Raw genomic sequence first — 243,793 nt, 5'->3', positions numbered from 1 at the left:
TTCAGAAACATTGACACTGATACAGGGAATATCTCCCGCTGGAGGGACTTTGCAGAGCTTTTCCATGCTCTCAGACAACAACATTACACAATAAAGAAAGATGGAAATGTGAAAAAAGCAGAATAGCTCCTCTTTAAGGCCATGACACACCAAGTCACACCAGCCCTTTTTCTAAGAGTGTATGGAGCTGTTTATGTGATGCAACCAGTCAAAAATGTATTCGTTTACAAATCATGCACAATGATTTAAGGTGTTTTGAACTGTGCAAAAATATGACTAAATCAATAATATCCCACTGTGAAAAGAAATGAAAGTTAAAACGTGATGTTTTACTACCACTAGTGTTCATTTTCAGCTGAAAACCGCAGTGAAGTTTTGCCAAAATGTAGGTAGAGGCGTGTTTTTCCAGTGAGACTATTTTAGAAAAAAGCAAAAAAAAAGTGAGCATTTTACAGTTCAGTAAATTCCCCTTATCTCAGTGGACAGCTGAACAACTTTGTTCACATAATTATTGGAAAACCTGTTGCCGATCCTTTAGCCAGGCATTGTATTAAGATGAATGTGTGATCAAAATACAAAGTGTCTCCAGAGTGTCACACAACTCCTCTGATCTCATTGTGTCCTTCCCTGTAACTCCCTTCCCCCCACAACTCTCGTAACCTCTCCGTGCTCCGGGCGGCAAGGCTGTAAACGACACCAGGGCTATTAATTAATTAATGGCCTTTAGCCGAGTGGCTGGCTTTCTGCAGCGGCGAGCGTAGTCTCTCTGTGGAGCGTTAGGACAGAGACCAGAGCAGCATTCATGTAGGGGAGGTGGTGGATATTTCGCACTGATCGACTATCAATCACCTGGACTATTGTGGTCCTGCGCAGTTTTCCGGGCAGAAGCAGCAGGGGGAGGGATGAGGCGTGGGAGAAGAAGAGGGAAAATGGCGATGGAGGGGCCTAGGCATCAACCGCCAAGCCTCGTCCCATTGCTGATGAGCGTAACGGCGGTGTTGATCTCACACCACGTCTTCAATGCGGCTGCCCAGATACCAGACCCAGAGGTAAGAGCTGCTTGGATTTTATGGCCCTTAAACTGCATTGCTGCTGTTGTTCTCTTTGTATCAGGCTAGCATGAACTGCTTTTCAGTTTTATGGCACTGAATACATTTACAGACAAAACTGCAGCGATCCGGATGGCTTTTTGAAAGCAGTGGACACATGAGGTTAAAATGCACCTAGTCTCGCAGTAGATTTCTCTAATTACATCTCAAATTAGCGCTTATGGTATTTCAAAAACATTTATTGACAGTCAAATGCCGCTGTACAGTTATATAAGTGCAGTAGTGCAAGGACACTGTTGCATCTGTCAAGACAAAAAGATATAAATAAAATATAAATAAATTCGTCCTTGGTTGCTTCAGTTTCCTGTGAGTTTAGTTACATTAGAGCTCAGTTTCCTGAAAGGTCAGTTCCTCGAAGTTTCCAGAATAAATTAATAGATTCATGATGTGCATGGCAAACATTTTTTCACACAAAGTGTTGAAAGAAACTAATGGAATAGAAGTGGATAATGGCTGTCTTAAACTTCAACTTTGAAGGTTATTAGTCACATTGACACAAAAGATCTCGCCAGCTTTCTGTAGGACTTCGAAACAGAGTTGCCACTGGAAGAATTATTAGTGGTTGCTTGCTAAGACTAGCGTCACTATTACTATTTCTTAATTTTAGAGATTTAAACAAACTCCTAAAGTAAACATTAACGTCAAAATGAAACGGCAGTCACAACACCAGTTTTATGGTATCCTTGTTTCAGTGTGAATTTATGTTCAGGAATTTTATTTTTATGTATTTATCAGGCCGATTAAGCATTTTTTAACTGATCGGTATCAGTTATCTTTACTCTCACATAGCCAGATGTTTAGACCGACGGCAGAAGATCTGGACATTATCGCATCTTTCATCGGCCATGGACCGCCCAAGAGGACATTTGACTGACATGTAATGCAACCAATCACAGTTCGTTTTGTTCCGCGTCATGTTTAGGGTGGTGAAAATGTAAAAATTGATGTTCCTACTATAACAGAGCATTATGCATCGAATAAATTATTCATTCAAGAACGTTGTGCAAGTTCACTGCAACAATGGAGCCGCGAACTTCAAATAATTTTGAAAATCCAGTGTTTAGTTGATCCTGGTAAGCGGTCTTTGTCACAGTTGTGACACACACATCTCTCGGACATCCTGTAGAATTCAACCAACCAGATGAAGACTTTGAAAATCCTAAAGTGTTTCCAGTTAAAGGATTAGTTCTTTTTCATATTAAAATTTCCTGATAATTTACTCACCCCCATGTCATCCAAGATGTTCATGTCCTTCTCTCTTCAGGCGAAAAGAAATGAAGGTTTTTGATGAAAACATTCCAGGATTATTCTCCTTATAGTGGACTTCACTGGACTCCAAACGGTTGAAAAATCACAGTTTCAGTGCAGCTTCAAAGAGCTCTACACGATCCCAGATGAGGAATAAGAGTCTTATCTAGAGAAAATTTAAAAAAAAAAAAAATTAAAAATTATATACGTTTTAACAATAAATGCTCACCTTGAACTAGCTCTCTTCTTCTTCTTCTCTATTAGAATTCTGGCAGTGTAGACTCTGCTAAGTGTATTACTGCCCTCCACAGGTCAAAGTTTGAACTAATTGTTATATACTTGCAATAGCATATTGTATTTGACAATTTAGTTCAAACTTTGACAGGGCAGTAATACGCTTACCATATGCATCAGATGTTCAGCCAATGGTCCGTGTGCGTGACGTCTAAAGCTGAGACTAGGTTATCCTAAGCTTGCAGTAGGTGGCGGTATGCATCTTCAAGGGCGTTTACCAAACACCATATAGTTAAATCTCCAAAAACTTAACTATACAGGTGCTGGTCATATAATTAGAATATCATCAAAAAGTTGATTTATTTCACTAATTTCATTCAAAAAGTGAAACTTGCATATTATATTCATTCATTACACACAGACTGATATATTTCAAATGTTTATTTCTTTTAATTTTGATGATTATAACTGACAACTAAGGAAAATCCCAAATTCAGTATCTCAGAAAATTAGAATATTGTGAAAAGGTTCAATATTGAAGACACCTGGTGCCACACTATAATCAGCCAATTAACTCAAAACACCTGCAAAGGCCTTTAAATGGTCTCTCAGTCTAGTTCTGTAGGCTACACTATCATGGGGAAGACTGCTGACTTGACAGTTGTCCAAAAGACGACCATTGACACCTTGCAAAAGGAGGGCAAGACACAAAAGGTCATTGCAAAAGAGTCTGGCTGTTCACAGAGCTCTGTGTCCAAGCACATTAATAGAGAGGCGAAGGGAAGGAAAAGATGTGGTAGAAAAAAGTGTACAAGCAATAGGGATAACCGCACCCTAGAGAGGATTGTGAAACACAACCCATTAAAAAATGTGTGGGAGATTCACAAAGAGTGGACTGCAGCTGGAGTCAGTGCTTCAAGAACCACTACGCACAGACGTATGCAAGACATGGGTTTCAGCTGTCACATTCCTTGTGTCAAGCCACTCTTGAACAACAGACAGCGTCAGAAGCGTCTAAAGACAAAAAGGACTGGACTGCTGCTGAGTGGTCCAAAGTTATGTTCTCTCATATATTATATTATATATATCTTCCAAAGGGTTTTTTCCCTCCTAGGACTTTTTTCCCAGTGTTAGCACGCTGGGTTTTTCTCCTAGGGGGTTTTTTCCACCCCTGGGAGTCAGCCGACATTGGCTTAATGTAGCACCATCTTGTATATGTTACATATTACCATGCTTGCTTGTACAGCTTATTTTTAACCACTTCTCTTTTTTCTGTGCTCCTAATATGTAAAGCTGCTTTGAAACAATTACCAATTGTAAAAAGCGCTATATAAATAAATTTGACTTGACTTGACTTGAAAGTAAATTTTGCATATCCTTTGGAAATCAGGGTCCCAGAGTCTGGAGGAAGAGAGGAGAGGCACACAATCCACGTTGCTTGAGGTCCAGTGTAAAGTTTCCACAGTCAGTGATGGTTTGGGGTGCCTTTTTGAATGGAATTAGTGAAATAAATCAACTTTTTGATGATATTCTAATTATATGACCAGCACCTGTATATACAAATCACTGCAGTTTCCAGCTGAAATAAACACTGGTTGCAGTAAAACACCAACAACTTTTATCATAATTATTCACACCAATTATTATTACAGGGCAGATGATTAATAATGACTTATTTTCGTGTGGTTCCTTGGTTCCTCAAAACACTTTCACCATAGTGCATCATTTGTAAACTAATACGTTTTGATGTTTACTTCACATAATCACCTCCATATTTTTGGCGTAGTAAACTTGCTCAGTAGTTCTGTGAAACAAGAGAACAAGAGAATACGTTTTTTTTTTTTTTTGGTTATGCGAACATTAAGAGAACATTCCATTTTATCACTTTGCAAACATTATGGGAAAGCTACTTTTGAATGTTCTCTGAACATTCAGAAAGAAGTAGAAGTAGCAACATTTAAAAAAACATTAGACAAACATTCAACTACAAAACATTCCATGAACAATGTATAAATAATGTTTTTGTGCTAATGTTTGAGAACTTTGAACAAATGTTTTATTAATGTAACTGGAAGAATGTTTGTTCATAACTTTAGCTAAAGTTCAGAGAATGTTGGGTTGATTTGAGCCAACTTGGGTTGATAATCGTTCATATTCAGTAACCCAACGATGCTGGGTTGGGAATGCGGCCGTGAAAGAGTTCATGCACGTCAAGTTCCAACCATTCTTTAAGTGCTGACCTCGCATATCGGTATTCACGGCTCTCATGACCGGAATATGTGTGGAAAATAGAAGAAAACTAATCGAAGAGAAGTTGTGAATAACTGCTGAACAGGAACTGAAAAAGTAGGAATGGCTCTTGAGAAGAGCGATTAAAAATGCTTTAATCATGTCGATTCACTATAATACAGTTTATTCCTAACTGTGTATTACTGGCTTTCAGTTTGTGTCTTTCTTGGTGACTTTTACCTATATTTTTGTCCATTTTTAGGTGCTCTTGCTAATCAGTAAATTTCACATTTTGGTTACTGTTGCTTGTTTTGTATGGCAGTAGCGTGTGTTAAAGTGATTTTAATTTACAACCTATTTTAACTAAAATTTTAACCCAGCAGTACTTTTAAATGGAATCTGTACGTTATATGTTTGAATCAATTGCAGAAAATGTTGATGTAATGATAATGTAGAATAAAACTAGAATGTTTTATATATAGATTAGAGCCGCTCTTAAAATCAGCCAGGTAGATGGAGTATAATTAAATTGAACCAAAGTCCCTTTAAAAAGACAAGTCATTTCACTCGGCGGCCATCTTTGAAATGCCTCTCGGGCATCCTGGGCATCATGCAGCTCCTATCTCTTTGAATGGGGAAACATCAAATTCTCCAAAACTGTTTGCCAACCTTATGATTAAATTTCATATTTGAAATCACCAATGAAATCTGACAACAACTGTCTCATAAATGTTTTTTCCAAACTATCGAATCATGACAAAAAAAACTGTATTTTTCAGGCTGGATCAAGCTAATGCGCATGCGCAAACCTAAATGCGCGTCTCTTGTGCCTCATTTCGAGGCGCGCGTCTGACTGTTTCTATAGAAATCAGTGCTTCTAACAGCCGCTGCAGTGACGCGATGACTTTACCAATCGGCGATTGGTTCTTATTTAGAAGGCGGGACTTATTCCGCCATATTGCGCGTTACACTTTCTCCCATTCAAAACAATACGAGTGAGATGTCTTGTGTTATTCTATAGTCTTTGACTGAACGCAGGGGCCACGAGATGCCTTTTTCCAAAGCTGAACTAGAGTACTTTTACAGTATTGACACAGCGTTTTAAAAACATGGCACTTATAGTGTGAGGCACTGAATAATGTCTGTCTGACAAATATATAGAGCAGTGTAATATAATTAGTCTGGTGCAACTTCACATCCAACAAGGTGCATGGAATGGAAAATATGTAGTTTAGGAACAAAACCAGCAACACACAGCAGGAGTCAAAAATAAACAAAAAACTATGAAACTGGAGCTATGTATCAAAAGTTTATTTTGCCAACGCGTTTCGGCACACAGGCCTTCATCAGGTATATATAGAGCAGCAAAGAGAACACAAGGTGTGCTATCTAAAAGACCCCAAATACGCAACATCAGTTGTTCTCAGACACATCTTTAAGGTGCAGGCAAAAGTTTAGTTTACATTCATAACCGATAATACTACAGGTTTCTTCACAGCACCTGTTTTCTACACCCACTGCTAATTAAACACTCATTATAGGGTCAATTACCCAGGTGCCTCCAATTTTCCCTGCCTGGGCAATGTTTAATTCCAACATGAAACATCTTAAGGAACACAAATTTATGGTTTGGTAACATTTTGTGCTCCAGTTGGCTCAGCAGGCAACAGAGTTGAACTGGAAAACAGGATGATGCTCATTCATATTAATAGACACATCAAACACCCAAGTAATCGAAGAGATTTGTTCTTGAATCAGCTGCAAGCAATCTGTGTATTATTAGACACAATTATATCATATCATATAATGCTGGAAGAAGCTCTTCATGCTATTTGACATACTATATGAACACATTTAAATATATGCCTAGTTCATTTTTACATATGTGAATGTGTGCAGATAGAGACGTTTTTGTCTTTGCTTGCTGCTTGTCTGGAGTTGTTAAGGACTGTACCTCAAATAAGAATCTACAATTTTATTTCTCTGGAGGATAGAAGAGAAGAGACATGAAGTACATTGCAACGAAAAATATCAATATATGATCTATTGCCAGTTGAACTCTCCAAACAGTCTGCATCTCATGATTGATTGGCTGTCAAGTACGTTGAATGACTCAATAAATCTTTAAAACCATCAACCTTAATGCTGATATTTAACATGACCTTTTCAGTTTTCAGTTAGACCTACTTGTTTCACTCAAAAACTTTTCATTTAAAGAGATATTTGTTTATTCAAATATTGTTCAATTGTATTGGCGTATTTTTCAATTCACAATTGGTTAGTGCAGTTGTTTGCCTATAGGGTATATGGTTTATAACCAGAGCTAATTGATATTAGAAGAAGATGGTTGAGCCATAGCCTTGTGGATTGAGCATTGAGCACAACAGAGAGTCAGATGCATATAAAGGCATAAATGCCAAAAGTAAATTAAATATATAATCTCACAATTCTCACAGAATTCTGAGATAAAAAGTCCCAATTACCTTTTGTTATTTTTTATTCAGTGGCACAAACAAGCTTCCATAGTTTAGGGTAGGGGTAGATAAAGACGTTAATAAAGCCCAAAATCACATCAATATGATGCTGGTAGCGTTTGCCGCTGTCATTACTGACTAACACAAAAACTTACAAAATTATGCCAAAATGCCTGTTTTGTTAGGTATCCTCGTAGGCACAGTCTTAAATGAGTTAAATAAAGTCTTAAATGAGCACAAAGATTGAGAAAAAATAGGATGCAGATCCGCATTGTGCGGCAGGTCTTAAAGTGACAGCAGCCTAATAAACCTGCTACAGTCTGCCATTAATGTTAATTGAACAAAAGAAAATTAAAATCACTCACTGCTCTTAATTGAATAACTTTTGTAGCTTTAATAAAAATTAATAAATATGAATCTATATTTTAATCTAAAATATATAGTAAAGTCTGTGAAGTGTTTGATAACTGCTTTGATTCGAGATATTTATCGATTTATTACAATATAAAATTATATTTAAAAACTTTAATGTTAGGTGCGATTAATCGCGATTCATTTCAGAAAAATGTGCGATTAATTAGTTCATTTTTTTTTTATGGATTGGCAGCACTGATAAGTTGGGAAAGATGCCACTCCTTTTACTTCTACTGATCAAAAATGTCAGAAATCGAAACTTAAATACATTTATTGAATGACTATAGTTTGACATTTAAACATCAATATTTGTATGATTTAGTGAGCTTTTTTGTCATTGCATAATGATCTGTGAGTTGATTATATGTTAGATATAAAAAAATCTGTATATATATATATATATATGGGAGACGTGTAGTAGTAATTCATTTTTAAGGATTTTGAGGGTAGTTTTTTTTTTTTTAAGTAAAAAGTTAATTGTGGTAATAATTTAATAATTCCATGAATTAGATTTACATTAACATTAGATTTGATTTTAAGCAAATCGTCATTATTCATCATAACACATTCAATGTAATTTCACAGTCTATTGCTATTGTGACTTCACTTCAGTTATAATATAGGCATATGCTGTTCTGTGCTCAAGTCTGAAGTCTGTAAGAAAAACAATGCCGATTTCTCCATGATACTTGAACAGGTTGTTAGGGCTGTTATATTCATCGGTGAGAATTCCTCTAAGAATTATCTTAGTCGCTCTTCATGTAAACCTAGACTGACTCAATTGTGAGTGTAGATCTCTTCTTAAGCCATATAATCAATAGATTATTACAATATTTGCAAAAGTAATGTTTGTAAATCTAAAATTGATCTTAGTTGTTGGAAATCTGAGATTGATCTTTCTGGAACACTATAGCAAAAGATATGAATAACCATCGTAAAGCATCTAATATTCCTTGACTTTTGCACGTTATTATATGTAATTTAGTAATAATACATGCACCTTTCAGATGTATCTCCTTGTCTAGAATTCTGTTATTTGGTTTTGTGAAACTACAAAAGGTTACTAACTGTCTGACTGATGTCAAAGTAGACATTTCGTTCTGCTTTCAGTAATGTTTATTCACAGCTGGAATGGGCTCAGTACAAATCCCTGAGGCACTCCGCTCTCCGATATTACACAGTCAGTGAAATAAAAATGATTTCTTCTCATTCTCTGGCCAATACATCTATCCATTTATCAATCAAACATATAAATATATGCTCTGGAGTTCTGAGGCTTATTCTGTTTCTACACATTGAAGAGTTTCTGCATGTAAATTGTTAGCTTGCTTGTACAGTAGACTTGCTTAGACCTGACCGAAACAGGTGCCAAGCTCCGAATGTCTGAAAGGGCTTTTAGCACTCTCTCTATCGACGTGACACAGCGAGGGACCATGTGGAAATCTTAGGCTTTATTGAATAAGACTGAAACATCAATAGTAATTTACTTTTAGCTGAAAGGACATCTGCTATCTCCAGCCTTACTGATCTTATCTAGCAGAAATATCATTCTAATCAGTCAATACTAAATACTAATGGTTTAAGTCAATACTGATTATTAGTAGTTCTTGCTAATGCAAGCCTCACCATTTGATCTGGTGACACTTAGGGTTGGAGATTTATATAGCGCTTTATACAGTACAGATTGTTTCAAAGCAGCCTTACCGTGATAACAGGAATATGATGCATTTCAGCTGTTGTTCAGAAGATCATCAATTGCTAAATTGGTTCATTTCATCTTTGAAGCAGTTTTTTTGCCTCAACCAAGGCTGTGATTGGATAACAGGACTAACCAGCGAACCATTGCATCTCAAATTACAGTGTTTGTGCGTTTCATCTGCTACTTTGAGTCACAAGTCATTGATGTTGGAGGAAATGTCTTTCCTGACGGTGGAAACTTCCATTTTCTATTCAGATATTTTGCACCAATTTCCCAGGAAGGGACGGTTTTGTTCTTTTGAACACATGGGATGGAAATGCTGCTTTACTCGCAAATGTTTTATGCCTTATTCCAATTTTGAGCACAAGTTAAATTTGCAGCTTTGGATGGACTTGGTGACCCAGAAACCAACCAGAACACAATTGTTATGCATAGGTCAAAAGGCCATATCTCTTTGGCATATTAAACTATAATAACATCTCTGCTAGTAATTGACATCTCATCATACTAGCAGCTACTTGTCACCACCAGAACTGTGAGGATCTGGTCTGAGGTGATGGACAGTCATTATATGACCAACTACATCAATGTTTATGTGGACAACACAGTTCCATGAAGACAGTGCACTGCTTCCTTCACTGAAAGCTTTGTATCACCAAGGATTCATAGATTTATTGAGCAGTACAAATGGCCTTCAGTCCTGGAAACTGGAGACAAGTGAAGTCTGTCTACAATAGATGTGGAGTGATAACCTGTGCAGAGGAACTTGGATAACAAATCAGCATGTCAACACTGACCGAATCCTTGATCCCAACTTTCCACCAATGCTTTATATGACCTGTTGAATTATTTAAACACAAACAAACTCTCACCTTAAAGCGACTGTCACACATGCTGCCTGGAACCTGCCAGAGCTGGAGCCAAACATTCAAAAGTTAGGAATTTAGTTTTTGAAAAGATACTTGATATCAGTGTTATTTTAGTATCATTGAGATATTATTATTATTTTTATTAATATTTTGATTTGGGTTTTATTTTTAGATTTTCCACTTCCATTTTAATTTTAGTACTTATAAAGCACATATTATTATGCATGACCTTATTCTACATCTCTAAATCCTACCCCATACCTAAACATAAATGCTACAACAACTACCTTACTGACTATTAATATGCAGTAAATTAAGTTTATTGAGGCAAAAGTTGTAGTTAATAGTGAATATGTGTTCCCCTTACTAAAGTGTTTCCAAAAAAAAATTACACTAAAACACTTAAAATGCAACAAATGCCTATTTTTTTCCCAAAATGCTCTTGATTTAAAACAACAAGAACAACAAAAACTCTTCATTTTATAGCAATGACATCTGTGTGGATATTCTAGGCATTCTAGCAATAAGTTTATTGAAATATTCAGGTATATCAGTTTTGTTCCCATCCCGCCACTCCAGAAATGTAAGTACTTTCAGCAAATGAGAAAAGACTGCATTGCAGTTTTATCAGTTCATTGAACAGCACAACAATTTCAACTGTTCATAATAAGAGAGTTTTGCTGAGCACCAACTTTTTAGGCATTACGCAACACAGTGTTTTCTTAGTAGACTGACTGATGAAAATGGAAATTCAATATTAGTTTTTCTCAGTTGCTAAAACACAATTCATGAAACGATTCACCATTTTCTCAGAACTATAAACACAATCTCGTAACTACAAATCAGCGTGTACAAACCTCCGACTTCCATGTCAAAATCAGATATTTCAGTCAAAAACGTATTCACTTCTGTCAGAATCAAACTTCGACCATCAATTCACAACACTGTAACAAAAACACCTCTTATTGGTATTCAAGAATAATTTGGCAGCTCAGTGTCTATTACAGTATACAACATAAATGAAAGAGTGCAGATAGAGTAAAATACAACAATGAGCTTTAAATAAAATGATTTAAATCATTTTTCTAGTAGATGAAGTATACGGGTGATTGGGACAGTTTTTGAATTTCTGGCTTGTGCAAGGTTTCTTGTCATAAATGAAAAACATCAGCTCAACACATGATACATTTATGAATACTGAAGATGTTAACTATCCATTTGAGGAGGAAACAATGGCATATTATAATGAAAGGATGTGTGACATACACTTTTATGTAAAAAAAAAAAAAAAAAAAAAATTGGTAACATTTGGGTGATTGGGACAGCACATCTTTCCATTGATTTAGGGTAGTGTAAGCATATTTACTGTATTGCACATGTTAGTTCAAACTTTGATATAATTTTATATGCAATATTTCATTTTCTGTTCATCATCATTAAGAGTCCATGTTTATGTTTGTTCAAAAGTCATTGAAAACATTTAAAAATCAAGTAAACAAGTAAAAGAAAAATGCTATAGGTCCAAAATTCATAAAAAAAAAAAAAAAAAGTAAACTGGTAACATTTGGTAACATTTGGATGAGATGTTGGGTGGGCCCATCACCAATTAAAGGTTTGACAAACACATAAAAAAATTATATAGTAAAATTATTTCTAAATTATTGAAATCGTGGGGGCCCCCTGATCCCAAGGGCCCCTAGAATCATCACCACCTTTAGCCCCGCTAGTGACGGCCCTGATTACAATATTACTGTTTGAGTGCATCTTTAATGAATTACAACCCAAATTCCGGAAATGTTGGGACGTGGTGGATGTTTGGTGTTAGAATTTGGTCCCATTCTTGCTTGATATAGGTTTCCAACTGCTGAAGAGTTTTTGGTTGTCTTTCGTTTAATGATGCACCAAATGTTCTCTATAGGTGAAAAATCTGGACTTCAGGCAGGCCAATTCAGCACCTGGACTCTTCTACGACAAAGCCATGCTGTTGTAATAGCTGCAGTATGTGGTTTTGCATTGTTCTGCTGAAATACACAAGGCCTTCCCTGAAATAGACATCATCTGGAGGGGAGCATATGTTGCTCTAAAACCTTTATACACCTTTCAGCATTCATAGTGCCTTCCTAAACATGCAAGCTGCCCATACCGTATGCACTTATGCACCCCCATACCATCAGAAAGGCTGGCTTTTGAACTGAACGCTGATGCTCCCTCCCTTTAGCCCTGAGGACACAAGAAAGCCAAATTTGGACTCGTCTAACCATAGAACACTTTTCCATTTTGAGACATTTTAAATCAGTCTTGGCCCACAGGACATGACGGCGCTTCTGGACCATGTTCACATATGGCTTCCTTTTTGCATGATAGAGCTTTAGTTGGCATCTGCAGATGGCACGGCGGATTGTGTTTACCGATAGTGGTTTAGTTGGCATCTGCAGATGGCACAGCGGATTGTGTTTACCGACAGTGGTTACTGGAAGTATTCCTGGGCCCATTTAGTAATGTCATTGACACAATCATGAAGATGAGTGAAGCAGTGTTGTCTGAGTGCCCGAAGACCACAGGCATCCAATAAAGGTCTTCGGCCTTGTCCCTTACGCACAGAGATTTCTCCCATTTCACTGAATCTTTTGATGATGTTATGCACTGTAGATGATGAGATTTGCAAAGCCTTTGCAATTTGACATTGAGGAACATTGTTTTCCACAATCTTTTTACGCACTCTTTCACAGCTCTGCCCATCTTTACTTCTGAGAGACTCTGCCTCTCTAAAACATCCCTTTTATAGCTAATCATGTTACAGATCTGATATCAATTAACTTAATTAGTTGGTAGATGTTCTCCCAGCTGAATCTTTTCAAAATTTCTTGCTTTTTCAGCCATTTGTTGCCCCCGTGCCAACTTTTTTGAGACTTGTAGCAGGCATCATATTTGAAATGAGCTCATTTAGTGGATAAAATTGTTAAATTTATCCCTTTAAACATTTGTTATGTTCTATTGTGAATAAAATATTGGCTCTTGTGATTTCAAAGTCTTTTAGTTTTCATTTTATTCAATGCTACATGCAAAGTAAATGCTACATTGCTCAGTACAAGCATAAATATATTACATTGGCTGTGTAGTTCCAAACTTTTGAATGGAAATTGTTAGACAGAATCCCTGTGCAAGTAATGTTGGATCAAGTCTCTTAATCATATCCCATATCCCAAAATTATAATATCTGCTTTATCTGGTATCGAAAACCAGTTGGCAGGATTTTGTCTGATACCCTGTATTTAGTTTAGGATCTAAATCTGTATTAACTAAGACTTAATATTAATTTAAAATCTTCTATCAGCCCAAGAGTTCGACAGAAGAATCCAGAAGAGCAGAAAGCAGGACATAAAGTGATGATGAATAAAAGTGGGCAGGGTTTATTAAATAATCTCTCTAAATAATAGTTTTTTTCCGACCAGCACAAATCCAACTGCTTCACAATAATGTCCTAAAAAACCTTCAGATTGAGATATCTCTTATTTGTGAAGACAAATATTCCATGAAACCCCACAATTATAAGTTAATGGAACATAATAGGTTATAATAAGAAAAAAATAATAGAATAAAATAATAATATAAACGATTAAATTATATAAATGATAATAAAACAACACAGACGTATAGTTGCTCTCTTAAAACCACACACACACACACACACACACACACACACACACACACACACACACACACACACACACACACACACACAAGGTTGCCACTGGAACAGATCCTCAGTGGATGCTAGCTTAGAATCTCTTTCTCTTTTATTTTATTGTATTACAGACTGCCATTTGCTTCCACTTTCCCCTTCCTTTTCTCTAAAAAAGCACTCCAAGCAATTCACAGCCACTGTGATCACCATGAGAAAGTGAAATCTTCCTGCAGTTCCTAATCACTGCTATTGTTACCATTCCCTCCATTTGGGTGGTGCAATTACCTGGAAATAGAAAGAGATGCACGAAAAAAATATCTATTTTTTTCCCCTATTTTCCCTACAGCTCCTGCCAACAGACCCTCCGAAGAAGCCCGATCCGGTCACCTCAGAAACAGTGGTGTTTTGGGGTCTTCGATTATGGCAGGTTGTTGGAATTTTCTCCATGTTCATCCTAGCAATTAGTAAGTGTCTAAAAGTGTTTATCTTACATTTCAAGCAATAATGCATCCAATTAGCACCTGTTTTCAAGGATTGGGCCTGTCAAGCTCCAAAGTGACAAAAAGAGCACATAATACAGCACACAAGTTTTATAGACTATATTTTTGATAACTTAATGTTAGCCTACTTATGGCACATTTTGTGTCCTTTTTGTAGCTTGAAAGATCTAGTCTCCATTCATTATAACTGCATGGAAAAGAGCAACCGGTATATTATTAACAATTCCTCCTCAGAAGAAATAATTATACATTTTTTATTATTGCCATGAGGGCGAGTAAATGATGGAAGAATTTGTATTTGTGTGTGACCTCTTTAAAATGGCAGGCTATGCATATATTTGCATTCAGAATTCACATAAATGGATGTCAAAATAAATACTTAATAATTTACATGTCGTGAATCACATTAAGTGATTTAATGAAATTTCCCCAGAGCAAAATAGCATTTACAGAACAAAGAGATTTGAGACGCTGCGTGTTGTGAAGGACAATCTCTTTCATAGATTTCAAAGCTCTCTTTCTCATTTCACAGTAATAACTCTGTGCTGCATCTTCAAATGCCGAATTCCACGAACGAAAAAAGAGATCGAGGCCCGACATGCTCAAAGGCTAGCCGCGAAAACGTACGCCAACACACTGGAGACGGTGCCCCCCCTCAATGAGCTCACAGACGTGCCGGGAGGTAAGAGCACACTTATTGTCTGATGTGTGACCGTACATCTGTTCTTGTAGCTGTTTTGTTTTGTTGCATATTTGTAATTGTACAACCTCATTTCTATGTTTTTATTTTATGGATAGAGCTTCATACTTACATTTTTTGTTTTTCAAATAAATCATACATTTTTACATGAATTACAACGTGCAGAATTGCAAACTCATTAAACTGAAACTGGTTTAGAGTAATTAATCAGTGGTTATATATAAATAAATCTTCTTTTATTAAGGTTTGTTTTGGTCTATTGGTATTGACCTGTGAGTTCATTATTGGCTTCTGTCAGGTGGGTGTGTTTGATTTCGAAAAGTCAGTCATATCAATTGCCATTAATAATAGCAATTCAATAATAATAGCATTCCCATTATTAGCCTATCAATTTTCCCAATGTGTAATAATCCCACATTAACCTATTCAATAAATGAATTAATACATACATACAGTTGTGCTCATAAGTTATATACCCCTGCAAATTTTTATTATTTTAACAAAATAAGAGGGATCATACAAAATGCATGTTATTTTTTTATTAGGTACTGTCCTGAATAAGATGTTTTACATAAAAGATGTTTACATATAGTAGACAAAAAAAAAAAAAAAAAAATAAAAAAAATATGAATTTATGAAATAAAATGATCCCGTTCAAAAGTTTACATACCCTCGATTCTTAATACTGTGTGTGGTTACCTGGATGATCCACGACTGTTTGTTTGTTTTGTGATGGATATTCATGAGTCAAACATTCACTGATGCTCCAGAAGGAAAAAGTACTAAATAAAAAATAACATGCAATTTGTATGATCTCTCTTATTTTCTTAAAATAATTAACATTTTGCAGATATGTTATGTAAACTTTTGAGCACGACTAGTTCATCTGAACCTTTATTGAGACATAAACTTTGATGGGTAAAGATACTAATTTAAAATGATAAAAAGTTGAGCATTAAAACATTATGGCACAGACAGGGCTTAGATTGAAGGATTAGTTGACTTTCAAATGAAAATAACCCCATACGAAATGCTTTTTCCAGAAATTGAATACGGAAGGCGTAGGATGTAGCGTACGCGTTTTGAACTGCAAGTTTTACACTTTCTTTGTAAGTTGAATGAGGAAGGTGGTCTGGTGGAAGCTAGATATTTTACTTCATAACTTGTTAAATATGGATATTTTTCTTACACAAACACATCACTTCACTTCAGAAGGACTTTATTAACATGTTACGTTTATGATGGTTGGATGCACTTTCTTGAGATTCAAACTTATTGCCCATCTTCACCGCCATTATAAAGCTCGGACGTGTCAGGATATTTATTAATATATCTCAGATTGTGTTCATCAGAGAGAGGAAAGTCATATTCACCTAGGATGGCTTGAGGGTGAGTAAAGCTTGGGCTAATTTTCATTTTAAAGTCAACTAATCCTTTAAGCCAGGATTATGCCTTAGTTCAATTAGGTCATTTAAGTAGCTTTTATAAACGTGCCTTAAAAAACATTACTGGTGTGCATCTAGAGATAAGACAACGGCACTGACATATTTTAAGATATGCTTTCAGTTCAAACAGCTCAAACATGCATTTTAGTCTGAAACTAGATTTAAGCTTGTCTGTGAAACCAGGGGAATATAATATACAACAAATAATGAAGTCGTCTTCTGTGGAAAAAACAAGCAGGTATCGTCCCCTTAGGTAGAAATAAAGTGTTATTTGTGTTTCTTATAATTGACATTGAAACACTTGCTAAACAACTCAGACTCTGACTCATCTGATCACTGCTAATCATTCCCAAAGTCCTCTTCTTCCTTACTGACTTTCCACATGGCCTAAATGTATGCAGATTTCCATCCTGACAGAATTCCTTTTTCCATTTTTCCTTTCACACATTTCTTCCACATATAATTTTTTGCATCTCAGTTCATATCTCTTGTTCCAGCTGATGTGTCAGATCTGTCTTTTTCTATTGGTATTGATCTTTGCCTCTGCTTATCTGTATTCTTTTCCCTCTTTTCACTACCCCTGTGTGTTTACTCAGCTCTTGCGGAAACGCCAGCGCTGCAGACAGTCTCTGAGCAGGTACAGGCTCGTGGTAGTGGACAACTTCCTGCGGTCAGGGAAGAAGATGAACCTGCCAATCCAGTCACTTAGACTGTGCACTTCCTGTTCTTTCTGCCTGTCTGTCTTCAGCCTGCACTCCTGATGGCTTAGAGTAGAAAAGGCTTTCAAGACCATATATGATGAAGCTGGTGTTCTCGAGGTTGTGTTTTGCCTGCTGTCAGTAGATGTAAGGGAAAGATGCAAGTGTAAATGAATCCTTACAAAATTCAGGCTTGGGTGCATCTTAGAAAACATAAAGTAATGAATGAGTGAAAAGCACAGATCTTTACTTTTTCTTTCTCTGTCTGTGTCTCTTTTAAAATCCACCAGGAATCAGTATTAGGTGCATTTACTTTCATAACATACATTTCTGGCCGTACTGTGCGTGATTCATTGGTCTGAAGTTTTTTAAAGGAAAAAAGGTGTCTTCATAATCTTTTATCACAATGCAATTACAGTGGCCCAATATTGCACAACACAACAAAATATAAAAATCAAACAAGTTAACCTCACAGCAGAATCAAGCCACAAAACAAAACACTCCTTTCCTGAACAGTTTAAAGGAGGGCGCTCAGAAAATTGTTTAAGTGCATTAAGAACTTTAAATAATATTCTGCATTGCATATCATTAATTACTCACCCTCATGTCGTTTCACACCCGTAAGACCTTCGTTCATCTTCAGAACACAAATTAAGGTATTTTTGATGAAATCCAAGAGTTTTTTTTTTTTTTTTTTAAATAGAAAGAAATGAAATTACTGTCATTCAAGGTCCAGAAAAGTAGTAAAGACATTAAAATAGTAAAATAGTCAACGTGACTACAGTGGTTCATTCTCTCACGCTGTTTACGTCCAGTGCTTCCAAGTTCTACATCAGAACGCCGGTTCAGTATTAAAGTAGTGACTATGTTATCAAACTGCTAATAATGTGTTGTTAATGTTACACAAACCATGTTCCCGTTCTTCATCTCAGAGTCAAACGGCTGCCTTCTAACAATCAGTATCCTTAGTAATGCTTTGAACAACTCAGAACGTCAGTGGAGAAAGGCATGTAGTTCATCATAACATCGTAATATACATCATACACCCGCAATATTGCTAAATCAACACAATTTTTCATATCAATAGAAAAATAAAACGGGAATAACCTGGCTCCCTTGTGCGGTCAGTAATGATATGCTAAAACCCGCCGACATGGTGTTGTGATTGGTTACATGTTTGTGACGTAAGAAACACCAGCGTTTTCAAACCATGTTTTCTGTAGTTTTAAAGAGAAAATACTCAGCAATGTTGACTCATGAATTTGCACATGGTTTGTCTTAAAGCATATTAAAAACACCACATAGACATATAAACAACATTAAAAACTTGATCTTCTCCACAGGGGGTCTTTAACATCTAGCTTGATATAAACGTGGCACTAGAAACTGAGCTAATGTATTAAAGGTTTATTAACGTTACTGTGGTATGAAGCAGGGCGGGAGCCTGGGACATTCTGCAGTCGTCCTTTCATTTTGTTGCTTACGTTTATTTTACGATTAACTTTGCAGGTTCCTGCCTCCTCCTTCCCTGAACTTGAACTTTGTTACAGTTATTTGATCACATGAATTCACATTATTTTATGTCATTCTAATGAAGTAGTCACAAATGCTTAATATTACCTTTTTGTTTGTTGAACTGTATAAAATCAATGTCACATTTGCAGTCGTGTGGATATATGGGAAAAATTGCATTCTTGCTTGTACACTGTATAATATATGATCAACATTAAGAACAAGAAGAACTCGCACAGGATATGTTTCTGTATCGAAGAAAGCTTGAGTCTTAAATCAATCTCTATGCACAGTATGCATCTATATTTGTTCTTCATGTTAGCAAGTGCTAAATCCTCACTTTTACAAAGGTACATTATCGAGGACGGCAGTAATGTAGAGCGATTTGCTAAAGCAGCATATTCTGCATGCAACATACCATATGCTTGTGTGGATGCAACCTGTTTTGAATGCAAAAGATGAGGTAATTTGATTGGATGTCATGCATTTGACCTTTTACGACTAGCATTTTCATGTTTTTACACCAGAAGGGTTTTAATGTTAATCTGAGGTGGGGTAAAATTAAATTTTTTAATTGTGTACCCTGTCTGCCTTCTCACGTACCCTAGTTTGGGAACCACTGTTCTAAGTCCATGTAAAAACGAAGAATACTGTGGGCTTTAAGGAAGTGTTGTGCTATTTAAAGGGGAGGATCATGCATCAATAAGTAACTAATGATTAATTAGCTAAGTTAAACCTCATGATAGTAGTTAGTTAAGTGCATTGGTGTGTGGGATAATTTCTTGATTTCAATGTTTTTACATTTTGTTGTGTTGTGCACTACTGGGCCATCGCACACTTTCACACTTAGTGAATGTGATCTCATTACTATTTGAATGTGTTTTATGTAAAGAGCGGTTCTACCGCACATACATTTACTTACATTTGCATAGACAATATTGATGTATTGAGAGCATCTAAAATGCAAATTATTTGTGCATGAACTTTATAGATGTACATGTTTTTAAGAATCCTTATTTATGAATATTGAATACACAAAATGAATTGGTTAAAACTATTGTTTTTCTGATCATTGAGATGCAAATCGCATTTGTTTCACAAGTTTAACTGCCCATACAGACTATCTCTCCACCCAGATACATATTTTATATGAATGGGATGATAAAGACAGATTTAGTAAAGAGGAAAATCTCTGAATATAAATGCTGTATAGCGCTCCTTAAAAGCGAGAGCCTACTAGTGTATTTTGGCGCTTGACAAAAACCCTCATCTATACAAACTAAACACAACTTCAAAAAACCAAGAAAATAAATAATCGAATCCAGATTGAATATCCTTGATGTCTATACAGAGTCATGCGGTGCAAATGGTCTGATAAGGCCTCTTCTAAGCCCACTTCTGTGCTAGACCGGGGCTGCACTGATGAAAATGGCTCTCATGCTCCAGCCCCGCATGCAAACTTAAAAGTGAAGGACCAGCATTTGTATTTATCTTAGCCATCAGACCCCCAACCTGCTGCACCAGTGCTGCCCCGGTCGCAGCCAGGCCTTGCTTAAGATGCTTAGATTGGGGGAGAGGAGGAGAACTGCCCTAGCATTTGTCACAAAAGAAGTGCCAGCGAGTCTCTCTGGCATGAGCCGACAGAACAAAAAATTCATGCAGGAGGTGGGGTCCTCTTTAACCATGAATGCATGCCCAAAACAGAGACAGGGCATGTAGGTGTTGTTGCCATCCTGTGGAGGCATGACTGCCTTGCACTTGGGTCGACTTGCCAGATGCTCAGAAACCCAAAACACCATCACATAAAAGCCAAAAGCCTGCTGAATTGTGTACACAGTCCAATGAGATAGCCATTGCATGCATGCAGAAAAATGTAAGCCCCCTAAACTGGCACAACCATGTCAATTTTTGACTTCATTCTACTGAATGAGGAAGAAAAAGTGTTAAGCATAATTGCTTGATTGTGCTGGAGTAAGTATCTGTTACAGTCTTTGTGCAGAGACAGAGCTTGTAACTCGCTCACCCTTTTAGCTAATGTAATAGCCAAAATGAAGGCAGTTTTTATCTACAACCACGTGAAATCTGATGTGAGCAAGGGCTTGTAGGATTACTCGACGAGAGTGTCAAGGACCCTTCCAAATTCCCATGTTGGCAGGGTTATAACCTTTTGAGGGCTAAACGTTTCACCCCTTTAAGTTAACTGATGAATCAGAGCCCTGTCTGTCTCCGGCAGGCTACCCAGCATGAGAAACGACTATCACTGCCAAAAATCTTTTTAGCATAGTCAGTGATCTCCCAAGCTCTTGAAAAAAAGACAGAATTACAGTTGCATCACAAGCATGTGGATTTTTCTGGCATGCTTCACACAATAATTGAAACATCCACCATCGATAACCACTCGATGATAACTAGTAGATATTTCCCTTGCACTCTGTAAGGTGTGCACCACTGACTGAGAGAGACCCATTAGCCGCTTTTCCACTGTCGGGTCAGTGTGAGTCAGGGCTTTCAACGGGCCAGGCTGGGCCAGTTGCCTCGGACCTGTAGCACTGAGCCCAAAATCATGCTGCGTTTCCACCATCATGCCTGAAGCTTCACTAAACCTGCCCATAACCCTCCTCTCTGGAACGTCACACAAACCCATCATTTCACCAATAAATGGAAGTTTTATCAGAAAACTAATCAGAAAGAAATTGCAAGATTGCAAAATGAACATGATAAAAGCAGCTGTTTGTTGCTATTTTTGTTGTTTACTTAAAGCTTTAAAACCCAATCACCGATGTTTTACCATGGTTTTACAATATAATAAGTGATATGTTGATCATAATGAATTAATTTGTGTTTACATCACATTTAGACAGAGTGATCATTTCTACATATTTACCACCAAAAATACAACCTGAGGAGCACTCCAGTGACAGTCCCAATACAGTTATATTTTCAGTCAGAGAAACAGAGGAAGTTGCTTTATTTTATGACATATGCGGAGCTAAATATGGATATCAGACAGTCCGGTAAGAGATGAGACGTACTGACAGATAAAATAAATACATGATTGTGATAGCCTGATTTGTCTGATTTCTTCAGTCGTATTTACCATGTTTACTATAGTAAACATTACTATAGTAATGGTTAGTGTGCATAGACTAAATATTCCTGCCTTATACAGTGATCAGAATCCACATCGGATCACAAACAAAAGTTATTTTAAACACTCACTGCTTTCTGAAAGTGAGTTTTGAGCTAAAATGATTTTAAAAGTCTTTAATGCCGATGTTAGCTGGCATATGAAATCATCTGCGGCACTGCAGTCTCCAGACAGATAAACTCCGCCTTTGTTCGTAACCACTCCCTCAAGCCCGAGCTGGCCTTCTTTGGACCGAGATATTTGGCGAGCAAACAAAAAGGGCCGTTGGCCCTGAGGAAACCCTGACAAGGCCCGATCAAGCCCCGGAAGTGACAGTGGAAACACGACTGGCCCTGGCATGCACTAGCATGCCCGCCTTTGGCCTGACAGTGGAAACGCAGATATTGATAGGATGCGGGCCCTCTCATGGGCCAGGCCCACAGACTAAATCCTTGAGGAATTGGATGGAACAACATTCCTTGGGCCTGAGACAGTAGATACCATCTAAGGAGAAGCTCCAGGGGAGCCCCTTCTAGGACAGATTGAAAGTCATGAGCTTCTATCATGAGGTTGAAGGTCAGAAAACCATTGCATGTGTGTCCAACTAGATGCCACTAGTATGACCATGATATTCTCCATGCCAATTTTTGGAAGGAGGTGCTTTGATCCCTTGTCTTCATCAGGAGTTGAAGCGTGTGTGCGGAGCTTGGTGTCCGGATCCCGCCGCTCCTGTCTAGTTCGGTTTTGGTTCAGTGTCAGGGTGCGGACATTCATGCTCCATATTTTTCATCATCTTTTGTTGTGAGGGTTCATTCCCTCACCTCCTATGGCATTGTACTTTTTTGTTGAGTGCCTGGACAGTTGTTTTTGTTTGGTGTCTGCATATGCCTTCTGTTTTGTTTGTTTCTATGTGCCATGTTCTCCTCCATCTTATGTCTTGACCCTGCCCTCCTTGCTACCTAATTGTTAGTTACCTTCCTCATTTACTTCCCTATTTATTCTCCCTGTGTTCTCTGTTTTTGCCTTACTTCACATTATCCATTCCTGCTGCCGGACATGTTTTCCCCTACAGGGTAGTTTTGGTTTGTTTTTGAGGAAGAGCTCACTGCTCCAGCAATGAAGAAAGTAAAGACAGACAAAAAAGAAAACCACAGAGAGGGGTCCTGCGGGAGCTGGAGAAGAGTTTATTGCTGTATCTGCTGGAAAGAATAACTAAAGAAAATACTGAGCAGAGAGAGAGATAAAAAAAACAGCAGTGTTGAAAAGGCATTATTGCCTTTTTGCTTCATGGTACCTGAAGCAGAAATTTATCAGCAGATCACAAATTCTTTACTAGCCAGTGTAGAATAACAAGATCCGATAGATATGAGGGGACAAGACCAGTTGAAGCAGGGCCTTGAAGTCAATCTGATATCTGACTGGTAACCAACGAAGGGATGATAAAATAAGAGTCTGTCCCTCTTTCTCATACCTGTCAGTAATCTTGTGGTGGCATGTTGAACCAGCTGCAGTCGGTTCATCAATGACTGGGAAAGGCCTAATACACAACATTGCAATAGTCCAGTCTGGATGATATAAATGCATTGATGATCATCTCCAGATCTAGAGAGTCTGTCCCTCTTTCTCATACCTGTCAGTAATCTTGTGGTGGCATGTTGAACCAGCTGCAGTCGGTTCATCAATGACTGGGAAAGGCCTAATACACAACATTGCAATAGTCCAGTCTGGATGATATAAATGCATTGATGATCATCTCCAGATCTTTCACTGAGAGCATAGGTTTTATCTTAGCAATTAACCTTAGGTGATAGAAACTATACTTTTCACAACAGCGTTAACTTGTTTTTCAAAATTCAACTCAGAATCAAATAATACACCTGCTTTTTGCATATGGGTGAACATTTCTAGAGAGGGACCCCAAGTATTTAGAGATAAGGGGTGAAGAGCTAAGAGGGCCAAAAACAACAACATCAGTTTTGCTCTCATTTAAGTGGAGAAAATTCTCAGCCATCTAGTCTTTTACATCTTCAATCAAGACAATTACTAATGTTGAAACAGGACCTATCAACCGGGTGTAATGGGACATACAATTCTGTGTTGTCTGCAGTTGCTATGTGATATTTCCCAAAAATAAACCACAAAGAAACATATAGGGTGAATTCAGGATGATTGGGACACTTTTTGCCATTGAGATGACTTGGAAAAAGTGTCCCAATCAACCTGAATTCACCCCTACAGTGAAAACAGAATTGGGCTCACAATAGACCCTTGAGGCATTCCACACGATAAAAGAGCCGGAGGAGATGAATGATTACCAATTCTAGCTTTAACATACCGATTGGAGAGATAGGAAGAAAATCAGAACAAAGCAATGCCGCTAATACCAACCTCCTGCTGTAGGTGATCTAAAATAATACTATGATGGATTGTATTGAAGCGGTTAAATTGAGCAAAATTATCTTCTATATCTATATTCTATGTCTATATTTGGGTCTTTTGTGCATGTATTTTATTTTTATTTTTGTGTATTTATCTGTATTGCTTTGTTTGCTTAATAAAAATATGTAAATAAGTAAAAATAAATCAAGCAAAGTTAAAATGGGCGAATTGGCACAATCTAAAGTGAGCAAGAGGTCATTCGTTATGGTCTGTTAAACATGCAGAAAGTTGAAGAAAAATCTTCTCCAACACTTTTGACAAGAAATGCATTGGGGAAATAGTTTGAAAATTATTAAAACTGGACGAATAGAGATTTGGCTTCTTCAGAAACGGCCTTATCACTGCGTGCTTAAAACAGGATGGAATAACATCTCTAAAGAGGCATAATATCATATGCCATATGGTGAGGTAGTCGGTTTCAATTTATTAAGATCAATTGGATTAAAATGAGCAGGATTGGAAAAATTAATGGGATGATAAACACAAAGAATGCAAAAATATAAAGTCTCAATCTTACTCAATCTAAATAACACAACTCAGGGGTAGCGTCTGGGTATGATGTTGTCCTAGGATGTTGTCCTATCAAAAGTATTAAACAGCACCTTTATATTATGTGAATTGTTAGATATTAAATCTGAAATATACTTAATTTTAGCTGCTTTGACAGAGAGTTGATAGCCAGACAGGCAATTCTTAAAAATCTCCAGAGAAACATGTAACTTATCTTTTTTCCATTTACGTTATGCTTTATGGCATTCCTTCCTATGAACATGAGTATGGTGTTTAAACCATGGGTGTGAGCTAAATTTGGAAACCTTAATGTTGATTGGGGCATGTGAGTCTAAAATAATTCTACAAGTCTCATTAAACAACATAATAAGTTTATCAGTGTTGTGCCTTCCGTGATGCTTCCAAAACACTTCTTACTAAGGAATCTGAGAAGACATTAGAACATTTCTTTATGGTTACACTTTATTTTAAGGTGATGGTGTTACACTGTACTTACTCTAGGTAGTGCGAGAATCCGGCCAAGTAACCGATTCCCCATTACGTACCGTGTCCTCGGGCGTGGGTTTTTGGGCGCTGCGCGCTGACCGGTCCAAATTTTACTGGGTAATATTAATTAACTGCATGTACTTACTACAGAGTTACGGTTAGGGTTTGGTTTAGGGCTAGTTACTTGTAATTACTGTATGCATAATTTACTGTTATTACTATAGTAAGTACATGTAGTAACAAAAAATAAAGTGTTTTAATGGATTGATTACACAAGAATAATGCACATCCTTCCAATTACTCTGAGGCAAATAAAGAAGTATTACATTAGATAGAACAAGATCAAGGGGATATCCATGTTCGTGTGTGGGACCATTAACATGTTGAACGAAATGAGTCAATGAATTGTACAAATTCCTTCACCAGGTGATGAGAAGGGCAGCAGACATGAATATAGACATGAATATTAAAGTCGCCCAAAACTAGCAGTTTATTCTCTGCAGGGACAATATTAGACAAAAAAGTCCAAATTCATGAATAAAATCCTTATTATATTTTGGCGTTCTATAAATAAGGGAATAAATCACCAGGCTAGATAGTTGAATTCACAGTAATTGCAACTGAAATGTGAGGTATTGAGCAGTAGGCAAAAGCCTACATTTTAAAACGTTTAAAAAATAAAACCTCCTCCTCGGCCCCACTAATCTGGGAGAATTAAAATAATTACAGTCTTCTGGTGATAAGTCTGCAAATGCATCCAACTCACCAGCGTTGAGCCAAGTTTCCATCAAAAATAAAAAGTCCAATTCTTGTGATATAAAAAAGTCATTTAAGATAACTGATTTATTGTAAATGGATCTCGTGTTTCACGTCGCGGGCCGGTGTCCAAGAGCTCTGAAGATGGTTTAGCGTATTCCAAAGAGGAGAGATTCTGAAAGTCGACACCCCTCTTGATGCAGCTTTGTCTTGATGATCCGTAAAAAGAGTATGGAAAGACTGGAACAAGACAGGTAGGCTGTAGCTCCAACACATAGTAAAGTTTAAGCTGCCTAGAGGCCCAACGTGGAGAAACATTGGCATCTCCTTAGCCTACAAGAAGTCCACTGCGCTTTTCTTGCTTTCTAAGTTGCTTGTTACAATGAAGAGAACAGCCGGTCGAGTAACAGGTGACCACAGGAGAAGGAGAAGAAGCCCTTGAGCTGAAGAAGTGATCCTCAATAAGGGATGCGTCTGCAGCAGTCCGTAGTAGAGAAGCATGCAGCGTTGGTGTCTAGAACTAATAACCATATAAAACACCGGGTATAAGTGAGAGCTGACAGCATGCCAGCAATCAGCCTGGTGCCATCTAGAATTAGGCTTAAACTTGAATAAATAATTAACCTTTTAACTTTCTGACCAGACTTATACAGGTGTATCGTGCCTATTGATGTCTCCTATAAATAAAAATGTTACATAATTATGAATATTGATATGTTGTTATTATGATGGTCAGGTTGAAATTTCCAACAGATTTGAAGTAAAGCTTGAAGAGGAAGAAATAATTCTGCCTGCATTCTGCTTGACCCCATGAATCGGACTGATGAGTGATTATTGACAATAGAAGTTAGTTTAGCTCACACTCCAGCAAAATGTAACCCCAAAGCAAAGGAGACACTTTTAAATTGATTTTTTCCCCCCAGCCAACTGGTGGATGGGAAAGGTATGGAATCTTGTTTCCGCCACGGAATTAAAAAAAAAAAAAAAAAAAAAAACTTTTTATCTCACAATTGCGAGTTTACATCTCGCAATTCTGACATTTTTTCTCAGAATTGCATGATATAAAGTTCCAATTGTGAGTTATAAAGTCAGAAATACGAGATATAAACCTGCAATTACGAGAAATAAAGTGAGAATTGCATGATATAAAGTCAAAATTGTGAAATATAAACTTGTAATTGCAAGAAATAAAGTCAGGATTGCGTGATATAAAGTCAGATTTGCGAGAAATAGTCAGAATTGTGTGATATAAAGTCGCAATTGTGAGTTATAAAGTCAGAATTGCATGATACAAACTCAAACGCAATTGCAAGAAAAAAGTCAGAATTGTGAGATAAAAAGTTGCAATTACCATTTTTATTTTTTATTCAGTGGCAGAAACAAACTTCCATACAAAGGTAATAATAAAGTACAAGCATTAATGCAACTGATGACCGATGAACCATGATTTGCTACTTGCTATTGTATGTCAAAGGCAGATGGTATTCATAATTGAGGAGTTGGAAACGTTCTCTTGAATAAAAAGTGAGAAACTGTATATTCCTGTGTGTTCCAGATGAGCGATCAATCATTTTGATCCAGACATTCAAATATTCTAGATGCAAATGTGCATATGCGAATGCTTGGCAAATGCAAGTGTTGTTGCTTCAGTACATGTTTAAGATTCTGCCATAGGTAGCTATAAACATGTCAGCAGGTTAACTAACTTCAACCTGCTTATTCAACTCTTGTTCTACAGTTCAAATGAAAGAGTGTATGGTAATGCTCACTACATTGCACAATGTTTAGAATGCAATGAGAATTAACATATTATAAAATGCTATTAAGTGTTCTTCTTTAGAGTATGTTTCAGGCCTTAAAGCTTTTGTCAATTCTTAGGAATCAAACCTCAGAACTACAGTACAAACAGGGTCTTTAACACCACTACACACTGCACTATATACAGTGTGCACCGTCACATTATGGGTCGGCTGTCAGAAAGAAGAATATTTATAGCCTCATTATTTCAAGAGGCTCATGTTTGATGAAGCATTCTTTGACAGACTGTAAATAGACAGGATTTTCTTTTACAGAACAACGCGTCTCAGAAAACTGTAACATGCACGAGATGGAATGACATGCGGAGCTCAGCACTGTCGTTCAGATTGCACACATGAATGAGGTGTAGAGAATTGTACGCACACACAGTGTCAGGGATAACGGAGTGTGTTTGAAACAAACAAACCCACTGAGGCTCGCACTTCCCCACACAAACCCTGAGTTAATTATATTCATCATTAGAGCTAAAGACATTCTAATGGGACTCTCCCAGATACCACGGAGACCATTTAGCACAGGAAGTGCCCCTCGTCAGGCGCCTTTCGAATGCCTGTTCCTTGTGTTCATAGATGGAATGCGTTACACACTTGTGGCTTTCTTCTGTGGACATATGCATTTTTCATAGGCAGCTATGCAAATAATGTCAGTGGGTTTCCACTGCGGCTACATCTGGATTAATTAGGTCACCCATAAAAAATGTGATTTAAATATCCCTCAAAGAGGAGAGGCCTGATTGTGCGGTTTACGATCAGAGACATGTCGTATTGCTTATACAGCACAAGAGTATATGTGTGATCAAAACCTTGATTCAGTCAACACTCTTGACAATTGTTTTTTTGTAGTAGTATGCTTTATATAGTGCTACTTTCCTATCACAAAAATAAAAAAAAAGTCTGCAGCGTAACTGGGACAGTTTACAATGTTTAACTTTAAACAATTGACTTCATATAATGTATCTAACTCAATGCATTTAGGCATGTAGACATGATCTGCTGAAGTTCAAACTGAGCATGAAAGGTGTTTTAAGTGACTTTGAACGTGGCATGGTAGCTGGTCTGAAAGTGCTGATCTAATGGGATTTTAACGCACAACAATCTCTAGGGTTTACAGAGAATGGTCCCAAAAAGAGAAAACATCCAGTGAATGGCAGTTCTGTGGGGCGAGAATACCTTGTTGATGCCAGAGGTCAGAGGAGAATGACCAGACTGGTTCCAGCTGATAGAAAGACAGCATTCATTACAACCAAAGTATCTCTGAACACACAAGCAGATGAGTTCCAGCAGCAGAAGATGACACTCCTGTCAGCTGAGAACAGCAAACTGAGGCTACAATTCACACAGATTCACCAAACTGGACAATAGAAGACTGAAAAAATGTTGCCTGGTCTGTTGAGTCTTGATTTCTGCTGTGACATTCAGAACGTAGGGTCAGAATTTGGAGTAAACAACCGGAACATCCTGCACCGTATCAATAGGGGCTTTCACACCGAATAGATTTAGGAACTCAATTATTGGAACTAGCCACTAGGATAGTTCCTCGATAACTCATTTCTCCCCCGGGCCATGTTCCTAGTTGCATTCGCACCGGTAATAGGAACTCTGAAGCGGCCGACAGCAGCGTCTTTAAGCGCAACATTTACAAACGCTAAAAGCCGGTGGATGGAGGATGCCTTGATCGGAACTGTGTTTGTTGTGTGTCATGGGTTTCGTGATAACAATGATGGAATGTAAATGCATAATTTACGTGACTGAAAGAGCAAAAAGTGGGGCTTTGATGAAGATGGAATCTCCTATGTCATTATCAAGGCGGAGAAAAGAACACAACCATGCAGACAACAGGTAGATGCCGTTATTGCTGTTTTTCATGTTCATAAACTAAATGTTTACATGGCTTTTTAAAAATGCCGGGTGCCAGTGTTTGACATGCGTTTGACCAAGTTCCTATATAGTTCTTATAGTGCTGGTTTTGATCCTACTGTGAAGTAGGAGCTAATTTTGTTCTCCCAAAAGGAGTTCCTAGAACTAAAATCGTTCCCGGTTCAAATTGGTTTCTTGAACATGACAGTGAGTTTACTATACTCAGATGGCCTTGAAAGTCATCAGATCTCAATCCAATAGAAGACATTTGGGATGTGGTGGAATGGGAGATTCGTGTCATGGATGCGCATCACTGCGTGATGTTATCATGTCAATATGGACCAAAATCACTGAGGCATGTTTCCAGCACCTTGTTGAATCTATGCTATGAAGAATTAAGGCAGTTCTGAAGGCAAAAGAGGGTCCAACCCGGTACTAGCAAGGTGTATCTAAAGTGGCTGGTGAGTGTATATATATATATATATACATAAAGTTGCTGTTTGGATTTAAATAGGCTTAAGAGTCTATGATTGGATCATTACTGCAGTGATTATTATGTTTCTAGCATGTTATATGTTTGGCAACAGTTCTTCTAACCCTAATTGATGGAGTGTGTAGCTATTCATTTCTTAAACAACCATGTAGGAAGACACATCATGGCCATATTCCAGGATGAAAAAGCCGAGATTCATCAGGCTCAAACTGTAAAAGAACCGTTGGGAGGGAGCATGAAGAATCGTATACTCGAATACCATACAACTACCCGACCTCAGTATTTTTCTGCGGTGTATACAATAAAGGTTGTGAAACAGTTGCCTAATATTAACTCTACTTTGGTGCTACATTGCACAATACCAAGATAACCGACTTTCTCGTTTATATTAGGTAATATTTGACAGCTGTTTTACAATAGAAATGTTAAATGAATGACTGATATAATCAGGGATGCAGGGCATGCCCTCAAACACCACCGTAAACTGAGTTTTTGGACCTCGGTAATTATAAAACCCTGCGTATAGCCCTGCTATAACCCTACTGAAAAAGGAACTCATCACTTGTGCCAAGTAGCCATGCCCACAGAGTCCAAAAAATGCATTCCAAATAACTTTATTAAATATCAAGTATATTACAGTTGGCTGTTATTGTGCAGTGTTGGAGAGCATTTCTGACAAATTACATCATTGTATCATTGTAAATGAAACTGTAATGTGGTCAACTAACCTGAGACGACTTCATAACTGTGGAGTTTCTGAAAATAAATCAACACTGTTGGTTTGCCTTTCAAGCATTTAGAATTCAAATATTTCAGTTGTATAAACATTTTTTTTTAGTTGGTTTGTTCTGTTGTGAATACTTGCTTGTTGTTGGTATCTAAGCTAATTCTTGGTAGATATTGAGTTGTCACAAAACTGCACAATAAAATCAGTTTGAAAGCTTCAAGGTTTTCTGAAAGTATTTCATTATCCCTGTTTACCTTCCTTGCTTTTAATGAATTACCCAGAGCATGACCGTTTTCAGGCCCAGAGCCGCTGAAGAGCAAAGACAGAGAATCGTCCCAGTAATTCTCCAAAACCTGCTTCACTCACACACCTTAGTAACCTTGAGATTCAATCCCTGACCTTTCAGCTCGCAGGCCAAATCATTAACCTCACTGCTGCCTGCCACACACAGACTAGAAGTTATTTGAGAAAACTGAAGATATAAAAGCCATGGAATCCATTTAGGCTGTGCAATGTTATCAACAGAATGCTGTAGGCGCATAAAAATTGGTCATAAAAATGCATAGAGTAGTAGGTGTAAAGAAACCATTATTACACACTTAGAGAAATGTCTTTTTCGGACCCCTGCACTTTTCCCCGAAATAATGTTTCCTTAAATAATTTATAACCCAGTGGTTTATAGTTAAAAATCTGTGTTCGTGCTGCTGCACTGAGCCTGAGAAAGAAGTTTTGAACCACACAGTAGTTATTTCTGTTGCATATATTTAAATTGTTACAGAAGTACTGAGATAAAAGTTTAAAGTTAGGATATAAACAATGATATCTATGATAGCGATCAAAATAGAGCAAACCACCTTTTGAAACGAACTTCGCGCTTCAAATAACAGTTTTAGCAATTACATCTTATGCCACTAGGTGGCGACAAGTGACTTTTAAAATGTATTTGTCATTGAATCATTCCTTCAAAAGATTTGTTCAAAAACACTGATTCATTCTGTAATGAAAAAAGTATTTATTAATAATTTTTTAAATTATTAATTCAAATTAAACATTTTCCAGCAATTAGAGTCCAGCAAATAATATTTTGTCAGAACCTATAGTAAATTACATGTTATATTGTTTAGTTTTATATTCAGAATTGTGGGAGAATCATGATTTCTATTTGAATCCAAAAAAAAATCATGATTCTCATTGTATCCAGAATTATGCAGATCTAGCCTATTGTTTTATTTTGTAAACTCTCCAAAGAAGACACACACAATACTTAAATATATATCACAAACTGACTGTCAAAGTGCAAAATTGCTACAAACATCAATGCAAGAACAAAATGCAGTAGTCAAAATGCAGGTTAAACTCACAGCACATGCAGTGATGAAGCTCATTTACTGTGAACGGAGGCGTTCTAAGACGCGAATCTTGAGCTGCTTGTGTGAACACAGTGCGCTTCGTTCTGAAACCTGCCGTAACCTATTTAATTAGATCACAGAATTTGCTGTGTGATAAGCACACTAAGTTATATTGTGATTTTTTTTTTCGATTGACATGATGCTTTGCCAAAGCAATGGTGCAAAACAGAATGTAGCTTTTAGTCGTGCTACACCGCTACTTGCTGGAAAACGTAGTTAGTTACTGGAAAAGCTGCATTGTTTTAAAAGCAACTGAACTTCTGTCAAGCTACTGCAAAAAATATAGTAGTGTCGCTACTTGTAGTTAGCTACTCCCCAACACTGTAAATATCTTTCAGGCATCGGCGAAGCATTGACGCATCTCTCAAATCACGTCATTGATAATTCAGTTACAAACAGTGATTGTCACTTCATCTACATTAACTGTTGGTGAACGGAAAATCAGGGCTATAATGATGTAGTGTGTTGATGTATAAGCAAGTAAGTACTGCACAGTGATATGATGAAGTGGAGTTTTGTGTCAGAAGGTGAAGCTCTGCTCGTAAACACATAAATCAAGTGAACTGACACGCAGCACAATCAATTCCTATGAATTTCCATAAAGTTTTGTTTTGTCACAAACATATGACAATTTTCTATACTGAAAATGTAAGTGATATTGATAATCTTGGCCTGATTGCTTCTAATAAATGCAAGAGAGGCAGAATAAATGAGGTCCAAGATTGCAGTTCTCAGGAATCAAGATTTATTCTCCAAAGCAGATAAAGTCTCGCATTTAACCGTGTGAGGGCTGTGTGATCATAAGACACTGATAGACCCTATTTCAGGGGCTTCAATTCTCCCATCTTCTGTCAAATCTGTGATTAACTCAGCACCCTTAGTGCTCAATATGCTTAATGAGTAATTGACTGTAAACTGATAATGTCATAGCAGAATATACCAGCAACATACACCAAAGATTGAAGTATATAATTAACTATTGACTAATTATAATATTAAATTAGACACCAAATCCAAATCCTTTTAAAGTCTACACTACACTTCTGCTTTTTACAGTCGATTGCATAGCCTTTCAAAATGTCTTTGTACTGTTTTTAAGTGACACAAGCGCTTATCAAAGTGCCGTCTGTTGTTGTGTTCTCCTCCTTTTCTTTTGTGACTGTGGAACAAGCCAAACACTGCAGCTCACATATCTGAAATCGAGTTGTAATGGCAAGATTATTGCATTTCGTGCTCAACAGACACGACTGTGATAAGATACAATGCACTGCAACCTTTGATGCAGTGGGAGTAGATATAAATATCAGGGTTGTCGAGTCACATGACTTGGACTTGAGTCTGAAATTTGATGACTTGCAACTCAATTTTAAAATAAACAAAAAAGACTTTTGATTTGACGTAGACAATATAGACATGAATAAGACTGGATACCATTTTTTTTTTTTTTTTTTTTTTTTTTGATATCTTACTAGTCATGTCAACTCTTCTATCTACCAAATAGGCAAGTGCTTTTATAAATGAGCAGAGATTATAATAGTAGTCTTAATTGCAGTTTCTTAATGATAAGAGAAATTGTACTAATAGAGACTTTACTGAGACCAGCACAAATTTACTGCACAAACTTATAAAATTGGTATAAGAAAGGGGGAGTGAGATAAAGATAATATGAAAGAGATAATGAAATGGCATGAAATACAACACCGATGTGTGTGTGTGTGTTTTATTTAAGCCATTGCTATTAAAAGTTACACTCTTAGATCCTTCAGTACTAACTTTAACCACATTTAACAGTACATTAGCAACATGCTAATGAAACATTTAGAAAGACAATTTACAAATATCACTAAAAATATCATGATATCATGAATCATGTCAGTTATTATTGCTCCATCTGCCATTTTTCGCTATTGTTCTTGCTTGCTTACCTAGTCTGTTGATTCAGCTGTGCACAGATCCAGATGTTAATACTGGCTGCCCTTGTCTAATGCCTTGAACATGAGCTGGCATATGCAAATATTGGGGGCGTACATATTAATGATCCCGACTGTTACGTAACAGTCGGTGTTATGTTGAGATTCGCCTGTTCTTCGGAGGTATTTTAAACAAATGAGATTTATATAAGAAGGAGGAAACAACGGTGTTTGAGACTCACTGTATGTCATTTCCATGTACTGAACTCTTATTATTTAACTATGCCGAGGTAAATTCAATTTTTGAATCTAGGGCACCTTTAATAAATTTTAGTTATATTACAAAGCACAAAGTCCCTCCAGTGGGAGTTATTCTCTATATCCCTGAAACACTGAGTTTTCTTCCGTCACAATATTCCTCATTTAAATAATTCCCACCCATGACATATGCAAAATAAAGGGGCGGGGCCTGGTTTAGTTAGTTAGTTAGTTTGTAGTGTGTTGAAACTGGCAGTTATGGTAAGGGGCGGGACATTTCCCAAACATGCTTGAAGTGCTTGACCAATCACAACACACTGCTCCAGCTGACCAATCAGCACAGTGTGCTTTTCAGAAGGCGGGGCTTTATAGAGACAGGAACTAAACAGAGCATTACTGACAGACTGGGAAGTGAGGAGCCGCAACAATGGAGAATATGAGGAAAATAATGTGATTTTTGACATTAGTTAATTCTTGCTTTTGATTTTTTGGGATGAAATATGACCTGGGCATGTTCCTCTCCCATGTCTCCTCTCCACAAATATATACAGGATTTTCATTGATTTTCTTTGCTTCATGTTGCCTAAATGAAGCCATTGCTCTTTTATGCTCAGATGTTTTGTTTTCGACATGAACTGTGACGTTCCTTGTTTTGTTCAGGGTGACTGATGTATTAATATCCACCAAATGAAAGAAAATAGAGTTTTCATACAAGATGAGACGTCACATCATCTTTCTTCACTTCTGTGACAGACTGAACGGACACATTAAAAGTGTTTGTGAGCTTTCAATATTAGTGTCTTGAAAACATGAAAACATTTTTCCACCTGAACAAAGATCCGACATGTTTAAATGTGATAAACTGCGGTATAAAAGTTGCTTATTTCATTGTGAAACATATGTTGAGTTAGTTTCATTACTTCAGAGCTTGGCTCGCTCATCCCTTGACTGCTTTACATGAGGATTTTATCATGTTTGTTCCAATTATAAATGCATGTTATTAAACACGACAAAAATATTATTCTTTCAAAAGCAGCATGTATGTCTTGTACACGTCCTAATATAAATCATGCAGTAAGAATGGCCCCTCAGAGGAGGAATGCGCTGAGATTGTGTGCATAGGGTGAAAGTGCGGGAGGGAAAATATTACAGTTGGAACATTTTCCCATAAAAATGTTTGATGGAATTCAGAGCAGCCACAGAACGATTCAGACAATCTCAACCCTTCCCTCTTCTTTTAGAAAGTCTATCGCCGCACACACGTTTGGTTGTGCGCAGCGAGAGAAAAGGGCTTTGTTAAAATCTCAAAATACACTTGCTGAAGCTTTAATTTACCGTTGTTATTATATAGATATAAAAGGCTGAAGAAAGATGATTGTATGTTTTGAAAAGGCTGAAAGAATGAGGGTTTTGGGTGCATGTAAAATCATCTTTTGTCACACCGTGTCTGTCAGATTAGGTGGAGTTTTCTGAGCACAGTGAAGACAGCGTGTTCACTCACAGGACTGCAGTCCACCAGCTGATCAATCTGAAACCAATTAACAGACATCATCTCCTGTCTGCTCCATTCTCAGCTCTTTCTGAACATCTCTATCAGTGGCTGCTCAATATGTAGCTATGTTTCCATCAAAAATGAATTTAACTTATGCACAAAATTGGAATATGACATAAAACATTTGTGAATAAAGCACCGTTTCCATCCAGTGAGTTGAAGAGAACAAAACTGTAACTTCCTGATAAACTGGCACTAAAGAAAAGTGGAAGTTGCTGCAGTAAGAAAAGCCACTATATAAAATAATTTCGTATATAATAAATTATTCGCGTCTCAGGGCACGCTCTTGCTTCTGGAGGTGAATGCCGGCTGTTTGACAACACAGTTCTGCGAGGAAATTATACTGAACCACTTTGACAACAGACTTTGCTCAGGCATTTCAGAACAAACAAAACAGCATTTCAGATGATTAGTCCAGATATGCCATCCCATCGCAAACCTACATCTTTTTTTTTGATGCACATTGAGGAATTTATTCAGAAAATGTGTTTCCATCATAGTTTATGCACGTTTTCTTATCAGATAAAAAGTTTATATGACTCAATTGAGTGCAAAAGTTTGTTTTTTTTTAATTCATGTGCAATTTGGTGTTTCCATCTAACATTTTTTTTATGCAATATCCCAAAATGCGCATAAAAATAGGTGGATAAAAAATAGCTAGTGTATTGTAGTGTCATTCAGATATTATTATTGTTTTTCTTAATATTTGGAATTGTTTTTTATTTTCATATTTTTCATTTTTTTTTAGTTAAAGTTTTGGTGACAATTTATTTCGATAATCAACTTTAAGCATTCTTCTAACTATAAGTAACTTTGTCAGCTAACTCTCATTAGAGTTTTAGTAGACTGTTAGGTTAGGGTTAGCAGAATAAGTTTTCATGTAGTTGCACTCTAAAAAAAGCTGGGTTAAAAACAACCCAAGTTGGGTTGAAAATGGACAAACCCAGCGATTGGGTTGTTTTAACCCAGCGGTTGGGTTAAATGTTTGCCCAACCTGCTGGGTAGTTTTATTTAAACCAACTATTGTTTAAAAATTGCTATATGGCTATCTTAAAATGAACCCAAAATAGTTGGGAAATTAAAAACCAGATGCAATTAGAGGCAACAATAATAGACAAAAAGTGAATGTTTATTAATAAGCTTTAATATTTTATTAATATAAATTTAATTGTTTAATAGTTTATTAATATAAATCCAACTGCTGGGTTAAAACAACCCAATTGCTGGGTTTGTCCATTTTCAACCCAACTTGGGTTGTTTTTAACCCAGCATTTTTTAGAGTGTGCAAAGCTACTTGTAGTCTGTAGAATGTAGTTAGTGAACTACCAAAATTAAAGGGTTAGTTCACCCAAAAATGAAATTTCTGTCATTAATTACTCACCCTCATGTTGTTCCACACCCGTAAGACCTTCTTTCATCTTCAGAACACAAATTAAGATATTTTTGAGGAAATGGCTCGGTGAGGCCTGCATTGTCAGCAATGACACCAAACTTCTCAAAATCCAGAAAGCTTCTAAAAACATATTTAAAACAGTTAATGTGACTACAGTGGTTCAACCTCAATATTATAAAGTGATGAGAATATTTTTTGTGCGCCAAAAAACAAAATGATGACTTTTTGAAAACAAAATGATGAAGCAGTGTTTTGAAATCGCCCATCACTAGATATTGTTGAAAAGTCATTATTTTGTTTTTTTTGGCGCACAAAAAGTATTCTCATCACTTTATAATGTTAAGGAAGAATTGTAGTCACATGAACTGTTTTAAATATGTTTTTAGTAGCTTTCTGGATCTTGAGAAGTTTGGTAACATTGCTGGCAATTGAGGCCTCACTGAGCCATCGGATTTCATCAAAAATATCTTAATTTGTGTTCCGAAGATGAATGAAGGTCTTACGGGTGTGGAACGACATGAGGGTGAGTAATTAATGACAGAAATTTCATTTTTGGGTGATCTAACCCTTTAAGTGTTACCAAAGTTTTAGTAATTTTGTTAAAGTGTGAATAGTGAAATGGGACACAGCTAGAGTTGTTCTCAAAATAACATTAGTAACAGTAGTATGTATGGTTGTAGTGTGTAAATCTTTTATACGCTGTGCTGGATTGTGTTGTTCTCATAGCTGGAATGCCTTAGCTTGGTATAATAAAAGTAGTCAGGTTGACTCATTCATATTAAACTTTATTATTGTATGAATATCACAGTGGTGGCTTTAATGAAAAAGATAAACAAAAGAGTCTTTAAAAGGAAACATGCTGGAGATAACTAAGAAGACTGAATAGCATCACCATGTAAATCATTGATGATACCGGACAATGAACTGAGAAAACACAAGGCTGAAATACATGGAGAAAGTTTTCAACAGATGTGGGAACTGACTAACAACAAGGGAAACTAACTAGGAACTCAGGCAGGTAAAACAGGAACGAAACACAGTAAAAACAAAACCAAAACAGACTAAATGTTGACAATGAAGTTGTATATTTTTTGGCTGATTCAGATGCACAGTTTATGTTTCAATTGGATTTTAGGAAAATTCATTCTACTGAGACGGCTCTTTTAAAAGTGTTAAATGTTCTCTTACACACCGACTCTGGGTATTCTTTGGCTTGCTTAGTCGGGGACACTTGACATTTTACTTGACATTTGATATTCAACAGTATTCTTGCCATTTATTCAACAGTGCTTTGATCTGCCTGCACTGACACTATTCTTTAAGAGCTGCTGTGCAGCCAAAATTATGTACCAGTTATCAATGTAAAGCTGCTTTGACACAATCTACATTGTAAAAAGCGCTATATAAATAAAGGTTACTTATTCTGTAGCACTGGTAGTTTTCGACTCAAGCGCCACCTTTGATACAGTAAACCTGTTTGTCCCTCTTGGCACAGGCAGTGGGCGTAAGTGGGTCTGCCCTCAGCTGGTTTCAATCATATCTTACAAACAGGAGTTTTTCAGTCAATATTGAACAATTTCTCTCTGGTTTTGTCCTTCTGACCTGTGGTGTCCCCCAAGGTTCTACTCCAGGTCCCATATTATTCTCTCTCTGAATGCTTCCACTTGGTTCTGTCTTTGAGAAGTATGGTATAAGTTACAATTGTTACACAGACGACACACAAATATATCTTCCTTTGAAACATACGAATGGTTTAGACCCTGTGGTCCTTGCCTCTTTGATATTAAAGCATGGATGTCCTTACATTTCTAAAGTCTGAATGAGAGTAAAAAAGAGATTGTGGTGTTTACCCCTTCTGATGCCCAGAGTATACTGAACTTAAATCTCTGTGTTTTAGCACCTTATGTTAGGCCATATGTGAAAAATCTAATGGACAGCACATTAAAGCTGGATAGACAGGTTAATCAAGTCATAAAATGAAGTCCTTTCTCTCGTTTAATAATTTTGAAAGAGTTATCCATGCTTTTATCACCACTAGGCTTGACTATTGCAACTCTCTCTCTATCTGGGGATTAGTCAATCTTCTTTAAATCGACTTCAGATGGTTCAAAATGCAGTTTTAACACGAGCTCGAAAGCGTGAGCATATCACCCCTGTCTATGGTCACTGCATTGGTTACCTGTGTGCCACAGAATTGATTTTAAAGTGCTTTTATTGGTTTTTAAACCTTTAAATGGTTTAGCACCCCAATACCTCTCTGACCTGTTGATACACCACCAATCACGGAGAGCTCTAGGTCTGCCAATCAGAGGATCATAGTGTTCCCTAAAACCAGACTAAAGTCTAGGGGTGATCGGGCATTTGCTATAGCAGCTCAGAGACTCTGGAACAGCCTACATATTCAAATCAAAACTGCTCCCACATTATCTATTTTTACATGAAATTTAAAATCATTTTTATTTGATCTGGCTTATAACCCGTGATGTGTAGCACAAAATAGACTGTGACTGGCATCCATGAGTGTAAAGTTGTGGTTTGGTGTCACTTTGACAAGAAGCTTATAAGTATACAAATAATGTAATATTGGTAACACTTTATTTAACAGGCTCCTTTTTACATGTAGTTACTGTAGTAATAACAGTAAATTATCCATAATTACATGCAACTAACCCTAGACCAAGCCCTAACCCTATAGTAAGTACATTTAGTTCATTAACATTAATCAGTACTTATTTGTGTAATTACACTGTAACAAGGACACCCTAAAATAAAGTGTAACCGATTTTTACTAGCATTTGGTGGAGACTACAATGCAAAAAAAGATTTTTCATAGTTGTAAATAAAACAGTGATTATTGCAATAGCTTTACAAGAAAATACTGTTGAATTATTTATTTTTCAAAATGTCATGTTTAATTCAGTCCATTCCTTTGTAATTTCTGAGTGAAAATTGTAATTCTTACAGCATTATTTTTTTTTTTCAGTGTAAAACATTGGTGAAATATTTCATCAAATATTACATCAAATAACTGTTGACCTAATCCTGATCTTTCTCTTTGGTTTAGCGGCGAAGCCTACGGAGAAGGAGGAGGTGCCAACCGTCGCGGGAAAGGTTGACGCAGAAAAGGGAACAAAGAAGAAGGATAAAGACGGCAAAAAGGAAGGCAAGGGTGCGAAAGAGGGCAAAGAAGGGAAGGGAGAGGAGAAAGAGGAAGCCACGAAGAAGAAGGGGGAAAAGGGAGAGAAAGGGGAAAAGGGAGAGAAAGGAGCATCAAAGAAAGAGACTTCAGATGGAGGGAAAGGTAAAAAGGGAGGTGGAGAAGAAAAAGGAGGGAAAGGAGGTGGAGCCAAAGGCAGTGAAGCCAAGAAGCCTGCAAAGAAATGAACATCTAGTCACCTTAATGGTGTGTGCTAAACTTCCATTAGCCATTTTATAATTGATTTTTCTAAGAAAATTTGTAAATGTACATTTACAGTTTGTTTATTTCATTGTAAATTGTAAATATGGACAATAAATGATTCTCTGTTAATTATACATTTTTCATTTATTTCTTATTCACATGATACACATGATCAGCACTAAATAATACAACACTGGTGTACTTAGAAAAGTTATTTTGCATTTATGTAACATATAAACAACAACAACAATGTCAAATTTTCATTTTTTAAAATATTTTAAAGGAGTATTTTCTCAAATGTGCTTCTATGGTGCTTGTTTGGAGCTCGACATTGAAGAAACGGTAGACAAAAGAGCGGTTTCTCCTGTGTTTTTAGATAAAATATTCCTTGCTGCAATGTGTCAGATTCACTTTTCTAATGATGACATGAAGAATGATGGGTGATAAAATGCACAGGAGTAAAGCTGAACAGTTGAACAGTCATTCAAAGCAGTAAAAATAAGATCATTTTCTTCATTGATCGATCTGTTGGCTGTACAAGACACCTCAATCCTGAAGATCTGAACTACACCCACCATTCCCAATCAATCGCCGTTCGTCTAAAACAAACAGCCTGAGCTGCTGTTGAGGACCAGGACACATAACAAGAGCAAACATAGATGGCATTTTATAAATAAGACTGAATGGTAAAAAAAGACATTTTCTTCCTCAAATTCAAGTTCAAACATGTTATATAGAGAAAAGCAGAATGCATAAGTATATTTATTTATAAATACAGTAAAGGTCTGAATGTATCGACAAGCAAAATCGTCCGGCAACACTTTACTTAAAGCTTTTATGTATAATGCATTATAAAAGTAATCATAATGTACATTATAGTGCATTATATCTTTTCATAAAAAAGTGTAACCAAAGTTAAAATGCATTATAATATTCACAGATCCATCTGTAATTGGTTATTTGTCGTGTTTTAATGCATTATACTTTCTAAAGGTGCATTATAAAGCATTATAATTACACAATAGGTTACAATTATTCATGAGATCATATATATGCATTGTAATTTTTTGTTTGGAAATCTTAAACTTTTTTTTTTGAGGATCTTAATTTCAGCATATGTACTGCTGTATATTGATCTGCCAGCATATGAATTACTGCCCTTTCATAGTCATATTACATTCCCGAATATATGCAGAGGAACACATTGAGCTCATAACTGGATGGACCTGTTCATTATTATGTAAACACAATATGAATGTTTATACATGGAGTAACAAAAAGCAGCATTAGATTACACATAACAGACCATGAGCCTCAAAAACTGTAATACTGACCAACAGATGATGGCTTCATGAACAATCCCCATACACACATAACAAACCCTGTTTGTTCTTCCTTATGGCTGTAAAAACAATGAAAAAATGAAATGATAGTATTTTGGCATCTGATGGTTTTCATCTTCCCGTATACAGTAATATATGACAAACATTATGAAGTGATTGACTGAGGCAGTGGAGTGAAGCGTACGTATAATGAAAGACTTTTCAGGATGAAATCTATATGCGACACATACGACTCATTCATTATACGATAATGATGAAAGTGAAGTTCGGGTGTTTTCAGTAAACAGCTCTAATGATGCTTTTAACGCTGAGCAATAATTCCTAGAAAACTCTTAGAGTGCAGATCATTTCCAAGAATGTGTATTTATTATATATATTTGTTTATGGCCTGACACTCGAAATATAGTCTAAACAGGACACAAAATAACAGAAGAAAATGCAAAATGAAAGGTATTCTGGGTGCTGACAAAGGATATATTGCAAGGCATTATAATAATGATGATAAAAAGCTCAACAGATCAATATTTGCTCCGCATTTAATTATATTTATGAAAACATTTTAATTAAATTTTAATTTCTGTTGAATGCAAATGGTAAGGATCTGTTATATAATGTGATAATTATTGTTCATACATGGAGTTGGAGATATGGACGCACACTTTACCTTTTTATATTAAATGCCTGTTCATAACTCGTCCTCTTTTGAACACCTCATATCATTTGGCTTGTTAATAAAAGCTGTTTTATACGTGATCTGACTAAATAACAAAGGTTCGGATTATAAAGATTTTGTACTGGACCAGTAAACTCTATCAAACACCCTAGCAACACCTTAGCAACCACTCAGAACAACTTAGCAACCATTCTGACATCCACCAACAACATTGTAACACTGTAGTGGGTTTGAGATAATCCAGTTTTTATAAATATTATTATTGACGGTATTATAATAAATCTGCTATAATAAATTGCAATGGTTAAGGCAGCCAAAAATGACCCTGAAAATGAAACATACAGACACAGAATTTCTCTTTCATGCTATGTGTCTTTCAAAATGCTTTGACATTTTACAAATGCAATAATCGCTTCATCATGACGGGCAATAATGTACTATATGGATCTACAGAGATTCAGAGGGAATCACCTTTTGTTTTCACTGTCAGACTCACGAAGAGAAAAAAGACCGTTTGGCAAGACTTGGCAAATCTACACTGCAAAAAACAGATGTTTTTCCTCAGTATTTTTGTCTTGTTTTCCAGTAGTTTGAACACTGATGTGTGTCTGCAGTGTATGAGAACAACCAACCTATAATGGTAAAAATCCACTTTTTTTATGATTCCCATAAATCAAAAGCAGTCTCTTCAAACGAGCTGATTCAGATTCCCCCCTACGATGATGTCATGGAGAAGCCCCGCCCACAGCCAGTGACGATCTGCCCTATTAGCATAGACACAGCCCTGAGTGAGAAGCACAGAGTGCGTCATTTCTGTATCCTCACTGTAGCAGCTGGAGTTGTACAATATCTGCACCAAAGAGGCTTTAGAAGTGTTGTGTTTTGGGATGTACCAATGAACATAAGAGTCTCCATAGACTCCCGCCATCTGAGGATGTTGTGGTTAAGTTGAATTTTTAAAGGAAATGTCCTGAAGAAAGTAGGTAAATTCTTATATGTTTGTACCAATCTTTTTATGCCAAACTGCTTCACGAAGAGGGTCTTTTCAACGCCTCCGATTCAAATATATAAGGCGCTGAACACCACTACTGACAGTTTCTGACATTTTCAGTGCGTGAGATTGTCCTGTTTTGTTGTTGCAGGTATGCCGGAGCATGAGCTTGTGAAGCTCCGCCCTTTTCTGGAAAGGGGGCTGGAAGCAGCAGCTCATTTGAGATGTTTTGGGATGTACCAATGCACATATGAGTCTCATTAGACTCCCGCCATCAGTCACTGAGGACATTGAGGTTTAATTTAAAAGGAAATGTCCCAAAGAAGGTAGGTAAAGTCTTATACGTTTGTGCCAAACATTTTATGCCGAACTGCTTCACAAACAAGGTTCTGTTCAACGCTGGATTTTCACAAAGATTGATTCTGAAACATATAAGGCTGAACATCTCTACTGACAGTTTCTGACATTTTCAGTGCGTGAGATTGTCCTGTTTTGTTGTTGCCGGTATGCCAGAAAATGAGATCTTGAAGCCTCACCCTTTTCTGGAAAGATGTACTAATGCACATAAGAGTCTTCATAGACTTCCGCCATCTGAGTCACTGAGGACATTGTGGTTAAATTTTATTTTTAAAGGAAATGTCCCCAAGAAAGTAGGTAAATCTTACACGTTTGTGCCAATCATTTTACGCCGGACTGCTTCACAAATGAGGTTCTGTTCAAAGCTGGATTTTCACAAAGGTTGATTCTGAAACATAAAAGGCTGGACACAGCTAATGAAAGTTTCTGACATTTTCAGTGCGTGAGATTGTCCTGTTTTGTTGTTGCAGGTATGCCGGAGCATGAGCTTGTGAAGCTCCGCCCTTTTCTGGAAAGGGGGCTGGAAGCAGCAGCTCATTTGAGATTTTTCGGGATGTACAAATGCACATATGAGTCTCCATAGACTCCCGCCATCAGTCACTGAGGACATTGAGGTTTAATTTAAAAGGAAATGTCCTGAAGAAAGTAGGTAAAGTCTTATACGTTTGTGCCAATCATTTTACGCCGGACTGCTTCACAAACAAGGTTCTGTTCAACGCTGGATTTTCACAAAGATTGATTCTGAAACATATAAGGCTGAACATCGCTACTGACAGTTTCTGACATTTTCAGTGCGTGAGATTGTCCTGTTTTGTTGTTGCCGGTATGCCAGAAAATGAGATCTTGAAGCCTCACCCTTTTCTGGAAAGATGTACTAATGCACATAAGAGTCTTCATAGACTTCCGCCATCTGAGTCACTGAGGACATTGTGGTTAAATTTTATTTTTAAAGGAAATGTCCCCAAGAAAGTAGGTAAATCTTACACGTTTGTGCCAATCATTTTACGCCGGACTGCTTCTGGATTTTCACAAAGGTTGATTCTGAAACATAAAAGGCTGGACACAGCTAATGAAAGTTTCTGACATTTTCAGTGCATGAGATTGTCCTGTTTTGTTGTTGCAGGTATGCCGGAGCATGAGCTTGTGAAGCTCCGCCCTTTTCTGGAAAGGGGGCTGGAAGCAGCAGCTCATTTGAGATGTTTTGGGATGTACCAATGCACATATGAGTCTCCATAGACTCCTGCCATCTGAGTCACTGAGGACACTGAGATTTAATTTAAAAGGAAATGTCCCGAAGATAGTAGGTAAATTCCTATATGTTTGTACCAATCATTTTACGCCAGACTGCTTCACAAAGAGGGTCTTTTCAACGCCTCCGGTTCGAACATATAAGGCACTGAACACCACTACTGACAGTTTCTGACATTTTCAGTGCGTGCGATTGTCCTGTTTTGTTGTTGCAGGTATGCCGGAGCATGAGCTCTTAAAGCTCCGCCCTTTTCTGGAAAGGGGGCTGGAAGCAGCAGCTCATTTGAGATTTTTCGGGATGTACAAATGCACATATGAGTCTCCATAGACTCCCGCCATCAGTCACTGAGGACATTGAGGTTTAATTTAAAAGGAAATGTCCCGAAGAAAGTAGGTAAAGTCTTATACGTTTATGCCAATCATTTTATGCCGGACTGCTTCACAAACAAGGTTCTGTTCAACGCTGGATTTTCACAAAGGTTGATTCTGAAACATAAAAGGCTGGACACAGCTAATGAAAGTTTCTGACATTTTCAGTGCGTGAGATTATTCTGTTTTGTTGTTGCCCGAGCCTTTTTTGGAAAGGGGGCTGGAAGCAGCAGCTCATTTGCATGCAAAGGGACACAAAAACGGCACGTTTTTGCTCACCCCCCAAAAGTGGAAATTTTAACATGCTATAAAAATGATCTGTGGGGTATTTTTTGAGTTAAAACTTCACATCCACACTTATTTTACATCTTGTAAAAAGGGGCATAATAGGTCCCCCTTTAAGATATGAAGTCTTGAGTAATTTTTACTTCTCCAGTAAATATACCTTGATTTAAGAATGTTGAGACATTTGCACTGGAAAACAAGACAAAATTACTAAGGAAGAAAATCATTTTTGCAGTGTGCTGATAAACTCTCAAGGCTTAGAGACATATAAATATCACATTCTACTAACAAAAACCTGCTATTATAATACATACATCGCCCCTGCTGACAGTTGCATCATTCTGAACTAGTGTAAATAAAATGACATTAGTGCTGATCAAAAACATTTTTATGTAGGCTTATTTAAAATATCACGGATGTCTTATTTACAATTCATGGTCCACCGTGCCATATATTTCATATGACTTGCTTATGAAACAGAATCACCATTCTTCATCTAAGGAGGAGATACAACAACCTGAAAGCGCAGGCGTTGTGTGTTTACAACGCAGAAACACACGTGTAATATATTATGGTGCTCACCATTACCAAAATCTGTTCTCGTCCTGCAAACACTGCTGGTGAAGAGGCCGGTGCCTGTAGAAGATTCCAGTCTCGCAAGAACATTGTGGCTCATTTAAAAGATACGGATCGTATCTGGTCCATGAGGTTAGTCAATGTGTCTCCAACACATCTGAGATGGTCCCACAAGCCAAATTGTGAGGAAATCCTGAGAAACAAAGGACTTGCTAATCCTTCAACGTTTTTCTGTACATCATTTGTCATCTTTCTTAAGTCACATGACGGTTTCTCTTTCCTCCTCCACCACCGGGATGTTTTTTTCCACCTGGAAGTTCTTTGAAGGTTCCTCCTCTTGTATGTGGAGCTCCTGACCCGAGGATGGGATGGAGTTCTCTGAGACGGAGCCATTCTTCACGTATCCCGGAAGGTTCCGGTGGCCGTTGATGGTGACGGGCCCCAGGCGGGTAGTGAGGTGCAGGGCCAGAGGGCCCCGTGCCGTCACATTTGTGACGCTGGTGTGAGACACCATGGGTCCATAGCTGTATGTGTTGCTGCCGCTCCGGGCTTTTCTCTTGAAATCCAGAGCGAGTGTCCTCCTACTCCATGACTTTTTGATTTCTGCTTGGACCTACAGAGTGATCAGAATGAGAATAAAACAAGTTGTTTCAACTTCTGCTATAAATAACTGCTAGTAATAATAAAGAAATGTGTTAAATGCTATTTACACAGCAGTATAAATGGATGCTGCTTTATTGGGACATTACATAACCCTACCCATTAGGCACTTTATTTCAACTTTTCAAATACTTTCTTCATTTTTATTTAAAAAATAAAACACCTCTCCGAGCTGATGTGCAATGGGGAAAGAGAGAATAATGAGTTTGGAAAAAGTGGCTACTGCACTGTTATTCTTCTAGTTATTTACCTATAGTAGCTAATGAAACGCTCTTGCAGATACACAAAAAATAGCTCCCTTCAGTATTAGAAAACAAGGTCTTTCTTTCCAATAAATATGAATTTAAAACCAGAATACAGGGGCTCATAAAATTAAACAAATTAGGTTAAACAATTCAAGAGCGTCACCAACAGTTAGGAGAATACATCAGTCAAACTGAAATAATTCAAACTGAAAACAAATCATTTAAATTCAGAATTGAATAGTAAATAAAATAGTATAAAGTGCTAGTACAAAAAATAAATAAATTAGGGTCCTAAAACTGTCAGGATCTGCTATTTAAAAAATCCCCACCACTAAAACACAGACACCTGGCAGCCTGTCCAGAACATGCAGAGACAAGCAGAGTTTGTGTAACTTCTGTGTATGTGGCCATTAACAATTACCCGACAAAGTTTTGAGATACAGAAGCTACAGAAATTCATTCTTACCTCTCCATTGCAGAAGCAATATATAATTGCAACAAAGAATCCCTGGAAAACATAGCATGAATTTCAATATAAATATACAAGTTATTGCAAAATATTTTGGTGCCTATGTCCAATCATAATTGTCTCCATCTTAAGAAGTTTGAAGTTTTACCTGGAATGAGTTAAAGAGCATTTCATAATGCATCTGGATTTGCCACGGGACCCCAGACACTTCTGTATAGGGCATTGCCATGAACACGATGTAGTGAACGCCAAACAACGGCATGAGGACCAGAGTCGACTTTAACAGCTTTCTGTGGGACACAAACAAGATAAAGAACCAAACGGCATTTAAATATACACTACAGTCAGTGTGTTCTTTTTTCTTTTCTTTGAAAGTAACTAACACTTTTATTATCATTAAATTGATAAAAATAACAGTAAAGACAATTATAATGTTACAAAAGATTTCTAAAAGATTTTAAGTAAAGGTTATTCTTCAGAGAGTCTTACCTGTACTGTTGTCTGGTGTCACATCTCCCTGCATTTGTTTCTCTAAGTTTTGTTGCCAAGACTCTGATTATATTCAGGAACAACAAAAAATTTACCTTTGGGGAAAAAGTACATATTTAATGGATCATAACTAAGACTTATAGACACATTAAATACCTCCTGAAGATTCTTACACTGTATTCACATTAAAGAAAATGGCAGATAAAAAAACAGAATATTTGAAATTTACTTGAGACACATGTATGAATCATGCAAAGGTCAACAGAACTTAAACTACTAGTCAAAAATTTGTACACACTTGACTAAATTTATACTTCTCATGATTTTAAAAATATAAAACTTGTGCAACAAAAACTCTTTTTAAAATGCATTTATTTTTACTTATGGAAACGTACAACAATTGCTGTGAGAATAGGGATCTGCACAATCCATTTCAGGTTTCCTGCACTTAAATCCCAGCACCTGTTGATTACAAACCAGATCATATCAATCCAGACATCTTATTAATATTATTTAATATATAGACTACTATACATAGATACCATGTTTTTACAAGAGTTTTTGCAAAACATCCTGCATGTGCATACGCTATTTACCATGCAGAGAATTTATACCATGTTGAATTAACGAACATTAACTGTTCAAGCACAAACACTTACTCTGTGTCAGCAAGAGTGGCTCTCACGCTGGCCCAGATGGTGACAAACATCGCAGGAACACCTGTGTAGAGAAACCTTTAGTGACCAAGTTCAACATACAGAAGGACATATGAATTTATTTTTATACATCGCTCAAGGCTAATAGGATTGACCTTAAAAAAAAAAAAAAAAAAAAAAAAAATACTGTATGCCATGATTTTTTTATGCATGTATACAGCATCATTTACATTTTTTTCTGTATAATATATTCCAGCTATAATTGAAAATGAATACAACATTTTTTTTTAAATAGTAAATTTCTGGTGGGACCAGTGAAAATGCTGGCAGAGCTTGTTTATATATCATAGTGTAAAGCTAAAGTACTGGCGCAGCAGAAGAAAAATCCTATTGTTGAGCCCTGGCTCTGCGACCCTCTGCAACAGAGAAGTGGCTTAACGCCACAGCATCCACATTGTATGCGCTGTGCATGTCCAACTTTTCCGCACAGTGTGTACAATGCAGGAGCCGTGGAGTCTAAAGTACATCCACAAATGTGTCTCCAAAAGATACAGCACATGCAACTGCACTGCACTGGAAACAGTTAGCAACACCTCAAACTAACTGCTGCCATTATACAAGAGTAAAATCAAAACTCTGTTTGATTTACTAATTAATAGCCCACTTAGTTATTCATTCCAAATAAAAAGTCTGAAGAAAGCAGTAATTATTGGACATGATTTGGTGTCTATAGCCAGAAGCTGAATAATTATGTCCTAGTGTTGTGTACTTGAGATAAAGTGTACGTGAACAAGTTTACTCACCCCATCCAATCAGAGTAAAGCCCCAAAGGTACTTCCTGTCTGAGAAGAAGGTCATGAAGATAAGGCTGTGCAGGTACAAGCCTTCCACCAGAATCCAGTAATAATTAGTCGCCAAGAAGTACAAGAAGAGAGTCACGGCAACCTTACAGCCAATCTTGAAGGGTAAAGAAAAGTCGATTCAGAACATATTGATTAGAAGAGGTGTTCATTTGCTCTTGAGATATAGACTACATGTAACTTGACCAACCCCCAAAAATCATTCTATACATAGAAGGACAATTTAAAACAAGTTTTGAAAGATAATGTGAGTGCACGGTTACTCTCGTAACCTTTGTTCCCTGAGATGAGGGACATTCTGTCAGAAGCTGATATTATGTGGAAACACCTTTGACCGCCTCTGAAAATACTGAAGCCTTATTGAAACTCAAACTGGCCAATGCTGTTTAAGTGCGCCAAATGGAAGCAGCTCGCAGCCTATATAAAGCGGCGTCAATCGGCAAATCCTCAGGGAAATTGAAAGGGAACCGGTGGTTGCTGGGTGACTGCTTACTGATCCAAGACAAAAGAAGCCACCCTCAACTATCTATTATATCCTGGTCTCTAGATATGGCTTGGGACCCATATTCATGCCAAAAGAGAATATCCATAATCCTTCCTGATACTGGGTTTGAGTAACTACTATAATAGTCTTAATTATAATATTTAATTAAAAATGAAATGTATTACATAATTTAATTCCTATAAAGCTTAATTGAAAACCTTGTTTATGCATAAAATCCTGGTTATGCATACAGTGTATGTGGAAAATTGCTACAGGGTCTTAGTGGCAAATGCTTTCAGATGATAACGGTGCTCTCACCAACACAATATGACATCGCTCTGCTATGAACTTTACTGTGAGATATGACTGTATGTGTGCTGCACTTACAAACTGGGTTTTGTTGGCAGGAGGGGCTTCTGTGATGGATTTGAGATCCTCCACAGTGATGCGTTCCATTTCCTGTAATGCAGCACCAGAGTACAACACCACATCTTTCACAAATATACTAATGGCCCTCAACATGAACGATACAAACAGGTGCATGTGGATGTAGTTTCTGGTGCAGTGTAGCCGCCTAAAAGAATAAAACAGAAAAAAAAGAGAGAAATGAGGTCAAACAGATGTTATTTTGTAATTAGGTGTAAATAGTGTGAAGAATCAAGGTACATAAAATCACAGAACTCAGTACTATGCAATAGCAGATACTTTGAGCTGTGTATGTCTGTGTTTGGTTGCTCTCCAATGCCCTTTCACAGAGGCTAGAAGAACAATACTCATCTTAATTAGGGCCAGATGAGTCTGCCGCTGACTGTAACACATTCTTTGGATTTAAAGGGTTCAGAAAGCACAAATGTTGAAAATCCAGGGCTCAAAAAGTAAGCTATAAAAACAAAATTGCAAGCATGTGTTACTCAGATTCCCTTCAGTTTGTCTACACTTTCTCAAACTAGTTTGACCAGAGCAAGTCTATTAAGGTATAGCTGCTCCAGATTTGTTGCAGTCTCATCTCATAGTGTTTACAATACAGCTGTCAATATGTAAAAACTATACAAATCTATTACATATATATATATATATATATATGTCTGTATTTATATTTTACTACTATATAGATATGTTTGAGCCCACCACAAACTACTTACCAAGAATATAAAAAGTAATAGGCAGATACACCGATAAGGCTTGGTAAGTAGTTAATGATGTAAAAGAAAACATGATTCATCAGAATAGGTCACCTTCTTGCATTGCTCAGTTCTGATGCTCACATGTCCACTGTTGGCTCTTTCAGCGGTGGACAGGGGTCAGCATGGGCACCCTGACTGGTCTGCAGCTATGCAGCTCCATACGCAACAAACTGAGATGCACTGTGTATTCTGACACCTTTCTATCAGAACCAGCATTAACTTCTTGAGCAATTTGAGCTACAGGAGCTCGTCTGTTGGATCGGACCACACGGGCCAGCCTTCGCTCCCCACGTGCATCAATGATCTTGGCCGCCCATGACCCTGTAGCCAGTTCACCACTGTTCCTTCCTTTGAGCACTTTTGATAGATACTGACCACTGCAGACCGGGAACACCCCAGAAGAGCTGCAGTTTTGGAGATGCTCTGACCCAGTTGTCTAGCCATCACAATTTGGCTCTTGTCAGACTCACTCAAATCCTTACACTTGCCCATTTTTCCTGCTTCTAACACATCAACTTTGAGGACAAAATGTTCATTTGCTGCCTTATATATCCACCCACTAACAGGTGCCGTGATGAAGAGATAATCAGTGTTATTCACTTCACCTGTCAGTGCTCTTAATGTTATGCCTGATCGGCGTATATGCACAGCGACAAATATTGTAGTTACAATATACTGTTGTATGGATATTTTCAAGCTCCCAACTCTACCCCGTTCCAATGAAAATAACGATTTCTTGCCAATACAGATACACCACCTATCATTATGGTTGCCAATGGTCTGTCTTTATTTTATGGTAATGGATAGCTCTCTGTAGATGAATGTGAGCTATTCCCAACATATCTGATGCACCGCATCCAACAATCTATCACTGGAAGTTTCAAAGGCTCACCAGACCAGTCGTAGAGAGGAGTTAAAACCCCAAGATGAACAGGAAAGCTGTCAACCCAGTGGAGGGCTTGCAGAGATAGTTCTGGGCATACTGGGGAGAAACCAACACCAGTCCTGTTGGTTGCATTTGCATTAAGAACGGAGGAACTGACCCACCTCCTGATTAAGCCTCTCAATCTGCCCACTGGAATGGGGATGGTACCTGGATGTATTATTTACACTGATGTTTAGTAGATGGTAGAAGGCTCAGTCAGACAAAAAAAAAAAAAAAAAACGCTGACTTTCGATGACGGTGTTTTGTGAAACACAGAAATCAAGCATTCTGCATCAGTTCAGGCAGGCCTCGTAGTCAAGCTCCGCTATCAGCAGATTTGCAAATTCCAATCCCACCCATATCAGCTGATCCGATTTCTATGGACTCCATTGGGAACTCTAAAATAAGGCGCATTACTTAAACTGCCTGCTTGGCTGCTTCCACTGCACGCTGCTTGCAACCCACCTCCTCCCCAGCTCCTCCTTAAACTTGTGTTTAACTTAATCAGTGTCATTCAGTTGTCATTGATGCATGCTCTGTTCTCAATAGGGGGATTTTCTGCTGATCTCCCAGTTAAAAAATGGGAGGTTGTCCCCAGAAGCTGCTGCTGTTCCCGGTCTTGGCTTTCATGGAGCTCATGATAGGATGGGTAATTTAGAACAGAGCCATACCGCCAAATTGTAACTTTAGCAAAATATGGCAATAAAAAAATGACAAAATTTTGTCTTTTGTAATTTTTGACAGCCTAAGGAGCAGGCCCGTCTTGCTTTGATTTTGGCCTCATCCATGCAAGCACCTCAAGCACTTGACAAGTAGCCTAGGAAAGAGATGGTTGGTACATTTCGGCATTTCTCAGCTTTCACAAACAGTTGATTGCTTAGCCTTTGTAGCTCTTCGTCAGGTGCTCCAATGAGGTGGAATGGATCAAAATGCCATCTTTTTACACAATTGTTTACAATTGATTTATTTATCATGTCCTTAAAGATTTAAAAACTTAAAGAACTGATGCAGTGTTGGACAAACTAAAAGGCATCACTTTGTATTCAGAATTTCCCAAGCTGATAAAGGCAGTCTTTCATTCTTCCTCACTGTGGATACGGATGAGATTATTGACACCGCGGTGATCGAGCTTAGAGAAAATGTGACCTCACTTATCTGTTCTGTTGATGCTATTACCAGAGGCAGGGAGTATGGGAACTTTAAAGTTATGGCATTGAGTACTCTGTAGTCAATACATGGCCAGAGATTACTATCCTTTCTCTCCACAAAGAAAAAAAAAACAGCAGCAAGTGAGGTAGTAGATGAAGCCCAAATGCAATGCCACAATTCTCCATCGCCTTGGTCTCGGGCAACAACAGGGGGTAGCCTTTAATCTTAGGAGATTGAGCACCAGTCAACAGATCAATGGCACTGTTGTGGGGATGATATGAGGAAAAAGTTCAGTGGCCTTGGCAAGTTAAACACCATAAGAAAGTCCTGATATCTGACTGGTAAGAGGCATGGCATGGAGTAAACAGCTTTCATGCAGGCGAAGAGGCAGGTTGCACTCCACTTCGGGATCTCTCCCAACCTCCAGGTGATGACATGCTGAATAGCTGAATCTTTTTGTTATGTAAAGGTCTGACAAATTAACTGGCTGGGTTACTTGTGAGTCAGAGCATGCTCACCCATAAACGCTGTGACAGACAAAGGAGGAACACATGGCACAGTACCAGTGGCTAATTTGTGGATAATGGCAGCATTGATAAAATGACCAGCAGCCCCAGATTCAATACATGCTTGAATAGTGGTTTGATTATAACTAAAAGTGTGTATAATATAACAAAACAACCAGGAGCCATCAGATTTATCTGAAAGAGCGAGACAAGGTTTTACAGTAATGGAAACATGAGGATTTGAGCTCAATGTAGTGGTGCTAACAAGCATTTTAATGGGTGGAATCAATCTGAACGAAAGTGAACAAATCAAATCATCAAGGCCAACAGTGAAGGCTACATGTTGTAGTTAAAATAAGTTTTTTAGGTAATAAATAAGGTGATTTAGTGCTAAATATGACTACCTGCAGGGTCTATCGAAGTAAATAAGTACAGCTAACGGGATAATGGAGGCCACTACGCTTTGTCGTGGTCACATTCAAAGTTTCATTTTATTGCTCCCATTGCCAAGTGTGTTCCAGATTTCCAAAATTGAGACAACTGCCCTGCTCCTACTTCAAAGACTCTGCCCTTTGGAGTGGATGCTTAGGGGATGCTCACTTCCCACTGAAATTCGCCCAGTGAGATTTGACATTACTGCTGAAAACTGTGTCATAAATTGCTTGAGCCGACAATTTGGAATAGTTATGTGAATGCAATGTTTGAATTGGACTACGAATGAGACCACATACAGTGGCATGAAAAAGTATGTGAACCCCTTGCAGAATCTGTGAAAATGAGAATAATTTTAATAAAATAAGAGGGATAATAAAAAATGCATGTTATTTTTTGTTTAGTACTGTCCTGAGTAAGATATTTTACATAAAAGATGTTTGCATTTAGTTCACAAGACAAAACAATAGCTGAATTTATTAAAATAACCCCATTCATAAGTATGTGAACCATTGATTTTTCATTTAGTACTGCCCTTCGGAAACAACAGAAGATACTTGCATGTTTCCCGGCAGAAAAATTAAGTACAATTTACCTTGATCTTTAAATTCAAAAGTTTTCACCCCTCGGCTCCTTGTTTCCTTCTGGAGCATCAGTGAATGTTTGAACCTTTTCTAATAGTTGTGTTTGAGTCCCTCAATTGTCCTCAGTGTGAAAATATGGATCTGAAAATCATACAGTCACTGCTGGAAAGGGTTAAAATATGCAAAAATGCTGGAAAACTGAACAATCTGCAGGAGCTGGAGGATTTTTCTGAAGAACAGAGCTCAGTTTAACTGCTCAGGACAAACAAGAGACTCATGAACAACCATCACAAAACACACAAACAGTCGTGGATCATCAGGTAACCACACACAGTATTGAGAATCAATGGTTCACATACTTATGAATGGGGTTATTTTAATAAATTCAGCTATTGTTTTGTCTTGTGAACTAAATGCAAACATCTTTTATGTAAAATATCTTACTCAGGACAGTACTAAATAAAAAATAACATGCATTTTTTACTATCCCTCTTATTTTATTAAAATAATTCTCATTTTCACAGATTCTGCAAGGGGTTCACATACTTTTTCATGCCACTGTATCTATGCATAATGATTTTACAGCTTCAAAAGTCTTGGAATAAAGCAAAAATCCATTCATGGTGCATTTTATGGTTAATAGCTGTCCCACAGCAAACAAAGTCATAATTAAAAAAAGAATGAAGTAATTATTAAATAATGAGTGTTAAAATTAACATAAATATTCAGGCTTGCTTAAAATAATGGGATATCTTTTGTGATAAAGTTAAATATAGCACCAGAAATCACACATAACAAAATTAAATTAATGATGTAAATGTGACCTTAAAATCTTATCATTTGTTTAAAGAATTCAGTATTCAATAACATAAAATGCTGAATAAACTTTTTACGTTTCTAAAGCTGTTCATGCATAAAATGTTTATGTTGTAGATGTTACCAACATGTGCTATTGTGCAAAACATACAGGTGCTTGAACCAAACATGCATGTTTATTCATGAGATCACATTGGATGTCTGACATCATAGGCCACTTTTGTCTCAAACAGATCCTGTATTGACGTCAACTAAGAGAGCACAGGAATGTCTGCACCAAAATGCCCCTTCGTTCAACACAGACAGCAATCAAAAGCAAACAAGAGCGACTTATGAGAATGGCTGATCAATTTTGTACTAGAAGAGCACAATTTCAAAAACTGTTTCAGAACCTCCACTGGTCAGTAATGATTGCGGGTGTTTGTTGCTTTCGTCCAACACCAGATATTCACCGCAAATTGTGCACAAATTTCAGTGATTTTTTAAAGCTAAGATTATGATTGCTGGTATGATTTACTGAGTGTTCTGAGATTTACTGAGGCTCTCTAACAATTTTGGGCTTTTATATGTGATCTCAATTAACTGTTGTTGAGCGGAAAATCAGGGCTAAAATCACGTAGTTTGTGGGTGACATTGTCTGCAGTTAGTTTGCTATAGCCTTAAATGAGACGTCTTAGTTGTATTGTTAAAGCTTAGTTACCATGGTGTTGGACTTTTTTTTCTTTCAAAATTTCTATAGATATTGTGATAATATTATTATTGTAAATTCTTTTGGCCAAAATAATCATGTAGTGAAAATATGTTATCGTGACAGTCATAGATGACTGCATATGTTTTGTTGTGGTTGTTGTTTATTTTAATTATTTTTTAAGACATCACACACTTGTTGACAAAATAAACACTAGAACTAGAAACATTTATATTGACTATAGAAATGGACACTTTAAGGTTTTATTTGTTTCCATTATTTTCCAGGCCTGTTTGAGTGGTTGCTAGGACGTTGCTAGGGGGGCTAAACAGACCTGATTTGGTGATTGTAGATTTAAAGTTCTAGGATAAATTACATTTAGAAATTGTGGTCTCAAATTAGGGATTTAAAAAAAAAATGCAGAGGCAAAAACTAAAGTCACTAAAATGGTCATAAAAAGCTACATCCAAAATGTAATCACAATAATAACAACAATAATAATAATACTAATAAAATAAGAAAAAAAAATATTACAGACAAATTGTAAACTCAACCAATAGGGCCGATTGTTACATATGGAGCTGATTGTTACAAACTATATTTTTGTTCGGAAAAATATACATTTATTTGAATGATATGTATATCTTTACTGGCCCAAATTTTAAGATTGTTATCATATAAACTTATGTGGCCATAATTCTATTGCAAAAGCCATATAATTGAAAATTGTCATTTTCTTGCATGATCAGTATCCATTCCAATTGCTGCGTCAAAACGTGTCATTTCTTACTAAAACGAACAGTTCAAATGTTCAATTCAGTCCCTTCTTCAGAAAGACACTGAAATGTGAAGCCTTTTATTTGTGTTATTCCTCTGCCTCCTGGAGAGGTTTATGGTGACTGCGTGGAATCGGTTCCCTCCTCGTCATTAGACTAACTGCTGTTTAACCACCATCCCACTGGGAACGATTGATCGGGAGGTTCCGGAGAGCAGATCTGGCTTCTCGGAGCATGCCTCAGACACTGGAGGTAATGTCTGAGAGTCACCGCACTGCATGGCTGATGTCCTAACGCTCATGCACCTGAGACCATACTGCTGACACTGTGAGTGCAGAGCATGGAAAGGCTGGCCGCGGTTCAGCAGCAGCCCAAACGAGCCCTTATTAAAGTCATTTTCCTGACCTGCATTTCCGGGTGCCTAGGCCTCTTAAAAACACGGAGCACTGGAGCCGAGTCAAGCTAATCTGGTGCCTGTCAGCGGCTCGTTCCGCACACGACCCGACCCTTTATTTGAATAAGCCCACTGGATAAATAACGAAGGGAACCTCTTTGCATTAATTAGTAATGAAAATGGAACGATTGAACGCAAAAGTAATAAATGCACTCATATGTCTTAGTATTGAAAAGGGGCCAGCACACACACTGGGTGAACTATTAGAAAAACATTCATTTGATGCAGTTCATTTGGAAAACTGATCGCTTTAGTCAAGTCAGAACACAAAGTTTTACTTTGGTTTTAATAGTTTCTCCACAAATTCAAAAACATTAACCCCTCAAAGTAATTGTGCCTCATTCTTGAATCACGAGGAGAACATATTTCTGTGTAAATCATTTGTAAAGCCATTCATACACAAATGACAAGTGACAATTTCAGTAATGAATAATTTAGACAAAAATGTTCTCTGCTCATGCCTCAAGAGAAAAAAGCACATACCAACTCCAATTAATTGCTAAAAAAACATTCAAAGTCATTCAAAGAGGCCCAATTATGCCCTTGTACAAAGTCATGATTACTTGGTGTTGAATTTTTGGCTCTACTAGAACAGGTTTTAATGCTTGAATGTTCAAAAATCACATTATTTTCCTCATATTCTCCGTTGTTCAGCTCCTCTCTTCCCAGTCTGTCAGTAACGCTCTGTTTAGTTCCTGTCTCTATGAAGCCCCTCCTTCTGAAAAGCATAATGTGCTCTGATTGGTCGGCTGGACCAGTGTGTTGTGATTGGTCAAGCACTTCGCATGTTTGGGAAATGTCCCGCCTCTTACCATAAACGCCAGTTTCAACACACTACTAACGAACTCAACCAGGCCCCGCCCCTTTATTTTGTGTTAGCCTTGGGCGGGAATTATTTAAATGAGGAATATTGATTCCTGGAGAAAACTCAATGTCTAAATGTGGATACCATAAAACTAGCATCAAGTGATATAAAAATGGTGCATTATATTAGATTGTAGCCTAAGAGCAGCTGCAGTGTGTGTGTACTGTAGATCTATTTATCACTTAATTGTTTTATAAATCAACACAAAATGACTACTCAGCCTTTGTTTGAAAAATGCATAATTTATGGCTGTAAATCACTTAATTTTCTGTAAAGATTATAGCTGTGTTACGCTGACATTGTTAAAGCTTGCAGATATGCTGCCACGCTGACATGTTGTAAGCAAGATCTATGCAAAAACTGTATGGATCAAAGAGAAAAGCAAAAAAGAATAGAAAAAAGAGTAAAATATCAAGACAATATCATACGAGAATCACACAAACTTGTTTTCTGCACAATGCCCAGAAGGAGGAAAAGGCCCTTAAAATTGCTTTTTGAAGATTTCTCATTTGTGAAGGGATTCATGAATCCTTTCTGTGAAAACAAGGATGGGTTTTCTCACCGAAAGTATCCGAGGATGACTGTGGCCACCATAAGTGATCCCAGAGAGATGGAGTAGCCCACCGTGTAGATCAGGTAAAGTCTGTCAAAAACCTCCTGAGAATGAAGACGACAATAAGAGAGTGAGAACAATAACAGCACCAGTAACAGAACAGGACAAGTACATTTTGAACGTGGTCCACCTTATTGTGATGAAATGTTTTACAGAAAGCAAGCAGTCAATCACTTCAGCTCACTTGAGTTTGCACCAAAACTCGTTATGATCAACAATGTTGTCTGCACTGCATAATGAATCTCTTGTTTTCACTATGTTTGCACTGTGTTATGATGAAAGCGTTCGCGAGAGTGCAGAAACTGAGTTGCGATGGCGAGATTATTGCATTTGCGCTCAACAGACATGGCTGTAATGAGCTGTGCTCAGTGCTGCAGCCTTTGATGTAACGTCTTGTTAATTTACAAGGACTTTTCCTTGGACTAGTCTAATCTGGAACCATTTAATTTGTTCTTCCACTTTGACCTTGGCTGAAACAATCCCACAGTTTCTTTATGTTTACTACTATTTACATCACATGAAACTCATGTCTGCAGTGTCTGATTTCTGTTTGGGCTGAAACTCAAAGCTCATGCAGTTGCATCTTTTGGTGTGTAAACCAAAGCAGAGCTGGTAAAGGAATTACCAACCGAATCTTTGCCTTTGGCAGTTTTTCCGTCAAAAACACAAATGTTTATTTGGAGAGCAAGCTGACACCCTGTGACTAAGGTGTCTGCTCACTGCCTCATGTGAAAACAGTTTGTCTTGAAGTTCAGAGGCCTGACAAAAGCTAAGCAGTGAGCGGCCACACTTTCAACTCAGATTACTTCAGGCTGCAGTCAGCCGAGTGACTTCACATCGCGACCGCACTAACTGAGCTATAGCTGGATCAGCGGCATGCATTAGAGGAGAGCAATCCGGGGCTGATAGAACAAGAGATTTGCCAGCTGTTAACATTTAGCATGAGGGGTGATGGCCAAACCCAGCCATCGTGGCTGCATTTATTTTGCATGGATGAATTTTTCATTAACTACAGAAGTGGCTCTTGGGACTTCATCAAATATAAACATGGGAAGCAAAAAGGCATGACCTCAATATATAGATCTCCACTCTCAATCTACGGTGTGACAGTTCAAAGGATAAATAGTAAAAAAATAATAAAAAATTGGAAACTATATTTGAATATTTGAACATCAGGGTGCAGTGAGCATCCATGGATCTGAGAAGAGTGTCTGAAAGGCTAATCTACAAAGCAAATTATACCTTTGTGACAGAATTGTTATGAATATGAATAAATTGATCCAGAGATTATCTGACCTGTTAATGAATGAACAAATGAGATATGAGCAACGTGTGTAAAATGTCTGAACTGAATTTTGGCAAATTAGTAGTATATTTTGGCAAATTTAGTTCACCCAAAAATGAAAATTCTGTCATTAATTACTAATGTCGTTCCAAACCCTTGAGACCTTTGTTCATCTTCAGAACACAAATTAAGATATTTTTGATGAAATCTGATTGCGTTTTTTTTTATTCCCCAAAGAAAGCAACGTAATTACCATCATTCAAGTTCCAGAAAAGTATTAAAGACATTGTTAAAACTGTCACTACATCAACTGTGTAGGAGACTGACAGGGAATATAACAAATTGTTGAATATTCTCGTCCTTTCATAACATTAAGGTTCAACCGCTGTAGTCACATGGACTATTTTAACAGGGTTCCCACTCATCCTGGAAAACCTTGAAAACCTGGAAAATTGATGACAAAGTTTCCAGTCCTGGAAAACACATGGAAAATTAGAGAAAATGAAAAATGTCCTGGAAAATCTTGCTGTTGTCCTTGAAAATTATTTTTTAAAAAGTTCTTAGGTTTTTCTTTAGTTGAGAACAAAAAGTTTATTACTGCTCAAAAACAATTACCGTTAGTTGCAGAAAGTGTGATGTTCAGAAATGCTGAGTTTTGACAGTATTTTCAATGATGATGTTTAGTCTTGTGTTGCCACTTGCAGCAGTTGGCTAATGCTCAAATGTATGCAGAAAATGTTAATTAGTAAGCAGCTACCAAATTCAGTAACTTGCTAACTAATAATTTTGATGCAATATAAGGTCAATAAGAGATTCATTGCGCAGTGTAGCCAGCTTCATTGATTATAACAGGAGTTTTCACAACAGTGATTGACAGCTGCAGTGATTAAAAAAGGAAAATGTGTTTATAACCCATTCGCAATTTGAACGTTTTTCATGCTGCTAAGTATACACACTGCAAAGTTTTGGGAACGATTAACTTATTTAAATGCGGGATTGAATCCAAAATTATATTGATTGACATGGTGATAACCAGCATTGGATGGGACAGAAATAACTAATAGACCTGCCACATATTCTATTACGTGTTATGGGTTTCTTTGTTGTTCATCGATTTTGTCTTTGACTAATATTTTTATTTTCAAATAGTTAAACAAAACATTAAAATAGTTCCACTATTTTTTGCTATGATATGGACACTGGTAATGAGAACAATTTGTCATAATGCTGAATAAAGTCATAGTTTTTGTTATTTTTGGACCAAAATGTATTTTCGATGCTTCAACAAATTCTAACTAACCCACTGATGTCACATGGACTACTTTGATGATGTTTTTATTACCTTTCTGGACATGGACAGTATACCGTACATACATTTTCAATGGAGGGACAGAAAGCTCTCGGACTAAATCTAAAATATCTTAAACTGTGTTCTGAAGATGAACGGAGGTCTTACGGGTTTGGAACGACATGAGGGTGAGTCATTAATGACATAATTTTCATTTTTGTGTGAACTAACCCTTTAAGTTAGTGAACGTAAACCTGTTACTTTTGAATGTTGCCTGAACATTCTGAGACAAATTAAAAAATGTTAGACGAAAACGTCCCGCTGAAATGTTTCTGGTAAAAACGTACTATGAACAATATATAAATAATGTTTTTGTGAACATTATTAAAGACCAGATAACTTCGAAGGAATGTTCTATCGACATTATTGGAAAAAAAAACATTTGTTCGTAACTTTGAGAGAACCTTGTGAGAACGTTCCCTGTTAGATGGGATGTTCTGTAACCTAGAGGTTCAACAAGTTTTGGTGAACTACATTAATTATGACGATTCCATTGATTAAATTCAATTCAGACTTTGCAGTGGAATACTCTTTCCACTGAGGGTTCAGTTTATGTGCATTCCTCATCTAAATGGTAAATAGTTCTGCCCGCAGCTCAGCTTTTCGCCAGTCTACGCCAAAATGAAAAGCACACAGATGAGAGAAATGAATTTAAACAAAGCTAAACAAACAAAAGAGTTCAGTGTTAACATTGATGACTAATGAACTGTGTCTACACAATGTGGTTTGACTTTAAAATACTGTCATTTCCTCTCATGTTGTTCCAAGCTATACTCCAAAGCCATGATAACTTTGTGTGAGGAACAAATCAAAATGCAAACAATTAGGTGGAAAACACTGAGGGCGGAATTTACTAAATAGGTGCATCAATTTTGCACATGGTAAGTCAACACAGATACCTGTGTCTTATTCACTAACCACCCGCAGACAGTGCTGAAATTGTGCTGCGTTTTCAATATTTAAATGAAGACATTGACATTCCTCTCTGCGTAGACCTGCCTCATTATACACTGTGCTTCATTCACAATGAAGCAATATGTATGAATACATGTATATGTGTACACCTCATGCAATTACTGCCAAATGAAGTAGTGCATGAATGTAGCCTAGTGGGAAAAAAAAAAAATTACTTAAAACGAGCCAAAGCAACACAATTGTTGCACAACACTTAATTGCATTGTGTTCAATCCACATATATATATTATTTCTGTAGGTATTTGTGGTTACCATTGTGTTGAAGAGTAAAGCCTGATTGAAGACTATGGTGTGTGTTGCTTCACAGTGCACTGTAGCTGTGCTAGTGTTTCAGTTTACTGAAAAATGTAGAATTTACTCAATATCATTGAGTTGATGTAACTAAAAACATTGACTAAGTTAAGCTAAAAGTTACAGTGTAAGGGGCTGTTCACACAGAATGCATTTTTCCATTTCAATGCGCTACTTTTTTCCATTGTTTTTCTATGTAAACACGTGCTAGATGGATGTGTATGGCCGTTGCGCTTACGTCTGTTGCAGCATCTCGCACATGAGCGCCACATTTTTGAGGCCCTATGTCAACTTTTACATGCGGCGCTGCTCATCAATGTCAGTTCTAAAACAATGGACCAATCAGATGATCCAGGAGGCGGGGCAAGCGTTGTGAGCATGGCATGTTGTTGGCATGTTGTTTTTTTTCAATGTCAAAAACAGTACTGTAGCTATCTGTTTGGCTATTTCTGTTATTTGCGGTATTGCATCACATCTCAAAAGCGCGTCTCGAGACCCTCGTGTTCTGCACTGCACTTTTTTAAAACCATTCCTGAGTGCTGCGTCTTGCATTTTTTGACGCACGAGTGCTAAAATGTCTTATATACACTGTAAAACAAACCTATAGAATCTAATCAAAGTGACAGTTTGCACTCAGTTTTTTTGGTTAGATTTTCATGCCATGTTTTGAGTAAAGAGTACCAACATTTAACTAAATGTAAGAAACGTCTACACAGTGTTGTGGAGCAGCTAACTACATGTAGTGATGCAACTAACTTAACTACATTTTTCAGCATTTTTTTTTGACAGTAGCTCAGTTGCTTTTAAAACAAGTGTAGCTTTTCCAGTAGCTAACTACTTTCTCCAGCAAGTAGCGGTGTAACGTGACTAAAAACTACCATATGTTTTGATGAACCTGCAATGCATTGAAGCAGCGCAGCGTCTTCTTATTAGATCACATCCTGAAATTGTGCTTTACCACCATCTATTGTTATGTCACGCATTTTACAGTTCACAGAGATCGTCTGATGATTACGTACAGGAGTGGGTTGGTATTTCACTTTGAAGACTTCAAGCACATACAGGTGAATAATAGCTTTTTTTTAAATTGATTAATTATCCTGCATTATAAGACTCTAAGCAATATTTTAACGATCTAAGTGCATGATCTAAAGCGCATGGCGCAGGTGCGCTCAGGGCGCGTCTGAATCCTCTATTGCTAGTTTAACTGCTGAAAAAATAGTCTGCGCAACAGGCGTATGGTCCAAAAGGGTTGTCCCTAGTCTCTTAATGAGTCATGGGTGTGTTTTGGGCATAACATGCAATAAACCAATCAGAGTCTCATCTCCCATTCCCTTTAAATGTGCCTGCCTACAGGCGCATATTACTAACACACTCTTTAAATAACAAAAAAATAAATAAAAAATACTGCGCCATTGACTTTAGAGCAGCTTTTTGTTGGTAAATGGCGCAGACGTTGTCAGTTGCCTCAAAACAGCAATACGCCAACAATGCACCTGAACACACCTCGTTTTCAGACCAGCAGCCTGCCCATGGTCGAACAGATAGGCATGAGTGCATTTGCTATTTAAACAACGTGGCACTGGATGTAAAAATGATAACTGCGTCGGTCTGACACACTCGTGTCGCATACTGTAAGGTCAAAGGTCTTACCCTCTCTTGGTCCGGTGGGTAGAGGAATTTGGCACACTCGCTGTAGTTAGCCCAGGTTTTGTTGTTATTTGAAGCCAGTTCCCAGGTCCCGTTGTTGTCGCAGCGCCGGTAGGCATGTCCTGGAGACACAGCACAAACATCCTCTAGCAAAGCATCCGTGTCTTCAGGAAAATCATATATTGATTTTCTCAATCAGAATGACAGAATAGAGCTAAAGTGTAGGAAATAATCAATGTTTGCCCCATTAGCATTAAACAGCAGCACACTTATGGATTAAATTATTGATAAAAGGAATACAATAAAAAAAACAACCGATAGATTTGAGTAAGATGTCCAATTAGTGCTTTCGAATGCAGATCTCTAGCTACTGTAATTAATGCATCTCTAAAGCACTATTGTACATGGCATATTTTGCTAGGAACCTCTGTGTTTGGAAAGCAGCAAATCAAGTTGAAATGTGTTTCTAGGTTTTCATTTCCACTGTTAGGGAATAGTGTGGAAAGTAATGTGTACTTTTTGCATTTAAAAAGTATGTGTGTTTTAGAGCTATAAAAATATTCAGTATAACAGTATATTTTTCAGCCTTTTAGGGTATTTAGTTCAATATTAATCATGTATTTCCATTGAAGTGGTTTATAAATACTCATTGTAGCCAATCAGAGGTAAAATGTTTAATGCAAATCATAAAACTAGTTTAAAACAATGTTGTTTACACGGTTTTCCACTGATAGAATACAAAGAAGAAAAGATATTTTATTATTTTCATTAAAGGATTAGTTCACTTCTGAATGAAATTTTTTTTTGATAATTTACTCACCCCCACGTCATCCAAGATGTTCATGTCTTTCTTTCTTCAGTCGAAAATAAATTATGGTTTTTGAGGAAAACATTCCAGGATTTTTCCCCATATAGTGGACTTCAATGGGGTTCAACGGGTTGAAGGTCCAAATGTCAGTTTCAGTACAGCTTCAAAGAGCTCTACATGATCCCAGACGAGGAATAAGAGTCTTATCTTAGCTGCTTTGAAACAATTACCAATTGTAAAAAGCGCTATATAAATAAATTTGACTTGACTTATCTAGAGAAACCATTGGTCATTTTCTAAAAACAATTTGTATACTTTTAACCACAAATGCTCATCTTGCACTGCTCTGCGATCAGCCATGCATGACGTAATCATGTTGGAAAGGTCACGAGTGACGTAGGTGAAAGTACAGATTCAGTGTCTACAAAGTGAACGTGCAAAGATTAAGCCAAACGCTCTTTACAAAAAAAAGGTAAAACAATGATGACTTTTCCAATGTAATGCGTAGAGCATTGCAGAGCAGTGCAAGATGAGCATTTGTGGTTAAAAAGCATATAAATATATATATTTTTTTTTTTAGAAAATGAGTGATGGTTTCTCTAGATAAGACTTATTCCTCGTCTGGGATCATTTAGAGCTCTTTAAAGCTGCAATGAAACATTTTGACCCTCAACCCGTTGAACCCCAGTGAAGTCCACTATATGGAGAAAAATCCTGGAATGTTTTCATCAAAAACCTTCATTTCTTTTCGACTGAAGAAAGAAAGACATGAACATCTTGGATGACTAATCCAAGTGAACTAATCCTTTAATAATATCTAAACAACATTACATGCTGATAAGCAGAATTTACCTAAAGCTAAAATCACGAAACATATCACAGAGATGCATGTGACCTTTTGTGAGTGATAAAAACAAAACTCTGAATCAGATTCTTCTCGTTCTTCAGAATTTGAAAAATGATGCTTTGAAACAAACAGTGTTAACTGATTCAAGGAAATGAATGAGCGAATGAACAAACTCACCAACAGCCCTACACTGTAAAAAATAATTTTTTTGAAGTTGTAAATAGAAATGACTATTTTACTAGTCTGATTCATTGTATGCACTGCGTTTACTCCAACACTGCCGAATAATAACACGACTCTAGTATTTTCTTAAAATTTGGAATGTTAGCACGTTTTATATTGTTTTCTCCCTTGGATTATTTGCTGACAATATTCTTATTTGTCCGTCACTTGGCCACTTTCTGCTAAAAGAATAAATGTAAATGTAATGAAGTTAGGAATCACACTGCTAGTTTTCAGTTCACTGTCTAGGTACATGATACATTATGAAAACACACCTTGTTATGAATGTACAAATGTATGTACATATCCCAGAATGTTTGTCTAAAAGACGTGACAAGAATTGTGAGCTTCAACAATGATGCTCTGTATGAGGAGAAAGGCAGAGATTCTGGAGAATGTGTCTTCCAAATAAGAGTATACTGGAGGTTATTCATTATTGTCAGGGGATCTCCATGTGCTTCAGACATGTGTCAGTTAACCACAGGTCAGCAGCTGCAGGCTCACCTTTGTGGTTGAAGTCATATATGTACTCTGGGCAGGCAGTGGACACCATCCTTCCAGGAACTCCCTCAGGCCAACATACGATGCCATCCCACTCCGGCGAGCAGTAACCCTCTACAACACAAAGACGATTGACATTTAGATAAAGTGAACTCCACTCTCCACCCACCCACTCCAGCAATACATGAATAACCTCCTCTGCAATTTGAGCACAGTTATAGAGGAGAGAATGTAGCTTCTCTGACACTTGGACACATTTAGATATGCTCTTTCTGAATGACAAGGCTACAATCTCTACTATTCTCTCTGCTCAATATAGTCAGAACAGAACAGAATGTGTCAAACACTGTAACAATCAACTGCTGTCTATCTTTCAATGCACTGTTATCTTGTCTGCCCTTTACGTGCATGTACTTTTGTAGTTTGAAGTCAACCTGAAATGACATTTATAATCTGTTTAACTTAAGTAATCTGATGCGCAAACCCATGTTATGCGGATTATGAGTGAAAAGGAAGCAGATGAAAAGTATAATGAAAGAAGCATTTTCAACTGTAATGTTTTGGTAAAATGCATCAAAGTTTGACCACATGAGAGTCTACCAAGGGTGTAATGTTACACAAACATGACGGTTCGGTACGTACCTCGGTATTGAAGTCACGGTTCGGTACGAGTTAACTAAACATAAAATTGCTTCTTTTTTATTATTATTTTTTCATTAGACAGTGGTTTATTGAACAAATGGTCTCTCTCTCTCTCTTTAAATAAATTAAAATATATTTAATATTTTCTTAAGGATAAAAAAACTATATACAGGGAGCCCCTTTTTTGCACATTATTAGAATATTAAAGGTTACTATTAACAACAGAACTATTAAATCATATATATATATAGAAATTATAAATTGCACATAAGGCAGGTTTTGCATTAACTTTTAAATCTAATTATAAAATTATTTTTCAATTATTTTTTTCTACTCCAATTAATTTTTTAAATATAATCATTTATACAGTTACTGTCGTAACTTGGTTCCATGACAAATTTATTTAAACATATATGAAATAATTTAGACATCACTAACAGGTAAAGTAAATAATGAATATACAGGTGCTGGTCATATAATTAGAATATCATCAAAAAGTTGATTTATTTCACTAATTCCTTTCAAAAAGTGAAACTTGTATATGATATTCATTCATTACATACAGACTGATATATTTCAAATGTTTATTTCTTTTAATTTTGATGATTATAACTGACTAAGGAAAATCCCAAATTCAGTATCTCAGAAAATTAGAATATTGTGAAAAGGTTCAATATCGAAGACACCTGGTGCCACACTCTAATCAGCTAATTAACTCAAAACACCTGAAAAGGCCTTTAAATGGTCTCTCAGTCTAGACTGCTGACTTGACAGTTGTCCAAAAGACGACCACTGACACCTTGCACAAGGAGGGCAAGACACAAAAGGTCATTGCAAATGAGGCTGGCTGTTCACAGAGCTCTGTGTCCAAGCACATTAATAGAGAGGTGAAGGGAAGGAAAAGATGTGGTAGAAAAAAGTGTACAAGAAATAGGGATAACCGCACCCTGGAGAGGATTGTGAAACAAAACCCATTCAAAAATGTGGGGGAGATTCACAAAGAGTGGACTGCAGCTGGAGTCAGTGCTTCAAGAACCACTACGCACAGACATATGCAAGACATGGGTTTCAGCTGTCGCATTCCTTGTGTCAAGCCACTCTTGAACAACAGACAGCGTCAGAAGCATCTCACCTGGGCTAAAGACAAAAAGGACTGGACTGCTGCTGAGTGGTCCAAAGTTATGTTCTCTGATGAAAGTAAATTTTGCATTTCCTTTGGAAATCAGGGTCCCAGAGTCTGGAGGAAGAGAGGAGAGGCACACAGTCTACGTTGCTTGAGGTCCAGTGTAAAGTTTCCACAGTCAGTGATGGTTTGGGGTGCCATGTCATCTGCTGGTGTTGGTCCACTGTATTTTCTGAGGTCCAAGGTCAACGCAGCCGTATACCAGGAAGTTTTAGAGCACTTCATGCTTCCTGCTGCTGACCAACTTTATGGAGATGCAGATTTCATTTTCCAACAGGACTTGGCACCTGCACACAGTGCCAAAGCTACCAGTACCTGGTTTAAGGACCATGGTATCCCTGTTCTTAATTGGCCAGCAAACTCGCCTGACCTTAACCCCATAGAAAATCTATGGGGTACTGTGAAGAGGAAGATGCGATATGCCAGACCCAACAATGCAGAAGAGCTGAAGGCCACTATTAGAGCAACCTGGGCTCTCATAACACCTGAGCGGTGCCACAGACTGATCGAATCCATGCCACACCGCATTGCTGCAGTAATTCAGGCAAAAGGAGCCCCAACTAAGTATTGAGTGCTGTACATGCTCATACTTTTCATGTTCATACTTTTCAGTTGGCCAAGATTTCTATAAATCCTTTCTTTGTATTGGTCTTAAGTAATATTCTAATTTTCTGAGATACTGAATTTGGGATTTTTCTTAGTTGTCAGTTATAATCATCAAAATTAAAAGAAATAAACATTTGAAATATATCAGTCTGTGTGTAATGAATGAATTTAATATACAAGTTTCACTTTTTGAATGGAATTAGTAAAATAAATCAACTTTTTGATGATATTCTAATTATATGACCAGCACCTGTATAAGCTAATATAGTGCCAAATATTTAGTGAAATGCTCCTCTAGAGTTCATTTCTCCAGTGAACTAACATGCTGTGGACACTAAATGACTTGCCTGAGGTAAATGTAAAGCTGCGTGAGATATTATTCTCAAGCTGTTTATTGATGTCTTTGGTTAAAACACTGATGAGAGATTATATGTAAACATATTTATGCATAGATCATCTGTTCTTCTGCGCTTTTTCAAGTTGTGGTGGTTAGCAAACAGCGTTGCCCCCTTCTGGATTGGAGTGTAGATCACCTGTGACTGACTGTATTCATCCTCTGATTGCATGAACCAAACCGTATGGATGAATACATGTACCATTACACTCCTAGTGTCTACACTATGAAAGAAATCCGGCTGAATGTGTGTTTGGCTACCTCTGGAAGTGGTCGAATGTGGACAAGCTCAAAACATTTTTAGCCCCTGTTTACACCTGTTTTTAAGCATTGTTCCGGATCAATGAAAACACAGGTATAAACAGGGCTTTAGAGACATTCAGGAGTGAAATACCTTGCACACAATCATGACCTCTCCGAGGTTCCTCTTTCTTCAAAAGTTCTCAATAAGTCCTACATTATACTTCTACATACATCTTATTACATTATACATACAGTACACTACATTTGGTTACACTTTATTTTTAGATTTCTTTGGTACAATGTAATTACATTTAAGTACTGAGTAACATTACTTAATAACATGTACTTAGGGTTAGGGATTAGTTTAGGGTTAGTTGCATGTAATTATGCATAGGTAATTATATATTTATATAATTATATAATTATAATTATATAGGTAAAGACATGTAACATGCAACAAGGACACATACATTATATATACTTGTAATAAGATTTGTAATAATACTGTTGACCATATCCCAACTTCAACAGCAGCAAATGTGAATCTGGCACAATTACGCAGAACATCATGTTAATACACAATAAGTACATTTTGGTTACACTTTATTTTAAGGTGTCCTTGTTACAGTTTCATTATACATGAGTACTGAGTAATAATAAATTACATGCACTTACTATAGGGTTAGGAATAGGATTAGGGTTTGGGTTAGTTGCATGTAACTGTGATTTCGCTTTTTTTTTATTTTTTTTTTTTATTGACTGAGATATTTGGAAATCAACTGATATTAACTTGAATCACTTTGTCCTCTCAGGCTACAGCGTTAAATGTTGATTAACTTCAATACTTACAGAGATACAATTATAGGTTAAGACTATCAAATGCTGTTTATCAATTTTTTCATTTTCCCTTTTTCTGTTCTGCACCTCTATCAATTTTGGTCATGTGACAGACTTACAGTAATGTCAGATGGTGAACGGCTGATAATATCACTTATATAATAAATAAAATGTTAAACAAAAGTTAATAATATAATGACATTAGCCTTGTTTTATCATCCCATTTTCATTTCTACACCTTTTTGCAATTACAAGTTTGGTGGATTTCACTTCACCCGAGTGTCACAATATCTTCTATAGCACACCATCTTCAAAAGTGGAGCATAAATCTCTTTTAGTTGCTTAAACAACTAAAACACACAGGAAACTTTTATCATACCTCCTTTCTTTGTTTCACGACATGCTAAAACTTCACACTTCAGGACAAACTGACACCAAGAGCACAAAGCAGCTTCTATTCATGCGCTAGTAACAATGGTTCATGTCATTCAACTCTTTGAAAATGAAATAGTGTAGGAACAGAAGAATGAGGCGTAGATATAGACCACCTACAATATTTCAAAGTCTGTTCTTGTATGAAAAATTAAAAATGGCCACTTTTGACAAAGAACTGAAATATCTGGAAATATATCAATGACAAAGTTTTGAATGAGTCTGAATAATAAATGACTGAAGAGAACACATTGCTTCTTTTGTTAATTGTTTGGTCCCACTTTATATTAGGTGCCTTTAATTACTATGTACTTGCATCAAAATAAATAAACAACAGTTAGTTGCAATGTACTTATTGTGTTGATTTTGTATTATAAAACACTTGTGCTGCTGTTGAGGTGGATACGGGTAAGGTTAGGACAGGTTTGGTGGTGTGGGTAGGTTTAAGGGTGGGTTAAGGTATAAGGGAAGGTCAACAGTGTAATTATAGATGTCAATACAGAAATTAATTACAGCTCTAATTAAATAAGGGAAAGTCAACAGTTTAATTACAGATGTCAATACAGCAATTAATTGCAGCTGTAATTACATGCAGGCATTTTTAGATATGTGCAATGTAAAAACAGTAAGTGCACAATATAAAAGAAACAAAATATTAGTACATAGTATTTACATAGAAGTTCAGCTTTCTTTAGTGTGTAATGTTGCTGTTTGACCGTGAAAAAAGTCTGCAAAGGTACAAAGGGAGTTATTCTATATAATATCAGTGTCACTGTTTCTGAACTCCCTGAAACGCCTCCATTGTAGTCTTGAGTTTTCTTCTGGGAACGAACACGTCACAATATTCCTCATTTAAATAAGGAAGCCCCCCCATTCCTTTTCAGAAGGAGGTTCTTCATAGAGACATGAACTAAACAGAGCGTTACTGACAGACTGGAAAGAGAGGAGCTGCAACAATGGAGAATATGGGAAAAATGGTGTGTTTTTTAAACATTCATGCATGAAAATCTGTTCTAGTAGAGGCATAAACAAAATCAAGACTTTGTTAAAAGGGCGTTATATGGCCTCTTTAACTCTTTCCCCGCCACTGACAGAATTTTTCAGTCAATCCATGTATTCACTGTTATACGGTAGGGGGCACTGTTGTACATCTTCTGAAAGAGTACAGCATCTCCGGTTGCAAAAACAAGTGAAGAAGAAAAAGCAAAAACTAGTGACAGAATCATCACAAGTAAGCTAATGTGATCATCAAACATTAAACAGCACATAAATCAAAACTGCCTAACGTTACTGAATGAAATGTCGAACTCATGAAGATGAAACGACTGTGAAGTTGTGGGGGTGTTGATGGACTCGATCTACTCCATCTGTTTTGATCATCCTTCTGAATCCCATCTAGACAATGTCTTTGACAAAAACAAGATTTTCTCAACTTTTTGTTGAAAATGTTTTTTTTTTTTTTTTTTTTTTTTTTAATACAAATTGCCCACATTGAAGTGTTGATAAAGAAAGAATGCATGAAGCTGATCCTTGTGTGCTTTCCTCAATATTTTGTACTTCCTTTTCTCTTGGCCTGATTGTTTAGTGCCACACGTTTTGTAGGCTTACTTGTTAGTTGAGTTCGTCTTGCATTGCCCTGTCCTGTTATGACCCTTGCCTGTTATCAATCTAAGCTTAAATTAGTATATATACACCCGGTTTTACAGACAGGGCTTAGATTAATCCAGGATTAGGCCTTAATTCAACTAGGACATTTAAGTAGCTTTTATAAACGCCTTAGAAAAAAATAAAAAATAAATACTGGTGTGCATCTTGAGACAAAACAATGGCATTGACATATTTTAAGATATGCCAGAGCATTTTACTTTGTGACTAAGTTTAAGCCTTGTCTGTGAAACCAGGGGTCATTATTACAAAAGAAGCTAATATTTTTCTATGCATCTAGTCTAGCAACTTTTACAGCACTGCCTTTACCAGAAATAAGCATGCCATATTGTCTGGTTGCGTTGTTTACATGCTGCTGCTCTGTTGTCATAAAAAAGTCACTTAAATATAATATTTGAAGTTGTAATAGTTTTAGGTTTCATCATGAATATTTAAGAGATGTAAATGTTCCTTCCAAAACAAGGTGACGTCAATGGTTCCCGAAGAGACAATCTTTCATTAAAGCTATACACGCTTAGAATTGCTTAGTCCAGTTAATCATGTGAACTGATTCTAATTACACGAGTGAATTCATTCTCTTTCCAAGTTCACTAAAACTCAATATTCTCATTCATAGAAGTTTAGTTACTCAGTCTTCATAAGCAACAGCATTATTCTTCCATTTGCATTCTTAAGAAACTAAATTTGAACTCAAATTGCATTTTTTCACTCTACGCATTACTCAGTGTTCTCCATTAGTATATTAATGATATTGTTTCTCATGCATGATCGAACTCCTTGAATTCTTTAAGTAACTTAAGGTGAAACTCATACTTCTTTACAGGCACAGTGAATAGAATCGCACTGGCTTGTTATATGCTCCATCTGTACATGCATTTGTTTATAGTATCTGAAGGTCAAATACATATTCTAGCTCTTTATGTATTTCCTGCATGACACTGCTGAAAAATCTAAGCATTGTATGCTAAACAAAGCACTGTATGCAAAGAATTCATTATCTGATATGCAAATACATACAGATTTGCACTGCATGAACATCTCAATAAGCTCATGCGATGCCTATTCATTCACTTTTAACGTGTTCTTATTCAAGCAGTGTTTAGTCTTCATTAGCCTTCATTAACCCATAAAAAAATTTTGTTGGTATGAATTCATGTACTTAAGTTGATTCAGTGATGTTTTAATTTAGATGTTACCATATTTTTAGTGCTTTTGACATTGAACGCAAAAGCATATATTCTTGCTAGCTTGCTTATGGTTTATAATTTCACTCGTTGCATCATGCACAGCTTGTTAAATATCAAACATGATTAATGCTTCGTTTAGAAACTGATAAATTCAAACAGTGCAATGTTTTGTGATTTGGAATAATAAAGTTCACTTATCTTAAGACGTTAAATTTCAAAGAAAGACAACCCAGAACCAAATTATTAGTTAATAGCAGCTCATTGGCTGCAGATGCAACAGAGACCAATCAGCTTGCGCCGTGTTGTAAATGACGTCATAACGATCAGATTGCGTTAAGGACCTATTAGCCTGCGCCATCTAGAGTTTCATGACAGAACTAGATATTTATAGTAAATAAAGCTCGAGTTGAGAATCGTCTCACTCTTAGTTCCTCTCTCCCCACAGGACTGACAGAAATGCCTTTTCTTTTTTTTCCCCCCAAGTTTTCTTGGCAACTCTAGTATTTCTGGCTTTGCTTTCAGTCGCTGTTATTGAAACCATCTGCCCCCAACTTGCCACAAATAACTAGTTGAGGATAAATCTCAGCGTATGGCTTTACTGCAGATCCATTATTTTCCTATGCCTGTAATTAAAGATTTTCAGAGGGAAAATCAAAGCGTATGATGGAGCACATTTTATATGCCTGGAGACCAGCTTGTCAATTTTTGCGAATGTAATTAAAGGCGAGTTTCAGACAACAGGCCTGTTTTGCAGGTCGCTCGTCCTGGAGGGAATGTGCCATGTGTGTTTCACATTTCCAAAACAACAATAGCCAAATGCCGAGGTTTTCATCTTACATATAGAGCATTAAGCCGCAGACCACCTCCAATAGCCTTCTGGTTTCAGATATAGCTCCACACACAATCGTCACATATAATTTCCCAACATCCAAGGTTACGAGGAAGCTATAAACATATCTGATGAGGTTGTGGGTATTGATGATGTCATTTGGGGTTTCTGAATAATATTTATCTTCTTGCCCCCTTCTCACATGAGATTCGGAGCGGCTGGCATGAATTGTGCCGGGGTTTTGATATATGAAAGCTTTTATAGCAATCTGGTGGTGTTATTTTACACCCAACCGCAAGGTTTGAGCGTCAGGCTATTTTCACACACAGGCCAGAGAGTCTCAGGGCTTGTGGAAGCCACATCCCGGCACTGTGCGACCCAGGCCGAAACCTCAGTGTCTCTTTCAATGGGAACCTTGTTCATGCCCCGCCATGGAGACTTGGTCTTAACCGAAGCACAAACGTGCAATAATAACAAATAAAAGCTCTGCAGTGCAGAGCGCTCTGAGGCCCAGCCTTGACTTGAGGTTGGGCTCTGCCACCTCCAGCCTGGACTAGAATAGATAAACCGACTCAGCTAACTATTTGCTGAGCAAACACGACGATGCAATGGTCTAATAATAGTTGGCTCAACGGTTAGTGGAGAGCGCCACATAAACTGCAGCATAAAAACGTCAAGGGTGGTCTCACAAAAGACATGGTCAGGGGCGAAAGCAGAAGACATTGCTGAATCAATCCCCGTGTCAGCAAGACGGAGGGATGTAGCGGCAAGCCGTTTCCTTTTGATGGTGAATACTTGAAAATAGACTTGTTTTTACTGTAGGAAATCTCCTTAATGTGCTATGACATGCATTTATTGTACTAGGGCCAGAACTGTCTTTGGCAATACCTCACACAAGCAAGAGAACGTTGAGAATTGCTTTGACGGCGACGGAGAGGAAGACAGCGATGAGTGGTTAGTGTAAAATTCGAATTAGAGACAAAAGGGAAAGGAAATGCATCCATCCAATTTCCAAACTGTTTGTGTTATGTAGGGTTGCAGTGATGCTGGAGTCCATCACAGGGCGACACACACACAACGTCTGCGACACTTTACAAGTGAAATGTCCATTGGCAGTGAGTGGCACAAAAAGCATGTTCAATTTCATTTGAAACAGATGAATGTGAATCTGGTGACATTTTATTATGCTGGTTGTTGTATGTGTCACAGCAGTTTGGAAATTAAATGTCACTTTTGAAAATAATGTACCACCTACAATAAACCAGTGATAGAGCTAACAAAAACAAATTTGCTGAAGCAACCATGCATTTTTAGTTTGATTCTACTTTGAGCTCTTTTATCGTGACTCGCATTTCAAGTGTACCAGGTGAGCTACTGAGCAAGTTTACTAAATCAGAAAAGTCACACATATGGAGCTGATTATGTGATGCAAGCGTCAAAATGGCTACGTTTACATGCACCAAATTTCGTCAATCCGAATGAAGTGAATCCGACTGCAGATCTGTTTACATGTACTCTAAACATGGTAATCTGATTCAGATATCCGTTTATATGTGTTTTATATACATTCCGATTAAAACTTTTGCGCACGCGCTCTGCGTGTGACGTCATATCCATCACACATGCGGTAACCCGGGTTACGTCAACAGACCATGATCATGTATCGACGATAGCCAGAGATATTGTCAAAAGCATCAAATCTTGGCAATATTAAGAGGATTTGGCATTTCCAATTAATGTAGGCTTGTTACATTACTATTAGGTTAGGCTTTTTCTTTCAATATTAAATTAATATTATAATAAATTTGCCCCGCAATAATTTCATAGCGCATCACTGCATAACTGACGTGCTCTGAGGATAATATAAGATTAGGCTATTTGCTATATTTGAAAATGATTTACATTTTTTTAGGTCTTAGCCTATACAATGAATTATAGGGCTATAAAATTATTAAGTGTGTAGGCTATAATATTGTCATCAATGAAAATTAAGCACAGCTTTACTTCAAGCACTGACTTTAAAAACAACAACAACAACCTATTTACGGCCACAAGAGAAATAAAGATAATTATATACCATTATCAGCATTTTATGTTGAAATTTGTCTCTCTGAGAGAATACGCTCCGTTAATGCAGCGTCAGACAGCTCTGTCACTTTTTACTTTCACTTTCTGTAGTGAATACTGACCGAGGTTGAGACTTTTTCACCGGCATAACTCTTGTGCAAAGTTTGCACATTGCTTCTTGTGTGATATCCATCGGCTCCCCTTCTTGTTTTAAAACAAAGATTTACAATATAATGACGAAGGGATACATACGCCACTGCCTGTTGGCATATATCTTTACAACTAAAGATGTGAATGTGAACTTGCACACTGCGTAATGCGTGTCAACATTGCACTACGCATGTGCCCCAGAGACTTTTCAATACGACTGAGAAAGTAGTCGGATTCAAGTGTTTACATGGTAATATTTTGCTGTTGGATCGGATTAGAAAAGGAATAAACCACCCTTCCAATCCGATCGAAATTTCATTCAGATCGAGCTCAATCGGATCGATTAAGGTGTTTACATGAACGTTTTTCAATCCGATTGAGCCGTCAATCTGATTACAAATGGATTATTTGGGTGCATGTAAACATAGCCAATGTATTTGTTAAAAATCATGTACTATGGTGCAAGTGTTCTGAGGTCATAAAGTCTTTATTAATCGATAATCTGCCCTTGTAATCATAATTTGTGTGAAAAGGAATGAAAGATGTTGGTGTTTTATTGCCTCTAGTGCTCATTTTGCCTGGAAACTGAAGTGATTTGTATGTATTGGTATGCGTTTTCCAAAATGTTCTCCAGTTCACCTGTGCTGCATGGCTTTGGATTTGGGAAACCAGAGCACCCTGAAGAAACCCATGCCCAGACAGGGAAAACATGCAAACACCACACAGAAAGGCCATCTGGCTCAGTCTTAAAGCAGACCTTCTTGCTGTGAGGTGACAACCACCATGAGCCACCATACTCGCCTAAACACAGGAAATGTGCAGTGTTACTCATTGAGGCTGACAGACTACATGCTAAATGCTGTTACAATCCCAGATGCTGCAAAATTGTATAATACTGTTGGGATTGCTCTGATATGATGATGTGACCTGCTTCAAAAGACCTTGCAAAACAACAAGAGCCAGTCATTTCAGAACAGAAAGAAATACACACGAAAAGGTCATAAACAAACAAGGATGTCTAAGATGATGAAAATGAAAAATCTTTTTTAGGCTGAAAACCAAATAGGTTTCATTTGTTTTTGAAAAACGTTTCCATACACTCCAAAATTTCCAAATGGACTGTCCATAAAATAATATAATTTTCCTAACCTTGTATATATGTGAATGCACATATCTTATTCATTCTTTTCAAGGTAAAAACATTTTTTTTTTGTACAGACTAATCTTGCCATGTCAAAAAAGGTCAAATTTCAAGGTTGGTGTTTTTCATGCACATAAATGGTTTTATATACTGCAGTTTTCATTGCATTTAGAGTTCCTCATTCAGAACAACTTTGCCTCAAGGACCACTGGGATAAGTCAAATTGTACCTTTAATATTTGAGATAAAAAAAAGAAGAAGCTAACTAATCCTAGTGTCGTACAATTCTCTGGACTCCCTAGGTCAATATTACTGTATCAGTTTTAATCAAGTTTGTTATTTAAAGGGCATGTTAGTAATATGAGCCTATAGGCGGGTGCACAACCCACGTACACTCTGTTTGGTACACACACATCAGTGAGGCGCAGCAGCACACAAACATTTTTAAATATTAAAAATAAAAGGATTCCTCTCTGGAGAAGCATTCAGTCTTTCCGCTTGCAAATTTTGCCATGTAAATAGCGAATCCACCATGGTGCAAGCGCACCTGGCTTTTAAAGGGAATGGGAGATGAGAATCTGATTGGCTTATTGCACGTTACGCCCAAAACACACCCATGACTCATTAAGAGACTAGGGACAAGCCATTTTTTTCCATTGTTAAACTAGCAAAAGAGGATTTGGACACGCCCTAAGTGCACCTGCGCCATGCGCTTCAGACCATTTGCTTAGATCGTTGAAATAGGGCCAATGATTCTAAAGAGGCATGCAAACTTTTATGGAGAATGGGCAATGGGTGGCAATACAACAGTTATAAATGTTAAAAACACTGTATTTCTATGGTAATTTACCTGAAATTGCTGAAAATTGTCTTTTTCATCTCTGCTTATAGACTTGCTACATAATACATACGCTAATATATCTTTATGAATACAGTTAAAAGTCTTAAGTTGTGATTTTTAAATAAATTAATAGATCCAATTTTTAAAAAAGTGTCACATCATTGACCCAAATATAAAATGCACTACAACCATAACCAGTGTCTTCTAGTCTCAGCACTTCAAAAACAGCAAAAAGACATCATGCATACTCTTTGTCAGAGATAACATGCTTAGCCTAATTTCTTCTGCTGGTCCATGATCAGAAAGACGTGTGCACCCTTCCAAAAGGGGTCAGGAAACAGCCACCAGAAAGAGCACAGAGTCATCAGGTAAACAGGTCAGATCTGACTCAACCGCCCCACAACACAGGGCCAAGACCAGACAGCAGGAAATCTCTCCCAAGATCCGCCACATATAACGTCACTTCACATTACTGGGGGGCTTTGAAAAGATTTGATAAAAACAATTTTTTTTTTTTTTTTCATGAATGAACATTGCATTTGACCTATGCTAATAACTGACTGCATGAAACTTACAGCCAGGGAATCTGAGGTTTATTCTCTGGATGCAATAATGAACATCTGGAACAAACAAAAGAATTTCTAAAGCTATATTTAGTTTGTGCGTAAGGGATTTTTTTTTTTAAACCCATTAGTCACTTTGTTTTTGGGATCCGAAAATAGGCGGATTTGGACTTGGGTCGGTCCCGTCAAAAGGTAATGTCACTGTCCTTACTTGCCATGCTGCTGTTTGGTTAGGCTCAACCAGTCAATAGTTAGTGTAATTAGCCTTTGCCAACAAGATGGGTTATTTGCACTCATTTGAATTGAGTTTAATCGGATCGACTGAGGTGTTTACACGAAGGCTTTTCAGTCTGATTGAACCATCAATCCAGTTACTAACAGATTATTTGGTTGCATGTAAATGTAGATAATGTGAAAGAAAAAATATATATATTATATAATGTCCAATGGAGTCTGAGACAATGCAAAAAAAATAAAAAAAATAAATAAAAAATCTAAATTTAAGCCTGCATGGACATAAACATTTTTTTTTTTTTGAAAAATGTCAAACAAAGAATAGTTATGATATAATATAAATAAGAACTATATCAGATTTAAAGGGGTCATGAATTGAGAAATCATATAACAGGTCATCATACTACAAGAATATCCAGAAATATTCAGAACTAAAACCTTCCTTGTTGAAAAACAGCCCAGATTACGACTCGTTGTGGAATGTGCCTCTTTATCACGTCATAGAGAGGTGAAAGACCGCCTCTGCAGAAGAAGATCAACGCCTACTTCTACATCGTTACCACTTTAGCCCCACCCACTGATTTGAGCACAACAAGTAGTAGGTAAACAACAGACGTGAAGCTAACACTGGATCGAGCAACTAAGTGATAAACTTGTCTTTGAAGAGAGCAAATGTTGTGAAATGTCAGGCTGTGGAAAAACACAGTAGCTGCACTGGATTTGCAGAGAGCCTGAAGTTAAAAAACGACGCTGTGCCTTCTATATTGGATCCGACAGGAATGCCGCAACACATCTTTGTGAAAAATAAAGTTTTTACTGTGTCACTATTGATTTGTTACAGATCGTTTGATATGTACTGATTGTGTACATGTCTAACCAAAATCACCAGTGATTTCTGATATGTAATAATTAATGTACAGTCATATGTTTTTTATCTCAAAATCGTTTGTCAGTAAATCAAACCAGTGACTAAACTTTCAACTTCACATCATTTCTTTTAGTAGGATGAAAATAATCTGTTATTTAAACTGTGGTTAAATCATATATAGAAAGCGACCAAAGAACGCTCCCTTTACAATCGCTGGAGCTGTCAATCAAACAGCGCAAGTTTATCTCGTGCCAAAACTCCCGTTATATTCAACAAATCTATTATTTAAATTGTGTTTGCACTGTTAGTTATGATGAAAGCATTCGTTAGTGTGCAGAAATTGACGAGATCACTGCTTTCATGCGCTCAACAACATGTCTGTGATCAGCTACATGTTCATCACTGCAACCTTTCATGCCACTATCTAAATATAATGCTATAATCAACACTTTTCACGATTAGTAAACCTTGAGAACTGTAACAGTAAAAACGTACTAAATTTTTTTGAGAGCTAAACATGTAATACTTAGCTATTTTCACATGCAAAGATGCCAGCCAATCACAACAGTGGGCATTTACACTAAATCTCACAACAGACACGCCCCTTAAAACAGAGCGTTCAAATCAGAGGCTAAAATCACGGTAGAAAATGCCTTTTATTTCTAAATTCTGACAATTTGTGATGTAAAAATCATACTAACATTATAAGTGCACCCCGGGAAACATTATAAAATAATAATTCAATGCAGTTCATGAACCCTTTAAGACATTATTTGTAAATCAATAATCAAACAAGCAAATATAAGAAGAATAACTTGCTTATTAATAGCTTCAAGGTAACTGTTTCAGTAATGGTATAACTATACAAAACTGGAAAAGTCAATGTATCAAAATTCTAAGCAATTCTGAAATAAATAAAAATAAATAAATAAAATGATGAAGTTTATATTTCAACTCAGATTTCAGGGATTCGTTTCCCGTAACTCGCTGCTGAACCATTACAGTATGATGCATCATTGGAGAAATTACCTGCTAATCACGACTGTTTCACAAAACTGTAGTAACTTGTTCGTTTGAAATTGCGATACATCCACTCAGCCTTGAAAAATGCAAAATAGACTTGTAGTCTTAGACCCCACTGTATATTATAATTATTCCTGTCTGTTATTCATCATTTCCAAAGACACTGGAAATGGTTTTGAAAGAGTGAAAGGAGCACAGTTGTCCATCTTGGCAGTGACACGAAAGAGACGTCGAGAGGCATTTAGTGTGACAGAGCTCAGGCAAGCTAACCTTGACTGCATCTGAATGAGAAGTCACTTGAGTGCCAGATCTCTGCTTAGCATCAGCGTCCAGCTGCATTGAGATCAGTGGCCTCTAATAGGAGATATAGGAACATCTACTCCTCCCTAAACCCCTCATGACAACTCTCTGCTGCTGGATCAACTCAAGACTTAGTTCAGGACAACTCAACATTGAGCAGGACTGGACTAGCATTACTGCATAAACACAGTCATGGGCAAATCACGGCTGCTGTATAATCTTCACTTCTGTTTCTTGTTCATTTAAATAAACCAGAGCTACTAATTGTCACGGGTAGTGTGTAACTTTTCCAAAAGTGAGATGAGTGACACATAATGATTGAATGACCAAGAAACTTTAATAAACACATAGAGCGATATACCACTACAACATATAACAGTAACTTCAATGCTGAAGAAACAGGGCTTATAAACACAGAGAGAAGAAAAGAAACAGGGAACAGGTGAGAATTAGAAACCATGGTAACAAACGTTGATGTTCACACTAGCTCCACCTATTTTTATCCACATTTTGGGATATCACATAAAAAAACTGCTGGATAGAAACACCAAAATGCACATTAAAAAAAACTTTTAAAACACATTTATCAAATAAATTCCATGCACATAAAAAAAATCATGTGACTTAGCGAAGGGATGGCATAACTAGACTAACCAGTGGACCAATCTCATTGCGCAGCATCTGAAATGCTGTTTTGGTTGTGCTGAAATGCCTGAGCAAAGGCTGTCCTTCCAGAACTGTATTACAAGATCCCAAACAGCAGGCATCTTCCTGCAAAATATGTTTATTGTTTATTATTATAGGCTGTGGAAGATGGCGGCATGTGGTTACGCAGCGGCCTGGTGCTCTCAGTGTAAGTCTATTGCGCGTTGACTGTGCGCACTGAGATGGAAATAATTTATTATATATGAAAATTATTATATACAGTGGTTTCTCCTACTTTTCTTGGTGATATTTAGCACCATTTTATCAGGAAGTGACAATTTTGTTCTCTTCGACTACATAGAAACACTGCTTTATTCGCAAATGTTTTATGCGATATTTCCATTTTGCGCATAATTTAAATTCACAATTTTGGATGGAAACACAGCTACTGTCAGTCCAAATCCAATTATTTGTGTATCAGACTGGAATCTGATCTAAAATTATTAACATCCACATTGTGTGTCTCAACTGTTCAGATCCGATTTGTGTCACGTGGTGCTCTTTCGTTTTTCTGAATATTTTTATTGGTTTCTATGGCAATGAGGTTTTGTTGGTAGGTATACGACAAAAACCAACAACATCAACTGCAAAATGGAGGGGTTTGCAATACAGATGTTGTCTTGCGTTTTCACATTTGGCTCCGAAACTCTGGAATAGCCTTCCTGATAATGTTAGGGGCTCAGACTCGCTCACCCAGTTTAAATCTAGATTAAAGACGCATCTCTTTAGCCAAGCATTCACATAATGCATCTCATACCAGATCAATTGCACATGACTATCTTTGCCTAATGTTATGAACAGCAGCTACGCTAATTATTCTCCATTTGCTTTTCTGTTTTGCCTCGGGACACCAATCCCGAGGTGACTAGAGAGGACTTCAGCTTCAGTTTGGATCCAGCCTCTTAAGAAGACCTCAGATGACCAACACATATGAAGAGACGGCGCCAACTCCTGCGAGGACTTCAGAAGACGCAATCATCTGGATCAACATTCACATTGCACAATCTCTATATCCTAATTATTGTTAATGTAATTCATTTTTCCAGGAGCTCATTGCTTCTACCTTCAGTTAAACTGCTAACAGCGATTGTAAATTAATTGCCTAAATTATTACATTATTTGCTAACTGCATTCTTTAAATTGTGATGTTGACATGCATTCTCTATAAAGCTGCTTTGAAATGATATGTATCGTGAAAAGCGCCATACAAATAAATGTGAATTGAAAAATGTGAATTATTTACATGACAACATGTAGTCGCTGGACTACTGCGTCTTCTGAGGCAGCGGCAGAATCGTGGGCTGCTTTATTACGGCTTTATTACATGCTGTCGTCTCCACCGGTTTCAAAACACATCTCCGTTATAGTGTCATTTTCTGCTCGTCCGGCACTTTGCAACAACACAACCTTGTTTCTGCAGCGACTTTCAGTATGTTTCCTATAACAACGTCTGACGGTTACGTTTTACGTAAAAAGTCACATAAACCACGTGAAATCTGATCAGAACGGTCAGACTGAAATGGATTTCCAGAAATGCGATTTGACTACATATGAATCTAGCTCGAAACAGATTTGTAAAAATTGCATTTCATGTGAATTTTTGCAATTCACATCTTAATAAAACATCTGATCGGATTTCAGTTGGTTTCATTGGTTTCTGTTTCTTTTTAAATGTGTTTACTTGGATTGTCCCTCATATTTGATTCCATACAGATCATCTTATTCACTAAGACATGAACAATTTCCTTTCTTTTTTGTTCCCAGAATTTTTAGTAAAACTGGACGAAGGTCTTTTCATTATAAAGCCCCTTTGGATTGGAACAATCTCCCTCAGTCTTTGAGATCTGTTACCTCATTTTATTGCTTTAGGTCACTTTTATTTTCTCATCTTAAAATTGCTTGTGTATGTTTTTAAGTTCTCTCATGTTGATTAGATGATTGTGTATGTGTATCTACATGCTTATATATGATTGCTGTAATTTTGTTGTGGGTGTGAGGGTCCAGTTGAGCTTGTTTGTTTGTTTTTTGTTTTTTTTTGATTATTTGTATGTTTTTTTTTTTTTTTGATTTTGCTGAGGACCCCCTCGAAAATGAGATGTCGCATCTCAAGGGGCTATCCTTCTAATAAATAGAAATTGGATTTGCACAAAAATCAGATTTGGACTGACAGTCTTAACATAGTCAAAAAACCATGACTGAGAAACTAAAAAGCAGTGATGGGAATAACGGCGTTATAAATAAACGGCGTTACTAACGCCGTTACTTTTTTCAGTAACGAGTAATCAAACGAATGACTTTTTCTCCCGTTACAACGCCGTTACCGTTACTGGCAAAAAAAAATGCTGCGTTACTATAATTGAGCTCACTGAAGCGGTTTTCATCTGAGTAGGCTCTCTCTTATAGCCATAGGACCTGCAAAGTTTTTTTCTCTGGTGTGTGTTGGGGTTAGTCATGCTCAAATATAATTTTAAACTGATAATAATGTTCAATGCTCTGTGTCTATGAGCATGCGAGCTCAAACCAGAATACCCTTTGTGACATGCTGGATCGAAAAAATGGGAAATAAGTTGTTCTAGTCGACTAGTAGCTATTCATTTAAGCCATTAGTTGACTAATCACATTTATATTAATTTAATTTCTTAAATGCTAGAGAGAATAAACCATAATAATGAGCATTTATGTAATATGCACTCAAGCGCATGCATAAAGCTTGCCATAAAGAACCGGCAAAAGTAATAATTATGAATGTGACCAAAACAGCAAGGAGACATTTTAATTGTTTATTAATAAAGTAATATTTTCTCAATCAGTGTCGGCTGCGAAGATGAAGTTGACATTGCTGATTCTCATCATCTCCGCATATACTGGACGCGCCTAGAGAGAAAATGCACATTTCATTCGGATTAGGCTACATAATCAGAGTAGCCTATTTCTTTTCGTTTTTAGATATTTCAAGCTTTCTATAGATATATTTCTCATGTCTGTGAGGCAAGCAGCCTCTGAGTTTCGGTTCTGTAGCCTGTAAGTCGCGCTCCAGTTCACGCGCCAGTGATCGCGCCCACGCCTGCCATGAGTCTGCTATATTTGCTTCTTATTTATTAAATCCAGGCAATTGATTGATGAAACATTGATTTAAATTAAGATACAATTTTTACAAAACGAAATTCACTTTAAAGAGAGGCTTTCTATAAAACAAAACTTAATGAAGTGGTCAAAATCATGTCTGACCCACTCCATGTCTCCCGATATATTGCGCATCTTATGATGCATCTTACTCATGCTGTTCACTTTTCATAATCAAGTAAATGAATTTAAAACATAACATAGGACTATTTAAACATATATATGAAACTACATTTTCTTTAATGGCTACCAACACGTATAGTACAGTACAGAGAAATTTCATGTCGCGAGGAAGAGCGGATCATCAGTCACGAGTCGGATCAAGAATAATTTATTCTTAGATTTATATTTAATATTGGGGGCAATCAAGTTATTTGATATATTTAAAAAAAAATTAAAGTAACGCAATAGTTACTTTCCCTGGTAATTAGTTACTTTTATAATGATGTAACTCAGTTACTAACTCCGTTACTATTTGTGAGAAGTAATTAGTAACTATAACTAATTACTTTTTTAAAGTAACGTGCCAAACACTGCTAAAAAGAACATCACAATGAAACAAAACAGAAAAAGATTAAAGAAACTGAACATCGTGACACTAATATACATTTTCATTTAAACTCAGGCTCACACATTTTTGACTAATGGCTTTCTATGACTTTTCCATTCAACCGTGAACGCTTGATAAGGAGCTAAAAATCATTTGAGAGACATTGCACACAAAAACAGCAATTTCCAGATGCATTTTCCATATTTTACCAGTTAAATGTTCAACAGAAATTACAGTCCCACTTTATATTAGATGTCTTTAAAGTCGGCATGAAACAGAAGTTGCAAGAGTTTTTTTTCTTCTCTATTGCAATGTATACAGTATGCGAGTGAAACGGCTTCTGGGGAATTGACTGTGAGGGTTTTTCAGTAAGCAATCAGGTGAAATTATTAGTACATCTCCATGTCTGTGACCACCTGCAGTGTTATGATTAGATGCTATATATTATTTAAATAATGACAGATTTGCACCTTGGTGTATTGTAGTAAATAAAAACATATCTAGTGACTATTTATTAAAATCAGAAATGGATGCTGCCTTACTTGTCCCTAAATCCCACCCCTACACTAACCGATCCTGCAGGTAAGTAAAGGATTTCTCAAAGGTCCATGGTTTTTTAACAATTTGAGCTGCCAGCCTGTCCGATCAACAAGAAGACCTCATTTAACTTCAAGTATAGGTCTATTAAATACCTGTTTATTGCTCTACACTTCATTTCCACTTTTGTTTTTTGTTTTTTTTACATGTAAAATAAACCCCTGTTCAAGCTGATATGAGATGAGAAAAGTGAAAGAACCTGCAGTCTGCAGCATGTCCTGATATCCATCTGCACACAATAATTCCATCTGTCTAGCAAAAAGGCAAAAGCCTGAAAACAAATGAATGGCTCACAGTGACTTACAATCATAAGCATATTTTATTTTAAACATAAGCATATTTTATTTTAAATTTTATTTTATTTTATATATATATTAGGATTGTCAATCGATTAAAATTTTTAATCTAATTAATTACATACTCTGTGATTAATTAATCTAAATTAATCGCATGCATAATTTTTACTGTGAAAGTATTAAATATTTCAATTCAAATGAATCAATGCAGGGTTTTTCCTGGGTCAAAAATGGTCTTCGGTGGTGACAGACATGGTCATTCACACAAACAGTAAAAAGTGCCCTACCCACGTGATCTGCGAGCCCGATACTGACAATAAAGTACCCGTCACTCTCACTGTAATTCTTTCTTGCCCTCTTTGCAAAAAAAAGAAAGGAAAAAAAGTGATTTTATAGCTTTGTAAGAGAAGATGCTTTTTTGCTAAACCTGAAAAGTATTAAAAAGTAGAATTTAGAAGTTATATTAACTAATAATATAATTTTCTACCATATACAGTTGAATGCACCTAGCTAACAACAACTTGCTTTGTTCTGGTTTCACCTCACTCCAGTCTAAACTAACTGATTTTATAGGTAGGTCTAATTTACTACACATTGTCATTTAAATAACCTGAAAATATTGTGGATTATTAAGGCTAATTTTACTAACCACTCTTACTAAATGGGGTAAGCACACTTATGTTCTCATTTCAGAGTTGTTCGAGTAAATGATTCATCATTGACCGTGTGGACAGATCAGTTGTTGTCATGATTCATTAAAATGAATCTGTTCAAATGAGTCATTAGGTCAGGAATTGGACATTAGCGGACGTTGACGCGTTGCGTGCGAATCGTGACTGTTATTAGGACATCGCAAAAGATCTGTCAACACAGAAAACACTTCACCACTGGATAGGATTTTCTTTTTGTTTACTGAAAGTGTGGTTTATGTCAGCTGCATGTGCAGGGCGTCTGTCATTCTCCGAATGCGCCTCGTGAAACATGGATTCGGTCTTACGAACTTTTAGCATTGTGTCAGTTGATTTAGATATTATGTGTGAGGTAGAGAGAGTGCAAAGACGGTGCTTACTTTCTCGCGCGCACGAGAGAGGAGCTCTGCTCGTTCTGTCCGCCAGCGCAGCAGTCGTCTCCCTCCTTCATTTTATAGTCGAATGGTGGCTAGAACGGCTCCAGGTTCAAAGGTCAATACGGAATGGATTAATCTGCGTTATTTTTTTAACACGTTATTTTTTCTCAGATTAATTAATCGAAATTAACACGTTATTTTGACAGCCCTAATATATATATATATATATATATATATATATATATATATATATATATATATATATATATATATATATATATATATATATATATAGGGCTGTCAAAATAACGTGTTAATTTCGATTAATTAATCTGAGAAAAAATAACGTGTTAAAAAAATAACGCAGATTAATCCATTCCGTATTGACCTTTGAACCTGGAGCCGTATATATATATATATATATAAAAAATGCAATGGAAAAAGGTGATGCTCTAATCTGAATTCAAAATCCTTAACCCATGTATAATTATTTTAAGCACAGGGTGTCTTGGAAATGTCCTCTTTGTGTGTAACTAATGTACTGTAGCTTACGTCATGTTTCATTCAAGTTTGCATCTAAAACTGAAATATCTAGCACATATTCCCATTGTGTGAGAGTCTGACACGAGATTCCACAACATTCACTCCAGTTCGGACATAAACATCCCTAACTGTTTCATGCTGCGAGACAAAAGTGACTTAACACAAGTAAAATAAGCCTGTGATGAGAAGAAAATAATACAGCAGTCTGGCTATGACAATAGTCCGCCAAAAAAGGTTATTTAAAAAGCCTTTGAGACAGTCCACCAGGGAATGAAGTGACCGCAGTGAAAGGAAACTGAGGTTCCCATAAAAATGAAACCCTTTAACACACTCTTCTATTCCCAGATCTCTATTTAGCGTGGCAAATCACCCAAAAGGGATTACACAGAACTGTGCTATGCTGTTTTCCAGGGCAACTTCTGGGGACATCTAGCAGTTGTTGTTTTGTTTTTTTTTCTTTTCCGATGTTGCAATGCCAATGTATCGTTCAGACATCACACCATAAGTCACTAGGTAAAGACACGATTTTGATTCAGTTATGTCATCAGTTGAAAGGGTTATTTTAAAGTTCCTTTGAGGTTCACTTATATTGTTATATTTTTATGCACAAATATATGTGTGGAAAAATGATTATTTACCGTCAAAGCATTATGAAATCACTTATGCAGTTTGTGATGCTGCTGTCAGATCCAATACATCAGAAATGCACAAATATTAATGCAGCCTGATTGAAGCAGTTTACTTCTTTTTTTCATGAGTGTTGCGTGAATCACCTGTACGCACCAAAAGCGTGATAAGATAATGAAATGTGCAACCTATTTGAATTCTCACAAGTACAATAACTATGGTACACAGTACCTTGATGAATTATAGACCAAGCTAGTTTTCTCTGTGTAAAATGTGTTCTAATGATGATTGATAGTAGGAAAAACCTAATATCCAAAAATATTACATAAATCATTAAAAGCCTGATGAAATGAAAATCTAGCAGGAAATTAGCATTTTCAGATTTTAGTGAAGTTAGACTTCCCATGGCACTTTGAAGTAGAAACATCTGTCCAGTGGAAAAGGTTCCAGATGCTTAAGCCTAAATTGTCAGGGTTCTGTCACTTCTGTCTAGTTTATTTCTTGGTTTCGTGACAGAGCTCTGACACTCCCGTTTTTGTCCTGTCCTTGTGTGAGTGTACGGTCCTCCCTCGTTACCTGCCTTGTTTGCTCTTTTATTTATTCTCCTTGTGTTTGCAGTCCTGTGCTGGATTGTTGTCGTTCTATGTTACCTTGTGTGTTGAAGTCAAGTCCAAGTCAAGTCAAGTTTAATTCTAGTCTGTTTTCCCCCTTGGGGTAGTTTTGTTTGTTTTTTGTTTCTGTTTCATTTTTCATTAATAAAAAGCCTGTTCCTTACTGCAATTGAGTCCTCAATTCATCCCTTCCCTCACCAAACCTGACATAAATAATATAAAATACTTCATATCTGTGTACCACATCCAAACAATAAATTATGTTAATTATTCATTAATAGGGTTAGTTCACCCAAAAATGAAAATTATGTCATTAATGACTCACCCGTAAGACCTCCGTTCATCTTCAGAACACAGTTTAAGATATTTTAGATTTAGTCCGAGAGCTTTCTGTCCCTCCATTGAAAATGTATGTACGGTATACTGTCCATGTCCAGAAAGGTAATAAAAACATCATCAAAGTAGTCCATGTGACATCAGAGGGTCAGTTAGAATTTGTTGAAGCATCGAAAATAAATTTTGGTCCAAAAATAACAAAAACTACGACTTTATTCAGCATTGTCTTCTCTTCCAGAATCCTTTCCATTGAATTGATTCCATTGAATTGATTCCATTGAATTGATTCCATTGAATTGATTCCATCGAATTGATTCCATTGAATCCTTTCATCTGTCGGCGTGGTAATGCACTTATACGTCGTTGTTTTCGGCGATTAGGGCATCCGCGACATGCACACTTACCCACCATTTTAAAAAATATAGCAATACCAAAATACAAACAATGTAGAATAGCTTGAATACAGCGTGCGTCTCCCTCAGACTGTAAACGAAGCTCTGGCGCACCGGATAACACGTCAGCAGCGTCTTACATCAGCAGCGTCACTGCGGAGTCGTGAACCACACTCCGGAGCAGAAGGGGGCGGTAATGCACCAATAAGCTGGATGCCAACCGCCGTAAAACAGGAAAGAAGAAGAAGCGGAGTCGTGAACGCGGATTGACAACAGACCCGGAAGAGAAGACAATGCTGAATAAAGTCATAGTTTTTGTTATTTTTGGACCAAAATGTATTTTCAATGCTTCAAAAACTTCTAACTAACCCACTGATGTCACATGGACTACTTTGATGATGTTTTTATTACCTTTCTGGACATGGACAGTATACCGTACATACATTTTCAATGGAGGGACAGAAAGCTCTCGGACTAAATCTAAAATATCTTAAACTGTGTTCCGAAGATGAACGGAGGTCTTACGGGTTTGCAACGACATGAGGGTGAGTCATTAATGACATAATTTTCATTTTTGGGTGAACTAACCCTTTAATTGCAGTAATCAGCTTTACATGAATGGGTTATAAGTGAGCTACCACAAAAACCAAAAAATAGCAACAAATTAAATCTCACAAGGAACAATGACCCAGGACTCCGCTAAAAAGCTTCACACTTCAACCCCCCAATGTTCAAATCAAATCTATACATTGGAGTCTATTGCTTTTTTAAACAGGGAGCTGACAGACAGCTGCTTATTTTTTTTTTTATTTTTTTAATGGCTTAAATAACGAGATGTCAGGCCAGTGAAATAGAAACTAATGAATTCTCTTGGCTTTAGCACTGACTGATGGAGTGTTGCTGAAAGATCCAACCTAATCAATGCCAGTTCATTTCAGCATCAATCTGATTGGATGAGGCGTAGCGCAGAGTCATAGTCAAGCACCTGAGACCTGACCTCAGCACACATCCCTATGGAGACGCATGTATCCACAACTCCTACGATCATCAAAGATGTCATTTCAGCAATGCTAAACGGAGGCGAGAGTGAAGATAGCGCTCAGAGACATGGTTGTTTATGCAGTGACACCGAGAGCCCTGCTGAGATTAGTAGTTTGTTACTCTGCATGCTGTCATTTTTTTTAAGAATAGAACATTTAACACTTACCAGTAATTTTATGTTTGGACTTGATCACTCGCTCGCATTTCCTCTTTGCGTTGAACAGCAGATAGATTTGCTCCTCTTTAGTGAGGACATCATCAGCATCGACCTGTACAGACACACACAATCAGAGCTGATTACCATGGGTATTATTTGCCTTCATGAGGGCATATTGTTTTTCATCCTTTTATGTCAAGCCCTTCAGTGTAATTAATTCACTGAGATAAATGCTCAAAATACAATCATCCTCATTTCTAAGTAATTATTTTATGTGAGATTATGTAACATAACTAATGTCTAACTAATTATTTTATGTAATAAGTAGTATAAATGAAAATGTATTATATAAAAACAACCCCAGATAGATAGATAGATAGTGTATGTCACTATATTCAAAAAATGAATTAATTAATTAATTAACTGCATAACAAACTTCAGAATGATAAAGACAATTCGATTTAGCCCATGTTGGATACAAACAGTATTTGGACACTTAAGCCACACTTGAAAATGTATGTTGTTATTGCAAAATATCAAAGAAAGTGTCATTTCTTGTGAAGAAATGATAGCACCACATTTTTCATCAACAGATATACTGTTCAAAAATGAAGATAAAAGTATTGTGATAGTTTCTTGCTGTCAAATGTTGGAACGTGTCAACAGTTAATGCGTTGAACCACTCAAGCTCTTGCATCATTGGCTTGCAGATGCCACTTGATTTGAAATGTTATCATCTAACTAATGATAATGATCATTCACAGGACTAGCAGTCTGGCTTAATGTCCATATAGTTTTTGAGGTCACTATATATATATGCACATTTTCTGAGCGATAAGAAAAGCACATTTTGAAAAGCATTTTGTTTCTCTAGTGATAAACAAGCCCCACAACAGCCATATATATCAGGGAGACAAATACGAAAAGATATTCAGCTATTTTTATCACTTTAATATCAGTTCATAGTCCATACTCACAAAAGCTTTGCCAAGTAAATAAAAAGAACAATGCACAATATCTTGAAGGATAGCAACATATGTGTGCGTAGCTTCAACGGAGCGACCATACATCTGTGTTGTGTTTTCTTTGTCTTTTTATTCTTTTATAATCATTAAATCACAATCGTTTATGATTTATTATCCAATTTAATCATGTAATTATTAATCTTTATTATTTTCTTGCAATGCTTGCTATTGTAGTTTAATCTTATGATTGTGTGGTTTCAAGGGATGTTTGTCCTCATGAGTAAGAGATAAGTGAATGTCTCCATTTCAAGGTTTTTAAGGACAATGCGGTGACGCAGTAACTTTCCATTGCTTTTGCTTTGGTATAATAACACTTGTTGGATTTGTTCTGGCCAGAAGAAGTTCAAACAAAGTCCAGACGAAGTAGAGATGAAGTTCAGATGAAGTCTGAGAATTGAAACATATGCATCCAAAATTATTTAATAAACCCTGGTCATTTTTTATAATCATCTCCTGCTTTCTGCTCTTCCTTCCTCTCAGGCTGATAGAAAACAGTTAATATGGTTTTGTTCACAGATTTTTGGAATCAGACATATCTCTCATCGCATGCTTCATCCACTTTGAGCTGTGATGCTAATGCAGGTGTCACTGACTTTGGCTTGCATTATTTCCCATTTTTCTCCACTATTTCCTGTCCTCTCTACTATTACAGCATGCCAGAAATGCTATCATTTCCAGTTATGCACATATGAACAACAGTTTTTCAGTGGGATGAAATTATGATATGAAATTATCAATGAGTTGTAACAGATAAAAGGGTGTCGACATCAAATATGGTGGAAAATAATTGCAGCAGATGGATGTTAATGATTTTCAATTTTCAGTAATATTCCCATATTGTGCAACAGAGCTTATAGTAAACCAATGTTAAAGAGGACCTACTATGCCCTTTTAACAAAGTCTTGATGTAGTTTTTGGGCTCTACTAGAACAGGTTGTCATGATTTCATGCATATTTGACATTGTTGCAGCTCCTCTCTTCCCAGTCTGTCAGTAACGCTCTGGAATACGTTTCACGAAAGCATTGTTAGTTAACTATAGTCGCAAGATCTGCCATTATTAATATAGTTCAATGAGTCTGTGTTTCCCAAAACCATAGTTCGCAAATATCATCGCAAAGTTGTGGGGTTGGAATGACAGCTCTCGACCTGTGGTTAGAAGCAAAGTTTCTTGTTTGCATGATATGTGGATTTCATAAATCTTTATCTTGAGCAAAATAAGCAAGCTGACATTCAAATCTTTTATTTCAAATACATACAAATGTCTTTTAGTTTGTCAAGAGATTTAAAGCGCCATTTTTGAAGAGTTCTATTATGTAAGAACAAGCCTATGATTGAATCTGGAAACAAAGCAAAATAACTGAGAAAAATGAGAATTCAGATGCCATGTTTGTGATTTATAGCAAAAATATATTCAATCTCAAACGGATTCAAACGCATTTAAAGAAGTTATTACTTCACCACCTGTGTGCCATTATTAACCAACATGATTGAACGACAAATTTGCGAAAATTCGGTTTCAGGAAACAGTCATGACTAGCTAGCTGATTTATTCAATGATGCATCGTACTATGGTAGTTAAGCAGCGAGTTATGTCGTTGTACGGGAAACACGCTCCTGTTTAGTTCCCAAGTGTTTGGGAAATGTCCCGCCCCTTTCCATAACCGCCAGTTTCAACATACGCCTAACTCAACCAGGCTCCAGGCTTAAGGGTTATTCTGCGTATGCCTTGGGCGGGAATTATTTAAATGAGGAATATTGTGACGTGTTCCTTCCCGGAAGAAAACTCAAGACTACAATGGAGCCGGTTCAGCGAGTTCAGAAACAGTGACATGGAAATAGAGAATAACTCTTGCTGGAGAGACTTTGCAGAGCGTTTTCATGCTCAAACAGCAAAGCAGAAAAGCTCCTCTTTAAGCTAATGACTCCACAGTTTTCCTTATGTTAGATTCAATGTTAGGTATAGTGTATTCAGTTATTCTAATTCACTGTAAACAATAGTTCATTGTTTATTTGTTTAGTTTTTTCAACTTCTATATTTTATTTCCTTTTGTAATGTATGTTGTGTCATAACAACTGCAAAATCTTGTTTCAAAGAACTGCTTTCCTATTTAAAGCTTGTCCAGAAATTCATATTTTGAAGTATAAAATATATCCAATCAAGATTAGAGCTAGAAGACTTACTCACAGCCATAATTAGACGTTCTGTTCCTGAACAAGCTACGGTTATATGAGAACCAAAGATTTATTATAATCATCATCATTTAAACAAAGTATGCAGCTATTTATAGATGTAAAATGCCCACATCAGGCCCTTTGAGATTACAATATGTAGCTTGCAAAGCTTGTTATTAATGTCAGTTTCATTGCTGATAAGATTGAATAAATATTTCTTACATTGACACACAGAAAAAGAACATTGCATCTGATAAGAAATCGTCAACATTGATTTTATCCAGCTGAGCTCCAGTAACTGTTTACATTGTAGTACATTGATTTCCTTCTCAGGGAAGGTGTCAATGTCTGCAGTGCTTTGATAGACCTGACTGGAGTTTTTTTCTTTGTATGCATTCACTGGTTGTTTAACATAGCATACTATACCCTGCCATATATGCGATCTGTGCACAATACACAGTTTTCTTCATGCACAGAATAAATGTATGAATTTGTGTTGTCAAAAGTACACAAAAACAGCATTTAAAAGAAGGCGTCAATCAGAGATCCCTAATATATCCACTGATAGATGGATCTGCTGATAGACGGATCGTTTTTGAAGCGTGGATCATTGTAGCCTATCTGTTGAGCGTGTGAACCCAATGCCAATCAGAGGTGTTTAAGAATCCGCTCAACAATTTCCTTCTGGAAAAAAATCCATTTGCATTCACATTCATCTCAATGGCACTTGCTTGGCTGACTAACTATTTCCGGCGAGATTCTTAAGTGCACTTCTGATGAACTACTATCCCATGAGGCCACGGGAGACGAGTTATAAGTGGCAGTGAAGCGACACAACTGATTGAAAAGATGAAGCGCCTATGTAGTACGTCCAAATTTCATTCATCCTAGCCATAGTCATACTATATGCAACATTTTTTTTAACAGTCTCAAATGCAATTTTGGATGCAGCTAGTATTTTTTTTTTTTTTACATTGGCATTGTAAAATTCTACAATTAAGCATTCTGAGGCACGACTGATAAACATTTCTTTTGGTAACAACAACTTCTCAGGCTGGAGGATCTCACTTCAGAATTATAGGCAGTGAAGTCTTTGTGGCATCTACAGGAACATACACCTCAATGAACTCTGTGTGGCATAATTTTATCACTGTAAACCCTAACGCTCAAAATACTTATTCGTTTGAGTAGGACAAACTTAAACTAAACAAATTAGTTCAGATAAATTAACTGATATGAGTATTTAAAACTTTCTTTTACTTTTGAGTTCACGGCACTGACATATTTCAAGTAAACTAAACTGTTTTGCCCATGCTTTGCCCATGGCACTCGAAAGGAAAAGTAAATGCTAAAATCAAGTGTTATATAATGTTTTTTTTGTGCAAGATTAATGGTAAGGGAGATTTAGTAGTGATTAATGTTTTGTTATGCTAATTTAGAAGAGTTGGTCATGGTGACAAGTGCACTGTAAAACTGAACAGTGAAATTAATTAAATGAAATTAGTTTGTTTCACTCAAATAATAATAAAAGTTCATTGTACTTAACAGAAAAAAAGTTGTGTGAACTCAAAATTTCATTGTAGCAAGGTGAACTTAATATGATTGAGTTGAGTTGCAGCAGATTTCTAATTCCTAGCATGCATCAGACTGTATAAATCTGTATGCATCAGACTGTATAAATGTTGAAATTAAGTGTTTTTGCATAAGATTAAAATAAGTTAGTGTTTAATGTTGTGTTATGTTGGGATTGACAGGGGTTCTGTTATGTTAGTTTTGTAGGGTTACCATTCTGGTGAAGAGTAGACTGTGTGGTTATGTTGAGGATGGGCTGCAAAACTTTTAAGACCACATGTATGTTGTTTGATTACATGCATGCAAGTATATATTGACAGTCTCTTTGATAGTTATAATAGCATGTGTTTTTTGCTAACTAACATTTAACCAAGATCTGAATGTGATGTTTATGTATATTACCTATATGTACTTGAGTGGGGCGAGGCTGAGAACTGTGGGAGCGAAGGAATGCCAGTGATGTGATTGTTAGTGAGAGACACCTGTGCACCACACTGGCCTTGCTCCACTTCCATGGCTCTCGGCCCCGCCCCACTTGTCACAAAAAAATTAAGTTCTACTAACTTAAAAAAAAATAAGTTAGTTAACTTAAATGTTTCGAGGTAATGAGTTTCCTCAAATGTTTTGAGTATTCTGAACTTAGTGAGTTTTACAGTGTACGGAAAACATGAATAGGATTTTTATAGCAGATGAACCCTACTGTTGCACTCTGTTGAGAGAAACTTGAACATAGAAAAGTGCTGAAGGTCGTAACAGGATTCAAGAGAGTGAATATTTCATTATAAGACAGGCTTGTTTTAATTCTTCAAAGGTATGGTATGTATTTTTTTGGATGTTACAGAGCCTTCTTTTATCTAAGCATAAAATGCAAGTCATTCGTAGGCTGATTTCTCCTGAAAAGTCTAAACACTGTGGCTTTGTGGAGCTATCAAAACACTGATGTACCCGACACAGCAAAACTGGCTCAACCAATAGGGTTTCTTCGGTCAATGAACTGTTATTTTATTGCAGTGCAAGCATCAGAACATGTAGTTATTTTTTTGCAATAACATTTGGTGACAGAAATGACACACTTCATTTTTAATCAGTAATGTCAGACCACCATGACTTAATATTGTGTACTGTCAATTCACTAAGACAGTTTAATGTAATTGATGATCCAAATGTTGCTCTTATGTATATCATGAATTGGAATACTATGGGTATCATTTGAACCTGATATTTAACATTCATGAAGAAGTGTAGTTGGAAATTACTGACATTAATCAAGACAGATAAATATGAAAACATCCTCTAGCTTGACTCGCATGCAGCAGCACTAATTTAGGCATTAAATCAACATTTTCTTTTTTGTCTAAAAACATTTACCTTTCACGGTACACGGCAGTCAACATTTTATACTTATATAAGCACAGTAGCCAGGCAGGATTTCATTCAATTAAATCACAATATTTTCCAAATGGCCAGGCCAAAATCCAAAATTAATGAAATGAATAGCATGTCTTTTATCTTACGACTGAATGGTTGAGTGACTCTCAACTCTACTGTGAACTGCCATGTTTGGATATGATAATGAGACCAGAATTTTTTTTTTTTTTTTTTATTCCAGAAAGGCAGAGTTAAAAAAGAAAAAAAAAAGAAAAAATCCGATAAAGGTATGATAAAAGAACAGCAGAAATGTCCTTGGATGAGAAAGGAGGACATGAATGGAATGTTTTTAAATAGCTGAAATATGATGCATTGTGCAATGTGATTACAATTGAGTGCTGCAGTTTTGTTGTCTGGGCTTTAAATGCTTTAAATGCTAAAACATAAAAATACCTAGTTAACTCAAGATCTTTGAAAAGATGTTTAGTTATCTCATTACAACAGCAAAAAGAGTAAAGCTGTCCAAGCTGAAAACTAATTTTAACACTGACAATGAGCCCTATATAAGATGTCTGTCTTTACCCATTGTTAAGAAAATAAGGACTAATATAAAACAAAAACACGTTCAAAAGAATGACAGGAAAATCCAGGTTCATCAGTAATTTGAAATGGGAAACACTTAAAGTAAAAAAAAGGCCATAATGTGAAACGCTTTCCCCATTTTTAAGTAGCCAGTCAGCGCCAGCATTTTTGATCATATTCACAAAACTTTCATGACCTGAAATCTGAACATGTAATTTATCAAAAGAAAGAAGAGTTTCTGCTTTTAAACAACAACAAACATTTTACTCTAGCTTCATTCTAGCAATCGATTTAATTAGATCACAGCCGTGAGAAAATCACAATGAGCTATATCGCGATTTTTTTTTCTGTTCGATTGACAGATTGCTTCGCCAAAGCAATGGCACAAAACAACATTAGTGATCTTTTAGGTTCATTATAAAACTGTGTTGGGTTATCATAAAATCTGAAATATTGAGTGCAATAGCAGGACAATTAATCAGTTTAAAAAGACTATTATTCACCTCTTTGTGCTTGAAGTCTTAGACACATCTTTGTTTTGCATAAATTACATACATTTCCTAGTCGATTCATGTGAAATATCACACAATCTCTTCTCAGTGAACTGTAAAGCCGCAAGATGCGCGATGAAACAATAGATGATGGTAATGCACAATTTTAGTTTCTGATTGAATAAGAAGACGCTGCGCTGCTCAATGCATTGCATGTTCGTCAAAACGTAAAACTTAATGCAGCTTTTGGTCACGCTACATCGCTACTTGCTGGAAAAGGTAGCTAGATACTGGAAAAGCTAAACAACTTCTATCCTCGCCTGATTTACACAGATCTTCTGCTTTACTTGTTTTTGCAACTGGAGATACTGTACTATTTTAGAGGATCCGTAACAGCACCCCCTGCTTTATAACAGTGAAAACACAGATTGCTGGAAAAACTTGTCAATGATAAGGAAAGTGTTAAATGAAAAAAAGTGGACGTCATATATCAGAACAGAGCCAGATGTTTGGATGGAAGGGTTGCAAACATTAACCCTTGCTGGTAGATGCCGTAACTACACCATTCTGAGACAGTAGACAGTAACGTATCCTTAGGAGTTTTTTTCAGTGAAGAAAATCTTCCTCTTCCACCAACTTCATTCTTTCAACTTAAGTAGTAGAGACAGACATGTGTGTGACTCATCCAAAGTAAACTGTAGTCAGCCAACCAAAATTGTCTGCTTCATAGTGGCAATCATAGTCTCATTCACAGCATCCTTTCTAGCCCTATTTTTCCACCTTCACACCAGACTGGGTATTTCTGACGCCTAAATATCTGACCCCATTGAGTGGCAGCATCTGTAACCATAATATTCTATCCATCAATATTTTCTCTTTTCTCAAGTAAGGAGGCGAAGGGAAGTCATATTTTGGGCACTGAAAGGGTGTACAGAGGAAAGACATTTAAGGCTACGCACAGTAAACAACCACAAATGGAAAAAACATTTTGCCACAAGCAAATATGGGATAGACACAACTTGTTTGGTGTTCTGGATGGGGCAATATCGAATATTCCAGAATCCAATCCAAACAGGTCAGGATAGAAGACCAAGATATAAATTTGCTCAGTACTGATGTAACGTTATGCAGAGGTAAGTCCAGGGAGAAACGGGATACAACCAACACATTCAAACAAATCTACATTTAGCAAAGTAGAAAACAGATAAAAGATTTAGGGGATGATCGGGGAAGATGTACTCCTTAAGAACATTGCGCATTTACTTCTAAATTGTAACATATTTAAATAAGTTTAGCGTGTGCAGGATGATGATGCATCAGCCAATGTGTTTGCTTTTTTTTTTTTTTTTGTCATAGCAAAAAATGTCAAATTATTGAGAAAGGAAATTTTACCCCAATTTTATTCTATATTCAATAACCGATGACAGACAAAGCAAAATCCTAATAAAAGATTTATCTGTAAGGTAAATGTATTCTATGACTTATATACAGGCATATGAATATATGCATATTAAATTGTCCATATTTTAATTGAGGATATGTTCTAATAGCAACACTGTGAATTCAAAATGAATTTAGTAAACTAGCATGTAATTTTTAATGAATAAAATGTCTGTAATGTACATCTAACTCATGGAATTGCAGCCCTATGATTTACAATATGTAATTAGTTTTATAATAGTAACACTAATAACATCATGCCACTCATGGCACCTGTGCCAATACTGGAAAACTTTTGAAGTAATCTTTTTACTTCAAAATGAATAAACAATATTATTTGCTCCACAAATAAAAATGTGTCCCCAAATCCCTCATTAATAAACTGACATAGAAATGTCACTTAGAATGTCACATATCACACAGACACAAAATTAGATGAATTAACCTAGACTGACTTCATTGTACAAATACCTAGTTCTGGCATGAAACTCTAGATGGTGCAAGCTGATAGGTCAAACTCATTTGGTAGTGATCCTGGCAGTAGCAAGTCTCGGTACTTGCTCTGCAGCAGCAGTAGCGTAGCAGATCTATTCCGCCAAGACCAAATACATTAATATTGCCATATCCATGAACATGCCAATCTCCCGAGGGTTGTCATGACAGAAATGTTGATTTTCAGATGAAATGACAAAATTAAGAAGAGAATAGCCATTCATTTTTGATTTTGCAGAAGCAAGCTAAAATGGCCTGGTTGTTTAAGTAAATGCTTTGTTATCCCCCATTTGCTTTTGTTAACACTATGGTGTATAGGGATTTAGTGGTACATTATTTCCAAATGCAATAGAGCATTAACCTTTTTAGCGACACTGCCCGGACAATTCATTTCCAAACTGTTGCATTACATACAACAACTGTTGTGGAAAAAAGTCATCTCTTTCTTACAAATGCAGCTCAAGAGTTCCGGAGTTCCAGAAGTCAAAATTAGACTTAATTGAGCAAATCAACAAAGCAGAGATGCTTGCAGGACATCTGAATATGTCTTTGTTGAGTCCCCGTCTTTATACCTTTTTCTTATCAGCCATTAACCAATAATAATACAGCTAAATCGCTACACCTGCTTCCCATCATTAAAGCCCACTCCCCTTGACTTTCATCTAATTGGGGAATCCTGCCAATTTATCTATTTTCAAAAAATAGCCTTTAATTGGGCCTTTCTCAGCATTTCTCAAGGACACTTGCTCATCCCTAGGGATAAGGTACCCCCATGTGAAACACACATCTGGATAGTGATTGAATAACCCTTTGATTTCCACAGCCACTTGTTGTTTGATGGAATCATGTGATTTCACAGCTACTGTTAGTGGGCCACAACATACTCAGAGTGGGCTCTCAAACACATCTGGCTTTTATAATAATTACTTCCACAGGTTCATAATACTACTTCTACAACTGTTTACTCAACTGTGTATTGAAAGAAAACATTCAGAAACAACTAACTAGGGGTTGCACGACTACTGATTTGTCCTAGTCGGTTACTTGTCAAAACAATACCTGAGTTACTCGAGTACTCATGGTTTATGTTACAGTTTAAAAGATGCATACAAAATAATACTGTCAATGAGAGATTATTAGTCAGTCCAATGTTTGCAGCAATTACGTCTCTTGCATGTTTAAATCATGTAGTCTATTTGCTGTCATCATTCTGTCACATACTCTTTGGTCACAGTCATGGCTCACTGGTTTACTTTAGGAAAAACAAGCATGTCATTATGGTTATTGCATGTTTGAGTACAAAATAGCTTCTGACAGTGCAGACTAGTGGCTCAAGTAGTCAATCAGTCTATGCAAGCCATACAGTCATTGCAATAAAGCAATGCCAGATTCACATTAATCTCTTTTGGATAAAACTAAATGCGCTTTTAGTGCCACTCACAGAAGACATGTAACATGTAATATTCATTTAGCAGAAATGCCGACACGGGTATGTTTTTCCAATGGGCCCGGGTTGAATCGTGTTTCCCAATAACTGAACTTCAATTCACTGTTTGTGAATCCTGGATTTTGTATTTCAGATGGTCAAATATAATCTGATAGGCTGCATCTGGGTGTGACTGTTCACCTGACTTTGCCTGTCAAAACAAAATACGCATCTGCGAATACATTCTTACTCCTGCTTAATTCACATTTATTCAGAGAATGCATGTGATATGATTCAGTTTCATGGCCAGAGCTAATGAAAACAAGATGCCCTGTCAAGATGCATGGTTCCTGCATGTGGCTTTGCGTTACAGGGTCATACAAGTCCGACCTCATTCACTATACACGTCAACTGCTACTTCCTTAAGAGAGAACCAGCAGTCAGTAGCGCTTCTTGTCGATGGCATTCCTGAGCCTAATTCAATCGGATGTATATAATCCTGGTGCCATTCATAGCTGGTTTACATTATTCAAAGAATATTAAATTGAAGCGGAGCACAATGCAGGTCCTGCAGAGATACAGAAATTAGTCATCGGCTGCGAGGTGTTCCACAATTACCCCAGACAGACCTCCGATTGTGAGGCTGGCAACAACGCACAATAACTGGCAGGAAACTAATCGTCTTTTCCACTCTATCGAGATACTGAGCATGATTCGGGATTAAGCTTTCCCCAGAGGCGGATCACAAGTAATTAGTCTGTGCCTCACAATTATTTTTGAAAACTATTCCTTCTCCATTGGCTTGACTCCCAGCCACCAAAGTAAACATCAGAGTCAAGGGGGAAGCTAAGATACTCTAATTTATAGCATTTCATTCAAAACAGTCTTCTTTTTGTTAAACAGCGCTGGAGGCAGTCCAGGAAGAAAACGAGAAAAATACACAGTGTATAAATACGCAAGGTTTTTGCACACCCTGTGTTTGAATGACAGCGTGCGTTTATGTCTCTAAAACGGCATGACTCTTTTCAAGGAAACACCTCAACTAATATTGAGTTTACTGTATTTAGGCTTAAGAGAGCAGAAGATATCCAGCTTGGCACTGGGTCACTTTGTGATTTTATGAATAGGCTGCTGACTCTGCCTGACCCATTAATATTAACAAATATAGTTTCTGCAGATCTGCACACTGTTATATTTTGAGTCATACCTCATCAAGTTATCATTTATAGCAATATTTTCTCAGTGAAATCAAAGAACTAATAAGCATGGATCTAAATGCAGCTTATTTATTAAAGAAAAACAAATCTCAGCAGCCAGAACCAAAAACCCCAAAGTATACTAGTCAAATCAAATGTACAAGACATGGTACAATAATAACCAACAAGAGACTGGAGATGGACACTTCATGAAGTGTCAAAAAATGCACAAATCTTTTGTTTCGAATCAGTGGTTAGGAGCTTGTTTCAAACTCATCAAGTCAAACGAGGTTTTGAACCTTGGTTGTTGAAAATGTTAAACTTTTCATGGTTTTCTGCTAAGGTGTGTTGATCTGATGAAGCCATTAATGAGGGCCTAATGGTTTTAACTGACCCCAGATCAGTTTTATAATGTAGGTTATTTAAATTAATGAATTGTAATAATACTTATGTGTGTTTAATATAAAAAGGAGAATGACATGAAATTGCTCCAGAAAGTCTGACATGACTTTCCAGACTACTATTACAAAATAAGCACAACAAATTTATGAATTAAAACAAATTAACAGAACGTAAATGTTTAATGGTACTTACGTATTTGTAGATTGCATTTAATAGATTACATTTTCATAAAAACATTTGCAAAAAGTGTAATTATGCACTGAATCATTTTGCATAGTAATTAAGTAAAATTAGTAATTAGAACTGAGGGAACAGATTAAACAGTAAGAAATGAGAAGAATACAAACTAAGGGCCAGATTTACTAAACAGGACAAATTAGTAGGGCTGGGACAATATATTGATGCATTGCGATTGATTCTGAGTTTAGTTTTTAACAGCAGATGGCAGATGGCGAGTTTTTAACCGTACACTCAAATGCTCATGAAGAAGAGCGCTGAAGAGTCTTTTTTTCATAACTTTGCTTTTATGATGCAAGATTGATGTAAACAGCCCCCTGCAAACACTCTTGTAATTTGCTTCAATGTTTTTGAACTTTATGAACTGATTATTTTATAGAAGTTTTAAGTGATGCTAAGGGGAAGGAACTGGAAGCAAGCAGAGTACAGCTGTTTCTAAAGCATGCAGTGCCATTTGCTGTTAAAAACTAAGCTTAGAATCAATTCGAGAGAGAGTCGCAAGGCAATCAGAAAATATCAGAATCGATCCAGAATCATTTCTCGATTCGCAATGCATCGATAAAATTTACAGCCCTACAAATTAGCATGAGAGCGCAATTCTTATAAGGCGGAGATGGGAGTGGAAAGTTCTACGCGTGATCTACTGATGACGTGCAGATGAAAGAATACAGATGCATTATGGATCATTTCCATAATGACCTACGCAATATACCAAGAGCAGTGCAAATTAGCGTCTGGTTTAAGATACGCTTTTTTTGGACGTTAAATAATAGCGCAAATACCAGTAATTTGACTAGCTCAAACCTTAGTAAATAATGTTGCGTGATTCATTTAAATACTTTCCTCCCATAAATTTTGCGTCTGAAAGGGAAACTCCTACAAATGCATATGCAATAAGGTCAGCCACAAAAATAACTGTGTCCACGCCTTTTCAGTGCTACTTTTTTTCCAACTGGGTGTCTTTTGTAAATCCTGACAGTAGTTTTTTAATGCCAAAAGAGGGCTTGCGCTGGCGCAAGCTGTTAGTAAATCTGGCCCAAAGAGTCTTCAGCATAGTCCTTGATACATGTAACAATGATCACATGGACATGTTATGACTACCCACATACTGGTTTATATTAGATTACCCTTACAAAAATGTACCTTGGTAACCACATTTTCCACCAAAATAATATAAGTGCTACAGTGATTGTCACTACAACAAAACTGTGGTTACTGTGGAGGGGGTGAAAAAACACTGAACGATTTTGAGAGTTTCTTGCACTGTTTCAATGGGATCCCATGATCAGTTAGTAACATATAGATTATTACATATTTGAAGGAAATGTGAATCTATGATAATATTCTGGTTTCGAGATGCTCAGGTCCCTCCTTCAGTGTAAGTGTGTGAGATTTTGGGATTGTAAGTGTATAGCTTGCTTCTCCTCAACAAGCTGCACATATCATGTAGTAATTATGTTATTTGGTGGAAACCATTACTGTGGTGCATTTTTGTGAGATTAGTGATATTGTGAATTTTTAGCTACTTCAATTGTCAAATTTTACATGAACATGTATCATTCCAGGATGTGGGAATTATAACGCTATAACGCTGGAAAGGGATGCAGCACATTTCAGTGTATTTCCCAGCATCAGTAACCGTTCCTGTGTGGCAGACTGAGAGCGTTTTTGGCTAGCTTAGTCTCAGGAACAGAACATGGCAGCACTGTTCAAATTAGCCACACCAAAACCAGCAGTGGTCTAGCTTTTGCATCATCACTATGGGCAAACACAGTTACGCTCCAAAATGTTTTGTTTGTCATCATTTCTGAGAAGCAAACTATGTACACAGTATTTGCGGCCTTCAGTTTTTGGCAGTAATCAACCAGATATTTGCTGCTGAGTTGACTTTACTGCGGTCATCTGCAATTATTGTTCAAACTTTCCCAGAACAATGGAAAAAAGGCAGACAGTCATGGGGTATATTGTTTTATGTTCTGGAATTGATAATTACAGTTTTTTATTATTGCTTACACACTAAAAATGGTTAGTTGAGGCACACTCAGTGAAACCATTTACTCACGTACCTATTTTTGAGACCAAGTCTTCTAAAAGCATTATCTGCTTACACTCCGGTTGAAATAAAACAAACTTTTTGCAATGCTCTAAACACAGTTCTCTACATTAGACACATCACTTAAAATGCACAGCTCTTTTGTTTAATTCGGAAAACACAACCACTGAAAATGCCACACTCATTTACCGATTACTCACCACTACTACACACAGTAGTTCACTTAGAATTCAGGCTTGAGCAATATAAAAAGGCTTTAGGTTGGCTTTCATGGTTTGGACAAAAATGGAGGCCAATTTTGGAGAATAAGAGGAGTGAGAGTAAAGCCCCAAGTATTCTTTGGTTTTTTACAGCTGAATGCACAGCCTACTTCATTCACATAGTGTTTGTGCAGAGTGTGGAAGCTCAATTCGTACCACGCTTACTGCATGACACATTTAAATTAAAGTGTATTTCTCTCTATAGGCACATTCGCTATACTGAGAGGACGAGTCTGAGTCATCAGCTTCATCTTTGCAGCTGACGTTGACTCAGAAAACAGTAGTTTATTAATAAATTGGTAAATGCTCAGACATTCTGGTTTTTTGGTCGACACATTCATGATCAAGTTATGTTGGTGCACTGCAGCAAGCTTTATTGTGTGCACTTGAGTGCTTCATTTATATTTTAAAAGGCTCATTATTATGGTTTAGAATTTCTGTATATGTTACATATAATATTCTTTCTCACTTCTGAATCTCAAACCATTTTTCAATGCCCCCCACCACTAACTTTTTAAATAATTAAATGAATATTACATATGTGTGACTAGTAGACTAACGGCTTAAATCAAGAGTGTCCAAAGTCAGTCCTGGAGGGCCACTGACCTGCAGAGTTTAGCTCCAGCTTGCCTCAACACACCTGTCATGGAGGTTTCTAGCATGTTTCATTAGCTGGTTCAGGTGTGTTTACTTGGGGTTGGAGCTGAACTTTGCAGGACAGTGACCCTCCAGGAGCAGGATTGGACACCCCTGGGTTGGACACCCTACTAGTTGACTAGAAAAATCTTTAGTCAGGGGCAGCCCTAATCTATACAGTGCCATGCTACTGAATTCACAGCACTACAGTAAAATTTTTTTGCTGAATTGCTAGAAGACGAAGAAAACGATTGCTCACAGTGAATAAGATCATAACAAACAACAGCATTCATTTCAGACGACTGCAACAACACATCATCACTGAAAACACACATAAATACAGTAAGTTTATCTGCATGATCTCCTAAACATCACCCAATTCAAATGAAGCAACTCGCAAAACTGAAACAACTGTACTATTAATGATTCATATCGACTGGTCTATCTATATTCATAGTGTTCATAGTGAGATATTTCACCTGTGGTAAACATAACCACATGCTCACAAGAGAATATACAGTAGGAATCTGACAGATAACACCAGAACAAACCAAAAATTTCACCTTGGTTGACAATAAAAAATCTATTCTATTCTATTCTATTCTATTCTATTCTATTCTAAACATGACAGTACTAACAATGGAACTCATGACAATGACATCACTTACAGTATCTTAATGTGATCAGTTGTTCTATTACTGTCTCTATTAAGTCACATAGGGATTATTTATGGTTTGAACTTTTATTTGTTATGTATTACAGATAAAACAGGTAAAATATTAACAGTATGTGGACATAAGCTCTCTGTCCACCAGTAAAGAAGTACTGTATGTCCCCCTGAATGAAAATGTTGTCATCATCATGCTCTTGTTTCATTGCAGTATTATTTCCATTCTTCCATGAAACACTAAAGGAAGTGTTGGGTGGAATGTTTCCCACACCACAAAAGTGGATAGTGACTTATACTGCCAAGCTGCAAAAAGGACAAAAACTAATGAGGACCTATTTTAATACTGGTACAGTACGTCAGACACGTAGTGGAATTTGTGCAAATTCATTTGGGCAGGGAGAAGCAGGAATAGCTGCAAAATTGCCATTGGATTAGAAGTTTATCTATTTGTTGATTTCAATTTTAGTTGGTTGAACTTTTTTCCCCAATGTATGGCACTATAACAGAGACTTGTTTTGGTCTGTTGCTCACACAAACTAACTATTTTGTCACAAAGTGGTGCAGTGAGGAGAGGATCTAATTACAAGTGGTTCTTTATTAACAAGAACAAAACTCTGAAACATGGAAATATACAGCAAAAATATGTGTAATTTTGCAAATGTACCAGGTTTATATAAAACAAGTTGATAAGCAGTTAACTTAGGTTAAATGTGTCAGTTAACATGCAAAGAAAAGTTGAAGCTTTTAAAAAGTATAAGCATAACATTTTTATTTACTTAAAATGTTAAATTTAATTTACAGACTGAAAAACATTTTATGTTGTTTTCTAACACTTTGGGCTTTAACAAAGAGAGAAAACCTGCACTTAACCTTTTTGTTTTCATAGTTAGACAGATATCGTAATGTTTCATTATAGGATTGTCTAGCAATATATCGATTATTGCAGAAAGTGACAATTCCTTATGTATTATCAAATATATTGTAATATATTAACACAATATGTTATTCTAAATATTTTCAACATATAATTTAATATATTAAATGTTTATATTTCGAAATATATTTAGGTTGATTCAGTAATGTTAAATAACATTGTTTTTATTTGAATAAACTCAATGAATTTAGATGTTACCTACTGTTTAGGTCACCATTTTATTTCAGTGTGGGAAGTGAAAATGAAAACAGTATAAACCAACTTCAACTTAAGAGTCTTTTGGGAAACACAAACAACTGCCTGTTAAATCAAAAGGAAAAGAACCAGGTGTCAAACACGGAAAGAAAAAACATTGAAATCACTATCTGCCAAATGGTAATAAATTAAACAGCAGTAAATATTTACACATCTTACCATAAAAAAGGCTTATTTTGGAAATGCTAGTATATGTTTGTTTTGGTGTTTTGTCATTCTTTACATCACCGCCTAACTTTTCCTTCCTTGTTGTTGGCATGCTTTACAAAAAACAGTAAGAGGAGGAGAAAGAGAGAGGGCAGTGATCTTGTAAATTATAGCTTTGCCAACGTGTTTTTAATGGCACGTCCACAATCTGGAAAAGACATGAATATGTTGCTTCTGACATATTGCACCACATGAATGTTCGAGCCGAGCGGCTTCCTGGACTCTATGAAGCCTGTGAGTCAGTGCCACTCCTCCTCAACTGTGCAATTTGCATTTGATGATAAAAACCACAGACCACAAGACTGGTTGTCCCTTGGAAATGCTCGCAAAACCACATTCTGACTTAGTGCAGCATTTAGTTCCCTAATTACAGTCTTGCCTTGGCCAGATACGACTCAAGAACGGCAGCTGAATTTGGTATGGAAACATTGTGAGTTGCTTTAGTGTGCACTCATGGGCCAAAAGCGGCCTCTCCCTCTGTTTTTTTTCCCTGCCATTGAAAAAAATCTAATGTCTTTATCTATTATATAAGATCTTTTAATATACAGTATATTTTCTTGTTGAACAGTGCCAACACAGCATTTTAATTTTCATCTACAGCTTAAAAACGGGTTATGTAAAGTGCAGAGTGGACACTGGGTGTTTTGCAATACCTTAATGGATATTTACAACATGTCATTCATTTGTAACTCAGACAGGGAGAGGATGTTTGTATGTAACGGAGGCAGAATGGTCAGCTATGTGCACCAGCACACATCTGTCAACCTGTATGAGGGCTCATTACAGCAATGACCGCATCTAGATTATGGATTAGTAGAGATTTTTTTAATTCTCTTAAGTGCTGTCTATTTTTGGACCTTACAGATGTTATGCTCTTAACTACGATGCATTAAGATACGATAATGTTTGTGGGACTGAAAGTAAAAGTTTAATGTCAACAACAACGGCGTCAACCCCACTGTTATCTTCAATAATATATCCCATGATCAAGTCTAGCATCACTTCTCGAGTCAGGAAGAGTTGTGCAGGTGAGCATTGAGCAAGACAGCAAAACAAGTGAGCATTCGCTCTGAAATATTACAGGTGTGTTTTAATGGACTCATTACATTTTCAAAGACCTGAGGCAGGGGAGCGGATAGACAAATTAAAGGATTTGAAAGGAAGTAAATATGATTAAGAATAAGTCTGAAAGCTCTTCAAAGAGACATCCTGCAACAAACAGCAAAAATTAATGATGACATGTCTGGGGAAACAAGAAAAAAACCACATGGGAAAGGGTGAACATCAAAAAGTCGGTAGTGGGCAAAAGTGACATCCGGAGGAGATATTTGTTTTTAAAGGCCCACTGAAGTGCCTTAAAGCGTGCAGGATTTTTCAATAGCGTTTCGTTTATATCACAGCTCAGCCAAAGCAAAACATCTCAGTTTCCTCCTAATCTCTAACTGTTTCTCCTACTAATCTCCTCTATATCACTTTAAAATACAGCATTCTGTGCAGAATTCAAATGAGTCCGATATGTTTTGTGGTCTGAGCTGGCTCGATCCGCTCTGTGCTCTCGTGTCTCTGGACCGGAGCAGACTGTGTGCGCTGCGGTTTGCGTGACACTAACATGAAACCAGACCCTCAATGGAAAGCATATTTACACTGTCTGAATCGTTCCCTATCCCCTATATAGTGCGTGAATGTGCCATTCAAATAGTAAATGTATGAACAAGTGGCCGATTTTAGCCGCAGCTTCAGCGTCTATTTATAATGTAGGGGGCGGGACGCTTTAGATTCTAGAGAGCATTTGATTGGACAGAAAACTGATGGGAAGCTGAAATCTGCAGTGATCCATATTGGCGGAAGTGAGAGACTAAGTTTTGAACGCTTATATCTTCTAAATGCGAATTTTGTCATTGTTTTGGAGCACACTAGCTCATAGATAACAGTAAGGCTAACATATTCAACCTAAAAGCAAAAGAAAACTTTCATTTTGATTTCATGGCGACATTAATGACCCTACGAGTTTGCTTGAACCATCAAAATATGAAGTAAATATTTTATATTTTTTAAATATTCTAAATATTGGGGTTGAAGTATTTATCTGACAAAATAAGGTAAAAAAAGGCAAACTGCAGCTACAGGTTTTATTTCACTATGCAAAAACAAATTGCATATAAAAAACAAATAGCTGACAGGAAAAAGCATACATTCACTAGACCATAATCAATCATTAATATGTTGCTGATTCTCTCGTTTTTGCATGTGTTCATAATTTCTTTGTATGACAGCATGGCCCAAATTTATGTCGCATAATTTGTCATGTTTCATTGCGTTATTATATTATATTATATTATATTATATTATATATATTATATATATTATATTATATTATATTATATTTATTAGAAATAAAACAATCAACTCTAAGCACAACATGATTTACAAATTTGTATTAATATCTGAATAAAGGGTGAAATTTGTCAATTTTCCTAGGCCGGGCATTACTTTTAGCCACTACTGTGTGCAATGTGACCATACAAACAGTAATATGCACTGTATTATTGTTTAATTACTATATGTTTCATAACATTAGAGGACAGTTTTTTTGTAAAATTTTAATATATCAGTCCCTCCATTTTTTTTTTCGCTGAATACAACCCAAAATCAACAAAATGCTGCATTTTTTTTTTTTTTTTTTTTTTTGCAATCCTGCATAATTCGTATTTTCACCACATATTGTGTTGTATTTCTAGGCTTACCGCAAATAATTATGTCAAAATGTCTGTCTTGATGGTTATGTCTTGAGTGAACAAATTTGGGATGCGTGTCAGTATTGGATCCATGCATTACTGTAGGTCTTAAAGTGAAAGAAACATATATACCTAGACATATATATACAGTATATGTCTGTTCTATTAATGTTAATCAAAAACAACAGGGGAAAAACAAAACAAAAACAGTACTTACAGCACTGTATCTGTATCTATATGTTGTATGTATTTGTCCTATTGTAATTTGTTTATTAATTCTTATTTTATTGCAGACTAAATTGATTAATTAATTACTTGAGAACTTTTTACTTATATTAGGTAAGGTAAATTCAGGTTGATTAGGACACATTTTCCAAGTCATTTCATTGGCAAAAAGTGTCCCAATCACACTAAATTCCCTAATTACTTAAAACTGTGGTGTATTTATAAGATGTTGGTCATATTTCCCACCCTAAGTGATGTTAAAGCTAGATAGTAAATTTCTGGAAATTTCACAAAATTTGATTGCAAAAATCACAAAAGATATCACAAAATCCTGGTGGGACTGATATGTCTAATTAATCAATTCTGCAAACAAAATAATTATTTGGAAAAATGTGCATTAGTTAATCATTCACAATAAGACAAGAAACAAGTATTAAGGTAAACATTTTGATTCAATCAACTTCCCATTGTTTATGTATCTGCAGCCATGGTTTAATACCATATCAGCTTACAAGCTAGTGTGCTTAGCATAAGTGACCATCTTTATAATCACATGAGAGAACATTACTAGTTCTTGCGACCTCTACATTCATGCCCCGACGACTAATTTGAGTCCAGCATGTATGTTTTGCAGTGCTACTCATGAACAAATTAATGCTAATGGAATTAGCCATAATATAAATATTGCCCATGACCAAAATGTACTCTCTAATAAAGCTCATTTCTATGTCATTTGAAGGTCCCTAGTTACAAACATATCTAAAATTGACTGTGAAATTTCACCAAGGCTTTGCTGTCACATCCTTTTAGTTGCACCTCTGGCGCTCTCTAACCGATAGCCAGTGCCAAATGACATGAAGTCTGTAGCTGCCACACAGCAAATACTAGGAAACACTGGCTGATATCATCATGTAGTGGGAGAATGTCAAGCAAGCGTCAACCCAATGCATGGTGTTATCGAGGGATCTCCGCTGCCCTTTGGTCGCTCTATGGCCGCTGTCAGACCGCTGCCTATTCATGTGTGTCAGAATTAAATGCGGCTGGTTTCTAACACCGTGCTCGTGAAAAGCTTTTTAGTGTAAAATGTGACAAGACATGTTCTGAAGAGCGACTCTTTTCCACTGCTTGTCTGTAGCCAGTTAGGAGGACACCTTGGTAGATGTTATCCTATATGTTGTGTAGTGTCAAGGGGATGGGTAGCTCTCTGTGCAAACCACGAGAAAATTATAAATTAGATTATAGCTGGTCAAAATTAACCTTTTAAGCATTTTCTTCTGTGATGCAAGGTGGTAATTACAAGTTAAAAGAGAATGCATGACAAAAGTGTTTTATATGTTTTTTAAATAAAATTAGGAGAACTTTAAATATAAGCGGTGCCTTAATTATCAATTCAGTAACATCAACTTCCGTTGTCATTGTTGAGAGCAAGTTTCATTATATTTGCGATCTAGCAATACTTAATTTAACTCTTTGACAAGATTTTCCATCATGTATGACACAACGCTGCCCAGCAATTGACAAGTTTTTCTAGTAATCTGTGTTCTCACTGTTATACAGTAGAGGCGCTGTTATGGATCATCTGAAATAGTACAGCATCTCCGGATACAAAAACAAGTGAAGAATTCTGCATAAACCAGAAGGAGCGGATAGAAGTTGTTTATGCACATGTAAATTAATGTGATCATCAAACATTGAACAGCATATAAAACAAAACTGCCTAACGTTATTGAATGAAATGTCTAACACATTAAGAAGAAACACTTGTGAAACTTTGGGGGTAGGGGTGTGTGATATTGAAAAAAACTATATCTTGATATTTTCTAGGATTTTATCGATAACGATAAACAAAATTGATCTTTGCAATGCACAGGAAACACAGAACCTGCATCTGAAGTGACATTTAGATGCATTTACGCATTTACAAAGACTGTTTAATGCAGCTCAGAGGGGACATGAATGAGTTTAACCTGCAGTTGCAAATGCATAAATAATGTTTTGATGTTTTAAAACATTGAATACTGATATTTGAAATGATTTTAAAAATGAAAGATACTTTAAATGTGAAATTAAAACCACCAGTAGGCGGCAGCAAGTCAATGTTAATAAGACTCATTCAGGAACAAAGCGTTTGACTGTCTTAATGAGTGAGTCATTGAATCATTCATTCAAACGATTCATTCATTCAGTAAGGAAACACCACCGTATGTTGCTCAGAGACACAAAACAGTGCTGTGGCTTTGTTTGGAAATATATTTGTTGGAGAAATAGAGCAAAAACAGGCACTATTCTAAAATGTAAGACACTTAATATTAAATTATTGTTTATTGAACTGCTTGTATAAAATCAAAAATCACATGAGTAATCATGCTGATATTTGGAGAAAAACAACACTATTTGATATAGATATAGATTAACCATATTCACTTATATAAATATAATAGACATACATGGGTATTTTTGCCCCTATATCTTATATTGGGGCATTCTAAATCCATTTTAATAGACTAAATCATGGATGGGCAACTGGCAGCCCACTCTTCAAACTGTAAGTATGTTTTATTGTTTGTACATGTCTTCTAAATGTATAGTTCTGTTGCTATTTTTGGTTGCATCAAAGACATATACAAAGACCAAATCGTTTTTGCTTCGCTAACCAGTTAGCGTTTTTGCTTTGCTAACCAGTTAGCTAAATTCTACAAACACCAACAAACTTCTATGTTCATAGACAAACAGTTGTTCATGCTATAAATTAAACGATACCTTTACAAAAATGCAACTACTCAGTCATGTATTCAGCTACAGTAAAGCTTTAATCAGGATAAAACTGTATATTGAAAGCTAACAAACAGCAGTGACAGCATATCTAAACACTTTGACACAAATACTAAATGAAATACCTTTAAAAGCCGCGATTGCAGCTTGACCCTCCTCACCTGGGTCTAATTCAGGCTCAATTTAATACAGCATTATAGACACCATTATTTACATTTCTACTGAAGCACTAGTAATAACGAATGGTAAGTTGCGCGGCGTTTCTGGACGCTTCAGCGAATATGATGGCTCTGGATACACTGGGCCAGCTAACCAATCTGAGCACATTGCTTATTTCGGAGGGAGTGGCTTCATAGAAACAGGAAGTCAAATGAGCCATTCATTTGACAGTGGAAACAGAGGTGTAGAATAAAATATATGAAAAATACAGCGTTTTCAAAAAAAACCCCGGAAGCATTAAGACATGTTAAACTGTGCATGTTAAACACAATCAAGCCTAGAAAAAAAACATTGAACCACCCCTTTAATACTAAACCAAACCAGGAGAGGTCACTATTTCCAGCCGATCTCCGTATTAACTCCAGCGTAAGATGTGCGCGCTAATGTGAAAGTTTACTAAAATGAGCAACAATAAGCAAAAAATTTTCTCTTAAATTCTAGTCAAGATGTTTTCTAGTCAAGTTTATCTTTTTACCAAGTTCAAGGGGTCACCCATAAGTTAACTAAATCTGTGATGAAAAATTTTAATATAAAAAATTGCCATTCCACCACTGCACTGCTCACAAAATCCGTTTTTCCATTTAGGATCAGTCATTTATCTGTTGCCTGGCTGCCAGTTTCTCCGTAGCTTGATAAACATGCTATTTGATTCACAAATGAATCATACAATTAAAAAAATAACTGATCACCCTCCATAACACGGCCACTATTTACACCGCATATCGTGTGTAAACACTTGCGTTACCAAGGCAAAGTCTGACTCATTTGTATTACATTCCAAAGAGCTCCGTTATCAGCCACACAGTGGAAAACAAAACCATATCCATACCGGCCAACTTGGATCGGCACAGTTTGGCTCGACGTTGGTAAAGCGGCTAACGAGAAGCATGAATGATACACCTGTGATGCCAGAGTTGCACTTGTCTTAGATTTCAAAGGTAAAATGCATAGTCAACAAAGAATGTATACACTTAATAATCTTCTTAAACATTTTTAAAAATAGTATTTTTATTCATGGTAATGTGGATGTGGATTATGGTAATACCATATGGAATAACTTTTTGAATAAGCACTTTTTACTGTTCTCTGAGGTTGAGTTGAGAATGTTCTCTAGGCTTGTAATTAAAAATAGGACATTTGTTTGTTGCAAATTTATAGACAATGCAATTTAGATGTTTACATTTGCTTGTTTGGGTAATATTACCTGTCAGCTGAAAACAAAGTTTCCCATTAGCATAATTATACATTGATTTCCCTTAATAAGAAGTAAATTGAGTAAGACGGTGTAAAAGGTGTGAATGTGGATTAGTAATCTGGCCCCTTAATATGAAGGAGAAAAAATGTTGCCCTTCTCTGGACTAAATCATGCAATGAAAGCACACACTAGTCTAACCCAGACTACATCATGTAGTATATGCATGCACTCTCTATGTGTGTCTTTGTAAAGTGAGGGACATACTCAATAATGTCAGATAATGCACATTTTTAAAACAACAAATCACAATATTATCGTAGACGATATATATCGCATTTGGGTGTGTTAATAAACTCAATCTATGGACGAAGTCTTTGACAAAAACACAATTTTTTCAGTTTTTTTGATTAAATTGTTGCTTTTTTGATGAAACCCACATTCAAGTGTTGATAAAAATGATACACGAAGCTAGAATAAAATGTTTTGTTTTAGCTCTTTTCTTTCATTTGATATATTGACTGTTTACATATTCATATGGGTTAACTGATTTATTAATGTGGCTCATATTGGAATTGGAAATGTAAGATCCAGTGTGATTTTTGCTGTTCACACTACAACAAAACAGATGTGTGTGATATATGGCTAATCTAGAATATTGTGTCCAATGAAGTACTAATTATGTTTTGAGGTGAACAGGTGCACAAAAGCCAAAACATCACCCTAAGCAGGATGACACAGTTTTCAGCTGGTCTTTTGAAAAGTGCTGCGACACTCTGTCCAAAGGTGCAGCCTGCTGTGTACTGGCAGAGGTCAGAAGAAACAAGTATGCGTTCTGCGCAAGTTGATTATAGTCGAAGAACCATGGGCAGAAGGACAGAAAAAGCACTCAGGGGTGAATGGTGGGCATCCCAATGGGAGTTAATCAGAGACTGCCTAATTATCAGGAGGTGTCTCTCATCATTCTCAAAACATCCCACCCCTTTGATTAGCTAGTTAAATGGCCTATTGTAAGTGAACCTTGAGCAAGGTCAAATGTATTTCTGTCTAGTTATCATTCATGTTCGTTGAGAGTGTGTTCCTGGATGCGCTATTCGTTACTTATTGAGAGAGCATGAAACATTTCTGAATGCACACAGAAAAAATAAGAAAGAAAAATACACTGCATGCCCCTTTTGAGTCAAGATGAGTGCTGCTTCTTTGACTACTATCTGTTAAAATTTCTGTAATTTTTGCTTGTGTCATTATTACAGTATTTCAGCATTAGAAGTTATCTGTCTGGTAGGGCTGCACGATTATGACAAAAATCATAATTGTTGATTATTCACTTGAAATTGCAAATTGCAATTATTAATTACAATTATCGCAATTACATTGAATGATGTTTTGAATAGCTTGATACCATTGTTTGAACCAACTGCATGCCATATTTTTATTTAAAAATAAAAAACAAGCTGAAAACACACTTTGCTTTTCTATAGCATTAAGACTCAAATATCAACTATACATTGGTTTGGTTTCTTCTCTAAAAAAAAAAAAAAGTAAACATATGCATGTAATAATGATTGGGGCTTCCGCACCATGTTATTCTAGGAACTTAGTTATAGAAACTAGCTACCAGGATGGTTCCTCGAGAACTAATGTTCCCCTAGGGCCATTTTCCTGGTTGCATTCGCACCGCCAGTAGGAACTCTGAAGTGACGCAGCAGACTTTTATTTTGAAAGACATAGTGCTCACATTCTCTGTCTTCATTTGTTTATGATCTGTTTAACAGTCCTAATATGTTATTAGATAGAACTGTTATACAAAGAATCTAGACAGTACATGAAAAAGTATTAGCTTTTGCCGTGTGGTTGATGCCCAGTGTTGGTAGCTGAGCAGAAATACATAATCATGTTTCGCTTGGTCTGCTCAAAGTCACACTGGATTTCTCCTTAGTGTAAGTTTGTACAGTAAGTTCGTTGAGTAAATACATAGACAGTGTACATGGCTCTTTATACTGGTGTTTGGTACCACTACAATGGTAGTAACACACGTGCGTCTAAACGTAACATGCTCTAAACACGCCTCTTGTGCACGCAGTGTAATGGAAGTGGAAATTTTTTTGTAATCGCGCCTTTGAACGATTACAAAATCATGGCAGCCGTATTTGTAATCGCGGTTAGAAATTCGATTAATTGTGCAGTCCTACTGTCTGCCGATAATTCTTACTAAGACTAGTGTGTTTCCAGGACAATGATGGCACTTCAAGTTGAAATGTTGAAATGATAAATGTTGCCGTCAGAGCAATGCAGAATTCATTTTGTTAAAGCATTGTTTTGTTTTCTGTATTCAGTAACTCAGTACCTCTTTTAGGTGCTTATTGTTTGACAGACCTTGCTAAAGAAGAGCCTGAAGGTATTTCTCACAGGTAGCAATGAAAGTGTGTGTGAAGCGATGTCACACATCTTAGAAAATCCTCAACCATTGACCTCAAGTAAGTCACGCAGTGATGCATCCTAAATGAACAATAACATTTTATTCTAGGTTGTTTTGAATAGCATTATGCACCTTATTATCTCAGTACACAAAGAAAACTCATTAGTTTTCATACAGAGGTATTTTTGCATAATTTGTATGCATATATTTTTTTTGTACATTGTAGAAAATGCACATACAAATATTAATATAATGACAATGTCTAAAGTAACTGCTATTATATGTACATAATTAGTGATGTAAAATATTTTTTTATTTAATGGTAATTTCTAAATAAAATCCAGATGAGGCTAATTAAAGTTACATATTAAAATCACTAAAGTAAGGTCACCTGCATTTATATAAACCTCAAAAAGTATGAATTTAATGCAGTGAATGTGCAAAAGTGTATCTCAGTGTCTATATTTAAACATATTGGGCCTTTTGTAGTAACTAAATGTGTGGCATTTTCTACAGAAAGTTGGCCAGACCTCAAAGTAATGTTACAATCTATTTTACTTCTGTAATATGACACGTTTCTGAGTAAGAAAAAAAAGTAAGATGGGATTTTATCCATCAAGAATTGATTGGATCATAAAAAAAAAAAAAAAAGTGGTTGTTTCAAACGAGAAATGTTTGGGGGCGTTGAGAAATAAGAGGGATCTCTTACTTTGTTTATCTTTGACTTCATGAGGAAAAGCAGATTATGTATGTCAGTAAGAAGCCATGTGGAGGAATGCAGGTTGTGGCACTGATAGTGCAGCATTTACTGCACATGGTCTCTGCATATATTAACAAGTAGTCACAAGGGCGCGTGGCACTGGATAAATGAACCCCAGTGTTTTGCTACATCGTCAGTGAAGCTAGCGCTCACACGTGGTGACTCAACTTGCCTAAATCACAAACCTTTACTCACAGACCTGGAGAGCACGACCCTACAATACTTCTTCACTGTCTCTGTAGGTGTCCTATCACCTTGCATTACAAAACACTTCAAAATCCATTAGACAGGGGTACTTGTACCTTCCCTAGGAAAGAGATGGTGTCCTACATTATACATTACTTCCCACTTTCCTCAGGCACAAAAGCCAAGCTACAAAGAAAGCAAGGGTAAATAACTTGAGAGGTAATCTGTGCAGTGGTGTTAAGCCAAGATCATAGTTATTATATAGCATGGAGTTGCCATGTTTTTGCATTTGCAGAGGACAAGGCCTTTCTGCTATCTGAATATTGAATCACTTAGTATTTTTCCCGAGTGTTATTGAGACTGCTGGCTGGAAAATCTAGAGCAGTGAACTGCATACTTACAAACTCCCATAAGCCCCTGAGGTTTGCAATGAAACTAATAAAGGTCCTTTTAAGAATCCCCCACCCAAGCCCTCTGCACCCGCTTCACAGCCAACAAGAGTTTGCCAAGAGTTTGGTGCCGCCTGGTGAAGAGGCAGTATAACAGATCCAGGATGCGTGGTAGTCATTCTTAAAAGAGGACATAGTATGTTTTTTTTTTTCATCTTCATCTGTCTTAAGTGTGTAATGTTGCTGTTTGAGCATGAAAAAGCTCTGCAAAGTCCCTTCAGTGGGAGTTATTCTCTAAATCACTGTCACTGTTTCTGAACTCCCTGAAACGCCTCTAGTTTAGTCTTGAGTTTTCTTCCGGGAACGAATACGTCACAATATTCCTCATTTAAATAATTCCTGCCCAAGGCATATGCAAAATAAAGGGGCAGGGCCTGGTTGAGTTAGTAGTGTGTTGAAACCAAGCGGCTACCTTCCAGTTTTTCTCTTAAATCCAACACGGAAGTGACTTAAACTGCAATTCATCAACTGGCCGCTAGAGACAGCAGAAAAAAAAATTATGTTTACAGCCTGGTACAAAAAGTGGTTTTGGTCTATATATATATTCGACAGCCAGCTCCACCCACTTTGGGTTTCAAAAATGCTCTTCAGAACCCTACGGGACACTACATCCATTGTTTTATACAGTCTATGGTTGAAACTCACGGTTATGGTAAGGAGCGGGACATTTCCCAAACTCGCACAAAGTGCTTGACCAATCACAATGCACTGGTCCAACCGACCAATCAGAGCACATTATGCTTTTCTTCATAGAGACAGGAACTATACAGAGCGTTAGTGACAGACTGGGAAGAGAGGAGCTGCAACAATGGAGAATATGCGAAAAATAATATTATTTGAACATTCAAGCATGAAAACCTTTTCTAGTAGAGCCCAAAAACAATCAATCAAGACTAAAATAATACGTTCTCTTCAACGCAAATGAATTCTTGCTACTTGAAGGTGAGGACACACAAAGTAAAACAGCAGGAAAAAAAGAGTGGAGAAGCAAAAGTTCATGACTGAGAATTTTCACATGGTAACACTACTCTGTCAACCTGGGAGTTGTGGAATGCAGAGCTGCCTGGAATTCTGGGGCCAGGACATCGATAGGCAAATGCAGAAAGAAGACAACATTCACAGTGGATTGAGTCAAAATGATTGAGTCAAAGCCATCGAAAGTATGCTATTCTGTCTGAACTATTTATTCATCGAAGTTTTGCGTTCGGTGAGCTAATAAAATATTAAAACGTAGTCAAATCGATATTTTGTGTACAGTATTTGAATTATGTCATCCAGTGTAATGGACTCGATCTCTTGTTTCATACAAACGCAGCTGCTGCCATTTTGCGACTGTTGTTTTGTACACTGTTGGATTATAAGATAGCAAACAGGTATGATTTTAAAACAGTTTCATCTCAAATCAATATCTCTTATCCCTATAATTATTTATGTGGTGAAATGCCGTTTAATAAGTGGTGTGACTGTACCATATCCCTCAAATACCCATCTAGTTTGAACTTGCCACGCTACCCTGACAGAAACATGGTGACGGGCCAGATCCGGCCCACATCTGGTCCGTGTGTAATCCACATGTACCAGATGTGGGCCGGATCTGGGCCACACTATGTTGCTGTCTGGTAGCAACTGCTCTCTCCATGGAAGCTTTGCATTTAAAGAACTAATAAAATATTTGGTGTCTAATTATTTACTTGTGGAAAGTAGCCGTGTAATAAGCGGAATAAACCCTGTTCTGAGATAACAACCGGCTGGATGTACATTATATACATAGCCTTATTATATAAGGCACATAATCAGTACCTCATCATTGTCATATTTTGTATGTTGTTGTTCCAGCCAACACGTCACAAGAATAGAAACTGTTTCTAAAACTGAATTCGCTGTCGCTCGTCGCATATCACCATCATGGGTGGTTTGAACAAAACCTCTGATTAACATGGAAAAAAACACCTTTTGTTGTGGTGTTGCTTTGTGTCTGTTTAGGACAGTTCATAATAAATCACCATCACACCGCTGTGTGCTGTTTATGCTTTTTATGCCTAGACCCCGAAGCTGAAGGCAGAAACTATGGCGGAGAAAGACAATATAAGTTTGTGAATGCATCAAGAGACTCTCAGAGTTCTCAGACAGCATAAAACTGCATTAAGGATTAGTTTTAGTTTGTAGTTTGGTGTATAAATAGCTTTAGTCATCTGATAAAATGCAATTGCACTAGTTTTATCATAAATTTAAGAGTCAGATTTAAAGCTTCACAGCTGTAATTGTCAATAAAACGTGTGGGTCAGTATATAATAACCAGCAAAGAATTCCCTAAGGTTTGTTACAGCATCTTGACATGTTTCCCTAGTATCTAAAAAGACAATCCTCTTCACACAGTACTTCTGTATACATTTCCCTTTGAAACCTGTCAGCTGCCCACATATGGCACACATCATTTCAACCAGACACATGAAAAAAAAATCCTTTTAATAGCAGGTCTATACAGACACATAGCAAAAAGTAAACTGCCTCCTACTTTCTGAGATAATGATCCAAGTGCCTTGACTGTGTGTATTTTGTGTTTAATTCACACTTGGTTCAATTGCATGGTCTGAATCTGAGCTGAATTTCACCATCCACCCCTGCCCCCACAGATCCCTTTCCACATTGTACTTCAGGGTAAGAACTGTGGTGTGTTTGCGTCATCAACACAAGTACCACTGTGGATACTGGTGGCTAATGATTCAGGAGCAGATATGCCAGTTAAGCTGCATTATTGAAGTATTTGTCCCATTGGACAAAAAATCCACCATGCACATAACCTGAGTGCAGTGGATGTGATGCAAGTGATTCGAAGAATCACTAAATGATCTTGCTCTTCAATGCCAATTAATTTAGAGCAAGCATTATGAAATTATATATATATATATATATATATATATATATATATATATATATATATATATATATATATATATATAGTTTGGTTCAGTTATATCCGTGCAATGGTTAAGCACGGATCTGATGTGGTAAGCGCCCCAAATGAAACTCTAATATGAAGTTGAAGACAAATTGGGTTGTGCCCTATTATTTTGCATCGTCTTGTTAGTTGGCGTGAGATTTAGCTGGGTTGTACGAGAGCATGAAGACTCCTTGAAAGTGTGTCTTACGCCAAATGTGTGAGAATTGGCAACCCTGTTATATACTGTATGTCATCAATTGCGTTTCACCTCTGTGTGTCAGGATGGATTGCGCTCATACTAACTTCAAACCGTAGAGGAGCACACATAAACTGTACCCTAGACCACCTTTTAAAGCAGAGCCAGGTGTGGATCACTGTTGGGCACCTAAGATCAGAAAACCTCTTTAATACAATCTGACATCAAATGTTCCAAACCAATGAGTGCCTGAGAAACATTAAGCTAAGTTATCAGTCTACCAGAACTTCACCAAATAATTTATCCTATGTATTAGATGCCCAAAAGAATCATCAGTAGCCAGCAAGGAGAAATCAATATATAATGCATAAAAGAAATGCATGAGTCCCTTTACACAGAGCTCGGCCCATCATGGACTGCATCCAAAAATCTGACAGGCAGAACGCTTTTCGCTGAAATATTTGTGCTAGCTGTGTCACCTATTTAGGTTGCTGTAAAACTGGCATTGAGTTACTCACACTCCAACATTCTTTGAGTGGAAAAGGTGGGGGAAAATCCTTGCAAAGGTCAGGGGAAGTCAAGTAAACAACATTTTCCTGAGTCAAATACTGCCATCATATTGCTTTACCACGCCAGTGAAACTGAGGCCTTAACTATTAACACAAGCGTTATGAGCTCCAAGTCATGAACTGTTGCCAAAAATTGCTGTATGTCAGACCACAGACCGGCTGCAAATTTGGAATATTTCTCTAATTGTCTCTGTCATCCAGAAAGAAAGATGGCACTTTCAATTGAGTTACATTTCTTTCCAGTTGCTTTTATCCTTAGCAAGCAGTATTTAGCTTTTGTAGAGGAATGTGGACTCCTTAGTGGGAGTAAGATATATGGCAGTGATATTGGTCCACTTGTTGTGTTCTTAGTTTTAATTTGTAGTGGATTGCTGGCAGAGAGGAGAGTAGCACCTTTCTGGACCTTGAAAGTGGTGGTTATATTGCTGTCTATGGACGAGTCATATACCTTTCGGATTTCATCCAAAATATCTTAATTTGTGTTCCGAAGAATGAAGGTCTTACGGGTGTGGAACTACATGAGGGTGAGTAATTAATGACAGAATTTTTATTTTTGGGTGAACTAGCTAACTCTTTAACATGCAGTGACCCCCATCACTGGTACTGCTTTTTTCTCCCCAACGCTTATCCTTAACTGGGAATGATGCATACTTTTATTACACAAACACACAAAATGGAGCACATCTTTTCCATATCCATTCATAGAACTGTATACAGCGTGCTGTTTGTGACACAATGATGCATGGGTGAAAGTTTCATGTTTGGACTCTATAGCTGGGATTCAATCCTAAAAGCGAATCTTTTCAAATTCGCAAAAAAACAAAAAACAAAATCAACAATAAATTAAACACCATCAGCGGAAACAGCTGATTAGTTGTGTGGGTTTAACGTTTGCTACGTCAGAATCTATTCAGCAAATATCCATCTCCCATTATTCGCATAACTAAGTCAAAAAAACCTTTTTTGTGAATTAAGGGATTTTTTTGTTTTGGAATTTGCCGTTTTCATCACTCGCTTCTGATGCGATGCTTCAAAATGCACAAAAAAACAGGTCTGTGGTCGGACATACAGCGTTTGCTCAACAAGGTGTTAACATCGCATTGAAAATATACCTAACCGGAAGAATCAATCCCACTGTGATAAAGGTCTATTCCTGCTAAAATAATCCAGCATTGCGCCCATCTGTTCGCCCATGGGTGTGTTGGTGTGAAAACGAGGTGTGTTCAGGTGCATTGTTGGCGTGTTGCTATTTTGAGGCAACTGAAAACGACTTTGCCATTGACCAACAAAAACCTGCTCAAAAGTCAATGGTGCAGTATTTTTTTGTCATTTAAAGGGTGCTTTCGTAATATGCGCCTATAGGTGGGTGCCCAACACACGTACACTCTGCTTATTACACACACGGGGTCGTGCACACAAACATTTTTAAATATTAAAAATGAAAGGATTCCTTTCCGGATAAGTGATCAGTCTTTCCGCTTGCAAATTCCGCCATATAAATAGCGAATCCGCCGACTGGCTTTTAAAGGGAATGGGATATGAAACTCTGATTAGCTTATTGCACTTTACGCCCAAAACACACTCATGACTCAATAAGAGACTAGGTACAACACTTTTGGACCATGCACCAGGCGCACCAACTAAGTGTATTCGGACACGCTCGAAGTGCACCTGTGCCATGCGCTTCAGACCATGTGCTTAGACCGTTAAAATAGGGCCCTTGGACTTCAGCTTTCAGAGGATGTGCCTACAATGGCACCATTTTGTGCCTCACAGTGTCCTGCTGAATGCAATTAGAGCCATGTGTCATGTCAAACACCATTACCCTACAACTGACACACTGGTTTCTCCCATCAAGTGATCGCAAGGTTAAAAGGCATGAATTCAGTAAAAAAAAGTCTGATTGCAATCATGACGATTTGTACCTAGCAATAGATGCACAAATGGAAGGACCAATCAGTGGGAATTCTTCCTGAAGGTCAAAGCTGTCATAGTAACTGTGAAAACACTGCTGATAAAGTAAAGCACACTGTCAATTCTTAGCCCTTTTTTTAGTAAATCCAGCGGAAGCACATACAGAACACTGTAAGAACAGATCAGACTCCAATGTTTGTTTGGTGTGAAAAGCTGGAGAAGAAATAAGGGGTTGAAAGCCAAAAAAGATCAATTCGTTCAATGTGTGTTTGTGTAGCCGCATTGATTCATGGTGCACTACTGGATATTCAGTTCACTGAAACTGGACAGTTTTTAGGCCATATGTCTGGAAAAGATAGCATGGGTAAAACAAACAAAAACTTTTCTTTGAAACACTGTTCTGCATACTGTATAAGATGCTTATGAATAAGAAGACATCAGGAGAAACGAATACAAAGTGCAATGTTTTCTATTGCAGTAAAAATATTTTGCAACTACATTAAGTTGACCAGTGGCTTCAAACACAATTTAATTTATTTGCAAATTGTGCCATGCATAGATACGAATCTCAGCAAAAACATAAATTGTATGGTAAGAAATAACACTTGATATTTTAAACAACCTATTGCATTGATACACTCAGTGAAATGGAGAATTCATAGGAATGCTTTTTGTCACAATAAATACATTGCCTCTTAATAATCTTTTCATTCTGTTGGAGGTTCAAAATAACACTACAACGTGACATAGACTCTTCATTTGCAAAAGGAGCAAATGCAAATATTCAGCAAATGTTCAAATTAGTTGACAGCAGGTGTCCAAGAATTTGCTAAAGTTTTAAACTGTTCCTTCTATTTATCTCAAAAAATTCTCTTCTGAAGAAGAAAGAACAATTTAATTAATCGTCTGTTCGAAGGACTTCTAAAAACTTGATTAAAAAAAGAGATATACTTTGAATAACAGCAATAAACTCTCCCATGTTTGCATAAAGTGCTCAAGTTTTACAAGCAAAAAGGACAGGACAGATTACAGTTGTGTAGTGAAGCCAGTATCTGTATCTGCTGCAATGGTAAAATCATCTGTGTCTGTATCAGTATTTGGACAAAACCTGGAGTGGGCGGGGCTTGAACCCTAATCTGTCTAACTAAATGAAAAGTCCATTTTAAATGTAATTCTGTTCCTTAATGTTTAACATACAGCAAATATGCCTTGCATAATTCATACTTTATCATTATTATTATTACAAAAACATTTTTATTAAAACAATAATACTAAAATGGTAAATAAATTAGTTCCTTAATCAACAACATAAGTGTCATTTGCATGTGGGACGGGTGGGACATGAATGTGTGTTCGTTTGGTGCATTTACACGTGTTAAAATGTTATTTTGCATTTTATTATTTGCATATTCTTACCAAATTATCAATATTTCATAATCTATAGGTTTGCAGCGCTGTTGATTTAATGCGTTAACTTAATTAATTAGTTATGGGAAAAATAACACCTTAAAATTATTAATGTATTTAACGCACCCGCCCATCCCCAGACCTTTTTGTCCCGAATAGCACAAGTGCAAATGTGATATTGATTTTATACAACAGTTCCATGAATAAGAAGTTAATATTGTGTTATATTTTAGAAACAATATTGCCTATGAAAATATGAACTATAAAGCCAAGCACACATGCAGTGCTTCATTTCTGAATGAATCCTTGTTTTGAGTGAATCAATCGGGTGAACCAATGATTCAATGGCCCATTCATAAAGACAGCCATTTACTTCATTCCTGAATGAATCAGCCATCTGAAGGAATCAAATGAATGAATCACTCAATGACTTACTCATTTAGACATTTACAGCCACCAACTGGCAGTTTTAGTTTCTTATGTACAGTATCATTTAATTAAAAAATTAATATTTCCATATTAATAAAACATTAAAGGTATAGTTCACCCAAAAATAATTTAATTTTATGTGTAAATTATATGTTGAATCAAATAAAATATTTTTTCTAAAGCTACTTTTTGTAATGTTCATTTGATGCTTTTCTCATTTAACACAATAATGACTTTAAATTATCTTTTGGGTGTAAATTCTTCAGCCAAATTTGATGTGCAATTAATTTGCAATTAATTACTCACCACATCATGTAAAATTTTAATAGCTTGACAGCCCTAGTTTGCATATTTACATGTATGTGTAACAAATAATATAAAATACATTAATGGAAATATTTATAGTTAGGATAGGATTTGTCATAAATCGAACACTATTAGTGGAATTGCAGTATTACTTAATATCGTGATACCTTAGCTCATATACTGTGAGACATAGTTATCATTCCTCTTTCAGTGTCCAGCACTGTTTGTGATTATTGCCTTTTTTCCTGTGTGTCAAAAGTAGCCACATATTTTACCTATAATGAGCTTTACCATATCAATATCTTAGCATCGATATCTTAGCATCTTACCATATCGATATATTAGTGACTCAAAAATTCTGTTGCACGTGTCTTCCTCCTAAAGTACCCGCATCTTCAATAATCAAATATAACAACAGCTAGATCTCCCAAATGACCTCCTGTAATGAGTCCCAACACCCAGACTTTGCACTAAACCAAAATGACAATAACAGAGGGTCGTGTTGCAGTTTGTGGTCACAGTATTTGTCTCCAGTGACAAGAGAACATAATGTTAGTCTGTGGACAAATATGCTTGCAGCTGAGTAGTGAAGTAACAACTTAGTCATGCGGTGGGCATTAGTTGCATGCCATGTCTCCTGAGAAGTTGCATTTCCTTTTTAATAAATGCAGGAACATAGTGAGTCACTTAGTCTAGACAACATTTTCTATAACAAGGCATGCTGGGTGACCCACAGAGATGGGTCTCTTTTTTTAGATTGTATCTGAGTGGCTCACCTTAGCTCAAAGTACCCACAACCAGATCTTTGCCCTTTTAAAACAGGCTGCGTAAACAGTCAAAGTGGGGCTGCTCCATGTTTTTGTATTCCACACAATCAAGCAATATGGGAATTGAACAGAGGAAAGTCCTACAAATGCATCACAAAATCCTTGATTTCTGGCCATTTGATCACTGTTACTGTAGACATTTGTCAATATTTTGTGTTATCGTCTCTATTATGCTTACATGACGTTTCAGTGCTGCGGGGTCATGGAAGTTCATTTGCATGTGTTTTTAAGCCTTGCCACTTTTACCTATCGAGTTATTTTAAACTGTTTGAGTGAAATGAGACACAAAAGAGAACTCATTTTGGTATTGGTTTCTGTGCAACCGCACACATAAAGCCATACTCTTTCACATAAACACAGTCGGGTATATCTTGAATGAATGTTTACAGTTAGGAGACAATCAAAGTAATGTTTTCAACAACTTTTACACAGTTTAGTGTTAATTTTGTCAGCTATTTTTTAATTTAGTCTTAGTCCTGTGTCAAATGTCACTTTTAGTTTTTATCATATTTAGTCAACCATGTCCTGTTTTTGTTTAGTTTTTGTCAACTTACACATTTCCGTCATACTGTATAATGGTTAAAATGATTAAAAAAAAAGATTATTATGCTCAATTTTAATTGTTGTCATTTGGGAAATTTATTTTTACATTTCAACAGAATATCGATTCATATGCTCCACTTTAGATATACACTCGCCCTGTCTACATTATGAAAACTGGTAAAACAAAAACCTACTCTCAAATATTATAAGAGAGAAATTTATATTAGTAATTCCAATTCCAAGTTGCATTAATGTCTCTATTAAAACAATAGAGAGTTTTTTTGGTTTGACGCGCCGTTAAAAACTGGCTGACCAATGAGATTAGCATTTTTGACACAAAACAGCCTTGCCGAGCACACATTGATACCTAAGATATAGATGACGAAGAGGAAGTAAGTAGACAAAGAAGAAGAAGCAACGAGGCAAGATGAATGTAGAGCTGCTGGTCTCACTGGTGTCTGAACACAAAGAAATTTAGCGACTACAAAAATCTGGATAAGAGGGAGTTGCTATGGAGAGGAATTGCAGATCAAATAGGATTCGACAGTGAGTTTCATTTCACTTAATTTTCTTTCATGTACATAGGCTTGTAACTCTGTTTTTCAATAAGCGCCATCTACTGTCAGGGAGTGAATTTGCATATTCACTCGGCACATTGCCAGTGAAAATCGCTTGGGTATGAACACAAAGACACGTCGAAAAACGTCTCGAGAAATGCTGGCAGGGGAAAAACTTTGTTGACGAACATTTTTCGTCATAGATTTCGAAATTTAATGAAAATTAACACTAAGACAGTTTTATGATAATTTTTGTTATTTTGTTTTATTTAAATATACACATTATTAGCATAGGAATAACATTTTATTCCACAAATGTCAAAACATTATTTCACTCATATATACAAATATGGCTAAAATGCATGGTACTGTAAGTGAAATGCTAACGCTACAGTTTTCTAACTTAGCTACATAACGTAGGCTTGGGCGGAAGACACAACATGCTTTTTGTCATTTATTTTTCTTTTGGCACTTTAATATAAGCCCGAGGTTTTGCAGTTGCTAGTGCCAATACCACCCTGCTGCAAAATCCAGCATAACCAGCATGAATTTCATGTTGGTCCAGGCTGGTTTGTGCTGGTTAAGAGCTGCTGGTGACCAGCAATGCTGGATTTTTCCACAGGGCAGGCAGCCAAAATGTTAAATTAGCGGTGTTAAAGGTACACGCCACCCCTTAATGAAAATTCTCTCATCATTTATTCACCCTATGCCAACCCAGATGTATATGACTTTCTTTTCTCTGTGGAACACAAATTTTTAGAAAAATAGTCTCTCTGGATCTCTGTGAGACCTTATAATGCAAGTGTACGGGTCCCTTAAATTTGTCACTTTAAAAAAAACAAAGTGAACACAATAACCCCAGTTGATGAATAAATGTCTTCTGGAGCAAAACATTTGGTGTAGGTATGAAAAGTACTAAAATTTGTAACTTTTCATCAGGTTATAAACCATCGCTTCAGGCCAAGTGTGATACACGGGTTCATAAGTTCACAATTGAAGCAAGTGTGGGTAAGTTGGAGTAACGTTTCTAACGGTATTACTACTCTTACTGATACTGCTTATTGATCCGGTACTTTAACAGTATTCTTATTGGTTTATTTAATCAAATGTAAAATAACACTGCATAGTTTTCACTTAATGCATTGATAGATTAATGCTTATTAAAGCTAAAGTTATTCATTCAAGAGCTGTGAGTAATTCATTTTCTCTCTGCGAGTAATTCATTTTCTTTTTTTGTCTTTTTTTGTTTGATTCACATTAATGGCACAATTGTCAGCAGACATAAGCTCTCAAAGACATAAACTGTGAATACTCTCCGTGCTGGTCATTTTGACATATTTTTGTGTGTATCTGATTGTTTAGATACACAAATAAGAGATTAAAGCATAATCTGCTTGTCTAGTTGGAAACATCATCTCTTGCATGGATTATTGTCCTTTTAATAGCTCTTTTTATATTTTCAAACACATCCCACAATTTAGCAACAGTAGAGACTGCATTTTACAACGGTCACAGATTGTGCTGATTCTGACGTTTGGGCTTTTAGGGAGGAGTGAAAGCTCCTTTCGGCATGCACACTACTCTGACCTGCAGCTAACCCTGTCTCACTTGAAGTGTGACATAAATGAGTTCTGAAGCACAGAAGACCCATCGCAGCTCATATGAACTCAACTGTTACTTTTCTGGCACCTTTACATCATTGTCAGGTGGTTTATAATTCCCTCAACAGATATTTGTGTGACCTAAGTGTGATCATACTTAACTTTGGTGCAGCTTTAGAAAATGGTCAGCAATAACTTGTGGGATTTTATCTCTTTACTGTCATCAGTAAATGCAAAACAACACAAACAAAAGTCACAAAATTGTCGGTATACTGATATCGTTATCATTATATTTATCTTTATAGTTATCATTCTTGGTGTGAATGGGCTTTAAATCAGTGATTCAGTCAGTATTGTCATAGGTTGATCTAATTGTAAATAACTATAAGTTATAATGTAATTGAATGAACAATTGTGGATGGTTAAACAACATCAATGTTGATTCGCTTTGCAAAATCAGTACATAATTCTATGATAATTTAACATTGCTGCAAGAAGAGATAAGATGGCTCCTGCACAGAGTATTGTTTATCGGGCATTGACAAAGGTCACATGTGACTGTTTTTTCATTGATGTAGTGGTTTTATCTCACAATTGTTGGCTTTCCTTCTTTGTTAGAATGTTAGAGAGCCTTTTGGATCTTTATCCTTTCTTCCATGGAACACATAGGAAGATATTTTGAAGAATGTTGTTAATCAAACAGTTTCAGTTCCAATTGACTTCTATACTGTAGTATGGACAAGAAAAATACAATGGAAGCCAGTGGGAACATATTATCAACATTCTTCAAAATATCTGCTTTTGTGTTCAGCACAAGAAAAATATGCCTACAGGTTAGGAACGACATGGGTGAGATGACAAAATTTACATTTTTGGGTGGACTATCCCTTAAATTCACCCGCATTGAAAGATAAGAAGGTGAAACAACCTTGCAGTATCAACACTCAAATAAATAAATTCCTCATCGCCCAAAAGTTAAATAGTCTTAAACCAGCAGCACACAGCAAAATCCCCAGAGTTAAATCAACTCTGCTCAGATTACATATGGTCCCTCTATACTTATTGTTAAAGTAACACTGAAGCAGAGTTAAAGTTAATGAGATAATTAAGTGATTGAGTTATGATTGAGCATTAGTGATGAACACCTGCTGTTAACAAGCAGAATCACTGAAGAGAAACACAAGAACTACAACTGACTTCAGCCACAGCCTTAGATGAAATCAACTGAAGATAAAAGACATAAAATCTCTCAAGATCTGATTAAACAACTCCACAAACAGCATGTTATCTCATTAACTTTAATTCTGCTTCAGTGTTATTTTAACTCTATGTAGAGAGGGACCATATGTTCTCTGGGCAGAGTTGATTTAACTCTGGAGATTTTGCTGTGCACCATCAACTATTGATTGTTTCTTAAATCGTCATTATGATTGTCAATTACTTGGTCTTAATACAGTTACAATTAAGTGTTCCAAACAAAATGATGCATGCTTATTTTATCATCTCTTTCTGTAGTTTAGATTAAAGTAAAACGGGATCTCTGGTTTGGAGGACCAGAAGATTTATAGATTTCTCAGGACTTCCTGTTAAATGAACTGGTTGATGTATTAAATAGAGATGCACTGGTCAACCACTCATAAATTGGACCCGGACGTTTTTCGGACCATTTAATTTTGGCTGATCTCTATTCCGGACTTGCACACAAACTGCACTGCAATCATTTCCCAAAATGTAATTTGTGTGGAAATAATAAAAAGTCTGTAAACAGGACGTTGACATGGGACACGCTGAAGGCGGACACAAAGAGGAGAGGAGGGAAAATACTGTACCAGACACAGCAAGCTCACTGTTCATGATGCTCAAAATATTGGAAGAAAAATATAAATATTGATTTGGGGTTTGGGGTTTATATGAATGTATCTATGAAGGGAACTGAATGTCTTCTTTTTCTCTGACCTCTTACACTCTAAAAAAAATCTTGGGTTATTTTTTTCTACCCAAGTCCTGAGTTGAGCCTTTTTAAGGGTTATTTTTCCAGTGTTTGGGTAGTTTTTATGTTACCCAGATCCTGGGTCATATGTAATAACCCAGGGGTTGAGTTATTTTTTGCAGGGTTTTTGCCCCCTCTTTAGGAGAGAAATTCGTCAAATTGGTGCATGTCTTCAGTAAAATACAAATAAAAAATACAAATAAGTTTGTGTAAATTTTATCTAAAAATTCATTATTGTTATGTATATCATTTAATTTTATGCAAAGCAACAGGGGTGCGATGCGAGTCACCTAAACGAGTGTTGCGCGTCTGTCTTTTCGTGTGATGCCTTAGATAAAAAATTATGATTTTATTCAAAAAGATAAAGAATATAAATGCTTAGGATGTTAAAATATGTTCTCAGAATTGTATACTGATTATTTATGGACAAGTTATGGAGTCAGTCACAGCATTTTTCGGCTATGAGTGAAACACAGGCGGCAGTCTGAAGTTAGTAATTCCCCATCCGAATGCGAGCAATCTCCAGCATAAAATCCAGAGCTGTTACGATGGAAACAGGACAACAGAGACTGGTCAATTACGCTTCAATTACTTCTAAATGTTTCATTTTTACTTCTAACATTTGTTAAACAAGCTTAAATATAGGCAATATGTATTAAAAACTATATAACATTTCTGCTGTTCCATAAGCGCCACCTACTGTTAGAGAGTGAATCTGCATTTTCATTGAGTCTGCTGTTTTTGTTTTGTGCAATTATGTTTTATAATTCACAAATCTAAAATCAGACCATTCTGCTTTCATTTTAAATCTTGAAATTGTACAATCTAATTTAAATCAAATATAACTGCTCATGCTACATGTATGTAACATCTTTGTTTGGATCATGATTAAATGTAGCAGTTGCCTGTTATTTTAAATGGCTACAAATATTTTTTAAGGCCAGATTGGCCTGATATAGAGCAAATAAACTACAAATAAATTTGCTTAAAGAAAAAAATCAGCTACTGTATCGGAATCAGGCAATTTGCTTGTAAAAAAAAAAGAAAATATATATACATATTAATTAAAAATCTCAATCTGTGCATCCTAGTATTGAAGAGATTCACTTCACAGAGGAGTTCAGACTTGAGTATTTGGGATCCTGGTTTCAATGAATTCATTCATTTTAGTTTAACAAATGAGATCAAAGACAAGAGCACTTTGAGAGTGACTCTATTTCCAAAAGTGAGCCTAGGCAAAGGCTATAGATATCTAAAGACGGTTCACTCCTATTAGTTATGAATGGGAGAAATTGTAACGCACAACATGGTGGAATAGGTCCCGCCTTCTAAGTAAAAGAGCCAATCTCTGATTGATAAAGTCATTGCGTCATTGCGTCACTGCAGCAGAAGCTCTGGTTCCCATAGAAACCTGAGACTCGCACTTAGGATTGCACATGCGCATTTGCTCGTCTAGCCTGAAAAATATGCTTTTTAATGCTATTTGAGTATAAGAAACAACATTTATGGGGCAGTTCGTGTCAGATTTTGTTCCTGATTTGAAATATGTTATTTAATGGTGAGTTTGCCGAGCAGTTTTTCGGATTTAAGGATTCCCTCATTCAAATAGATAGAACTTGGTCTTGGATGCCCCAAAGAGCTGGCATTGCATATATGTTCGCAGAGGAAACAGACTTTACTTGAAAGGTACTTTGGCACAGCTCTTAATCTGGAAGCTGATTCTTGTTACAATCCTTTTGTATTTTTTTGATCAGCTGATAAAATAGAGTAGATAAAAGCTGTTTTAGATGAGACCCATTTTTATTCTGTTATGTTGACAGCAATGACATGTCTAACAGAGCTCTGCTAGCTTTTACTGTGACACTGTTTAAGGTTCAATATGTTTGTCTTTTGTACAACTATTTTTTAGTCAAAGTGCATGTTAGTTTTGTGAAATGATTTGTTTGCTTTTTTGGTGTACATGTACTGTGACTGCAAATTTGTGAAGGTATGTTAATGTATTCAATAATGTAAAAGACAAGCATGCAAGGCAATTATAAAATCAGCAAAATATTGTATTAGTGTAATAAAGACAAAAGAAAAATACATCTGAGCTATGCAATTTTGGTATATTTTACTCGAGGGAAACTACATTAAGCCAGTGTAATGTTGGGTCTACAGAAAATCACACTGCTTCTGGTGGACCATAAATATTAATAATTTAAAAAAAAAAAAGGCATAGTGTACAGAATATAATAAAGACTTGGTCTACTAAGCAACCATTTAGAACACCCCAGTAACCACATAGCAATGTGCTAAAAATCACCCATAACAACTTAGCAACAACAAAGAAACCACCCAAAAAACAAGCACAACTCAACTTAGGTACTCTTAAGGCACTTTGTAAATAAGCTCTATTTATCACAAACAGCATCTAAAGCAATTAGGAGCTATTCCAGCGTAGTTGAATTGGCACTTTATTTGTTTTTCTAACAGACTTTAGCTGTGGGCTCCTTAAATGGCAAATCTAATGCTCGACCAGATTCTGTGTCTCCTTTGAAGATAAAAACCTGCCATTTTAGAAGATGTGTTTGGAAAAATCAGAGACACAATCCATATGAATGTATACAGAACCTGCTTTCACTCAAAGCATCAAAGACTGAAGCATGGTCAAGTGCCTTCAGAGTCACTGTTAAGACATTGCTTTCAATGAGAAACCTTTGGTGTCAATGGGAAATGTATCATTATGAAATTATACTAAGGTTTAATTTTGTCATTACAACATATATGTTGGACATAATTTCAATTTAAACAGCCACAATAATTGTATATACATTAAACTTTTGAGTGCATAAAATAAAAAACAGCAACACAGTCACAATTTATTAAAAAATTACATATATTTAAAGTCTTCTAAGGCCTAATGATTGCTTTACATTAGGAACAGATCTAAAACGGATAAACATTTAAAAATAGCCACATGGAGAATCGTTACATCAGCTTTGATTGTGAAATGCCATTGGCTCTCATGTGTTTCATGACCGAATGCATCATGCTAAGGCACAGATTTATCTTTTGAATGAGATGTGACTGCGTTAATGGAGTGGGATCATTTTCAGACTTTAAAACCTGTTTTTTTACATAAAAATATTGCATGCCTTCAAAAGACTTGGAATGCAACATGACCCGTTTGTGACACTTTTGTACTGTTTTTTGATCAGTTTTTGCAATAAATTTCCGTGACTGTACTGTTACGTGCTTTATGTTGTTGAGAAGTGGTTAGGTTTAGGGTAGGCAGTGCCAGCCCATCCTACAGGCTCTACAGACGATCGTCACATGATACACATAATGGTTTTAGTACACTTACTGCTGAATAAACATTCTTTCTTCTCCACTGACAAAATGCAATCAACACACCGGCAACATAGTACACTAACACACAGTCAACATTAAAACCACAGTGAAGGCGACAGCCTAAAGCAATGTTAAGTACAGTATAAGATTTCAATCACCAAATGACAAATACCTGAAAAACAACTTCAATCTCCAAGCCACTATAAATAGGCCACATCAACACAGATGCAGCAAACAGTGAAAAAAATGTATCGGTAATCTGCATAATTTTTTCATGTCACGTAGCATCGCTAGTATACAGAGTACCGCATTATTATCCACAGATTTCAAACTTTCCTCAAATGTGCTCAAATTGTCGGAAATGCACAAAATAGGTCACAGAAAGCATCTCGAAAAGCCGCAAAGTAATAATTTCTTGTTTTGGATGGCAGAAACAGTGGTTCTTTTGCCAAAGGCTTGTCCCGTTTTCTCAAGAATAATCTGGGCAATGAATTCAAAGACTGTCAACATAAAGACGCAAAAAAATCAGAGCGAAAATGTTAATCTGTAATTTATCTGTACATTAACTAACCTGTCTAAAGAGCTGCTCTCTAGAGGCATATATATAGTCTTTATAGTCATTTGTTTATAAACACACACACACACACATACATATATATAGCATAATATTAACTATTGTACTGTTGTTTACATAAAATTTCAATATCAAATTTCAAATTTAAACATCAAATCTATAATAAAATTATTATACATGCAGTTACTATGACCTCATGTTAATCTCTACATAATTTATTTGTACTTTCAATAATTTACTTGTCACACCACTATTTAGGTGAACTGATAAATGCTAAAAGGTGATTAAAAATAGTGAAAGACATAAACATACACAGAGCCACATTCACACTGATTTGTTGAAGAATAGACATGGACATGTCAACAATTTACAGTGTGCTTATTTTTAGTAATTTTATTCCAGCGCAGTTGTCATGTTTAGTTGTAATATTATGTGAATATTGGTGGGGCCCATTTTCAAAGTATATATGTGACCCTGGACCGCAAAACCAGTCATAAGTCACACGGGTATATTTAGCCATAGCCAACTATTCATTTTATGGGTCAAAATTATAAATGTTTCTTTTATGCCAAAAATCATTAGGATATTAAGAAAAGATCATGTTCCATGAAAATATTTTGTAAATTCCCTACCGTAAATATATCAGAAATGTGTATGCATTGCTAAGGACTTAATTTGGACAACTTTAAAGGCAATTTTCTCAATATTTGATTTTTTTTTTTTTTTGCACCCTCAGATTCTAGATTTTCAAATAGCTGTATCTCGTCCAAATATTGTGCTATCCTCACAAACCATACATTAATGGATAGCTTATTTATTCAGCGCTCAATTTAAAAAAAATGACCTTTATGACTGGTTTTGTGGTCCAGGGTCACATACAAAAATCATTTTACAAATGGATGCAAATAATTAAATGCATCATCATCTGTCACACAAGGTGAGCGATTGCCATGCGTGGCACTTGACCATGCTTCAGTTTTTGATGGCTTTGAAAGTGAGAATAGATTGTTATACATGAAATATACAGTGTTGACTTGTTGACGTTATTGATCTTGCTTATAGTGAGAAACAAAGCACAATCTCATGCTGTGATAAATTGCAGCTTTCACCATAGAGTGGCTTTAATTATATAGTGGATATCTGACTGTGTGAAGTTTGTAAAGAGCAGCATCCTTTACCCGCCACATCACTGAGTGAACATCCATCACCATCATCCAATCAATAGTTTTTGTTTTTAATAAGGGAACTCTACCAAGGTTTTGCCAATGTAAAGGCAAAATACGTTTATATAGTGTGGACTGTCTTTAGCTTGAGGTTTTAGTATGAACAAAAAAGGATAAATACAGCATCTTCAGTCTACGTGATACACCTAGTGGAAAATATAAGGCTGCGAACATCGATTCTTTGGACAAGAGGCTATTAGAAGATAATCTTGGTTAAAAGAAGGGGCTGGCACAGCCTAGGGCTGGTATCCCGAAATGCAACTCAATCTTTAAATAATTACCACTGTGTCCTTGATTCTTGACAGTCTTGCAGTTAATAAGTGTTACGGTGCATGTATAAGAAAGTGAGTCAGACATATCAGAAAGCGCTTTAAAAGAAAGAAAGAAAGAAAGAAAGAAAGAAAGAAAGAAAGAAAGAAAGAAAGAAAGAAAGAAAGAAACTTACCAGACCATAGACGAAACTCAGCAAGGTGCCGCAAAAGAGAAAACCTAAAGTGTGTACGATCAGCGTGGCTCCCATCCCGACTCAAGTTCACGTAAATTGATGTCAGCTTAAATGGGATTTCTCTGATGTTTACGTCTGTTTAAGCGCCGTCAAAGAGCCAGTCATTTCGCCTCCATATGCTTCCCTCCCATTACATCGTTTGCTTGTAAAATTATGAATATTTTCTCACGGCTTTTCCTTGTGACAGATCTGCAGGCTCGATTCAAACTGTTCCCACTCTCTCTCTCCCGCTCGCGTTTTATTTCTCTGCATCTGTCTGCCTTTTTTTCTGAAATTACATCCACATGTCAGAACTATTTATGTCCTTCTCCTTCTGCGGTAGGAAGTTCAAATGATTCTTTGTGGAGTAGAAACCGACACTTTATTTTTAGGTCTTTTAAATTTCCCTTCAGCCCTGCTGTAAAAAAAGCGACATAATAAAGCGGTGTCCCTCAGGCTTCTCTCGGGACATCAAAAAAATAACGGTTAAACTATCGGCTGAACTGTTTTAACGGACACTGATGGTGAGTCTGACAGAAATACACACTAAAGCAACAATAAATAAAATATTCTGGCGTTTTTATCAGTAAAACATCGTTTGCAAGTTTAAACTGACAGACTTCAAGCGCAAATGTTGTCTTTAATGAAATACGTGACGCTTAAAGTTAGCTTTATGTAAACTAACGCTAATTATGAAAAACACGCGGCTAATTTCAAAATGAACTGAAAGTTTCACATCTATTTCAAAACGTATATTCGCTTTAATTTTGAGGCAGATGTGAATCTGACAGCCGCATTGAGGCTACGAGACAAACACAATGTGTTTTTTTACAATGAAAAAAAAAAATCATACGTTTACTTCACAGTTAACGTCACGTCACGCCGCACCGCTGAAAAAAAATAATATTTTCAGATTATTTTAAGCAAGTTGTCCTCTTTGACCAAACGGCTCCGGACTCGCACACGTCGGTAACCCTCACTGAACCTCTCAGTGTAGTACATATTGAAGTAGAGGCAGGTATCGAAGGATTTTGATTGGCTTACGGGGAAAGGGTGAGGGATTTGATTGGCTCATGGTCTCCAGGGGTTCATTACACCACGACTCGAGACGACACGCGCTTCCCGCCCCTTTTGCACAAGCTGCGCATTCAGTGCTGTACTTTATGTTGGCAAAAGAGCGTTTATTAGCGGTCCGCGTCGACACCGTGCAATGCAACTGATGAATATGCAAATCCAATGCTGGGTAACGTTTGGTTTAAATTCTCGCTGGCTTCTGAAATACATCTTTCAGCAATATTTGCTTTTTTTTTAATATTTGCTTTTTCATTAAATAGTCAGTCAAGTCTACTTCTGACAACACCTTGGTTTACACACTTGGCTTCGTTTGTATTATTGATTTATTATTGATTTAGCCTATATTTTTATTTCACACACACACTTTTTTCTTGGAATGAAAAGAAAATAAGTTGCTTTTCAAGTCTAATTTACATGCATACAAAAGTTGCAATGCTATAGCAAGCAGTTTGATTGAAAAATCACGAGCCTGATCGCTTAGAAAAGTAATATAATAGCACATTTCTCATTCACAGGCTGCACTATTTGAGTTAGGCTGTCTTATTTATGCATAATATAAATCATAGGCTACATTATATGTAATGATTATGCAGTCATTTGTCTGTTATTAAAACAGACATATATTTATCTTTTATCAATGCAGAAATGTTTTCTGAAAACACCTGCAATTGCTGATAAAGAAGCAACTCAACAAAACTAAAGCAAACACTGATCTTGGTTTACACACCTGGCTTCGTTTGTATTATTGATTTAGCCTATATTTTTATTTCACACACACACTTTTTTCTTGGAATGAAAAGAATAAGTTGCCTTTCAAGTCTATTTTACAATCTGTAGTGCATGCATGCAAAAGTTTCAATGCTATATCAAGCAGTTTGATTGAAAAATCACGAGTCTGATCACTTAGAAAAGTAATATAATAGCACATTTCTCATTCACAGGCTGCACTATTTGAGTTGGGCTGTCTTATTTATTCATAATATAAATCAAACATTATAATTAGACTATACATTAGCTATCATATAGCAGCCTATGTTCATTGGGCTTTAAAGATATATAAAAAAAGTAATTCCAAATCTGATGATGCTGCTGCTGTTGTTTTTATAGAACATTAGAAATTACCACATCCATCAACCTCAAAATACATCATAAATGCACCAGATCTGTTGACTAATATCTTCTGAATCAGTATCCCAGCTATCAGAACGCTGATTTGTAACATTCCAAGATCATACAAATGTCCAGTTTCCTTAATGTTATGTTATTTAAAGTTTAGTATGATGTTCCTGAAACATTCTTACAATCATTTAAACATCTGCTGTGAACAAGCACTGAAAGAAAGATAAATAAGAACACAAACTACAACTTTCTTCAGCCACAGCCTTAGATGAACTGAAGATAAAAGACATTCAGGATCTGATTAAACAACTCCACAAACAGCATTACCAGCTTCACTTATTACTAACCAGACTGACTTTATTTATGTCACACGTCTTCAGAAGATCTTATTGAGAATTAACAAAGGTCCGTTTGAGGTCACCGTCATGGAGATCAATGTTTGCTTTGGTTGGGCTCTTGACTTTTGTTGAGTTGCTTCTTTATCAGCAATTGCAGATGTTTTCAGAAAACATTTCTGCATTGATAAAACAGATCAACATGTCTGTTTTAATAACAGACAACTTACTGTTTAATCTGCAGTTTTGCTTACTTTTTTAATTGAAATGATATTTGACAAGTAATAAACTCAAATGGTGTGATAAAATAATTTGTAACACTGAAATGATTTATGTAAAATTGTCCAAAACTATTTTAAAGTTAAATTCAACACACTTAGACATCAGCACTCATCATACAAACCTCAACAATGGTGACAATAAAAAAATAATTCAGCTGCATAATTTATTCATGCCACAATGCATGCTGGGAGCCATTAATGTGTTTTGTATGCTGGCATGAAGCAGGTCACCATTGTTGTGTTTCATATGCTGAATGTTGATGTATTTGAGTGTATAAATGAGACAAAACAAAAGTTAACAATGACAGTGTTCAGATTTATACAATCACAAATATCAACATTCAGCATCTAAAACAAACAGCATTACAAATAATTTTGGTTATACTTCTCAGTAACATTTCAATTCCTTAAGACAAGAATTTCAGAAAAAAAGCAGTTGTTTAAACCACTTTTATGCATTAATTTGTGTGTTATTGTAACAGACATGTTAATCCGCTTTATCAATGCAGAAACATTTTCTGAAAACACCTGCAATTGCTGGTGTTTGTAAAAGTCAAGGGTCAAGAGCTCAACTAAAGCAAACACTGATCTACATGATGGTGACCCCAAACAAAGCATTGTCAATAAGACATCAAGATCTAAACCTTTATATAACATTCTACTAACATTAAGGAAACTGGACATTTTTAATGTTCTTGAAATGTTACAAATCAACATTCCTAGAATGTTAAATTTTAAATCAAAATCAAGTTGAAAGAACATTTAAGGAACATTATATATATTAAAAAAAAAAAAACTTCTTCTAACGTCAAGAAAGCTGGACATTTTTTACGTTCCCAGAACCAACACTGAATATTTAGAGAATGTTCTTATAACAAAATTCTGTTTGCTGGGTTGAAGAACATACTAATACTAAAACGTATTTACATATTCACTGGGATAAACTTATTGACTGTGTGAACTATTCCATTAATTTTGATTATAATAGTTTTAAAGTGATAGTTCACCCAAAAATGAAAATTTGATGTTTATCTGCTTACCCCCAGGGCATCCAAGATGTAGGTGACTTTGTTTCTTCAGTAGAACACAAATGAGCGGTCTGTCAGCCGGATAATGCGTGTCAATGGTAACACAATTTATAAGAGTCAAAAAACTTGCATAGACAAATCCAAATTAAACCCTGCGACTCGTGACGGCACATTGATGTCCTAAGACACGAAACGATCGGTTTGTGCGAGAAACCGAACAGTATTTATATAATTTTTTACATCTAATACAGCACTATGTCCAACTGCGTTCAGCACTCGGTTAGTAAGGTCTGAACGCGCTCTTACAACGGCAGTGATGTCTAGCACTCATTGAAGTATAAGTGCGAGACTTCACTTCCGTTGTCAGAGCGTGTTCAGACCTCACTAATAAGCGAATGCTGTAGCTCAGGGGTTAGAGCATGGCACTAGCAATGCCAAGGTCATGGGTTTGATCCCAGGGATTGCACATACTCAGATACAAATGTATAGTATAATGCAATGTGAGTCGCTTTGGATAAAAGCGTCTGCCTAAATGTAAATGTACATAAAATTTTCATTTTTGGGTGAACTATCCCTTTAACAGACTGTCAAACATTTCACATGTGATTTCTGTAAGATTTAGTCCCTCAAAAGTAATTCGTAAAACGATTCATTCAGAAACAACATGTAATACCTGAAAAGGTTGATTCTGTTTTTGCTTTGTTTGGAAGAATTTTTAAAGCAGAGAAACTCATCTCATAAATGGTAGCGTAAAATCAGCGTTTCTTCCTCTGGCCATGAACTACATTTACATGAGTAAATGTAAATGAAAGTGAACGGTTCCGCTCATTTCACATGGGTAGAAATTCTAGTACATTGACTGAGCAGGCAATGCTTTGGCATTCCAGGTTGTTTTACACTTGATTATACTATATATCCCTGAAGTCCTAGTGATTCAAGTAAAATATTTTTTTTAGGCTCAATAAAAATATGACATTTTTCACTGATTAGATGACCATCTCCCTCATTAGGGGCAATACAAACTGACTGCCTGAAGTTCAAAAACTCTAACTAAAGGGGATTTAAATGAAGTTTTTCCTGCACTATAGTATTCTCAAAGGGGGAAAAATGCCATTCTCATGATATCAATAGATTAATCTGTAGTCTGACAGAGTGCATATGGAATAGCAATATGATATTATTTCCATTTTACATTAAAAGATAAGAGCTAAGTCATTTTTCTCCTACACTGAAACTGTGGCTCAACTGAAACTTAATATTAGTGTGAAATATATTAAACTTCTAAGAGTACAATATGGGTCAAACATTAAATAATATTCTGTAACAATTTCTTTCTTCTGAACAATTTCAGTCTTTTAACACAATTGTACCATTTAATTCAATTTTCAATATATGTGTGTGTGTGTGTGTGTGTGTGTGTGTGTGTGTGTGTGTGTGTGTGTGTGTGTGTGTGTGACCCTAGACCACAAAATCAGTCATATGGGTCAATTTTTTAAAATTGAGATTTATACATTATCCACTGGATAAATAATCTTTCCACTGATGTATGGTTTGTTAGGATAGGACAATATTTGGCCGAGATACAACTATTTGAAAATCTGGAATCTGAGGGTGCAAAGAAAAATCTAAATATTGAGAAAATCACCTTTAAAGTTGTCCAAATGAAGTCCTTAGCAATGCATATCCACTCTCAAAAATACATTTTTGATATATTTATGGTAGGAAATTTACAAAATATCTTCATGTAACATGATCTTTACTTAATATCATTTTTGGCATAAAAGAAAAATTGATAACTTTGCCCCATACAATGTAGTGTTGGCTATTGCTACAAATATACCCGTGCGACTTATGACTGGTTTTGTGGACCAGGGTCACACACACACACAACTTTGTGAGTTGTGTTTGAAATAGAGCTGGCTGAGACCTTTGAAAGCATATTTTGCACAGTAAATCTGCCCCTGCAGAAGTTCAGTGTCATGTTTGACGCTTACATGGGAATGACTCACAGTCACAACAGCATGTTTAAAAATTATTCAAAATAATCCTTATATGGTTCTCAACTGGGAAGTTTTCACATTAAATGATCCATTATCATTTTTCAAAAATGATAAGTGTCTTTACAGGTCCAGTGCAAGAAGAAAGGGCATCATTGGACCGCACGTTATTTAACACCTCTCAGTAATCCTCTACAGCGACACTAAACCCCTGCAGTGAAGATCTAAAGGCAAGCGGCAATTTTATTTTCCTATCATACACCACACACACACACTGCAATTTTTTAAGCCTGTATCATTCTAGTCGATATTGCAGTATCTCCATTAGTCGCTATATTGTTGTTGAAACAGATAGCCTCTGATCCCTGCCTGCCATCTGGCAACATTAAAATCCACCTACAGCACAAGTCCCTGCTAAGCACAAAACAAACAGCGGCATGCTGCAGCAGAGCAGATGAGATGATGAGTATTATATGATGACAGTGTTAAGCCTCTTTAAGGTTGAGAGAGCTGTTCATTTCTGAAATTAGACAGTCAGGCCTTGGTGCAAGTAGCTTTCTAAATGGGCCCTTGCATAATTTTTATTTTTATTTATTTATTTATTTTTTTTCCGTATAGGCAGTCCCTGTAATAACATTTCATTGATTGTTGCTGTGATTGTTGAGGTTTTCCAAGGGTGACAAATTGAGCTTTTATGCCACTCTGAAATTTACAGTCATGATTTATAATAACAGCTTCAGTTTGATTCGCAATTTGCTGGGTGTCTTCAGTTGTATGAAAAATGTCTTAGGGTTACATATGTGACCCAGTTCCCTGAGAAGGAAAAGGGATGCTGCATCAGTGCGCCGGTGTTGAAGCTTCGGTGTTAAACATGTGTAAATATACGCCAATTCATTGGCTGAGGCAATCAGGTGACGTGATTTGTTGGTTTAACAAAGTAATTTGCCTTACCTGGTTTGAGTTCATTTAAAGAAATTTTGAGTTGATACAAAGATAATAGTTTATTCAACAGAAACTCAAAATATGATTTTATCTTAACAGCATTTGTGAACCTAAGCTGATTTGTCAAAAGATTTGTGAAAAGTTGCGATAACAAATCATGGAAATATTTTTCACAGTGTAAAGACGTGCGTGTGATAGATGTCATCAGCTTCGTTTTGTCTGAAGGAATACTTGCAGGCATGCCCGAAGTATGGGAACACAACGCGGCATATCCTTCCCATCTCAGGGAACCGGATTACAGACATAACCCTAAGTACCTGTCCGTACGAACATGGGTATTTTCAAAACCGCAACTTTTTCTATGTGGTTTGACCGTTCTTACACATGCAAACACAGTCACTGAAACCAAACGTTTCTGAAAACATCTGCCAGGGTGAAGATTTAAAAAAAAACTCCTCTAAAGGTTACAGTGTTGTTGTGTAGATGATGAAACCAGAGATTTTGGCTTGTGCCATCAGAACCGGTAATAACCTTTTTTTACAGGATTCTGATTGGCCAACATGGCTTAAAGGTTAGGGTTATATCACCACCTGTTGGTTTGGCATGCTTTTTTTGTTTTTCATTTCATGTTTTTTTGATGGAGGAAAAACTCTGTTAATACCCACTTTGCCATACTGAAAAATGCCTGAACTCAAGCTGTGATAGAAACAACAAGTGAGTAAGCATGTAACAACCCAGGGATCCAAGTCCAGGGTTGCCTTTTATCTTCTTTTTTTAGTTTTCCAGTTGCCAAAGTTGACCATCTGTAAGACCTTCAGTGTATAGAGATGTGAACACTCACTCCAGCTCAATGCACTTGCTCATGATAGAGCCTAATTTTCTAGAGCCCTTGGGAGCAGAGCTAGCAAGGGAAGCCTCAACCATGTCCAGCTTACATCTTTTACAGAAAGAGAGTAAAAATACCTACAAGTGGGCTGTCCTTCACACACCTCAACATCAAAAAGCTCTTAGAAAGCAATCCAATCCGGAGGCATGCAGGCAAACCCGCACTTCAACCTGATGTACTTAAACCTCCAACCATAATGTACTGGAGAGGGCGACAGATGAGAGAGTGGGACACAAATGGCAATACAGTCCATCTTCTGCTCTGCCAACACTGCCCACATCACTCAGGGAAGAGTTTTCACATCACCACTGAAAAATGATGGGAGGGGGGGGGTCTTTCTAAGAAATACACATTCCCAGGGCTTAAGCCCCTGCCTCAGCAGGATGTCTTTAATGAGCCGCATTTCCCTAGAGGAGTGAACAGACATAGTCTCTGTCTATGTTTTTGTCTCCATGCCTTCTAAAATGAAAAGGGCGATAAACTACAGATTGCTGCACTCGCATGTCAACTCAACTTAGCCACTCATACCTCCTCATGGATTCCTGGTCCAACACCCACTTCCACTATGGGAAACACCCTGTGCCTCTAACATTAGGCAAAACAGGCAAGAGAGTAGATAATACATGGCAATTTTCAACCAACTTCATTGTTTACCCCTTCTTTATTTTTTCCGCTCTTTCTTTCCTCTGGAGTGTGTACTCAATTCCCTACTGGAGGCTTGAGAAAAATCCACTCCAACAACCTCCTGTGCCCCAACACCCTCACTAGGGCAAGGAGGGGGTTTGGGTGGAGACCCAGCACAGAACCTCACGACTTCAGGTCCTAATGTTGTAGTCAAGACCACCTAATCCAAGACCAAGACCAATGTGTGTTGAGACCAAGACAAGACCATGACCTAGGCAGCGTGAGACCGAGTCAAGACCAAGACCAGACCAGCACTCCTTAAATGCATAAATATCCACATTACCATCTGAGAAATTACTTATTTTAATCAGTAAATATAATTAGAATAAGGCACTGTTACCAATATGGCAATTATAGCAATTTGGCCATTTCAAATTATCCCCCTCATGCCTGTGGTGGTTACAGCCCTGGTCTGACATGGCTGGGATGGCTAGACCGGGACCTTCAGTGAAGACACCACACCCAGGGAGAGGTAACTCACAAGGGCCTCTTCTACCTGGGGAATCTTCTAATAAATCATTCTAATAAATAATTTGATGGTGAACCAGTGACTATGCGAGATTATTAAAGTTTCTCCCACAGTTTTGACAACTAATAATGGATATCAGGGAGAAACGTAAGGCTCACACAGAGGAAATGTTGATGACTTGGCAGGAATCATTCATCTAGCATTCTCTGAAAGACTTCCTGCTTCTCCACTGACCGGTCTAGACAATGTCTAGCCATGGCATGGGTCATAACTTATAATAACTCCTCAAACACAGGGCTATGGGAGGAGGCAGTATATCACAATGTATGCTTGCTTGCTTCCATCTTAAATAATCTTTGGGATAGACAACAATAAATAAGACACAACACACAGAGCGTTTCCTAAAGACAAAGAAGCTTATGTCTATGGTAGGCTCTTCTTTGTAGTCATGGCGGCACACTGAGTGATGTCACATGACTACCTTGACAGTGTTTTTACACATGCTTCAGACACCGGCACAACTTATGCAGAACTGTAGAACATCTTTTTCCTTACATTTTTAATACATTTATTAGTACACAATCATTATTTTTCAAATAAATACATGCAATAAAATAAAAATATTTCAAATCCTTTTTTTTTTTTTTTTTTGTAAATGAATCAATGAATCATTTTTTTTTTTTTTTTTTTTTTTTTTTGAGGTGTACCACATGGCATATTACAGCCTGTACAAAGCTGTCTATGTCACAAAGTGTAAATTTAATTTCTTTACTTACATTCTGGATCTTGAAAATCTCTCTCTTTCTGTTCACAGTGCAGTTGATTCCAGCGTGGTTAAAGACCAGAATTTTGCCCTCTGCTGAGTTACAGAGCCACTGAACTGGAAGAGGAAAACATTGGGCTGAGGTTCCTGCCCCTGGCACTGACGCAGAAGGGCTCACCTGGGTCTCTTATGAGACATCCAGCCTCAGCATAAGCTCCTGAGGTCTAAGGGGGTTAGTTTTACACAGAGAGACTGTGTGCTGCTCTGAAAATGCCATACTTACAGTTGTTTGCTTTGACCTAATGCAACTGAGAAATGTTTCCATGTCAGAACGCTTATGAAGTAGATTGTGACATGATGCATGTCATTTATCTTAACCTTTGGCTTTGTGGGATGCTGGATTCCAGTACATAACACATTAAATGCCATTATTTAGGGTCTAAGCACAGAAAGTGCATTAGCGGCCCCTATTGTTTTCCTAAGAGTTTTTTTTTTTTTTTTTTTTTTTTTAGGGTCCAAGCACTAAAAGTATGCAGGACACTATTGTTTTCCTAATACATATATTATTATTACTATTATTATTTCAAAGTTTCAGTAGCTTTGGGGGCCACAAAAAATTGTTGAAATTTCATTGGAAAAAAGCAGGCACACAGGCATCCCATTGAATGAATTAAATAAACTTGGAGTGCACTTGTGCGAAACTTATTACACAATGATGAATATCTAAATTCTGTAAAAAATTAAAGAATGTTTTGTTTTATTTTGTTTTTAATTATAGTACTATTACTATATATATAGTCATAGAGACCCCAAATGTGGTCAATTTTCATCATTTTCCCATGTACAGTTCATATGGCTGCCAATAATACGAATATTATCAAATATAGCTGCAAGCAGCAATACGGGGCCAAGCCCCTGAAAAAAGCATATTAAGTAAAAGTGGGAGCAAAGGAGTAAAGGGCAAAGAGGAAAGACAGACAAAATAACAACAGCTTCTGATCTATTTCACTCTTATTCAGTTAAATGCATCAAAGCTTTCACAAATTCATGCTGCAATTTACCAATACATACAACAAAATGAACAAATATATTGTTTCATGTTTTTGTAACCATATATTACACACATATCCTGTGATATATAATTGGATATAATTAATAAAATTGAAAAGCACAAATAAATTCCTAGCCATTTGCATTTGAACTCTGCCTCAAGTACATTTCAAGGAGTAATTAAGCATACCTGGAACACCGCTTGAACTCTTATAAAGAAATAAACTCTGGCTTAGAAAACACTGGGCATAATTTCCAGGCTCTTATGCAGTGTTGCAAAGTTACTTTAGCTAAGCCATACAGGCAATGAAGCGAATGATGTCACAGCTTTATGGATGCGGGCCCCAATCCACCCGGGCCCATATGCACATACATACCCTGCATACCCAGACACTACGCCACTGTTCACTGGAACTCATTTCAGCTGGGATAGTCCTACTTCCGACCATGTCTCATTGTGGCAACAAGTTAGGCCACATCTACTTAACTTGCTAAAAGAATAATGAATTATGTTGATCATTTAAGCTTGGTGCGCATTGTACAATGTGTGAACATGATCCCTGCTGTATATACTACTGTGTACAATTCCTCCCTCCCCTGCCAAAAAATATGGTCAATTAGGTACACCCCCCTCCCCCTCCCACACACACACACACACACACACACACAAACACACACACACTTTGAACATTGTGGTTACATAACATTACATATTATCAGCCCTGTTTAAGTCCCGGCTCAGACAGGGGGCCTTTCTGTGTTTGCATATTCTCCCCATGTTAGTGCAGTTTCCTCTACACTTTAAAATAATGGTCAAGATCACTACAGAATGACAAGTTGACACTTGAGTAATTAGTGAGGGCCTTCTCATGGGCTTAGCAAATAATTATGTTTTAATATTTTCCATACAGTACAGACATTTCTGAGGTACACAGAGTTAGATTGGGTCTGAAAACTTAGACATAACACATATGGGCCAGTAGGTGACACTCTTCCCTTCTGAAACTGCTCATCCCTGTAATATAACAAAACCTCTGGAAAATGTCCCATCACCTGCTGTGCCAGGATCAGTGTTGTTACCCCAAACGCCAGCCCCCACCATCCTGAGCAGAGAGGAGCCTAAATCAGCAGCTGAAACAAAATGGTCCCAGCATGGATGGGATATCTGTTGGAACATTACACAAAGAAAAATGCTGACTGGTATCTAACTTGTCACACAGCTGTTCAACACGTGACACACACACACACACACACACCCACACACCATAGACAATGATTTTTATACTGTACAAACTGTATATTTATTTGTTTAGGTGCCTCATACAGTCAGAAAGTGAATCTTTTGCACAAAAGATTAGAACATATTAGTACTTTAAAGGTGCATTTTAGCGGCATCTAGCGGTGAGGTTGCGAATTGCAGTATAGAGAAGCTATGCTGTCGTCTGAGGCAGCAGAGTAAGCCAGTCGATCAGACACACTCTGCAGAGCAGTTGTCCGTTTAGGGCTACTGTAGAAATATGCCGGCACAAAATGGCCACTTACAGTAAGAGGACCTGCGGTGTATGTGATAGAAATGGCTGATTCTAAGGTAATAAAACATAACAGTTCATTATGTAAGGTCTTTATACACCACTGAAAACATAGTTATGTATTATTGCATTTCTGTCAATAGATTCTCCTAAAATTTACACATTGCACCTTTAAAAGTACATATTAGTACATTTTCACTTTTGTACCTTAGGGTACTGCCCCAAGCACCATACATTTTTTTCTGACAATGTACAAACCCGATTCCAAAAAAGTTGGGACACTTTACAAATTGTGAATAAAAAAAAGGAATGCAATAATTTACAAATCTCATAAACATATATTTTATTCACAATAGAATATAGATACAGAACATATCAAATGTTGAAAGTGAGACATTTTGAAATGTCATGCCAAATATTGGCTCATTTTGGATTTCATGAGAGCTACACATTCCAAAAAAGTTGGGACAGGTAGCAATAAGAGGCCGGAAAAGTTAAATGTACATATAAGGAACAGCTGGAGGACCAATTTGCAACTTATTAGGTCAATTGGCAACATGATTGGGTATAAAAAGAGCCTCGCAGAGTGGCAGTGTCTCTCAGAAGTCAAGATGGGCAGAGGATCACCAATTCCCCCAATGCTGCGGCGAAAAATAGTGGAGCAATATCAGAAAGGAGTTTCTCAGAGAAAAATTGCAAAGAGTTTGAAGTTATCATCATCTACAGTGCATTAATATCATCCAAAGATTCAGAGAATCTGGAATAATCTCTGTGTGCAAGGGTCAAGGCCAGAAAACCATACTGGATGCCCATGATCTTCGGGCCCTTAGACGGCACTGCATCACATACAGGAATGCTACTGTAATGGAAATCACAACATGGGCTCAGGAATACTTCCAGAAAACCTTGTCGGTGAACACAATCCACCGTGCCATTCGCTGTTGCTGGCTAAAACTCTATAGGTCACAAAAGAAGCCATATCTGAACATGATCCAGAAGCGCAGGCATTTTCTCTGGGCCAAGGCTCATTTAAAATGGACTGTGGCAAAGTGGAAAACTGTTCTGTGGTCAGACGAATCAAAATTTGAAGGTCTTTTTGGAAAACTGGGACGCCATGTCATCTGGACTTAAGAGGACAAGGACAACCCAAGTTGTTATCAGTGCTCAGTTCAGAAGCCTGCATCTCTGATGGTATGGGGTTGTATGAGTGTGTGTGGCATGGGCAGCTTACACATCTGGAAAGGCACCATCAATGCTGAAAGGTATATCCAAGTTCTAGAACAACATATGCTCCCATCCAGACATCGTCTCTTTCAGGGAAGACCTTGCATTTTCCAACATGACAATACCAGAGCACATACTGCATCAATTACAACATCATGGCTGCGTAGAAGAAGGATCCGGGTACTGAAATGGTCAGCCTGCAGTCCAGATCTTTCACCCATAGAAAACATTTGGCGCATCATAAAGAGGAAGATGTGACAAAGAAGACCTAAGACAGTTGAGCAACTAGAAGCCTGTATTAGACAAGAATGGGACAACATTCCTATCCCTAAACTTGAGCAACTTGTCTCCTCAGTCCCCAGACGTTTGCAAACTGTTATAAAAAGAAGAGGGGATGCCACACAGTGGTAAACATGGCCCAACTTTTTTGAGATGTGTTGATGCCATGAAATTTAAAATCAACCTATTTTTCCCTTAAAATGATACATTTTCTCAGTTTAAACATTTGTTTCATCTATGTTGTATTCTGGATAAAATACATTTGAAACTTCCAAATTGCATTCTGTTTTTATTCACAATTTGTACAGTGTCCCAACGTTTTTGTAATCAGGTTTGTATATACATATAAAATGAAGTCCTTAAAACTATCAGGCCTTCACTTTAAGCTTTCATTTCATGAAGAGTGACTTTTTGCTAAGAAAAGAGCAGAAGAAATGCAAATGTCTCAGGTCTGGAGAAAGCTCTGAGAAGAGAGACTGTTTCATCTCACACAGTAAGATGCAATGTGCAGAAGTGAAAACTGCAGCCAAAGCATAAGAAACACATTTAGTCTTTTCCAAGGCTCATATTAAAAAAAATATCGACTTCTGGTAATCCATAGTCCCATGAGACCAAACCGATAAGTTTGGATCTAACAGCATCGGTGTTGCAAGGGGATGAGTACAGTAAGAAGTGTCTGGATCCCACACTGAAGTTTGGTGGTAAAGTTCTTATATAGGGATGAATGAGTGCTGAAGGAGTGGGGGAGTTGTGATTCACACATCATTGTGTGATATTATATACATAATCTTGGTGACTATATATTAATGGTCAACTTTAGACATTCTACTAATTACGTACAAGTAACTGTGCAATGTCAACTAGCAGTCATTAGAGTATTAGTAGACTGTCTGCTTAATATCTGCTCACACTTTATTTTGATGCTCCCAAACATTTGTGACTTTGCAACTACATGTCAACTTATTCTACTAACCCTAACAGATTTTGTACAGACAGGTTGAGCCATTTTCTAGGGTTTTTATGTCGTTTTAGAAGCTATATGGAGAGATAAATCCAGCTAGGCAGTTTTCAGAACAGCTTTAAATCTGTTTTCCTGCATTTGTGTCTCAATATGCTACATTTAAAAATGTTTTTAAATGCATTTTTAAAATGTCTTTCATCTTACGTCTTGAGTCTTGCATCATATTGTTATGCACACCTAGTACTGTGAGATTGTGATTATTTATTTTTTTCTTCATATAATTCTCTTTTTTGTATATGTATCTGAATGTTTTATTAATCTGAAATCACATTATGACAAAGGTTCACCAAAAACCAAAACATGCTGCCTGTTTCATGTCAACACTGGGTTATTATGATTCTGACCCCACTTTTATCCTTTGGAGAGGGGTATAGATCATTTGAAATGGGAAGAATCATTTTAATCCTGTATAAATGTATGGGTTGAGATCAGAAAAAATTATATCAAGCTTGAAAATAATTAGTTTGAACAAAGGGAAGCTTTAAGTAGGCCTCTGGTTCATGTTGTTTTTATAAATATATGACTATACATAATGACATACATACTGATCCCTCTTTATGTATTGGTGGTTAGAGTCATAAATAATGCTTTAACCACCTCTGCAGATTAAAATGAAGAATAGAAATGAATGTGATTTTCCTCTTTGGGGAGTCTAATTGCTTCTGAGTTGCCCTCTGCATGCTGCTTTTAAACAACAGTCTTTGTAAATTGTTTGCTGAGCCCCAGCAGCTGCTTTTAGACATGAAGGTCACTTCAGAGGGGGTCAAATGACAATTGTCATTGTAATTTAGCTGTGCTCCTCCCAGAGTTCATACCAAGTGAACAACAGGTTGTTGCTAAAATAACGTCCTAAACAGATCTTGCATGGTTTACAAGCCTGTCTTCTGTGGTCTCATGGCTGGCATGTTTAAAATGCATTCAGCACCGATCACCTGATATAGTCTTTACACAGCCTGTGTTGTTATGCAAAGCTGGAGCCATTTATACCCATGTTCAGTGCACAGTTCTTTCCATCTGTGGCAGGTTGGCTGTGAAGTGAACTTCATATTAAGTTCACAGAGGTGTCATAAATAATGGAAAATGGCTATATTGTTTAATTTAATTGGAGGTTCATAGGCACTTAAAGCCAGGAAACTGCACCTAACAGGTCCAGGGTCCATTGAAGGATTAGTTGACTTCAGAAATAAATTCCCTGATAATTTACTCACCCCCATGTCATCCAAGATGTTTAAGTCTTTCTTTTGTCAGTCAAAAAGAAATGATTTTTTTTGAGGAAAACATTCCAGGATTTTTCTCCATATAGTGGACTTCACTGGGGTTCAACGGGTTGAAGGTCCAAATGTAAGTTTCAGTGCAGCTTCAAAGAGCTCTACATGAGGAATAAGATTATTATCTAGGGAAACAATCTGCCATTTTCTAAAAAAATACAAATTTATATGCTTTTTAATCACAAATGCTCATCTTGCACTGCTCTGTGCTGTGCTACGCATTACATAATCATGTTGGAAATGTCATGTGTGACGTAGGCGGAAGTACCGATCCAGTGTCTACAAAGCCAAAGTGCAAAGACTAAGTTAAATGCCCTTTACAAAAAAAAGGTAAAACAAAGATATTGGATGATTTTGAAGTTGGAGAAGAAAATGAGTGCCTACTTCTTCCTACGTCATGTGTGACCTTTCCAACATGATTACGTAATGCATGGCGGGTCGCAGAGCAGTGTAAGATGAGCATTTGTGGTTAAAAATTATATTTAAAAAAAAAAAAAATTAATTTCTAGATAAGACCCTTATTTCTCATCTGGGATCATGTAGAGCTCTTTGAAGCTGCACTGAAACTGACATTTGGACCTTCAACCCATTGGTAAGTCCACTATAAAGAGAAAAATCCTGTATTAAGGTCTGTGTTCGTTTGGTTTGCACTGAGCAACAAGTCTTCTTATTCTTCTGTTTGCCTTTTATTTATGGTGAAGGATGAAGTGAAAATAATAGCCTAATTATACCATCATTCCTGTAAATCGTGTCATCTTTTCATCATTCCTAACCCTAACCTCTCTACTATCCCTATAAATTAACATGGCGAAACGGTTATTTCCAGTAGTTAGTTAGTTAGTTGATTATCAGCTATCAAGCTGAGCAAATAGCTTTGTTACAAACTGAAACACTTCAGACGACAGGTTTGTGGAAACAAACATATCACTTAACAGCTGATCATGTTCATCAAACCCTTGAGTTGAATCAGCTGTGACTCCACACATTTGCGACGCTTGAAAACTCTTGGTGGTCCTTGGCTGATGAAGAGACAACTCCAGTATTTTGTACCAGAATTTGAAGTCCATGAAGTTGCATGAACATCAAATGGAGGCTTTTGCTCAGAAAAATACCCCCACATTTCAGAAGAGACCTCACATAATGTGTTCAGATTGTTTTCATTTGTCACATTTGTCTTCTCATGGTTTCAGAAGACATCTCAACCACTTTAAAAACTGTGCAATATGAAGTCAAACATTTCTTTATACTAACATACAATATGCATTAATAATGAAATTATTCAAGGATTGTGTCTTTCAGCAAAGAAAGTTCCAGGTTTTCTGATCATGTAATATGACATCTGGTGCATGACTGCTTCCAAGAACAAATGATCAGCCCAGTGCACATGAACTGCATAGAGTTATTCTCATGCTTTATTTCAATGATTAAGTGTAACTCGCCCTATTTCCTCACCATTTGATTCAATATGACTTGACTTGAAGTAAAAATGTTAGCACAAAAACATTAATCTATACTTCATGACTCGTTTTATTCCTGAAATGTTCTAGTTAGTCATTTGTCTAACATCTACGTGTTTCAGAATGTTCAGAAGACATTTAAAAGTAACGTTTACATAATGTTTGCAGAATGATACTTTAGAATTTTCTCTTAATTTTCAAAGAAACAAGAAAAAAAATTAAACTTTTAAAACATTTAATGAACTGGACGTTTTGAACATTCATGTTTTGATAACTTAATAGGGAATTTTGGCAAAACATTCTTCTTTAATTTTATTAGCTGAGATGAGACATAAGGATTCAATCCCTATACTTGAATCCTGAGGTTTGACGGAGAAGCCTGTGGAGCAGTTACTGTATGTGGGCGGAGCTCTGACAGATGACACAGCTGAAGATCCTTCCTGCTCCTCTTCCTCTCTCACCTCTCCCAGTGATTTCTGAAAGAAAGAAATAAAGAAAGAAAGAAATAAAGAAAGAAAGAAATAAAGAAATAAAGAAAGAAAGAAAGAAAGAAAGAAAGAAAGAAAGAAAGAAAGAAAGAAAGAAAGAATTTTATTTTCTCCTAAAGAGAAACATCACAGACAGTGCTGATACTGGATTCTGATTTCTTAGAGAATCTGAAATCACCACTTTCCACTTAGGAAAAGAAACCTCCTAAGAATATATATACACAAAATGGCTGAAGAAGCTCTTTAATCAAAATAACACTAATTGAACAGTAATGAGAATTTTGTGGTAATAAGAATGCAAAAAGTCTGAAAATCGTCTTCATTTTCTGAATGCAAAATAATATTCTCTTTTTTGATTTGGAGGTTTAATTATTATACTTATATAATTATAATAATAATTATTATTTTTGACAAAGTTTTGACTTGGTGTGATTTAGTGCTCTGCTTTTTTGGTAACACTTTTCAATAAGGTTTCATTAGTTAACGTTAGTTAACAAACATGAACTAATAATGAACTGCACTTCTACAGCATTTATTAATCTTAATTAATGTTAATTGCAGCATTTACTAATACATTATTAAAATCATAAGGTGTATTTGTTAACATTAGTTAATGCACTGTGAACTAAAGATTAATAAATACTGAATCATGATAAATAATACATAATAATGTTAACAAATGAGACCTTTTTGTAAAGTGTTACCACTTTTTTAATTGGCAGAAACTCCCTCACAGCTTCTGTGTGGATGAACACTGATGAGCAATAACTGACCAATTATCACACCATATATTGTTTATTGCTTTATTCAGCCATGTAATGTATATCTTTTTGCCTTTACACTCTCAAAAATAAATTTTTAGGGGTTTTTACAGCCTAATTTCATAGAAGAACTATAGTTCCTTAGAAAATGTACTGGTGCTTGAAAATATAAATTTTTAATCTCTTTAAGTTCCTTATGGGGAAAAAAAAATATGTTTTTTGATAAGAAGACGGTTCTTTACTAAATCTAAGACATAAGGAACAAACACCTTGATGTGGAAACTCACAAGCATCTTAGTGATTGGGCTTTTAAATGTAAATGTGTCTGATTGCACTGGATAATTTAGAATAACATTTATCCCTGAACATCTGAAAAACTGCATTCAGAGGAGATGTGACATGCATTATAAAGAATCCAAACCCAACTTAACATTCAGCAATATTATTGATTTGACAGCAGAAGCCATCGGATGAGAGGAAAACTTGAACTGAAGTGAGATGAATAATGACACTATTGTCTTCTGTAGAGCTTATTAAACTGAATTCAATCAACACTGAACTTAATTGAGCTGGATAATGCAATGTTGCATCAATAATTCTGTTACATTCCTTCTTATTACTGTGAAGCAATTTCTTTTGTATGAAGCGCTATAAAAATAAAGGTGACTTGACTCTGAATGACATATCATGTGTCTTTAACTGTGGCTCCTCTTTCTTTTAAAGTGTGAAGATTAGCAAATATCCATAACCCTGTATTTCACTGTATATTACCAAATCCTGGTGTCTCAATGGCCCTGTACAGATGGACGAGAGAATCTATTGTGAGAGAACAATGTGTCTCAAATAGAAGCCTTAGCGCTCGTCCTTTTACGGCCTTCCTCTTGGTATCTGGCACCTTCTTGGGACAAAAGGGGGCTGGACTTACCTGCTACTCCTAGGATAAAGAGTCGTCCCGCAGCATGGAGTCCTGTACCCAGAGTGTGTCTGACCCTGTGCCGTCTCTGTCCCTCTGTGTTGCATCGTAACCATCAGCATGGCCCCCAAGAAGAAGGAAGAGCCCAAACCAGTAGCTGCACCCAAACCCCCAGAGCCCGAGCCCCCCAAGGAGCCGGAGTTTAACCCAGCCGAAGTCCAGGTACCAGTTGAGATCCACTGCAAGAGATGGGTTTTTATTGAACGGATTTGTGTTTTCATTTCTATCAAACTGAATATGGTGTCTAGTTTGATTAAGGTCTGTGTTCGTTTGGTTTGCACTGAGCAACAAGTCTTCTTATTCTTCTGTTTGCCTTTTATTTATGGTGAAGGATGAAGTGAAAATAATAGCCTAATTGTACCATCATTCCTGCTGCCAAAGACTTTACTCATTCTAGATTAGGGAGGACTTCCTGAGGAGAAATATTGCCTTCTCGCAAAGATTGCCACTGGTTTCTTTATTGTCCATGCGCTATTTTAAGCAACAGGGTGTAGAGCATTCAAAAAGACAACCTGCTGTTGAATAATGGCTGTGAATGCCAAATGATATCTCCCACCGTCTGCCGATCAGCTGCGTTTGGCGTTTGCCTTTGTGTACATATTTGTTTAATCTGCAGAGCTCAGAACTGATTTGAGAAGCCATTTGCATTGAACTAAACAATTGTCAGAGTTTGTTTTGTTACCATCAGAGAACTTCTTTCCCACATCCGAGTGTTTTAGCAACTCGCATTAGTTACACAAGAAATATAAATACACTAGATCATCACTTTCTGTGCAGGTCAAGTAGTTTTTGCTAGTGAAATGGTGGAAAGTTGAGAGTATGACAACAAAAGAGATTTTAGTGGTCAACATTGCCACCACATTTCCATAGTCTGAAAATTTGGGGTTAAGAGAAGCCATGATATATGTTCCAAACCATTGAGGTTTGGGCCACACAATGTGATTTTGATTATGTTACCCCAGAATGGACCACCCAAACTCTGAAGCAATTTCCAATCCATCTACAGCTTTTGTTGAGAACATAAAGCAAGCATGTCAATCGACTAGAACACTAGAAGCTCTTATTCCTGAGAATAATCTTTTACAGCTCCTCTATAATTTCCTGCATCCAGTGTCATTGTTTTTGTGATTGGTTGTGCCTCAGTGGGTAATATGCTTAATGCAATTCAAACAAATTAGATACAATGGCACTAATAATAGTTTTGGGATGTAAATCTGTTCAATTATCTTTGGCAGGACAAAATGCAAAGTTACATCTCTCATGTAGTTGTATTGTTAGGTCGTAATCTTAACTGTTCCCTCAGTAGGGCTCATCTTTTGGCATTTTTCCATTTGCTAAGGCCGTAAAAAGCATCTCGTCAGTGTCATGTGTCCGCGGCCTTCAATCACTGCCTAACCCTGTCGTGTAACAGTTTGTGCTGAGATGACAAAAGGGGTATCGGGTGAACACACGCGCCCAAGGTTGGCCATAAATTCTTCTGGACAATGCGTCACAGGACAAACGGGGTTGAGCTTGAGTAACCAGAGACATCTGACAGCCGTGATGAAGGACAAATACCACCCGAGCATTAATAATCACATCTACCGCATCTAATCCAATTATAACCTTGTGTGTAATTTATTAAACTTCAGAGTTTTGTATGATTATTTATTTAATTTTTTTTTTTTTTTCTTGGCAGATTGAATTCACCGCTGAGCAGATTGAGGGTAAGTCAGATTTTTGTATGCATTATGTTAGCATGTTAAATCTATTTAATATATCTTACTTAAGGATGTTGCGGATTCAGTTTTCAGAAATGTTATTCTCTCAAAACAAGTAAAGTCTTTCGAGTAAATTGCTTTTAAATGATGTTTAAAACAAGACAAAATACTGAATAATGAACCATGTCTTGATATAATCAAAGTAAATGTCCTGAACTAAATATTTATTTTATACAAAAATGCTGGGTTAAAAACAACCCAAGTTAGGTTGAAAATGGACAGAGCGATTGGGTTGTTTTAACCCAGTGGTTGGGTTAAATGTTTGCCCAACCTGCTGGGTAGTTTTATTTAACTCAACTATTGTTTGAAAATGACTGTATTGCTTGCTGAAAATGAACCCAAAATTTGTTGGAAATTAACATGTATTAATATGTTTAATTTAATAAGATTAATAGTTAAACAATAAACTTTTGTTAAATTGCTTATTAATAAATGTTCACCTTTTGATTATTATTGTTGCCTCTAGTAATTATGTGTCTGATTTTTAATTTCCAACCTATTTTGAGTTCATTTTAAGCCAGACATATAGTCATTTTTAAACAATAGTTTAAATAAAACTGCCCAGCACGTTGGTCAAACATTTAACCCAACCACTGGGTTAAAACAACCCAATCGCTGGGTCAATTTTCAACCCAACTTGGGTTATTTTCACCCAGGATTTTTTTAGAGTGTATATTTTATCAAATAATTTAGCCTGTAAAATTGCAAGAAAATCAAAGCCATATGTCTAACCAATTTGTGTTCCAAATTTGAATGTGATATCCTAAAAATTGAGACACTTACATTTTTAAACTACAATTTCCATACTAAAGCAATGTCCAATTTCAACACAGTTTTCACAGGGGAAATTTTGAGTGTTTAAGCTGCCGCTCCTCACTCCACATGGGCAGCGTGGAGGGTTTAGGTCTGTTGGAGCCTGAGAAACTGATGATGTCCCATTGTCTTTTTCTCTGCAGATTTCAAGGATGCGTTCCAGCTGTTTGACAGGACGCCAACCAACGAGATGAAAATCACCTTCGCTCAGTGTGGTGACCTGATCAGGGCCTTGGGTCAGAACCCCACCAACGCTGAAGTTCTGCACGTGTTAGGCAAACCCAAAGCTGAAGGTGAGACCCTGACCCTCTCAGACGTCCACTGTCTATGAACATAAGCCTGACTGTCCACTCTGTCCACTCTCAGATATGCAAGTGAAGATGCTGGACTTTGACCAGTTCCTGCCCATGCATCAACACATCTGCAAGGCCAAAGACCGTGGCACCTTTGAGGACTTTGTTGAGGGCCTGAGAGTGTTTGACAAAGAGGGGAATGGAACAGTGATGGGCGCTGAGCTCAGACACGTCCTCGCTACTCTGGGTAAGCTTCAACATTCATAATAATAATAATAATAAACTACACCTGTTGATGATATTTAATTGTCTTCTGTATAAGCAAATTCCTGTAGTAGCTGCAAAGATCTTCTCAGCTAACAGGGAACATTCTCTGAACTTTAACTAATGTTCTGGCAAAGTTATGAACAAACATTCTTCCAGTAACATTAATAGAACGTTCGTTAGTTATCCAGTCTTATATATAATAATGTTCTCAAAACTTTAGCACAAATATTTATGCATCATTCATAAAATGTTTTAGTTTTACATTTTTTTAACGTTTTTTTAAATGTAACTACTCTGTAAAAAAATATTTTCATGATTTGTTATACATTTTTTCTTTTGTCAAATCAACTTCAATAATTAATGTGGATCAGATAACATAATATTTTGAGTTTCTGTTAATTAAACCAATTGCCCTCATTGTATGAACTCAAATTTTTAATATCAATGAACTCAAAATTTTAAGGCAAGCAGGAAATTTACTTTAAGTTAAACCAACCATTCTTTTTTACAGTGTACTTGTTTTAGAACATTCAGAGAACATTCAAAAGTAACATTCCTATAATGTTTGAAGAAAGATAAAATGGAATGTTCCGTTAACGTTAACATAACCAAGAAAAAACGTTTTTAAAACATTTAAAAAAAACTGGAGGCTCTGAATGTTCAGAGAACAGAAATAGCATTTTCATAACTTAATGAGAATGTTAGTAAAACGTTCTAACAACATAGTTTTGTTAGCTGGGTTTTTTTATACCTTACATTGGGTTCTCTCACTTTTATTCAACAAAATATTATTTATTTGTCATTAATACAAAGTCAATTTACTTGAGAAGCAAACTGAGCAAGATATTAAGAGTTATTTTCAGAGATTTCATTGAGTAAAATGACAATTACAAAACAAATTTAATTCCTCAAAACCATTCCTAATATATTGATTCTCACTGTAAACAAGAGAGAGAGCACACTGTAAATAATGATCTTTTGAAGTTGTAAATAAAACATAGATTAATGAAAAACTTTTATTTACAATAAAATAATATTTCAATTTTACTATTTCAAAGTTTCACATTTATTTCTGTGTTACATGCTAATTTCTTTGTAATTGCTTGTTAAATTTGCAAACAAATTTCTGAGAGAAAATAGTTTCTACACCATATTAGAAAGAAAATACCACAGATCTCAACTCTAGGAATTAATTAGTATCAGAGAAACTCCAAAAGCAAGATGATAAATTGACACTTCATATTCACACAACATGGACACAAGAATCAATCCTTTCAGGTCAGATGATGATTTAGCAGTAGATCACCGTAGTGAGAACGTGTGTGTGTTTGTTCTCGTTAGGTGAGAAGATGAAGGAAGATGAGGTCGAGCAGCTGATGGCTGGACAGGAGGATGCAAACGGCTGTATAAACTATGAAGGTGAGCTTCTACACACTTTTACAACTCCATCCTCTGCTGTTCAACTCTTTCATTCAGCGTCAGCATGTCCACAAATACATCAACATCTGTTATCAATAGAAAAAAAAAAGAGAGAAATAAAATAAAAATCTCTAATGAGAATAGGAGTTCTCTTCTCCACTAGATGGCAATGTTGACCCATCTATTACAATATTTTCTGTGAAACACAAGAACTTTGGAAACTATACCCACGTGACTTTGTTTAAAAATAATAAAAAATATCAACACTTGGCTCAGAATAGTACTAAACATGCATTAGCACAGAATATTAATATAGATTTTGTCTTTTTCCCCCACAGCTTTTGTAAAGCATATCATGGCTGGCTGAACAGGTATGAGAAATCACCCATTTGTCTTGAATGCATTTGTGTTATATTTTGAGGTGTTTTGTATTCATCACTAAGTGTTTAAAACTCTGTAAAGCACCTTGAGGAACATCTGCATGTGCATTGAGTATAAATATTGATTATTTTATTTTTTTCCCCCTTATTTTTCAGATGATCAAGACACGTCAATTAAGGATACAAAATGATGCCAATGTTATTTCATCGTTGTTCTTTTGTAAATGAAAACCCGTGCAGGTGTTTTCTGCTGTGGGTCCACTGTCCTCACTGTCTCCAGCTGTCTCTCAAATGTTCCTTTTTGTATGGCTTCAGTCTGTTGAGCCAAAATGACTCAATCATGCATCACACCTGTTCTTTTTGTGAATACAATCAGGTTTATTAAATGTCACGCTTGGTTTAAACAGCCTCCTCTGAATCCTTTTCATTACACTATTCCTAGAAACCCCTTGAAAAGAACTTAATTTTTAAAAGTCAATGAATTAGCAACAGCTGGATGTAACATTTGACATTTTTGACAAGACAAACATGTCAGTCTCTAACATGTAATTTATTTAAGCCTGCACGAAATAAACTTTAGTCTGTAAAACAAGTATAATAAACTACACAAAAAGCATTTCAAATGTATCCAGGACATTTTATAATTACCAAAAAACTGAAACATAGTTCACTCCTTATGCACATTATCATTTCCATAAAAACATTGGCTGGCTATTGGTCAGAATATTAGAACTAAAACATAGACACATCATGGGCATCATTAACATCTCTGAATACTTCATTATTTCTGTCATTAATTACTCACCCTCATGTCGTTCCACACCCATAAGACCTTCGTTCATCTTCAGAACACAAATTAAGATATTTTTGATGAAATCTGAAAGGTAGCCTATATGATTCGTCCATAGACAGAAATATAATCAACACTAGACATCGTTAAAACAGTCGCTGTGACTCCATGGATCTGACTTGGCACATTCTGGGGAATTTGGAAGTCAAGTCAACACCTCAAACTCGTTGTTGTGCTCCTCAAATCATTCCTGAACCATTTTTGCTTTGTGGCAGGAGCATTATTCTGCTGAAAGAGGCCACAGCCACCAGGGAATACTGTTTCCATGAAAGTCTGTACATGCACTGTGTATTCTGACACCTTTCTATCAGAACCAGCATTAACTTCTTGAGCAGTTTGAGCTACAGGAGCTCGTCTGTTGGATCGGACCACACAGCCCATCCTTCGCTCCCCACGTGCATCAATGATCTTGGCCGCCCATGACCCTGTCGCTGGTTCACCACGGTTCCTTCCTTGGAGCACTTTTGATAGATACTGACCACTGCAGACCGGGAACACCCCAGAAGAGCTGCAGTTTTGGAGATGCTCTGACCCAGTCATCTAGCCATCACAATTTGGTCCAAATCTATGGAGTCAAATTAATGCCTTAAAGTTTTGCACAAAAATAAAGTTTTGCAAAACAAAAAAAGAGAATTGAGCAATAAAAAAATGTTTTGCAAATAAAAATAAAGAATTGCGAAGGAAAAATAAAGTATTGAGCAGAAAAAAATTAGTTTTGCAAACAAAAATAATAAATTGCAAAATAAAAATATAATCAATTACAAAAATCAATGACAGCTGTAATCCTATTTTATCTTTGCCACATATTTTTCATGCTCAAACCTACTAAATCATTTGCAACGCTCATTTTATTCTGCGTTTCAGTCAAGCGTACGCTCACGATACCGGTTTTCCTTTGCGCTGCACTTTTCTGTGCGGTTCTCTTTATGGCACTGGTTTGACGTGGGGGTGGAGTCAAGAAACGGGGCACGCCTCCGCGAAACACGTAATCGGCAGGAGACGCAGAACAGATCAAGCATAGATACAGAGCGCATTTATTATAATCTGAAAACCACGCCCACCGGGGGAAAAACAATCCAACCGTCTCCATTGACTTTGTATTGCGTGAGGCTGCCTTATTGTCTTTCCTGACTCATTACAAAAAACAGAACAATGCCTAAAAGCTGCTGTGTGACAAGGTGTACAGCTAACAAGCTAAAAAACCCAGAAATAAGGTTTTATAAGCTGTCGACCCCAAAAAACGAATGTTTAGGACACAAAAGTGGATACAGGCAGTGAGACAGAGCGCAACGGGTCATATTACTATAAGAAATGCATTGGAGGGGGTCGTAATCGGCGACAACATATGCTAAACAAACCAACAAAAACAAACCATTCATTATTTTTAACCATGTCAAAGAATTATTTCACCTGTCACCGATTACGTTCCCCTCCAATGCATTTCGCGGGGACGTGCCCCCGTTTCTTGACTCCACCCCCACGTCAAACCAGTGCCATAAAGAGAACCGCACAGAAAAGTGCAGCGCAAAAGAAAACCGGTATCGTGAGCGCACGCTTGACTTTAAAATGAGCGTTGCAAACGATTTAGTAGGTTTGAGCATGAAAAATATGTGGCAAAGATAAAATAGGATTACAGCTGTCATTGATTTTTATAATTGATTATATTTTTATTTATTTTATTTTGCAATTTATTATTTTTGTTTGCAAAACTTATTTTTTTTCCGCTCAATACTTTATTTTTCCTTTGTAATTCTTTATTTTTGTGCAAAACATTAAGGCATTAATTTGACTCCATACAAATCAAATTCGCTCAAATCCTTACGCTTGCCCATTTTTCCTGCTTCTAACACATCAACTTTAAGGACAAAATGTTCACTTGCTGCCTAATATATCCACCCACTAACAGGTGCCGTGATGAAGAGATGATCAGTGTTATTCACTTCACCTGTCAGTGCTCTTAATGTTATGCCTGATCGATTTATACAGAATACAGTCTCTCTCATCTATATATTTAGGTGAGAGAGAAAGACTGTATTATCTAAACAAGACACTAGATGGCAGACATGCATCATACACAAACTAGAGAATCAAAGATGTAGGCCAATCTAAGGAACTGAATTTGCATAAGAAAAAAAAACACATTGTAAATTGGCGTTCAGAACCTCAAACAGGTTTAATATCTATTTAAAATGTATTGTCAAAATATTACAAAATATCAAATATTCAGCTTATTCTGATTTTCCCAGCATCAAGCAATCATGTTGGGCAGCCTCCAAATAAAGTTCCCCATAGTCATGTATCATTATACTATATAAAATCCAGTTCAGGTGAAACAAGATCACATAATTATACTATAGCCTACTGGAAAAAGTCTGAGAATGTGAGATGTCTATGCATTAGTGAGTTCTGCACATGGAGGCAGTGTTGCTCTGATCACAGAAAAGTGTGCCATCTGCAGTTTCACAGCCCAGTTTCCATTATGTCAGATTTAGGTGAGTCCTCTGTGATCAAGAGAGGGCATTGACATGTTCACTCAAAGTCAGCACAGCAGGGTTCAAAGCACATGGACATGTCTTTAAATTGATGGCCAGTTTAATATGGCGGAAACATGCTATTAAATAAACAAAGACTTGACAGTGCGGATGAAAACATATAGTTGGACTTTGTTTCTAAGGAAAAACGGATTATTATTAGCATCACAGATTTATGCCGCAGTTCTAAATTCTCTGCTTTAATAGATATAACATCACGCTAGAGAAAATACACTCTTGCCTTTTAGCCCTTGTTGCCTGAGGACTCAAAGGATTACAGTGAATAAACCTTCTTGTGTGTTTGTCAGAGGAAGATGTGCATCATATGCATGGAAAAATGCATAAATACTGTAAACAATAGAACATGTGGAAAATATCAAATGTGACGTTTCTTGTTTCGAGGTGTCATGTCAGATGTATAACAAAACTATTGATTGGACAATGGATAATTAAACCTGACATTGCATTGTCAGTGCTGCAGTCACATCTAATTGAGAGATTATCTGCTTCTTGGGGTCTGAAGTACAAGAGAGTAAACAATAACAAGCTTTAAGAGCTTCTGTGTGACGTAACCTTAACAATATCATGTTCTTTTAACATCTAGACTGACAATATGTTTTCAAGTCTAAGTCTGTCATATTAACAAAATTGTACCCAGATGTTACTGATGTCATTAAGCTGATGTTCTGCTGCTGTCTCTGTTGTCTGGGTCTGGGATGAAACACTCGGGGATAATCCACCAGAGTTTTTAATCCACGCCAGTTAGGCTTTGGCGGTATGTTTGGGTCACTGAGGATGAGTCATTCTCCCGAGTCCCAGGTAATGCTGAGGACTAAAATAGGTTTCTCGTGTCATGACCCCTTGAAAGAAAGAAAGAAAGAAAGAAAGAAAGAAAGAAAACAGTCCTCTGTAATAATGCATGTAGTTATCACAAGCCATTAAACACATCAAAGATCTTGTTAACCGTGAGGGAAATGCACTGCTTGAGATGTTTAAAGAACAAATTTATGCTCTATTTGTTGTCTGGCCAAGAAAAACTCTGAGAAATCAGCGTATGAATTATATAACTTGACACTCGCCCTCTGGTTATCCCGAGATTCGTCAGTGCCGAGCATCTGGATGTGATTTTCTTATTTGTTTTATTTAACATAATTTTGCAAACCAGCATTAATATCCCTGTTGATTTGGACCCATTTGCATTAATGTCAAGCGGTGTATAATGCTTTGTATATTGTGTAAAACAAATTGTAAAAGTGTTTTTAAAATGTGAGAAATGGGATTTGGTGCATGATGATTCGCTGGTGTGTGTAATGTAGCATGTGATATCTGGATGGTGTGTTTCAGCGAGTCTTGTGTTTCACCCTCACGTTCTGACTTTTATATATTTCTGGTACCAAAGACTGCAATGCTATATGCGTAAAAATAATAATATAGCAAAAGTAATAATACATCTTCTCTTCGTATTCTTTTCTATGACTCCATCAAAAACAAGTATGCAAACCAAGATGTAATGCTCTGGACACAATGGAGAAATACAGAGACTGTTTTCCAGACTAGAAGAGTATAAAGTTGTTTCTGTCAGCGGAAAATGTGAAAGATTATTTGCATGTATACAGTTCTTATACTATAATCGCCATCTCTAAAACCCATAACATTTTTGTGAAGGTCATTTGAAGACATTTTGCTTATATAATAATCAGTTCCCTTTCAGTCGGTCACGTTCGACGTACGTCAGTAGTGACCGACGAATTGGGATATCGCTTAGAGAGCCCTATCAGCTTCGTGTGAACTAAAACAGGCCAATGGAATTGGCGTGCGATATTTGCATAATGCGCACCGCCTCCGCCAGGTGTATATAAATAGGAAGCGGATGCAATCGCACTCTGTCTTTCGCTTCGGAGCCATTTTCTGGTGTCCTGCTTCAGACTTTTTGTTTAAAACTAAAACTGCATCAGAAGAGGATTTACAGCGAGCTGTCCGTGTTGGAAGTCAAGGCACTCCAGCGAGGTCGCGAGTTTCCGAGGAGCCGAGCTATAAGCTCTCAACTGCTGTTGTAACAGCAACACTCTAAAAGTGTGTGTGCGTGTTGCGATTTGGGCCGGTTCCTCGGTGTGTTCAGGGAGTGGTGTACCTGAGCGCATCGCGTCACTCCCTGTGTGCTTCAGCACAAGTGAGCTGATCTTTCCCCTTCTAAAAGAGCTTTACAGACGAACCCTGACAGTATGTCATTTCGTCTGTGCGTTACTGGGTGCGGTCGTTCCCTGGTCCCTGCTGATGGGCACAATCGCTGCATCTCGTGTTTGGGCGTTCAGCACGCTGAAGCAGCTTTTGTGGATGGTTCATGTTCCCATTGCGGGAATATGACTATCGCGGTGCTGAGGTCTAGACTCACCTTCCTGAGGTCTCAGGAAGCGGGGGTCCCCTCTCCTATGCCCCGTTCGACTGCTTTTTCCGGCCCGGGCCGGAAGGACGGTTCGGCGGTGTATGGGAAGGGTGACCTGAGGATTACGGTCAGGGCTTCCCCGCCGAGCGGAAACGCTCCGCGGGCCCCTGCCGCCTCATCAGCACCGCAACCCGTCGTGCCGCCGTTGGTTTCCGCTGGGCCCTCTACGGACTGTCCAGCCGTTACCTTTGGTGCGCCTGCGGCGGACCGGATGTCGATCTCTGCATCGGAAGGTGAGCCAGGGTCCTCGGGGGAGGAAGATCCGGACGCGCTGCCGCCCTCCGGGACGGTAGCGGTGGCCGAGTGGGATCCCGAGTTGACGGCTGTGCTTTCCCGGGCCGCCTTGTGTGTCGGGCTCGAGTGGAACCCTCCACCCTGCCCCGGCCCATCTCGGTTGGATGATTGGTATTTGGGGGGGGGGGTCGCGCTGGTCAGGTCCAGCGTCCCGCCCCAATGCCTTTCTTCCCGGAAGTGCACGATGAGGTGACCAGGTCTTGGCAAACACCTTATAGTGTTCGTGCGAGGCCCGGTCCCTCGTCCGCCTTCTCCTCCCTGGATGGCGGAGAAGCCAGGGGGTACGCGAGGATCCCGCCAGTCGAGCGGTCCGTTGCGATGCAGCTGTGTCCAACGGCCACTGGCTGGCGTGGTGAGCCGCGCCTCCCGTCCCGGGCCTGTAAGTTCTCAGCCGGTCTGACTGAGAAGGCTTACAGCTCCTGTGGGCAGGCTGCCTCCGCCCTGCACGCGATGGCCCTTTTGCAGGTGTACCAGGCAAAAGCGCTGTCGGAGATGCCCCAGGAAGGGCCTGACCAACAACTGCTTGGGGAGCTGCGCGCTGCCACCGACCTTGCCCTCCGGGCGACGAAGGTGACAGCACGCGCTGTTGGTCATGCGATGTCTACCTTGGTAGTCCAGCAACGCCATCTCTGGCTGACCTTGGCGGACATGCGGGAAGCCGACAAGCAGCGGTTCCTGAATTCCCCCGTGTCCCCGGTCGGCCTCTTCGGCGACGCGGTGGAGAGCTTCGCCCAACAGTTCTCCGCCGCACAGAAGCAGGCTGAGGCTATCAAACACGTCATGCCACGGCGGTCCGCTGCTGCCTCCACCCACCCGCCCGTGGCTCAGCCTCAGCCCGCTCGTCGCCGAGGGCGCCCGCCTGCGTCGTCCTCCGCCCCTGCTGGTTCGGCAAAGCAGCAGCCTACACCAGCCAAGCAGCAGGGTGCCGGTCGCGGACGTGGTGCCCAGCCCGTCTCAGCCAAGCCAGGTGGCAAACGTAAGAGGAAGTCACGGCCCTGAGACGGGCAACCTGGAGGGGAAGGATCTTGCTCTTCGGGAGAGTTTTCCACCTTCTCTCCCACCCCCGGAGGAGGGCCGGGGGGAATTTGTGATGTCTGTCTATCTTCCGCCGCTGGCTCCCCGGAGTCCAGCGGTACCCACTTTATCACAAAAAGAGCAGTTTCCTCAAACTCCAGGTCACAACAGGGTGCGCCTGCCAGTGTGCCAGGCCCCGCCTCGCCACTCGCAGCCCCCTCCCATTTCGCCAGCAGGTGGCAGTGTGATGGTGCAGCCCGCGCCCCGTGCGCCGTCTCCCATACGCACTGCTGCCTCCCAGAGTTCGACCACACTCCGGGCCGCTCCCATGCCGTCCGAGTTGGATCCCACTCTACCTCGCTGCCCCACCCCCGGTGCGTCTGTGGTGCCTTTGGTCCCGCTGGCTCGGAGTCTGGAGGCGTGGATCACGCTTCCCAGCCCGTCCCGCTGGCTCATTCGCACTATCAGACTCGGCTATGCGATTCAGTTCGCCCGGCGTCCCCCGGTCTTCAGGGGTGTCCACTTCACTCAGGTGTCGTTGGACAGTGCACCTGTTCTCCGGGCGGAGATTGCTGTCCTCCTGGCGAAGGATGCAATCGAGCCGGTCCCTCCAGCCGATATGAAGTCTGGGTTTTACAGCCCCTACTTCATTGTACCGAAAAAGGGCGGTGGGCTACGGCCAATCCTGGATCTGCGCGTCCTGAACCGGTATCTCCACAAGATGCCGTTCAAGATGCTCACGCAGAAGCGCATTTTCGAATGCGTCCGTCCCCGGGATTGGTTTGCAGCAATCGACCTGAAGGACGCGTACTTTCATGTCTCGATTCTGCCTCGACACAGACCCTTCCTGCGGTTTGCGTTCGAGGGTCGGGCATATCAGTACAAAGTCCTGCCCTTCGGGCTGGCCCTGTCCCCCCGCGTCTTTACGAAGGTTGCGGAGGCGGCCATTGTTCCCCTCAAGGAACAGGGCGTTCGTATCCTCAACTATCTCGACGACTGGCTGATCCTGGCCAGCTCGCGAGAGCAGTTGTGCGAACACAGGGACATGGTTTTAGCTCACCTCAGCCGGTTGGGTCTTCGGGTCAACTGGGACAAGAGCAAACTCGCCCCCGGGCAGAGGATCTCTTATCTCGGTCTCGAGCTAGACTCGGTCGCACGGACTGCGCGTCTCACCGAGGCGCGCGTCCAGTCGGTGTTGAACTGCCTGAGCTCGCTCAAGCGCAGGACAGCGGCTCCACTGAAAGATTTTCAGAGGCTCCTGGGGCATATGGCATCTGTAGCCGCGGTCACGCCGCTCGGATTGCTCCATATGAGACCGCTTCAACACTGGCTCCGCGGCCGGGTCCCGAGATGGGCGTGGCAGCGCGGCACGCTCCGTGTCCCCGTGACACCGAGCTGCCGCCGCACCCTTGTCCGGTGGTCGGACCCTTCGTTCCTGCGGGCCGGAGTACCCCTGGAACAAGTGTCCAGGCATGCTGTGGTCTCCACAGATGCCTCTGCCACGGGATGGGGGCCACGTACAACGGGCATGCAGTGTCGGGTCTTTGGACGGGGCCTCAGCTGCATTGGCATATCAATTGCCTCGAGTTGCTAGCAGTACGTCTTGCTCTGGCCCGCTTCAAGGAGCTGTTGTCAGACAAGCATGTACTGGTCCGTTCGGACAGCACTCCGGCCGTTGCGTACATCAACCATCAAGGTGGTCTACGCTCCCGTCGCATGTCGCAACTCGCCCGCCATCTCTTGTTGTGGAGTCAGAAGCATCTGAGGTCCCTTCGGGCCACTCATGTCCCAGGTGTGCTCAACCGTGCGGCCGACGAGCTGTCACGGCAGCCTCCACTTGCGGGCGAGTGGCGGCTCCACCCCCAGGCGGTTCAGCTGATTTGGCAGCGTTTCGGCGAGGCCCAGGTAGACCTGTTTGCCTCCCCGGAAACTGCCCACTGCCAGTGGTTCTATTCCCTGACCGGCGGCACGCTCGGCACGGATGCCCTGGCACACAGCTGGCCCCCGGGTCTACGCAAATATGCGTTTCCCCCAGTGAGCCTTCTCGCACAACTCCTGTGCAAGGTCAGGGAGGACGGGGAGCAGGTTCTGTTAGTGGCTCCGTACTGGCCCACTCGGACCTGGTTCTCAGACCTCATTCTCCTCGCGACAGCCCCTCCCTGGCCGATTCCTCTGAGGAAGGACCTCCTGACTCAGAGACGGGGCACCCTGTGGCACCCGCGTCCCGATCTGTGGAACCTCCACGTGTGGTCCCTGGACGGGATGCGGAGGTTCTGAGTGATCTCCCGCAAGCGGTCGTAGACACCATCACTTCCGCTAGAGCTCCTTCCACTAGGAGTCTCTACGCGCTGAAGTGGAACCTGTTCGTCGAATGGTGCGCCTCTCGCCGAGAGGACCCCCGATCATGCTCGGTCAGATCTGTGCTTTCCTTCCTGCAAGAAGGGTTGGAGCGAAGGCTGTCTCCCTCCACCCTGAAGGTGTATGTTGCCGCTATCGCTGCACATCACCATGCAGTTGAGGGTAAGTCCCTGGGGAAACACGATCTGATCGTCAGGTTCCTGAGGGGGGCAAGGAGACTGAATCCTCCTCGCCCTTCCTCCGTACCCTCTTGGGATCTGACCCTGGTTCTCACAGCTCTCCGGGGTCATCCCTTTGAGCCTTTGCGATCAGTCGACCTGAAGGTTATGTCCCTAAAAACTGTCCTTCTGGTTGCATTGGCTTCCCTGAAGAGGGTAGGGGACCTGCATGCGTTTTCGGTCGACGAAGCGTGCCTAGAATTCGGGCCCGGTGATTCTCACGTCATCCTGAGACCCCGGCCTGGATACGTGCCCAAGGTTCCTACCACTCCCTTCAGAGATCAGGTAGTGAACCTGCAAGCGCTGCCCTCGGAGGAGGCAGACCCAGCCCTAGCTTTGCTCTGTCCCGTCCGCGCTCTGCGTGTGTACGTGGACAGAACGCGAAGCTTCAGGACCTCAGATCAGCTCTTTGTCTGTTACGGAGGCCAGCAGAAGGGAAAGGCTGTCTCCAAGCAGAGGATGGCCCACTGGATAGTGGATGCCATCGCCTTGGCGTATGAATCCCAGGGCGTGCCTTGCCCGCTCGGGTTGAGAGCCCACTCCACCAGAGGGGTGGCCTCTTCCTGGGCGCTGGCTCATGGTGCCTCGCTGACAGATATCTGTAGAGCTGCGGGCTGGGCGACACCTAACACGTTCGCTAGGTTTTATAGCCTACGTGTAGAGCCGGTATCTTCACGTGTACTCGCATCTACTAGTCGGTAGACGTGTTGTACCCGCTCTAAGTGTCGGCTTGCAATGCCATTCCCGCCCCCTGGCCGGATACGTGCATACTTTTACTCCAGTCGTGTTCCCCGCTTGGCGAACCCTGTCGAGTTCCTCCGCCTCCCCCTTCGGCTCGGACATTGCGGAGTGTCTGATGCCAGGCCTACATCCGTCGCTGACGCTGTCTGTTGGCTGGGGCCCATATGTCGTGACCCCTCTACGTGAGCGGTCCCATATGTGTAATTGTCCACGGGTCTAAACTCCCTACGGCGAGCCCGTGTCTTTCCCTTAGCAGAGCCAGCTCTGCTGTCACCTGTCAGATGAGTCTCCCCCTACCAGGTGGAGCCATCCCAGGGACTCCATATGTGTACTGCCCCCGGGCCAGTCCATATGTGTATTCTCCACGTAAACTCCTCCCCCATTGGGTAGGTAGTGGCCTCCGCAGTGTCCCTTACGGGTTCGCTTCCCCAGTGTAGTCTAGTTTACTTAGTGGGTATTCGGTAAGACAGCAGTAAACTCTCTCGGCATAAGCTCGCCCCTTCACCGTCCCAGCTGGTGCTATGGGTAGCCGAGCTTGCGCTGGGCACTGGAAGGGGTTTCGTAACTGTGCCGCTTTAGTTGGGATCCCAATTCGTCGGTCACTACTGACGTACGTCGAACGTGACCGACTGAAAGGGAACGTCTCGGTTACGTATGTAACCCTCGTTCCCTGAAGGAGGGAACGGAGACGTACGTCCCGTCGCCACAGTTTCTGTACCCTCGCTGTAGTGCGGACACCAGCTGTCTCCTCAGCGAAAAACAGAGTGCGATTGCATCCGCTTCCTATTTATATACACCTGGCGGGGGCGGTGCGCATTATGCAAATATCGCACGCCAATTCCATTGGCCTGTTTTAGTTCACACGAAGCTGATAGGGTTCTCTAAGCGATATCCCAATTCGTCGGTCACTACTGACGTACGTCTCCGTTCCCTCCTCCAGGGAACGAGGGTTACATACGTAACCGAGACGTTTTCACAACTGTTTCAACTGGTTATGTTATTGTCAAGTATATTTGTGGTATAAAGGGTTTCTTAAATCCAGCACAGGACATCAGTGTGATGTAAAGAGGAACTAATGACTACATGAATGTAGAGAGGTTGTTTCTGAGTGTTCACAATGTTTTATATTCAAACAGAGCAATAATGTATATTGTTCACATCTTCACACTTTCAAAATTTTAAGGCATTTGGTCTTTTTTCATTAAATTACAGAACATAAATTATATGCAAAGTATCATGGCAGACAATTAATCAAGCAAACAAACAGAAAACCTGGATTACAAAAAGCACAATGAACATTAAATATTCTTGTCTTTGGCAAATATACAATATTAATTATGAGCAGAAGTTCACCCTCTATACATAATTCACATAATTAATCTGCCCAACTATTTGTAAAAGTAAAAGTTTACTTCTTTTTATTCAAAGGTATAAAAAAACAAATCATGTATCAATATACACTCTTAAAAATGAAATCATTTAAATCATGGTAACACATTTCTAAGTTGTTTCAAACAGAGTTTGATTAATCAGTTAAAATTATACTTTCCTCAAAGTATAAAACTATTTACATATTTGGAGGACACACACACACACACACACACACACACACACAATGCATGTAGACGATATGGTAATACAATGGTCATGTCATTATAATTATTATATTATTATATTAACAGAGACAACAAGGTCTCTTCATTTTAACTGGACAGCAAAACATTCAGTTACTGTATGTCTTGCAACTTGACATATATTTTCAATAACAGATTTGGATACACAAAAATTATCTAAGTATTTTGGAGATCACAAATTTCTTTGCAAATGGAATTAAACTTTATGAAACTAAACCATAAATAAATTCTTTTTTTTTTTTTTTTTTTTTAACTACAAGTCAATGTTTTGAACAATTTACACAGATTTTAATCTTTGAGACCTAAAAATATTTCTTATCCTGTTACCCTTTGGTGGAAACATTAGTATGCCCTTATATCAATTCCACAAATAAATAAATAAATAAATAAATAAATAAATAAATGACAGATATTTTAGAAAGTGCATGATCAGCTGATGTGTACAAAGTTTTGTTTTCTCGTGAATGGCCTAGGAGAAGTTTGAAAAAAAGTTTTTTGTTTGTTTTTTAAAGAGTTAGAATGGTGGAGACACTTTATAGAAAAAGACATACATTTTTAGGGCTTGACACAAATAGTCAGATGAAACTACTTTAAAGCTAGCATGCATGGAGAGAGAGTTAGGAGCAAAAATGTTGCTTATTATTATTGCAGATTCTCACAAGATTTGGTTCACAGCTTCATTTTGCCACTATGTACATCACTTTTCATAATGGTCGACCATTCTGATTTGGCATTATTAGCTGCTGAAATTTGGCTGCAGGAGGTCATGTTTGTTAAATTGTCGGTGTGATATTCAAAGAATATGTTTGTTTCTGACACCAAGAAGTTGAAAATTAAAATGTACAATTTTCACTTGATTGGTGAAATGGCTGCTAAGTTACAAGCATATTTTGTTGTTGTTGTTGTTGTTGTAGCGCCCCCTATGGCCGGAATTTGATGCAACTTGGCATACATCCTCAGAATGTTGTGTATCCAGTTTCATTAAAAGTATAGTTCACCCACAAATTAAAATTTTGTCATCATTTACTCACCCTCAAGTTGCTCCAAACCTGTATAAATTTCTCTAGTCTAAATTTCTCTAGTTATGTCAAATTGTGTTTGCCTATAATTGTAAGTTAATTAAGACCATACCACATTTTATGAGTAATCACTGCAGAAATTGGAACCCAAAGACCAGATCTGACTGTACAGTAGCTCCGAGATATTGATGCAATTTTAAAGGGATATTCTTTGTTGAGAATGAGGATGATGTTGGTTATACTGAGGTAGTACAACACAAGAGGTCTAAGAGGTGAGGGCCTTTTTGGTCCTTGCAGGCTATTATAGGTGTTTTATTTCCACTTGGACAAAATAGCTCAACCATTGAATGCTCTTTTGGTAGGAAATGAAGTTTGGTGGACATTGAATCGAGTGAACTGTTGCATGTCAAATGTGGTGCTTTTGAAAATCCAAAATCTTACTCAAGCCCTAGTGGTTCATGCTGATTTTTCCTTGCCTGATGGATTGCATACAGATATCAGTCATTGGGGATTTGGTGTCCAGGATGGATAAGAGCGTGTGATTGCTTATGCTTATGTCTCTACCCTGTGGAGTGAAACCATGAAAATTACAGATCCTTTGTATTAGAGTTGCTGGCCTTAAAAAAAAAAGAGTTAAATAAAGACAACGTGTCTGGATCAAGGTTTACTGTGGTTACGGAAAGCAATCTTGTGGCTTGTTTGCAGAGAGCCAGCCTTGGGGCCACAGAACAATGGCTTGTCAAGTTTTATTTTCATAGTAAGGGGATATTTTTTTTTTCTAGAAAATAAAAAATGTCCTGCTTGCACTCGTCCAGATAATAGCAGTGAAGAGTGACCACATTCAAGCTCTAAGAAAAGGTGCAAAAGTATCACAGAATGTTGCCATGTGCTTTGTGCCATATATTTATATAAAGTTTTCTAAATGCACATGATATAGTTTGGTGAAAAATAAATAGTAATGTAACTTATATTACTGAGTATTGTTGGGAGTTGTTTTCCTATTTTGCAGTACAACCATATCTGCTGCTTTTGTGGAGACCTGGAGACTCTGGTACCGAAAGTGTGGGCTGAAATTTGGACTAAGATTCTTTCATTTTAAAACATTGAGATTTTTTTTGTTTGTTTGTTTGTAATAAATTGATTTGTGATCTGTGCACTATGTGCTTGTCCCTCACCGTTCCCTCCCCTAAAAATAACCTGAAATCATTATTGAGTTCATTACTAACTCATAGTCAGCTACCAATTATAATAGACAGATAGATAGATAGATAGATAGATAGATAGATAGATAGATAGATAGATAGATGATAGATAGATAGATAGATAGATAGATAGATAGATAGATAGATAGATAGATAGATAGGCGAAACAGATGCTACAGTGTTTTGGATGTTTGCAAACTAGTAAGTGAAAAGGAACAGTTCATCAATACTGTTAAAAACCTGTTAATTCAGGGCAGATTGTCAAAATTACACAGACATATAAATTAAATTCACTGGTTATTGGATGATACACCCATGACCATCAGAAAGGCAAACAATCACTTGGTCTCGTATGCCACTTGCAGTTCATCTGTGTGGCTGAATTACTAATGAGGAAAAGCAATTGTGAGAAGGTCAGACAGCCGTGGTCTGCTTGATGCTATGAAAGCTGATGCGGGTGGGGGAGGTGGGGATGGACATGGCCCTCGCCACTCTGACTCGCAGTGCGTGATTATCCTGCCATCGATGCCAACGTTTTCTGGCTGCAGAACGTACCTATGAAGAGGAAACATGCATTAGTTTACTTTAGCATTTTAATTGTTCTGCACTGATTGTGGAGAAGAATCTTCTGAATCACCTGTTGATGTGTCAACTATCAGAAAAATCACTGAACAAGAATAGTGTTCATAATCAGACAAAACACATACATACACATACACACACACACACACACACAAAAAAAAAAATTCTTATACCTATCCTTTCACTTCCTCTCTATTGTAGCTTATGATACTCTGAGCACTGCCGATAACTTTTATTGTGAGCACTTCTTGTCTATTTGCCTTGTCATGACGACTCGCTTGTTGTATTCCTCACTTGTAAGTCGCTTTGGATAAAAGCGTCTACCAAATGAATAAATGTAAATGTAAATGTAAATACACATACATACACATAATGGTAGAAAACCATTTTTGTCTAAAAATATTTAAGGCATGTCTCAGGTTTGCCCAAGACCACCTGGATGTTCCACAATGTTTAAATTATTGCCAAAAATGCTCAACACTTTCTTTAGAGGAAAAATGGGCACTGCACACTAAAAAATCTCTTCACAACAGTGAAGCATGGTGGAAGGAGCATCATGGTTTAGCTGCCTTTGTTTCCTGAGGGCCTGGACACTGTGCAAGCATTGAGAGAACAATACATTCAAAAGAGATTTTACAGGAGAACTTCAGGAAAGCAGTTCATGAAACTGATGCAACAGACAATGATCCAAAGCTCACAAATAAATCTACTAAAGCCATCCAATCCCACATTGGACCCAGAGCCCAACATTACCCCAGAGCAAGAGCACAGAGTGAGTCTGACCAGGTGAGTGAGCCTACAACAACATCCGTCAAGGAGGGCATCCTTGTGGACTATGATTGCATGGAATAGAGCCCCGCCCATACTCCCACCGCTGAGGGTCAGCTGTGCCAGGTCCCAATGCAATGGTTTGAGGAAGAGGTTATGCTACTAAGTCTCCTGCCGCTGCTGTTCCCGCCCAGCTCCAAGTCTTCTGCGTCTCCGCTGGCTCTCTTAAGTTCCTTGGCTCCATCTCTGTTTACTCCACTCTGCTGTGCGGATCCGGCTCGGGTCTTCTAGTCTCCAGCTCCGCCTTGACATTTGGGTCCCCTAGCTCTGCATCGTGCCACCAAGCCCATCACTCCACCTCGGCCCATCAAACAGTCATGTCTAACTTGGGACCAACGTCCTTAAGGCTCCACTGGGCTCCCACATCACTCCTTGGTCAGTTGTCACTCTGCCTGCCCCATGGACTTCCAAGCCTTCAGCTGTGCATCATTCCTCCACCCCTTTGGCTCTGTCAGGTTCCACCTTCCTCTGGGCTCCACCTTGGTCCTCAATCCCACTGGCTTAACCTCAGTCCTCCAGCGCGCTGGCTCCACCTCAGCCGCTCATCGCCGTGGCTCCACCTTGGCCTCCAGGACCTATGGTGTCGCCGGGTCTCCTCGGCTCCATCTGGGTCTCCAAATCTCCTGGCTCCAACTCTGGTGGTCGGACCGCTGATTCCACCCTGGCTCCTCCCACTATTGGTTTCGCTGTGGGCCTTCATCATGGCCGTGCTCTAGGTTCCCACCTGGCTCCTCCTACCTTCGTCTCCTCCCACCATCATTGCTGCCCTGGTTCCTCTCGCCTGGTTCCCCCCCTTTTACTGTTTTGGTTTCATTCTACTCCCTGTTACAGTTTGCCTGAGTTTGGTTTGCTAGTTAGTTGAGGCATTTTCTTCTCTGCCCTTTGAATCAAAGAAGGTTGCACAGGCTTTGTCCTATGAGGATGTAATGAATTTATGTTGACTGCAGGAGCCAGTGGCATAAATTTGCTCTTTTGTTTTCTTGTTTTGATGGCCACTATAGGAGTGTTGCTACTACAAAAAGAGTATGTCACAATAGGTTAAGGACGTGATTTATCTTGCTTATGAGGCTGGGTTAACATAGCATCTTGGCTTTTATGCTCACTCTACTAGGAGTGTTGCTTCTCATGCGTTATCTAATGGTGCATTTTTGGAGCACATTTGTGTGGCATCAGGCTGCCCCTCTCCATACACTTTTATCAGCTACTGATGCAGTGTCAAGTGAACCTATGAAAGGGAGTGTCTGTTTTGTATGTAACGAGCAGAGAACGAGAGAGCTGCATAGCTCTGCCATTCCAAAAATCCAAAGAGCGATCTATTTTATATGGGGTTCAGACAGTTGTCACAGACAGAGGGTTTTTCTCATAGCATCAGCTCCAGGGTTACATATGTAACTGGGCAATTTTGTAGCTACATGTATGTACAATGTATGCTACAAGTAAATGAGGACAATTTGTTTTTATTTCCACAAAAATTCAAGAATTCAAAACACAAGAATTTAAAAGATGTATAACAGTGAATTGTTTTAACCCTCAAGAACTATTTATAAAAATTTGCCCAAGAATAGTGGAAAGTCTTCATTCAAGTACAAGATATGAAATTGAAATGGATAAAGCCATATGAACTTGATTTCTAGCTATCAAAAAGACTTACATGTAATGGTTATAAAAAGAAAAAGAGCAATAAAAAGAGCTGGATGATTTCATTATAATATGTTTTAATTTAGTCGGTCAGTCACGAGAGAGGATGTTGTTGTCTTCATCTAAAAACATTGTAATATTTAAGGGCAAACAGAGAATGACATAGCTAAGAGTCATATTATATGATATGATTTGGTTTGATGTTGATGTTCTAGATATTTGGTAGCTTGATGACAGAGTAATCTTGATTGTAAGAATATTCTCTGTCTTGCCTGGGGTTATAACAGAAATACAAACAATTACCCCCAAACAAATCATATATGAAGAGAGGCTATTAGACTGTAAAATAACAACATTCTAAAAATACATAAAAAATAATAAACAAATGTTTAGTTAATTAGTTCTGAAGCGTCTTTCTTAAACATGTCAATAAAGTTTTATGAGTAAACATGTCTTGCAACATCTTATGACATGAAATTAAGAAATTAATTACAACTCTGACCATAATAATAAAAGTAATAATAACTCTAGGAATATTCTCAAATCATGCTGAATAATGTGGTTTTGCACAGACTTGTGTCCACGTCAGTTCAGTACTGCTGTCATCAAACAGTCAGGGACTGTAGAAAAGAATCCATACTAATAGTCTATATTTGTTACAAATAGTTTCAGATTACAGTGAATCTCACTGACTTTATTTAATGGATGGCCATTATTTATTACAATTTTAAATAGTTATTTTCACAGTCATGGTCCAGTTCCCAGAACACACTGCCGCTTTGTCTTCAACCAGCTGAGACATCCTCACTCGCGGTGCCCTTTGGTGGACAGCCTCCGACACCTCTGCCCCCTGGTGGACAGCAACGGCTCCTCTGGTTTCGGGCACCCGGCAGCGAGCCCCCATTCCCTCATTCTGCATGCTCCTCTTCATCATAGAGGATGGCGACACGCCCTACCCTCTGGTGAATGGTGGAATCTCCTCCATCTGTCACCCCTCCAAGATGGCAGCAAGTTTCCCCGTACCCCCGGCAAGTCACTCCAGAACCACCACCTTGGACAGCCTTCTTCTGCATTGCCCAACCTCCTCAGCACCACGATCTCCCTCAGCAGAGAGGGCTCTCCATCAGTGTGCCCCTCCTACCTCCTGGGTTTCGGCACCAATGTGGCAAAGTTTAGGGAAGTTAAGGAAGGAGGTGGGATCCAGCAAATGATGAACATTTAATCATCAACAAAATGAAAGTAAGCGGCAGCCACCTCATAGCCAGCTACCACATATGAGTGAATGAATGAATGAGGCATTTATATAGCGCTTTCATATGTACTACCGTACACCCAAAACGCTTTACAATCATATCAGGGGTCTCTCCTCAACCACCACCAGTGTGCAGCATCCACTTGGATGATGCGACGGCAGCCACAGTACAATGGAGCCAGTGAGAGTGAGTGAGCCAATTCAATGGATGGGGATTATTAGGAGGCCATGATTGGTAGGGGCCAATGGAGGGAATTTGTCCAGGACACCAGGGGTTACACCCCTGCTCTTTACAAGAAGTTCCATGGGATTTTTAATGACCACAGAGAGTCAGGACCTCGGTTTAATGTCTCATCCGAAGGACGGTGCTTGTTACAGTACAGTGTCCCCGTCACTATACTGGGGTGTTAGGACCCACACAGACCACAGGGTGAGCACCCCCTGCTGGCCTCACTAACACCTCTTCCAGCAGCTACCTGGTTTTCCCAGGAGGTCTCCCATCCAGGTACTAACTAGGCTCAGCCCTGCTTAGCTTCAGTGAGCAACCAGTCTTGGGCTACAGGATGATATGGCTGCTTATATAAACATAATAAAACAAATTGTCCCAGGCCTGGTCCTCTCTCCCCTTCATTCCTCCTTAAATCCTTCCGGAGCTCCTCAGTGGGACTCGAGACCGGTGTGCCGTGCAGGTGTCTCTCATTTCCTCCACCAGCCTCGCTCCGCTCCCACGGCTCTCTGCCCCGCCCTGCTTTGCCACAATGATCACTCAGTATTTCCCACTTCTTGCATGTTCAATTACTTAATGTTCTGGCTAATTTGATCATGCTATAAGCTACCAACAAAAGTGAAAATTCCAAATTAATGTGAAATATTTTTAAATTCTACAGATTTTCTTCCACAATGCAGAATTAAAAAAAAACATGCACACATTCTATGTGGGCCAACTTATATCTACACACACACACACACACACATATTTGTATATGTGGTTTACGGGAACTCTCCATAGACGTAATGTATTTTTTTAAACTGTATATTCTATCCCCCCTACACTACCCATCACAGAAAACTGTAAAAAAAATATTTAGTATGTTTTTTAAGCCATTTGATTTACAAGGACATAGGAATTGTCTTCATAAACCATGTTTACGTTGTAATAAGCATACCATTATACACGTTTGTGTCCTCATAAACCATGTATACAAGAACACACACACACACACACACACACAGATACAGACACAATATCAGTTTTTCTGTTTGGACACAGAAGAGGGAAATAACTGGAGGAAATGACAGATGTGTCAAGTGATATTGAACAGGCATCCTATAGGTAATAAAAATGGCCCCATTAAATGAAAGCAGTTTGCAGGGTGTTAATAAATTGCTCTGTTTCTCTTGGTGTTTGTGTGTAAGCGAGTCAGTGTAAATAGCCTCCCACATAATAATAGGTTTGGATGTCAGAGAGCAGATAGGGTGACGGGGTGATATGGCAGTGGAAAAGGCCTGTATATTTATCGTTATCTTCCAGTTCTGTCCATCCATGAAATTACACTCATCATTGACTCACCTCCCCATTAAGAAAGCAGTAAAATACTGACACAAAGAATCCCTGAAAAACAAAACATTAAACAACATCAGTCAAACTGTCACTTCAATTAACAAAACATTGCTAAATGCAAATAATAAAATGAAACATGCATTAAAAATGTTAACATTAAAATTAAATATGCCATTGTGATGGACACAAGAAACAAATGTCCGTTGCTCAACAGAATTTATTATTTTTGGCCTTGTTCAGTATGAAAAGTGGCAGATTATGGTGTTTTGACAGCGGGTCTTGTACCACAGGTTGTTCTCCCTGGAACAAAGCTCCATCCAAAAATAATTGGCATATGTTGTTACTAAGATGTCAGTTCTACTTCTGAGGACTGACTGCATCAAAGGCTGCTGGGAAATAATGTTCTCCGGGGAAACAAAACTATTTTTTTACACTGAAGCACTTAAAAGTTTCATGAGAGCAGAAGATGAGATAGACTCCAGACCACTTCAAACAGAAAGAGATCAGGAGATCCTACTTAAAAGGTGACATAAGACCAATAATGGTCCCCGACTCTCTCACACAATATCTTTTCGCAATATTGACTTCTCTAAAGTTGTTTCAGGTGCACATGACAGACACAAAAATAAATAGAACTGCAACCAGCAATTATGGTACCAAGCACCCTAGGGATGTCATATGCAATACATAAAAGCTATGGATCATCCCATGCAAGACTCAAACCAGCATCCTTTCCGTTATCTGTTACAGAGACCACTTTGAGTAAGAATACATAAGAGGTGGTGAGCACTGTACTTCAAATGTCTTAACTAATCTGCACTGAAAAGAAACATGAATTTAGGCTATAATACTAACACATAAGTTGAACTGACATTAACCATAACACAAATTAAAACTGAACTGTTAAAATTAGTAGTAGCTATGGTGATTGCAAAGTTTTTGTTTAAATAAGCCAATAAGCCTTTAATAATTTTTTAACCTCAGGACATGCTAGTGATGTTTATTAAGTTTTTATGTATGCCATTGTCATTGTTGACTTTGATTGTTCACATTGTTTCTTTGAAAAGGGTCATTTTTTGACACTTTTTTCCCCCAGATTGGTCTATCTAGAGATCATCTAGAGCCAGCTAATTGATAAAACTCAAAATGTTATTGTGGAGCCCGTCTCTGGCTGCCACAGTGGAGAAATGTTTGCTACATTTCAATTGGATCTTAGTGAACTAACACAAAAAAATTGCCAAGCACCATCAGATAAGGCTGATTCTGTAGGACACCTCTTACAGGGCAAGAAGAAGACCCCAGTACCAGGCTCGGAAAGGAGAGGACTCCTCCTGTCTACATGCTTTTTCTTATGAACTAACTATCTTTCACCAATCTTGCCTCTCTCTCTAAAGTTCAGGCCAGGGCTGCCATAAAATTCCCAAGGAAAATTGAAGTACTAATATCTGTTTTGCACCTTTGTAATACACTGACAATCACCAATAACACAGTGGTGATAAGATTCACATGATGAATCAAAGTTCATTACAAACAGCTTTCCCAGTTGAGAAGGACGATACTAATATATAGAAGATGCACTCACTAAAAACACTAAACATCATCATGGCAACACACATGAAATTTAAAAAATGCTGTAAACATTAATTTAACAACAGTAGATGTAAAATAAAACCCTAATGTATAACTGATTAGAAAAAAACTAAGAAGAAACAGTTATTTCAACGAAAATACATCAAATGTGAAGTGTCAGGGCCGTTTCATAGTCAACGCGTCTGTACGCATACGCGTCCCCGAGGCTACGCATCGTTACGCTTCGGCCGCCATTATGCGTCGGTGCGTAGCCAAATGTGTCGTCCTAGTTTTTGATACGCGACGCGCCGATGCACGCAATACTATGCGTTGTCGGTGGGGGCGACATTGCAAATATTGTACATTAATTCAAGTATATTGTGTTTACAGAAGAAGAAGGTTTGAATACAATGGCGGGCGAAGAGGAAAAATTATGCGAACTTATACGTATTCATCCTGATCTCTTTTTTGATTTAAAGGGCGAACATACCACCGTCTATCTCTGCGTTGCCTTTGTTACCGCCGATGTAAAATCAGCAACAGAATACGCTCCTCTTCAGTTGCCATTTTGATCTGAATATCACCCGACTCTACTACCCCCTGTTGCGTGAGCGGTGTATTGCATACACGCATCGCCCGTGACGCTTGCGTCCACTGTTTAGACTATGAAAGGGAGCGCGTCGCTCGCGTTGCTTGCTCGCGTTTCTCGCGTTGACTATGTAACGGCCCTCACACAGGGAATTGTGGGAATGTCAATTTAATTGTATTTTACTGTAAAATTACATTAAATGTACTGTTAGATCTATTACAGTTATTTACCGTATATGGTACGAAAACTTTCTGTAAACGAATTACCTGTTTTTCACCGTAGCATTTTTACAGTCTTTTACCGTTAAAATCAAGATGCTTTTTTACAGTGTGTGTTTTGGGTGTAAGGTGCAATAGGCCAATCAGAGTCTCATCTCCCATTCCCAACATGGTCTATTTTAGTTTGTTATTAAGAAAATAAGGCACCAATTGATTGATCAAACATATCTCAGGACAGAATAACTCAAATACTAATCAATAAAAGTGCAAAAAAGACCAAAACATGACCAACAGGGGTCCATTTTGTGTCCTGTTTCAGCACGTCACATGACACCATATTTTCTCCATTGAAAAGTGCTTTTTTTACTTGTTTGTAACCATTTAATCACCCACAAAAAATACGAGTCACCTTCACTGGCAAGTAAAGTATTTTTAGGAACTTTACATTATACTGTATATCATCAAATGTTTTAGAGAAAATAACAAAAAACTGTGTTTTGCCTCAAGGCAACATTGTACCATAATGGAATCGCATAAGGCCATACAGCTATAATAGGTTTGGATGCAAATGTATTGCATTTGTAAGGAAAAGAGTTAGAATTATCTAAATATGTTGCCATTTTCACATGATTTTGTAATGCACTTATGAGAATAGTAATTCACATACTATATCTGCATATATTATGATCTGCACATTTTCTATAGCACTTCAGAAAGGTGTAAAACACAGGTAGCACTGAGGGTGATGAGGGTGAAGATGAGGAGTTAATGAAGGGTCATACTGTGATGAGGAAGATGAAATCATAGTGACAATCCGTCAGGGAGAGAGTGAGGGTGAGAGAGAAGATGGATATGAGGATGAAGATGGATATGATAACTTGATATAATAACATAAAGATATGATGGTTTAGTAATACTCGTGTTCCACTATGGTACAATGTTGCCTGAGGGCAACAGCTGGATATAAAATGTTACTTTTTATTAAATATGAAAATTTTAATACATTAAAAACTAGATAAATATGTTTGTTTAAGTGTCTAGTTAAAGAAATTGATGTTTTAAAATAAATACATTTCTTTTTTCTACATGAAAATGCCAAATGTTTACATTTTTCCTTTGTGGTACAATGTTGCCTCGAGGCAACAAACTTATAAAAATTAAATAAATTAAAAAATTATGAAAATGTTTATTGATATTGTTAAAGTGTCCAATTTTAAGCAGGAAAAACAACACAAATAATTTCCTCATTGATATGATATTGCGTACCATAGAGGGTTAAAAGCCAATTGCGTTTGCACCATGGTGGATTCACTATTTACATGGCGGAATTCGCAAGCGGAAAGATTGAATGATTCTCCAGAGAGGAATCCTTTTATTTTTAATATTTGGCATGTTTGTGTGCTGCATGTCACTGTGGCACAGTGTACACGTGTTGAGCACCTGCCTATAGGTGCATATTACTAATGTGCTTTATTTATTTATTACTAAAAAATAAAATACTGACTTTAGACCAGGTTTTGTTAGTCAATGGCGCAGTCTATTTCAATTGTCTCAAAATAGCAACACGCCAACAATGCACCTGAAAACACCTCGTTTTCAGACCAGCAGATGAGCACGAGTGCATTTGCTATTTAAACAATGTGGCACTGGATGTGAAAATGATAACTGCATCAGGCTGAAGCTAGCTAAAAACACTTGCGTCGCACCTAGCGTCACATTGTGCCAGGTGTATAATAATGCCCTATGACTCTATGCTCAGACTCTCCATCCAGTGAGGAGAGACATTATGAGACACAAAAACTCTTCAGATTGTGGGCTGAAGGTCACTACAACCAGAGGGTCATTGTTACCAAGCATAACCAGTGGACGAAGTTAACACCACTTAATCACTTGCATTTATCCATCTCATGCACAGTATGGGCCTCATTCAAGGCAGGGGAAACTGAATTGCTTATTTTAGTGCACTTCCTCACAACCAGTGTGCGATTTAATTTAAATAGGCATTTTTTCTTCTCATGTTTGTTATCAGTTACATTTTACATCATATATTGTTTAAATATTAATGTCTATTCCATTATTTTAGTGTTGTGTATGTTTCCTGCTTTTTGTATTTGTGTGTATAACACTGTGCACCATATATTTGCCTCAACTTGTGGACTGTATTTTTTTTTTTCTGTTTCCTTCTTTAACTGTCTATTTTTAAATAAAAAATAGAGACTTGCTGCATCATTTTACCACACACAGTGAAGGAATTAAATAAATAAGCACTAACAAGGGCCTTGACTCCCACATAGCCATTAATCCAGTGAGGGGCAGCTGATGTTGAGATGTGCCTACACTTTTCCTGTATTTCAACTGTTGGAAAATTCCCAGAGTAGCAAACTCTCGCCCACTCGAACTGTTGACAGCAAACTGCAACACAGCAGAGAGTGCTGGCCATAATGATAAATGTTACATAAATCTCTATGATATAATTTGCTTTAGAAACTTGGTTAATTAGTGACAGATTGTAAATCAGTGGTTTATACAGAACAGTTGCTGGCAGAATTAGGACTCTAATCCAAAGCTGCTTTGTGATCTTGTCCCCAAAAACAATGGGTTTCTGGTGAAATGTCTGAAATAAGGTCTGTGGCGAACACAAGCTCTAGGCTAAATTACATTAGTAATAACCTCTTAAATATATTTTTTAAAGCGTTTATAGTGTTTAAATAGGCTGTTGCTAACAATTGGCTAAATGGGATTACAGAGGATATATCTAGGATATTAAACATCATCACACAAACAGGAAGATTCAGCTGTACTCACTAGTCCACTTTAACAGCCTTATTAATGAAACACGAGCAGAACAATATTTTTTGAAAATTGTTCATAAAGCTGACGGAAATTTTGGGATTCATAAAAAAATGTTTGTAGTTTTGAAATGTTAGTTGGTACGAAAGAAATTTACACCTGCTCCCTACCATGTGCAAATGGTGTGTAAAACATTTAAACGTTCTTTGTTCTTTTTTTTTTCATAGCTGAGAGTTGAAAACTTGTCAACTTTTGGTAAAATACAGTGCTCATCAGTGTCACTTGTTACCTAGCTGTCCAATCACAGTGGAGGAGGGGTGGGGTAAATACCACACCGACCAATCATCCACCTTGTGCAAAAATGGAGTTAATATTGCTGGTTACTGCATTTTTATATTCAGTAATATTCTTCAAAGTGAGATACTAGTAACATATTACTGCTGTGGATATTCCAAATCATAGCAACCAAAGCTGGAAAAACGCTATACCTCCAAAGTGCTCTCAAGCGCCACCATCTGGCAGTTTTCAGAAGAGCGCCTGGCATTTTTTCAGTTGGCTAAAATCGCTTTGCTGTACACGAGTTAAAGGTGCCCTAGAATTAAAAATTGAATTTACCTGGGCATAGTTAAATAACAAGAGTTCAGTACATGGAAATGACATACAGTGAGTCTCAAACTTCATTGTTTCCTCCTTCTTATATAAATTTCATTTGTTTAAAAGACCTCCGAAGAACAGGCGAATCTCAACATAACACCGACTGTTACGTAACGGGATCATTAATATGTACACCCCCAATATTAGCATATGCCAGCCCATGTTCAAGGCATTAGACAAGGGCAGCCAGTATTAACGTCTGGATCTGTGCACAGCTGAATCATCAGACTAGGTAAGCAAGCAAGAACAACAGTGAAAAATGGCAGATGGAGCAATAATAACTGACATGATCCATGATATCATAATATTTTTAGTGATATTTGTAAATTGTCTTTCTAAATGTCTCGTTAGCATGTTGCTAATATACTGTTAAATGTGGTTAAAGTTACCATCGTTTCTTACTGTATTCACGGAGACAAGAGCCGTCAAAATAGGCAGTTAAAAAAATGAATTTAAAAAAATCTATGGGGTATTTTGAGCTGAAACTTCACAGACACATTCAGGGGACACTTTAGACTTATATTACATCTTTTAAAAAGATGTTCTACCGTACCTTTAATTTAATATTTATTATACATGCTTATGGCCTATTAGCCTATTAGTTAAACTGGAGTCAAACCTGAGAAGGCAGTCCGGAAGTTTGCACAGCGTTCCTGGACATGTAATTTACATAGTTGTAATTCACATGCGGGGATTACACTAATTGTGAATGAGCGTGCATGTGCGCCCTATTTACAAAAGATTGGAATTCATTAACATTAACACACGTTTAACTATCAAATCTGATGTTTATGAAGCATTTGTGAATCTGGAGGAGAGTTTTCAGGAAGGTCCATTTTAAATTATTCAGAATATACTCATATATATTTATGAAGGTTTCATGAATGAGGCCTATCGTGTTTATTTCTGACTCGTGACTGTGGTGTAGTTCATGTGTAGCTTAAGTTTAGCTTTTGACTTCTGCTGATTGTATTTATGCCTTAAAATTCATAAAAGATGTGTCCGTTTGTCAAGTTTATCATAATGAACAAAATGCATATCACAATCATTTGTTGGTCACAGAACTTATTTTGTGCAATAATCCGAAAGCCAATGAAATAATCCTATTTTGTTTTTTACAAGGGAACCAGGTGATGCTATGAGTTGGCCTACAAAAACATGTCATCCCTGCAGAGTTGTACAGGAAAATTCCTTTCTTTGACCAAACCTAAAGCCTTGTAGAGACACTAATTTGCATACAATTAGCCAATGGTGTTCTAGCACACTGTATTTGGCATGAATGTGACCCATATAAGGCGGCAGGGAACACCATTTCTTCAGAATCGTTCAACTGAGGGACACTCAAGCAGAGTAATTCAGCCAGCTCACACAATTCCCTTCAAACGACCCCTACATCTCAGTGAACTGAGGTTACATGCGTAAACGGAGAAAATACCCTGCTGAAAAATCCAGAATAAACCAGCATGGATTCCACATACATAGGTGTTCTGATTCCACTTAAATTTTTAGTTTGTGGGGAAGATTGTGCGCTTTTCAAAACAAAAAAACAATAATTTGGTTCCTTGCTGAATGAAAATGTTAGTGGATCATCACACCACATCCCTGAGTCATGGAAAAATGGTTGTGTTGGTGGTTTGTTTGCTTTCTAATCAAACGGCATTCTTCTCCAGGCCAATGCAAACAGTGTGTCTGCATATGTACGGCTGTAGGTACTGTGCGTACCATAAGTGCTCTGACTGACCTGAGAAATGGTTTCCCAGCGAATATTTCAGCAGTTATTACGTGTGTCCCATACTTTTGTAGATCGAACCAGCGATGCCAATCATTCATGAATCATTCTTTTGTGTCGTTTCTTTCTTCTCAGTGAATTGGGCAAATTGGTTTACAAAAGAGACTGAATGGAGTCGCATTCATTTGGACCCCACACTCAATGAATCATTTGACAAGCTTTCTCAGCCATTAAAACAGACAGAATTGAGATACTTAAGAACAGAGAGAACAAACAGCACTGGATGAAGTGGATATCCACCTATTGAAACAAAAAGATACTTCTTGAGAGGTAAATTCATGTGAATAAGTGGCCATTTACATTAAAAGTGTTTTTTTTTTTTTTTTGTCCCCATCCGCACTGTTTCTCGGTTGTTTTCCTATGTGAACATGCACTAGATGGATGACTTTGACCATCTTGCTAATTTTTGCAGTTCTTGTGTAGTGTTAGAGACAGTTTCGTTCTGCTCAGGTGTACCGCTCCACTCACAAACCATTTGTTCTGAATAGTCTTATAGAAGTGCATAATAGTTTTATGAATGCATTATTTTTAACATGGGCATACATTGATTGTTTGAACTTTTTAGAAAAAGCCTGAGCCTTTTCATTAACAGCAAAGGCCCAAAAATAATTCAAGCGAAATCAAAGAACGAACTGGTGTGATGAAGTCCGTTTGGTGTTCATTTCGGGACTTCAAAAACAACTGTCCAAAGCAAACTTTCCGGAAAAGTTGGCTCTGGCTGATAAACACCTTTGAACTACCACTGGTCCATCCCGATTACATAATACATATGTGTGGCTCAAGGCTCTTCTTTGATGTGGAAATCGTTGGTTCATTTCTTCTGTTCAGTCCCTCAAGGTCGGACGCCCATGAGTAAAAACTTGAACACGCTTTATAGTAGAAATTGAAATTTACTGGAGTGTAAAATTGCAGAGGTCATGCAAATATCCACACTGCTATAATCAGATGCTTTCTTATCTGCTGTTTTCTCTCTGCTGTTATTTTTGTTGAGTTTATTTTGTTATTGAAACAAAAGTGTGCAGAACATTTACATATTCATCTAAACGCCGCTCTCAGCAGGTGACTGGAAGTTTGCTAACAGTATATCGCTGCGCAGGTATTTCAAACTTCAAAAGAACTTCATCATGAGTATATCAGGGCCTTAACTGTATTTCACAATGCTTTTTCTATCAAACTTTTAAGGTGCATCTTTTTTTCATTCATTTTAATACATTTGTCTAACTTATCTTAGGGTTAGTTCACCCAAAAATGTGTGAATTTTGTCATTAATTACTCATCCTCATGTCGTTCCACATCCGTAAGACATTTGTTCATCTTCAGAACACAATTTAAGATATTTTTAATGAAATCTGAGAGGTATAGGACTCGTCCATAGACAACAATCTACCTGACACGTTCAAGGTCCAGAAAGGTACTAAAAACATTGCTAACACAGTCAATGTGACTGCAGTGGTTCAAACTTAATGTTATGAAGTGAAGAGAATACTTTTTGTGCACAAAAACAAAATAACAACTTTATTCAACAATATCTTCTCTTCTGTGTCATTCACATACATTGTTTTTGTCCAGCGCTTCTAGGTTCTACGTCAGAATGCCGACTCATTATTGACACCTATGTCAACATCACACGCATGCGTCGTGCTGATCACGTGATCAGCTTTGGCCAATACTGAGCTGGCGTTCGGACATAAACGCAGAAGCCTTCACTGTGCTTACTGCATAATGACAGGCAAGAAAAGAGATTGTTGAATAAAGTCGTTATTTTCGTTTTCTTTTTGCACACAAAAAGTATTCTCGTCTCTTCATAACATTAAGGTTGAACCACTGCAGTCACATGACTATTTTAACGATGTCTTTACTACCTTTCTGGACCTTGAAAGTGTTGATTATATCGCTGTCTATGGATGAGTTATATACCTCTCGGATTTCATCAACAATACCTTATTTTGTGTTTCGAAGATGAATGAAGATCTTACGGATATGGAACGATATGAGGGTGAGTAATTAATGACAGATTTTTTATTTTTGGGCGAACAAACCCTTTAATAATTAAGCAATTAATTATTTGGTATATCTACAGATTTTCAACTAGTCTGATTATTGTGTGTTGTTAAGCTAGAGTAATTGCTGGAAGTGCTTTCAATCACAAAAGACCAATTATACTAAATCCAATTTCAAATGTACTGTCACTTGGTGAAACTAGATACCATATCAGTAAAACAGTGTGTGAGAATGTGCAAGCATGAAGCAGGATAAACTTCAAGAGAGAGGAAACAAACAAAGGGAACTATCGTTTTAGAGGGTGATGGAGCTGGATGCATATTTAAAAAGTTTATTTTTGTTGACAAGGCATGTTTGAATTTGGCAAAAACCAGCTGCTGTGGACGTAATCTAATTGGCCAACGGGCAACCATCCATTTCAGTGTGTGTGGCTATATGTGAAGGTGGAGCGGTAGCCCGTAGACCAGTTTTTGGATCATACAACATTGAACATCTTATAGCCTTTCTAAATGAACTTGAGCAGATGTCACCCTGTACTGTGTGGGAAAATGTCTGTGTCCACCATGAGAGCTGGATTGAGAATGGTTTCAGGCTCATCCTGAGTTAATGACCCGCTGTCTTCCACCATATTCCTCTTTCCTCAATCCAATCGCAGAATTCATACGTGTACGATCACCATCCCCATGAACATATCACCCTCATTCAAGCCATGGATGAGGCTTGCAATGACAAAAATACAAAGCAGTGTCAAGCATGGATTTGTCATGCCAGAATGTTTTTCCCATGTGCATGAACAACAAGAATATTCACTGTAATGCTGATGAAATTTCATGGCCAAATGATTAAGGCTTGATATTAATTAATATAGCGTATTTGAGATTATCTCCAAGTGTTTACTATTAATGTACTTTCTATCACAAATGCAACCAATGTTTTAAAAGAAGATAATACTGTTGTTTTGGTGAGTAAACCAAATGTTCCCATTAATAATCTTGTGTTTTGAGACAATTATTATGTGGAAAGAAACTATGTATAACTGTAATGAAAGCATGAGATCAGGTTTTGAAAGAATGATCAGTTTTTTTGAAAATTGAACTCTCACTCCTTTACCTCTAACCCTTGCTTCACCACTGATTCTTATTTTTATACTGAACAGGAGAGCAGTATTGCTATTTATAGTGCTAAATTTCTAAGTCAACAATTCATCTTTTCTACTCTAGTCCTTTAGGGGTTACTAGAACCCTCACATTACTGTACATACAGTATGAGTTGTGATACTGTAAGTGTTGTTTTTTGATATTACATTATCTATTTCAGTGTGTTTTTCACCAGCAACTTTACTGGCAGTTAAATGAATGTGATGGGAATAAGAGTAGGATCTCTGTGCAGACATGGAGTGACACTCACCTGAAAGGACTGAAGAAATGAGTTGAAATAGATGAATACAATTTGAGAAATGTCATCCTCCCCTGGGTTCACAAAGAACAGCATGTATGTGATACCGAGTAAAGGCAGAAGCACTAGAGTGGCTTTCACGGCTTTCCTGCAATCACAGAAAGGGAGAAAAAGGGACAGGGAAGGAGAGGGAGCAACGATTTTTAATTAAATTTATGGCACATTAACTGATTTGACACAAGGCACTTTTCCTAACTTCAGCTTTGGAGTCTCATTTCTTCTTAAAGGATTGAGAAATCGTGAGACAATACTAGTATATCAATGACAATAAATTCACATGGATCAGAGTTTACAATAGCTATATTTAAACTGCATTCACATGTCCCAAATTCAACATGGATGTAAACCTCATTTAATATGTAAAATAGCTGATATATGAAATCTAAATGATTTTAATATTTCAACATGATTGACATCTGAAAGTTAAGTGCATGTACATCAAATATCAAAACGGCTCTCCCTTTATTATTTTGCTATTATTTTGAGCAAGGATTATAAAGGACCATGTGTGCTGGGTTGAAAGCTTCAAATATTAAAGAATTTGTTCACTTTAAAATGAAAATTACCCCAAGATTTACTCACCCTCAAGCCATCCTAGGTGTATATGACTTTCCTCTTTCTGATGAACACAATCTGAGATATATTAATAAATATCCTGACACATCCCAGCTTTATAATGGGACCAATGAGTATGAAGAAAGTGCATCCATCCATGTTAAATGTAAGTTATAAAGTAAAACATCTAGCTTCCGCCAGACCGCCTTCCATATTCAACTTATGAAAAAAAGCTTAACTGACGCAAGCTTCAAACTTGTTGGTCTCGTTCACTGCCATTATAAAGCTCGGATGCATCAGGATATTTATTAATCTCAGATTGTGTTCATCAGCAAGAAGAAAGTCATATACACTTAGTTTGGTGGTGACGACGCTGATCCGTGACCATGGTGTGCTGTAGTCCATTTATAGCCTACTGTTAGCTTTTTATATCTGACGACTTTATTTAGGCTTCAAAATCTATAAATGTTGTGTTAACTTGTAAAGATTATCTTGATAGACAAAACGTGTAAGTGTCATAACCCTTTGTTTAACACAGAGCTTATTTTCTGCGATTTTCCAAAAGTCTATGGGAAAATGCATAGGCTTTCAATCGAGGGAACCCGTGCGCCGCTAACTTCCGGGTTGGCCTACAAAAACACGTCATCCCTGGGGCACTCTATAGAGGGTATGCATTGACGTCACTTTCCCGCCGAAAACGCGCTCCCTCAGCTGGACTGAGTGGCAAAAGAACCTGCTACGTAACTGGATTAATAGGAGAAACGGCGAAAACGCGAGTAAAACTAACGAATTACCCTAAAGGTTGGACTTGAAAGTGTTTCTTACAACTTGTCAAATAAACCTAATCCATGGATATTGACATGCAGCCAGGAGTCATTTATATGTGCCTGATTTGACGCCGGGAAAATACATAAAGCAAATCTGGCTGTGAATATTTTATAAAACTACAATATCGGTATGTTTAAATCTGCTTAATCACTTATATCAATGTTATATCGTCATATTGTCCATCCCTAAAACATATATAGTTTTATAGTATAGTTTTTGACAGTGTTGTTTATTTAAAAACACCCAATTATGCATAATATAAGATGGAAAATATTTAATTGATGAGTCGTCAACATAATATATAACAATACAATATATAAGGTATGATTTTACCTCAAAATCCAACAATTCGACACAAAATGATAACTGCAAATCCATGTTTCTTTGCCTGGAGTCCAGCTGTTTCTGTGACTTGCAGTGATCCATTTGCTTCTTTTTCTGTTGCTTTCTCTAGTTTTTAAATATATACCTCAGGGTTTGTGTCAAATCTATTTGTCAGCCGCAAAGCTCTTTCCCGATTTGAATGTGTTTTGTGTGTTTTTCGCGACATTGACGCTGAAAACCAATGCTGCCGCTCAGTCTTTTGCCACTCAGCGTGCGTAACTGCAGTCCTAACGGTCGACGGTGACGTCACGTGTATACTCCAGGCAGAGAAACATGGATTTGCAGTTATCATTTTGTGTCGAATTGTTGGATTTTGAGGTAAAATCATACCTTATTGTATTGTTATATATTATGTTGACGACTCATCAATTAAATATTTTCCATCTTATATTATGCATAATTGGGTGTTTTTAAATAAACAACACTGTCAAAAACTATACTATAAAACTATATATGTTTTAGGGCTGGACAATATGACGATATAACATTGATATAAGTGATTAAGCAGATTTAAACCTACCGATATTGTAGTTATATAAAATATTCACAGCCAGATTTGCTTTATGTATTTCCCCAGCGTCAAATCAGGCACATATAAATGTCAAGAAACACGACTCCTGGCTGCATGTCAATATCCATGGATTAGGTTTATTTGACAAGTTGTAAGAAACACTTTCGAGTCCAACCTTTAGGGTAATTCGTTAGTTTTACTCGCGTTTTCGCCGTTTCTCCTATTAATCCAGTTACGCAGCAGGTTCTTTTGCCACTCAGTCCAGCTGAGGGAGCGCGTTTTCGGCGGGAAAGTGACGTCGATGCATACCCTCTATTCTACGCGGACCGCAAGCGCTCTGATTGGTCTGCTAGAACCCCTCCCTCGGGTCAAAAAACTGGCGCGGAGCACTCGGAGAAGAGCGAGCACTTTCAACTTCACTATGAATTAAAAACACTCTGTTTCAGGGGACACATACAGTCAAACTGCAACAAAAGTCGTTACCTATTTGCCGCTTCTCTGCCGTTTCTGTTTGTAAGCTTCTCTGACAACGTACATGACGGGCTGCTTCTTCGGCTTTTGTTTTGATACTCAATATGACCGCGGACACTGCCTCCTAGTGGTCTGCATGTACGTCGACGCGGACAACGACGCAGAAGTATAAATGAAAACAGACGCATAGCCTACAGCGCAGAGGCTCCGGCGTAGGTCCGACGCTTAAGTATAAATCAGCCTTTAGTGATCAGGCAGTTATGAATTGAGTATTATGTTATTAATCTTTTTTCTCTATGTAAAGAACTTTGAATTAGCAATGTGTATGAAATGTGCTAAATAAATAAACTTGCCTTGCCTTCTGAAAGCAAAAGCAATGATGGAAAACACGCGCACACACACGCACACACACACACACACACACAAAATATGTTCTATCATCTCCTCAACCAACATTGCAATGGTGAGTTTGGCAGAGGCAAACACTACCCCCCACACCAACATTAAAGTATATGTATGGGTTCTGATGGATTTTGAAATCCATGCAACAATGAAATCCTGCATTTTTTGAGAAAAGAAGATTAATTATACGAAAGCTTGCCCTCAAGACTCAAACTCACTCCATTAATACTTAAGAAATCAAATGAAACGCCACAACAAAGTTTTCAAACGCATTCTCAGCAAACCTCAGATGAAAGGACTCATTTTCCCTGCTCTGACTCAAGTAAGCATTGCCCTGAGATACACTCACGCGTTTGGAAGTAGTGCTTGTCAGTGTTATTCTGAGTTAAAAAAAAAAAAACTTGTGTAACCTCAAATGACATGACAACATCTACGGTTAAAGATTTGATCTTTTTTGACTGTGTCTAGAAGAGATGACGGGTCTATAGAGGTGTAGAGATCTGAGACCAAGTTTAAAGACATCCGAGTTTCTATCCAGACTCTCAAAAGGGCTCACATTACAATTCAACTGATTACTGTTCTTTAACTACAGTTCCAGTTTGTAGTATATAAATACAACTGCACCGACAATCAAATATAAGGAATATTATTATTATTATTATTATCAGAATATGAGACAACAAGCAAATCAAAAATGTTACTGTGCATGCAACAAAAAAAAACAAAAAACAAACAAACAAACAAACAATGAAACGTAATGCAACTGGGCTGACATTGCACATGAAGGAAACACGTTTATGTGTCATTTATCATGCAGAAAGTCCAGCTAAACCTTCGAAGAAATGATATTTACTATCATTGCATTGGCATGTTTTACTCTTTCAAACACGCAGCATGTTATTAATCTCAGCATTGGAATATATATTCTCTCTCTCTCTCTCTCTCTCTCTCTCTCTCTCTCTCTCTCTTTTATTTGACTAATATGATGTTATAATTTAAGGAACAAACCCAGTGTTTTGTCAAGTAGATTTACTTTACTACAGTAGAATTTACTTATTTGAATGAAACTCACACTTAATTTATTAAAAGAAGCAGCTCTCTGTTTCTGAAGAATAATTCACCTTAAAATTTAAACGTCTGTCGTCATTTACTCACCCAGTGGTTGTTCCAAAAGTCCAAAAATATATGCTTTTTTTTCTAAGATTCTACACTCAACTGGATTATTCTGTTCCTAATACATAAATAAATAAACAGCATATGGTTTTGGAACTACAAATGATGACAGAACTTCTATTTTTGTGGGGAACTATTCCTTTACAGAACATGGAACAGCTGACCATCATTCAGGCTAAACAAACTCTCGCTCTGGAATATTACAGTTATAGTGATCAGTAGTTAGTTAAAGTTCTTTACCTGTATTGTATTGTTTCTGATGTGGTCGAGGCCCTCAGCTTTGTCATTAAAATGCGCACAATGTTGAAAAGGAACACAAAATTGATCTATATTGGGAAGGAAGAAAAGGGATGTAGGTCAGTTATGATGTAAACATCATTTTGTTGTTAAATTAAAGGATTAGTTCACTTCAGAATTAAAATTTCCTGATAATTTACTCACCCCCATGTCATCCAAGATGTTCATGTCTTTCTTTCTTCAGTCGAAAAGAAATTAACTTTTTTGAGGAAATCATTCCAGGATTTTTCTCCATATAGTGGACTTCACTGGGGTTCAATGGGTTGAAGGTCCAAATGTCAGTTTCAGTGCAGCTTCAAAGAGTTCTACATGATCCCAGACGAGGAATAAGAGTCTAATCTAGAGAAACGATAAGTCATTTTCTAAAATAAAGAAAAAAGAAAGATTATATACTTTTTAATCACAAATGCTCGTCTTGCACTGCTCTGCGATGCACCATGCATTACGTAATCCCATTGGAAAGGTCATGCGTGACGTAGGCAGAAGTACTGAGCAAGTGTTACAAAGTGAACGTGCAAAGACTATTTTAAACAGCCTTTACAAAAAAAGGTAAAATAACGATATCGGATGATTTTGAAGTTCGAGGACAAAACGAGATGGAGTTTTCCGCCCTACCCTACCCTGCTGCTGGATCGGTACTTCCACCTACATCAATGCGTGACCTTTCCAACATGATTACGTAATGCGTGGAGCATCGCAGAGCAGTGCAAGATGAGCATTTGTGGTTAAAAAGTATATCATTTTTTTTTTTTTTACAAAATGAGCGATGGTTTCTCTAGATAAGACTCTTATTCCTCGTCTGAGATCATGTAGAGCTCTTTGAAGCTGAAACTGACATTTGGACCTTCAACCCGTTGAACCCCAGTGAAGTCCACTATATGGAGAAAAAATCCTGGAATAATTTCCTCAAAAACCTTCATTTCTTTTCGACTGAAGAAAGAAAGACATGAACATCTTGGATGACATGGGGGTGAAATTTTAATTCTGAAGTGAACTAATCCTTGAGGTTTCCAGCAAGTGTATGACACATTTCAATGAACAAATGTCCCAGCAATCACAGTTAATGGCACTTGTGCCACATTTATTGTGGTGGACACTAAATGTCTTTGCTCCTAGGATATTTGTACATATTGTACACTTGATCTTTCTGCACAGAACATGCATACATTTCAGGCTGTGGAGATCTCACTGAGACTTATGCACTACTGCAGAATGGCTTACATTAAATACTGTATACATGCTTTTACATGAAGAATGAAGAAAAAAGATTCCACTCTTTAGCTCACATCAGTTCAATAATTCTCTCAAAGCTTAAGCACTCTATCTGAAATTAGCAGACATTGCTATTATATAAAAAGCTGATACTCTGGCAAGGACTGGCCTACTATCTGCTGATGTTAATAATTATTGAACAGCTCTCTTCAGTTTGCATCTGTCCATTCCAGTCTTTGTAATGCTTTAAGAGTTTTTTGCTTTAAATTTTGCACCCTACTTTTTGGAAGCACTGACAACTACAAATCTGAGGGAGGTAATAATACTTACCAGAAGAACTAGAATCACGGGCCCCTGATAAATGTAGTCTATGTACTTTCCAGGTTCCTTCCCAAACCAGCATCTGAAACGCAGAGTTTTTTGAGTGTGTAATCACAGCACAGATAACTATAACTACACTATATAATGTGTCTTTGTAACTTTAACAAATGGCTATCATTTCCAACACTGTTTTCACTGCACAATGACATATATACTTTACTGTGTCAATATCAGTGGGTGGAAGAACCAAGGTGGCCATGGAATGGTGTTTTATAATAAACACAATACAGCACTTTCATATAATACAATAGCTAAAGATGAAGTTTGCACTTTCAGAGACATTAGCGGCACCAAATGCAATCACAAAAATAATGTTTTCAGATTCTCCATCTTATGTCTGAAAGAGGGTTTGTGCTGACGCAGGCAGATAGTAAATCTGGCCCTAACAGTCCACAGCTACAATTCACTTGTATTGAAAACTAAAGACATAGACGTAAACTAATTTTCTACTCTAAATGTAGGCTATACTGTTCAGTGGTGGGCAGTAACTAAGTATTTTTACTTTACTTAATTACATTTTTCAAGTATCTGTACTTTATTTTGGGAAACTTTTACTTTTCTACAATCCAAAGCATAATATTGTACTTTTCATATTTTCATAAAAACATGCTATTCGTTATTTTGAACGGAAGAAATCGTCAGAAGCAATAGCGTTGTCCGAATCATGAACACGCAGATTTTTTTTAACCTGTTTAATCGGTTCGCAAATTGCAGCAAACGATTCATGGGTGAATTGGAACCATCCGATTACATCTGAGAGTCAACGACTCACTGATTCAAATGATCTGGTCAGAGCGAGTCTGCAGTTAACAATTCACTGAATTCACAAGTCTGACTCAAACGGGAGATCTTCGGAGCTTGAGTGCGTGCGCGACGGATGGAGCGAAAAGTAAGTTAGCCTACTTGCTAATGCCGAATTTAGGATTTATATTTTAAATGAAAATCATATTTAGGTCACAAATGTTAGTTGTTTGTGAACTAAATCTGCTATAAAATGGCAAGCTGTTTCGAGCTGTTGAATGTGGACTTTACCGTCTAAACAGGGTTTTAGGCAAAAACTAAAAACAACATTAAAATATAGCTGCGAGCAGCAATTATCGGGGCCAAGCACAAATAAGCACAACAAGTCATCCCAGCACAGCTGGGAGCATCAGATTTACTGCAACATTAAGCAATTAAAGACATATTTAGGCAAAATGACAGAAAAATCATAACTGATTTAATGATTCATAACTTTCAACCAATAGGTGGCACTGTGTCCAAATTGTTGTGGTTTAGTCAAAGTAAGGTGACAGTGACTCATGCAAAGTTTGGTGTCAATATGCCAAAGCATTGCAGAGATACAGCTTGAAATCCATAACTTTTGGTCAGCATGGTCTGAAGATGATACGGTTCGATTTTTGTGAAAATCGGAGCAACAGTCTAGGAGGAGTTCAAAAAAGTAGGTTTTTAAAGAAAAACAATATGGCGGACAGGAATTTCAGCCGACTATGGCAAATTTGATATCTTTGTTCTCAGCATGACCCAAGGAATCTATTGAGACCAGTACAATAGGTTAATATATTCAAAAGTTATTAGCATTTATGTAAATTTTGCGCCGAAACTTTTTGTGTACTGTAAGGGCATGATGCCAAAGACCCATACCAAGTTTCGTAATGATACGCTAATGCGTTCATAAAATACAGCATTTTAGCACAAAATTCAAAATGGCCGATGACCAAAATGGCTGACATGGGAAAATTGGATATCATTCGACTCGGCATGATGCTCCGAATGTAAAGAGACCAAATTGATTTTTGGACAAACCGTTCAGAAGTTATAAGCAAAAATAGCTATTTTTTTGTATCTCCGTACCAGTAGGTGGCGCTGCACTGAAACGCTGCATGTTGCCTCAGGCCATGCTTGTGATGACATGTACCAAGTTTGGTCTGATTACGATAAAGCGCTGTGGAGATACAGCCTTATGTCTGTTTTTGCAAGCGCTACGTAAAAATCGTTTGTGTGTTCTGCGAAAACGGTTTGAGAAATCGACTTGAATTGGAGTAAAGGCCTAGGAGGAGTTCGAAAAAGTAGGTTTTTCAGAAAATTCAAAATGGCGGAAAAAATTCATGACGGAAAATTACATCATAGGGTGCAATCGAATCAAGCCAAGGAATCAGAGGAAAAAAATAATTTTGTTTCTAACCCTTAAGGTTCAAAAGTTATTAGCATCAACGTGAGTTAGAGACTCCAAATTTACTATGGTGACAGGTCAGACTGTCCTCTATCAGTGTGCCAAATTTCATAACTTTGCTGCAAGCGGTTCTATGGGCGGCCAAAGACTTCCTGAGCGGAAACGGAAGAATAATAAGAATGCCCACGATTACAATATACCGCAAATTAATGTCCATGAATCATCCCTGTTCAAGTGATGAAAACTATTTTACATAGCGTTCTTAAACTATTAACACATGTTTTTATTTTGTATGTTTATACTTGTCAACAGACATTTTGTTTTTCCTCATTTTTATATACCGTTTGGTAGGCTATATTTTGTAATTTTTACTTACTTGCACACTTGAATTATTATATAACACCATAGTGTTGTGGCCGGGAGTTTTTGCAATTTCGTTGGTGCCACCAATGGCGAAAAAGTTATGAACAGGTTTTTATTCTAACATTAGCTAACATACAAAAAAAGTTAACATTTATTACATATTTGTTTTTCTACATATATTTCTACTCTTTCAGTTTTATATATCTGGAGGAAATTTCATGAATTTCCAAGTATTCCAATCACAGACTTTTTGTATACTCTAAAATTGACATCAACAGTCATTCACTCCCATCATACTGTAGGCTTATTGCACTAAGCTTATTTCTGCAAATCAGCAACTTACTGTTCGTTTTCATTGTAAAGTTTTCCGATGGCCCACACTATAATTATCGGACACGGTATACCTGAAAGAGAGAAGAATGCAAATCACACTTCAAGGATAGCAACTCCAGAAATGTGGAAATTAAATATATAACCAGTAACTAAATATCATGAACCAGTGTTGTGCTTTGGGAATTTATTGTGATTTTATTTATGCAAGTGGAAAGAGATGCAACCATAATACCTTAGATTCAGTTCAGATTGTACACACTTTATAATTTACATACATATTTGTAAATTCCATGTTCAATTTGATGTTTACTTTTTCAGAGTTAATGGAACACCATTTACACTAGCATGATGAAGTAACCAATACTATTATATTTATTAACATACTATTTATTAAAAACAAGACATAATTTATGTCTCATTGCTTATGCATTTTTAAACATTTTCATATTACTTGCACATTACTATATAGCCACTAAGTACAGTAATACAGAAAAAAAAGCAGATATCTTTTATTTGTTACTATAAACTGTTGTTTGGTAATATTGAACAGGGTATTAATATTAATAGTCCCTTGACTCCCTTTCTATTATGCCCATTAGTCTAGAAATACTCAGTAAACACAGCAGGTGTCATGATGATCACAGGGGAGGTGCAGCTTTAATTTAACAGAGCTGAGCGCTCCAAAATGTCATTTCAAATGCATTTAATTTGGATATGACCAAAAATGATGTCCGAGTGGGTGAGTTGTTTGCTTTGTAATTAGTCCCTCTGCCTCCACTAATTTGTTTGACTGATTCATGCAGATATACGTACTGTTTGTGAATATGATAGAGGGGTATTATGACATTGGCAAAGTAATGAGAAAATCATAGCATGATGGAAGCATTGCCTCCTAGCATGACTTTATACTGCAATGGCAAAAGAGATGCTGCCTCCCTCTGGAACCTTATCTGCTTATTGCTGCTGAACAGTGTAAATGAGTGATTTATACATTATTCAATCACACACCTGTAATTTGTTGTATTATTTGTGTACAGCTGATTGTTGTCTTTTTTGTTTGTTTGGTAAAACTTTAGTTTACCAAACAATTCTGCATGACCATATGATTCCTTAATCCTACTCAATACCTAAAGTTAACAACTACCTTACTAACTATTAAAAAGCAAATTAGGAGTTTATTGAGGCAAAATTCGTAGGTTTGGTCTATATCTGTTTTTAGCAAAAAATAAACAAACAAAAACAAAAGAAACAGTGGCACTGTATGGCCACATTCACTCAGCACTGAAATACAGTTGTCAGTCCTGTATTTGAGTTCTTAAAGGATTAGTTCACTTTCAAATAAAATTTTCTGATAATTTACTCACCCTCATGTCATCCAAGATGTCCATGTCCTTCTTTCTTCAATGGAAAAGAAATTAAGGTTTTTAATGAAAACATTCCGGGATTATTGGGCTCTCTTCACTGGAGCCCAAACAGTTGAAGGTCAAAATTACAGTTTCAGTGCAGTGCAAGGCGATCATTTGTGTTTATAAAGCATATACATTTGTATTGTTTTTAGAAAATGACCGATCGTTTTGCTAGATAACACCCTTATTCCTCGTCTGGTATCATTTAAAGTCCTTTAAAGCTGCACTGAAACTGTAATTTTGACCTTCAACCGTTTGGAATCCATTATAAGGAGAATAATCCTGGAATGTTTTCATCAAAAACCTTCATTTCTTTTCGACTGAAGAAAGAAAGACATGAACATCTTGGATGACATGGGGGTGAGTAAATGATCAGGAAATTTTCAGTCACAGGTGAACTAATCCTTTAATACGGTTACCTTCACACGCAGTTTAGTGACAACCGCATTCTATAACCGAACACACAGCCATAAATTTTCACATTTTCATTGTCAGTCCCATAGGCAGTGGCCTTTTGATCCGTCTGCTGAGCTGGTCTCACAGTAAATCAGCCATGTGACAGAAGTAACAGTCTTTTGACTGTAGTATCAGCTGTCTTACAGCTCTGAAAAAGCCCCAGAATCCTTTAGTTACACACTCAGACACATTTAACACGCTTATATGGTGCACTCCACAAAACAATAATCTGTCCTGCAGTTTGAGTACTTTGTAACTTTTAATTATATTAGTGCCAGAATATTTCAAGTACTTTATGATGTGACAAAAAGATTGTTTAACCAGATGTATGCCATCTGTTAAAGACAATGAAATTCTCATTTTCAGAAGGTTAATATTGCCACCTTGCAGTTGTAGGGAAAAGAACATTCCAGAGCCCAGTTTTATGGCAGGGTCCCTTTCTTCCTGCAACAGTGGACATAGTTTTTATACAATTCGACTGGATCTTGGTGGACTAGCACATATAAATGTCCATCAGATAAGGATTCTAGGACAGACACCTCAAGTGTGGGAAAGACAGGATACCCATCACAAGACTAATCCCTAAGGATTAAGCCAAATGCCATTTAGGTCAAAAATATTCTTTAGGTCTTTTTGGATACAAGCGCAGTGCGGAGGCTACAATGATCCATTCAGTCCATTAATAACCATGTTTAGAAACCATAGGTGTAAACTTGTTGGTGCTATTTTGTCATTGTCATTGTGTACGCCAGCTGTGCACTCGGTATCGCTGAAAACATTACAAATTGAAGCCGAAGCTCTAGCCGTTGTTTTCAGCTGTGAGCATTTTCACTTGTATGTTTATGATGTGTGTCCTCTATGTGTTCTTGCTTGTGCTCTGTGCAGTGATGCCTTTCTCCAGTCTGTGCTCTGATTTAGCAGAGGTTGGGCTAAGCAGAGGTAGGATTGTTTGCCTTGAGCAAAATGACCCAGTGCTCCTTTTGGTCTCCTTTATCTCTATGAATATATTCTCCTAGGCAGTCACTTATATGACTGCCTTTCTGCCAATATGTCTGCTTCCAGCGGTTCTTGTGAGAGAGCGAGAAAACAGTGTGCATATTCTGTTGGCAGCAGTGTCTTATCTGTCCCACATTTGGTTCTCGGATCTGGTCTCTGTCTCACTGGAGGACCGTGCTTGAGAAATTCCAATTAGAGCACATCTACTTTCCAAAGCTCAGGGAACTATGTGATATTCCCAGTCTGAAATGTGGGAACTTTGGGTTTGACCTTTGAAAGGGCCTCTTTGATAAGTTCTGGTCTTTCATCAGAGACTATGAAGACAGTTTTGAATGCATGTGCTCCTTCTGCAAGAAGGCTCTATGCTTTCAAGTGGTGGCTATTTGTATCATGGTGCAGAAAGGCAATTTGGATCCATCGCCTGTTGGCGACAACAGGACACTTTCATTTTAATGCATTGTTCCCTTTTATCTGTGTCATATTTCGGGTTTCGCATATCTCAATTGGCAGAGCTGTATAAGTGTATATGCACTATAAATCACTAAGGGTAGGTTTAGAGGTGAGGTGGGTGTAGTCATTAATAAAAAATGAGATTTGCCAAATGGAAATTGGACAAATAGTGTAAAAACTACACACATTGCATTTATATGAACACGCATTTTGATTGGTAACGACAGTCGTACGTCATTTCATAACGACAGACGTAACACAACACTGTCATAATTTTTACGCCAGCTAGAGGGCGCATGACTTTAAAACGTAAACGTAAAATGTAAATATAGGTCATAATAAGGTGCTTGAAAAACGACCTATAGGGTCGTTTTGTTTTTTTTTTGTTTTTTTGGAGGACAGTCTGATTTTTCTGCCTGTGCACTTCTGGTGTACACGATTGCTGCTGAACATGCACCAGTTGGTGGTGTTTTTTCCTAGGGGAGGCATTCAATTGTTTCTCATTGCATGCATGGGACGAGAAGGCTGAGACCTTTCTCTACTGCTTGTGTTTGTTCTTGGAGCTTATCTATAGTCCTAGAAAGTTTAATGGGCCCTATTCGAACCACTTGAGTCAGCCTCTGTTGCTTCTTCTTAGGCAGAATCTAAGGTGTGTCTTTGGATTACATTTGTGTGGCAGCAGGCTGAGCATTTCCACACACTTCAGTCAGTTATTATAAACTGGACATGAAAGTGATTATTTTATATTAGGTGTCCTTACTATTTACATAATACGCTAGTGCGGTTGGAAATGAATAAGGTTAGAAAAGCTTTGGTGGTATAATGTAAAAACATGTACACGATAAGTGCATTGTATCAAATGATTAATTTAAATGTTAATACATAACATTGTATTTGCTGATTAGGTTTGAACAGGTGTACCTAATAAAGTGGCTGGTGAGTGGATATGGTCACACCTGTTCAAACCTAATCAGCAAATCACATGGCAGCAACTTAAAGCATTTAGGCATGTAGATCTGATGCCACAGCATACTTGGGTTTTGTTGCTGCACTAGCCGACAAATCTGCAGCAATTGCATGATGTTATCATGCCAATATGGACTAAAATCTCTGAGGAATGTTTCCAGGACCTTATTGAATTCATGCTACGAAGAATTAAGGCAGTTCTCAAGGCAAAAGGGCATCCAACCCAGTACTAGCAACGTGTCTCTAAAAAGTGTGTGTACTGTACAGTATGTGGCGCACTGTAATAAGCAGCGAGCCCCTGACTGGAAAACTGCAACTTCGTAACAGTGCATGTCATATTGTGTCAATTCTGTTCTTTAGCTCTGCATATCCTTCTTATATAAATCTCACTTGTTTAAAAGACCTCCGGAAAACAGGCGAATCTCAACATAACACGACTGTTACGTAACAGTCAGGATCATTAATATGTACGCCCCCAATATTTGCATATGCCAGCCCATGTTCAAGGCATTAGACAAGGGCAGCCAGTATTAACGTCTGGATCTGTGCACAGCTGAATCATCAGACTAGGTAAGCAAGCAAGAACAATATCGAAAAATGGCAGATGGAGCAATAATAACTGACATGATCCATGATTACATGATATTTTTAATGATATTTGTAAATTGTCTTTCTAAATGTTTCGTTAGCATGTTGCTAATGTACTGTTAAATGTGGTAAAAGTTACCATCGTTTCTTACTGTATTCACGGAGACAAGACTGTCGTTATTTTCATTTTTAAACACTTGCAGTCTGTATAATTCATAAACACAACTTCATTCTTTATAAATCTCTCCAACAGTGTAGCATTAGCCGTTAGCCACGAAGCGCCATCAAACTCATTCAGAATCAAATGTAAACATCCAAATAAATACTATACTCACAGGAATCGATGCATGCATGCAGCATGAATGATGAACATCTTGTAAAGATCCATTTGAGGGTTATATTAGCTGTGTGAACTTTGTTTATGCACTGTATAACTGCACTTATAGTGGAGAGCTCGGGAGGGCAGGGAGCGAGAGATTTAAAGGGGCCGCGCAGCCTGAATCGGTGCATAGTTAATGATGCCCCAAAATAGGCAGTTAAAAGAATTAATTTTAAAAAATCTATGGGGTATTTTGAGCTGAAACTTCACAGACACATTCAGGGGACACCTTAGACTTATATTACATCTTTTGAAAAGACGTTCTACGGCTCCTTTAATTCTTTGGCATAAAAGGAGGAGACCATGACAGGCCCTAGAGACAGATCCCCTAAGAAGACCTCATCAACTATACAGTCATCAGCACAGATCCTCAGCCAAGACCACAAGAACCAGACAAGTCCTCTGCACAGACCCTTTTTTCTTATTATTATTCTGTGGCAGCCCATAGAACTGTATCATAAAATGTCAGAGCTTCAATCTGACCAAATTTCCGTCCAGCCTTTCATTGCCTCTAGCACCACCAATGGGTCAAATTTGCACTGAAATTTATGTTAATATCTTTTGTACCATAAATCCCAAAAATCCCTTTTCGTCTGCTTCAGGAGCTAATGCCGAGTCGAATCCATATTTTGTTCTCAAACATTTTACATTTTTTCTCAGCGTCCTGAAGAAGCCTGAGAAATTTGGAGCTGGTGCCTTCTAGTGTCCAAAAAGTGAAAATAATTATATGCTTCCTGACAGGGTTCACCTTGTCCACCATTTTGATTTATCACATAAACTACTTTCACAAATTGCTTCTAGGCCATTCAACCGAACAGGACAAAGCACTGAAATAATAACCCGTACAGTGTTGATTCTATGTGCCAAAAAATGCCATCAAACCTTGGGGGTGCTACGTTTTTACATGCACATTAATATGAATAAATATTTTCACCAAACTTGGAAAAAAAATTTAGACTTATCCACTATCAGTAAACTGTGTTAGCAGACTATATTAGCTTAAATGATCAGCATGCTAACTAATGCTTTTGTGTGCTCAATGACTTTCCTCTATGTGGCGTACTGGAACAAGCAGCAAGAACCCGAACAGAAGGTTGCAGGTTCGACACTTCATGATATGCCATGTACATTGTATTCTCGCATTGAGCCTCGTAAGTGTTACCTTTAAGTTTAGGTTCTTGAATCTTGTGTGCTGCAACATCTGTACCTTTTCTATTTCTGATTTCTAATTTCTTTCTTTTTTTTTTTTTTTTTTCAGGTTTTGTGACATTCACTCTAATAAAGTCACACAGAAACTTTCCAAATAAAACAAAACTTAGTTTTTAAACTTTCTTGAATAGCAGACTACATTTCAGCTTCTCTCTTCACAGCTAATGGAAATTGCAGATGATTAGGCCTTTCAAAGTGAGAATGAAAGTGTAGAGAAATCAACTCACACCATCCAATGAAGAGGAAGACCCATTTACGAAGCTTGTCTGTGGAATATGTCATCACAATAGCCGTGTGAAGATAGCAGCCCTCCACAAACATCCAGAAAAAATTGGTCACCACAAAGTAATTATAGATTGTTGTTATAAGACGGCACCAGGGCTATACAGAGAGAAAGGGAAAGGGTGTTAATTGAGGTGAGCTATGTTGTTTCCAAATGCAAACCTTTTTGATGCTAACATGAATCATATTCTAGGTCTTAAAGCAAACATCATATACCAGCTTTCTCAAATGTTTTATAAGTGTTTTGCAAGGTGCTATATTGCATCTTGAAAAGAATGTGCAATAGTCAGGCCCAGTTGTGTTGCTGTGCACAATATGTAGGGGAATTCCTCCAGAATTTTTTCATAAAAAATTATTTTATTAAATTCAAAAGTGCTATGCTTCTGCTATGATATATTATATAATCCCTGAAAAGCAAACATTTTTGTTCAATGGATGCTGAACAGTAGCTAGGTGAACAGGTGCCAACATTTGGGAACCCATTTACTTGTATTATAAGGATATGGAAAAAAAAAAATGTGTTGATCTGAAGAAAAAATCATATACAACTCCAAAACAAGAAAAGCTGGGACATTTTGTAAAATGTAATAAAATCAAGAATCTGTGATATGTTAATTCTCTTTCAATTTTATTTAACTGACGGAAGTACAAAGAAAATATTTCCAATGTTTTCACTGACCAACTTAATTGTATTTATTAAATCTAAACCTATTTTTATTCTGATGGCTGCAACACACTCCAAAAAATGATGGGACAGAGGCAAAAGTGAAAAGATCACAGAATATCCGTTAAACGGTTTTGAAACAGTCCATAATTAGCAGGTTAATTGGTAATAGGTTAGAGTATTGTGTTTGGGATCATTTCAGTCTTTGCCAGCAAAGATGGGTCGTGGCTCATGAGAGAATATCATGAGAGAATTGTTTAACAGTTCAAATATCACATTTCTCAATGCAAGATGGCAAAGTATTTAGTTCTTTCAGCACTAGCTTACATAATATTGTGAAAAAATTCAGGGAATACAGAGAAATCTCATGCTGTGTAGGGCCAGTCAGGAAACCATTGTTAAATGTGCATGACCTTCGAGCCCTCAGATGACATTGCATGAGAATCCGTCATGCTGCTGTGTTAAATATAGCCACATGGGTTCAATAGTACTTTGGAAAGCCGTCCCACAGTCTGCCGCTGCACCAAGAAATGCAACTTGAATCTCTGTTACTCAAGGAGAAACTTATGCATTAATTCTATACAGAGATGCTGCCGAGATCTCTGGGCCCGAGCTCATCTCAGATGGTCCAAAAGACAGAGGAAATGTATGCTGTGTGTTCGAGTTCTCAGACCCAAAGGCCATACAGACTTTCATCAGTGACAGGTGCAAAAGCATACATCTGTCATGGTGCTGGGGGGCCAGAGAACACGGCATGAGTGACTCGCATATGTGTGAAGGTACCATTGATGTGGAGGTGTAAATTGGGTTCATACAGGTACATATACTGCCATGACTTCTTTCCTGGGAAGCAAGTCAATGCCAGGCCTCATTCAGCATGTGCAAAAACAAAATGGTTTCGTAGACATTACACCGTAGAGGAAATGTCTTTGACTGACCTACCTGCAGACCAGATCTGACTCTTATTGAAAATGTATGGCCCATCATCAAAAAGAGCACAGACTGTTGAGCAGATGTCTTGTATCAGGTGAGATCAGGCAAAAATTCCACATGCAAAACTGCAACAATTAGGATCCTCAATTCTCAAATGATTAAAAATTGTAATTAAAAGGAAAGGTGATGTGACACAGTGGTAAACATGCCTCTGTCCCAACTATTCTGGAGTGTGTTGCAGCCATCAAAATCAAAATTTGTTTACATTTACAAAATATAATTAAGTTGGTCAGTGAAAACACTGGATATGTTTTCTTAAGAGAATTAACAAATCACAGATTCTTGATTTTATTACATTTTACAAAGTGTCCCAGCTTTTCTTGATTTGGGGTTGTACATCTAAAAGTATCTGAAAGTATCATATTTTCATTTTTATTATGGTGTAACCATGTTATAAAAGCAAAGCCACGCACAACAATCCCATTGTTACTTCGGTCTTTTGTAAAGCTCTTGTGTTTGTATCAGTGAAGATTACAGTCATTCTTTACAGAGTGTCTAAATTAGCATAGTATGGTGGAAAAATTGCAACATTAAATACTTTTGACAGAATTTGTATATCTTCTCTTCACCGTCAATTACTTAAAAGTTGGAAATAAAAATGCTGGAAGATTGTAATGAGGCAGTTTATTCCAGCAGACAAAAATTAAATTCTTAATTAAAAAATCTACTCCATGCAATATCATCAGCTACTGTTTTGAAAGCAATATCTGTGAGTAATCGTCTGCCAACATCATAAATGTAAATGTTAGAAACCTGCTGATCCGTTTAAATATTAATAGGCTGATAAATAAGTTTAAAAGTGTTTCATACCTCATTTGTCTCATAAATGTTTTGGTCAATCAGTTGAAGCAAAAACCACATTACATTCCTCAGAATGAAAGTTGTAATTAAGTTCCAGTGGATTATGTTGCGAAGGCATCGGATGCTCCTTGAATTTAAAAAAGATAAATGAAACAATCATTTCAGCAATTACACTGTGACACAGATTTAGCATTGCACAAGCTGATTATGGAAATACATGAGCATGAATATGAGACAAAGAGCTAAGAGCCAGAGACACAAACAAAAATCATATCTAAAAGATGAATTATTCTGAGCATGTTTAAGGAAATGTTCAGTAACACTTTCTGTGAGCTCTGCATATTTAAAGATGGCATGTTTAATTTCTTCAAGTGATTCATATGTTTATTTTACACAACACTGTGAAAATATTGCTCTGTGTTTGAGAATCTCAGCCAATGTCATGTGTTTGGACCGTGACTATCTGTTTGACATGATGGCGGATGGGGGGGTGTCAATATTTTTGTTATTATGTGTATTGATTCTCAGCAGAGGAGGAATTACACATTAAATTGAATCCATTTAAAAGGTATTACAAATGCATTACAGTGCATTCATAATGACTCATAATATAGTTTGGAATTCATTATCTTTCCATAAAGAATTGTCATGCTCCCAGGTTTTCCACCTCCTGCCAAGACTTGTTCAATCTCCCCAGACTTTTAATCTTACACACCTGCACCCACTCTACTCACTCTTGCTAATCCTGCAGTCTTGCACACTGTATAGTGTTATCTTCAGTGTGGAAACACTTATCTCTGGAATTCTTACCCTCTTTTGGAGCTATACTCTGCAGAACAGTGGCTAGTGAATAAGGCAAAATACAAACTAAAATACTAAGAGCACAAGGAAAGACAGACAATCCATGACACAGTGTAATGACTTTTGTCTCTTTTTCATACAAAATAGCATCATTTTATATGCTTTTATGTCATTTTGAATGTAAAATAAAATTAAAATGCCCCATTCTTTGGCATTAAAAGTACAATACATATACACAGTATATACATAAATAGTGCCTTCTTCAAAAACTGCACCCTAAAACATTCTGGGTTAAATATGGACAAACCCAGGGATTGGGTTGTTTTCACCCAGCCATTTTTTTCAACCAATTTTGCATTTATTTTTTAGCCAGCAATATAGTAATATAGTAAAAGGCATGTTTTTGGTCACTCCCAAATAGGGGCAAATTTGTGGGGTATTTTAAGCCGAAACTTGACCAGACCAGAGACTTATATTACATCTTGTGAAGCCCCAGTGACAAGCCATTGTACCCCTGAAGGTACAATTATGTACTTTAATTTCTGAGAGTGCATAATAGGTGCCCTTTAACCCAACCTGCTGGGTTTGTCCATATTTAACCCAACTTGGGTTGTTTTTAACCCAGCATTTTTAGAGTGTGTCTTTCAGTGTTTCATTAAAAAGAGAAAATTAGAGTAAATAATAACCGAAACTACCCATTAGTGTATATACAATCTGTATTATCTCTAAGTTTACTTAATTTTCAAAACATATCTTATCTTTGAACAAGGCCTTGGCACAAACTATAGTACTGAAAATCATTGACACACTTACCTCAAGCACAGAAAGAGAATGAAGGCAATAACGAGAGCTCCAACAGATATACAGTGACCAAAGTAGTTTATGATGAGGGCTATCTTGTAGTGCATTGGGTACTTCCTCTGTGGAAAACAGATTCATTATTATTTCTGCCATGATTAAAGAAGTAACTCAGTCTCTTCCTACCATATGATATGATATAATATGATAAATGATTACAATTTTAGCACAAATCAATACTCAGTGACCATTTTGTCATTGCTTAATATTTTATGGAATCTTCCAAAAGACCTGAAACATTTATATATTTCTCATGAGTCCTTGAAAGAGGTTACAAAACTGTGACACCATACTAAAGGATTCTAATTGTCCTTTTGCAGAATGTTTGGATGTAGAAGTCATGTGAAGTGAAGTGAGAAGTAGACTGATGCATGAGTAAATGATATGGAGTGAGCAGAATTCTATTGATCAGTTACAAAAGTATATTGGTTACACAGCATTCAGTATCATGTTAATGCAGTTTATTATGTAAAATATGTGCTGTTTCATAATAAGTGGGCCAAATGGATTATATGTTGTGTTATATGATTTAAACCAATCAAATCCGTTTCAGTTGCTCAGGGAAACTTTACATAAGTAATGTAAATAATACAAAAAAGAGAATAACTGCAATGATATTTTAGAAGATCTTATAAAGGACCAAATTCAAGTGTCATCACTCCTCAGATATTTCTTCTTAGGTTAAGACAATTTATCTGCCCGTTCTATCTCCAGAGTTTTGTGTTTCAGCGATTCACTTCATGTAGAGTTTATCTTCCCTTGGAACACAATGCCATTTTTCATCAGTGTGTGCATCCATGTCCTTGCTTATTTTGACAGAGGACACTCATGAGTTAAGTGTTTTGGCTTTGCCATGTGAAAGCCATGCTCAACGGCTCATCAACTACTCACACTGCATTCATTATAAAATTAAGTGTTTCACTTGAAGTACGCTTTCTCTTGAGAAAAAGAGAAGGGGGGGGCCATCCCCAACACTGTGGTTCTGCGGTTGCATGAGTCGGGATGATGGAGAGCTGATGTGGAGCTTGAGGCTCTGCATTTTACACATGAAGACTTGTGTTCAAGTCTGAAAGCTTGCGATGTGATGTCTTTCGGTTTGTATACATGTTTGTTTACTGTCGATTTGGACTTTGGTACACACAAGCATTGCGGTTACAACAGGGTGTGTCCCCATGGTGCATGTTGGGCCCCTCATATTAATAATCAGAGAACTGTGTCAGACCGTCCAAGAATATCTGCCTTTCTCCTCCCTGTCTTTGAGATTCTGCTCTGTCAGTTTCACTGCAGTCTGCATTTTAGACAACAACAGTTCAACTGTGCATTTTAAACAACCGTTTTCTCACTCGTGTTCCACGCAACAACGCCTTTGGAGCACAGTAGTTGTGCCAACATGATGCATGTCGGGCACCTCATATTAAGTCGGATTCTACAATTTTGGGATAGGTTTCCCTGCTGTTTAATCACTTCCTGCTGTTTAATCACTTCCTGTTCGGTAAGGTCTGCAGCAGACAAAAAGGCATATCTCGTTTACTGACTGGAGACGTCCATATTCTCTTATCTGTGCACTGTCAGACTAACTGACACTGTCCTCCAAAAAAAACCCTGACCTTATAGGTTGTTTTTCAAGCACCTATATTCACATTTTAAAGTAATGCGCCCTCTAGCTGCCGTAGAAATAATGACAGTGTCGTATTACGTCTGTTGTCATGAAATTACATATGACTGTCGTAACCAATCAAAATGCTAGGGTTGTTCCAATTCCGATACTAGTATCGGAAATACCACCGATACCAGAAAAAATTCTAGCATCGGTATCGGCGAGTAATTAAACTCATGTACCGATCCGATACCATTTTTTTAAACAATATCTAGTTGTGACCGCTATCTTTGCTTAACGCAGCAAATCGGAAATCAATTCTTCTCAGAATGCAAACACAGGAAGTTGTGCTGTGTTGCCATAAGCAACCACTGTTTAGAGCAGCGAAGAAGTGAAAAACAGGGTTATTTATTAGAAATAAAACTAAATAAGATGCTAAACGAATTAATTTAAAGTGAATCTGAAGCATACCTTTCTCATTCGGCACTGTTTCCATTTTCGAGACGAATGCTAAACTATTAGGCTGTTTATTATGTAAGCTTTGTACTTCACTCGCATTATCGACAACCTCCTTCACATAACAGCACAGTCAGGCGGTGGTCACAGGATGGCAGATTGTATTACAGAATTTAATTGAGCAGTGTAAAGTTTTATATGTTTGGTTGATTGTATTTTATTTTAATATTTAACAGCTGAGCTGCGATATCAAGTAAGCAATGCAAGAATTTGTGTGCGCGCGCATGAGGCGCCGGCGCGACCACTGGAACGTTTTTTTCCTAAACTGTACTTTGTAATTTATGGTTTATGGTCGTAATTTAAAAGCCAGACATAATTCATACATTTACAAAAGACATTTAAATAACGAAAACAAGCAGAATGTCTGTTTCCTTTCCTAGATCGCTGGAGTGCGCCACAATGAACCACTTTCGTTTTGTTAATATTTAGACCTAATTATATGGTGAAATATTTCGCGTAGCCTATAGGCCTAAATATTCCCTTTTGTTGTATATGTGTTATATTAGCCTATAGTTTTATTCTGAACCGCTGCATGTGCGTGATGTGGCTGTGTGAACTCATGTTCTACATATCCTGTAATTTTCGCTGGTTTCAAAACGCACAACAAGCTGCATATTAGCCTACTTGACATTCATTTTCACTTAAATGTAGGCCTAATGGTGACATATATCATCGGAAAAACTAATGCCAGGGCATTGCCATTGTAACTTACCTAACCTATGATGACATGACAGCTGAGCCTGAGCGCGTTAGCGTGGGCATATCTCACTTTAGAGCGTCAACACGGGCATTTCACTCACTTTGGATGCGTCAGCGTCACATTTGCATAGGATGTACTATTTGAATTCGTGATTGGTTGACTGCCAAAACAAAATATTAAATAGAACGAAAAAATAACGTTATTAACCAGTTAATGGCCATTTCAATTGAGCTTTTCTGTTAAAAACTATTAAATCTGATTCAGTTTCCGTTTCTGGTTACGTTCCGGTCAAAATTTCGTTCGTTTTCGTTCCTTGAACCAGTTCAGAGCCCTGCACCCTGGTATCGGATCAGTACTCGGTATCGGCCGATACCCTGAGCTCAGGTATCGGAATCGGTATCGGGAATGGAAAAGGGGTATCGGAACATCTCTACAAAATGCGTGTTCATTTAAATGCAATGTGTGGACTTTTAACACCATTTGTCTTATTTCCATTTAGCAAAACTCATTTTTTCATATATATTTTTTATTATACACTTTATGAGAACATGCGTTCCCTGGGATCGAACCCATGATCGCATGATCGCATATTGTTATATATTGCAATGCTCTGCCAATTGAGCTACACGAAACCCGAAATATGACGCAGATAAAAGAGAACAATGCATTAAAATGAAAGTGGAAGTGACAAACGACCTATACAGACGTATTGGTTGGAGAACATGTTGGACTAACTTATTATTTAGTGAACTCAGCAAAAAAAGTCCCTTTACACGCTAATTAAAGCTAACTTTGCAAAATCAAAATAAACATGCACCTGTGGAATGATCATTAAGACACTAACAGCTTACAGATGGTAGGAAGTTTACAGCTATAAAAACTAAGGAGACGTTTCTACTGACTCTGAAAAACTGCAAGTGTTAACATGCTGCATGGAAGCACGAGGACTGCAGTTGTGGACAGGGCAACAAAATGTCTGTACTGTGAGATATCTAAGACAGTACTATAGGGAGAGAGAAAGGACAGCTGATTGTCCTTGCAGATTGCGTGTAACAACACCTGTACAGGATCAGTACATCCGAAAATCATACATGCGGCACATGCACAGGATGGCAAAAGCAACTGCCTGAGTTGCATCAGGAATGCACAATTCAGTGCTCAGACTTTTCGCAATAGGTTGAGAGTGGCTAAATTGAGGGCTTGTAAGCCTGTTGTACGGAAGGTCCTTCCCAGACATCACTGGCAATGTCGCCTGTGGGCACAACTGCTGAAAAAGACTGGTGAAAAGTGCTCTTCACTGATGAGTCATGATTTTTATCTCACAAAGGGTGATGTTTGGACTCGCATTTGTTGCTGAAAGACTGAGCATTATGCCATAGTCTATACTCTGGAGCGGGATTGTTTTGGAGGTGAAGTGTCCGTCACGGTCTGGGGAGGTGTGTTACAGCATTATTGGACTAAGCTTGTTGTCATTGCAGGCAATCTTAACTCTGTGCATCACAGAGAAGAAATCCTCCTCCCTTTTGGTTTGTTTTTGTAAAAAGCATTCTGTGAACTTACTCTTTCCAGAGAAATCAAGTTATGATCGATCACTGCTGCCTGCAGCTATTTTTTTTTTTCATTAATGAAATGTTATAAACAACCCTGTGGACATCACTAAAGCCAAAACAGTAGAGTTAATTAGAGTACAACTAAATAACACATTAATAACACATTTACCCACCTTTTCCTCTAAAATGGGCTCACAGTTGGAGTAGTTACTTTTCAGTGCCCATGTACCATTGTCCAAGCACTCTCTGTAAGCAATTCCTGCAGGGAATGAAAGGAATTCAAAGGTCAGTGTAGTTCTTAAAGCCCAAAGAGTTTAACATTTTAATTGCTCAGCAAACATAATAAGTTCAAATTCACATAAGTTAAAGTCAAGTACTTCTTTGAAAAAAGTTCTCACTCAAGAACTTGCTGAATACACACGATTTATAACAACTCAATGGCATTGATTCATTTAAATTCTACCCTACTTCAGGGGCCGTTGGCTCTGTCTAAGGTAAAGCTTCCAGTTTAGAGTTTACCTATTTGATATGTTGTTTCCATTTGAGTATTTCAGCATTTAATATGTAAAGGCACTGAAGGATTTACTTAGTTTCTTATTCCAAGGAGTTATTTTGCATATCTTTGAAAATCCATCATGCTTAAATTTTCTTGCTTTGCTCTGGTTATTTTATATTAATTTATTTATTTAATTTCATGGAAAATTCTAATCTCTTTTCCAAGCTGCACTTGTGAACTTAATTAGATTTTTCAAAATCCTGTTATCCTCGTTATTACAGCCATTTTAATAGAGAGTCAGCTTTTCTATCCATACTCAACGCACTTCTCTTTTGACTCAAGTCACTTCTTGTTTCAGCTTTTTAGTGCCCAAACACTGCAAGTGCGCAGGGCCCTATTGGTTTCCTAAGGAATATTAATGTTTTGTTCAAGGTTTTAAGTGCTTTTGGGGCCCTTAACATGCTGAAAAACCCTTGAAAATAAGCACACACATCAGAGTCTTTGGCCTGCTCTGCAGCTCTCCCTTGAACCAACTTCGTAGACCTGACCTGCATGAACCATCAATCATTAATTAAACCTTGCATTGAGTTTTCAATGAGGCTATAAAATGAGGCTATCAATGAGACTTTCTTAATGCACAAGTTCAGTTTGCATTTCTTGGGTTGCATCTTTGAATGGGGATTGCCTTCTGTGGCGTAGAATGTTGAAAAGGGTTTGCTCATTCATTTGAGGTTTGGTTGGAGGTCTTGGAAAACGAATCAAGATGATCTGTTAGCTGATGAATAGTTTATAGTCTATAAAGCAACTAGTTAAAAGTGATAATTGTTCCCCATACTGAAGTGTTACCATTTTATTTTATGGGGTTTTATTTTTAAAATAGGGAAATTGGTTTTGGCCGTACTGCTCAGTAACTTGCAAAATAGTCATAAAAACCAGAATCGTGACCCTGTCTAAAAAATCGTGATACGATATTTTTGCCATATCGCCCACCCCTACTTTCGAGAAAGACCCACCATGAGTCCTGAGGGTAAGATATGGTATACTTTTCTGCAGAAGTCAATATGACTTATTTGATTAGCATCAGAGTTGGTTGGTCAACAGTATTACATTACAAGTGATAATCAAATCAGTCCACCCTATCAGCCTTACAGTCCTGTTTTTGTCAGTGATAAAAAGTCATATTACTGACATATTACATGGTCAATATAAAAAGTCATATTTTGATGATCACTAAATGTTATTTTATCTCAAAAAGCAACAAGTTTTTTAAATTATACAATTTATAATTGACAAAACTACTCCAAATTGTGGCACAAACCTTAAAAAAATCCAAAGTTACAGCGAAATATCTTCACAACTTGTATCTTGACATCCAACATTATATGTGTACTTTGGTGTAAGTGAGTAACAGTTTTTTTCTGCAGATGATGAGGTTGTGGGGTGTGACAGCATCAGTCTGGGTCACAATGAGTTAGACAAATGAGTTTAGTGTCACAGCGCATCTCCTCCATTTGTTTAAGTAAAGCACTTAAGTTTATGAAGGCCAAAAAGGATAGTATGTGAGCCCTTCACAATGTTAGAAGGAAAAGTTATAATAAAAAAAATAGCTTTAATGTTTTTGTGTCTGAGCATGTTTATGCATAAACCCAATTAATAATTTAATATATGGATTGTAAATTCAATTTCTCTGCCACTTACTTAATGGAGAAGAGGACAGAAGTATCCTCAATTGAAGAGAGCTTTCCACACTTTAATGAAAGTGGTGTGACGTATAGCTAAGTAAAGTGTCCTACTCTGAATTTGTGTTCTGCATTTCACCCATCCAAGTGCACACACACAGCAGTGAGTATTGAACACACACACACACAGAGCAGTGGGCAGACATTTTTGCTGTGGCGCTCGGGGAGTGATTGGGGGTTAGGTGCCTTGCTCAAGGGCACCAGTTGCGGGTAAGGAGAGTGGAAGAGAGTGCTGTTCTTTCACTCCTCCCACCTACATTTCCTGCAAATACTGAAACTTGAACCCGCGACATTCAGGTTACGAGTCTGACTCTCTAACCATTAGGCTACAACTGCCCTACTTGCATGTTCAATTGAAAAAAAAAAAACAAGATTGAGAAAATGAGTTACAATTTTAAAGTTAAAATTCATAGAAATTTTAAGAAGGACATCAACTGTTGAGTGTTAACAGTCTGTGTAGTTGGATGATTGAGTTCAAGAAAATCAATAATGAAGTATGTGGCAAGAAGTAGCATGACTGATAATGAGCGCCACCTGTATGCCACACCGGTCTCGTATCTCTCACTGAGGAGCACAGAAGGATAAAAGGAGGAGCGATGACAGTGATGGACGAGAGAGGACCAGGCCTGGACTATTTATGATTGTTTATTTGTGTGCTCAGTCGTCCTTGAGGGGCTGCCGCTTTTACTTTTTTTTTACAAAAATTGGGAATAAATATCAAACTCCAACACAAAGCATTTTTTAAACTCCTTCAAAACACGCCTCTTTAACACGCTTCATTCGGCTGTATGAAAGTCGTCAGCAGTGCTGCATAGGATTTTCTCGAGAAAGATTTATTACTTTGTTTTTAGACTATGAAATCAACAATGTCACCAAAGAAGTGTGTTTTTGGTTGTGAGGAAAAGATAACCTTGCTTCCCAAAGAACCTAGCGTTAAGTGGAGCTAAATTACATTTGTTTAGCTGACCATCGATAGCTTGCAGATGATCGCTACGCAAAAGCTGCACATGCTTGTCACTCTTTAGCTTCGCCCACGGCACGCCTCCAGGAGCTCGGCTGTTTTCGGAAAGACTTGGTACAACGTATCTATCTTTTATAAATCTGATAAAGCTAAAGACTCTTTGGAGATATGAAGGATGCTATACTACTCTATAGGTACTCAAGATTAACATGAGATTGGCAGAAACTGTGTGTGTTATGTACCCTTTAACAATCTTGCAACCATATTAAAATGTGCTTGTGCAAAAATGTGCGAGAGCGCACATATACTGTTTGTTTATGCATTAAAAATAACAGACTCACATGTGCCTAATGTACTATTCCTGTATGTCACTCAGTGATGGGAATAACGGCGTTATAAATAACTCTGGTGTGTGCTGCGGTTAGTCATACACAAATATAATTTTAAACTGATAATAATGTATGATGTGCTGTGTGTGTGTCCGTCAGAGCATGCGCGCGAAGCGCGAGCTCAAACCAGAATACCCTTTTTGATGCTTGATCGAAAATATGTGAAATGAGTTTTTTTCTAGTCGACTAGTAGTTGTTCATTTAAGCTATTAGTTGACTAATCACATTTATATTAATTTAATTTCTTAAATACTGGAGAGAATAAACCATAATAAGGAGCGTTTACATAATATAGGCTATATAGCACTCAAGGGCACGCATAATTGCCATAAAGAACCGGCAAAAGTAATGATTATGAGTGTGACAAAAACAGTAAGGAGACATTTTAATTGTTTATTAATAAAGTAATGTTTTCTGAATCAGTGTAGGCTGTTCTCATTGCTGATCATCTGCTCATATGGACACGCCTAGAGAGATAACACACATTTCATTCGGATTAGGCTATATAATCAGAGTAGCCTCTTTCTTTTCGTGTTTAATTACTTCATTTTCGTTAAAGTAGATATTTCAAGCATTCTATAGATATATTTCTCATATCTGCGAGGCAAGCAGCCTCTGAGTTTCGGTTCATTTAGCCTAAGACGCGCTCCAGTTCACGCGCCAGTGATCGCGCCCGCGCCTCCATGTCATGATTTTATTGTCTGCTATATTTGCTTGTTATATATTAAATCCAAGCAGTTGGTTGATGAAACATTGATTAAAATTAAGATACAATTTTTACAAAACGAAATTCACTTTAAAGAGAGGCTTTCTATTAAACAAAACTTAATGTAGTGTTTAAAATCATGTCTGACCCACTCCATGTCTCCCGATATATTTGCGCATCTTATGATGCATCTTACTCACGCTGTTCACTTTTCATAATCGAATAAATAGATTTAAAACATAACATAGGACTATTTAAACATAAATATGAAACTACGTTTTCTTTAATGGCTACCAACACAGTACAGAGAAATTTCATGTCGTGAGCAGGAGCAGGATTCTTAGACTTATATGTAATATTGGGGGCATTCAATTTATTTGCCATATTTTTATTTTTATTTTTTTAAAGTAACGCAATAGTTACTTTTCCTGGTAATTAGTTACTTTTATAATGATGTAACTCAGTTACTAACTCCGTTACTATTTGTGAGAAGTACCTAGTAACTATAACTAATTACTTTTTTAAAGTAACGTGCCCAACACTGATGTCACTGCAGTCATTTTTACCTTGATTACATTCGCCATCCTTCAAAACTTTACTAACGAGACTAGGGCTGCACGATTTGGGGAAAATGTCATATTGCGATTATTGAGGTCAATATTGCGATTGCGATTTGCGATAGCGATATAATAATCAAATAGTATCAGGAGTCATCTTGCTTGGTTCTCAATGAAAATACACACACAGATTACTGATAATGCTGAAATGTGTATTTCTCAACTCAAACTATCAACAACAGCAAACAAATGCACAGCGTTTTCAAATTAAAATATTTTTATGAAATTAAATAACATCTTTGCATTACTGCAAACTTGTTATAATCCCATTTAAGATATTTGTTTCTTTACTAATCTGTAGTGGTTCAACGGATCACAAAGCTCACGGTTCGGATCACATCACGGTTATGACGTCACAGATCGGATCATTTTTCGGATCAGCACAAAAAAAATAAAAAATTGGATAGGGGTAACTTAACTTTGCATTTATTACTTAGCCCACTTAAACTATTCTGATACCATAGCATAAACTGCTAGCCTAAATAATACATTATTAAAGGCAAGTGAACAGACTGTAAAAAGAACAAGTACTGTACACCAATTACAACAAGCATAGATAAATACTACATAAAGTTACAAATAAAGTATAAGGTCTAACTGTAGTATTAATTTTCATGCACAGAAATGTAATAATTAAATGTAAAATGACACTGTTCATTGTATAAATTTAATATAGATTAATCTTTGTTAAAGCTGTGTTTTGTTGTTTGATTTACATGACAGACAACAGCAGGTATTTATAGGTTGCTGTCACTTTAAGAGTAAGACATACATGCACGCACACATCGGACAGATATAGGCCTACATCCGAATTCTCACCTCGTTCAATTAAGACATAACTGAATGTGTTTACATGAATACTTGCTGAGAGGGGTATTTTGACTGACATAATGCGTGTATGTGACCATCCAAGTGCACTGAGGACGCGAAAGAGAAATCAATTTGGAGTTCGCGAGCTATAACGCGCCTCTCTCTCTCTCTCTGTGCGCGCGAGCCTGGTATGTATGTGCGTCATGTGCGCACCGATAACAGCGCTGCGTGCGATACCGAATTAAATCCTCTTTCCTCTTCAACCACTACTAATCTGGGTTTATAATCTTATAGCCAAAATATCGCCATATAACAGAGGTAGCGTTTTTTCTTGCCACCAGTTCAGTGACCGTTTGCTCCGCATCCATCTTTACCCGTTCTCTGCGCTGCACACCAGAAAAGTCATGACCGTGCGCGCCACACATGCCACTGCCTAAACTGAAACTGACTGGTCTTCTTTTTATTAGCGGTGTATAAAATGGGCAAACAGCTCTCAGATAATGGGTTGTTGTGTCCACACATGTATTTTTTTTATTTTTTTATTAACTTATTATTATTTTATTTCATAAAATCGCAGCATTTTGCGTCATATAATCGCACAAGCTTGACATCGCGATTGCGATTGCGATATGATTAATCGTGCAGCTCTAAACGAGACACTGGATTGTTTTATTCAGCTGAGAGTTGTAGTTTGCTATCATAATGCTCAGGCACCAGTTGGAGGTTTTGACCTGCTGTTCAGTCACTCAGCGCTGTAACGGAGGAGTCACAAGGCTCAGAAACAATCTCTGAATATGAGAGAGGTGTTCTTCTAAAAGCAGCACTGGAATGATCAAAAACTGGACATGAGTCACTATTCTCTCTGCTATCTCTGATGTAAATGGATGGGTTTTCTCTGCATTAGCAGTGTTTTGGACTGACTGATTGAATGTATTTGGTTACTAAATCCTTGGACTGAAAACGTTCTCAGAGTTTAGCTGCTTTTAATGATCTGATCAAAAACAGATTTGGGAAAACATAATGATGTTTCCTGTCAAAAATTCTCCAACTATTATTTTCGCTATAATGTATTGACTCAAGCACAATATTCTCTCACCTTTCCTGATTTCTAACACACACTCACAGCGTTTGGTGTGGTATTGCGGCTGTCAGAGCAGAAATGAAAGCTGGTGCTCTCCATATGTTTTTCCATGTTCATATGTAAATTGCACGAGCCTATTTTGTCTCTTAGATTGAAAGATCTGAGAAAACCCATACATTTACATAGACCTTCCCCTCAAAGAAATCAGGACAAAAGAGGTTGAAAGTGGACAAAATAGGCAGACTAAAATACCATGTGGAAACGAGTATGTGTCTTTCTCGTTCTGCAGGTGGAAACAGGGCCTGATTCTTTCAAGAACAAGTTCCCAATGTCCACATCAAATTTATAAAGCTATACTCTGTATAGCTTAGAACAGACCATTGTTGTAGTGAATAGGATCCTACATTTTTTCTTTTTTTTTTGCATTAGACTTGTTTTACCTAGAATAGAACTGCAGTGAAATGTCTCACACTCACAAAACACCCACCGACTGTTAAAGATAATTTTTTCACCTTCTTTTGCAAATTGCACACATAAAATAGCATTGGAATGAGCAAATATGGGTGTGGCTCCATACAACCATCTAGTACAACAATAATCCCTTTAAGGTATACATGTGATTAGTAAAAAATGGCCCATTAGTAAAATGGGCAACAATGAGATTTTATCACTTCTAGGGCGAAAAAAGAGCAGAATTAGTTGTTTTATTTGTCAGTATGGGAATCTTTGCCACCACCATTGAAGAATGATTCATCTCGGTGCCGTCAAACATGTCAGGCTGAAACTGAGCAGAAGTGATAACCAGAAAATAAATGTTACAAGGTCCATCTCAAATAGCCTTAAAAACAACCAAAAGGGAGATATACTTTTACAGTCACTGATATAAGCCTTTATGCAACTTGGATCCAACTTTATGATCATTTAATTGCTCTGAGACGCTTTTTTCATGCCTGTGTTGGCGCCTATGTTGGGAGAATCAAACGCTCTCTCCTCCGCAGTCACTGTTCTCTCTGACTCTTTAGAAGTCTTCACAATAGATGCCTTCACATCTTCTCACTGTTTTCCCTTTGCACTTGGTAAATAATTCTCACTTTAGTTTTACCAGCCCACCATCCTTTTCTTTCATTTATCCACCGAGGGGAATTTAAGTTGATTTGTTGTCATAAGTTTTTATTGACCTCAATATATCTTGTTCTCAAAATACCTCAACTGTTGTATTTAAGAATATTTACCTTCCATTTACCCACAATTTAACTTCAGAATGTGCTCGTCTCATCTCATCTCACCAACTTGATATCACTACATCTCCCCTTCCCCAGAACAATGAACTTGTTTTCTTAAATATGTTATTATTCTGGTGTAATAAACATACTGTAACCATTTTACCCATTTTTACGTGCCTATGTGAAATACTTCTCTAACATAGGAGAACATTTCTGCTTTATTAACATTGCAATCCTTTTGTTTCTTTTGTTCTTTCACATTAATATTGTCTCCTTTTTATTATAAGGAGGTCAGGTTGGACACTGAACACACACAGTGAGAGGATTATTCTGCCTCTTTGATCACCGGCCATGAACTAAAGCTTCATTCATCATGGTGGGGCAGATAAACATCCTGACCTTGTGTAAGATCCATGTCGGGTAGGTATAGCAGGCCGCGGGGTTTGAGCTGAATGGTGGATTGTGGGCGTCTGGCTGTCAGGTATGTGGTCAACTTCAAATAAGTCTGGCCAGGCAATTGGTTGCTCATTTCCTTTTTCAGGGTTGTAAAGTTGCACCAATGCCAGTCCGTTGCGTTGAATATTTCCATGTGCGGTTTTCAAGAAAAGTGACCTTGGGGCCTGCTGTCAGATCACTTTACCAGTGATGGTGTGGTCCTTAATCCAAACAGTATCTCCAGACTTCAGTGGTGACAAAGATCTACCTCTGTGTCTCTTGTTGCATTTTTTTTTTGTGCCAACACATAGACTGGATTCAAACGGTTAGCATCTGGGAGTTTTGTGTGAGAAGTGGTGGTAGCATTGGAAGGCCAGTTCTCAATCCTCTGCCCATTGAGAGCTCAGCTGGACTGTGACCATTTGCAAGTGGTTTAGAGCGGTGTGCAAGCAAGCCCTTGAATGGATCTGATGTTTTCCCCAGGAGTTGTTTTGACCGTTTGTACAGCTCTTTCTGCTTCACTATTTCCCTAGGGGTTACCATGGGCTGCTCATTATGTGCTTGAAGTGTACTCACTCGAAAACTCCTGGATGTGAGCACTGCTGCCCCATTGTCAGATATTAGTGTCTTGGGCTTGAAAGAAAAAAAAAAAGAAGCTTTTAGATGTTCTGTTATGGTTGCTGAGGAAGTTGATGACAATTATCCACATCAACAGCTCTTGAATAGTATTCGACTGTTAAAAGGTACTTGTATCCCTTTAGTTCAAACAAATCTGTAGCAGATCTCTGTAATGGATGAAGTGGAAAGTCTGTAGTTTGTAGTAGTTCTTCACCCATCATGAAGCCTTTTACATTCATCATATTGTTGCACCACTGTTCGCAATTGTGAACTTAGACCAGGCCGCCACAGAGACTGTCTTGCTCTTTGTGCCTGATGATTGTGAAGAAAAATTGAACTTTGGAGTGAGGTAATTATAATCAACCTTGTACTATGTAGAAGCAGTCTGGTGAGGAAGGAAATCATGGCTGCGTCCGAAAACTGGAAAATGCTGCCTTCGGAGGACACATTTCAAGGTAGAAAGGCATCAAGGCACGTCTGAATCCAATGTTAGCTTCACTTCCTGTTTCCTGAGATGCCTTCATCTGATTTTTCAAGGCAGCCATAGATGTATCCTTAGCTGCCTTTGATATCCCACAATCCTGTGCTTTCCATTCTGGGACAGTTGAGCTAGAAAAATAAAGATGGCATCCGAAAGTTGCGTTTGCTGGCCAGTTTGTGAGTAAATGTACATTTTTGACAAAGGTTTTCCACTTTTGATGTCATTTCTATCGAGAAATTACTACTGTAGTAATTAAATATTTGTTTAGTTTGCGCTATATTGCTGTAGATCATTAAACTGTTACACCGCCTCAGAAGTCTGTTTGAAATCCGTTTTATGAGGTGACTTCATGCACAAACGCTGCCTTACAAGTCATTGCTTGATAAGGCAGCGAGGCAGCAAGTCAGCTACCTAGGTTTTTTTGGACACTGCCCAGCCTATAAGGTCTGAGTTTGTCTTTGGCATGCACCAATATCAGCCACGCGTGTTTGTGGAACCTCATTACTTGGCTGCATATAGGGTCTTTCGTTAACATTTGGCGAATATTGTCCAACCAGCTATTTATATTGATGCAGGGAAGCTATTCCCTATTTGGGCAAGATAAATATTTGTGTCTTCCATGAGAGCTGAGTCAACATCCCTTACATCACTCATTCAGGGAATCCTGGACACCATGTCTGTTTTCTTCAACATGGTTAATCTCATAAATATATCTCATAAGTCTCATTCTGAACCTTTGTGGTATTCATCTAGAAGTTTTGTGCTCAGCAAGCTCAGAAGTGGCCTATGGTCCATCTCGAGAAGGAAATGCTTTTCAATTAGCGAAACACATGCCCAAACAAGAGCTAGGGACTCCTTCTGTATCTGAGCATTTCTCTGCTCAGTTGGAGTTCATGGACGCATATGCTATGGGTTTCCATGCATCACTGAACTATTGAACGATCATCCCTCCCACAATAAAGGACGAATGCTAAAGTTGGCGTGGCGATAAGCTTCTTTTACAGCAATGCAAATGACTCCTGCTGTGTTGCATACCAGGACCACAGATTTTTATGGAGGTCTCACAGGGTCTCACAGTTGGTTCATCATTCCAAGAAAACTGCGTACCCCAGACACATTAATAGGCTCACGCATTGAACTGCAGCCAGTTTGCCCAAGTGGGACTGTAATACCACAGAATACAGCTTGTGACCTAAGAACCTGACTTCAGTCTTAGCAAATTCACACTTCTTTTTGTTAAGTGTTAGGCCAGCACTCCAGAGCTTCCTTAATGCTGCGTCCAGACTCCAGTCTAATGTAATTTTCTTCAGGTCATCTTCCATATATGAGGATGTTAACCATGTGACATACGGCTCTGACCAGTTCCTCCAAAATCTGGCACATTCTTATCTGAAACAGCTCTGGAGCACTAGAGATCCCAAATGGAAGCCTCTTGAAAGAAAATGGCCTAATGAAGGTAGTCAACTGTTAAAGGTGCCGTAGAACATGTTTTCAAAAGATGTAATATAAGTCTCAGGTGTCCCCTGAATGTGTCTGTGAAGTTTCAGCTCAAAATACCCCATAGATTTTTTTATTCATTTTTTTAACTGCCTATTTTGGGGCATCATTAAATATGCGCCAATTCAGGCTCTGGCCCCTTTAAATTCTCGTGCTCCCCGCCCCCCGAGCTTGCGACTGTCTTAAACAGCATAAACAAAGTTCACACAGCTAATATAACCCTCAAAATGGATCTTTACAAAGTGTTCATCATGCAGCACGTCTAATCGCGTAAGTATGGTATTTATTTGGATGTTTACATTTGATTCTGAATGAGTTTGATAGTGCTAAAGCTAAAGCTAACAATACACACTGTTGGAGAGATTTATAAAGAATGAAGTTGTGTTTATGAATTATACAGACTGCAAGTGTTTAAAAAATGAAAATAACGACAGTCTTGCCTCCGTGAATACAGTAAGAAATTATGGTAACTTTAACCACATTTAACAGTACATTAGCAACATGCTAATGAAACATTTAGAAAGACAATTTACAAATATCACTAAAAATATCATGATATCATGGATCATGTCAGTTATTATTGCTCCATCTGCCATTTTTCACTGTTGTTCTTGCTTGCTTACCTAGTCTGATGATTCAGCTGTGCACAGATCCAGACGTTTTGCCCTGGTCTAATGCCTTGAACATGGGCTGGCATATGCAAATATTGGGGGCGTACATATTAATGATCCCGACTGTTGCGTAACAGTCTGTGTTATGTTGAGATTCGCCTGTTTTTCGGAGGTCTTTTCAACAAATGAGATTTATATAAGAAGGAGGAAACAATGGAGTTTGAGACTCACTGTATGTCATTTCCATGTACTGAACTCTTGTTATTCAACTATGCCAAGGTAAATTCAATTTTTTTTATTCTAGGGCACCTTTAAGACTCTTCAGCCAAACAGATCTGCTAAAATTCAGAATTGGCAACTAATTTAGTGAAGATTTTTGCCCTGTCTAACTGGCCTAGTGTGTGGTCTACTGAGGGCAAAATAAACTCTTGTCTAACAGCGCTGTTCAGTTTTGTCAGGTCCACACAAATTCTCACCGTACTGAGTAGCGGAATGCATGTAAATAAAATGCTGGATTACTTAATTTAATATTTAGTCCTTACATTTGGAAAGACTTTATCAGATGTGATGTGCATTGTGAGAAGCATTTGGGCATTGGCGACAGTCTCTTATGATGTTACATTTCTACGAGTAGACAGAGGGTTAGGAGTGAAAGATTAGGCATGTCCTTGAGGAAGTTCCCTTTGGAAATGTCACAGAGGACTAATAGCATTGTGCTTTACATAAAGCTTAACAGAAACCGTTAGAAATGCTGTGTAAGACAAAAGATGAATTGAGTAAATACAAGATGATCTCAGTTATAAATATAATGAATAAAGGATATTTGTGAGAAATGCTTTCCCATTGATTTAATTGCACTGACATTCTTGAAGCCCTGAAATCTCATTTGTCATGACACTCCATGCCAAGTTTGATTTCAGTGACACCAAACACTATTAGCTCTAGTGTGTGACGCAGTCTAACACAATGTGCCATGTCTGAACATGTAGATAATGAAATTTGAGAGCTGCAACAGCAGAGAAAAGGAAAAGAGCTGTATATAGATTGTTCAAAATGTCTTCTTTTGTGCACTATAGAATAAAAATAGCAATGTACAGGTTTGGAACATGGGAGAGAGAATATAGAAAATAAAGAAATAATTCACCCAAAAACAAAAATTAGGGCACACTTGTAAATGTATTAATATCATTGCAAAAGAAAACATCACACCATATGGCATGTGAAATACTTTTTTTGCCATTATTTTATTTTGAACAATATATCTATTGTTTATCATTTAAAAACTTTTTTTTTTTTAAATGCTGTCTTATTATATTTCAGCACATAATGCAAAGGTATTCATATATTTTTAAAAGTAGTTTAGGTGCCGATATTTATTTATATATATTTATTTTTGGAGCCACTGTATGTGGCACATTCGGAGAACTGTTTCAAAGACTATAATTGATTAGATACTGAAAGGTTGGCAGATTGTTGAGCTCAAAATGAATCTTAATGGAAGGAAAAATCTAACCAGGAGATGGGAGGCGCTGTATAAAAATAGCCGTCTTTATCAGCTCAATCTATTTTTACATTTTCTTCTCACTACCGGCTCTGTCATGGGACTGAAATAATTCTGTCAAAGCTCGAGAGCTTAAGCCACCTCAAAATGTACCTGATCCACATTCAAATAAATATATTCAACCCAACCCAAGGATGAGAGTACACACAAAATCACTTACAGTAAAACAAGTTATAAATACATTTTTACTAGTGGGTTAGTGGTGCACTCTTCTGTCACATTTGGGCATGCTGGATCTGGTTTAAAGATTACTGCATTATGGTGGTGTAGAGCTGAGATGCATTGAAAATGCAGCTTGTCTAATGCAGAGCTAGTCATTCAACAGATTGAGATTCACAGAATTTTGCAGTGATTTAATTGCAGGTATCACTTACTGACATGCACAAGTCATGCTATTATTTAGCTTTATTTGCTGAGTGCATCATGCAATGGAAAAACATTGCCATGCAGTCTTAAATATTATTAGGATTGGGTGTCAATCCGTGTCGGTACTAGACTTCTGGGGACTCTAAGCAAAACTTTTAAGGGGCCCCTGTCAGTGCATTCATCAGAACCCTAAAATGACCCCAACCCCTTAAAGGGTTAGTTCACCCAAAAATGAAAATTCTGTCATTTATTACTCACCCTCATGTCGTTTCACACCCGTAAGACCTTCGTTAATCTTTGGAACACAAATTAAGATATTTTAGTTGAAATCCGATGGCTCCGTGAGGCCTTCATAGGGAACAATGACATTTCCTCTTTCAAGATCCATTAATGTACTAAAAACATATTTAAATCAGTTCATGTGAGTACAGTGGTTCAATATTAATATTATAAAGCAATCAGAATATTTTCGGTGCGGCAAAAAAAACAAAATAGTGACTTATTTAGTGATGGCCGATTTCAAAACACTGCTTCAGGAAGCATCGGAGCACAAATGAATCAGTGTGTCGAATCATGATTCAGATCACGTGTCAAACTGCCAACGGCTGAAATCACGTGACTTTGGCGCTCCGAACAGAAGATTCGATACACTGATTCATTTATGATCTGATGCTTCCTGAAGCAGTGTTTTGAAATCGGCCATCACTAAATAAGTCGCTATTTTGTTTTTTTTGGCGCACCAAAAATATTCTCATCGCTTTACAATATTAATATTGAACCACTGTACTCACATGAACTGATTTAAATATGTTTTTAGTACATTAATGGATCTTGAGAGAGTAAGTGTCATTGCTCCCTATGAAGGCCTCACGGAGCCATCGGATTTCAGCTAAATATATAAAGATATAAATATCTTCATTTGTGTTCTGAAGATGAATGAAGGTCTTCCGGGTGTGGAACGACATGAGGGTGAGTAATAAATGACAGAACTTTCTTTTTTGGTTGAACTAACCCTTTAAAGGTGGACTCTTAAATTAATTGAATGTCATCTACGCTAATATTATATTAGTCCAGTTTTTTCATTCCTTCCGAACAAACCTACAAAACGTGACCTGTGCCATGTGTTCAGCGAGGGGCATCTCAATTATTCAACGTCTGCATCTCTACAAGCTTCTATAACAGAACATGAACTATTGCTGCTGCTCTCTCTCTAATGTTCAATCCTGGATGGATCTCATATTTATTCAATTATAGACATTATCCCAGCCAGCACAGCATGGTGGTGTCCAGATGGGTGTCACCTGGGCAGTCTAACTGGGGCCCAGACAGTTTTGTCCACAGTTTCCATGGAGGCCCCACATGGGTTTGCCCAGATGAACTGAACACTGCTCAGTGTGCACACTACAGGCTGTTAAATGTAACACAGAAACATGCTGGAGTTAATGAGATAATTAGGTGATAACGAGCAGAATCAGCGAAGGACAGAGGAACAACAAGAACTACAACTTCAGCCACAGCCTTCGATGAAATCGACTGAAGATAAAAGACCTTAAATCTCTCAAGATCTGATTAAACATCTCCACAAACAGCATTACCAGCTTCACTTATTACTAACCAGACTGACTTTATTTCTGTCACACATACACAGAAGTTGTTATTGAGAATTACCAGAGGTTTAGATGGAGATGTTTAATCTCCATCTAAACCTCTTAATTTAGAGATTTGTGGAGATGTTTAATCAGATCTTCAGAGATTTAATGTCTTTTATCTTCAGTCGATTTCATCGAAGGCTGTGGCTGAAGTTGTAGTTCTTGTTGTTCCTCTGTCCTTCGGTGATTCTGCTCGTTATCACCTAATTATCTCATTAACTCCAGCATGTTTCTGTTACATTTAACAGCCTGTAGTGTGCACACTGAGCAGTGTTCAGTTCATCTGGGCTAACCCATGTGGGGCCTCCATGGAAACCGTGGACAAAACTGGCTGGGCCCCAGTTAGACAGCCCAGGTGACACACATCTGGACCCCACCATGCTGTGCTGGATGGGTATATTTGGACTGTATGGCCATGCAGAGGAGAACTGCCCCCTGGTGTTGCTTGGTTTCTCCAGAGGTTTATTCTCCATTATCCAACATCAATCAGACTTTTTTCTTCTTTGCCACAGTTGCTTTTCGCTTGCACCCTAAGGCACTAAATAAATTATGTACTATGTAAAATGTGATGTGTTTACGTATTATGCTCTGACTTTCAATTAACTCCTCAATTAAACTGCTCAGGAGTGGGTGGTATGATTGAAATTTTAACCTTCTCATTGATATGCATCATTTAACCACGGCAGTGATACACATCACAAATAGTAATTAGGATTATCACTACATCAAATAGTTTAAATTGAACAAAAGTTTCATAATCTTTAATGTCAACACATAAAGACCTACAACTACATCTATTATAAGTATTTCCAACTTTACCCGGATACATACAGTACACACGTTAAGTAATATATAGCAAATATTAACTGCTTGACTGTTTATATCATCACAACATGTAAAGTATATTATTTCCCAGGAATATATTTAAAGTTTGATATTTAGTACATCCAACTTAACAGCATACATACAGCACACTCATATAAAACATGTTACGTATATAACAAATCTTGGCTGCATGATTGTTTGTATCAAAGCAAAATGTAAAATATATTATTGCACAGCACTATATAAGCTGAACGTATAAGTGTAAACTTGACCATAATGTTGGTTCTCAATATTGTAAGTGAACAGAATTGCTCTTAATGTTTCTACAAGACGCTTATAGTATTATAGAACTCCATAGTCATTATCACATTTAATATGACTTTAGTTGAGTGTTTCAGTTTAATCAGTTGACAATTTAATTAGACATTATTCAATCAAAACAAGCTTCTCTGAGATGGTGGACGACCAGGTAGATTTGATCAGTAATATTTTAACAGGGGGCTTAGCAAACGTTCAATTATTCTGGAAGGTATTTGTCTTTAAATAGCATGATACAAACACAAAGATCCCCAGTGCCACTTCAATAGAATGACGAATGTTTATGTTTACTATCCTATAGAGAGACCGTTTTTCTCAGTGATCTAACCGTCTCAAGTCAACCAGGACAAACTGAGTCAGCTGTAACACATGACTGCACTGAGATGATGAATAACAGAATGATATCGTCTGCTGGTGTGGACACTGATAGAGTTATGGTTATGGTTATCCTTATAGTTATTGTTCTTAGTGTGAACGGGCCTTTATAGGCCCAGATGCAAACTTTCACATTTTATCTGAATTCTGAAAAAAATGTCTTTAAACACAAAAGTAAAATGTATTCTGCAGAGCTAAGAGTACTACAGGCTTATTGGTAGATGAAAGTATCATTAAAATAGTCAAAACATTTAATAAATGAGCATACAAAAAGCAAAGGTTTTATGAATGACAAGATTTTCAATTCTGCAGAGCTTTAGTTCTGTGCGCACAGATCCCCTGTGGGTCTGCTTATACAAAATAATGAGGACAGAGATTTGGGCGAGTTTATCCATTACAAAACTAGCATTGTTGAGCACTACTGAGCCAAATGACCTCTAATAATAACAGACTTTTAGTACAGTAATATTCTGAGTGAAAGCAATTGACTTCCAAATCTCAAATCTTCCAAATCCCCGGCGTCCCAAATTGACTGGTTTAATTTGGATATTTAAATTTTTAAATATTTATTCACTTAAAAACAAATGTATTATTCATTAAAAAATAAAAATAGCTAACATAAGTGCTTTTAATAGGCCATCTTGAAAGTACTTATTAATATATCAGTGAATTATATACTGGTCATTTACTAATGATTTGTTCATGATTAATGTGTATTAAAGGGTTAGTTAAAGAAAAATGAAATTTCTGTCATTAATTACTCACCCTCATGTCATTCCACACCCGTAAGACCTTCATTCATCTTCAGAATACAAATTAAGATATTTTGATAAAATCGGATGGCTCAGTGAGGCCTGCATTGACAGCAAGATAATTAAAGGTGCCCTAGAACGTTCTTTCAAAAGATGTAATATAAGTCTAAGGTGTCCCCTGAATGTGTCTGTGAAGTTTCAGCTCAAAATACCCCATAGATTTTTTATAATTCATTTTTTTAACTGCCTATTTTGGGGCATCATTAATTATGCACCGATTCAGCGTGCGGCCCCTTTAAATCCTCACGCCCCCTGACCCCAAGCTCTCGACTATAATACAGTGCATAAACAAAGTTCACACAGATAATATAACCCTCAAAATGGATCTTTACAAAATGTTCGTCATGCATACTGCATGCATGCATCGGATCATGTGAGTATGGTATTTATTTGGATGTTTACATTTGATTCTGAATGAGTTTGCGGCTATGCTCCATGAATAACGGCTAATGCTACACTGTTGGAGAGATTTATAAAGAATGAAGTTGTGTTTATGAATTATACAGACGGCAAGTGTTTAAAAATGAAAATAGCGACGGCTCTCTTGTCTCCGTGAATACAGTAATAAACGATGGTAACTTTAACCACATTTAACAGTACATTAGCAACATGCTAACGAAACATTTAGAAAGACAATTTACAAATATCACTAAAAATATCATGATATCATGGATCATGTCAGTTATTATTGCTCCATCTGCCATTTTTCTCTATTGTTCTTGCTTGCTTACCTAGTCTGATGATTCAGCTGTGCTGCTCCAGATGTTAATACTGGCTGCCCTTGTGTAATGCCTTGAACATGAGCTGGCATATGCAAATATTTGGGGTCATACATATTAATGATCCCGACTGAAACAATGGTGTTTGAGACTCACTGTATGTCATTTCCATGTACTGAACTCTTGTTATTCAACTATGCCGAGGTAAATTCAATTTTCCATTCTACGGCACCTTTAACATTTACATTGCGCAGAAAGCAACTAAAAACATATTTAAAACAGTTCAAGTGACTACAGTGGTTTAACTTTAATATTATAAACCTTATATATACGACTTTATTCAACAATATCTATTGATGGGCGATCTCAAAACACTGCTTCATGAAGCTTTACGAATCTTTTGTTTTGAATCAGTGGTTCGGAGCATGAATCAAACTGCCAAAGTCACATGAACCACAGAAATTTCAAAACACTTATGACGTACCGAAGCCTCTTTTACTGAAATAATGTGACTTTTACGCTCCAAACCACTGATTTGTTACGACCCTTTTTGTTCTACTTTTCTGTTTTCCTTTGTTGGGAAGTGTTTGTGTGTGTGTGTGTCTTCTTTCCAGGAAGAAGACCGATTGGTTCCTGCAATCTAATTGGTGCCACGCCCTGCCTGGTCAGCTGACTCCTTGCTGCCTATAAAGTCTCCACCATCACTTCCTGGTTTAGCTTTTTTGCTCACTTGCTGTGTTTGCTTCCTGGATACAAACTGTGTTAAGTTAGACTGAGATTCTGTGTATGTTTAGTTGTGTGGTTGCTTGTGAGAAGTCAACTGTTATCTGTTAGTTTGCTCTGCCATTTGTTCGTAATACTGACCACCGCCTGTTATTTGACCTTGATTCTGGAATGCCCCTGTTTGGACTGGTTTGCTAACTCTGTAAATAATTGTATATAGGAACACTTTGGGGAGGTAGGGAGACCGACGCCATTTTTTTGTTTGAACTTTTTGATTGTTTATTGGACAGGGAGGTAGGGTAAGTATTGTATTTTATTTCATTTTTCTTTTGTGTATTAGGGAATTTAGAGGGTTGAAAACTAGTTGCTTTCTGTTTGTTATTTTGGCCTTGTCGGCTCCTGAAGTTAAAGTACCCCCAAATCGTGCTGATTAAATCTTTGTGCTCATTAAAATACTGTTCATCCTTTTCCCAAATTCGCTGTGTCCGTGTACTCTTTCATGTTGTGTCCTTACCCCTAGACGGGGCGTAACAGATTCAAAACAAAAGATTCGTAAACGGGTGAAAACAACATGAGCGTGAGTAATTAATGACAGAATTTTCATTTTGATGGGTGAACAAACCCTTTAAAGGTGCCCTAGAATGTTTTTTTACAAGATGTAATATAAGTCTAAGGTGTCCCCTGAATGTGTCTGTGAAGTTTCAGCTCAAAATACCCCACAGATTTTTTTTTATTAATTTTTTTAAATGCCTATTTTGGCATCATTAAATATGCGCTGATTCAGGCTGCGGCCCCTTTAAATATTCGCGCTCCCTGCCCCCGAGCTCCCGACTATAAAACAGTGCATAAACAAAGTTCACACAGCTAATATAACCCTCAAATGGATCTTTACAAGATGTTCATCATTCATGCTGCATGCATGCATCGGATCATGTGAGTACAGTATTTATTTGGATGTTTACATTTGATTCTGAATGAGTTTGAGGCTATGCTCCGTGGCTAACGGCTAATGCTACACTGTTGGAGAGATTTATAAAGAATGAAGTTGTGTTTATGAATTATACAGACTGCAAGTGTTTAAAAATGAAAATAGCGACGTGAATACAGTAAGAAACGATGGTAACTTTAACCACATTTAACAGTACATTAACAACATGCTAACGAAACATTTAGAAAGACAATTTTAAAAAATCACTAGAAATATCATGTAATCATGGATCATGTCAGTTATTATCGCTCCATCTGCCATTTTTCACTATTGTCCTTGCTTGCTTACCTAGTCTGATGATTCAGCTGTGCACAGATCCAGACGTTTTGCCCTTGTGTAATGCCTCGATCATGGGCTGGCATATGTAAATATTGGGGTCATACATATTAATGATCCCGACTGTTACGTAACAGTCGGTGTTATGTTGAGATTCGCCTGTTCTTCGGAGGTCTTTTAAATAAATGAGATTTATATAAGAAGGAGGAAACAATGGAGTTTGAGACTCACTGTATGTCATTTCCATGTACTGAACTCTTGTTATTCAACTGTGCCAAGGTAAATTCAATTTTAAATTCTATGGCACCTTTAAGATATTGATATTTTGAACAAATTTGTGAAATGTCATTCACAGTATATCAACTAATCTACAAATATATAGTAAATGATTAGTTCATCATTAATAAAATGCTTTAAATGACATAAGTGAACACTGTTATGAAGTGTTACTCTTGCTGGATGCAGTAAACCTGCACCGAGTGTCTGTGTTTGAAGTATCTGTCTTGAACGGATATTGCCTACAGGAGGGTTTAGAGACGAGCGCTAGGAAAAGTGCCTTGGGCAACGTCTCTGCACAGCAGAAGGGTTCAGCGACACCATACGAGTATTACACAAGCTATAAATAACCCTTCAAGGTTTGTCCCATTGATTTCAATTAAGTCTGAGGTAGCAAATGTGATTTAGTGGATAAACAATATCTAGCTTCACCTAAATATTTCAAGTAATGTGAACATAATTAGGTAATGCATTCAAATGGGTGTTTTAGCAATGCATTGCACTCAATGTTTATTGGCATGTGCTGTCTGTGCTGTATTAGTTCACTAAAGGAATAATGCAAATCAAACACATTGTCTGGTTTATACACTCTTCTCCATCAACATGATCATCACTTGATAAATTAGTGCTAGATACATTCTATTTATATAAACTTCATTTATAGCACAACATTAACAGCGGGAAGCAAACAGTGCTGACCTTTGTAAAAGAAAAACATAATAATCCGAGTTCATCCACAAAACGGAGGCATGTTTGTGCAGGAAAGAGTGCACAGCGTGATACCACTGGATTAATGATGCCACTGAATAAAATGCCAGTTTTGTTGATACAAACATATAAGGAGTCAAAGTAATATAATCAGCAGGTCAATATATGTGCAGATAGGGAGCTATTTCACTAAAGTATCCATTCAGAGCTCAGCAATGAAAGGCTTAAATGTGCCTTGGAGCCTTGAATTATCCTCCAATGTGAAAGTCACATCAATACACTGAAGAAAGTTGCATGCTGGGCCGCACACAGGGGGATAATGCTGAGAAATGATCTGTGCTCAGAATTCCCAGCGACCACAGAAGATCACAGACACCCGCGCTCACTTTAAAATACACATTTTGTACGAATGCAGTGACTTTTTCTTAAATCATATTAAAATGTGTACAATCCTATCAAAGACACCATAGAGATTACATCGATTATTTTATTTGTAACAAATACTTTGTCTTCTGCATGTCTTTTGAACTACAGCGTGATCTGAACAGGGTATTAATGATTACATAATTATAAGCATGATAATTACATAATCATTTGTATACACAACAATGTCAAAAATAATATTTTTTATTGAGGGATGATATTTGTCCCCCTAGAACTGATTTTCAAAGGCATTTATTGCTTATTTATGAAGACATATTTTTAACCATATGGAAAGCAAGCTGTCCATTTGTCAAATACTATAACTTAATTTTTTTAAATCATAAACTGACAAAAAAACAACAACTGCTAATTATGAAATATAATCAACATCAATTACAGTTTTTTTCAACTGCTTAAACACAAAATCCTTACTTGTCACACAATTTCTGAAGCCTGACTTTCACACACCAGAACCACACGCCAAATCTGCTAAACCACAAACTAATTTTTAGCCTTTGAATCAGTTTTCAATTTCATAAAACACTTTTTGCAAAACACAACACACAATTCTCTATGTAACACATAAAAATCTAACAGGAACTATCTTGATTTCCTTTTTCAAACACAACCGTTGTTTCTGTCCAACTACATGCTTGATGTATTTTTCTTTCGTACTGTAATACTGTATTCACAACCACAAATACTACCGTAAAATACTGTACTACACAAATACTACTGTAACACAACCACAAATACTACAGTAAAAAATAAATAGTTTGGTTTCAATCTTGCTTTCGTGTTTACTGTGAATTTTTCAACAACTCTCTGCCAATTACTTTCATTCTTGTACAGAAATGTACACAGAAGCTCATGAAAGAAGAGCTTTAGGTTTTGAATAACTGTGTATATGAAATATGCAAAAACAGAATATTATGGCAAAGGTGTTTGCAACGTAAGACAAATGTTTGCTTTTGAGATATTTTGAACACAGTGCTTCATTTTGCAAGAGATATGAGGCATTTTGCATTTTGTGTGTGCAATTCTTGGATTTGTGTGTAAAGTTTTGAAAAAAAGATGCAAAGTTTTGAAAATGTGTGTAAGCAGTTGTAAAAAACTGTAAAACAGTAGCTGTATGTAATGCACAAGATATACTACACTAAATGCTCTGAAAATACTTTCTGAAATAACTGGGCCATTCATGTGTTCGATTCTACATCTATACTGTCTATCACAGTAGAATTTAATGAATTAATGTATTCACTTTTTTTTTTTTTTTTTTTTTTTTTTTTAATTAGGAGTGTTTTACACACGTCCTGTGTTTTCAGGTAATATAAAAATAACAAATGCATACATTTTGCATATTTATAAAAGCTCAACCAAAACAGATACAACTTTAACATGTCATGTTATTTTAAGGTATATTTTCAAATGAAATTAAAAAAAAAAAAAAAAAATGTATCTTTGCATCACTGAGATTGAGTGTCAGCATGGATCAGTGTGTGTGTGTGTGTGTGTGTGTGTGTGTGTGTGTGTGTGTGTGTGTGTGTGTGTGTGTACAAGAACCTCACAGCCCTGCTTTATCTCACACATTAAAGCAAAGAACATGTGGCAGGTCAGATAACACTGTCCACAGGAGCACAAATGGTGAAAAAACAATTGTCTAAATCAGTTGTACTCCAGGGGACTCTCTGCTCTGCTCATCTCTCTATCTGACACATGAAGCTCTTTCATAACGAGCTGACAATCTGAATCAGATGTGTTAAATTAAGAAGACATACAAAATGTGCAAAAGCGGTGGGTCCCCATGACCGGAGTTGAGAACAACTGGCTTATTATACAATTATTACTATTGTCATTTATATGAATAAAGATTGCATAAATAAGCTTAGAGAGAAAAAATGTCAAACTGAAATCTTATAAGCTTTGAAATGTT

At 37.5% G+C, this 243,793-nt stretch overlaps 4 protein-coding genes across 4 annotated transcripts in view; 2 read left to right on the top strand and 2 right to left on the bottom strand.

Annotated features, from left to right (window-relative positions):
- Positions 1-657: 657 nt before the first annotated feature.
- Positions 658-41,076, top strand: tmie (transmembrane inner ear). The gene is made up of 4 exons (XM_048162855.1): positions 658-1,049; positions 14,308-14,425; positions 14,994-15,143; positions 40,615-41,076. Exons 1-4 carry the CDS (start codon positions 903-905, stop codon positions 40,932-40,934), a joined length of 735 nt encoding a protein of 244 aa, XP_048018812.1. The 5' UTR covers positions 658-902; the 3' UTR covers positions 40,935-41,076.
- Positions 41,076-141,083, bottom strand: pth1r (parathyroid hormone 1 receptor). The gene is made up of 13 exons (XM_048162835.1): positions 140,054-141,083; positions 92,832-92,934; positions 67,578-67,688; positions 65,200-65,318; positions 59,597-59,691; positions 51,043-51,229; positions 50,115-50,268; positions 49,315-49,375; positions 49,051-49,117; positions 48,656-48,750; positions 48,315-48,456; positions 48,164-48,205; positions 41,076-47,405 (listed from the first exon to the last, which is right to left on the bottom strand). The coding sequence occupies exons 1-13, from the start codon at positions 140,126-140,128 to the stop codon at positions 47,052-47,054; spliced, it is 1,605 nt and encodes a 534-aa protein (XP_048018792.1). The 5' UTR covers positions 140,129-141,083; the 3' UTR covers positions 41,076-47,051.
- Positions 141,084-159,710: 18,627 nt separating this feature from the next.
- myl13 (myosin, light chain 13) lies at positions 159,711-165,056 on the top strand. Its single transcript, XM_048162859.1, has 7 exons — positions 159,711-159,882; positions 161,399-161,426; positions 162,437-162,586; positions 162,660-162,833; positions 164,195-164,272; positions 164,611-164,643; positions 164,809-165,056. Exons 1-6 carry the CDS (start codon positions 159,781-159,783, stop codon positions 164,637-164,639), a joined length of 561 nt encoding a protein of 186 aa, XP_048018816.1. The 5' UTR covers positions 159,711-159,780; the 3' UTR covers positions 164,640-164,643; positions 164,809-165,056.
- A 13,477-nt stretch (positions 165,057-178,533) lies between these two features.
- Positions 178,534-243,793, bottom strand: part of LOC125250308 (corticotropin-releasing factor receptor 2) — a 66,274-nt gene continuing 1,014 nt past the window's right edge. The window contains exons 3-12 of the mRNA XM_048162837.1: positions 220,351-220,436; positions 215,770-215,876; positions 214,165-214,282; positions 211,643-211,796; positions 204,976-205,036; positions 202,046-202,118; positions 200,447-200,532; positions 195,835-195,970; positions 184,827-184,868; positions 178,534-179,511 (exon numbers count right to left, since the gene is read on the bottom strand). Of these exons, the coding sequence (XP_048018794.1) occupies positions 179,371-179,511; positions 184,827-184,868; positions 195,835-195,970; positions 200,447-200,532; positions 202,046-202,118; positions 204,976-205,036; positions 211,643-211,796; positions 214,165-214,282; positions 215,770-215,876; positions 220,351-220,436 (1,004 nt within the window). The 3' untranslated portion in view covers positions 178,534-179,370. The remainder of the gene's footprint in view (positions 179,512-184,826; positions 184,869-195,834; positions 195,971-200,446; positions 200,533-202,045; positions 202,119-204,975; positions 205,037-211,642; positions 211,797-214,164; positions 214,283-215,769; positions 215,877-220,350; positions 220,437-243,793) is intronic.

The sequence above is a fragment of the Megalobrama amblycephala genome, linkage group LG17, assembly GCF_018812025.1.
Source record: "Megalobrama amblycephala isolate DHTTF-2021 linkage group LG17, ASM1881202v1, whole genome shotgun sequence".
Classification (NCBI taxonomy): domain Eukaryota; kingdom Metazoa; phylum Chordata; class Actinopteri; order Cypriniformes; family Xenocyprididae; genus Megalobrama; species Megalobrama amblycephala.
The sequence above is the reverse complement of the archived record's forward strand: the minus strand, read 5'-3'. Positions and strand labels throughout refer to the sequence as shown.

Excerpts from the sequence above, each read along its gene's own strand:
- tmie (XM_048162855.1), top strand. The coding sequence starts at position 903 with ATGAGGCGTGGGAGAAGAAGAGGGAAAATGGCGATGGAGGGGCCTAGG. Across the intron at positions 1,050-14,307 it reads CCCAGATACCAGACCCAGAG|CTCCTGCCAACAGACCCTCC; the intron begins GTAAGAGCTGCT and ends TTTTCCCTACAG. Across the intron at positions 14,426-14,993 it reads CATGTTCATCCTAGCAATTA|TAATAACTCTGTGCTGCATC; the intron begins GTAAGTGTCTAA and ends CTCATTTCACAG.
- pth1r (XM_048162835.1), bottom strand. The coding sequence starts at position 140,128 with ATGGGAGCCACGCTGATCGTACACACTTTAGGTTTTCTCTTTTGCGGC. Across the intron at positions 65,319-67,577 it reads ATATGACTTCAACCACAAAG|GACATGCCTACCGGCGCTGC; the intron begins GTGAGCCTGCAG and ends CTGTGTCTCCAG. Across the intron at positions 47,406-48,163 it reads ATTGCTTCTGCAATGGAGAG|GTCCAAGCAGAAATCAAAAA; the intron begins GTAAGAATGAAT and ends ATCACTCTGTAG.
- myl13 (XM_048162859.1), top strand. The coding sequence starts at position 159,781 with ATGGCCCCCAAGAAGAAGGAAGAGCCCAAACCAGTAGCTGCACCCAAA. Across the intron at positions 159,883-161,398 it reads TTAACCCAGCCGAAGTCCAG|ATTGAATTCACCGCTGAGCA; the intron begins GTACCAGTTGAG and ends TTTTCTTGGCAG. Across the intron at positions 162,834-164,194 it reads ACACGTCCTCGCTACTCTGG|GTGAGAAGATGAAGGAAGAT; the intron begins GTAAGCTTCAAC and ends TGTTCTCGTTAG.